Source organism: Scomber japonicus, chromosome 11, assembly GCF_027409825.1.
Source record: "Scomber japonicus isolate fScoJap1 chromosome 11, fScoJap1.pri, whole genome shotgun sequence".
In the NCBI taxonomy this organism is placed as follows: Eukaryota; Metazoa; Chordata; class Actinopteri; order Scombriformes; family Scombridae; genus Scomber; species Scomber japonicus.
In genome coordinates this window covers 26431304-26702276 of record NC_070588.1, presented here as the reverse complement: position 1 = coordinate 26702276, position 270973 = coordinate 26431304, and the positions used below count along the sequence as shown (strand labels likewise).

Sequence of the window (270973 nt, the reverse complement as noted above, 5' to 3'; positions counted from 1 at the left end):
GTGTTGTGGAAAGATCCATCCATCCATTTCTGCCAGTTATCCAGGTTGTGGTGGCATTAGGCTGAGTAAGGAAACCCAGACATCCTTCTCCCTAGCAACATTCTCCAGCTCCTCCTGGGGCATTACAAGGAGTTCCTAGGCCAGGAGAGATATATAATCACTTCATCGTGTTCTGGATCTGTCCTGGCGTCTCCTACCAGTTGGACATGCCTGTAATATCTCTTTAAGGAGGCATCCCCCTCCTTATGATTTGAAGGAGTGGGTCAACTCTTACAACACCCACATTACTGCTGATGCCACACCGATCCTCCTGTTAACCTCACGCTCCTCAGTCATGAATAAGACACCGTCTTACTTGGACTCCTTCACTTGGGGCAGCAACTCACTTCCAACCTAGAGGGAACTGCCCCCCCCCCCCCCATTACCGCCCACAAGGTGCCCCAAGGGACACAGTAGCAAACTCCCATGACACCTCAGCTATCCTTGCAAGGGTGAAGAGCGGGTCCACTGTTTCATGGCCAGGACAGAATCTGCATTGTTCTCCCTGAATCTGAGGCCTCACAATTAGCTGGAGCTTCCTTTTCAGTGCCCTGGCATAAGCTTTTCTTGGAAGAGTAATGTGATCCCCCAATAGTTAGGGCATGTGGAGAATCTCTTTTTTGAAACTGGGGACCGTCATCCTGGTCTGCCAGTCCACAGGCACTGTCCCCAATCTCCATACGACACTGAAAAGGCATGTCAGCCATGACAGCCCAACAATGTCCGGAGCCGAATTTCATCCATACCTGGAGCCTTGCCACTGAAGAGTTTTGGCTACCTAAGAGACCTCAGCAATGGATATGGGTGAGGTTTCCCTGAGTCATCCAACTCAGGATATGGAGATCCTCAAAGTGTTCCTTCCACCATAGTTGAAGTCAACAGTTTTCCACCCCTGCTGATAACAGCCTAAGCCCTGCTTCCCCTTCCTAAGTTGCCTGACAGTTTGCCAGATCTTCTTTGAGGCCAATCAAAAGTCCTTCTCCATGGCTTCCCTGTACTCCTCCCATACCCAGGTTTTTATTTCAGTGACCCCCTGAGCTGCCGCCCTTTTGGTCCTTCAGTACCCATCTGCTGCTTCAGGAGACCCCTGAGCCTTTTTGACCACTGGTGTCCTGAAGGGCATCCTTCTTCAACTTGTGCATACAATTTTTGTGATATAGAAGATTATTATTTTTATTCATGAGTAGTCATATTTGCAACCGCTACAACAAACTCAATTTTTAGTTGAGAGAATACAAAGTCAAATAAGAAGTCAGAGTTATGCATTCTTGAACTTATCCACCAAGGAAAACAGAGATCCTTAACATGCAGCCAATGGCTGATGATTTTTTTTTTTTTTTAAGTGTCCGGGAAAATATTGTAGATGGAAATCTACAATCTACAAATCTACAAGTCCAGACAGTCAGGTGTTGCATGTTGGACAGCTTAAGCCTGTGCTGCAGCCAAATGGCTGTGAATATTAAAAACTCCCAAAATCAGAGTTTGATGGATACTTTCAATCTTATATTCAAAAAAATTCTCCCATGGCTATGAGTTCCAAGTTTTTTAAATGAAGTATTTTAGTAGTGATGTCTCCAGTGAGAAGTAAAACCATTATCACTGTCTACTTTTTCCCCCATATGAGTGATGGATTGATTTCCCTTTTTGAAGAGTAATGAAAGAAGGGGTAGAGGAGGAGAATCAAGTGTCTGTCATGATTCAACTTACCCTTAACTTCACTGGTCAAGTCAGTATGTTACATTTTTCAACCTCATGAATGAAACATCAAAATACTTAATTCTGTTATCCCAGCATGATGTGGGGTTCTCGTAACAAAACCATAAAATAAAGGAAATCTAAGCCTAGCACAGCCACTGATTTTTTCACTGGTTAAAATTGTGTCCAGGTACTTTAAGCAAGCACAAGTACCACAGAATGAAAATACTGCATTACTGTTCATCGAAATATTAAAAGTGTTATTAGTGAAATTTTAAGCATTAAAGGTAAGAATAATCTTTACACAAGAAGATGATCCATGTTTTGTATTATAGGATAATTAGTACAAATGGATTATGTCTGAGCATCACTTTAATGTTGCTTTGGTCAAAGTGGAGCTAATATTACAATACATTCACAATAAATGCCATGGTGTAGACATAGAAAACAGAATATAAATGAAATACCAAAGTTAATAGATGTATTTTGTTGCATTTCACCACTGGATTTTTTACCGCTAATTGCCAGCTTTAGTCTAAAAATCATGATAAACTGTACAAATACAGTTAAGATGACAGTAAGACAATTATGTATTAACAGAGCAACTGTTTACCACTTTGTCTTGTGATTCTGAATACCAAATGCTTAAAACTGTACCTGGACATCATGCTTTACTTTAACAGGCAAGCAGGGTAAGAGGCTGTGCTCTTTGAATGTGAATCTGATAAATGGACTAATAAGCTTGTAGATTCAATGAAAGATAAGGCTGGTGTTATATTGTTCTTACTGATACATCACATAAAAACACCACAGTAATAATACATTGCTCCACAAATGTATAGTTTCACTTTTCTTTAGAGAGCCTCAGTCTTTTCCCTAAACTGCTGGGCACTATAGTTTTTAGCAAACATTACTCACTTACAAATACATAGTGCATCTGTTGAGAACTATTTTCAGCTGTGGATTAATACACATTTGGTCTTCTAGTGAGTATTTCCAGCAGGAGGACATTGTATGTGGATTTAATTCAAGATAAATTACAGTGCATGTGTTCATTGTAATAAAGGAACGTGTCACGAGTGTAACATGGCAAACTGATGTATTTTAACAATATAGTGGCACTGGTAAATATGCTATATCAGGCTCTGGCTACACAGGTGGTACTTGTTAGAAAGATCAAAACAGTGTTGTTTTTAGTCTTTTCATGGGATTTGTGGACAAGTAAAAGAATGTAAATATAAGAATATAAAACCAGAGCCAGTTGGAACAAGCTGCATCGTGCCGTGAGCAAAGTGCAGTTTTTAAAGGAAGCAATCTTTCTAAATGTATGACTGGTGTGCAAACTGTCAGCAATTTACCTGCAAAGTGACATCAAATCCAGAGCTTTTATATGTTTTCTCTTTAAGGACACAGGAAAGGCAGAGACACGTAAGTGGCTGAATAAGAAGGATAAACACCAGGTGTTTCACCGGGAGTGTTTTTTTCTCTCTCTGTTTTCCACCAGTCTCACATTCCCTCCACAGAAAACAGCATCATGTTCTAGGAAGTGAAGAAGTGGTCCTGCCCTGATTAAAAACCTCCTGCCCCCTCCGCTGTCCTCAACATCTCCCGTCTCTTCACCTGGCCACATCCTGCTGACCATGGTGACCCTCTTTCATCATGTCTCATCTTCGCCCTTTTTAATCTCTTTATTCGGTCTAGCTGGATTAAAGTGCTGAGCGGGGGGCGAGGGATGGAAGGATGCTGCTGTCTGCTCTGTAAATGAAGCGCTGCGGTGAGAAGAAGAGAAAATCCATCTTTTATGGACCTCCCTCCGTGACTGGTGGGGATTAACTAGTGGAAACAGAGAGCAGACGCAGCACGACAACACAGGAAATCATCAGTCACCTTTTGTCAGTGTTCAAATACAGTCAGGGAGTGAAATGTGTTATTTGTAACATTGAAACATACCTTTATCTGATATATGACAACAACAAATCATTATCTGTCTTTATCAGACACACACACACACACAGGGACCATTAACGTTAACATCTTGAGATGATCAGAAGAAATACTGCAAGGGCTTTAGACCTGAGATTTGACTTGTGAGACTTGAAGGCAACAATATTCAATTCTCATGTTTAAACCACATAAAATTCCAGGACAATAAAAAAAAAGCAATGGTGAAGCTTTTGGCCTTTGCATGTAGGTTTCACAGCCAGCAGGTTTCTGATGCCAGTGGAGATTTTTGCCATTTAATCCAACATTAAAGGGGATGCAATATGCATATTTTCAGGCCTATATTTTTTTCTAGGATTTATTTTTATTCTTCTGGGAATATTTTTGCATGATTTATATCAAAAAATATTATCATTATTACTCATATTAACCCTTTATGCAGCCCCTCAGTTCAGCCTCTGTAGCTCCACTGTAATAGTAGTAGGCTTTACATTTGTTTTTCTCATAATTCACTGGAAACATAAACTTCTCAAATACATCCGTACATAGGCTAAAACATGGACAGCTGTTTTGTCAGCATGCACAAACAATCTGATGTCAGTTCGACGGGTGAGTAGAATAACACTGGTAACACTGTAAACTGAGCTTCATAGCAGACTGAAGCGCTGGCTTTTGACTTGCAGGGAGCATTTTTGCATATATTCACCATGTTTTGGAGCATTGACCATGTTTAACATAGACATTCAACATTATAATATAACAGTATAGTAAAACTGTACATTACAGTATAATTGTGTAGGGGAGACTGGGGATAGTTATAACATTTTTTACATTTATGTCTGTAGCTTGGAGCTCTTTTAAAATAGTGCTAGTAGTAATAGTACACAAGGATCGAAATGTCATAGTCTCAGTTATTCAACATTTAAATTACTTTTTTAACATAATTGAGATGTGTCTGTCTCTGTGTGTGTTACACTTTCATTTAACCATAATAAAGCTGAGCAAAATATACAAATGTACAACAGTTTCAACAATTAAACATTAGTGTGTTTGTGTGTGCCAGTTACATTCATTATTTTCCCACACATCATAGTTTACATTGCCACCAATATAAATATAAACTTTCCCCTAACCGATCCTTTACCAATTCCTATCTACTTATCTCATGTGGACACAGTCCATAATCAGTGTTGCATTAATGAACGGACTAACCTGGGCTACAGCCCCAGGGCCTTGACCATGGGGAGGCCTCTAAAAATTGAGAATAATTATGTAGGCTAATGAACACTCGACCGCACATGACGCTGCACTACAGTGACATCTGGTGGTAAAAGTGATGGGGATGGTGCGACACCAAGAGGCCCCCCTTCCCTCCTCCCATATCTTTCATTTTGATACAATGAAACAAAATCACACCATATATATGAAGAGCTCTTTTCCAAAACGCGATAAACGCCAAATTTAAAAAAAATGAGTTTGTCATGCCATTTTGCTGTGTACTGAACCTATTCACTGTTCCACCAGCGTTTCATGCCAAATCGCTATATTTCCTTACACGCAGCTTAGTAGACGGCACACAAAGCGACAGGCAAGACAACGACACATAGCGTTCAGAAAAGGAAGAGAATCAAACAAAATAAATTATTTTCCGAGTCCTTGCCTAAGGTCAAAGATGGCAAAATATCCGACACCTGCTGCAGCATAGTGGATAATGGACTTGATCATGCAAATAGAGAGCACAATCTGGTAGGGTTCCCTTTTATTACTTCTATTTAATTGCATCATCATTCATCACCGTCATTTGGCCTATTTATATGTCAGTTGACTTGAACACGCTCATGCCTCCTGCCAAAATAACAGCTATTAAACTTGGTAGTGACACAGCTAATACTAGCTAGCTAGCTAGCTAGTAGTGGTGCTACCTAAGCACCACTGAAATGGTATTTCCAGCTAGCTAGCTAACAGTTTGCTGTTCATCGTTGTGAAGGTGGACATCAGGAGGAGGAGAGAAGGAGCCGGCTGAAGTGGTTGTCAGCTTTGAGGAAGAAGGGGTGGACAGAGTGTGTGCTGATCAGGTAGAAAGAGAGTAGCAGGGGGAACAAACCAGAGAAGAGGCTGTTGAGGAAGAAGAGGACAGAGTGTGTGCAACTGTGAGAGAAAGGGGGGAGCTAGTGGGAGGAGAGGCTGCTGATGAGAGAACCGAGCGACAGGCTAGAGAGAAGCAACTAGGGGTGGACGGGTCAGATCCCCACAGTACAGATCCTGGTGTTTGGGGCAATCACATAACTGAGCATATGCTATTTTACTGGGCTAATATCAGCCCATCAACCTTTCAAAATGCAAGCAATGATTTCTCCACAGCTGAACGCCAGTACAAACATCAGAGGCACATGTCCAAAGTGCATTTTAAACAAAAACTGGGGAATGGGGAGTCAGTCGGCAGATAGTGGCTATGTTATTCTCCAACCCGAGGGACTGTGTTTTGTTTCGCTTGCAAAATCTTCGGAAATAATGATGAATCCCCTTTTGCAAGCACTGGTTTCTGTGACTGGAAGCACACAGTGGAGCGCATTGCTGAACACGAGAATAGTAGTAATGGTCGCAGATATCATCCAGGCATCCGCTAGGTGGCACTATAGACACGGAGCTGAAAAAACAGTTCAACTATGAGTGAGTATTGAAGGCAGGTCCTGCGGAGGGTTGTTGTGACGAGGCATTTAACAGAGTGTGGACTCCCCCTTAGGGGCCGCACAAATGTTTTTGGAGATGTTCGTAATGGAAACTATCTGGGTTGTATGGAGCTTGTAGGTGAATTCTACTCATTCCTCAAAGCCCACATAGAGAAATATGGAAATATTGGACAGGGAAACGCCTCATATTTGTCTAGCCATGTATGCGAGGAATTGATAGAGCTGATGGGTAAAGTCCTCGCTGAAATAGTCAGTTGAGTAAGAATAGCTAAATACTTCTCAATCAGCGTAGACTCCACTCCAGACGTGACCCACATAGACCAACTTACATTCATCCTGCGCTATGTATCTTCAGAGGAAGATATAGAAGAGTGCTTCATGAAATTTCTCCCCATCACTGCCCATACAGGAGAAGCCCTCTTTCACACTGTCATGGGCGTACTTCAAGAATTATACATTGATATCAAAAACTGCCAGGGACAATGATACTGTATGACAATGCAAGCAACATGTCAGGAACCTACAAAGGCCTGCAGTCCCGTATCAGGGATGTAAAACTACTGGCAAAATGGATACCCTGAGCCGCTCACACACTGAAATTGCTGTGAGGACACAGAATTGTTTTTTAGTTTTGTCCAAACACTTTATAATTAACACTTTTTTCCCCCCTCAAAATCCACGTTACGTTTCTCACAGACACATTACAGGCAAATGAAAAAGGCTGCGTTGAAACACTAAAGTCTCTATCCGAGACAAGGCGGTTGGCTCATGCAGACGCCACCAAAGCCCTGTGTCAGAATTATGCTTGTATACAGATATCGTTAAGTGCCATCGCGAATGAACCCTAGCCACAAGGAAGGAGGCCGAAGGGCTATGCAAAAAAATGGACAGGTTGGAGATTGCGTTGCGCTGTGCAATGTGGAATGACGTGCTCCAGTGCTTCAACAGAGTGAGCGCGGATCTCCAAGCTGTCGCACTTGACTTGTCTAACGGGATGGGCTTAGTCCAGTCCTTAAGGGACTATGTAGCGGAGTTACGGGATCAATTCAAAAGCTTTGGAACTGCAGCCTCCATGATGTCACCAATCATTTCTAAGGACTACCGGGCAGACACACAGCGAGTAAAGATTCGCAAAAGACAGGCAGACCACTCCAGTGAGCCGGACTGTCATCTGCCCGGCCGGCGAAATTCAAGAACTGAGCGTTATATGAATGCTGCCACCAGGTGGTGCTGTAGACTCAGTACTAAACAAGTTGTAAAAGCGTAGCGAGAAGACAACTCTGTTCAGTGTTGTACATAGCATGAGAGTAGCAGCAGTTTGTTTCATAGACATGCGTATATGTCTATAGTTTATTTAGCAGCTGAGGAAACATACAGGTGGACTGTCACCGCTCACTTTATCACTTCCACGTCACTTCTGGTATTTGGTACTTTCGCTGTCCCTGGAGATTGTGTCATTTGTAAATTTGTCCTAGGGCTGGTAAAAGTGTTTCACCATTTTCCTTGGTAAAAGTGTTTTGCTCATGTAATTTTGTTGTGTGATATGTAAAAATGGTTTTCAAAAATGTAAATGAGTCTCAAGCTTTGTGAAAGTGATTCACATTTTTTCTCTTTCAGAATATAGAATACTGAAATACTGAATAAAATATTTGCTTGGGAGAGGTTTTAACATTTCCTAACATGTTATTACAACTAATAAATACTCTTGTAGCCATGAACTAGCTTACCTTAAAGCTAACAACTAAAACATTAGCAATAACAACAATGAACAATATCTACAGAGACACATAAGTAAGTTTAAGTTTGATGAGTTTATCTACAATGCAGGCAATGCTATCACAAAAACACATGAAATAAAAAAAATACTTTCTTACCTCAAAATGAGTTTGTTCTGTCTAAAATCAGATATGTCTTCCACAGGTTACTACTTAATCACATGGAACAAGAACCAATGTGCATGTGCAGAGTGAACCAGGTGATCTGTAACTTGTTACTGGCTGGAAAAAATTCAACCATTACAACCATTCTCGGGCTCCACTATCAATGGAAAAAAGGTCGTAGAGAGCCTCACTAATTAATAGGCTCCTTTTTAGTAAAATGCATCTAACAAAGACTGCACGCTACAGTTGCTGCTCTATCACAGTGAATGAAATCATGTGGCAATAAATGCAGTAATTGCACAGAAGAAGCCTACTATAAAGTATGGAGACACAATGTAATACCTGAATTAACCACCGCAACGTAAACGTAAACACAATAACTGTAGGGGATGCACTTACAGCACAATACGGCCTGATCATGTATGATACATCTGTCTATACACCCGGACAGCATATAACCAGCATAATTAACTGCTCTGCTCTGTTGTCTTCTGGACAGCAGCCTGCAGTGGAGGATAGCTTCAGAGTAAAACAGTTTGTGCCCAGCCTGTCAAACAATACAACTTTACCCTTTTAGAGACATTTTTCGGAAACATCCAAGACACTAAAAATGACCCACTAAACAAGGCCATGTCTGTTCAGAGAGGCTGCTCAGCAACAACAGCTGTACACTTAAATCATATGTAAATGCCATTTGAATTAAGTAAATGTCACTTGAAACTGTATTTTTGGTTATAACCTTTCTCTGAAAACATGAGCTCATTGCATGGCATTTCGAGGCATGTTGGTTCAGAAGTCCAGGAAAAATGGTGTATTTCTTACAAAGTACTGTAGGAACATAACACCTACTGTAGATCTGCAAAGAAGGGAACTTTACACCTAACCCGTTTAGTACAGTTTAAGCAACCTGTTACGTCAGAAGACTGTCAGTCAAACTCTGGTGTGGATCAGGCAATTACATCAAACTGCTTCTAAAAATAGTCGATAAAGGAGGGGAACATGAAGAGGATGAACTATAGAACTATAGAAAGATGTATAACTTAAAAACTGAGAGGTCAGTCATGTAATAAAATAAGTTACTGCTCCTGAACAGGAAATGGTCCAATATCCCCCTTAAAAAAATACATTTTTACCATTTTGTTTTTGTGCAGATTAAACGATTTTGTTTTATTTACATACATAAATATGTAAATAAACATAGTCAGGCTGGTTGTTCACCCATTTTGCAGTCTCTTTAGTAAGCTAAATTACCTGGCTCCTGACTATTTCCCAAAGTGTCAAACTATTTCTAAATTGCACAACTAGAGTTCAAATTCAGTACATTTCCCACCTGGTCAAACAAAGAAACAGTCCAGAGGTCAAACCACACTCCATAGGGCGATTAGTAATCTAAATCTCTAGGTCATGTGTAGCATGCAGCTGTGTTACATGATAATGACTCCCATAATCCACCCTGACCACTCACATCAGCATGGATCTGTAGAGAGTTTGAAAGAAAGGGAAAATCTATTAATCAGAGTCACATCTGCAGATGGTTCACATATTTGTACATATTCAAATGAAAGATGATCAAACTAATGAGCCAAACAGCGACATCGAATCCAACAGACTTCAATGGCGCGATGAAGGTAAAAATAATAAACTTTTAAACACACAGTCAGCACCCATGTGCGCATGTAGTCACAGTTTTCATGACCAACATCTGGATGTGGTGATCAGTTCTCAGCATTGCCTTATCATGAATAATTTTAAAAACTGTCCATATTAGTAATTTGTAGCAGTATACAGAACAAGAGGGGAATGTTGTGGAATCTGTGTGATAATGTGACCTGTTTGTCAAGCGTGTTTTGGGTCAAGATCACCATTGTTCCCATAAAACGCGTGCGGGTGCACTAATGAGACCTCCTAGGGAACACTAAGTAGTTGAGTTGTTTCCAATGCCATTACCTCTTCCCCCTGCTGATATGTTTCCCTACTCTGATTTAAACACAGATACTGCTGCAGAGAAGTGAGTCATTTTCTTTGGTTGTGTATTTTATTCACTGTCACCCATCCAGTGTTGTGGTCTGTCCCTTTTAACCGTTGGTAACCACACTCCAAGCATTTGTGAACCAAGAAACAGCCTGGATTGATCTGAGCTGTCCAATCGTTTATATAATAAAAGGGAAAGAGAATACACACAGAACAAATTTGAATGTCTAAAGAGGCAAATAGCCCAAAACCCAGAGGAAAATCTGATGCATGGCTCAGGGAGGCGACACTAGAGCGCAGGAACAGAAAGTAAGATTTCTGTTCCTTCTTTAAACTTGTGACTGTGAACATTTAAAAGGAGCCAGACACACTCTTCCTTCTGTCATGAATTTGAGCTAAAACAGCTTCACAATTCAGCAAAGAATATCACTATAATAATTTTTAGCACTTAACAATTTTGAAAACAAACACCACATATAACATCCCCCATAACAGTGTCAGCAATAAGGAAAATAGAAAAGAGTGCATCCATATAATTTAGAAATAAGTATTCCCAAAATACTCCTAATTAACCATATAAGCACTACTACTAGTGTACACTCATACATACATTTACATACACACATTCAAATATGAATAAATTAAGCATTAAAAAAAAACCAAAGTAGATTTTAAAAAATAAATAATTGGAAGAGAAATAAACAATAATTATAAAATTGTACTGATAATAATAATAATAATGATCAATTCAATTAAAAAAGTAAGTCTTCCTATTCTCTAATCCCAATTTTAAAAAATTACTCTTGCTGTAATAACCGAATAAGGAAGAAGAATACATAATCTAATTTGAAGAGGATGTATTAGTGGCAAGTCTCGTTGTCTTGTTAACTCGTGAATTTACAGTCAAGTTACTTAAAGTCTGTGTAAAGTCAATTCACTGATTTACTTCTAAACATATGATACATGTTGGAAAATGGTTACAGAAAGGCTGATAACTATGCAGTGCTGAATTGTGGAGATAGAGCCTTAGGGCACACTCACACTATGCAATCGTACCGTGCCCAAGCACGTTTGCCCCCTAAAATCTGGATTATTTGGCTAGTATGAGTGCAAGTGTACCATGCTTGAGTACAGTACACTTCCCTGGCACGGTATGCTTGGAACAGGTGTGCTTGAGCATGGTACACTTGGTCACACATTCGCACTAGGGATTAATATTTTTCCAGAAAATAAGACATTTTAAATCCTGGGAAAATAAGACAATTTCCCAGGGAATCCTGGGAAATCAATGATTTTTTAAAGGCAACATTAGCTGAGCCCTGGTCATTTCAAACACTAAATGCAACATGGAGACATTATGCATACATGGGTTCCCAATCGGACCATTTTTTGTGTATTATTTCATCATCATTAAGGCAAAATAAATCAATTTATGTCCATGGACATTATAATGAATAGGTTATAGGCTTAATATTAGTTTGCATCCAGGGTGCTGCGTGGACTTCATTACATCTGTTGCAGGGGAGGGGGGACATTCATGCTTCAGCACGGTACGGAACAACTGGCCCTAGTGTGAGTGCACCCTTCAACTGTTTCTCAGCCTCTCATTTTTCCTGATTTTCTGAGCCTGCAAAAAAGGGCTACTCCGTGACGTAGTGGTATGCCTGCATGACCTTGGTCCCTCCCCTACTATATAAGAGACTGAGAGTCCACTCTCCTCAGTGGTTAACCTCAGTGGCGAGATATTGTTACTACATCTAGCACTACTACTAGTATTACAGTCTACAGTTGGCCAGTTAGCTGAGTTAGCTGCCGAGTTAGCCGCTGAGCTAGCAACTGAACTAGCGACAGAAAGCTCTCAGACGTAGCGTCCATGTTTCGGGTAGAGGTGGTGACCTTGATAGGGGGCGGGGGTTTCAGCGAACTCAGCGGGCACTCCCACAGCGTTTGGGAGCAGAGACAGAGGCTGATTTTGAAGCCTCATTTCATATATTTGGTGATTTCTTAATCTTAATCTTAATTTCTTTAATCATTCAAATTTGGCAGGGTGGTTAACAACACACTTTTCTGTGGTATGTCAAACTCAGAACGCATATTTATTCTTACTTTACATGGACTTTAAAAATTGCAGAAAAGATGTCCACATTTCATAGAAGTCTTTTACTTTGTTAGTTTTTCTTATGCCAGAGTGCAGGACACTTCTTTGATCCATTGTTTAGAGTTTGGAGTTCACTTCACACTTAAGAGCAAATTAAAAGCTTTTGCGATCAGGGCCCCTCAGCTTTGGAACAAGTTGACTGAGGAAATACATAATTTAACATCATTTTTAACTTAATTTAAATAACTCATTTCTACAGACTTGCTTTTATGTCATGTCATTTATTTATTGTTTATTGTCTTTTTTATCATCTTTTAATGTCTATCAACTCCTTATTGTGTGTCATTGTCTTATACTTTGGTCTTCATCTGCCTTGTTATTGCCTTCTGTGTCTTTGCTTTGCCTGTCAAAGCACTTTGTAAATTTGTTATAGAAATAAAGTTATTGTTGTTATAAGAAATTCTAAATTCAGGTATATAATTTAATCTGGGAGTGTAACAGTTAGTTTCATTATCAAAGAATCTGTCAATAATTTTCTCAATTAATCGATCAATGAAAAAGTCAGAAAATTGTGAAGAAGTTAGACATTTAACATTTAAAATGGTTGTTACTTGGAAGATTTATAAAGTATCAAAGTAGTTATTTTTCTGTTGAATGACTAATTGATTGATCAGAATTAGAATCAACTTTATTGTCCGTTCCAAGCATACAGTTGATATGGTGAAATGCTGTTCTCAACCGATCAGTCATTTTCCACGTTTCAAAAGAGACCAAAAAAACCCTTAAAATCATAAAAAGAACAGCTTTTAAAGTGCTGATGTGTTTACTTGTGCAATGTGGTTAAAGGACAGGTAGTGCTGTTGTATTAAAGTGCTGATATATTTGTCTCCAAATGTGTCATCTCATGGTGGTGGTAGTGGTGGCTAATCAAATGGTTTAAATGTAATAATACAATAGATAAGACCAATTCCAGTGATAAGATTAAAAAAAAAGTAAAATCAAAGTATGTTTTAAAAAAAGATTCATAGATGTTAGTTCTGGTTTATCATCCCAGAGCCTCGGGATGACTGCAGAGGTTCTGTCCCCTCTGGTTTTAAGCTGGGACTCTGGTTGGGTCTCTATATGCTCTGGAAAGCAGTGAAACATGATGGCCTCCATCCCCAAGATGGAAGATTAGTTACATAGCAAAAATAGCCCTCAGAATAACCTCTACCCACTGCAGTCCACCTCATCACTCCATTAAACACAGATTACTTATGGAAAATAAATTTAATTAATTGTTTTGAGGCTGCATCTGGAGGCAATATTTCATCATTATAAATAAAAAAAACAGTTTCATGGAACACAAGTTGGGAGTTGAAGCAGAACTCTGTTGGCATATCTGTGTATGAATGTGCCATGGTCAACTGAGTTGTCCAGTCTGTCTTATATCACAGCCCAGAAACGTGGCAGTGTTTCAACTGAGCATATGCTCGTCTGATTAAAACTGTGTGCACGCTCTGGGTCTGTCGCTCTGAATGTGTCTAATGTTGAAGGGGCATGATAGGGTCAGAGTGCAGTGATGAGATGTGGCCACTAGGAGGATAAACAGAGTTGATGGACAGAGTTCACAGATGACTTCTATTTTTCTTGATGTATATGTCTTTTTGTGAAGCCCTTTGTGTGCTGTTATTATTATTATTACATTAAGATTTTAAAAAAAACAACAAGTTAGTCCCATTGAGATCACAGATCTCTTTTACAAGGGAGACCTGGCCAAGATAGCAGCAATACAGTTACAATATAAAAAATAAAATAAAAAATGTATTTAAAAAATCAGACAACAAATAATTAGCCAAATAAAAACATATAAAACACTTGGTTTTGAAGATGAAGTTCAGATTGAAGATTGTTCCAACCCAACAGGTATTGAAAACCTAAATGCTTTTCCCAATTCTGTTCTTACTTTTGGAACAATCAGTGTTGGAGTGGAGATTGTGATCTCCATGTTTTCAAATTAATGGTGAAGATAAGTAAGAAGGAATAAATCTCAGTGCCCTATGATACACAATTCAACATGCGAAGACAGTTAGCAGATGCATTCATATACAGATGATCTCTGTAGTCAATAACAGGTAAAAAGGTTGATTCTACCAGTTTCTCTTTTACATAAAAAGAAAAGCAAGACTTGTTTCTATAATAAAATCCTAGTAAAAGCTTCTGCTCCTTAAAAGACAAGTGGTCGTCAATTAAAAATCCTAGATATTTAAAAGTAGATACCATCTCACCAATCTAACCCTATTTGTTGACAATTTCTAATTAAAATGATCTGATCTTGCTGTTTTTGAAGTGGTGAAGAACATAAGTTTTGTTTTCTCTGCATTTAAAACAAGTTGCAGATGACAACGCTGTTCCTGTACTCTGTCAAAAGCATGTTTAAGATATTCAAAAGCCTTTGCAGAGTAGGTGTGGAGCAGACAACAGTGTCATCAGCATAGAAGTGAAGAGTTGAGTTTAGAATGTCCTGGTCAAGGTTATACATATATATATATATATTAGGGCTGTCAAACGATTAATTTTTTAAATTGTGATTAATCGCAGAATTTCCATAGTTAATTGCGATTAATCGCGTTTTGAATTGCATGTTTAAAATCCTGTTATTTTACATTTCAAGGCAGTTTTAAGCCCATAATGTAAAGCATTTCTTACCAGAGTGTCTTAACTGGGAATCAATCACGGCTCTGCTGCGACTCCCACACTCCAAAATGGTCCTTTGGTGGAGCTGAGGCTCGCTTGGCTGCACCTGGGTGTTTAGCGTGGAGGTGCTAACTCAAACTCGACGTACTCCAGTGGTAGTTAAACTCCATTTGACACAGGTTGCATTTTACTTTTGACTTGTCAACTGAACCGTCTCGAAGTTTTTTAAAGTTAAACAAGCCGTTCAAAAGTCCAGTAGCTCTCTTACTTTCCATCAGCCCGGTAGGTTTACTGCAGGAGGCCACTTCAAAGCATAGCGCTACAGCTAGAGGAGCCGTCTACGGGTGAGTAGAAGGGACAAAAAGGCTTGCAAAATTAAAATGCGATAAAAAAAAAAAGCGTTATGGATTGCATTCATCTAATTGCGATTAACGTGTTAACACTGTCAGCCCTAACATATATATGTATATATATATATATATATATATATAGTAAACAATAATGGGCTGAGAACTGAACCTTGTGGGACTCCCTTTTGTACACGTAATAAATCCAAGCAGAACCCAGACTGTTCAGTTAGAGGGTTCTGGCTGTGAGATCATTTGCAAACCACCCAACTGCTTGTTTAGAAAAACCAATAGCTGTAAGACAATCAAAGTCAAGTGATCAACACTATCAAAGGCTTGACTTTAATAAAAAGAGAGTAGAGAGAGAAAAATTTAAAGATACAGTATTAGTTAATGAATATTGACTGTGTCCACACGCAGGCCTGGATTCTTTCAGGATACTGAGGCATGCGGTATTTGTGCAGCACACAGTATCAATAGTACAGATAAGCAGTTGTTCTGATAATAAGAAGCTCCAGTAACACATCTGTGGTATGGTGATAATAGCTGAGACTCTGAGGAATGTAAACACATTATTCTTGTTAAGTCACTGTAATAATCAGTTATATTTGGAATGTCTTTACAATGTGTATGACTAAACTGTGATACCACCTGCTGCTGTCACACACTGCTGTACACTGCAGTGTGTGTGAGAGATGATTTTCCTAAAGCTGAAATGAAAATTTAAAGTAATAAATTCAATGTATAGATTGATTATAATTTTTTAAACAGTGGCCAGTACAATTAAATTACTGTCTATAATGTGTTAGGTCACTTAAACTCACAGATTATGTTTCTATTTAAGAAAGGAATCTCTGTGTATAGTGTTAAATTGTTTGGATGAACAGTTCTTGAAAAATGTATATACAAATACCTCATAAACAATATTGCTTCTGCTTCTTCTTCTGCCCAATGAGCAGATATACATATAGTGCCACACACACATTGTGGTCGAAGGTGGAATTACATCCATAGTGATGACTTAAAAAAGTTTAAGGAACATAAGTTCTGCTATTGAACTGTGTTCTGTTAATGAAACTTGGCATGTATGTTCAAGATGTATTGCAGGATGTGTCAGGCATGTTTTTTAACAGGCACAGCAGCTCATCTAACTAAAAAGTGAAGAATTTCTATCTGTGTGTATGTGTGTGTATGTCTTTCACACAACTTGAGAATCGTTCATCCCATCGACTTCACACTTAGTGGGCGTATTACTGCAGACTCCAGGGTATGCAGTGTTAAATGTGGTCCAATTTGGACACATAAGATGTGTAATACTAACAAGCTTTGAACAAACAAGTGAACAGTGAGCTCACCTCCATGTCCACATATAGTTTGGACTGTTTGATATAAACACTGTCACGTCACAGTGGTGCAGGGCTTCTGGGCTCTGACTGCCTTGCTGAGTGGGACAAAAGTACATGCCCCACACCCAGAGTGCTCATACAAGAGACAAAAACAGAGGCAGAGGCAGTAAGACTGACCAATAGGAGTTCAGAAACTTTAATTGGCAGCAGAATCAACCAATGGAAGGTGGTCTACAGTTCAACCTCAGTTTGGCCTTACTGGGGAGGTTTCTGTTTGGATTTAAACAATTTATTAAGTCATTATCATTTTAATTGATACAACATACATACGCATTCAGCCCCTTCCAAACAGGCACATTTTGGATGGACACTGCACTAGTTATTTCTAAATTTTAAGCTTCATAAACTTGAGGATTATTTTAGTGCCTTTCAGCTTGTTTTGATTGTGCAGCTGCAGTTTCACTGTTTTTGCTCCCTCTCACCACACTTACCAACAACGTTTCCAGGCAGCTGTTAACAGTAAAAGAAACCCTTTTTTTAAAGTCAGACTGATATAGATAAATACTATGAAAAAACTTGAAAGACCCAAACTGTTGCATCTGTGTGAGACATCAATTCATCACTATAAGCACAACCACTAACTTGTCTTTTAACTGAAAAACATCACATGTGTAAGCATGCAAAATTATTCAGCAGTGCAACTATTTTCCCAGTACAGGTTTTGTTTTCCATTATGTAAATTCCTGAGGTTTTGGGGACTCAGGGGACTCACTGCTATTCTTAAGGTCTTTTACAGGAACAGCTGAAATTACATAACATTGATCTGGCAGACACTTGTGCCCAAAGTGATTTACATGTTGTGGGGGCAGATTAGCATCTTGATCAAGGACACTTCAACACTTGGATGTAGGAGTCATGATTAACAGCCATTTAACCTGAACTGCAGCCACCTCAGACTGAATGCAGGTTAGAAAGGTGATGTGCTGTCACTTCCTGTAAAACAGTGAATGACCAGACAGAAACTTCACCAGCTGTGGGACAGGAAGTCTCACAGTGACCTGCTCAAGAACCCTGCTGTAAATGTTATGTTATGATTCCTTTAACAGACTGACAGAGAAACTCCCTTCACTCTGAATGAAATGTGAGGCAGTTAAATGGAGTATTTTGGGTGGGTTTTTGAGGTTACCTCTAATAAAAATGTACTTCATCAAATTGTCTTGACTATTTCCATCTATTAGAAAACATTTTTCCTAGATTTCGCTAAAGAATCTTTCACATTGCCTGAAATCTTTTTACATATTGATTTCCTACTATTGTAATGAAAGTAATCCATGTGAAAATGCGTTGTCACATTTTTGCTGGATCAAAAACTGGAGAATACCTCACATCACTGATTGTTCACGTATGAATCCTGCAGAACATTTCAACATTATGAGAACATGGCAGCAGCTACCTTAATAGAATTATACTGTATTGCTATTTAACTGAACTAAAGGGTTTTAACTCTAGAATACTTGGATTTTATTGTGGCTATGCAGCACACTCTCAACTCAAAGGTTCAATCTCAATCACAAACTAAAACAAAAAAAGAAAAAAGGAGTCTTTTTTCCTTTTTTGGACTTCCTCTGGCTAAAGGTGACAGATGTCTAAATATCCAGCAGATGAACTGACAGATGGCAGGCAGCTTACACAACACAACAACGACACATTTCCTTGATTTGCTTCTCTGATTTAAAAATGGCCAAAAAAAAAACACAGCTCAGCTCTGTCACTCAGTTTACTGTATTTTCATATGCAGTTAAGGAAACCTGAAAAACAGTAAAGAAAGAAAGAGACTGTGAAACCCAGTTGTTAGCTCATATTTCCTGTCTGATCTTGGTGTTAAACTTGCACCTGAATTCAGAAAATGTTACAGGACGGTACAAATCACTGGGATGTTAAGGTTGCTAAGATGTATCAAATAATGATACAGGCACACAGTTGCATCCGTCTACTTTACTACAATCCCACTTCATAGTGATGCGAGTCAAGTAATGCTTAAACTGTGCAGTTGACTTCTTGAACTGATGGGTTAAAAGGAACATACTCTTGGTCATGATGATAGAATGATAGCTTGAAGACAATTGTGACCTTATCCAACCTCCTCTTCACTCTGTAGTCCATGCAGAGGGATGGGTTGTTGGACACATCGCACAGCAAAAAAAAAAAAAGTACATTTTTTTAATTGCCTGGAAGAGGATCACACACCCTGAAAGAAAAGAGATCTATCTAAAAGGAATATAATGGGAACAGCATGTCAGAGTACATTAAAAGCACAGAGGCAAACTCTCAGCCAGCGACCATTCACAGAGTTTAGAAGAGACAGACACAAGCGCAGTGAAACAGATGCTGAAGTCCTTCGGCATTTACGGCCAAACACATGCTGCTCTGGCCTCACTTTGCTGGAAATATGTTGGACGCTGGGCTTGCATGTGCTGTGTCAAGTGTGTCTGGTAGTAAGATATACATAAATCCTTAGAAGAAGGACAGGCAGGCACGCCCCATCTTATCAGGCTTGGCACATGATCTGTGAGGCTGTGGGTTCATGTTCTACATAGATTGACGAGTAAAGGGTGTAATCATGTGTGTGTGTGTGTGTGTGTGTGTGTGTGTGTGTGTGTGTGTGCGCGTGTGTGTATATATATATATATATATATATATATATATGTGTGTGTGTGTGTGTGTGTGTGTGCTGAGGGGGTTGAGAGTCTTTCTGGGAAACAAACCAACGGTGCGTGGAAGTGTACATGAGAACATTCTGAGTCCTCTCTCTCTCTCTCTCTCTCTCTCTGTTTCTCTCTCTCTCTTCTTTTAATTTCTCTGTTTCAGCCACAGGTCGATCGCCCACCCCCCTCCTTATCACTCACCCTCCACCTGTTTCTCGGGACCTTGGTGTACTCCTCTGCATTGCGGTGGGGAAGTTGGCTTTTGATGTTTGCATGGCTTACATGATTCCTGAGAAGGGTGGACGATTTACACAAGCTGCTCAACTTCTCACATTTGTTTCCTTCATAAAGTCCAAGCAAGACGCCGCACAAGGAGGAAGTTTAAAGGGTCTGTTGCTTGTCCCTTTCAATTAGTGTTGTTTTTAGTTAACACAGATTCAATCCAAGTTGCTATATATTTTATGCTTCCTATTAAACTTTATTTAAACCTCATAGCCAGGTCTGTAAATCTTGTTGAAAGATTTCCTAGAAGAGAGAAAGCTGTTATAGCAGCAGATTAATGTCCATAGTTTAAGAATGAAACGTCCACTGACTTTTGGCAATATGGTGTAGCAGGCAGTATGTTCAGTTGATTGAGATGATATGGCAAACATCATATCACATTTAATCCCTGTTTTCCTCTGCATTTGATAAACACATTGGAGATTTGTAGCTGTATAAAGGGACGTCACATCTTTAGAAGTCAAATGTCTTGTTAAGTTTTTTATGATTCTAGTTAACTTTACTTTAATTTTTGGTAGCTCCCAATAACAGAAATGATGGCCTTTTAGGAAGGGTCTAATCTTATTACTTACTTAGAAAAGCAGCAGTGCAGCTGCTCTGTGAGTCTTCATATCACTGACAGCAAAGGCAGGTGTGTACTTAAAACTTTATTATTCCTGCGGGTAGAGTGTACTTTACATATCTGAACATCATAACTTCATTGGAGCACACACAGTGGAGAATGTGGAGTTTAAGTTTGTGGGGATTGTTTGACTCTTATCACTCTGCAGCTACACTTATATTGGTATTACTGCATATTTAAAGGGATATGACATACGGACTTCCACATTTCAGCATTAATTAGGGATTTATATGAATTATTTGAATACTAGATTTGATTAGATAGCAAATTCAGTAAAGTCCTAGTTAACCTAGAGCAAGGGTCAGCAATTAAGTTAAACCATGGGTCAGTTTTTTCAGGATCTGTCATTGTGGGGCTGTTAAGTGGAACAGTAGAAACACAGGTATATACGTTTTTTTTTTTTTTTTTTTAAATATAATAGATTTATAACACCATTAATATCTATATTTAAGGGGGGACATGGCATCAACCAACCATTTCTGTTCAATTGCCAAAGAGTTAAGAACAAATCCATTAAGTTGTGAGATTCACACATTAAACTTTAATCTCTGGTAGGTTTATTAGACTTCATTTCAGCACTATTCCCTGTTCAAATAGTTTGCTGCATCCATTGTTTTAATGCCTCTCCTCCTGTGATGACATGAACATAGTAACAAGTCTTTTAAAAAAAGGTTATATTACAATATTTGAGATTTACTTGTGTTTATTAATTTATTTATTTTTATCTACAAAGTTTTGATGTATACTATATAAGTCAAAATTCATCAAGGGACCAAATACTTTTTCTGCAGGGCTTATTTGCCTACCACTGGCCTAGAGGTTTACTCACATAAGAACAGAGCACAGCACTATAGTTCATATTGGCTCTGCTTCTACAGCATACATTTAAACATACACAGAAAGAGAGAACTGGGAGTTATGATAAAAACAGATATCCAGTGACTAGAGTCAGTCTGTAAGTAGATGCTGGCGGTGGTGGGGCTGATTTAAGTTAAGCAAGCTGCAGCAGTGACAACTGTGCTTAGACTATATATATGTGTGTATATATGTATGTGTAGCATACATGTAAGCCAATATGGCATACAGTTTAGGCTGTATTAGTGACTAAATATGGTGTCACCCATGTTATGTATTGGATACTCCCTTTGCCTCCCTGCCTGTCTGGGACAATGATTGGCCTGAAGTCTCATGATCATGTGCCCAACTCACGTTGGTGGATTACCCATGGGCTGATAAATATCTAGATGCACATTATTGGTTATTGTTTGTATGTTTAAATGCCCCATATAAATGCTGCTTGTAATGTGTTGTATCACAAGCTGAAATGCATTGGTCTGTTAATAAAGTTCTCCTATACCACAAGTGTTTGTTGGAGCTTTGACTTTCTTCAAACTATGAATAGACTTGCATCTTGAAAGCTTACAAACCTCCTAACTGTAACAGTGTTTTGAACACTGGGTGCATGTCTAAATTTAGCAGTGCAAAGTAGAATGCCTGAACTCCCTGCATCCATCTGAACATATTCATTAGTAAAAGTACCTGATAAGAATCTGTAACATCATTAAACATCATTAATATCATCATGAGATTTTAAATAAAACCAGGGGCTGTCTGGGTGGTCGGAATTTAAACTGGTGAATGGGCAACAACAATGTAAAATAAATGAAATGTGTTGTAAATGGGGCCAAAACTACTAATAACTATCACCCGTTGAAGGATTTCTATTCAGGGGAGTCAAACAACATGATATGATATATACAACATTTGTGAGCTGAACTCAAAGTGATGTTCAGCACCGCTTCAAGCTGACGTCTCGCTCGAAACGTATTTATTTTGTGGCTCCACGGTTCACTCACACAACAATGAGTTCCAATCATGCATATGGGGGGGGGGGGGGGGGGGGGGGTAGTATGAAGACCGTAGAGGAGAAAAAAATGAAGGAACAACCTGAATAAATAAATGGAGAAACATAAGCAGAAACCACAACATTGGAGTATGGAAGTCATACACTTCCATGGCTTTCACCGTCACCAGATGTTGACCTGAACTTAACATCTATGGGAGATTTTGCAGAGTGCTCTCCTCCACTGCCACCACCATCCATCACAATGCCAGATGAGGAAATGCCAGAATGCGTATGCACTGTATATGGCATCTTAAAAATAAAAATAAAACTTCTCATGTGGGTTTTTCCTTTAATTTGGTTCCCATCTGTGTTTTGAGTAAACATGTCAATGACATATAAACTAACTGAGTGATTTAGGACATTTTAGTGATCATGAATGACAATCACATTGAACGAAACTAATGTATCATGAAGTGATCTGGCATTGAGAAGATGAAAGCTGTTAAAGTGTGTTAGTGGAAGTCTGATTCAGAACAGCAGAAACTGTTATAAGAAGATGAGCTCGTGCTGCTCGGCCAAAAGATGCCCTGGTGTTTGAGCAGCTTCTCCTCTGCCAGGATGAGAAGACATGAGTAGGCAGGTCAACATGCTCCCCTATCTGCACCATAACTCACCAACACACACAGACACACACACACACACACACACACACACACACACACACACACACACACACACACACACAGTGAACAAAACACACACACACACACACACACACACAAGCCATAATCAGCAAAATCATCATCCCACAAAACAGATGCTATCGATGCCACAGCTCATTACTCTTGGATGGTTTGCATGGATGCTAATGAGGTTTCTCTGGGATCTACAGTGCATCAGCTTTAATCAAGCCAAGTACTAATTAATATGCCTTGACCCCGTGGACCTCGCGAACAGTCGCGCCGAAAACAGGAAGGAACGGCGAGGATATGAAAGCATTTATTACCACTCAAATGCGTTCCATTAAACTGGTGGCGGCAAAAATCTTCAGCTGCGAGGTCAGTGTGGAGCGTTCAGCAGCTGCAAAACATTTTGTGCCTGTTCAAGTGTTTCAAAACACAACACCCTGCTGAAATAGTCCACTGTTTCTGCCTCTCTGTTGACTTTTAATGTACTTTGGCTTGTCATAGCATCGCAATTTAATATTCCTGGAACACAATCATTTCTGCTAATGACTAATCGTGCTAACTCTATTCTGACCCACGCAGACACACAGCAGTGGGTGATGTGGAGCAGACAACAAATATCCACCTCCCATCCGTAAACATCACCGGTACACAAGTGGATAGCTGAAGTTGAGTCATGAGCTTTGATCCGTGGAAGCCGCAAAGTGGTTTTTGTTGGGTTTTGCGGAAGAATAATCTTAATAAAGTTTCACTAGAGTAAGAAATATGTTAAATAGCTGTCACAATCAGACTGTAGGTCAGCACTCCACTACTGAAGAACGCTTAAGATATGCAGAAAATATATGTGGTATGTATTGTAGATCAACTTAATGCTCAATTACCTAACATTACCTGTTCTAAAAACAAGGCAGCATTAGTACCCCCAGGGGCCCCTGGGTACCGAAGCTCATGCCCCCCAAACAACTTTTACTTTAATTCTTATTGGATAACGCTGCTGTAAGGTGGAAACCGTGTAACTCATGTTTTGTTTTGGACATACTCGGTTTCTGACAGTGACCCTAATTATCAACATCAAGAGAATGGGTCAGACCTTGTGTTGTATTTCTGTAGAGCCTGACAAAAAAGGGCTCTAGGACCCCTGGGCACTTCGCCCATATGGTAGATCCTGCCATGCTAAAAAAAATACTTAAAGGCTTAGTTCACCCAGATTAAAAACAACACAAATTAACCCAATAAAATGGAGATAAAGGGAACTTTGAAAACTCAACAGTAGCATCTCTTTCCAGAAGGTGTCCACCTTTATTCTGATAAACCCACAGACCTACCATCTATAGATTCCATAGAGACTTGAAAGTAGCTTCTATTAAATCGTGTTTTTTATCCATGCTAGCAGCTAGCATGACTCTAGTAATCATACTAAAGGCCTGTTGGTTGCTCTGTTGGTGCATCTGTGTGGTTAAGACTGAAATATCATGATCAACTATTCGATGGATTACCATGAAATTTGGTAGAAACATGTATCACTCATCTTAAAAACAGATATGGCATATATCTGCATGCCAAGGTACAGAGTGAAGATGAGGACATGTTTTAAGATATTTGAGTGAATTGATCTTGAATATTAAAGTACGACAGATGTTCTCTTAAGGACACATCTGTATTACAGTTTTTCTCTATTGCTTAAACACATTTCACGATACTGCCCTCACTTTTCACAAAACTCTAAACACAAAACACTTTTCTAAAGCTACGTACACTAAACCTCACAGTTTCTTTTCAAAACCAACCCATCACACCAAAACAGATGCTCATATGCTCAAAAGCAAACTCTGACACCAAAATATCACTCAAGGCCTGCAAAAATGTAAACACTACTGAGCATCATTAACCACATTACCAAAAAAAATTGAAAACACAATTTTCACAGTGAGACTGTTCTTTTTACAGTTTCACAACTGCCAGGATGCATTTGAGCAACCCTTATTTATTCTCAAATATGTTTTGGGCATTTACTATAGATTTGTGCATTTCATGAGAATAGTTACATAATGCAGAAAATGCAGTAATATCACAACTCAATGCAAAAATGAGTACTGTAAACTCCATGGAGGATCCATTACACACAATAGATACAGTACAGTAACAATTGTTTTATTACAGTACGTTGAAAATTGACACAGTATGTTGTATGTTGACACCGAAATCATGGGACGGCATCACGTCGTCGGGCTGGGTCGGGCCACAGGACCTCATCAACGTCACAGGCAATATTGTCCATAGCCAAACAACGTGGGAAGAATGCCCTGGCATGCTGCACCCAGCCTTGGAACGCCTCCACAGCCACATCATCACAGGCCAGGTCCATAGCCCTGAGAAGGTTCTCTCTGGTGTAAGGTTGGCGGTCATAGACCTTCCACCGCCATGATGAGAAGAACTCCTCTATTGGGTTTAGGAACGGAGAGTAGGGTGGCAGACACACATTAATGAATTGCTGATTGATGTTAAACCACTCTCTGACCTGGATGCTGCGATGGGAGCTAACATTGTCCCAGAGGATGACGTATATGGGAAGATCAGCTGGCCCAGGAATCTGCTGGCCGAGCATTCAGGTGGTCATTGTCATGCAAAACATCTGAGCTCTCCTAGGAAGGTGAGGAGACGCTCAGTGTTGTAGGCACCAAGTTCAGCATGCCGGTGGAGAAGCCCTTTAGAACTCATGGCAGCGCAGAGAGTGATGTTTCCTCCACGTTGGCCGGGCACATCAACGATAGCTCTCCGTCCTATGATGTTACGGCCTCTCCTCCTCCTTTTTGTGAGGTTGAAGCCAGCCTCATCCACAAATATAAATTCATGGGGTCTGGCCATGGACTCCAACTGGAACATCCTCTGTGGAAACAAATAGCGGCCTGCTCCTCTCCCTCCTCGGCCTGCTCCTCTGCCTCCTCTGACACGAACTCCTCTCCCTCCTCTGACACGAACTCCTCTTCTTCTGTCTTGATCATCCATTTTTGTTTTTGAACCTTCAGCAAACTGCACTGACTTATATAGGTGTGGTCACATCATTTGCAATAGGTGTTTTCAATTATGAGTCGTTGTGCTTACTGATTGACACCAGGTATGTTCATTGTGTTCAAGTTTTGCTGATTGTGGGTAGCATTTTGCATCACATGAGCTTCACAATGCATATTGGAGCAGAGTTATATGCAAAATGTGTTTTAGCACGGCAAAATGTGTTTAGAGTTTTGAGAAAAAGGGGATGGGTTTTGTGAACAGTGTCTACAGGTGAATTGTGTTTGTGGTTGTGGCAAAAGGGGGGTAGTTTTACTAAATGTGTTTAGGCAACTGGTCATTTGGTTTAGAGTACTGGGTTTTGTGTTTTGGCAATAGAGAAAAACTGTAATGAATGAAAGGACAAATATCTCTGTAAATGTTTCAATATGAAAACAGCATGTGTCTCAGCATCTTTTCTTTGTCAGAACCTTTTCTCAACGCAAACTCAAATGGGAAGTTAATCTACGCCAGCTAAAACCACTCTGGAATTCTTTTGCTTTCTTGAAAACAGCGCAGTAATTAATCAAAGATCAAAGCAATGGAATATAGTTGGTGAGTTTACAGGTTACTCAGGAATACTTGCTCCCCGCCACCCCTGCCGAAACAGACTTAGATTCAAGATTCAACACTGAAGAAATAAAACAAGTGGTAAAAACATAAAAAGACCACAGTCAAACAATAAAAACCCATAAAAGAAGAGCCATTTCAGCAGCTGCTACAGGCCAGAGGCAGGTAGCGCTCTGCTCTGTGTTAACCGTCCATTGTCTCTCTCTATCCCGGCATACTTCTATCAGTATTTTTCCAGAAATCACGCATTGTTTGACCAAGCCAAACACAGCTGGGGGAGGGGAGAGTGAGGGGGTAGGTAGGGGGGGATCTGTGTATCTGTGTGTATGTGTGTGTACAGAAGAGGAGGTTTTGTGTAGGTTTTGTTGTGGGCTTGAAACTCCCTCATGTAGACCTGTTAACATCTGACTGCGTTTGTGCTTCTGAAACTCAAGAAACAAGTCACTTAAGAGTCACTGAGAGCAGGTGATAACTCAATAAAAAGAAAAGGAAGCGAGTTGTGGACAAATATGTGTCAAGACCTTCTATATATACTGTTCGCAGACTGCTCTGTGTTGCTGGTTTTTGTATTTAAAAGTGATAAAAACAGCTGCTCTTTCATGACACATTGAGATAGAAACTGAGAAATGTTTAAAATACTGAATTATAAACAGGAGTAGTTATAAATTGATCATCTCTAACTGTGTTAGCTTGACTTTAGTGCTGATTGACAAGATGCTTGGTTTCCTATATAGTACACGTCTGTATATCCTTTATTTGCATTTAGGGCCTCAAAGAAGCGACCACTGGCAGTGACACTGTGTGTGAGTGTGTGTGTGTTTGTTAGGGTCTGGGCCAAAGGTCTCCTTCACTTTACAACTGTTACGTCAATGTGTTTCCAGATGTGAGACAACTAGCCGCTCATCACTCACCTTATCGCTCCAACTAACTGTTAGTACTGATGTAACAAGTGTTTGAACTCACTGCTGAGTCACTGTACTGCGTCAACATTTATCTTTGGTTGCCTGACCAGAATACTGCAGAAATGTGTTAGAACATTTAAAATTAGCCTCTAAGATGGTCTGGCGTGATGGTAAATGGACTGTACTTACATAGCGCTTTTCTAGTCTTTTTGACCACTCAAAGTGCTTTTACACAACTTGTTACATTCACTCATTCACACACATTCATACACTGATGTCAGGGGCTACCACGCGGGGTACCAAGTATCTTTCCCAAGGACACATGGACATGCAGACTGGAGGAGCCAGGAATCAAACCACCAATCTTCCAATTGGTGGACGACCGCTCTACCTCCTGAACCACAGCCGCCCCAAGATGATGCACTAAATTGTCTTGTGTAACTGTGTCAGTTTATTACTTTTAAGCAAATGTGAAGGCTCAGTTTCATAAAAACACACTTAAAAGGGGAGGAGAGGCTGTGTGGCTGAGGAGCTGGAGCTCAGCCAGACACTGAGCAGCACTGAGAGAGCCAGGTGCTGCTTTGCAAGTTACAATAATAACTGTTGGTCAGGAAAGCAGTGTTTTCAGGTGAGTTGTGCAGCTGCTGTGCTGTTAAAGAGACCTAACAGCATGCTTGGTGCACTGTATTTAACCTTTACATACTGTTCAGGTCAACGTTGACCTATTTTGACATTTGAAAGCAGTGAAAACAGCCAAAATTACATTATTTAACCCTGAAACTTTATGATTTTTTTTTAAAGTAGCCCAAAATATACAAAAATGGAATGATTTCTTTACTTTTTTGTGCAGCTGGGTCAGGGTTGATTGATGGTTATAATGAAACCTACCATTCAAATTGTGTTGAATCCTTCACTTTCAGTTAATTCATGGAAAAAGTGATGGTTGCCAACATGAGATCATCATGTAGAGTGATTGTGAATGGATGGAAAATACATTAGTAACAAATCTGGTACAGGGTTTAATTATAAAGGGCATAAAAATGACCCGCTCCATACAGTGAAGGGTGACAATATGAGCAGTATGTAAGGGTTAAGGAATGTCACTTCTTAATTTCAATTTTACAGCAATTATTTACAGCATTTCACAATAACCTCAAAGATAAGAATTTGTGTCATTTTTGCAGCTTATTCACACTGAAACCACAATCCACAGAGGAGAGGAAGTGGAGAGAGACAGGGGAGGAGGTGTGTAAAGGTTAATATTGTCTGTGAAGCAGCTCGTGAATACAGGACAGTGGAAAAAGAGGTTGGTGAGGCAAGGTTGCTGCGTCACTTAAGTCCACACAGTGAGTCACTCTCTGCAGATAAGTCAGTGTGTTTTAAGAATGGCAGCTGGGGTGATGCGTGGAGATGCAAATGCATGCTGGGACTGAAATAGACTTAAAACGCTTTTAAATACTCCTAAAGCAACATAATCACAAAAAGTAATGTCCAGGCAGTTATTACCCAATAAAATAAAATAAAAGACTGGCAAGGGGAAGAGTGTTTTCCAGATCTTGAGAGGGACAGGGTTTGAGTTTTGAAATGCTAACCTCTTCCCCAGTGATAGAGATGGAAAACATCTCTGGTTAAAATCACCATCAGGATGCCCATTACACTGAAGGAAGGAAGTGAGGAGGTCAGAGCTGTAAAAGGCTGAAAGCTGAAGCCATCAGAAGTGTGTTGCTACCAGAATCTAACAGTACAACATACAATATAATGAGGTTGATGTATCAGCAAACCTTTACTGAAGATTAAAGTCTAATGCAGACATCGATGAAAGAGAGGATACATGGAAAAGGAGTTAGACAACTACAGTGGGTATGTTTTAGGTGTGCTTCTATAGACAGACTTTCCTTACTGAGTCACATTTGTAGCAAATCAGGAATTCTGTACAAATGTGACTAACTATGGAAGAACCCCACTTGGTTTTTCTGACTCAAACTGTTGGGAACTCCAGTTTTCCAGCTTTGGTTGAACTTCTGAATGCATTTTTACAAGTAACAAGATCTGTGGGCTTTTGCATCAAAATTGCTTCATGGAGGAATCCAGTATGGACAGGTGGAATGATTATATACCGACGTACATGTGAGCAGTATGCCCCTGACCACATGGACCCTGCACAGTCACACCAAAAACCGGAAGGAACAGCAAGGATATAAAAGCATTGTTTCAACATTTATTACCACATAAATGTGTTCAGTTTAAGTGGTGGCAGTAAAGTCTTCAGCTACGAGGTCAATGTGAGCGCTAAGCACATATGTACGTATGTTAGTATTGTTTAAAGACAGACTTGAAAAATAGTCACCTTTAAACAGCTGGTTCCCCAAATGACATGATCCTCATGCCTTCTAACTGAAGAAATAGTCCCTGAGAAAAGTGTTGAAAAGTGTTTTGTGGACTAATATGAACTGTGAGTTGAACTGTTGAATTTATCATTTATCATTTATCAATGCAGTTTAGCACCAAACATGATAGGTGTGTTTTTTTGGTTTTTTTGTGACCCTTTCAGATCAAGTTCAGTTAAAGTTGGGATGAAACATTTTTTCTTCAGGTTCGGGGCACAAAAAAATGATTGAATACAAAAAAAAAAGATGTAAAAGTGGAAGCCTGAGTGATTTCCATTAATATCAAAGCACATGAAACGTTCTCTAAAACTGTTCCTCATCATGAATCATGCACAACTGAGCCAGATAGATCCCTCCCACATAGAGCAGCACTGTACTGCAGTGTTTTTCTATCTTCAAATTCATTCATAATAGGCCCCTGGACACAGAGGCCCCCGCCCCAGTAAAACCCCCCGGCTCACAGCAGGACTGTTGACAGATTCCCTTCATTCTCAAACAAGAGACGTTCATCAGAGTAATGTCTTACAGAAGCTCTGGCTTTGGGGCCCCGCTGTGCCCCTGGGGCCTCATGACCTTTGTAGTGAGTTAAGCATCAAATTTGGATTTTCATTTCAGTTGCTGGTGAGCTTCTGCAAACTGTGGCCCTTCATTGCTGCTGCTCCTGTGCACGACATTTTATCAAGTCTATATTTCATTATCTGTCATATTTTATAGTATATTGCTGCACTACTGTGTACCTGTTTCACACTGATAGCCCTTCATACTACGCTACTATGCTAGGTTTTATTGCTACTGTTGCACTGAGCTTCTGGAGGCATTCATTCATTCTACTGTCTGTATGTTAACTCTTTGACTATTTAAAATCTATTTAACTTTAACTGTTTTTAAACCATCATCACCATAAATGCTCAATAATCCTGCTCCATAAACAGTCCAGACTGTTTCCAATGACAACAATTAACTTTTACTCTTTACCTGTTTCAGCTCTACAAGTGTGGCAATGAAGTGTAAACTGTACAAAACATTCTTATCAAAGTCCTTCAGATGTCAGAAGAAAGTGCGTGAAATCTTAACAATAACAAAGAAGCCAAGTCAGATGTTGCATTTAATGTCTTTATTCATTATTTCCTCTTCAAACACATTTTCCTGATGTACATGTACATTTCCATTCAAAAGGAAAAAAACTCAAGTGAGGTAAAAGTGCTGAAAAATGAAATAGTATAATGGTTGTAACCATCAAAAGTCATCGTCACAATCACGAAGCTGACAAAAAAAGCTCTTTTGTATTAACTATTTCAAAAATAATGTATAGTGCGACAAATGTCGTCTTTTTTTTTTTTTATCCCCCACTTTTTAAACTTGTATCCACAGGCATCCCCTCATACACACATGCAAACGAGCACACACACCTCCACGCATTAACGTAAACACAAAACCTGCTGCAAAATAAAATAAATTCACAATTCTTCATATAGAAACTGCAGGAGAGCTTCCAGACGGCCTCCGTCACATTCCCATGATGTAAGACTTGTACTTAAGACAAGCGTCATCACTAAATCGCTAAATCCTCTGCTTCTTCTGCCCCCCCCTCCAGCAAAGAATACATCTACAGGTGTCGTAAATGAAGAAAAACACCATGTACTAATAAACAAAGGCCAAAACAAATGTGGCACGACCAAAAGGCGAGGCGAGCGAGAGAAGCGAGAGGATCATAACACTGACAGTTTACAGCAGGAAAAAAAAAAAAGAAAAAAAAGTGGGGGCCAGGAAATTAAATGGAAAAAAAAAAAAAAAAAAAAAAAACGAACGGCAAAAAACACTTCATCCTCACTTTTTTTTCCTCCACGTTGTTCTTCACAAAAAAAGTTCATACGTCTCAAACATACATACATCAACCCTGACGAAGGAAGTGAGTTCGCCTGAGAGCCCTGCTGTACCCCACTCTCATCACCATGGGGACGGTAAAGCTTTCGTTTAACAGGCACACGTTTTTTTTTTTTTGTTTAATTTTATCGGTCGTCAGTAAGAAAAAAAAAAAAAGAAAAAAAAAGCCACAATAACCGTAAACACGTGATGGGAGGGGGGGGTCTAAGGTAAAACGGACGCAAAACGCACAGCGGGCTACATTCACCAATCGACTGTATAGAAAACGCTTTTTTTTGCTTGTTTGCTGCGTTTTCTTTGACCTCGCTCGCTAATATATTAAGCAGGCGATATCAAAAAAAAAAAAAAAAAAAGAAACCAGAGAAGAGCGATTAGTCCTCACCTCAGTGCTCAGCAGACTTCAGCCTAGCAAGTGTGAGCAACAGCAGCATCATAGCCGGGCTGCTGGCTTTGAATGTGCCTCCGAGCTGCAGAAACTAACTTATCATCACTCAGAGAACTTCAACAAACTGGGGAATGATAGAGAGATTTGAGGCTGCCATTCCTATACAACTTGGACGTAGTTTTTAAGCAAACGTCATCTCTGGGTACGAGTATGGAAATAAATCCAGCTGTTAGCGCTACACTAGAGGAGGAGGAGGAGGGAAGGCCTTCTGCTGAGTGATGATAAATGTCTCAGAGCGAATGGATGCACAGATAAAATAAAAAAAATTAAATAAAAAACCCGGGGCTGCGGTCAGGCTGTAGCGAGCTGAAGTCTGCTGGCTGCCTCTGAACTTACTGCAGGCTTGATGTAATAATAAAGAGCCTGTAGTAAAGGGGCGAGAAGAGGGGGAGAGTCAGAGTTACAATACAGAGTGAAAAAAAGACTAAATTAAGGCAACTATCAGGAGGAGACTTCTCAGTGTTGAGGGCTGTTTAAACTAATTCACCTTCCCAAAATTACAAAAAAAAAAAGGAAAAAAACAAAAAAACAAAAAAGAAACAAAGCCCTCAAAAACACATTATATCCCTGAGAACCAGCTCAACTCCATTCAGCAAATTGACCACATTAGCTTATTTACATTCCTCTCAGGTGGCTGGGTTTGGAGTAAAACCAGGCCTCTTTTTTTATTTTAGTTTTTTTTGTTTTTTAGTTTTTTAAAGTGCTTCTGTTATTATGGGATCTGTACGGTGCTGGGTGACCTCCAGCTACTGTGCCGCAGTGACGGCTCGTCAGTGCACTTCAGGTAGTATTTGGGTTTGGATGGGGACACAAACTTGTCAGCACAACATATTTAAGCCTGGCTACTCTGGAGCAGGTAGAGCTACTCTGGAGCAGGTAGAGCGAGGCACTCCGTTTATCACGTAGCATGTGTTGAGAAAAATCTGAATCGATTGGTTCAATTTTTTTTTTTTTTTTTAAAAGAAAGAAAAAAGGCATTCAGGAGAAACTGAAGTCAATCATAATGATAGGTTGGAAAAGACAAAAGGAGCATAACTAAATGACAGACTGTTACAGGAATGACTAGACGGATGGGTTTCACGGAAAAGTATTGAAACAAACAAAATAGAAAAGACAAAAAAACGGGGAAAAAAAAAACAAAAAAAAAACTTATGAATTCAAACCAGATGTATTATATTCCCCCACCAAAAAAAAAACAACAAGACACTGTATGAATTCTCCCATAAACTACTTTCCAATACAGTGATGAGTCTTAAATTCAACAGGGTTTAAAGAGGCTGTAAAGTAAAGAACACTTTCCCTCCTGATCACAAGTTTAAAAAAAAAAAAAAAAAAAAACCTTTAAAAACCTAACTCACTCTCCAAAAAGTGAAAGGCACTTGAGTGCTTCAGTTGCTGGTTTTATAGCATACTTTGGTCCAGAGAGAGAGAGACACTGTGTGTGTGTGTGTGTGTGTATGTGTGTGTGTGTGTATGTGTGTGTGTGTGTGTGTGGCACCTCAGTTGTTTAAAAACACTAAAGCAGTTCCAATACCAAAGCTCAACAGCTGAGCCAGCACAACATGACCACGGGGTGTGACCTGCACAAGAGGCTGAGCTGACCTTCCTCTTAACTATTCTCTAACCAGCCAGGAGCTGTGAGCCAGTCTGATAAGAGACGCTGCTGGTTATCTGCTACAAACATGAGCCACAGAGAAATGAATGGCAGCAGCAGCAGCAATGCACTGAGCAGGAAAAAAGGCGAAGCCTTCTGAGAAACAGAGGGGCGAGGGGGGTGGGTGGGGACACAGCAGCTGCCACTTGTGTAAGAAGTTTAAGAACAACTTTTCTCCTCTCAAACATGGATGCTGTGATGTCAGTAGAGGAGAAGAGATGATGAGTCTAAATCACAGCTTAGCCCGTGTGCTAGTAACGCCACACTGCGAGTGTTCAAAATTAACAGCCAATAATAGGCTCGGCTAAAAATAGAAATTCATAGGTTTAGGGCCTAATGCTGTCAATGCATGAGGGGGGGGGCTGAACTCATTTGTAGCTTCAGTGATAAATCAGAATCCAAGTCCGAAAGAGGAGTGGTATCCCTGTAGCAGACATGGTGGCGTTTCTCTTAACATACCATTCTCAGCCCCTGGTGTGCCGTCTACCCTCCTATGACCACAAATGGGGTTCAAACACTGCTTGGTCCGCTGCTGCGCTGGAGAGGACAGTACAGGAAGTGATTCAGCTCCCCACACATGTAAGGTGGCAGTCGCTGCTGTTGCCTGCACACCAGTCCCCAGCTCCCTGCCCTGACACTACCAGGAAAAAAAAAGGATAATTATAGACGGCCTGGAGTGGAGAGGCAGTCGCTGAGCTGCGTCAGAGGAGGATCCCGTTTCAGGACTGCTGTCGAGCCTACAATGGTTGTGAGGGATGACCCCTGTGCGCCAGCCATGTGCTGCTCCTTTTAAGGAATGGACAGCCAGTCCCAGTCAGCCTGTCACTGCAGGACTCCCAGCTAGCTCCTCTCCCTCTCTCCAAAGCAACGAGGCTAGCCACATTCTCTCAGTGGGCTCGTGTCCACTGTGTCTTGCTCGCCGGCCTCCTGCAATAACCAGAAGACCGTGACATCTGGTGGTCACTGCTGAGGCTTTGGAAGGAACTTAAAACAGGGAGAAGTGAACTCCTCAGACATACAGGAAAGCAGTCTATCTGAAGACTAAACTGCCTCACTGCAGATTTCCACTAGAAGCTGATGAACGGTGCAGGGCTGAGCAAGCTGGATACAAATGAGAGTGAGAGGTGGGGAGGGGGCTCATCCTACACTGAAATTCACAGTGGGAAATTAAATAAAAATACACTTTTCTTTTTCTCTTGCATTGTGTACAAATCACAGGCACTGCCGGCATATAATGGAGAGAGAGAGCACGAATGCCTGTGAGAGATATTTACACGTCAAAATGAATTGATACAAACTGACTCTTCTCGTTTTCCCCGTCGTTGCTGATATGACGAAAGTTATTAGTGTACCACCACTCTCCCCTGCCCGGCCAACTAAACTTTTAAACACCAGTGCCCCCCCTCCTTTTTTTTGGGCCATCACCTAATATATGACCTCTTCCCCAATAATACCATTTTTTAAATATTTTTTGTTTTTTTCTGCTTTTTCACATTTTTTAAATCACAGGAGAAAAACCAAATTCAAGGCTATATATCATTTTCTTTTCCCCTTCAAAAACATAGCCCACTAATTACTTATAACTTATGGGGAGGAGGAGGGAGGAGGGGGTAAACCTGGAGATTAAGGCACAAAACACAACTTCATTAAGAGTAAGGCTGATAAACAAGGAAACAAACAAACAAACAAACAAACAAACATGATGAGAGAAAAAAAAAAAATCTAAATAACACTTAAAAATATCACTTTCTATTCAATGACCTAGACACCTCTGTAGATAAGGAATGAGAAAGGATTCCAAAAACAAAAGCAAAACACTTGTCCACTTAAATATAGTCATTTGTGCCTTGTGAGGAACAAAGCATTTATTGCCTCAATATTTAATTTTTTTGGAGTTTCTGTTTTTTAATTTTTATTCCTTCCCTCTGCTGGAAAGCAGCAGCGGCCGTGCTCTCTTGTACATCCTTCCACTTGTTTCTTTTGTCAGTTACATGGCAGCCATGTTGGAATGTTCTGGTTAGCCACATAGTAGTTGCTGAAGTTGTGGTCTCGGACATAAGGCGCGGGCTGATAGTAGCAGGTGACGCAGGATGCATCAGGGATGGCGTTCTGCTCTGCCAGCACCCGGAAGGCCATCAGTGAGATGAGGTGGAGGGTCTGCCGTCGCTCGTGACCCATGAGGCACACGGTGCTCTCGTTGACCACTCGCCGCAGGATCATGAGGTAGTCGTACTTGCTCTTCTCCTCGCCAACAAAGTGGCTCTGGAGATAGGCTTCCACCTTGCGCTGCTGCTCACCGATGTCAGGGAAGTCAATAAAGAAACGTGAACACATGTACCGCTCCAGGGCTTTGAACTCCTCCTCGCTGGCTGGCCGAAAGTCCCGCACCAGCAGATTGCAGTATTTCAGCAGGCCGCCACCTCGGATCTCCTCGGGCCTCTTGGTGGCGATGAGCTTGTTCCGCAGGTGGCTCAGTGCCATACTGAAGTCTCCGTACATGCTCTCCCCACTCACAGTAGGGTGAAAGGCCTGCGACATGGGCGTATTTGCCAGTTCATAAAAGGTGAGCACTGAGTCCAGCACAATCTGAAAGGAGTCCACGCTGAACTCAAACTGCCGACGTATTGAGTCCACAAACTTCAGCTCCACGTTGCGGCCATTATTGTTGGAGAGGGAGATGAGACTCCAGCGGTCCTGCTCTGTGTTAACCTTGACCAGCTTCTGGACATACGCCTCTTTGAGAGTCATGGGTGTGATTTTCTCTTTGTTCACACCCTCAGGCAGAAAGTCCAGCAGGGTGCCCAGCACCACGTCCTTAATGAGCCTGAACTCTGCTTCATGCGGCAGGTCCACCCTGAAGATGACGTCCAGATCCTTGTAGCTCCAGCCGATATCTTGCACCAGCACATGGCTGGCAGTGGAGCCATTGAGCCGAACGTCCTTTACTCTGATGCCACTGAGCTCCAGGCGGGAGCGCACCCGTGCCACAATGTCTTTCAGCCGCACCTCTAAAGTAGGGAAGTTCCCCCTACCGTGAACAGGCACGACCTCCGTCAGGACTTCATTCAGCCGGCTCACCTGCTCCCAGGAGAGGACACTGTTGGCACAACTCTTTGCTTCCTTGTTATCCATCTTCTCACAAAGTTCAGATTAACTGAGATGGGAGGAGAGAAAACAGATGTTAGATGCAGCTTCAACTGTGACACATAATTTAAAAAAAAAATTTAGACCATTTTAAGCCAATTCCTGTCACAACAATAACGTACTAAAACGATTTGGACCTTGTTTAATTCAATTGCAGCTAACTAGTGCACTTCGTGGATATAAGCATACATGGCATGAAAATAGACAGTATAGCGAAAAATAGTATAAAGTAATATTAATAAAACAAAAAAAAGGGACAAATACAATAAGAAAAATGTCACCATATGTTCAAACTCGCATTATATGTTAAAATATTTGTAGTAGAGCTTGTCAAATGGTTTAGTAACATATGCCAGTAGTACAACTGTAATGGAAATAGTCAAACACTACTCTAGGATCAATATGAATCACAAACGCAATCAATTTCAATTGGGTTGCCATCTTTTAAAAAAGACCTGGTGAAACAGTAGCAGCAACATGGCCCCATTCAGCACGAGACAACCTGCTCACTCTCCGTTACACGCGTACGCACACACAGCAAAGGACAGAGCCCGTGAGGCTTCTAGAACAGCTCACCGTGCGAGCTTCGCTTTTCATTCCAGAACCGCTGAGAGACAAACATCAAGCTCGCTTAAAGTGCACTCAACTAAAACCCCGAGTTTTCCTAAACACATAACACCACCCGACATTTACCTTTTCAATAAGGTACATTAACATAACAGGCGTTTTGTCTGAACGTCACCGGTACTGAAAGCGTTCCGGCTGACTTATCAATTTAGCTACCAGTGACGAGGCAATATGACTTTTTCCTCTCATTTACCCGCTAACGTTAACATTTCAAACAAGTACAACACGCTACTATGAATTACTGTTACCGTGACAAATAGTAAAGGTTAGTAATGTTGAGTTTGACTGAATCCCATCGTCATTTTAGCACACACGTTTCAAAAAAAAGGGGAAAAAAACTGAAAAAAAACTTATCTGCGTTTTTACGTTAAAGTCTTCCAAACTGATAAAAGCAATACATACATTTCCAAAAAGCGTATACTCCGAAAGCTTTCAACGTCCAAAAAAGAAGATGTTAACTTGGCATTCGTGCAGACACCACCAACATAATCCACTGGCTGAGACACACGGTACCGCTTTTTAACCGGTCTTTGAACCACTCTCTCTTCACAAGACACGCCTCATTTATACAGCCGAAGAACGACCCACTGAGAATGATGCACAGCCGTGGCACGACACAGTCCCTCTATCCACGTAGCGTGGCTTTTACGTTTATAAAGTACTACATGACTAGTATGTGAAGGTGCATACATTCAAATAAAGACATTAACTTCATATATTTACCCAAAGGTCAAGCATTAATCATCAGTAGATCACACAGATAGTGCAATCGTTGAGTTTGCTTGTACCAATGCGCCGAGCGAAGGGTCTGATTGGTCGACGAGGTTTTTTGCGTTGCCAGGTAACCAAGAGCGTCTCCAGGCAGGCGGTGTCCTCTGTATCTAGGTCCTGAGGCAATTCTCTTTACAGTTCCGACTTAGTCACACTTGAACATTTACTTATGACACATACTGAATATTTATTTATATTGCCTTAAAATAAATAAGAACATAATAATAGCAAGTAAAACATTTTTAAAAACCCACTCACACATGAGACGTACCTTTCAGCTAAACTTTAACAAGTTCAACTGTCTAATTTCAGATTTCAAAGAGCTTATTGAGTTCTTAAAATTAAAAATACTCCTAAAAGAATGAGGCAGGGCTTATCTTGCTCCCCAATGTGTATCATCATGCCACTACCTGAGGGACATTAATGACCTGGACACACACAAAAAATACACCCATAAATCTAGGATATACTGTATATGTACCTATAGTTAGTACATATCAATTTGAATGTTGTGTTACTGTTCATGTTATTGTGTCAACAGTGACCAGCTAGAATGCTTAAAGTAGGTGTGACCTGTGATTACCATCAACACAGGGTGGATAACTTAGATTAATGGTGATGTATGTGTTATCATTGACAGAAATTACATAGACATTTGTCCATCACTTTATTTAGTTATAGAAACCATGACAGTTATGAAGACAGTTACAGAAAACGATGTGTCATAGTAATGAAATAAAGATGACAAAACAGGCATGACTTCACTTTCAACTGACTGATACATTCCACATGTTAACAGGATATGAAGTAAAAGTAACACCAATAAAAATAGAATATAATAACTTAACAGAAAAGGTTGATTGATTAATATTCTTTATCAACAATATAAAAGACATACAGCCTACATAAAAAAAATACATCAATAATATTTGCACAACCTGAACCGGGAGGCGTCATATGTTTGTACAGTAGTTGTCAAAAGGATAAAGGTCCGTTGGGTGTTGGTGTGTGTTTGATTGTGTTTTTTATGTGAGTTTAAGAGCACAATAAGTATTAGACAATGTGTGTGAGTGTGTGCATGAGAAAGCAGGAGGAAGGGGTTGGGGGGTGTTTAGGTAATGGAAAATTCTGAGAACATAATAACTGCATATGCACATCTCTTATTGTTTAGAAGTTGGATAGACTCAAAAATACTTTCAAAATTCAATCATGAGAAGTCCAAACAATGAGGGGGATCCATGAGAGCATTTTTAACATTTAGTCTACCCTCACTGACATACTGCTGGATGGACAAAATATCAGCAACACAAACTACACTCTCCATATTGATCCTAAGTTGAATTAAAACATCTTTAAAACCGTTCCAATGAAAACAGAACATAGCTCTTGTATTACACAGTGCTGGTTTTAGCTGTTGGTACAATGGAGACTGACTGTAGTGGTGTAGAAGTGATTGATGACGCTTTGATTTAAAAATGAATGGTAGAAAAAAGCTCCAATGAAAGAAACTAGACAGTGTGGTTATGGATTACGGCGTGCTCACAGGTCTGCACAGGTCACCAGGCATTATCATGGTAAATGGACTGTACTTATATGTATAGCACTTTCTAGTTTTTCCACCACTCAAAGTGCTTTTACACTACAAGTAACATTCACCCATATTCATACTCTGCTGAAGCAGGCATCGGGAGCTATTTGGGGTTAAGTAAATCAAGGACACATTGACACGAGGACTGGAGGAGCCAGAAATCAAACTGCCGATCTTCCGATTGGTGGATAATCATTAAAGATTGATTTTTCATCAAAGCTATGTGAACATCCTGTTTGGGTTGTCATCAAACATCGTAATTGGATGTTGGCAGTGGAATCCGTTGCATTTGCTTAGACCTGTAGAAATCTGGTGGTGTGTTTTGGGGAATGGAAGACCAGGCTGTTGTTTAATAGCAGGAGAGGCAAGAGACTCAGTCCCTGACCTCATGGTCAACAGAAACTTTCTGGACAGCTGTGCGCTGGGTGAACACATTGGGAAATTTCCATGGAAGGAGTCCTCTCCCTCCTTCTCCCTCCCTCTCCCTCCCTCTCACTCTCTCTCTCTCACATGTAGAATATGTGTCAAAAAACAGAACTGATGCATTGCAGAATCCCCTGTGACATAATCTGGAAGGAAGCTCTCTCATCACTAGTAGTGTATTATTGTAAATGATGTGGGGAAACCAGCATAGGTGGAGATTGTGTTGATTCTTTGGAAATAGAAACACAAACCACAATCCCCTGCTGCAAACAGTTTTTTTAAACCTTGTAATTCTGGTGTTTTTCTGTAACATTTGAGGAGGTTATTGAAAATAACAGCACAATCATTGGAGTAGAGTGAGTGAAACATTAATGTCACTCTCACTTTCTGACCACAGCCAAGACCAATGCTTTTTGGATTGGTCTTGGCCTGGATTATTTTGATATAATCTTTTAAATATACTTTAAGAGTTCATTCGGTTAATTTATACTTATATCTTTTGGTATGTTCTCTGTATTTTCCTCTCAAATATTCACAAAAGATGATATAACTTTAATTGTTCACTTTGCACCAAAAAAGGAGGTTTGTATATGGTGTCGATATCAAGCCAGTGAGATGTTAATATAAAAAACCAAAGCCTACATGGAAAAAAATCATTCTGTAAATATAATGTCATATCATGAAAGCTGATGTAGAACCGTAAAATGGGGAAAAATAATTCCATGAATGAAAACTAAAACATTTAAAAATGATGATTATAGTCTGAAATTCCATCAATCTCATTTTCAGTGGTTCAGCAGTCACTTCCTGCCAAAAACATACACATGGCTGGTTCACACAGATGAATAATTGCTGGTTTCAGCTCATTAATTTTCATAAACTAAACACTCCAATGTGTGATGTGTTGAAATGTTGATCTGTAGGATTTCATATATTAAGATTGCTAAAGTGATTGCTAAAGAGAGTGCACGTTCTCGCAATAGTTCACATCTTAGAGCAAGCTACTAACAAGCAAAGCTCTGGCCTGCTTCTGGTTGGATCACGTACACATACAGTACAGATTAACAAAGAAAGTCATATCAGTTTTAAATTCTAGAAAAATACATTTTGCATTTTAAGTTTGAGTTTAACTTTAAGTCTAACTCCACATTCTAGATCAAACTTTGGCGCTCATTGAGTTGGTCATGCTGTCTTTAAAGGTAGGTCATAGTAGTTTCTTGGAGACATTGGTGAACCACAGAGGACCCTTTTTTTTGCAGGATGTTCACACGACAAATACATTTAATAGAAAACATCACAACTGTTCAGAAAGCACTCCATATATTTAGTTGTTATGCTATCAGTGAGGATGATTTTGGTGCAGGCTTCTTGTCTTCATATATCTGTCACTAACATACAGACCTGTACAACTTTTTAGCTTCCTGAACGCTCTAATGTGACGTTTGTTTACCAGACTGTTCAGAACATGCATCACTATGTGCCACACCAAATTTCCAAAGTGCCACCTCCCACTGCAGATAGCAACAATGAATCATGTACTGTATGCAGGTCCAACCCTGACTATTACTGCTACTGTACTATTACTACTATTCAGGCCTGGTACCAGGATGATGGGTCAGTTTTTTCATAAAGTAAAATTCAGTGGTGTAACCATGCAGTAGCTTCAGAAAGACTAAGTAACAACGACATAATGCATAAGCGTTTTAGGCCCAAGTCCAATCTGACATATGGTCCAGAGTGCCGGAGCAGCAACATAGATGAGTATTTTTAAGATTCAAGTACCTTTATTGTCATTGTGTTACATTGATACTTTTCAGTATGAAATGTGACTTACTGTATGGAGACATGGAGTTGCATTTCCTGGGCTTGGTGAAAATGTAGCATTGAATTAGTGCAGGCATGAAAACACATAGCAATGCTCATGAACACGGATCATGACCACGCCTGGTTCTGTTCATTGTTAAAGCACTCAGGAACAGAACGATGACATTAACCATTACATTTCACTTTCACCATTGTTGTTGTGGTTATCAGTTGTTTTACACTGTCCCGTCACTTGTTAGTTGGTCTATGAAAACAGGCCCAACAGAAAGGAAAGAGAAAAAGAAAGCAAAACTGAGGTCTGACAGCACACACACATGCGAAACAATGACATATTTTCATTCTTGGTATTATGACTTTGAGTTTTCTTGTTTTTAGATGGTTTTTGGTTCCCATTCATAATTTACGTAATACAATTACACTTACATACTGTTTATATTCTACACGCTCACGGTATGTTGTGGGTCAATTTTAACCTGAACTAAGAACCCCCCCCCTCCCCCTATAAACAGCGTCTAAACCACATTTTGAACTACAGATCTATTTAGAAAGCATCAATAGTCAATCTGACTGATCAATAAATGGATGATCGATTAATGTTCCAGAGAGCAGAGAGATGTGTAACATATTTCACTGAGCTCATATAAGTGATCACATAAATGTCAAACCTCTCTTCTTGTTCTCTTCTGGTGTCAAACATTACATCAGCATCACCTCAGGCTAAGTTCTTGTTGCAGTTTTGTTAGAAGTTTTTTTTAGTGTCAACTTCTCTAAAGCAGTGTGAACTACTCATGCATCTTGAAGGGCACTCTCAGCTTCATGGGGAAATGCGAATAGATGGATAACACATAGCGAAACACACATCAATAAGTGAGTCTGTGAAGAGGACAGGACATCTGAGTTGAGTTACAGTTTCCCACAAAAGAACATTTTTCCTTTTAAGTGGTGGAAAGACAATGAGGTGAGACGAAACCACTGATTGACAGCGTGGAGGGCAGCTGTACTGTTGTGGTTGTGTGTGTAGGTGTTGCGGGGGAGCCCCCCATGGGAGTGAGTTACACTTCATGTCCCTGCCAGCGAGTCAGCAGCACTGAAAGGAAACTAGTCAAGCAGAATGGGGATTCCCTATGTGTGTGTGTGTGTGTGTGTGTGTGTGTGCGTGTGCTTTGTCAAGGAAACACATTGATGTAGAAAACCGCCTCCAGAGGATGAGACACAAATTCTGACTGTTCATGTTAAGCTCCCATTCAATTATTGCATTGTCTTATTTGAGAACATATCCGGTGTGCACATCTGCATACTGGATTAGATGAGTTGAAATTTAAATGACGCCTGAGGGTAAATTGGTTCCTTACTGCAGAATAATATTTGAATGACACTGGAACAAATATTGACAGCACATCCTGACAGTTACATTAACATATGAAAAGAAAGTAGCGCTGCAAAGATTAATTTAAGTTGAAGTTGCAAAGTATAAAATTAATTGTCAACTATTCTGATAATCAGTCGAGTCATTTTTTTTAAGAAGAAAGATTCTAGCTTCTCAAATGTGGATATTTTCTGGGGTCTTTAGTTGTTTATGGTAGTAAACATTGGAGATGAGGACTTTTAATCATGACGAAACAGCTTTGGGAAATAGTGAAAGGCATTTTTCACCAATTTGAAGTTTTATGACCAAACAACTAGTGTTTTAATTGAGAAAATAACTAAGAAATTCATCAACAATTAAAATATGTTTGTTTCCACAGAAATACAGTAAAGCCATGAGGCCAGTTTGTAGGGTCAGGTTTTAAAGGTTCTACATTATTTGAATTATGAAAGAATTGACATGTATTCATTGTTTCTTAGTGCCAATAAATGAATGGGTTGTAATGGAACTTGATATATCAGCCTGTGGACTGATTTCTATGTAAAGAACTCAGGCCAGATTCTCCTTGAAAATCAACAAAGGAGCAGAAAACAAGCTCCAGAGTGATATCAGAACATAGCTTACACCTTTTGTTTTTTCTGTTGGTAGTCCAAAGGTGGTAATAAGCACACAGTGTACAACAAAACCACCGCCCACAGCTTAGTGAGCCTACCAATATTTAGTTAGTGCAACTGGTGTGGGAGTGAGAGATGCTTTGCAGGAAACACAACTTCAGAGATCTTTTATATTTTTATGAGAGGTGTAAGTGAGGAAAAAAGACCACATCACCTGCAATAGTCTCACACTGCTGCTCGCTCCGTGTGACTGCAATTCACTTCACAGCCACCGGTGTCACTAATGAGAAGGATTCTTATATATTGAACCTTGAAGTTAGAATGGTAAGAAAAGAAGTCATGTTATGTAGTAAGATGCTTTTTAGTGGTAAAGTATATGATGTAGCCCACATTTAATCTGTCTCATAGCAGAAAGTAAGCACATTTACTCATTGTAAGTATCATACATAACATATGAGTAGTTTCACTTTGCACTTCAGTTTCCTAGGCCGGGAGGGTGGAGGAAAGGACTTTCTGTAGGTTGCTCAGCTGCCACCAATTGGACACGAACAAAGATTGGTTTCAGCTTCCTGAAATGAAAGGGCAGGTACACAGAAAACACTACACAGGACATAACAACCACCCTTATCAGTATGTTAAGTGGTCTAGTAGCTTAGCTTAGCATAAAGACCTATGATATTCATAATCTTTGTAGAATATGGTGTGATAAAGAAAAGACACTGACTTGTTTGAGTTTGTTGAATCCATGTCCTTATCCAGGCCACTTAAAAATGGTCCTCAAAATGTGTTAAACTTTTCACCAGAGTCAGTTCTATCATGACCAATTTTATCCGAGTTTAGTGAGGAAGTGGATTTATCAAGGTACGGTTTGAAAACAGGCTGGGGCTTCCCAGTTCTTCAAGATAAAGCTTTCAGCTCTTGCCAAACATTCTTTCCAATGTTTTTTCTGTACATTCAAAAGGTAGCAACAGAACATCTTGAGGGCAGCCAAAAACAACCAGCTCATAATTTACTTCTATAAACCAGTGAAAATGAAAGGTTGGATGTGGATAAAGAGTTGTGAAGTGTTTTTTCCCTTCAGTGTGGGGTTTCAGGATGAATCATTTTGAACTACGTGCATCAGGCTCAAGCATTTACTGACAATAAAACCTGAAGATGGTGTAGAGGTTATGAAGCAAACGAGAAATGATACCATTTGAGATATTGCATTCCCTGAAAACTGATTGCAGGATATAGAAAATAATCAAATGTACTGCTCAGTGACTAATTTGGAAACATTTTTTTCAGGTGAAAATCTTTTTGTAAGGTAATAAAAACGATTGGGGGTATCATGTCTGATGTACAAATCTCTGATGACCTGAAGTAGATGATAAATTATGATCTTAACAAATTCAGGCAACACTGACAGTGAAGTCTTGCACATGAATGAACCCCCGTCTGTATTCATCTGGGGAGTCTATGGTCATGGCTGTGAATCCAGAGTTTTATGAATGGCATTTGCTGCCCAGTGTTATCATCTAAAAGTCTTGTGAAGAAACCCTCCTACCAAAATGAAAGGAAAGTGAAACTACCATCTTAAAAAACAACACAACTTTGGCTCTGCTGTATTTTTTTCATGTTTTATATACATTAAGATTATCATTTGGAGTCTTGGTTTAACAGAGAAAAAATTCTTGTTAACTCTGCTGATATACATATGGTCAAAGGTTTGTGGACACCCACACATTGGGCCCAGACTCTGTCAACAAAACAGCCTCCATCCCTCAGGAAACACTTTCCACAAGATTAAGGAAGCTAAAATGAATGAATGAATATATACAGATCATTAGTGAGGAGGAACACTCATGTTGGATGATAAGGCCTGGCTCACAGCTGGCGTTCCATTTCATCCCAAATTTCACGTACTTCCACACCAAACTGGGGAAAAAGCATTTATATACTTCAAAAATAGTATTGCCACAAAGTGTTGCCACAAAGTGTAAAGCACACTATCATCTAAAATATAATTGTATGCTGTAGCTTAAAGATTTCCCTTTCCCTGATGGCATCATGCACATTTATTAAATGTGTGTGTGATGCATGATGATTAAATTCTTCATGTCTGATTTGTACCACGCCCTCAGAGATGATTACTGTAAATCTACTGTAACGGTTAATGAGGCTGAAGGTAGAGTTATTATTTTAATGGCTTCCATTGTGTGTGCAGGTGGAAATAAATAAGCTGGTCAGTGTTGAAAATGCCATAACTGCCCTGTATATGAAATGTGCATGAGGTCCTGGAAGTGTTTCCCAATATAAGAAGTTGGTGTAGAGGAGGCACAAGTAGAAACAGGTTGATGTGGTCTGATATAGAATCTGTGTAGGAGAAAGTAAAACATGCTTTGGTTGTCCATTGTTAGTTTAAAAAGTTAGTTTTGATTTGTGATTCACACCAAAGATTTCAGCTTAATAAAAAATGTTTAAGCATGATAAATGTCAAAATTCTTCCAAATTCTTGAAGAAACCAAAAATACACGAATGCAGTGCCAGTCAAAAGTTTGGACACAGCTTACCATTGTCTTCAATTGGAACCATAACTGTCTAACGTTAACATTTTCAATACAAATATGTGAATAAGATGAAAATATTCTGATTCTTGCTGTTGTCACATCCCACTATATGTGTTCATAGTGTGTAATCTGAACCTCTAAGAACCACAACAAATTGAGGTGATTATAATTTGTTGGTGTTACTTAAAAGACAAAAGTTACATTTCTCACCCAACTAGAGAACACTTAATAACACAGACTGTATTATTTTGTTGTATGAATCACCAATACAATAACTACTGGTTTCCATTGGTACACTGGAAGAAAACATGATTATGGGAAATGATGGAGTAACAATTGGGCATTCTCAGGGAAAGTGTAAGATTGGGGGAAAATAACACTTTCAAAATCTATTAATTATGGAGAAAACATTTTATCTTTGATATATTAATATTACATTTACCCTTATTATATTATAGTAGTTATTTGTTTGTAGTTTTTCTTCTGCAGATTATGATAGTGGTTTTCTCAGTAGCTCTGCACTTGTGAAATATTTCTACTCCAACCTACCCATAATGAGCTGCATCAATGCTGGAGGAACGTGCCTGCCAGAAGAATTTTCATTTGAGTGTAGAGCCATTTCTCAACTTGCCCTCAGTCCAAATCATACAGTCAAGTAGAAGACATAATAACTGCCGGGAGTGTGGGAGTAGCTTTCCTGTCGTATGCAAATCTGTAAATAATTGGTGTCTCCTACAAATCTTAATAATATTTGTTAGTTTAAGTACAATGTGTACTTTGTGTTTTTAAATGTACTTAGCGTTATGTCCTGTGTGTCTTTTGTCTCTGCCCTTTGTTTCAGGGAGCTGACACAATAATTTGTCCTGTCCAATCACTGGCAGCTGAGCAACCTACAAAAAGGCCTTTCCTCTACTTCTGTAGTTTGTCTCTTAGTCAGCAGCAGAGCCTCCTTCACACCTCATTATTTGTTCTTTGTTTGAGTTTTTAATAAACTGACTTTTGTGTTATCTAGTTCAGCTTTCCCTTCGTTTCATGTTAATTCCCAGAACACATAACAGTCAGGGTTCTCCTCAATAACAGCTACTGTAGGTGTCTGTAGCAGTTTTATTCATGTGGACACCAGCTTCTGTTGAGACAACCTTTCCTAAAAAATGCCATGAGCAAAGAGCAGAAGCATTTGTTTTGTGTAGAAGTAAGTACACTCACTATACTCCATAAATGATTGACTTCCTCTCCTTATTCCAAGATTTGTACCAAATTTGTACCCTAGGATTGGTGAGTATCCCTGTCATACTTTTGCAAATGTAACACATATAGTCACTATATTTACTATTATATACCCATATGTTCTTCAGTAACCTGTTCACCCGAAGTTCAAAAGATATTCAGTACTGTATCTGATTGAAAGCCAGTGTTTACAGAAATTCATTGGGTACAATTTATGTCTACTTTCCTTTGTTTGGGAATATGTTCCCACAGCAACTGTTGGAACTGGTATTTGGACATGGCACAGCGTGAATTGACACAAAGACGCATCCGTGTCAGTTTGCTTCATAAACATAGAGAGGCGAGAGGGAAAAGGAAAGAAACTGGAGTGAAACAATGAACTGAAGGGTTTGCATCTCACATAGTCATTGGTACATTGACTGTTTGAAGAAGTGGTCAAAATTGTGCGAATTACACAAAAATTTGCTTCATATTCTGTCAGAACACACCGTAATGTGTGTTCAATCCTGTGCTTATGGTCAATCATAAGTGGTGCTTATGATGTGTTGTCTGACCAGATCAGAAATGAAAAGTGTTTACTGTTGTACAGAACTGCTGTTACAGAGGGGGAAGACAAGTGTATAGGAGTAAACGGACCCCTTCAAGAATCTGAAATCTTCAAAAGCTCATTGGATATAACTGAAAGTACATGCATGGCTAGATACTTCTATAGGCTAAATAAGTCAAAAAACATGTTTCTGTGATTTGCTTGTACTGACCTTGGTATAATGAGGGAGAGACTGTGTTATAAGAGGCCATGGAGGAGGATGGGGAGGATGGACAGGGTAAATAACAATAACAAGAGACTGAGGATGAGGCCATGGTGACCTGTGCAGTTACTTACTGGTGACAGGAAAGCACATACACTGAAATTACAGAGCGGGGAGTTACTGACACTTCATTAAGTGTTTCTGAAGAATCACTCCCCTACACCTGGCAGATACTGCTATCTAGGAAATGAGCTACACTCAGAGTTATTACCCAACACATCCTCATTATTGAAAGATCACACTGGTTGATGGTACTCTCCACTCCAGAATGCCCCATAGGAGCATTTTCTAATATGCTTCCTTTATCGGTGCTTTCCGAAACCATTACAAATCAATGCTTAGAAACCAATTATGTTGTATTGGGTGACAACACTATGCTTTAAGTCTGGTTTGGCTTAAGCACATAAATCACTTGGTTAGGTTTAGCAGGAGATCGTGGTTTAGAGTAAAAATTATCACTTGAAATGTGGTGTGGGTTTAAGTTACTACTTCTTTAAAGTTAAGCAACCTTTATTTTCAGCAGCTGAAATGGTAAGTGCGTCTCCAAACTGAGAAAGACGCTGTGTGCATTTATGTAAGAATCATAGCAGCAGTAACTTCATTAACACTGAATCAGTCAGGACCTGATAGTAATCAATGTCTTCACAGATCAACTGTTACACACAGATTCAGGTTTATATGGTGGGATTATTTGTAATAAAACAGCCCTTATGGATAAATCCTGAGCTCCACCAAAGCTGTCAGGACATTTTTTTAAGTAGCTAAAAGTCAGACATAAGTTGTACTCATATGTACTCAAATGATCTAATTTACATACGTGCAAATAGCAAAGGAGCACTAAGACTCTATTTGCTTGGCAGTGCAGTTTGTGGTGCATTTCACTCTTTACGGCGGCTTTGTGAATTACATGGTTTCTTTTTTCTCATTTGTGCGGGTTAAGCAGCACAAAAGCTGTGCAATCCTTTTGTGAATTAACCCCTGAATGTAATGTCCAGGAGGCCATGGCCAACTCAAACTTCTCTCTCCTATTCTCATTCCTCACCCTTGTTCCAGTAGGGAATGAAACAAGCTGGAATTAAACTGACTCACTGGAATTTCATTCGGGAAGTGATGCTTAGTTTGCCAGATTTTTTCCTTTCCCTTTCCCTCTCTCTTCTTTTGGCTTCATTTTATAGACAATAGTGAGACATAAAGCGAAAAAGATGATAAACCATTCATAGCAGTTACATGGTATGAACCTGAACCACTCAGCTATCAGAGGGCCAGTTTCAAGACCTGGTTGACTTTTAAACACAACTGGTTTTGCCATACTTGTTTAGACTTTATATTAACATGCATTGATTTCAAGGAGGCTACAAACTTTATTAAAACCAACGTGTGAAATATGAGTGCTTTTGCCAGCAGTTCCTATGCCAGCAGTCAGCTTCGAGCATACTGGATTAAGTCTTAGGGTTAGAGAAAAGGTGTGAAGACGCACAAATACATAAGTCATTTTGGTGTGTAAAACCAAGTTCAACAGCATGAAGTCTTTGGAGACTCATTATTCCTGTTCATATGATAGACTGTATCTCACCACTCTTATAGTGTTTTCACTCTGCCTTCAGGTGTGGTCACTGAGAAAGGATTTTGCCTTTAGACTGCTCTCACAATTTATTTTAAAGAAACAAATGTATCTAAGCTTTTTGTTTTTTTTCCACATTACTTCATGAACTAAACCACACAAAACCACAATCTTTTTCAGGTGTCTGAGGTTTCTGGGCCAGATATAGTAGTGCAGCCAATTTTCCACACATTGATCCATGTGCTTGCTGGCAGATCTGTGTTGCAAATGCAGAACCTCTGTTGACTAAATATGAAGGTTTTTTTTAAAAATGTATTAGGCATTGTTATTTTCGCTGTTTGTGCTGAGCCATCTGTTACCTGACTGTGAAAATATCCAGTATGTATGGAACTACACCATTTGACACATATAAACACTCTGAATAAAGTATCTCTGAGGTGAAGATGAACATTATCAGGATGCTCTGTGGTTTCTGCGGATGAGTACCTGGCTACCTGAACCGTGTGTGTGTGTGTGTGTGTGTGTGTGTGTTGATCCTGTTGTGCGGCAAGAGCTCTGCCACCTGCTTCTCTTGGGCGCCGTGCCATTTGAGAAGAGGCTCAGTGTGTCGAGGCCACGGATGGGTAAGCAGCCCCGGCCATTAACGCATTAAACACACACTGAGACACACAAACAACATTGATTTGCATGTACCTGGTTGCACTTGTTGTACCAATGTAAGTAAACAGACACACCGACACACACACACACACACACACACACACACAGTGCCATTAAAGGTTCCACTACGCCCGCTGACGAAAGCATGTGCTAATCTTTTCAGAGTGACTCATTCAGATGGTTTAAAAGCCCTGCACTTCCTCTGACATCATTTAGTTGTTGTTGCTTATCAGAGAAAAACATTACTACCTTCCCTGCCCTTATATATTTACCCATTATGACATGATCGAACCTCTTTGAAGGTGGAATTCTGCTCTATGAATGGCTATAGTCTAACCTGAAAAGAAACCTGTGAAAAGAAAGACGTTTCCCTTTCTTTCTCTCTTTATCAGTGATTTAAGTTGCTCTGGCCTGCAGAATCCAACAGCTCACTCCCTAAGTGATTTATTATGTGTAAATAATAAAAAGAAATTTTGGGATGAACTCAAAAGTGGATAAACAGATGTGTACATTGCGTGGTGTTCCTTCTTCCTTTCTTTCGATGAAAAAGATAACAGAATGTTCTACAGATGGAATTTGTGTCTGCAGGGAAGAGTAAAGATCATTTCATAGGAATCAGTTGGATCAGTCTTGTTTAAGGTTTGAGAAGACTTCTGATGTTTTGCTCTGTCTCACAGGGGAGGAAATCTCGTCATGGTAGTTACACATCACCGTCCAAAGATCAAACTTCATGGGGGATGGAGTAAAAGAGATACATGAGAAAGAAGATTAGATCTCAGCACCATGTACCAGTGTTAAGAAGAATTTGCCTGTATGTCAGCAGACTTGTATTTACTTCAGCAACCACTGAACAACCACTTTTTCCAATAACCTCTCTGTCTTTCTGTATGACAAATAAGAAAGATCTGACATTGATTTCCTATTTTTAAAACTTCAAGTCTTTGACTCAGTTGTGTGATTACAATGTGGTAGAAAAATTAAACAGTCTGAAGTTATAACCTGCAACATCCTAATATTTAAAACATGTGTGCTTTGTTACTCACACTGAATTATGACTAGTGCAGACTATTCTGTTTTTTTAACCAGAGACAGAAACACACGGGCCAAGAACCCATTCTATTTGAGCCAAAATGAAGATGTCTTGTAGTTGGAACGGGTTGCAGACAAGACAGATAAGCGGTGTCCAATAAAAGCTCAAGAAGAAACCGGGAGCAGGGAGCAGATGACAACAGTCTGGGATAAAACTATTCTGCAGTGTACAGCAATTCTGAAATCTAGCCTAGAAGTCATGTAACATCAATAATTTAATCTATTTCCAGTTCATAAAAGCCTGCTATCTATGTAAAGTCCAATATGGTGCATCATTTCGTCCGTGGTCATTGACTGGTATGCTGCTAAGCAAAAATGTAGCATTGGTTTTGTTGTAATACAGCTCACAGCCACTGGTGGCAGCACTACAGGCAATGCTTCTGCGGTCTACGTATTTTTCTTTAATTGTGGCCATGAACATGATTTTTAAAAAAACGTATAAATCAAACCTTAACCAGGTAGTTCATCAGAAAACCATCATGGAAGTAGGCGTCACACAATAATTACAGATTACTTAGATGACTTATTGTCAACATCATCATGTCTATATATGGACTTATCGTATGAAACATGGACATGACCTTGATCTTTTTTTTGACCTCAGTATTGCCTCACTTCACATTAGCAGCTAAGAGACTATTCATGTCACATTGGCTAAGTGAGTAGTGTCCTCCATTCCTCACTGTGTACGTCCTGACTGAGACTGTAGAAGAATTAAAGGTAAATAACTCTGTCTCCAACCATAATGTGTTTCTACAGTGATGATAGTTTATCGTGAATATTTCTGAGACAATATATCGTCCAATAAAAGTAGTTATCATGACAGGCCTACTTGGAAGGTGATAAAATTTGCCTTAAAGGTTGGAGGACTTGTTGGCGTCAGAGCATGACAGTGAGGAACACAAACAAACAAAATCAAACATTATCCCAATTTAAGTAACACATTTGAAAGCCACCCCTGACTCATCAGCACATCACTCCCACTTCACTGTCAGGACTGACTGTACTCTTCTAGCTTTTTTCTTCATGTAAACAGCCCAGCTAATCCAGGATTATGATGAAACCTCTCTTTCCCTTTCTCTGGTTTCCTTTTATTCTTTTTCTGTTTGAACATGGAGAGGCTATTTTATTGCAAGCTGCAGCAAGGCCAAATAAAACAAGGGTATGAGTGATTTTATACTCAGAACAGCTCTGTGTTACCTGGTAAAATGTCTAAAAATTAGCGTCACCACGCTAACACAGTGAACATGCGTATGGAGGGGATTACAGAGGCATGATGACATTGATTGATAGTAAACTGAATTAAAACTGCAAGCAGTGATGAACGGGCCCTCGCGCCCCCATGCACCGTGCCGTACGCGCATGTCGGTGCATGCTGCACGCACACGGCAGACACAGCGGGCACGTAGGCGTCTTGGCACCCGTGCTCGTAATGAACGTTGTGTGATGGGGCTAAGTCACATTGCATGTGTCCACTAGGTGGCGCTAGAGATCACCCACCAATTACATGTCATGTTGCAGTGTGTGATGTGGCGAACACATCCTGTAAATTTCAAGTAAATAGGATAATGTTTGTCATGTGAGGCTGACTGCCTGTGTCCAGTAGGTGGCGCTGTGTATTTGACACAGTATTGATGCATAGATGTGTTCAGGGCGGGACCCTCTACATGTGTGATCAATTTTGTGTAGACGGGACAATGTCTGTAGGAGTTATAAGGACTTCCTGCTTCATGGCGAAGCATCGAAATTGTCTGCACAGCCACGGCCAACAGGAAGAAGTCATAAAAAAGCTTTTGATAACTTGTCATCTCCAATGTCTCAAGCTGACTCTGTGTGAATTTGAAGTGGATGGGATAAAATCTCTAGGACTAGTGCGTTCAAATATGAGGCCTGGAAATGACCAAAACACTCACCAAAATTGAGCATTTTTCCCAAGATGGCCGACTTCCTGTTGGACTTAGGGTATGGGTCCAAATGACGTTTTTGTGCGTCTGGAGATGATACATAAACCTACCGAATTGCATTCTTCTATGTCAATCGGGAAGTCTGAGGTTCAATTATGAAATATTCAAGGGGGCGCTATTGAGCCATTTAGTCACGGCCATCCCATTGAAGTATATAGGATGTGAAATGACCCCACTCCAGACGTGTGTGTTGAGTTTCGTTACCGTGGAGGCATCCTTTGCCTCTGAAAACTGTAATCGTATTTCATGGCGTTGAATGCGTTGTCATGGCAACAGTATTTGATGATGGGTCACGAGTTGCAGAATGTAGCATCACCAAGGTCTTATGTCTCAGCTGAGTCAATTTCAGGTGTAAATAGTTAAGATTATGGGAGTAATTAGTGAAAGAATGAAGCAAGTGACTTCCTGTTGCCAGTAGGGGGCGCTATGACTGTCACTAAATATGAGACTGTACATGTGTTCAGACGGGGACACTGTACAAGCATATTAAATTTGGAAAAGCTCAGACCATGTGGAGTCAAGTTATGAGGGTTTGAATTTTCATGGCGAAGGATCGAAATTCGCCACGTCACCACGGCAACCAGGAAAGACGAGGGAAAAAGCTTTTGATAACTTTTCATCTCCAATGTCTCAAGATGATCCTGTGTGAATTTGAAGTGGATGGGATGAAGATTATGGGAGTAATTAGTGAAAGAATGAAGCAAGTGACTTCCTGTTGCCAGTAGGGGGCGCTATGACTGTCACTAAATACGAGACTGTACATGTGTTCAGAGCAGGACCCTGAACAAGCATATGAAATTTGGAAAAGCTCAGACAATGTGGAGTCAAGTTATGAGGGTTTGAAATTTCATGGCGAAGCATCGAAATTCGCCGCATCACCACGGCAACCAGGAATGACGGGGGGAAAAACCTTTTGATAACTTTTCATCTCCAATGTCTCAAGATGATTCTGTGTGAATTTGAAGTGGATGGGAAGAAAACTCTAGGAGTAGTGCATTCAAATATGATGCCACAATTTGCATTAAAATCAATATTTTGATTCAAAATGGCCGACTTCCTGTTGGTGTTAGGGTATGTGTCCAAGAGACTTTTTGGTGCGTCTTGACATGTTGAACATGTGTACCAAGTTTCGTTTCTCTATGTCAATCTGTCACGAGGGGCTCGCTTTTATTGATTTTGTAGGGGGCGCTAGAGAGCCATTTTGTCACGCCCATTTGTGCAAACCATAAAATATCGAAATTTTCGCCAGGTCTGGCTTGCGTGCAAACTTTGGTGATTTTCGGGGCACGTTCAGGGGGGCAAAAAGGCCGTCGTCGTGCAAGAAAAAGAAAAATAATAATAATAATAATCTTGACAGATACAATAGGGCTTCGCGCTGGTCAGCGCTCGGGCCCTAATAATTAATGTTCTGCATCACCATGTCACAGCTCTCATTTGGATAAAAACATAGAAAGAAGCTAATTGTTATTGAGAAAGTAAGTGACTTGATGCTAACATTTGTGGTTAGCTAGGAATTTCATGTGACTGTTGGAAATACCTGTATCAGTTCTGAATACAAAAGTAAACTAGATCTGATACTACTAGTCATCACTCTGCAAGCTATTGTAGTGTAGTACTCTATATTATTCATGATATCAAGCATAGCATGTTATTAGTAAGATATGAGTTATAAAAAGAGATTCTACCTTTACATTAAATTATCATTTTTAGTTTAAAATTATGCATTTTCAATTTACAACAAGAATATAAGTTATAATATTATAATTTTACACAATTAAAATGTTCAAAGTGAAAAACATGCATTATCTTACTCTTCTGATCTAAAGCAGCTCATTTCCATCCAAATACATTATGCAACCTTGATAATGAATCATTTAAAAACCAGTGCCTGGTCTCTCCTAATACAGCTGCTATAAACTTGCCTCAACCTGAAGTCTACTTAGTATAAAGATGGATTTAAAATAAGACAAAGCTTTTTCAGTTCCAGTAATGATCCACGTCACTGCAACAGCAAAGGGAGTTGAATTCAGTGTCTCAAGTCACATGTTTCTGTTAGTACACTTCTTAGTAGTACACTCTGTACTTACTTTTGTAGTGCACACATTTTAACAGGTTAGTGTTGTCTCAAATCAAACACACACACATCATTGCGTACTTAACGAAAATGACGATAAGCTAGTTAACAAGCTAGCATTAGCATTCATGTTATTGTTCATGGGTACCAAATCCTAACAGACTGCAATACTAACCCAAGAAAGCTACTGATATTATAATTGTATGTGACAAAAGTATGCAAAAAACACATAATACATTTGTGTATTGAGTGGTGATGTTCACTATAGTTACAACGTCCTCAGCTGCCATTTCCTGTTTAAACAGTGGTCCCTCCCCTTCTGCTACGTAGCCAGGATGACGACCATTGAGAGACCCCCGCTCAGTCATCACAACTGAAGAAAACCCAACACATGTTGCATATTGGGATGGGGATGAGCAAAGTCAATAGTTGCTTGTAACTACCCAAATATCCAACCTGAACCAGCACAATGAAGTGTGCTGCATTTGGCCAGAGGATCTTCTTCAGGACCGTCTTCCTGTGTTCATATTCTCGCTCCCACTCGAGACACATCTGTGCCAAGAGCATTTTGGTTTGGTCAAATCTTTTTCTGAGTGAAAAGAAACGAAACCAGGGGTAAAACGCAAGTTTACCAACTCATTCACTGATTAGGCCACAGCAAACCAACTAAAGGTCTGAAAACACCATAAATCCAATGGTCCACACAATTAATCATTAAACCAGTACTAAACCAGCCATGTGACAGCACTGAAACTCAGGTACAAACCCTAACCCTTACCACATATCTTAGATGCCTCATGTTTTGGTCAAAGTCTAGTCCACAAATCCCACTATGGCCTTTTCAATATTCAGATCTCCATCAAAGACTGTGAAGTGTTGATTTGAGGAGGAAGCTGAAGCACACTGATGATGACAATCTTTACATAATAATAGCTTTATCTTAAAACGTTTTTTTCTTCACACCCACATTTTTCAAAGGGTTTCAGGCCCTATCACAACCTTGCATTGTGTGGGAAGACTGCAGCTGGCCACAAAACTATATTTACTCACATTTGTGGTAATACTTCTGGATAACTAGTTAAGTTATATGGGCTCTCTGTTAGTGCAGCGTCATGCTGGCAGAGCAACACCTGCTGACATTTAAAACCTGTCAAGACCAACATGGACAACAAGCAATACAGAAATCCTCATATACTGAGTTAAATAATACTCTGCCTGTATATTCATTTGTGAGAACATTTCTCTCTTATTGACAGTGTTTATTAAGAGAAAAGAGGAAGTCCACTATCCTCTGACTTTCTCAGAAAAACCAACACACCAAAAAATGAACTATGTGCCAAGAAAGATTTCTAAACACTAATGTCAAAAGGTGACCATGACTTTTAGACAATGCGTGCTTTCCTGTCAAATAGGTAAAAGTGCATGTTCTCTCTCAAACACACAACATTTACAACTCGGTTTGAGATTAAAGGGTGGAGCTGCACAGCAAAGGTTAACCCTGGCAGGTGTACAAACTCAATATTTGCCACCAGGTATTAAATAAATAAAGAAGATAAGGTTGTAAACCAAATATAACCATCCATCACTCACAGACATGATACCCTTTCAGAATTAAGCCATCTTTACCTGAGCTCCACTGAACACACAGATGTCAAACTAATTAGCCCCGAGAGTCACAATGAAGGTTATATAGTGTGCCATGACAAGTGTTTGCCTTAAAATTACAACAGTTTCCATATTTGGGCTGCAAGGGTTAACGAGTGAGTCAGTTCAAATTTCACTGAAGACAATAAGAAATTTTCCAAAAATGTCAGAATATTTCCTTTAACTTATATCTGACCTACAGAGGGTTTAATTTCAATAGTCGTCGTCGTCGTCATCATCATCATCGTCATCATCGTCATCATCATCATCATCATCATCATCATCACTTCTGAAGACAAATGATAAATTAAAATACAGAAGGAATTTTTGAGCAACACTGAAATAAACGGGTGATCTGAAGGGAACAAAATAAGAAACTTCAGACATGAAATTTGCTGTCAAGATGCATTACTAATCAATATGTTTTTGTGTTGAAGAGCAGTGAGAAAGCAGTCAAACAAAAATCTCAGTTGGATTAAAAAGATGATGTTTGGTGTGTCAATGAACAGGTGTTTGTGGTGGAACTGAAGATCACCAATTGACGTCACTTTAGGTTTCATTTTCAGTGTTGTGAGCATTAAGGGAAAAAAAACAACAAAAAACCCAAAGAGCCACCATGGGGACATCAAGCATATATCTCTCATGAATATAAATGAGACCTTCTGGCAGGAGACGCACACATACAGCTACATGTAGACAAGAACAACCTCCGAAGCCAAATATTTGCCCTCACTAATACAGTACATGATTTGGAGCATCAGGCATATATCTAACAGGGAAGAATTGTTCATTATCATTAGACCTAAAGTCTGTACTCTGTAGTGAAATATAATATAGGTATGGCAATTTTTAAGGTTGCCCTACATAAAGGTGTTCACACTTATTGATATATTCAGCTTGAAACAAAAGTGTGTCATTTCAGACGTCTAACAGCTGCACACAACTGTCTACTTCACTGTACAGTCCATTCTCAGTTATCTGGAAGCTTCAAGTTTCCCTATCACACTGCACCATGATTAAGATCCACACTAATGGTGATGTCACAAATACAGCACAGACAAAACTTTCCACTTTCAGCAGGTGAATGTGAAAACAGTCTTCTAGTGTTAAGCATATATCTACTGAAGCGCAAACATCCATTTGAAGGAATAAGAAGAAAATCATATTTCTGAGTGGAGGGTATACCACAGAGCAGCTCTGCAGACTCAGCATTTACACAATACCCAATAAATTTGGAGTTCTGGTAAAACTTTGAGGTGAAGTGTTCAAGGTGCTCATATATTATGGTTACTAAGGTTAAAATGTCAGCCTGTTGGTGGCATTAAAAGCAGACATGTCCAAACTATTCCATAAAGGGTTCATGTACCTGCAAGTTTTTGTTCTAACCAATCGAGATCACATGATTCAACCAATCAGCTGTCTGAAAACTGAGATCGGTTGATTAAATGAGTCAAGCCTGGTGTGCTCCTGCTTGGTTGAAATGAAAACCTGCCACATGACACTGTATGGAATAGTTTGGACATGCCTGTGGTAAAAAGAAGGTCAGGGGATTGTCACAGTCACCAGTTTATTCTTAGGTGGCAATGGATGACTGGACACAATTTCATGGCAATGCTTCCGATAATCAGTGAGATATTTCAGTCTGGAACAAAGTGGACACCAACTGACGGCCAGACTGCCATTGGCATCCCTGGAGATATGCTGCTAGCATGGCTCAAAACTACGCCACCATGTGGAGGACAGTTTTATTCTAGGTGTATTCTAGAGTGACCCCTGTTCCTGCTAACATATGTGTCGACCCCATCTCTATGTAGCAGGACTGTGTAATGGAAATTTACTTTAGATTCAAATGTGACAAGCATTGTCTATGTCTCCTCTCAAGTATTGATAGAGTTACTGTATTGAATCTATTGTGTAGGACTGGATGTTATTATCCCTTGGTTGCATACTTGAGACCATGCTGCCAGGACTCTGTGGGATAGTCAAGTGAGTGACGGCATCCTCTGGATTGTCAAGTGGACACTATCCTTCCTCAGTGTTTCTCTGACAGGCCCATGACAACTCCAGAGGGCACCCCAGACATCCCCTTATATGTCATCATCTCACCCAGGTTGGTCTACTAAGCAGCAACACAGAGCAATTAGGATGCTTTGCTCTCACACACACCGCATTGATAGTCACACAAACACACACATGCAGTCACTCTCTAGCGCCCTCTCTTGCTCGCTCCAGATTCCAGGAGATTGTATCTCATTTTCGGGCAGCAGGGAGTCGCTATCAATATGAGGGAGACACCTGGAATTTCTGGGAGAGTTGGGATGTCTGATGTGTAATCCCATTGCTGTGTTATTACAACATAAATCCCTTCAATTTAAAGCAGCATAGACTGGTATTTTAAAGACAGTCATGCCATTTAAGCTTTAGCAGGCCACATAAAAGAATGTAGCGGGCTAGATTCAGTCCACGGGCCTTGAGTTTGACACGTGCTCTACAGCCTACTTCAACTGGTCGAACCTAATGGAAAACTCTGGTTTGCTGTTTTCTATTAGAAGGTAAAGCACCACCAAAATACAGGTTTTTTTTTCAATCATGTACTCCTGTTCTCTTGTACTTCTTCCATTTTAAACCACTATGAAGTGAAGGCTCACAGACACCATGATACACTGTATTACTGTGGATATCTTTTATTATCTAAGGCAAGGAAAAAAGCACTATCACTTAATTGCCAAGTGACCTTATGCTATTTCATTATACAGCATATTACATGTGGAAAATTGGAAAAAAAAAACTGATTAAGTCGAGGCTGATGGAGGCTGATATTTAATAGCCTTTAATAAATATCTCAGCCAGGACCATTTGCCTGCAACACAATAAAAAGGTTAGACTGGCAGTAAAAAGTTGCTAAATATTGAATGAATCTCTCAGAATATGATGACTCACTGTGTGTAAAAGAGATGACATTTTCCACCCTGATAAGAAGACAATTCTAAAAGGGAAAAACACATTCCCATTAATTATCTGCCCAATATGTAATGTTAATTCAACACGTCAACACCAACACCTGAGTTGAAGAACAGTGAGTGCAGTAAGCCAATGATACCAGAGGGTGTTTGTTTTCTGTAGGATTACTTCACACGTTAATATATATATTTACATATGTGGTAATACATTATGTGGCAAAAAAGCAACAATTCCTTTTCTGAACGTTGTTGAGTTTTTCCACCGTAAATAAAGGCATCAGTCAAGATATTAAAACAAATTTGACACTATATAAATACAAGTTGATTGATTGAACCAGACATCACATCACAACTAATCACTCTTCACTGTTCTGTTGGCAAAGGACAGGGAGACCATCTGCATTTTTAGTGAAGGGCAATCTGCACAGGCCGCTGTTTAAATCACACAAATTAATCCAGCTGTATTTGTTTTCAACTTATTGATTTATCAGTGCTCTCAGTGTGTTCTACTACAGACAGATGCCCCACATTCACTACGGTGGGTGGGGGAAATAAAATCAATGGAGCCTGTGGAGCCGACATGTTTCAGTACATTTCTACTGTCAGTCCAGCTGCTGTCTACTGTGTGCTTCTGTGGACAGATGCTGAATGCAGGTCAGAGATCGTCATCACTGGATCATGTTGAATCCATCATTTTGTCTAAAGAAAGAGCTGACGTAAATTATTTCACAAATTTGTGCCTATTACTGCCAGTATCAATAGTTTTAGGAACAACAAGGAAGTTACAATTCATCCTGAGTGAGAGGACCATGAATGTCTGTAGAAACTTTCATGGCAATCCATCAAACAGACCAATGATATAGCCATCTGTGCAACAATGCTGCTAGCATGGCGAAAACATTTTGTGCAAAGTAAAAACAAGATAAAATATTTTTAATAGTTGAAACTGAAATATAAAGGACATTTATAGGAAATAAAAAGAAATGTCTGGCTCCTAAAAGTTTATTGATGTACATTTGGCTTTAGACTTGAGCTCAAGCAAAACGAGTTTAAAAGCAAATCTCATCATTGTCTACCGTCAAAGCAACTGCAACAAAAAGCATCAAAAGCAGTAAAAAATGAATCATACTCTTCATTCATTTCTGATCACTTTTCATAACATCTTTATTGAATTTGTGTCTCGTTTTAAACATATTTACAGATAGTTTAATTTCATTTTTTTTTTAGTTCAGTAAAAATACAAATACAGAACACTCAAAAATCCACATCGCTCCCAGCGACTCAATGGCAGCTCAGGTTTTTTTTCGTTGTTTTTTTTTTTCCTGGGCTCCCTCCCTATCAGATACAGGTGGTGATGATGTCAGTGTGATGTCAGAGGAGACGAGGGGGGGCGGGGGCGAGACTGTACTGCATCAATGGACTGTTAATGACACCTGCCACCAGTGTTTTAGAAGAAAGATGGGAGGTGGAGATGATTCTGGGTGGATGATGGGAAGAAGAATGGAGGAAATAAAATGTGTGTTGAACGGAGACTAGTTGTCTGATTTAACATGAGCTCAGCTCAATCTTGACCCGACTGTTAGCCACAAGTTTAGTCAAAGCTGGTTTGTCCTCTTTCACCCAACTAACAAGTTCAAAATGAAGCAGTGATATATTGGAAATAGTTTATAATGGTGACCTTTGCTGCTTTGTCAAATTGGTACCCAAGTATGTCACACTGATGTTTAAATGTGCCACTTCTTAAGCTTCAGGAGGGAGGCATCAGTCAAAACGCTGCTCATGTCATTACACACAAGCTGTAATTTGAGGCAAAGATAGAGTCTACAGCAACAACTACAGTCTAACAATATCTCAGTCACTTCAATTATATGTCTCACCTATTTCCATCCCAGCAGACAGTGATGATGGTCATCTCATGCTAAAAACTGATGTCAGAACAGTATGAGCTGTTGGTTAGCAGTACTGTAACTATGTATATACAGCATGGCATTACTGAAAGAAAAGTGGCTAATCTTGTACACAATGAGGGCAAGTTTACTTTTAATCAATGACGTTTTTGTCCACTAAATTTATGTGAGAGTGAGACACGAGGATATGGCTGTCAGCACATGGACATGTGTAGAGAACTTGCGAGTTGTGTGTCATTTTGAAGCTTGGTTCAGTTAATTTTTGCTAAATTCAACATGTACTTCAGTTTAATGCCATTGCAGACCATGTTTAAGCAAACAAAAACACTGAAAATGAAAATCTTAAAGTAAAATGGCGCAGTACTGGCCGAGGTGTCACATTTGACAATAAAAAAATCAAAGAAAAAATCAAAGTCAAAAACATAGACTTGAAAAAATATATATTTATCTTCCAGGTTAAGTGCTATTCCTACTCTACAGCTTTAATGCCTGCAGAAAAATGATCTCCACCTCCACCTAAACTAGCCAGCTGATACGTAGTTGGGACCCATTGGGGATTCACTTCTAACAGCAGCCAACAGGCTTTTTAATGAGCTCACACACACACACACACACAGTCATTGACCAGTTACTGACCTCATTTTTAAGCCAAATGTCTGTATGTGTTGTTGTTTTTTGTTTTTACTGAGAATGGTTGGAAATCATGATTACATCACAACCAATATGAATGGTGGATTAGACAGATTTGATAGAGTATTTTAGATAAATGTTAAAGTATTTGGATGTAGTTTATGATGCTGCTTTTATCAACCAAGTAGTTTGAATAATTGTAACATGCTGTTTCCAAAGAGCGACTGACTCTTAAAAGTGCCTCATTACAACAGGAAAGATGTTTCTCTTCTAATCATCGACACACTAGTTGCTTTTCTTATTTGTCTTTACTAAAATTGGTGTCCCCCTCCTCTGCTGCCACTGTGCCAACTACACATTTAACATCACTCACAGATTATGTTAGTTGCGCTTGTTATTTCAATTATTATGGACGATTAAAATCATATTTATTGAGTTCACAAAGCAGAAAATGGCTGTTATATGCCTCATTCTGCTGTTATCTTTTCAATCTGAATCACTACTACTTACTGGAAGTGTGTGAAAGATCTGAACATCAGACCAAAACAGGCATAGGTCTGATTCTAATATGCATTGGTGGGAGTTGATAAATTTAGGGCTTCATCTGGAGTTAGTGCCAGTAAAACTAATGGATTTTAATGAGGGTTACGGTTAGAGATGAGTATCATTCTCAGCAGGCTACATTGAAATGAAAGTAGTAAAATCTTTAGCCAGTGGACATCATCAGGAGGAGTCATCAGTTTTGGAGTTGGTTTGTTTTGGCTGTTTGCTAGCACAATATGTTTTTACTGGACTGTATAATCTCTGGTTCTGAGACAGTTGTGTCAGAACTGATAACTGGAAGGTCAAACCATGCTGGAGAGTGAGGCAGGCTGTGTAGTGAGCGGACAGCGACTACTGTTAAGCCCGAGGTCTCGATATGTCACACTGTACGGAGGGAGGAGGCTACTGCTTCTGCCCTCGAATACTATTACAGAGACAGGGGAAATGATTAAGACTCAGCAAAAAGACGTGCATTTGAAGTTTTTTGTAGATTTGCTTCATTTCAGAATTCCAGACTTTTCCCACACCTCGGTTTCTTGATAGATTTGAAGATTTTGATGATTGTTTGATATGATGTCGACATTAAGTAGTTGGAAAAAAAACATCTTTACAATAGTCAGTCAAGATTGTTCCAACAATTCAGACAAAAGGGAACAAGTTAGCAGCGACGTAATGTGAATTTAACAACCAAATGTGTATCTGAAGCTGCTCAGGATATTATGCTGCTGAAGATCTTCACTCTTGGTGAGACTTGTCAGAGCTGTGAGGAGACAAAAAGCCTTCATGTTTTTAGACTCTGTATGATGGACAGGAGAGGTGGAGGTTAAAAATGGGAAGAAAGAGGGAAAGGCATCAAATATTAAAGCCAAGAGCTGAAAATAAAGACGAATAGCACAACGGGTGGCGGTGGGGAAAAAAAAAAAAAAAGATGAAGATTCTGACACCACACTGAGTTCATGAAACTTACATCTAGGAGTCAAGAGTCCGACTGATGATATGAGGTTGTACGGAGAAAAAAAAAAAGTGGCACGGGAGCTCAGCAGGGAGACCGAAGGAAAGATCTTCATTTATTCAGCGCTTTCAGTGCTACGGCTCTTACTCTCCTTCTTCGTTAGTCGTCGTCCCCCCCCTCCTCCCCTCCCTCCCCCTCCCGTTACAAAAGTGCACAAACGAATGATTTACAGCGGGGGTAATATTCACCCGCCGCACACGCACACACACACACATACACACACACACAGAAGCCTGGTTGAGTTCCAGCTTCATCTCACAATGCGAAGCACACAAAAAAAAAAAAAAAAAAAGAAAGATCTGGAGTGAGTTTATGAAAAAGTGTGAAAAAAAGAGGGGGAAATGAAAGCCAAAAGAGAGGAGAAAAAGTGTGCCAAGAGAGAAAAAAGGTGGAAGAGAGAGATAAAAAAAAAAAAAGCAGCAATTGAGTAGCAGCATAATGGTTTAGGGGCTGAGTGTTGTGGCTCGGTGACGTCTAACTGGGAGAGGAACTGGAAAAAAACAAACATGTGGAGGTGGGGAGGTCTGTCGCTGTCTCTGCGTAATTACTGCTCCAGTAACAATGGTCCACTGCTGAAAAAAAAAAAAGGATTAGATGAGGAGGTGGGGACCGTACCCTCCCTCCCTCCTCCTCTCTCTCTCTCTGTCGCTCGCTCTCTCTTTTGATGTGACGAGAGCTGCTAAGAGTTTCAGGTCGAAAGTTCATCTGATGAAGATTAAACAGGAAGAGGACGGGAGGGAGGCGGAGGAGGGGGGTGTTGGGTTAGGGAGAAGTGGAGGGTTTTGATTCAACCCTGTGTCCCCATTTTAACGATTTGTCCAGTAGATAAACGGGAAAAAAAAAAAGCACACCTTTATCAACAGACCCTGTTAAAGTCCTCCAGTATGTCTGCCTGAAAAATAATCCATCACACCGTCTCGACTGCGTGATCCTTCCGCAAAACCCACCCACCCCTCCCCGTGTGTGTACTCTCAGTGCCTCGGCTTGAGTCTGTACGGGAGGAACGTTTGGTCAAATCTCAAATAAACACTAGAAATAATAACAAAAAAAAAAAAAAAAAAAACTATACGGAGTCCTCGGGTTGGAGCTCCAGTCCTTCAGAGCAAATAGTCAAGATTCAAGCCAGTCGTGAGGCCGAGCAGCGAACCCGCCGTCCTTCTGATATAAGCAGAGAAGACAGAGAGAGTTGTAGAAGTTAATGAAGAAGAAGAAGAAGTAGAAGAAGAGAGGGAGATGTGACAGTGTTTCTGAGTCCTCTCAGCTCTGCAGTGTAGTCTCTCTCCCTCTCTTTCTCTCTCTCTCTTTCTCTCTCAGTCTCCTCTGGTTCATGTCTGCAGTCCAAAAGCAGTAGAGAGTTTGTAGAGTTGAATGTAAGTTTGTCCAGTGTTCATGGGTGGGTTTTTTTTTTTTTTTTTTTTTTTTTTAATTTGGGCAGGCGGTGCCCTCCTCGGGTGGAGCTGCGGTGGAGGAAGAGGGGACTCGGTCTGTCTATCGCTGAGCCGGCTCGCTGCCTGGCAGGGTGATGTTGCCCAGGTGGAGGACGGGGAGCGGGTGAGCCTCCGTGTTGAACACCCAGTTTTCCAACGGCATCAGGTCGTCGCTGGAGAACAACAGGTACAGATACCTGGGGAGTGGGGGTGGGGTGGGTGGGTGGAAGGTGGGGGGTGGGGAGGGGTGTCACGGTTTAACGGAGGGAGGGAAAATAGGGGTGAGGATGGAGAGGATCAGGAGAGGAAGAAGAAAAGGTGGTTTTGTGAATAGATAAAACAACAGTGGTCTTCACTGACACGCAAAAACTCAAAAATCATTTCTTGAATGTTTGTTAATGTTTAGAATCACATTTACACACAGCACTCAGTTTCATGAGGAATAATCTCCACTTCTGAACATTTTTGGCCCTAACCCAGGTTTACACAAACCACTAGCAGGGTTGCAGAAGAGTAAATTAATGTACATTAAATAAAGCTTAATGCATTAATAACAACTGATTCTTAGAAAGAAAAACAGAGCATATCTTTTATTATTTTTATTTTTTAAACCTTTTTATTGAACTTCATCTTTCATGTATCCGTTTGTTTTAGCCTGTTTTACAACATGGTCTATCCTTTTTATTCTACTTTCATTTTCTTGATTGTTTCCCTCTTCATAAGCTACTACCTTTTATATCTGTTGTTTTATTATTTTAATCTATGATCATATTAATCTTTATTTCCCTTTTAATACTCCACCTTACACTTCTGCTTTTGCTCACTTTATTTTATAATGACTTTATTGTATTACGTCTGTATTATCTTTTATGTTATTTGGCTAGTGTGAAGTTTTACATTGTTATCCTACCTCTGGTGTTTCCTTACTGCCGATTCATGAGAGTTATGACGGTGTTTCCTCACTTCCTGTTTTTGTTGAATCATTATTTATGGTGGTGGTTGTGGTGTTGGTGGTGGTGGGGGGGTGTTTTCATTATGTAAAGAGCTTTGTGTTACATCACTATTTATGAAAAGTGCAAAACAATACTAAATAAAAGAAGTCAGATTGAGTGATTGATTAATATCTCATGACTGTCACAGCTAACAAACAGCAGACAGGGAGAGCTGTGGCTTGTGTTCATTAAAGCTGCATTTAAACTTCACCATCGATAAAATGGAACATCACATCAACTACAAACATCTGCAAGTGTTCAGCTCCACATAAACATCAGCCTGATCAATACCACCTTCTCTCTCTCCACTTGTTTTGGCTTATGCAAATTTTGTGTCTTTGATTCGTCTTAAGTCACTCCATCTTCTTCATGTTTCCCATTCACATGTTTGAAGGCTCGTACAGAATAATAACTAAACATACAGATAATAACATTATACTTTTATGAGTAATATCTTTAGTAAAGGTAACAGTTTCAGTCTCAAACTGCAGCAACATGTTCTATAATCAAAAAGACAAGCTATTTAGTTTTTATTTAGTTTGAAAGTAATCCTGTCATTAAACTGCACTGATGAGCTCTCCTTCACTTGCAGGATGTATTTTGACTTGTAGGCAAAGTCAAGAAGCTGCTCCTTTAGTAAATAAGGAGCTACACACAACTATACAGTACTAAAGCCACAACTTTGATAAAAACTACAGTGCAAATATGTGTTACACACGCTTTAGCTGAGCAGGTAGAGCGGGTCACTAATAACACTTCCTCCTGTCTGTATGTAGAAGCATCCCAGGGCAACATAATGAACCCTTATCTGCTCTCTATGGGGAAAAACACTGTAGAGAGCTTTCCATATATGTATATATAAAAATATGTATGTAAATGCAACTGTTAGCATTTTCCTAGTGATTATAGTCAGCTGGTCAAAGTTTCAGCTCAGTTAGTATGAGCTAAAACATTACATTTGAAAAGAATCTACTTGTTTTATGTATTTTTTTGCACAGAATGAAGCAGATGAGTCATTTTCACCCATTTCTAACAGGGTGTGTGCTGATGTTACAGAGTTCCACATCTGAACAATGTGCAACTGATGCCGGCCAAGACTAACTTTCAGTCCCCACAGCTGACGTTCAGAAGCTGAAACGCTCCGTCTTTGTGCCGAGCTCTGCGACTTGCAGCCAACGAGCAGCCTCTGTGACAAAAGAGCTGCTGCTTTGCTTTGATGTCATTGGCTGGCAGCCAGTTGGGGACAAAGACTGAGAACAAATAGACACCAAAGGCTGCTAAACACTGAGACATTCAAATGTCATCATCGCAGAAAGTTAGCAGCCAGTCAGTGTGGCGGCTGACCTTTTAGACATACACACCAAAGACTCATTTTACTGACACTTTGTGGGTGCTAATTTTTCAGACACGCTACAGTTAACAATGGAGTGATGCTAAGCTGCTCCCCTGCTGTCACCCTGACATCACTTTGTGTTTTATTATCTTTGGGCTGTCTTGTTTGATTGACAGCAACATCTGTACGCTCTGTATTCATTCTGGTCAATCTACTGTACCTACAACATACAACACTGTATCAGGAGGTAAAATGTTCACAGAGCTGCCAGCAGGGGGCATCAGAGAGCTTCACATTAGCCTTCACATTTCCCTCTGGGTCACAGTGTGCACTCTGAGCCTTTCCTACCTTCATCTTTAAGTGATGATGATGATAATGTGCCACCAGCGGAAACATGAGAGCTGCCCTGTAACACTGTGTGGCTGCTTACAAAGCGTGACGCCTGCCCACTGTGTTCAGAGCAAGAGGTGATGCCAGAGTGTTAATCTGTTATTACCCTTTGAAGATTATAGCAGATAGATAATTGTAAAGATAAGAGAGTGAAGGTTGTGAGGTGACATATGATTTCATTCTTCTGTGGATTATTGAGGCATGAAAACTATTCTGCTTTCATTCTGTGGAAGGTCGTGAAGCTGTTCTATTAAACTATCAATTTAGTAGGAAAGTCAGTGTTTGTCTGCTGCAGCTCAGCAAGGAGAAATAAATGGAATGTGACACTAACAAGACTTTAACTTTGAAGGATTCAGACTCATACTGTTTGAGCTTCAAATGAACTTTAAAAAGGACTAGTTCACGGTTTTTCCTAGTCTGAAAACACAGAAATGAGTTATTATTGGTGTAATCATTCCTCCTGTTCATACTGACCGCTGGAAGATCTCCTCCAAAAGCTCTTTCAATGTACGTGATGGGGCCAAAAATAACAGTCCTCATTTTGAGAAATTAATGTATTAAAAGTTTATATGAAGCTAACAAAGTGAATATCAAAGTAATGGATTCTCTTTGTGTCTCTGGTGGACAGTGTGTTCCTGTTCAGCTGCAGTGGAAGAAGAGCAATAAAAGACTATTAGATGAACTCAGAAGGTTGAAGCCAAATATTATCTTCAAATGAACTCGGAAATATATTTTTGAACTAAACCAGGATAGAGGACTCTGTCAGCCATCAGTTACATTGTGAATTTGGATCTTCATATGGTCAGTATGAACAGGAGGAATGATGAACAGCATGCAAAAATGTGTCTGACTGACATGTTGCTGTCTTTTCTGCTCATTAATCTTCACATAACAACCCTTTAAAAGATGAACGAATCATTGTTTATATCACTTCAGCCAAACCCACCCACCTACACACCCACCAAATCACTGCATTAATTACAAAAGCGATTAATTAAATGGAGAAGCGTAATGATGATTCATAGATCCCAGCCAATTAATCAGCATATTAAGCGTCGGCTTACTTGAGCGTCTCAGCCAGGAAGAAGCTCTGCTGCACGTCGTCGTAGGTCGGGTTGGAAGAGTAGACGTCTTTCACCCCAGAGAAACCTCCGCTCACCCTGCAGTACTTGTCGATGGCCTGGAGGAGATGAGAGGAGAGAGAGAGAGAGAGAGAGAGAAAAGAGAGGTGGGAGAGAAAAAGGTGTAAAGAAAGAGAAGGAGAAAGAGTTCAAGAGGGGGGGAAAGAATAGAAATAGGGGCAACAAGGGGAAGAGAAAAAAAGATGGTGGTGGGGAGGAGAGAGGAGAGAGCACAATTTTAATAAGCTTACAAAAGCATGCTATAATTAATTTCTTTGCTTGTGACAGATTAGAGCGAGTCCTGAGGAGACGCGTACAGGAAAAGGCAACTGTAAGAAAAGCGGAGGAAAAGAAGATTACCACCTGCCTCCCTCCCGCATTCACTTCTGCTTTTGTCCCCTCCACACCGAGCCGCTTCATAATGAAGCTACGAGCATTTGTTTCATGTTACGCTGAATCTGAGAGAAGGAGCTAGTAAACGGCAAAGTGAAAGATTTTTTTTTGTTTGAAAGGTAGAGTTCAGTTTGTCTTTGGGGGGGGGGGGCTGATAGGCCAGTCTGATGGGGTTTTAACTCTAAACATATCTTTCTTTCACCTTTCTGTGTATGTTTAAGGCCTGAATCTAATATTCTGGACACCAGAGGGTGCTGTGACAGTCTCGTGTCCAGTCTTTCCAGGTTTGATCTCTGATTCTAGAACCGTGATGGATGTGATGTAAATGTTAGGATGACCAATCAGGTAGCAGCTGAGCCTGGACCCAAAACATCTAGAAAAAGTAAGAGTGACACTTGAAAGTGACCGGCTTGTTGCACACTGTGATGTTAGTCAGAAAAACAGCCCTATGTGTTACTATGGCAACAAATGCTGAAATGACATCAACTGAAGACTCATATTATTTCTGCTGATTTCAATTGAAGAACACAGAAAAAGATTTGATCAGGTTATCAACAGAAATAAATGATAAAATAAGTTATAAAATAATAATAAACTTTATTTATATAGCTCCTTTCATACAAGAGATATAGCTAAGTGCTAAACAAAAAGTCAGATTAAATAAATATGCTAATATGTTCACAGAGCCCACATCTCCACCACTTTCATCAATTAAATGAGAGAAAAAAAGTGCTTTTACTCTGAAATACATAGTTGCAGCAGATTTCAACTCTAACATAAAAAAGGACAAGGCTTCCATTACATGATTTATACACTAACAAATAATGTAACCTACTGATGATTTTTGCTTTTAGAATTTATCACAACGGTGGACCTGATTATTTGATTTCTACATCAGAAGCAGATCCCACTATTGTAATTATGGTCCAGTATTTTGGTTTTTCTCCAAAATATTGCAAATCAGTGAATCAGCAATTCAAGATAAATTGGAAAATCTTCAAATTTTAGAATAAAAATCATTTTATAATTCAAACCAACTTGTGAGCAGGTGTTTCTCTCTCCTGCACACTCGTATGAGCTGATGAAAAATGCATGGATTGTCCGGCTGGTGATAACGACAGTGCTGCTATCACCTATGTGCTCTATGGATTTGCAATGAAGACGTGTTACAAACCCCCCCTCCCCAAAAAACTGGCTGCATTACACTTCAGGGTATACCTTATCGACTTCCACTATTAACGTTTCTAATTGAATGTGTTATCTACGTCCTTGTCTCTCTCTCACACACACACACATACATTTCCTCCCTTCATCCTGTCCTCAAGTGACCATTACGCTGTCAGCAGAGTTTCCTCGTAAGGAGTTTGGACCATAATTCCTGTTATTCATGGGCTGCTGCGCCCGCCGTACATTTGCCCTTCGGGATTTACACTGCAGTGCCAGCAACAGCCTGTGCAACATACACACATACGCACACTTGCATCAAGCTAATTATAACCTACATCATGCCTGGCTGCTGAAATAGATAGATTCTAAAGCATATTTGCAGCATAGAACAGTCAACAGTGTGAAATATTCTTGTTACCGGGATGTACCCAACTAATTTGCAACTGTAAATGTAACATAAATGTACACACACACACACACACACACACACACACACACACACACACACACACACACAGGACCCAGGGCCATCTGTGATGTATAAATGATGTGATAAAAAGTCTACCTGTAGGAGGAGGAGGAGCAGTGTGTCTGCAGCTGCTAAGTGAGGACACATTTCTCATTACAGCAGATGTGCTTTACCTTCACACACTCCTGGACTGGTGTGTGTGTGTGTGTGTGTGTGTGTGTGTGTGTGTGTGTGTGTGTGTGTGTGTGTGTGTGTGTGTGTGTGAGTGTATTGAGCACATGCGCGCGCACATACACACACAGGCGCACAAAGAGGAAAAGAGGAAGCGTGACAAACAGAGACAGGTTCTGGTGTAGCAGATGGATGCAGCTGGGGAGTATAGGTAGGGATGAGTGTGTTTCAGAGAGGCACAGAAGACAGAAAAGACTGCAGGTGTTTGTGACAAGTGTGTGAATGTGAAAGTGTGAGGACAAAAGAGAGGAAGACAGTAGAACCGTGGAGCTTCGTGTGAACGTGTAACCCCCTCAGGTGTTGTGCGTGAGTGTGAAAGAAATAAAGAACAACAAAATAAAGTGATGCAAGACAGTACACGGGAGGAAAGGCAGAATGGAAGATGCAAAGAAACAAGAGGGAAGAAAAAGAGAGAGAGTGTAAAGTATGTAGAGCCTCCAGTGACTGCACACATCGTCAGACACAAGCCTCGTCCCAAATCCATACTGCACGCTCATTCCATGCAGGCTTTAATAGAACTCAAGTATTGGAGTGTGTTCTTATACAATGCAATGGACACAGAGGAACTGCTTAAATTCAGGATGGGGTTGAAACAGCTCCAGAAACATCTCAGAAAACAAAACAACACTTTGATTGATGGCTGATGTGATGACTGATGCATGTTTGGTATCTTTTACTGTTCATATTAAATGGTCAAGTACAGTATGTTGATCCCCTGCACAGTAACAGCACAAAGCAGTATCATACAGTATAAACATAAGGGAAGCACATACTGTATATGATATGTAGCAGAGAGTATGTGATCACTTCCCTTCCTACTGTAGCATTATAGTGTTATTGTGTTGGGTGGGAGATGTGAGAGCAGCTCTAATGAGATCGACCATAAACATTATCTCAGCACCATCTAATCTGTAGTGTTTCATTAGCTCTCTGTCATTCAGAGTTTAGAAAAGATTTCTCCAACCTCTTTGTCTTTCAACCAGCTTGCCCTCTGCTTTAGAACCTGTAAAACCTCATCCCTGCTTCTTCTTCTCCTTGCTACTACTAGGTTTTTCACCTTATGATCTCTCTTAAGGGTTAAAATGCTTTGTGAGTAACTTTGATCTTTACCAGGAAGTAGGAGATTTGAGACACAGTATTAGTGTTACACTGTAAAACACAAATTAAATAAGAAGAGCATAGAGTAGAGGAAGAGTCATATGCATAATTATGTATGTAAGCCATATTTAAATAATGCAAGAGAGGCAAAGATAAGCTGCTCAGCTCCAGCTCTATTTAGTGTCACTCACACTCACTACAATAACACATCGTAACCACACTTGTCAATGTATTTGCTTTGCATGAGCACATATAGCACTTACTCCCACTCAGAAAAAAACAAAGACAGAGTTGGGAAGTGGAGAAAAAAAGATGACTTGAAGATTGGCAGAAAAAGGAGTGGAGTAAAAAAAAAAAAAAAAAAGCAGAAGAGGAGCAGACTGGTTATGATTTAGATGGAGATGACACACTGACTGCTGTAAGGAACACAAGCTCTTTAATCCTGTCAGAGGAAGTGGAGCAGGGGAGTGAAATGGATACTGAAGGGCCTTTCATTTCTGTTCTCCTTTCATATTACAACATAAAGAAGAATAAATAACTAATAGCACCTAAAAAACTCAACTTCTGACATCCGCCCACGTGTTTCTAATACATGCAAACATGCACACACATACAGTGGATTTAGATGGTGCCTGCAGGTTGACAGACTTTTTTTTTTTTTTTTACAAAGAGAAATCTATATGCACCTTTATAACACTGCCACAGTCTACAGGATACAAAGACCTGAAGAAATGAAGAGATGTGGGAGAAAGCCATAGAGGCTTCTGCTACAGGTTGTCAATGATCACTTAAAAGCATGAAGCACTGGGGGAATAGAAAAAAAGTTCTATTTGCTGCTGACTTTTCACACAGTCTGACATTCTAACTCACACTTATCTGCAGAATAAAAAGTCAATATTAAAACCACAGTTTCAACTGCAGCAAAAAAAAAAGAAAAAAAAAAAAGACTAATTAACAAAACAACCTTGGAGGAAAAATCTGTGAAATGATCTAAAGCTGAGTTTTACAGTACAACGAAATCAAATCTTTAATCTTTATCTACAGCTAGAATACCTAAAAGGGGGAGGTTGGCAGAGTATGAACTTATTGAGCCACCTGCTAATATTATTCTTTCATGTCTGATGATCTATGATTGCACAACTGCGCTTAAAATACACGAGCAAATGCCACGAATCATATTGATGCTCCTGCAATTCAAAGTTCAGTGCCATACACCCCCGAAGCTCTACTTCACCCACTGTCATTTCTTAACCCGTTCATCTAAGTAATCACATAAGTGCTCTCTACTAGGGAGCTCTACGCCTCTTCAAAAACTAGATCTGAAATTTCTAATGAATATCATGCTTAATGAAAAAAAAAAAAAAGAGTAAGAGCGGGGGAAGAGAAATCTGGCTGACAGATAGAAGACCTTCAAAATTCTTTTAACATTGTGATAAAAGATTTAAAAAAAAAAAAAAAAAAACTTTTTATAGCTGCTCATTATCATACAGTACATCCAGAATTTAGACTGGCTCATTTTTCCTGGTGTCAGTTGTCTTCTACCTCCTCTGAAAGCTTCACCTTTATACTTAGATGTTTTATCAAATCCTACCGGTGGTTTGAATCTGGATTTATTTCAAATATGAGAATAAAAAGAGATGAATAAGACAAACAAAACAAGACTAAGAGTGTTTGAAGAGGAGTAGGAAGAAGTATATACTTATAGATTGCTGTCCCCTTTCTCACTACTCCTACATTAACTCGTACATCATTTATATATTCATTTACAAGCCAAGCATTCACCCAGTAAAACTGACCCATTAAACAGCACCTCATCAGCCATACAGTATACATCTCAAAGATAGTTTTTTTATATATAGCTTTTTGAAATGTTTCATATTTGTACTGTGTTTAACTCCACATTCCCTAATTCACCCAACAGATTGAAATACTATCTACTACTAAACATCTTATTCACCGTTAGATTAAACTGTCCTCTAATATTATAGCCCTCCCCTCTCTATCACTTATTGTATTGTAATTGTACATTTCTTGCTTTAAAGGTGCAGTGTGTAGAATTTAGTGGCATCTTGCAGACCAGTCTTGGCTGAAATAAAATATAATATTCATAAGTGTGTATTAATTCAGTAATTAATCACTTTTTTATTAATTGTTAACCTTAACCCTTTTCCTATGCTCTGGAATTCACTTAGTAACAGCTGTTTTGAAAGGTGCTATACAAATAAAGTTATTATGTTGAACAGAGCAGTGCTGGGTTCAGTAGAGGCTACCAGTCCTTTTGAAAGTAACTCACCATCATTAAACTCAGACTAACTTATTTACCAATGTTAAAATAGTGTTATTGATAGAGTTGTAGTGTACCTGTGCTGCTTCCCAGCCCCACTGTCGGTACTTGGGATCATGGGTGAACCTCCACATGTACCAGTAGGTCTCGATGACCTCCGGCCGCAGGATGTAGTACTTCTCATTCTGCCGTACAGCCACCGCCTCCAGGCCACTGTCGAACTTAAACGCCTCCGGGCCCAGCTTCAACACTTGAGGGAGGGAGGGAGGGGAACGTGTAGGTGGAAGAAAAGAGGTGACGGTGAAGATTAAGAGCGAGACAGAGGCGAGGAAAGCGGGAAAGGAAGGGAGGGAGGCGGGGAAGGGATTTGAGGATGATAAAGGGAAGAGAAAGGGACAAAATGGAGAGACAGAGGAGGGAAGGAGGAGAGAAAGATGTAAAAGGAGGAGTGAATGAAAGAGGTGACAGGTGAGAAAAGACAGGGAGGGAGGGATGAAAAGAGGAGAGAAAAGGGGAGAGAGGAGAAGAAGATTATATTTAGTGCCTTGTTTGTCTTAATGGTTCAGTTACTGGTAATTACAAGTCAAAGCTGAAATAAATTAGTGTGTGTGTGTGTGTGTGTGTGTGTGTGTGTGTGTGTGTGTGTGTGTGTGACCAATAAAAAGCATTCAGTCCTATTGAATTTTCTGGTTTCCAACTAGTGTGTTCAGACAATTAAGTGTGATAGACGTTACCAGTCTAAATGTGGAAAATTACTCAGAAGTTGACGTGGTAGTGACAGGACTTAAAAAACAGTGACACACACACACACACACACACACACACACACACACACACACACACACACACACACACACACACACACACACACACACACACACACACACACACACACACACACACACACACACACACAGTGAATGGTTGCTGTGAATGACTGCTCATTAAGTACTAACAGGCCAACCGTAGACAGCCTGACTGCTGCTATCAAACTTCCTGCCACCTAACAAGAATTCTCTCTCTCTACCACCCTTCCTCTCGCTCACTCTCCATCTTCATTTGTTGCTACGGCAACCTCTTCTCTTTCTTTGAGCAACCTCACCATTCCTGGCTGCGGGCACACACACACACACACACACACACACACACACACACACACACACATACACAAGACACATACAATCATGATGCAAGATCACACACTGGCTTTTCTTCGCTGACAACTATTGATCCTCGCCGGAAAACATTTTCAAAGGTCTCCTCGGAATAGATGATCAGCAACTGAAAATGTAATACCTCCAAAAACATGACTGGCTGATCAAATCTAAGAAAAATCTGACAGGTTTTCCCTTATGTAGGTTAATGTTTGTTAAGACAGTTATCTGATATCACTTTCCAGGCGTTTTTTATTCATACTATGAGCACACATTTGCCTGTGTGTTCATCTTGCCTTCGCCCCCCTCCTCACCTGTCCGGTCGTATGACTCGTGGCAGGTGTGCGCGATCTCGGCACCCAGCTGCAGGTAGTGTCCGGCCTTGTCGTCGGGCGAGCCGTCGGCGCCCAGAGCGAACATGCCTCCGGCGAAGCATGCCAGGTGACCCATCTTCCTCTCCAGGTGGCCATTTTTCCACTCACCGATGAACGTCAGGCCGCCGTTGGATTTGCGGATCAGGTGGCGCTCGATGGCCTGGAGGGAGGGAGGGAGGGAGGGAGGGAGGGAGGAGTGTGTGTGTGTGTGTGTGTGTGTGTGTGTGTATAAGGGTAGCAATTGAATCAGTGCATAAGGATTTATTAAATGTATATGTTTGGGAGAACGTGTGGATGTTTATAAGGAGATAAGTGTCCAGAGAAGTGGAATAACAGTGTTTATAATAGTAAAAATGTGGGCAGGGGTTACCAATAGAATAATAAGTGTGTGTGTGTGGGTTAGGGTTAAGTGTGTGTTTGTGATTGTAGGTGGACATTGAAATGGTAAAATGTGTGAAATGTATGTGTTTAAGTCAGAAAAGGGAGTGTATTTACATGAAGTAAGAATGAGGTATGTCATAAGTGGAATATTATGTGAAAATGTGTCATTTTCATATGAATGATGTTGAGTTGAATTGACATTGAGTGAACATGTGTGTGTGTGTTTGTGTGTGTGTGGGTGGGAAGGGTCAAACAGAAGAAAACACAGTGATGAGTGCAGCATTTGAAATCCAGCCACATTCCTCCCTCTTCACTCTGCAGCATCTGTTCTGCTGGCTCTTTGACACACTAATGATTGACGGACATCTTCATCAGCTACAGAACACTAACATCTGTCGTCTGCTAAACTCAATCTCCTGTTGTTAAAAAAAAAGAAGAAAAAAAAGAAAAGTATCCCGTGTCTCAATGATCCTCTGTAAATGGTTTGAAAACAGTCAGCATGCAGCGAGGTGGAAAATGTTTGCATCATTAAGATAACTGCTGACAATTACAGTGAGAGCTGTCAGAGACCGCTTTACATTTCCACCTTTCACTGATGACTGCAGGTGTTTGTTTGCCTAAAGGAACTTATTAATAACATGCTCGCTGATTCATAGCGAAGAAAAAAAGTGCACTCGTAACATTTAATTGCCTGCAGGTGTCAAAACTGTAGTAGTTATGACATTTGTTGCCTGTAGATGGCGCACGCTAGTAGTGCAGGTGCAGTAGGCTAGTAGTTCTGGATCTGAAAAGAGAAGCCAATGTGTTAGTGCCTTTAACCTGCATTCTCTCTAATGGCCATCAGGGGGCGACTCCACTGGCAAACATTGATTGTACAGAAATCAATGGAAAAATCACCCTATTTTTCACTTCATTTATTACCTCAGTAAACACTTCACCATGAATGTATTGACATTTACGTCTTCAATGCAGCATAAAGTTAATTTTCTAAATTATGGTCATGGTGGAAAATGTAAATTTGATGAAAAAGCTTTGTTGGCTACATTGTGATTTAAAAGTCTCTACCATGGCAACAAGGTTGGTTAGGTAACGTAAACATGGCATAACTCCAGATTCAGTATATAGTCATAGCCATATTCCAGCGTGTTTTCAGTTCATGAAAGTTGTAAATGTCGGTCACCTGGACAGTCTTAACAGGTGTTCAGTTTTTCTGTTAAGTACATTTTGTTTTAATAGTCGTATTGTTATCAAAGCTAACTATAGATTGTAAATACAACATGTTAGCCAAACTACCAGTTAATATGTTAGGGTCAGCTCCAACCAGTTGTCTAAATATGGTCACCTATGGCGACTGTCACAATGGCAAATTCCAGGCTTCAAAACGCAAGTCCCCACAGTCTACGAGTGCAGGTTGGACTTGAACTGCAGATCTAAAACAGATACTCTTCTGTCATGTTATTTCTTTTTGTCCTTTAAAAAACCTTAAATAACAGCCACAAATTGTACATTGAAAGTGACGTTATCCGTTATTCTTCATAACTCTGTGAATAAAAAGACATGCATTTATTTGTTTGTGTTTACAGTGATGATTTATCTCACTCTGCAGTGTTTTGAAGCAGGGTTATTCCACAGAGCAAGATTAAACGGCTGCATTGAATGGAGGAAACCAGTGCACTGATTGTGTGAAGAAACCAATAATTAAAAAATAAAAATAAAAATAAAATATATATAGCTAGATCTTTTTCAGATTGTTGGATAGGAGAGTGTGTATTCAGTAAATGGTCAGCAAACTGTTGATAAAAAGCATACCTCAATGGCGTCATCGTAAGTCTTGCGGGCTTCTGTATCAGTCTTGTCTGACATGAGCCATGCCTTCAGCAGGTACTCGTAAAAACTGTCCCCCAGCCCTCCAACCGAGGTATGATCTGGTGAGAGGAAGGGAGAAGAAAAGTTAAAAATGTGGAGTGGAAGACGAGGAAGAGAGACAGTGTGACACAGCGAAAGAAAGAGGAAAAACAACAAGCAATGGACAAAGCAGACAAAGTAAATTATTCATTTTTCAACTTTGCCTCAAAAGTCTTTTGGCAGAGTGCAACATATGGCATCAAAAGCATCTGTCAAAGCCCTGAGTGTATTTTTTCTTTCCCAACACTACTACACAATATATTGGCAGCCTGTTTCCGCTCATTTTCTGTTTTGTTTACCCTTTCCCTGATGTGCTCACATTTCCCAAGTCCCAAATCGTCCTCCCGGAAGTTTACACAGCTTTCATGCCTGTCCTAATTTGCAGGACAGCACATAGTAAAGACGGGAAGCTGCCATCACTTAGTCTGATCACATACTTCAAAAATAACTTCACTTCTCCAAAGAACATTTTGAGCACACTTGATCAAACTTTTAAGTGCACTTTTTCAGGGGAAAGTCCCGTGACATTTTATTTAGCAGTACTAAAAGAAAAAAAAAGATGACTGTGCGGATGAGATTCGTCACGGTGCATTATTTGTGGAAGTCTTCATTGTTCATTGTATGTTATGTGTGATTGATGCTGCTGGCTGTACCACAATTTGCCCCTCGGGATAATAAAGTTGACCTGGGAGACAGTACATATCCAAGATCTTGTAATGTAATTACCTGTTCCATTGGTTTTGTAAATACATTTTTTCAACATCTCTACTTTTTATTGCCTGAGTTTGTGTGGGAATTGCTTTCTGTTTTGCTCACTGAACGCCCTCCTCCTCTTCTTCTTATCAGAAAATAACAATGTTTGATGCATAAATGGTCTTCAGTGGCTGAAGAATACTGATGAAGTCTGTTATGGTTGAAATAATGAGTCTGATACAATTTTCCTTTGCGCACACACACACACACACACACACACACACACACACACACACACACACAAAATGGATAAGGAAGAGCAATGTGCAGTTACTTTTACATTAAACATGAAACAAATGTAGTAGATGAGAAGTAAAATTACTGATCATCTTTCCTAATAAGTTCCTCTTGTGCCATTATTATCTCAGAAGCAAAGTTTTGAAGGCGATCATGGTTTATTTAGCTCTAACTTCACTGGGTGTAACAGGAATATTCCTTGACATCCATGTATAACTGTATTCTCACTTCTATGTAATCATATTCAATACCTGAGCAGATGCTTTGTGTCTCATCTAAGACTCTTCTTCTCTATCTGACTAACATGCCCTGCGGTAAATGGAGGGATACGCAAACAAAACACAAACTAGATGATGAATTATTCATCTTTTGTCACATAGAAAGCAAAAATCTCACAAACAAACCTCGGAGACATTACTGAAGGCAGAATGCGCTCATTGACGTCTGTGAATGCACATATGGGCGACTGAGTTAGTGGAGTTGCTCAGAAAAATGACAGTGAGTGACTAAACAAACATTTGCGTTGAACTACTGTAAATTAAGCTGAGATTGACACTTTGAAAATGAATGTCTGCAGCACTTAGCTTGTTACTGACTGCTACAGATTTAGTCATGTCTAGCAAAGAGACACTGGTAAAATTGTGACGGCAATTGAAATGGTAATGAAGTAAGAGTTTGTTTTTTTGTTTTTCACTGAAAACATGACACTGACATTTTGCTGTAATAGATATTGCACTTCTCATGCGCTTTATGATATCCATAACAAAATCAGTGGGTGTTAAAGCGGCATCAGCAGCATTCAGTGTCACTGACTTTCTCCGAGGTGTTCTGGCTTTTATTTGTCAGTTAATCATACATGTGTTCAAAAATGAAATGAGCTCTTTAGCGTTGCGTAAACAAACATTTCAATGGCTCCTCAGGTTCCTCTTCTCCAAATACAGTAATCAAACTATTCCATCCAGGGTGGGAAATAATCACCAGACCTGGAGTGACTCTGGTATATTTTGTATTCCTCTTGAGTGCCTGTGCTATGCCAGCCTCTGGCAGGTCACCAGCACTCTTGCGGTGGCTCTCTCTGGTGCCAAATGACCATACTTGGTTGGTGAAGTGGAAATGGCATGTGGGGATTTTTGAATGTGGCGGCTGAAGAACAAATAATTTCATATCCTGGTTATAACATTATTGCACTATGGTTGCCTTAGCTTCTGACCCTCTTGAAGGGAAAGTACAGTACTGGTCACATGTTCATTGTGCGGTTAAGTAACATCAAATATGTCTTGAAAACACCAAAGGGCTTTGGCCAGGATGCTGGAAATAACTTGTTCACAATCAGGAGTAACACATGTTCCCACCATCATCTTTAGATAGTGACCAAAAGAGCCATCTGAAGTGGTTTGGATGGTTTAAAAGGATCAGACCCTTCCTCATCAAAGGGTACTTTTGGGCATGATACAGGCCATGATCAAATATAATTTCTACTGCAATTTAAGTTGTAATCCCAAACATTTCAGTCCTGGTTGATTTATTGACATCTATGCTGACAGTGTGGTTTAATATTGCAGCAAACACCAGAAGCGGTTACTTATTCAGAAATACAACAGAGGAACAGCTGGTGTTTCTATTAACAAGGCAGCCAAGCAAACTCACGCTGAATTAACAATGAAGTTGGTCAAAATAACAACAACCACTGTCTGATTTCATGCTTCAGACACTGAGAGTAGTCTTACACACAGCAGCGGGGTACAGTGGTGTGGGAGATGTGCTGCTCCTTCTTTTTCCATTACTGCTTGCAATATTTAAAACTCATCTCCTGCCAAAAAATGGCTGTAGTCTTGTTTCGTTGGTTACTTTCTGTTTAATGATAAACAAATAGCTTTTCCTTGACTGGTACTATAAATGATATAAAATCATACTGGTTCACATGTATGCATCTATTTCCTGTGAATCATATAGAGAGATGATCACTGAATGTAAAAACCTTCAGTGTTATTGCAGATAAAATGCAGCCAAAGAATCTAATAAAAAACAGAGTTTGATTTGATGAAAATCTTAAGGATTAGAACTTTAATGTGAGTTTCTAGCAGGATGGAAAATTACCACAAACTATGATCCGAGGACATCTGAAGTTTGTTTATTCTCAAAATTGATTTGGCTGAGATCATCTTTAACTTTGTGGAGCAAACTTTGGAAATTAAAAGCTACTATGGATGACAGATGTCATCTTATAAATTCAACTTATTTTGCTGTTGTGGGTTTTGGAGAAGACAGCGATTCACTGTGGATTTGGATTGGAAGTCGATGGCTTTTCGGTTCACACACAGAATAATTCATAATGGAGTGACATGGAATCCTTAACATTTTGGAACTAATTATTTCACTCTAACACAGCATTTCTGTTAGATAGCTAGATTTTTTCTTTTAATCACAAAGACCTTGAAATGCAACATTCATTTACAGAATGATTAAGTCATTTTGAGGGGTCAAATTCTGTGGCGGCTGTATGAGCCGACAGCACAGGTGTTTCTCCCTGGAGATGTTGCTGTGTTCAAACTGACTCACAGCAATCACACACATGCACATACGAGTAGTCCTATTTCTTTTTTTTTTATCATATTAACAAGACAGATCTTTAGCCAGTACAATTACAAACCAATCTGAATTAAATGTCATCTCCAAGACAACTGGGCAAACTGCTAATGAAAACCATGAAATGGAGTTAAATTCCCCAGAAAACTTTTCTTTTTCTTTGTTGTTGATTGTTAAAATGTCACAATGATGTAGAGAGAGGTTGAGTTTGCGTCTTTTATTGCAAATTCCTCAACATATTGACTAATGAAGAGCTCTGTGGATCACCTTTCACTATTTCTGGAGTGCTTTGTACAAAATATATACTTCTGCTCTAAATTTAAGCACTTACAACTAAGTTCTGATGAGATGTGTGATTTTCTAAGAAAAGCAATACATTTTCACTTTAAAATGATGTTTTAAAACTAAAATGATCTGCATCCACATTATCATTGTAGCACAGTTCAGAAATAATCTCCATTAATACTAAACATGCCTGAAAACGCTTATCACATGACCATTCATGTACACAGAGCATGCATCTTTCCAGAGTCAACAGGAAGCAGTCTGTCTATCCTGCAGCTGGTTGCTAAGTTGCAGGAAATACTATGGAGGAAGAACAGCAATGGCTAATGGTGGGACAAGAGATTTCTTTACTTGGACTGACGATGAGATTGAAACTGTTACTGAAAGTAACACACGAGGTAAAAAGAGAAAAGGAATGGCTTATTTCCATTGCAGTTCTTCATTATAACTCTTAACACAATATAAGAGAGAAACAACAACAACAAAGCAAGTGAAGACAACACAATCAACATATAAATAGCAGGCAGCGGGATAGCTATGTTGAAGGGAAGGACACATTGTGAATGACTAATCAACAAGTGAACATGGGTGTCCAAGTCCTCAATTGCAAAAGTCTCAGTTTCCTTCCATCGAGACTAAAAAGCAATCCCAGAGTTCCTGGAAGTAAAATGGGGTCAGAGGAGATTTCAAAAGTCTCTTTTTTAAGGCTTCAAAAACACCGGAGTAGTGTGTGGACACTAGGCGATGCATTTTAACACAAAAACATATTAGTGTGGGTGTAGCCTTTGAGGCACTGAAGACTTTTTATGCTGTGCTCATCTTGCTCTCTTGCTATCTCTAATCTCCTTTGACTGACAGAGCCATTGTTCTTTTTTCATACAATAAAAATATGTAAAAAAACACGTCTGAGATTCTTCTCCGTGAAAGCAAAACTACTTGATTCACAGATTACCCTGATGTGTCAGAGGGAGCAAGACACAAATAACAAGTAGAAAAAATACACTGAAATTGGAAAAACAAAGCATCAGAACAGAAGACAGATTATACATCGCCCACAGCTCCTACTGCCCTTTACACGGGACACTTTTTGAATGTAAAGAAGGAAATAACGTGAAAATGCAGATTGAGATAAAAACTGAAACCCGCACAACTGTTCGTCCAACTTCCGTCTGATCCTTTTTTTTTTGTATCTTTCTTTTATCCTTCCACCTTCCTCTGTTTCGCAGCCACCTCCCACACTCTTTCAACTTAGTATCCTCCCACGCATGCGCTCCCCCGACTCCTCTCCTCTTCATCATTTTTCTGCCAATCAAAAGGTTCCGGGTCACGCGGGGAGCGCCTGTCAATCAAAGGCGAGGTCTACTGAGGAGGCGGCTTCAAACGTGCACTAATCTGCACACACAAAGATGCGTGTAAGCGAGAAGAGGGATGTTCACAAAGCTTCAAACGCAGGGTATTTTAAAGCATAGGTCAGGGGCACAGGATGCTGAGATAATACTGTTTCACACCTGTGTGGTTTTATATGTGTGACGGTACAAATTCATATGCAGCATCTATGTTACATTCATGCACCACACAGAACACATCACTATTTATAAATCCTGTACTGCTCTCAATCACAGCTGTCTATGTGGGACTACTTTTTATTAAATCAAAATGTATGGGTTAATATCTCACACTGCACTGGAACTTTTTATTGTTCTGTTTAAGATACATTTTTATTTCCAATTCAACACTTCTAAATGGTATTTAAATATAGTTTTATTTTTCCATGTGTTGCTTTTCCATCCTATCTTGACGCATTTTATGTTTTATGTAAAACACTTTGAATTGCCTTGTTGTTGAAATTTGATGTACAAATAAATTTGCCTTGCCTCAAAATCTAGTTGTTTAGGTCAAAAAGCAAATTGTGACACCGTATATTAATAAAATAGTTACAAAATCAACATAAAAAATACAACAAGAAAAGCCTAAATGTTAACAGTGAATAAGAGATCTATTGTTGCATTCATTGGCAGTTGGAAAAATGTGAAATAATAGCTCTAAAAAACTGACTATATAAAAGAAAGTCCCATGCATGAATGTGACATGAGACTAAATTATTAAGCAAAACTACAATCTGGTTAACTTAACAGGCACCAAAAGAAAACACAAGCTTATATTGAAAAGTCTTTGGCAGAAGGGCATGTACTGTATTTAACATGAACTGTGTTGGGTTGTATGTTAGTAATACTGAACCTCTAAACACACTGTGACAGTTCAGATCTCTATTTGTTTCAGTAATAATCCGGTTTTCTAAATGGAAAACCAATGATGAAGAAAGGAGTGTTTGACAGTCTGCTCTAAAAGGAGTAGGTGTTCAACTAGGTTACAAAGACGGTGCGTGTGTGTGTGTGTGTGTGTGTGTGTGTGTGTGTAGGCAGCACAGTGTTATGGTAAGACAGAGGAGTGTGTGGTAATAAGGCTGTCAGTCACAGCAGGATCTCATTAAGAGAGAGGAGCTCAGACTCATCCCTCATTAGTATGACTTAACTACCGTCTACACACCTACACTCCCCAAGAAATGACACACACATACACACACACACACATTTACACAGTGATACATGTGTATTCTCTCGACACATGCGTCAACCCTTCAAACATGTCATATATCCTCTCAAACACACATTCATACATAGATTTTTCACACAACACACAACTATTCACAATTCAAACTTTTGTGACCCTGAGCCGTAACCAAGAACCGCCCCAATTTGCAGTCTGTCACCCATCATGTCGCCACCAGTCAGAGTGTTTAATGGAAACAGAAATCTGTTAAAGTGATGGCAATGTCAGACTGAAGGTGGAAATGGAGCGTAATGAGTTGACAATTCTGTCTGATATCAAGCAAAAGTCAAACGTCCATGTTTCAAACACACATGCTGCTTTCTCACATACACCCACACATGATAAACCAGAGTGACAAACTGTTTGTTTCACCCTATTGGTCAAACTTCACACTAATGCACAACATGGTTCCATCTGTGATAAGGCCAATTAACTTTTCAAGCCAAATCAACTTGCTCTAACTAATCCTGGCCTTAGGTAGCGCCTTGCATCAATTGCAGAGACAGCCATGCCTCCCTCGCATCAAGCTCCGCAGTAATCCTGCACATAGAAATGACTAGCTGGGTGGTATTTGTTATGTCTGATGTTTCATTGCAGGCCACAGAGTAAAAACTGGAAACTTGTGGTGTCCTTCAGTGTTTCTTCAGTATATTTTGCCACAGCAGTAATCTAATAATTGTCTGTTTCTCTTGGAAAGTGCAACACTCCAAGTCTACTTCTTTTCTCTCTGCCAGTAAGGAGCTGCGGTGGTCAATGTGTGCTATTATGAGAGTCTGAACCAGGAGTTGTGCTGAATGCTTAGACAAGTAGGGTCTTATCTTCCTGATGTCATACAGGGCAAATAGACATGACCAGGCAATCGAGGTTAACCTAAAAGATTAATTGGTCATCAGTCATGACACCGATGTTTCAGGCAGACTTTGTGGGCATGAGTTGAGTTGAGTTGAGCTGGGAGTTCAGTATAGAGGGAATGGCTGGGAGGACAAAGATCTCAGAGAGGTTAAGCTGAAGGTGGTGTTCGTTGATCCATGCTGAGATTGTGAGGTCTTCTGGCGGGCATTGGAGGAGCTATTATCAGCACAGCAATGGTATGAGAAACCATGGAAGCAAATGACTGTACCAAGTGAGGCGGTGTACATTGAGAAGAGAAGGAGACTGAGCACTGCAGCACTGTTGAAAATGTTTGATTTTACAGTTGTTCTGCTGAGGGCTTGATATGATGACTTCAGCGTTGGGGTTCTTATCTCCGTGTATTTTTCACTGTCTACCTCTTTTTTTATTGGATTGGCTAGTCTTGAACAAGCCTGTTTAATTTATTAAGCGGAACTCCTACATTCCACATTAACCTTGCTAAACGGGATGACTAATGGGCCTCTGAATGATGACAGCTGAGGTGATGTGATAAGGATGTGTCACTCTGAAGTGGTCAGGTCAAATTTTGTTCCTGAACTGAACTGAACTGAAATGTTATTCAGCCCGGATCAGAGTCCACCTATTAAATATGTAAGATCTAAAATAAGAAATAAATCCTCAATGAATCAAGGTGCCTGCTTTGTTATGTAGAAATGATGGAAGGAAGCAAACAAACAAAAAGTGTTCTGTCCATTGGCAAACTTTCCGCAAGACAACAGTAAAAGTGATGGTAGCTTTTCCTGAGTGAATACAAGTTAATCAATCAATCAATCAATCAATCTTTATTTATATAGCCTCAAATCACAACAAAAGTCATCTCAAGACTCTTTAAAGTGAAGTCCAGTTTGAGGAGAAAAACTGAACAGCACCATCTTACACTCTGCTTCTGCATTTTCTTCTGCTGGTGGTCTAGCACCAATACTTTATCCTCTTGCTCAAGGCTGCTTCAAACTACAACAGTTCCATTTTTCTTTCACAGAATGCACTGCAAAGAGTCACCTTGCTATAATGTACAGTGGTCATATGATTAGGTCTAATTATCTCATACATATCTCAATAAATAAACTGGAAGTGTTGTATAATGAGGAAAAAATGTTGTTTTCCACTAATCGTCAGCGGTACCTTTTGCCAAGGATTTATCAACATTCAAGGACATTTGTGCTCCGAGCCATATGGGTTTCACATTAATTACATTCATCTCACCTAACTAGGGTATCATGCAGTCTCTTTATGTCTCCTGTTTCTCAGAGGACACTCCAGTAGCTCAGGTTAGTATTAGTATAACTATGTACTTCAAGGCAACTGGTAAAGAAACTGACGACGACATACAAAGTAGACCAATACATATGCAGGTGGTGTACTGTATGTGCACACAAAAACAGGTCCATACACTTAATAACACCCACACACACATTTTATAACTCAAATATATACACAGGGAAGGACAAGCACACTCAGACACAGATTGTTCTCCATTATTCTCCACACACACACACACAAACAAACATAAAACATCCGTCATCACCTGCCCAGTCATGCATCGTGCCAGCTAACTATCCATCTGTTAATGTAGTCATCCGTCCATCCATCAGTACCCCTTCCTTCCATTTTCTATCCATTTATTTTTCCCCCTGAAGTCGGCCCAAAGTCTGTGCACTTACAAGCACATCCGTCTGACTGCCAAGCCACCAAACCCGTCCATTAATGAGCCACCCCCCCCCCCCCCCCCCCTCCATTTATCCATCCATCCGTGAGCGCGATCCATTTGTTTTGTCGACAAGTAAAGCAAATAAAAAAAAGGAGGTTTGGTTTCGCTGGATCAAAGTAACGCTTTAAAAATGTGTTGTTTTGTTTAAGAGTGCTACCACGTTCTTTGTCTGTGTTTGCTCATCGTCTGTTTCGTACTTACTTGGGAGGATTGTGTGAATAGAGTTAATGTGGTGATCTCTTACCGTAGCAACTCTCCCCCCCCCCGGACAAATAAAAACAAAACAATATATTCAATTTGGAAGAGATTCTATCTTTTCATTTCCTTTTTCTGAACTAAAGAGAAAACCCAGAGCTGATAGTCGTATCTGATTGACGGGCAAAAATACAGCGCTCGGATATAAAACTTCTGAAGGTAAGCGCATAGAAAAAGGAATATTTTAATATCCACAATGTTTTAATATTCTGTTGGAATGTTCAGATAACAAACCGAAAGCCGTCTAACATATCTGTCATCCAGCATCTTAAGTTTCTGTTAAACGCCTTCTCAGGATCAGAAGTCTCCCGGCTGAAATAAACAAAAAGGAATGTCTAATATTCCCTGGTGAACACTTTGGATGATAAGTAGAGAAAGTTTCCAAGTAACATTAGGGAGAAGAGAACAAATATTTAGAGTGGATGTATGAAAGAAAATGTTTCATATTCAGAGGAAATGTTTGGAAGATCACTGCAAGGACAGACACCATGACACAAGACAGCAACGTCTCATAACTACATTTTGCTTATAGGTCATATTAGTCTACTCTAAAGCTATGTATACAGTAACGTATCTGTATTTAGTATATGAGTCAGTGACAAGTAAGGTTTGGCAAGATGAACAATTCAAAAATATCTTGAAAAAAATAGTTTTAAAAGGCACCATTTTTTAAAACCAAAAGTAAGACTGGATGCTCCTGAGTGAGATGTAAGCACAAAAGAATGATAAATATTAAATATTTGATCCTCCTATAGTGTATTTAAATGTACTTATACAAATAGTAACTTCATTTTCAAAACATTTTAATGGTTCCTGACTGACATGATTCCCCACATTAAGTTTAATATTTAGATCAACTGTATTCCATTACCTCTATTTAATATAAGAACTTATAATGTAAGATCATCCCATTTGTATGGTTACACCACTTAGACATTTTTGCTATAATCCTCTAATATATTCTCTCAAAATGGATTAAAACCAGAAATTTAGGACTGGTTCCATAAAAAAAAGAATGTGTGCAAATTATTCATGTGTTTATTTTCAAATTTGAACTCCTTTAAATTGGACTACACCACATAGACACAAAAAACGTCACTGACCCGTATATATTATTTATTCTAAAGCTGTATTATGACACTTTGACCATCACAAATATTCTTATGGTTCCTGTAGGTGTGTTTAAATGGTGTTTTTTTTTATTCTGTCTTTCCATTTATGTGACCACAATTACACTGGTTTCTTGTTTGTCACCATGTTTCAAGCAAAGTGAAAGACTGAAGTGATGTAGGTGTAGTGAACCCACATGTGGTTTCTCACCAGCTTTAATTATACGTCTGTCTTTAAGGAGAAAAGACAGGTTTCACAGTGAGAATAGTGTGTCATTGCGTGTCTGCATTAGCTCGGTGAGCTGTTAATTTTCGCTGGGCAGGCTGCCAAAATGTAATCAATATACTGGGAATACTGTGTTCCCTCTCTTCCATCTTCTTCTACTCCCTTCAATTTGTTCTCATTAAAGAGAATCCATTCCACTCCTTCTCTTTCTTTCACTTAATATTAACTTCTCCTCATAGCACCTCAGAGTACATTATCATTTAGAGAACATCACCAGAACATTTTGATATACTTCCCCACTGACTGCTTAAAAATCAGACAATTCTTCTAAATAAATGATGAAAACATTATAACGCTTTCTTCCTGTAACTTCAAATAATTGAATTCAACATTTCAATTCACCAAATGTGTTATCTTATCTTCTACCTCTAATCTATCTTGAGGTATTTAGCTAGGCAGATGTGTATCAACATTGTTATATGCAGTGAGGTAGTGATTTAATTGCTGCTGTTCTTCCCTCATCTCTTGTTATGTTATCTAAACCAAGACATAAGATACTTACGTTGCCCCCAGCGGCCCGTGCGAGGGTTCAGGTAGTTCGGGTAGAGCCCGTTGGGTCGGTCCATTTTGGCAAGCAGCTTCCGGATATGCATCACCTGAGATAAGCAAGACATACAGGGACTTTCAATACAAACTGAAAATACTATTTTGTGATGGTTGTTGGATTTGCTCAACATTTTCATTTTGTTCTGTAATCCTATAAAATGCACCGTACTTTTCTTTGTTTTTATGCCAAAGCACTGTGCACACATGTATTAATTATGATCAATTATTCAAACTTATTAAAAAGTGCAAGATAAGTAAATTTCATCACCATTTTTACCACATTAATGAATCTTACCATGGCATTTGACCTCACTCAATACTTTTTGCATTATGCATATCATTGAAATACAGGTACATGTATAAACAGAGGTATTAAAAAAAAAAGAAAAAATGTTATGTGGTAAATGAGTAAATGCTAACACAAACACTCATACACACAAACACCAACTACAAACCTTCTGGTAGTAGGCAGGGTTCCCTGTCAGGTAGGTGAGGTGAACAAACTCCATGTGGAGAGTTCCAAACTCAGCCAGGATGCTGCTGCCAGCTGAAGCCCAACCCCAGTTACGGCCAACACCGCTGGAGGAGGGATAGAAAAGGAGGGGGAAGGAGAATATAGAAAAAGAGAAAAGAGGGGTGGACAAACAAAACATATATGTTAAAATTCTGTACACCACATTTAAAGAAGTACTCCAGATATTTAATGTCTCAAATCCCTTATTGGGTCCCTCAGTGGGATTACATAGTGATTTTGTTGAATGCAATCACAGAGAGAAATGTGAAATAAAAAAATAGAGTCTTTCCAGTAAATAAGACTGACTCATTTTGGATTGGTTGCAGCAACAGGTTGTGTACATGTGCTGTAGTTTCTCTGGGTCAAAGTGATATTTACACATGAGTGCATGTAACATTAATAGGCTGAGACTTCTGGGTTTGTGCCTGTGTGTGTGCCTGTGTGTGTGTGTACAGAGTGTGGGCGTATGTGTGTCCAATCAACTGCAAAAAACAGATGTATCACTCGTGTACGTTTTCAATTTCTACATTTTCATCCATTAGTTCCTGGGGGCGTCCACATATGTATGAACATGTGTTGATGAGTTTTCCTCTGTGTGAGTGTTTGTCCAGTGGGATATTAAGAACACATTGTAAAACACAAAGCGTCTGCTCTCTAACCAATAAGAATTACCTCGAGAGAAAGAGTCCCTCTCCTCTTCTACCCACATTCGCATCCGCTTGCCAAGATGCCCGACTCGCACACAGAGGTGGGCGCTTAGCAACAAAGTATCCAGTGCATTAATAAAGCTATTTTATTTCCTTCAATATATAAGTCCATTTATAACACAGAGTGCAGTGAGGAGTGGTGGGAGGTAGAGTGAGCATACTTTCACACCTTTCTCTCTTCACAGGTACGATAAAAAAAACAAAACTTAAGGGGCAGTAGAAACCAAAAAGAGGAACAGAGTGTTGGAAATACTACGTCAAACTGAGGTGAAAACAGGAAGCTCAACCTCTGTTATGAACTGTACGTTACCACGGTGACTACAGGTTTCTGAAAAGCTGACCAAAAGCTCCAGCAACAGTTGGAGCATGTGGAAAACTTCTCGGTGCAGCGTGGATTGTAGGTGAAGCTGAATTCAGACATCTTTTCAGGTTGCGGTTGAGTGCAGCTACGTTGTGAATAACACCAGGTCATCAAACTATATAATAATGGGAGTGATGAGGTGTAAGGTGTCCCCCTCTTTACAGGCACAGGTTGTTAACTCCCACGCAGTCCTGAGAAGAGATCTGTTAGAACGCTTGTTCTGCTCCAGCTATGAGAGAGGAGCAACCACTTTCAGGCCATGTAAGGGTGGGAGGTGTGGTACATCTCCCCCAGTATCAAGATTTGGGTCCAAGTCTTTGTCTGAAACTGCTCCAATTACATACTTGGTTTTTGATTGCCTCTTTTTGTGCCCACTGTAAACTCAGAATCAGTGTTTTAGTGTTAGCAGAGAACAGAGGAGCTTGAGAAAAGCATCTTGTCTGCTATATAACAGCTGGAAGCCAGGTAAAACTAACCCCTCTGTCTCTCAGCCCATCACTTTTCTTAAATCTACTTTACTTGAAGAATTACTGAAAATGAAGAACACATTTTGCCAGTCACAATTTCTCAGTGGATGATTGCGCCTGTTTGATTTCCTTTTTTCTATTATACTAGACACAAAATAACAGCTTCTCTCTCTCTCTCTCTTTTCAGTGTATAATCTGTTGATATATTGAATGGAAGACACCATCCAATCCGTGTGAAAGACTTCAATGACATGACCAATGTCACAGTATATGTGTGTGTGTTAAAGCATACCTTATGTATGGCTTTGGGTCTTTTCTTCTTCTGTAGCATTGACTGGGAGAATATACTGCAGCATTGCATTGAATGGGGTTTGTCAGCTATAGAGGAGAATGTCACTGAGGTGAGTGTACAGCATCACTGGCATTGATGATCCACAGTTCATACCACACATTTGTGTTTGGTAGGGTTCTATACTTTGTTCTGCACTGATTTCAGCAAAGTTGTGTTACTTGTTTTTTATATGACCATATTTATGTCAACAGGATTGGTGGGATCTCTCTGGATTCTCTTCCATGAAGTAGCATTGAAGATAAACTGCATCATAGTGAAGATTTTGAGGTAGAGCAACAGACATGCCATTGTTTTTAGACACTATAAGGGTTATCTGTGATGATGATATAATCAGCCTGTAACAACGTTTATCACATAGCTCTGACTATTAACTCCGTAAAATTTTTGTGATGACTTCAGACAAGTATCTTCTTTATTGTACAAGAAAAGGTGAAGGCCAGGTGGACGGTGTTAGAATTAGAGCTCAGTATTTTATGTCTTCTAAATTGGAGGACGACACAAAGCAATTACCAACACTGACTAGAGGGCAACCGAGAAATTCAGTTGTAATGGAGAATGAAGGCTTTGTCAGAACATTTGAGACTCTTCTTAGAGAAGTCATGTTGACTGAAATATGCACTTATGCTGATTCCCACATTTTAGCCCTTTTCAGTAAGTATTAGCAATGGTTGTGATGGGATTGATCCTACAATGATGTTTGTTGAAATATATTTGCCTAGTGGGCAGTAATTACTATGTTTTATGGACTGGGTTTGTATATGTGTTTCACAGTTCAGAGTTTAGCACTTCTTGGATGTGTGGTAGGGTTGAAAAAATCTTTAAAAAATGACTAGTGGTAAGTTTATATTTTCTCTCTTCCAGGCTCCAAGCATTTTTGGGTGTATGCCCCTTATAATCTTGTAAGATGTGGATCTTTGTGGTGTTTAATGTTCCGTTTAGGTTGGCCAGCAGAGGAGGTTCTCCATCCTCTCTGAGTGGAGTGAAGACATGTGCAACCATTTCTGGTATTGCTTCAAAACGGCTGAAAGCTATGACAACTTGTGTATTTTAGGATTTTTGTACTGTATAGTCAGTGGTAGTGTGTCTATAATGTAAATTCCTGCATTTTAAATGTTCTGCAATGTTTGGTAGTGTTCCCAATAATGTTTGCTAGTTAAGCGTACTGAAGTAGCATATTATATGACATTAACTACGTTTAAGTCAAAAGGTTTGTAATGCAGTTGTAAGAACAATAATTTCCACTCATATCTCAGGATGTTTGATTTGAAAGAGAACTTATTTTAATTCTAATTAGAACTATTCTAATTATCAGTTAACTCCCCCTGCTCTCTCCTCTGCTTCACTCTGTGGATGTCTCTCGTTTCTCATTCTGCATTGTTGAGTGTTTTATCAGACTGATGATTATTTTTGTGTGCTTTAACCAAACTCTCCGTCACGTCTCTCTGCGGCTTTTTTTCCTGCCTCTCCCCCCATCCATAATCACATAGGCTGCGGTGGAAGTTTTGACAGCATTATGAGTGCAAATTTGGGAGGCTTATCTCCGCCTAGTTACGGCAGTTACAGTCAAATCAAGCGCACCTGCAGAGCAGCTGCCCCACACTTAACTAATATAACTGCTACATGAGTCATAAGTTTTAACTGCTGTTTTAGTGTTTGTGATGGAAAAACAAAGCGTGTGTCCTGGTATTTAGTTCAGTTATAAAATCTAAAACGCATGGGGAAACATCAGTCAGTTGCAAAGTCGATCACACCGGACGGTAGAAGAGGAGAGCTGGTATACGTCTGTTTAAACAGGGGTTAACCGACTTGGCTGTATTTAACACTGCAGTTGAGAGTGTCAGAGGTCAGAGCAGCAAACAATCACTCTGCGTCATGCTGCTGTCCTCCGCCTACATCATATCCCACCGATTCATTCAGCCAATTAATCTAACACTCAGCTGGCCGACCACAGGTGTAACTTCATCACTCACTCACTCACTCACGGACAACTGCGGTTATAGGTCTGGTCCATGGCCGATCCAGCCAAAAAGGAGGGGGGGAGAGAAAAAACTACTGTGTTTCGAGGCACACTCCTCATTCTGAAGAGAATCTATCAATGAAGTCACGCAGTCACACTCTGCTGTGTCGACTGTTTTTGATTTTGAGTGACACAGCAGAGCAACACTAACCTCTTAAGGTTGACCATGGCCCAGGGGATTCCTGTGGGGGTGTTAAAGGCAGGAAGTAGCTTCTCAGCCAGCTGGACCGCCTTCATCTTAAACACCTAGAATGAGAGAGAGAGAGAGAGGAAAACGATAAAGAGTTACATTTTAGATTGGTTCACTTTCATCATGTTATTATTGAATATTGTGCAGTCTGTCCACACACTCTGCTTAATGTTCTCACAGCGGTTGACAGGTACGAGAGTAAAACAACCGCCAACTACAACAAATTGCGGGACGAAGGCAAATAAGGCAGAGTGAAACGTCAGGAGACAGACGATTGCTAAATGATGGCCGCAGATTGTCGGAGCAGAGCAGATTTATGGAGTTAACTGGCAGCCTGATGTATGTGAAACCTCCCTTCAAACTGTGCCGCAGTAACATAAAATATTTCTGAAACGTCCCCAAAAGAAAAAAAAAAGAAGCTTGGAGGTCAAACTACATTGATCGAGCGCAGCGAGAGACCAAAGTACACAGTCAGCGAAGGATTTCTATTATCGTGACTGGCATCTAATTTATACGGACCGATGTGGAGAAATGAACATATGTCGGTTTTGAGATTACACACATTCTTACACTCTTTTGACAGACGAAGGCCTGGAAAAAAACAAATCTACCGTTGCTCTTGTTCTTCTCTTGGCGCGTCAGTCTAACAGATAAAAGTAAAGTGAAGTTATTCTGCTGCTATATAAATATATGTATGTATATAAATGTTGCTCTTAAATGTGTTCATACAGGTCAGAACTTCAGACTGCATGCTGAACTTTAATCACTATTTTGACATTTTACATACATTTTTCTTTACTTATTACAGCACCATTTTGTTGCTAGGAAACAGAAATGAGAATATTTGCTTAAAAGGTGGGAAGATTCACTTCAATATTTTGAGGTAACCACACAAAACTGTTCAGATACAAAACTGTCATATTTATGTCTAAACAAGACATGAAAGCTAATTAGAAAAATCACACTATTCTTTTTTAATCTTTATTTTTCTTTCTTTCTTTTGTGTTTTTACATTCATTCAGTATCCATTCAGTTGGATTTATATAGAGCCAAATGACAACAAAAGCCATCTCACAGCTCTTTTCACATAGAGCAGGTGTAGACCATACGCTGTCATTCTATTTAAAGACACCCAACATTCCCTCATGAGCAAGCACATGACGACAGCAAGGAACTCTGCAGTTTATGAAAATCATCTTCCACTGCTTTCATCTAAAGGCAGTGACGATAGAGAGAGAGAAATAAAGAGGAGAGAGGGAGACACAGCAACAACATGGCAAATAGTAGAAGTTTGACTAATGATAATAAGAAGAGCAGAATGCATGGATTTGAAGCATCTCTACACATCTCTTAAGACAAAATAATGAAAAAAAACTGACACCTGCCAGACTGCTGTATCATTTAGGCATTTGGACACAAGGACACTAAAAAAGAAAATGACTAAAGACAGTCAGCCCCCGTCTTTTCTTTTTTGTTTTTTTTTTGTTTTGGAAAGTTTATTTTATTTATGAAGGACAGTAGTGGGACAAATGCATGAAGACTTGAACAATTTGTAGACAACAGTAAAGCAGAGCAGAGCAGTGCCGCAAAGAAAAAGCACTTGAGGACGAGGCAGACGGAGGCTGATTCATCAACACCATCTGTCAGTGCCGAGTGCAGCGGTTTTTACAGAGGAACCACATCTACGGGAAACATTCCTGCCGTCTCTCAAAGTAAGCGGGGGCAATTAACAAGCGCCGGTGTTTGCAGAATACTTAAGCAGCCGGTGGGACATCTTATGGAAGACTTGGAGGTCAAACTGTAGAGTTAAAACACGAGACTGACGCAGACGAAGGGAGGGGAGGGGAGCGGGGAAAACAATGGTGGCAGTCAAATGTAGAGATGAGCCGGTGAATGAAAAGTGTGGGAGATGAAAAGGGACGAGGTAATAAAAAAAAAAAGATAGGATGAGAAGGGATGAAAGAGACAGAGAGTGATACAAAACATATCTACAGGAGAATACACACAGACTGGACGTTAGCTCTGTTTGGAAAACTGCTGATTTAATGCGACTAATGTTTAATTAATAATAATGATAATATTGTGTTGTATATGTATAAAACCTGTTCAGGGCTTTTGATTTTAGCTTGTATGTGTTTTGGTTTGTTGTGTTTAAACAATTGAATATGTATTGTTGTGTAGCCTTAATTAAAATGCATTATAAATTAAACTATAATCTACAGTTAGATTTATGAGAACTGGTAATGTTCTTGTGTTGCAATAATCTTTAATTGAAACCATAATATTGATTTATGAACTGTTGTACAATGAAGAAACTTGAATTACAAATATTAATGTTAAGAACCTGACTTATGAATATTAATTCATTGACCTTTTTTATTGGTTCCCTGACACTTGGAGTATAAATTGACAAGAAACAACCTCTTAAAAAGAATGGTAGGACTGAGCAATACTAAAGTGAACTATTCCTCTCATGGAAATATTGAACTCTGGGATTTCGGAAACTGATACAGGAAATCCAAAAAAAAATACTGAAAGGCCAACTTAGTGTTTTATATTTATGATTTTTTGATTGTGGTATTTGTACGCATTAGGCTCCCGATCAAGCCTCTTCTGTACACCTGTGGTCCATCTTTAAATCTTAACTAGCCATCAAGTAATTGCTACAGAAGTCTTTTAGCGTTTCTGAAATACTTCTATTAAACCTGCAATATAGTTTTCTTCATGTTTGCCTCGTTTCTAGATGAAACCTACTAAACACTATGCTGCAACTTCATGGGACAAAATACTAATATCAAACACACCTGAAGTACCATAAAAAAGAAGGACTGTTGTTAAAAGTATGGGACAATTGACAAGTGTGCTTCCTGCTCAGTGTAGATGTTTCTTAGACTGTAAACGACTCAGAATCATAGCTATGGAACTAGAATAGTTAAACTGGGCTCTCAGAAGACACCAGCGTCACCTGACTCTCAGCTCTACTACTGACAAAACCCCAGGTAGAGCTGAAGCTGACCCACAAGCAACGTTATGTGCAAGGTGACAGGTTTATGTGCCGTTGCTTTATGTGCCCAGTATCTCCACATATACCACTGGGGAAGTCTGATGTCAGAGATTATTCCTCTGCCTTATTAGATAACTCAGAATGAAATGTCATTAAAGAGGATGACATAATTCACTCTATGCCACGTAGGTGAGATTTTGCTCTGAAGTAAAGCGAGAGCTATTCCTGACATATTTCAAAGCACAGAGTTCACAGAGTAACATGTCTATATCCAGAGATCCAGAGGTCTTGGAGCTTTCCTCCTGTTAATATTGGCTGTTAAAAGATCATCTTCAAATGTGCTTTCAATGTAAGTGATGGAGGCCAAAATCCACAGTGTGTCCACACAGTCATTTAAAAGATGATGTGAAGTTTATATGAGGCTTCAGCAGTCTGAGTTAGTCATATCAAGTAGATATCTGTCACATTTACAGTCTTTTTAGCATCCAAGGGATCTTCTAATGGTCAGTGTGAACAGGTAGAAGGGTTATTACAAGACAAACTTGTTTCAATGTTAATTTGGGCACCTGCCTGTTATTTATAAGACAGACTTGAATAATTGTGAGCCTGCCCTTTAATATCGAGTATAGGCTCTGTAGCTAGCTGAGAGTGCAATAACATAGAAGCCGTGCACCCACAGCACAGCAGCACCTCTGACCAAACCTGTAAATAACAAGGGGGGGGTGGGGGGGGGGTACATTATTTTCTGTCTACCTCTAAAAGCTGCCCAGCATTGCCCATCAACCTGAAGTGTCCAAAGGCGGTATTAATGATGTGTTCCCTATTACACTGCTATTAGAGTAATATGACGCACATAGTGATCTACTGAACTAAATCCTTTTACTCACTTCTTGCCGTGGTGAGTCACATGAATTACTCTCCACTCTGAAATACAATAATGGAGTTTCTTTTCTAGAAAGAGTACCACTGTTCTTCGGGTTAATCACAAGCATCGTTATATCACGTGAAGTGTATATATGAACTAATTGTAACAGTCTATTCAAGCTGACTGCTGACTTTGTCCTCTGCATTAATGCTGCAGGTCAACTGTGCAGATTTTTCCGTATAAAATCATTCTCTGAACAGCAGTAACCAACGTGTTTCATCACACTTAAGATCAAGCTTTTTTTTAAGTTAGCAAAAACTGAATTCACCACCTGTTTTTCAACTGTTGACCAATCCAGGCCTCGCTTGCGGGTGCATCATAGACTGGTACATCAATCATAAAGAAACTAGCAGAGTTTGTTATGAATACAGAAAAAATAACTGCTGAAATATATTATGTATGATGTACAAAGTTTGAACCTTGATGGCATCATTTTAGAGCAGTGGGGTCCATCGAATTAATCCAAGGTCTACACAGTACACACATTAGCATGAAGGTTGACACCTATTAGGTAAGGGCGATAGGCAATCAGCCTTGTGTAATATGATTGGTTGATACATCAGCTAGATGTCTACAAAAATAGAAAAGATTGCATATTAATTTAGTTATTTTTCAATAATGTACTAGCTTGTTTCAACTGGTTTACTTTGTTATATAAAATGCATTCTCTTTCTCTCTGCCTAAAAACTCTGTGCTTCAGTAGGTTGAGAAGCTAACATCGGCACAGTAAACCATGGCCACAGTGGCTACAACTAGACAGACCATGTGCTGGGTTTGCCCTGACATGGTGATTGTTTGATGGAGTAATACGGGACTCCTTTGTGGCTAAGCTAAATAAAACTTCAGATGAAAGCAGGAGTGCTGTGTTCAAGGTGCCCTCTGAGACGGGAAAAAAAATGTAGTTATGATAATAACTGTGGTAGAAAATGTTGGCGGTGTTACCATCAGTATGATTTACAAAGGTAGACAGAAAAGACTGCATCACAGCACACCTCTGCTTAAAGCTTGGTGGCAGGATGTGTTTATTTGTCATGCCTACCTGCTCTGTGGATGTGCATAGGGGTTCATGATGTGTATGTGCTCATGTCTGCCCAATCATCATAAACCCCTCCACTGATTGGTGGCCTGTCTGCTGGCTCCACTGAGGCCCTTAACAAACTCCATTGCGTTTTATTGGCAATCCAGCTGCTGATACCATCGAGAAAGGACAGGATCTCAACGACCCATCAGAGGAGAAGACCAGCCCGCCTTCACTGATAAAACTCTATAGTTTATGACAATCATCTTTCTCCACTGCTTTCACCCAAAGGCAGTGATGAAAGACAATGCTGCTCTCAGGGGAAAGCAGCCAGGCCTTCTTAGTTGAGGATTGTGTTGAAGATTTTTTTTTTTGGCAGGGCAGAATTTTTGGGCCCATGAACACGTACACTAGTCCTCCTTCAAGCCAGTTGAGACAATGCACGTCCTAGATTTCCGCTTGTCCATTCCAGCTCATTTCCTGTTGGTACTCCAACAGGAAATGAGCTGGAATATGCCAGTGCCACCGCTCTACCGTTCCTGGGGGCTTGGTACGGGTGCCACGTCCAATACGTCCAATAGTCGTCTGGACATTTATGTAAAAAACAAGTGTCAACCTTATAGATTTGTGAGACGAAAAGTCAGGGGATTGCCCTCTGAGGTTCATAAATGTCTGTACAAAAAGTAATAGCAATCCATCCGATGTTTGTTGCAATATTACAGTCTGGTGGAACAACCGACCAACACTGCCAAAAGCAAGGACAGTCCTATGGAAACGTTTGGTTTCGCTGAGTTTTTGTGGCCAAAAGATCTGGCACTGATTATCCTTCCTTATTTTGCATTCTTCAAACTAGATTCAACTTACACATTCACCTGTCTTGTTCTACTCATGTACCTTGTCGACAAAACGAAGTGCAGTTTATGTCCTCCTCCTCCTGGACAACCCTCAAAGTCACTGCGACAAAATGACCTGACATGCATCTATCTTGTTGACATCACATTTACTGTAGCAAGAAGTTGAGAATAGGATACTGAAAGCTTTGAGGGTAAAAAAAAAAAGATTCTTGGAGAGGACTAGCTCAAACTGTTTTTCTGCTTGTACGGTTCTGTTTCCTGACTTGTTTTCTATCACTCGCCCTCCTTGGCTGACAGTTTCTGTGTCCTCCCGCTTAAAATGCATTGCAGCACACCTCTAAATCGATCGCTAAAGGATGTACTCTTTGCCTGAACACAAATGCACACATACATGCATACAAACCCTTTTCATGAATACATCCTTGCCATTGGGCTACAAGACAAGGTCAGACTGTGATCCTGGTCGGATTTATTTGTCCGAACTCTCTCTCCCTTTAACCATTCCTCTTCCTCAATTTTTATTTTCCTTGAATCCGCTCATCTCTTCGTTCATTCATTAGCAGCGTCCTTGTTCTCCTCATTTTCAGCCCCCTCTATCACTCTATTACTACCACTCTTTTTGCCATTCTCTCCTTTCGAGATTAACAGTGGCCTGAGGCCAGTTGGTTGTTTGTGTCGATGGGCTAAATTCCCTGACAGCAGATTTTGAGTATGGCATGGTGGGAGGGGTGCTGGGATACAGGCTGGTTTTGTGTCCCTCTTGATGGAGAATGACATTATCACTGCCAGGGTTAGGGGTTTGATTCCTACAGGGACCAACCATGCTCAAAATGCGTGTAATGGTTCTGTAAGGCGCTTTGGGTGTAAGCGTCCGCCAAATGGTACATCGATGTTACATTCCAGGGACAGGGAGAGCTGTAATCCACCACTCAAACACGTCCTAAACTCAGCCAATGATCCAGTTATTACACATGAGGATATCATTTGTAAGCTGCAAGCATCTGGTAGAGACTGAAATCACAAAGCAGGCCCTGATAGATATGAGAGTCCTGACAGAAACACACAAAGTAAAGCGGGTAGAAACAATACATCATCAAAAATACCATTTGTTCCAAATCCCTCAGAAGAATTGATTTATTGTCTCCATGGAGTAAAACACCTGTGAGGATAAACCCATGACGGGGACTATTGATGGCATGACACCATAATAAAAATCTCAATCAATCAGTCACTATATAGATGTATGAACATTTTGTTCATTAAATAAAATGGCATGTCTACAATCACTAAAGGTAGTATTTAACATTCTTGCAATCAATCTTTGACGGAAATATCTCAAGTGTGGACTTGTTATACATTAAAAAGACTAATACAGACTGGCAGCATAAATAACTTAAGATCTGCATTTCACACGGCAATAAATAATGTACACACACACACACACACACACGTACGCACGCACGCACACAGGAGTGGGCTACTGTTGACATGTAATGGAGCCTGCTAAAGGGATTAAGGGGTAGACTGTGAAATGTGCTGAATGCGCCTGCTTGGTAAGAAGGGCCCCGAGGGCCAGCAGGAGAGACAGGATTAAGTCACCCGCTGTGTCTGTGTAGTTACTGTATGTCATTTTCATACCTTGTCATGCCACTTCACCATCAGCTGATCCAATGCTCATATTGTTTAGTATTTATTGGCCCTGCATCAAAGGCAGGATGCACAGAGATGTGCTGCCATGGAGGAAACTCAGACACTATCATCAAATTAGCTCATTTGTTGCCTTCACACTGTGGCACAGCAACTGCTGTCAGCTTTGACAGATATTTCTTATTGAACATTAGTGGAAATGGTGCACTTGTAAAGCACTGATAACTGATAACTGAGTTGCTTCCTCTAATGTCTGATCTCCTAAACCTGGAACAAATTAGGGTAGTTGTCCCCCGTGAGGCATTGATACTGTCTCTACTGTATGTGGCTTAGCTTCTTACAAGCTACCAAACTATCTTTGTCCCTGAGGACAGCAGAAAATAGAGCAGAGCTGAATTTCTCATGCAAGAAAACATTAATTTAAATTTAAAAGCATGGTATCAGGGATGGAAATTAGCACCGGGCACTGATGGAGGGGGGGGGGGGGCTCAACCTCGGGTTGCTTACTCAGCAGGGCAACATGGTGGTGGTGGTAGCTAGAACCCGCCATCACAGGATGTAATTATTTACAGTTAATGCTGTAACAGCAGGGGTGAAAATTGGATTTATCAAAATGCTGAAACAATTCCTCTGTAAACAAACACACATGGAAACACAATGGGCAATACTGAGGTCAGCAAAAATGACCAAGGTCACAAGTACAAGGTATATTGTACAATAAGTCCATAACAGTTATCTCTATCCCTTCTCTTTTCCTGTATTCAGTGCATGGTCCATTTCTCCACATCTTTCTGCTCATCATATCTGTTACAAACATCTCTCTACTTCTCTCATCCTCTGCCTTCTGTCCATCCATCCCTCTCCCTGCTCCACACATCTCAGACAGTGTTTTGACATCTCTCTCCTCCTAGCTCTCTTCCCCATGTGAGTTATACCTTTCCAGTCCTGATATACTAGATTAAATCATTATGTCCTTGAATCTGTATTTAACTTTAACTGCAACAGTTAGCTGTTTTTGTACAGCTATGGCAAGTCATTTGTTTGTGCAGTGGTATTGGTAAAGCTGGGATGAAATTAAAATGTCTCTCCTGTTTGCAACACTATCTTGGCATTTCTTTCTCTCAGTGTGTGGGGGCTTGCCTGCTGGCACGGCAGCAACCAGTTACTGAGCATGTCATCACAGCAATATCTGCAAAGGGGAAAAGGATTCCCAGGGGGAGTGAGATTGACTGTTGCTAGAAAACATATGGGGTGGTCTCAATATGTGCAGCTCTCTTATTGCAAATTAAGTCAAAGATAATGAAAATTGTACCGATATTGTCAATTCTCTTTTTTTCTTATTGGTTGTCTAATACATTTGTTCAACAACTATAATCTTTCACACTGTATGCAGACTATGTAGCCGAGTGGTCATGAACTCTTCTCCTGGAGAGCTACTGCCCTGCATACTTATACTATTTCCCCAATCTAACACAACTGATTCTAATTATTTACTCGTTAATGAACCCTTGACAAGCTTCAGTTGCTTAATAACGAGTTCATAATTACAATCAAATGTTTAAGATTGGGGAGATACCTAAAACATGTAGGGCAGTAGCTCTCCAGAGTCAAATGTATCAACATGCTTTTTTATGTCCTTCTGGTGCAGGGCTGTTGTTTATGGCTTACTTCAAATTAAGGGATTGTCTTAATGCAAAGGCATAAAATGACATTCAAACAATAGTTTCAAGGCTTCAGGCTTACAGGGGGAACTTGTGCATGGTCATCTGTTTTGAAAAATAACATTATTTTCCCCTTTTTTTAATATAACACATTAGGTGTGCCCAAGATGGAGAGGTGAGCTGATTTAACAGAGATAACAAAAGAATCTTAAAATATCAGACGAACTGAGGACTGCACTGTGAACACACTGTGCTTGATTAATGGAAATCTTTCAAACAGTGTAGAGGCTCTTATTTCTTCTGACACTTTGAAATTAGGGTTGGTGTTTAAGCATTTTATCTAAATTGAACCAAGTCTCGAATCTGCTTACATCTGAATCCATCCAGCTGTTGAGTTTTGGAATTCATCTTTTGAGAAAACTAAGGTTAGAAGTAAACACAACTCTGAAGAGTCAGCAGAAATCTGTAGGCTTAAAGGACAGACACTAAAAAATGTTGACAACCAGTAACTGCAATGTGAAAATGAGATAAAACAGTCAAATAAATGTTCATGGTAGCAGAACATTGACATTGATATTGATGGAGTATTTTCAAATGAGCTCAGTCTTATTTTAGATAGATTTCTTTATCTATTGACAACACACTTGTAAGATACAAAGGCACAAACAGAAACTGACAGACATTTACAGATACAAACTTGTCTAATTTAAGGGAGTCCTGAAGCTTATTCCACCTCTGAGGAGCATGACAGGTAAATGAAGTTATCCCCAGTGGTGTATTCATAGTTTTCTGTTCTGTATTGATATAATTTTCACTTCCATATTTGAGTGAAATGCTTGCACTGCAGAGCCTTGATTGTACAGTTTGGGGGAAGGTCCTCTCTTATGACAGCATGACAATACCTTTGTTCACAAAGCCATGTCCATGATAAAAGGGGTTGTTAGTTTGGTGTGGAGGAACGTCACCACCTACACAGACCTCAACCCCATCAAACACCTTTGAGATGAACTACGCTGCCATGCCAGACCTTATAGCTCAAACATCAGTGATACTCCTGTGATTGAATGGGAGCAAATCTCTACAGCCAAGATCAAACATCTGGTGGAGAGCCTTTCCCTGAAGATTTGAGGCTTTCATCTGATTTTTTTTTTTTCCCCAAAAAAAGGTGAGAGATCACGAGGCGTTGAACACAATTCTTCACACTGCACTCAAACACCCTAAAAGCTTTAGCCAGCGAGTGTTGACAACTAAAGCAGAACGCTCCCATAAGGCCGTTCTAACAAGCTGGAAGCATCAAAACAATGCTGAGGGCCTTATTCCCTTGAGCATCAACACACACTCTCTTTTTATTTCTGCAGCATGCATTATCTACTCCGACTCTCTATATTCAAGACTGATAAATGAGGTCTGAACTCGCAAACTATTAGAGTAGAAAGCCTCAAGTTGTTGCAATGTAATGTTTGGATGCAGAGAAGCTGTTAGGATAGATTTCAGATTTATTCTATTACGTCTCCAGTCTTGAATTTTCTCGCCATATTTTATAACATTTCGGATGACTGAACCAGCTCATTCACGGTGATCACAATGCTGGCTTATCTCTCTCTTTTTTCCCTTTATTCCGCATCACTCCCCGCTTTCCTGCTGGGCGGTGGCGTCGTGGCTGACAGTCAGAGGAAGTACGACGCCACCGCATTTTGTTTGAAGGATTTCGGCGTTCGACAAAAAAAAAAAAAAAAGAAAAGAGTCAAACGCTCCCCGGCGAGATGAAACTGCCAGCTGGTGGATATACTGCGGTCTGCGGTGACCGAGTCCTGGACGACAGACTGCTAAGCTCTATATCTCTGCGCAGACAGAAAGAGAGCGAGAGCATGGGAGAGAAAAAAAAAAAAAAAAGAGGTAAAGTTCGGGGTAATGAAAGAGACGCGGGGAGAGAGAACAGAGAGGACGAAGGAGAGAGACTGACAGGAATATGAAGAAATGGATGACAGAAAAATTGCTGGATGTCTTGTGAAGGGAGAGGCTTTAAATCAGGTGTCACGAAAAATAGAATGGATGTAAAAAGACTTGTTATTTTGTCACCATTTTCACTATTTGTCCTCTGAACATCATCTTGCTGTTTCCTTCCTGCCTTTCTTCCTGATCCTCTCATCTTCCTCCATCTGCTTCCTACTTCTTTCTTTCTTTCCTTGATCGTTGGCCCCTGAAGTCTTTTCCTTCTGTTATACCCACACGCCCTCTAATTTCATCTCTTCATCTCTGTCCTTCTGTCGCTCCACCACTCTTCCCCTTCATTTACTGTTTTCATTTCTGTCATTCTCCATCTCTGTATCTCCTTCTCTCTCTCCTTCTGTCCGTCCACAAGTCGGTCGGGGTTGTAACATTTGTGCCTGAGGAGTTGGCAGCTTTTCTTTTTTTAGACGCTCTCATCATCTCTTCTATCTATGTGACATTACAGGGCTTTGGTTTGCCACCCTGATCTTCTCCCGTCTCTGCACAATCTGCTGTTCCTCGCTCAAATCATCCATGTCGTTCCACTCCTTCTTTCTTAGTATTTAAAAGAAAAGGGAGTGAAGGTCCATTGCAGTTTTTCTTTTTTAACATGCACAGTGTAAAAAAAACCTGTCCACCTTTACTTTTATCTATCTCAAGTTTTACTTTTGGTGAAAATGCAGAGATGGAGAAATGTAACAATAATAGATTTTGTCTGAAATTCTTCCTCTGACTGAGAAATAAGAAATCAATCCATGGTCAATAGTGACTCTCCTTACTACCGCCTCACCTCAGAGTCTGACCCCAACTCAACTGTCAGGTAACCAGAGTGATTGCAGTAGATGTATTTTTTTTACACCGCCGTGTTCGCTTAAATGCTGCTGCGCTGTGACTCCGAAAGGATGGGAAAGAAATTGAGAGAGCGAGTTAAAGATTTCTGAAAGAGGAGAGATGGGCAAATGGGCCGTGAAGTTAATACAGGCAAAAAAAAATAAAAATGGAGGGGGGGTAAAAGAATAATTAAGGAGGAGAGAATGGAGCGGAATGGGTAAAATAAAAACTAAAAGTCATTTTGGTGTTAGAGAGATGACTAACAGCAGTCTGGAGCCACTGCTGCATTGCTGCTTCAAACTGCAGATGACGATTCAGATTTAAAGTTGGGGGAGGAACCGCTTTCGAGTCCCCATCATTCTTTTAAGCATATTAAAATTGTTCATTTGGTCTATTACGATTTACATGTATTTATTCTGTTCTATTTTAATCCTAAAAAAAGCACTTTGGTCAAATCCAGCTGTTTTTAAATGTGCTCTATGAACAAATTTGACTCGCTACACTTCCCAACATGCAACTACATAGTCTGTTGAGTGTCACTTGTTAGTGTGTGCCACTTTTGTACCGGTGGATCATGAATCATCAGCTCACTGCACATAGTAGATTTTGTTGAAATGCTATGCTTGACTCCTCCCTGCTCGCTTGTACAGAGGTTGGTAAAAGGCTTTGAAAGGTGCCTACAGACCCTTTTCTTCTTGGAATTCACTATGAAGTACTGAGAAAGGACTATTAGCAAGCTTCAATGCATCAAAGCGTTGCCTGGGTTTTGTTTAGAGTTTAAAAGACTTGGCAACTTCACCTGGAATCAATAGTATTTCTGAGCTGCTGTTGGTGAAAGAATAGATTTGAAGCACAAGCTAACGAATGCCGAAGCACAGAGGGAAGGTGTGAAAGTGTTGAAGGTGATGACGTCCAGCTAACACATCTCTCACAGCATTCACAATATTTAAAGGATGTTGGCAGACCCAGAAAACTAGAAGAAGCTTCACCAAGGGGTTTGTTTTATTGGGTCAACAAACCTTTTCTGAAGCTGTGTTTTTCCAGCATGAATGTCATTAAATCTACATTCAGAACAAGACTGACCATAAGAGTGAATATAGTACTCCAGCATAAGTCGATGAGTGTGTGGAGTTTGTGAAGGGAGGTGATTTGTAATGCAGTGAAAATTACAACATAATAAGAGAAAGATGTAAGGATTTAAAAGAAAATAAGTAATAACTGAAATAATGTTTTCTAATAAAGTCTCAACCCTACTTGTCTCTAGTATATCTACCAAGCATAGAAACTGCTCATTAGTAGAGAAAATGCAGGAACAAGAAAAATAAAAAGTGCAATGTGCTGAAAAACAGTGAAAAATGTGGGGTGGTGAAGAAGGTGAAGAGCTCATTAAGAGGAGGAGGGAGTACAAAAACACAGAAAAGATGGACTACAAACAGGTGGAGAGAGAGAGAGAGAGAGAGAGAGAGAGAGAGAGAGAGAGAGAGAGAGAGAGAGAGAGAGAGAGAGAGAGAGAGAAGGGAAGAGGACAAACAGTGAGAGCTCTTCAGAAGAAAAATGGCAGAGCAGGAGGCGACATCGCTGAGATTAGAGGATGAGTAGATGGAACAGAAGAGAGGACAAGAGAGAGGTTTGTTAGATTTGTAGATCAAAGCAGGTAAAGGGTTAAAGGGTGTAGGAGGGTGGAGAGGAGGTGAGGAGCAAACAAAAAAGATTCAGATGAAAGCAGGATGCAGACGAAAAAAAGTGACAAAAGAACAAAAACAGAAGGAGGATGAGAATTTAATAGAACGATTCAGACAGACTAAAAAGAAAACAGTAATGTATGGAGACATTGTCTAATAAATCTATGAGTCAATGATGCAGTTGTTGCCAAGGGAACTAATGGGAATACCAAAAAAACAAAGAGGAGGAAAGGATGCATGAGAAAATGGAGACAAATATGTAAGGACACTACAGAAAGGAGGAATAAAGTAGAGAGGAAGGAAAAGATGGACGAAGGTTAAAAAAAGAAAGGAGTTGGATTAGGACAATGAAAAACAAATAGAAAGGGTAGAAGTACAATATGAAAATAAAAGAGAACAAAGGAGGAGATGAACAAGAGGAAAAGGAAAGAGATGCATACTCAAAACTACCAAGCATAAAAACTAAAGGAACAATGGAGAAAATGATTTAAAAAAAAGGAGTAATGAGGTGAAAAACAAGAAAATATGCACAGGTGGGAAAAGGAGGGATGAGAGGAGAAGACAACAAGAACAAATCAAGGAGCAGGAACATAGAAAAAGGAAAAAGAAATAGGAGAGGAAAGGAGAGGAGAGGAGAGGAGAGCACAACAGAATGCAAAGTGTGAAAAAGAGAAGGGGGAGAGAGAGAGAGAGAGAGAGAGAGAGAGAGAGAGAGAGAGAGAGAGAGAGAGAGAGAGAGAGAGAGAGAGAGAGAGAGAGAGAGAGAGAGAGAGAGAGAGAGAGAGAGAGAGAGAGAGAGAGAGAGAGAGAGAGAGAGAGAGAGAGAGAGAGAGAGACGCAGAAAAGGAAAAGGAGAGAAAATAAAGCGAGGGAAGGACGGAGCAGTAAACACAATCCATCACTGCTGCTCCGCCTCGATTGTCCTGGACCAACACCTCTTCCTCCCTCCTCCCCCTCCTCCTCCCCCTCCTCCTCCACCTCCTGAATGCTGATCTCCAACTCTGTCTGTTGTTTCCCCCCTACCCTAAATCTGTTCTTCCGCTGCTCTCCTCCTGTTTTTGTCCTTTTATTAAATCTCCTTGACTTTTCTCTCATTGATCTCTCCTTATTTTTCCTCTTCTCTTTTCTTCTTCCTTCTGTGTTTTCGGTTGGTTAAACTGCGTGGATGGTGAGTGGCAGATGAAAAATGTACTAAATGACTAGAGAAGCTTGTGTGATGAGCTGGTCTTTGGCTTCATCAGTGCTCCTCGCCTACACTTGTTGCTCTTAGAAGAAGACTGTTCCCTTTGAGGCCGCCGTTGTGGATCACCTCCGTGGTTTGTCGTTCGCTGCTCTAACCCTAACCCCTAACCCCCAACCCCTAACTCCTAACCCCTAACCCTTTACTGAGTCTGAAAATATGAGCTCGACCTGGCAATAAACTGTCACTTTCTCACTTGACATTCTTGACACTGATTTGCTCTAGACAGCAGCAGCAGAAGCAGAAGCATTTGTGAGTCTGAACAGGTTCGGTGTGGAGTGTGGTGAGCACTCAGAGCACGATCACTGTAGTTGTGCATGTAAAACAACAGAAGGAGAGAGAAAAAAAAAAAAGTAGAGATGGACGACTGAGAAATGGCAGCCGGAATGATTTCTGTGGAAGCTTGACTTGTAAGGTCTGAGAAATCTAACGTCTTCAACTCTGGAAAGTACAAGAAGTAACAATATATACACGGGGGGGGCGGGGGGGGGCATTAGTCTTTCTATCTATGTGTTCTTGTCGTTCTCAATCTCTCTTTTCTTTTTTGCCGTCCTGTTTATTTTCCATCTCTCACCCTCTCGTCGTTTCTCCCGTCTCATCTCTTGCTCTCTTTTGGTTCCCCCTTGGGTATTAATGCCTCTTTTCTTTCCTGTTGCTTCTCTTGTTTCCTCTACCTACCTACCTACCTAACCCCCCCCCCCCCCCCCCCCCCCACCCTCTCCCCCCTTTTCCCTCACTCTTTCTTTGTGACTCAGTTTACCTTCATCCCTCCCCTCCCACAAACACAGCTTCATCCCCTAGTGACATGCTAACATCCAGCTGGTGGAGATGCTGATAAACTCTGGGAAAGAAAAAAAAAAGAAAAAAAAACCCACCCTCCAGCTCCAGTTCACCCAACCTGCTTTAATCTCTTTGCTTTTCTCCCACATGATCTCTCCTTTTCTTTGCCTTTTCTTAACCTCTCTCTTTCTCTGCATGGAGGGACCACTGCTTTATATGCACACTGTTAAACACAATCCCCCCCTCAGGGAGCTACACAGTAATAACCCTTTATTCAGATGTTGGTTGGAGGAGTTGAGTGCCTTGCTCAAGGACAAGTCTGATGAAAGTGAAGAATGATCCTCGCTCGTTTTCTCTCCCCGCTCCGCCATTCATCATCCTCATTCCCCCACTCCCTTCTATTTATCTGTAATCACCCCCCCCCCCCCTCTGAAACCCCCCTTGCTCTCCGGTTCTGTCGTCATTTCTGCACCCACTCCTCCTCCTCCTCTCTCTCCATCACTGTCTCTCCTCTCAGCACCTCCCACCGCTTCCATTATCACTGGAGTGGGCTCTGATGACTGGCTGCAGTTAGATTTGGGTAGAGGAGGTTGAATGGAGTAAGGGGGCTTGGTGAATAGGAGTGACATTAAGTCTAGCTTGTGAGGTTCTAACTTGTGTTATTATCTGTAATGATTCACCAAAAATCGCTTTTCATCTTTTTCAAAAACGTCAGAGCTTAATTTTGTTGTGCCACTCACGGAGGACTGGCGAAGTTTAATAGGAAATTTAGGTGGCATTCGACCAGCTTTTAATCAACTGACATGGAAAGTTCTCTTTTCTGTTATTTTTGGAGGCAAACATGTCATTTGCTGTGTGTTACTACTCTTTGCTCAAACCAGAAGAACATTTCATTTCTCCTCAACTTTCCAACAAAATCAGAAACAGTCTTTTAAGCTCCTGCAAATTAATATGATCCTCTTTTTTAAGTTTCATTTTATGTTGATTTTATGTTATTTTGTAAGCAGGAAACATTTCTTGAATGGTCAAACAACCACAAGTTGTGCCAAGTAGAGCTGGACGATATGACCGAAATCTCATATCACAATATAAGTCATAATAATACAAATATCCCCATATAGCACATTCTAATACAATTAATAAGTAGTCTCTTCTCTGCTGCAGCGCACCAGAGGAGAGACAGTGAGTTGGAGAGTTCACTAATTTTACTGTAACTTAGTTCAGCCATGTATGTTTATGCAGCTACGCTAACTGCTAACTAGCAGCGTGGATGAATGGCTGTGAATGCATGGAAGCTCAGGGTTTTTTAATTGTTTTTTGCACAGCGAGGGACACATTCTTCTCGCACATCATTAAAACAACTATTAAGATATAGTAGACGGAATATATATTGCACACCCCTAATGTCTAATAATTAATTAGGAGGCTTTTTCACTTTGAGTGTGTTTGAGTATATCAAGGAAAAAGCGTGAATAAATGCTGCCATTTTAATCAGCTTTTTATTATGGAAATAAAAGCAGGACACAAATCTCACCTAATAATGAAGCTTTATGAGATGCTCATAAGAGTTTAGTGTGAGTTTTGTACTCGATCCTGTTGTGATCATGTTAAGAACTTCCAGGTATATCTCATTTATTTCCTCCCACATAATACGCCTACACAGTGCACATGTAGTCTATGGGCTTCTCTTAAAATGAAGTTGTTCAAGTTTAAATTTGCCAAACAACAATAATAAAATGGCTCACAGCTGTTTTATTTAGTTTAGTGTTTGAGGAGAATCAGCGAGGATCTGTTGTGAAAATGACTTTAAACTAGATTTTATCAACTTCAAATGCAGCTTTGAAGCACTCCATCATTAATGTAGAGATGTGCTACTCTATTTTGCATGCTACAACAGTAGCTGTAGGGCCTTTTGACAGTTGTGAAACCATGTGCTAAAAAACAAATGATTAGAAATGGGTCGAGTTTCATGAAGCCGACACCAAAAATCAGAAAAGCAGTATTTTTAAATAAAAGGTCCACAGTGACTTCAAAAGAATGGGTCTCCTCAGAAATCTGTTGGCCGGTACTTTCAAAAGAGCACATAAAATGATAATAGAGAGCACAGTGGATGTGGGCGTCATACTGAGCACATATTTGATGCATTTGCTCCCATTACAGAGGGAGCCCTGCTTGGCTGGGCATGAAAGCGGGAGAGGATGGGATAGACAGGGCGAGGAGGGATAGAACAGGAAAAGAAGAGATGCGTGGCCAGATTCAAGTTCCAGCAGCTCCTTAACTGAGAACTGAAATCTGCCCAAAAGAGAAATAGAGGGATGATGGGGTAAAATGAGCAAGAAAAAAGAGCAAGTTGTCTTTTCAAACTCTGCTTTTCTTATTCTGACCCTGATTTCTCATTCTCAGCATTGCAGTGCTGTTCAGAACAACACACACACACATACACACATATACAGGTGAGTGCTTACCTCCTGTCCAGAGAGGTAGTAGGCGGCCAGCAGTCCTCCTATGAAACGAATGTTGACCTCAAACACAGACACCTCGGCATTCTGGGGAAAAAGAAAGCACAGAAGAAGACATAAGACAAACTTTTACTTTAATCATCTATGCTTTAACCTTGGTAATGCGTTGGATGCTAGCGTTCTCTTTCATCGTTAAAAGGATAAGGATGAGTTTTGATTTCACTCAATCATTTTCTCTTTTTTCCTCCTCCCCTCTCTTTCTTTTGGGGTTTTTTTTTTCTTATGAACTCCAGGGGGGGGGTTCTTTGTCACCAGTGCAGCTTGTGTTTTTGTTTCATCCCTCTTCACACAAAAGGCAGAAAGGAGGGAGTATTCTTCAAAAACTGACTATCCAGAAGAACAAAGCCAAATCAAAACGTGGATCGCTAACTTTTAAAGTGTATTATTTAGTGACAGCTCATGTATTGACTTTAATTCATCAAACTGAATTTTAACGCTTGGTAAAAAGAAAGCGTTACGTGTTCTTTACTCAGTTTTACTCTCTCCTGGCCAAAACTCAGGGGAGACTCAGCAGCCAAAGCCTCAAAAGGGATAGTATACTACACTATAGTAAGTTGGTTAAAATCAGGGGTCTTCCAGTCACCCAAGCCTACCTCTAACATCCTCATAATCCATCCAAGTGGACATAAAGTACCATATCTGTGCTGCTAGGAAGCCTTTGTAAGAGAACGATATGGAGAACAGCCAGTCTTCTTGGCAGCAGTCCTCACACAGCACTATCATTTCCCCCAGAATCCTTTAGACCAGAGCACCATATCTAGGCACAGAGTTGTGTGGATCAAGTCTGAGAACTGGAGCTTCCTTCCAACACTGAACCTTATACCTCGTTACCTGTGAGCTGTTTGTACACAGTTGGATTCTGGTTTGGATTTTTTTTTGCTGTACCTCTCCTGATCTAGCTCTACAGTAAAACAGACAGCGAGAGTGTAGTGGCACCTACAATCCACCTTGAGTTTAAATGGTCTGTCAGTGTGCGTGACAATGTGCCAGTGTGACTAGCAGCTGGGTCCACCCCTCAGATCCCATGTGTGCAGAGATGTCAATGATGAGTGTGTGTCGTTTGCCGAATGTCTCTCATCTCCGCAGCTCCGCCTACGTTAGCTTCCTCTTGAGTGTATCTCACTTTGTCCAAGTCCCCTAAGTGTGTATCTTCCTTTTCTTTTTTTCCTTCCTCTTGATGGTCCCTCGCCTACACGCATTTATCTTATATATGTCTTACAATTGTACTACAGAAAGAGTTCTTGCTTAAAAGTTAAACAGTGGAGCAAAATGAGGGCGTGATAAAACAGTTGTCAAACTGTGTCAATAAAGAACTCAGTACTAAATACTCACATTGTATTACAACAGGCAAAATAATTATATTAAGACTGTTATATTTAATTGATAATAGAAATTTACTTAGGCCAGGGGTGTCAAACTCATTTTCATTCAAGGGCCACATGCAGCCCAATTTGATCTCATGTGGGCCGGACCACTAAAAAGGAAGGAATGAAGGAAGGAAGGAAGGAAGACAGGTAGGAAGGACAGACTGAGGGAAGGAAAAAAGGAAGAAGGAAACTGGGCTGGGTTGGACCTCTTGGCAGGCCAGTTCTGGCCCACGGGCCGCATGTTTGACACCCCTGACTTAGGCCAAGAATAGTATTAATGACACATTTTCAGCCACCATTCATCATGTGAACATTGGTGTACGCCACATTATAAACCTCTATTTAACTTACAAGCGTTTGCTTGGAGCAACTTGTCAGCAGATAAATCCTTTTAATATTCAAACATGTCACACAGAAAATGACTTGATTTTTCTTTTCTTTCTTCTTTCTTTGAAGCGTAATTCATCAGAAGACTGAAGAAAGAGCAACGGCACATCAGAAAGCATGCAGAGGACCAGCGGGGAGTGATAGTCATGGGATGGATACAGCGACGAGTTGATGTTGTGTTGAACTGCCTGATGAAGTGATGGGAGGCTCTCGTAAAGCTGAAGGCCAGCTTTGTTCGGCAGCATCCATTTATCTAAACCGCCGCCACCCCGCCTCCCCCCCCCCCCCCAGCTCTCGTCTATCTGCCAGTCAGCCTCGCTTGTTAGCCGTTTACAGCTGTAGTTTTGGAGCTCAGACCCCATGAGCAGGAGAGCAATGAAACAGCCCTGATTTTTAAAATGCCTGCGGTAAACAGATATGATGGCTAGGAATCTTGTTGGTTGTGCAGTGACGCATGAGAGCAGTGCAGGAAGAGAAGATTGATTTTAATGAATTGCTTTGTTTTGAAGCTATAAAATAGGACAGCGGAGTCACTTTCTTCTCTGGTCTTCTATTATAAGATGGCTCTTAAAGTCATACTGTACACTCTGTGAGTTACTCCTCACTTTCCAACCTTTCCTCTATTAATATCCACACCATGCATCAGTATTCACAGAAATCTGTCAACTCATCTTATAAGCTGTTTCTTTATTTGTATTTCTTCATTTTAATTGGATCTTGTCACTGTTGTAGAAGTGATTCTTCCTCAGGTCCCACATTGCACTTCTGCTCTCATTATTACTTATTCTATGACAGTTCAACTTTATCCATATACAGCTTGGGTATATATGCACGTTGTACACACTGTGGAGCTGCAACTATTTGTCAATTGATTAGGCGATTGATAGAAAATTAATGTTCTGTTTCAGTTCATCAATTGTGAAAATGTGTTTGTTTTCTTCGTTTTCTACAATTGTAAACTCTATCTTTAAGTGTTGGATTGGTCTGACTGAACGAATCATTTGAAGATGTAGTCCATAATGCCAGACTTCTATAGTCCAAGAGTCTTTTTTGGAGAGTACCTGACCTGTGTGTGAAATTTCATGTCGATCAGACTAACGGTGGGCCAAATTACATGGTTTTCACTTCCAAACGAAAAGCATGCAACTGGCACAAACACAGAATAAACATATAACAAGAAACACTTGCTCCTCTGTAATTAAAACCACTTCATCAAAGTGAGCCGGAACACCCTTTTTGACAGCTAGCATTAATTTATCTCGCCATCGCTGCGGCACCGTCTCTGATCAAATACTCAATTTAAACGGGGTTATTAACGCGCCGGTGAGTGGAGTCCATTAATTTGGTGGATCTTTGAGCCCCGGCGATGGATGCGGACCTCACGCCGACACATCCATCATCTGAGGGCAAGCTGCAGTGCGGGGGCCCCACCAGGACACCGGAGAGTCCAACAATGACTCACTGCTTGGCTCGATCTGACATGGCAGCTATTTAATCATTCATTAGTGTTGGAGCTGGTGGATGTGGTGCTGGCAGGTGGGCAGCTGAACTGAGAGGTGGTGGATGGAGGAGTGCACACACAATAAAAAAGGTGCATATATTTGTTAAAAGCATATGAGAGACATAAAACTATGCTGTTAATAAAGGAATAAAGGACACACACACACACTAGACTATAGACAATACATACTTAACTTAATCTTATATAAATACAGTAAAGTGAAATAATGTCAAAACCCTGCATTCACACATAGAAACCTCATACTCTCCCAGCTTAAGAAGGAGGATTTTACATTTACTGAAGCTGAACTGTGTTTAGTTTCTTGCTCACGCACACACAAGTGAGAGTTCACTTCAAAACGTGCCTAAAGTGTGAATCTAGTTAATTACAACTAGTTAATTACAGCGATCATACAGGTTGTAAATCAAACACCTCAGGCATGATCTGTACCAAAACCTATTAGACAGAAATAGAGAGATAAAAAAGATGGAGAGAGGGAGAGAGGGAGAGAGGGAGAGAGAGAGAGAGAGAGAGAGAGAGAGAGCGAGAGAGAGAGAGAGAGCGAGCAAGAGAGAGAGAGCGAGAGAGAAAGAGAGAGGGGGGGGGTACTGACAGCACCAAGTTCAAGGTCTTTACAGAAAAAATAGCCGCTAGTATACCTAGAAGTTTTTTTCATTATTTTTCAGCTTTTTTGACCAATCATTTGGTTTCATTGCAGCCAAGCAGCAAATGTTGAAAAGGCCCAGTGGTCTGTGGGTTGGGAACTTCTGGTGTGAATAATCAGCCTACACTGTTAATTATTGAGCTTCTTGACCTTTCAGACATCGTGGGAGTAATGTCGCCTTGTTCTGAAATCTCAGCGATTACTTTGGTGAATATATAATCATAACTGATAGAAATAATGGCCAAAAATACAAGAATAAGTAAATAACTGAGCCTCTCACTATAAAAGGTGAAACTGGTCCTAAAAATGACAACACACATAGCCACACACACACACACACACACACACACACACAGCCACACACACACTCACACACACACGTATGCACTGGCGAGTGATTAAACTTGACTAAGAGTGATGTCTTTAATCTCCATAATGGAAATCTCTGAATTTCCATCCTATGCCCTTATTCCAGCCTCCTAGCTCTGACTTGAGAGGCCGGGTATGGCTGCACCTTTGGGTTGAATAAATCTTTTAATTTTCAGAATGGTGCCAGGCAACTGCAGGCTTGAAAAATATAGCTCCTCGTGAGCTGGGGAATTACCTGTTTTTGTAAAAGGCCTGAGTGAAAGCCAGAGTAATGCCACGGCCATGTTGCTAAGATTCAGACTAAGCTAGCTTAACATTTCATGAACGTTACAGTAGCTGGGAGCTAATGCCTGAATCCGTTGCCTAATGAATGCAGGTATAAGAGCATCAAACCAAATCGTTAATGAAAGCCCGGCGACACACCTTTCTCTTTCTCTGGCTCGTTAACAGGAGCTTCAAGTTTCATCCCCTCTCTTCTCCCTCCTCCTTTCTCTCCTCCCTAATCTCTTCTCTCCAGCCCCCCCCCCGTGTAACCGCAGGGCTTCTCCACTCTTCTCCTACCACTGATTCTTATTACTCACCTCACAAATGTATTTGTAATATTTCCTCATTGTCTCAAATTCCTGTCATTGTTATTGCATTTGTTAGACATTTTATAATGCTCCACAATCTCATATGGTTTGTTGCCATAGCAGGTTTTATTCCAACAGCTGCTCTTGCAGTTTTTTCTATGGGTATCACTCTCCCACAAATAGACACTTTTTTGGCCAAATTTACCTTGAATTCTGTGAGATTTAATGTTACCAGGTAAAAAATGTTATCTGGATTAAATAATTGTTAACCCTTTTTTATCTTCCCACTCTCACAGCTTGACATATAAATGTTCATTCAAGATTTCCTTTCTTGTCCCTGTATTTCCACCTTATTCTATCATCCCGTACCATGAGAGACAGCTGGATTTGTGAGATCACAAGATCACACGAGAATCCATCCTGTCAGGCTAATCCAAGTTATGCTTTTGTGTCCGAACCACCAGTGGTTCAGATCGATTGTCGTCCTATGAGGATTCTTGTGTGATCTCATGATCTTGCAAATCCAGGTGCCTGGCAAGATAAGACAGTGATGGACACATTGTCCATCCAAACACCTGCCAGGTATTTTTTGCTTTTTTTGACAATGCCTAGCCTTTTTCAAACAGTTTCCAATGACAACTTCTCAGATGGCTCATTGTAACAAACCATCTGACGTGTCTGGTTACCCCATCCTCTAATACACTGAGTATTGCATGAGAAATGTAAGTGACTTTGAAAGAGGGTTGATTGTTGGGGCACAGATGGCAGGAGCCTTAGTCACAAAGACTGCTGAACTGGCTGGTGTTTTAATAGGAACAGTGTCTAATGTGACATATGCATTTAGATATGTCAGAAAGACATCAGAGGTCACAATGTTCATTTGATGACCGTGATGCTCATGCATTAGAGGGATATGTAAGGAAAAACAGAAGAGCAACTCTCCTCAGGTATTTGAGAATGTCAATGTAGGACGTGATTAGCTTGAGTCAGCAAGAACAGTCCACTGACAATTACATAGAGAGGGATATTATAGTCGGGCTGCAGTGCATAAACCCCTCATTACAAAGACGAACGCGCAATTGAGAGTTCAGTAGTGAAAAAAACACAGGCACTGGCCTATAGAGATGTGGAGAAAAGTGATACGTTCAGATGAGTCATCCTTCACCTTATTCTCCACAAGTGGGTGAATGAAAGTATAGTGTACACCAAGAGAATGGTACACGTTTGAATGCTTGACCCCTACAGTGAGGGGATCCGATAGGGGGGGTGGTTTGCTGACATGATTTGGATCCACTTGTCCGCTTAGAGGAAAGAGTCACTGCAAATCAATACACAGTTGTTCTGAGTAATCACCGTTATCCTGGATGAAAGGTTCCTGAGGTGTTAGACAGCGCTTTCCTCCAGGGTTATCAAGACACTAAATGAGTGAATATCTTCTGGGAGATTGGTGTTCATCCCTCCAGTAGAATTCAGACACTTCAAGAATCAATGCCGAGGCATATTGAACTTGTTCTGGCGGCACGTCGTGACCCAACACCTTACTAAGACACTCGCCATTGTTTGTTCACTCTCTCCAAAATCTAAAAAGAAACTGAATAGCCAGAAGGAGTGACAAAAATCCACAAGTGTCACCTTTTCTGTTGTCCTGTCCTTACCATTCCAGGCACTCTCCTCTATCCATTCTTATACCAGACCTGCAAACTCAAGTGGGACCAATAGGTGTTGACCCCTGTACTTCCTCCAAAAATTGTCTTTCCCCTGTCCTTTCTTCCTCTCCGTTTCTTAACTTCTTTCCCATGTCGATCTCCGCTGCTTATTTGAGTTGTACCCACCTCTCTTTGTCTTCACTGTCAATCTTTCTTCCTCCATCTTTTCCTTTGTCTATCCATCCAACTCCTTCCTCCATAGTTTTGATTGATTTTCACCAGTCTGCATCTTTTCTTCCTCCCTTTTTCTTCCTTCATGTTTCTCTTGCAGCCTCTTTTCTTCTCTGCAGATCTAATTTGTCCCTTGTACTCTGTTCAATCTAAGCGTTTCTCATCTTCCTCTCTCCTACTCATTCTCCATCGTCGATTCCTCGCTCTATCCGTCTTCCCACTTCCACAACCGCAGTGATCCTTGGGTTAATTAGCCCTCTGAGTGTCACACTGTTAGATCCCTTCTGCCTACCTGCTAGCCCTGCGATTGCCTCGGTAGGAGACTAACAAGTTTGACATTGCAGCAGGCAGAAAAGTAAAGAAAGGAAACACAGGGAAGGCACACATGAGTAGAATGAAGATTTAAAGGCAAAGCTGGGGGGAGGAAGATAAGAACAAAGGGGAAGAAATGGGGGGATGACAGCTTGACCCTAATGGGGAAGCAGACATAAAAAGGAAGAAGAAACAAGAGGTAATGTAGGATATGTAGAGATAGTAAAACAATAGAAGAGGGATGACATGTGGAGTGATAAATGAAAAGAAGGTGAGAATAAATATGGGAAGAACAATCAAAGGATAGACAGAAAAACACAAATCATAGAAATGAAAGACAATACAATTTATGGCAAGACACAGAAGATGATGAATAGAGAGACGGATCAAATTTGATTGTTAAATGTAATGAAAGAAGGGAGATTGAACGCTATAAACAGGTTGAATCCAGAGACTGCTAAGAGGTTATAAAAGAAACTAAAAGGGACAGTGAGGCCAAGATAGGAAGGAGAAAATGGACAATAAAGAGCGGCAGTGACGCAAAACCAGGGGGGAGAAAATGGACAATAAAAAGGTACGGTGGGATGAAGACAGGAGGTCATAAGAGCATGCAGAAAGCGTGGTTCAACAATAACAGAAGCGAGGAAAGAGAAGGTGGATGGATATGATTGACAGGGGAAACAAGAGAGGAAGGAAGTTGGTAATGGGAGATGAGGAATGAAAAAGAAATAAATGAGAAGAGCCGTAGATGTGATGGACAAGAGAGACGGAAAACAGAGGAGTCTGTTAATGGAGGAAGGTGAGAGGAGAGAAAAATGGATGGAAAGGGACAGAAAGAGAGAGAGAGAGGAGGGATGGTCGTTATGAACGTTAACAGGCACTGAGCAGGAAATGAAGAAATAACAGTGAATAAATGTTTCTCCTGTAATTGTACAGGCATGGCAGACCACCAGGCCAACAAGAACTGTGATAGAGATTTAAATAACTGTTATTTTATTATTATTTGATGAATTTCTTGCATATATTATATATTTTAATCATGGCTTGGATGAATGGTGTTATTAAACTAAGTGGTCCTGTTCCAAGTACGTTCATACTGTGTCTCCTTGCTGTGTGAAATGAGACGGTTGACTGTATGCAAGTTACTTTGTTTAACAGTTAATTGATGTTGTAATTTTTTCTGAGCCAGGCAGTGGTAAGACAAATCATAATGATGTAGATTTCTATGTCTTTAACGTGCTGGTCTGACAATTGTATAGAACACAGTGTTGTTTGTTCTGCAGTTCAATGTGACGGCAATGTCACTGTGTTATCCGATGCTGCTTTGCTCCACACCTGTGCTGCCACTGTATATATGGTTGAGAGGTAATCTTACTCCTAGACCCTTGTTTCTATCTCAGGGGTTGTTCACTGACCTTAAGGTTAGCTATATTTATTTTTGATCCTGTACACGTACAGTTATAGGTGATATGCTTTCTCTCTATCTCTGAAATATGATGCATTGTATTATGTGATATTGTTTCAAAAGCTGACAATGCTCTTTTAATGTGGAAAAGGTAATCTGTAAGTTGTAAATATAAAATAAATGCTACAGTGTCAGTTAATACTACAGTTTTCTAGACAAAGAAAATTCATGTCTGATGTCTGATGTTTCCCCAACTGCTGGAAAAGTGAAGGGTTAGACCTGAAGTTAGCAACTACAGATTAGCCCAACATAACAACACTAAACAGAGAAACAGAGAACAGAGACATATGTGGCTGCTTGTCTCTCCCAAGTTTGTATTTTGAATTAAATTAGTCATCTTCACTGTTGGTCACATATTCTAAATGCAAAGAACATTTGGAAACATTTTGAGATACTTAATGGTGCAAACATGGCACCATCATTATTTCTTTCTCACTATCAAGAATATCTGGCTGAACATTCACTTTAAAGTCAGTGATGGGAGGACACCATACACAGTCCTCCTGCTGTGCAAAAATGTATTTAACATTTTATCTGGAGCTAATATGAAGCTTCAGTCGCCCAATGAGTCACATCAAGTATCTTTCAGTGTTACAGTGTTTTTAGTGCTTAAGTCTCTCTTTTTGTTACTATACTTCCACCACAGCTCAACAGGGAAACACAAAGAGGGAATCTGATGCTAAAAAGATTGTAAATGTGTCAGACATCACTTGATATGACTAACTGTGATGATCAACTTTTAAATGACTGTGTGGACACATTGTGGATTTTGGCCCCTATCACTTACATTGAAAGTACATTTGAAGGGCATCTTTTAAAAGCCAGTATGAGTGCAGTTTTAATACAAATTTGAAAAACTGTGAACCTGTCCTTTAAAGTCCTAATTCATTTCCAACACATTTTCATATCAAAAACCTTTAGATATGTAGAGTTAATCAAACTATTTTCTTTATTTCATATTTATTAATGTGAGGCTCCTTCCAAATTCTGAGTGTCCTGAGTGTCTTACTATCAAGTATGAAATCAAAGTAGGTACTGACCACACCGAAGTCCAGATTCTGTTCGATCCACTCCTGGCCGTCCTTGAACTCGTCATGCAGACCCATGATGTACAGGGTGTCTAAGGCATCCACAATGGTCGCGCCCAGTTGGGAATTACCTGGAGAAGACACGTAGTAAAACAGATTCATTCATTTGTCCAGTCACACATTAACCAATTTATTTAATCTAAAAGCCCTACACCTCTAGGACTAACTCATGCAAAACTAATCAGAAAACACAATAGGCCTAATTTGTGAAGGAGAAACTAACACACTTAATTACAGTGAAAAATCAGAAATGACTCAGATTAATTTTAAAATATGCAATTAAAACTTGTAATTGAAAGCACATTCATCAGAGACAGATCCCTGGAGATGGAAGGAAAAGTACAAACTCTAAATAGATAGAGCTGTAACTTGTGTCCAGTTTTTGCTTGTTATGAATATGACGATAATAAAGAAATAAACCAATCACAAAGTGAACATCCACATCTACCATTTTAATCATCTTAACTCCGGTGAAACAATTTTTTCCCCCCAAATAATTTGTGTAACGTTATCCCCCGACCAGTGTGAGGCACTGTGACATGAGGTGACTGGAGGAACCCTGGGGACAGACTGTAAATGAATCTGTTTTCCATTACTCTTCAGCTCTCTCACATCCACTTTTTAAGTATTCTTTCTTCCCTTTTCTCTCTGGCTGGACAAAGGGTAACAGCTGACATAATGTCATACTTCTGCCCCTCTCCATCCATTGTTTTCAGGGGAAGACCGGTGGACAAGAATAGCAGTGAGAGTTTGTAGTGAGGGATAGAGAAGCCCTGGTAGAAGAAAGTTGAGAGGTAAAGTTGAGAGACAAAAGGAAAAGGAAATGGGATTTGAAAAGAGCAAGAGATATTAGACGGCCTCAAAACTGTTCTGCTACTTTAGTCATTCATCAAGCAACACCAAAGATAGCCATCAGCCCTCTATTCTCTTTTTTTACAGCTCACAAATGAGTCTGATCAATATCTTTGTCTTTTCAGACACACTGGAAAAGCCAATGGGCCAGGGAATATTAAATTCTCCATGAAAGCATGAAAAAAAATCCATAAATTTGACTATTTTAAATCCTTAATATAACCCCTGGAATGCGCTCGACTGTAAATAGGGAGGTTGAAAAGGCAGCTTTAGGACTGCAAAGACCGGGTCAAAATGGGAACGCAGCTGTACAGTGTCCTCCAGGTTTGTGTCTTTAGGAAATTACAGGCATGCAATGCAGCACACTGAATGAGGGTTAAAATTCATTTTTCTTACAGCCAATAAATGATGTATGACCTATATTAACAGTCACCTGTAATGAGGTAAGTAGGAATCCCTCCGATCCATGCCAGCTGAAACACAGTACGCTGCAAGTGCAAGATGCAATTAAGCTAATATCTCACAACAGAGACGATGCATAACGCTAATTAGTGCAGAGGTCTAATATCAAAGGTGTCATATCAGCATAAAATGATAATGACTATCATTTTCCTTATTCACTTGAGAGTCATGGTTTGGACATTGAGATACGTTGTGATTCGGGTCACTGACGTTTAATTACAGTCGCTGTAATTAATCAACCTCTTAAATATACTAGTCATTTAGTACACCACAGATAATAATGTTACTTATTGTTGCTTTCAGTATCAACTCATAAAGTACTGTTGGTGTTGCTCATTGTTGTGATACTGTACAGCTCAGCAATGTTTAACTCCAGTTTGGAGGCTGCTATCTCAGAATAAAGCTATTACTCTCACTCTGCTGCTTTTTTTATACTGCAGGCGCTGAAATCACTGTCACCATCACATCCTCCGAGGACAGGATTTCATCATAATATTACACATCCAAACCCCGAGTCAGTCGAGTCTTTGTCCTCTCCAGCCAGCAGGAGAGCTACTCCGTGCTGCGCTTTGGATTTTCTAACTGAACTAACACCGGAAAGCTCACTTTTCATTTCTTCTCTGACCAAGTCAGTGCAGCGGTTTGAAGCGCTGACTGTGAATACCCTGAGTCGGGAAAATCCTAGTGGTGATGTCTAAAAGCGTGAAACATAAAAAGTGAGTAATAATCATTTCAGCACATTTTGCACTACTGGTCTCACGCTAGTTGATATTTGGTCTCCATATTAGAGTTAACACTACAGCAGCAGACTGTGTCGTGTCATCTTAGTGACAGCTGAAATTACAGTTACTGAAATAAATGATTAAAGAGAGATACTCTGTTTTTCCCTATTTTGCCATATTTAGTATTATATATTCATCAAGTTAAACAAAAAACCTTCAGTAATAATCATTTCATCCAAAGGTTCAAAGTTACTATTATAGGGCAATTTCATATGAATTGATTATAACTAACCAAACCTGTTCCTAATGAGCGGATTGCTTGACCAACTTGATTCAACACATACAAAAATGAAATTGAAACTACCATTCTATTAAACACAACTGTTATAATTAATAAAGTGATCTAATAGAGGGAATGTATGCTCCAAAAATGTATGCTTTGTCTGTAGTGAAGCTTATGAGATTCATTTGTTTTACATAAGTAACTGCAGTCACTGTGTATTGGAGTCTATGCACTTCCAGAACACAGGTGACCAACATTCAACAAAGCAACTGAATACCTCCTTTGTATTAGCTGCTGCTGATGATGATCAGATAAACAGTGTCAACATTCCTAATTAAAATCTCTTTGCTATCCTTAGAGCACTTCTCTCTGGCTCATATCTGACATGCAGGAGCTCCGCCTTGCCCCTTCACAGAGAGGAGCTGCTTGCTCATCGCTGCTTTATTAAAAGTTTATTAATATTAAACATATGGCATGTGCACCATATTCGACACCTTGGATTCTCAGCGATACACCCGCCAAGTTTGGAGTCGATCAGATGGACGTTTGTGGTAGATAGGCTAAGTGAAGTACAGACAGATACTTCCTTTTGTAGAAAGAACAACACTGGAACACTGATTCCTTCAGATGAAAAGAAACAACTGCATTCCTGTAAGGATTCAGGAGTAACGGCAGAGTCGAGGAAATCTCATTAATATGTAAAACAATGCAGCAAGGTGTTCTAAGATCTCATCAGATCATCTTGATCTCTCTCTACTACTGCTGGCTGTATTCACTTCATCTCAACGCACGTATATTATCAACATATTCCAGTGATTAAAGTCAGTGGCACTGCCCTTTAAATCCTCATTTCATGTCAGCTACAGCGTGTGCTCCTGCAATTCCTGAAGCCTCCCCACCGCCCCCTTCTTATCTGTGACTCCATTCAAAAAGAAGACTCTTCATGCAGGAGCTGCAGTGTTATTATCATTATAGACAGGAACCTCTAAATCACTCTAAAAATACACTGCAGTCAGGCGGGCAGGGCTGATAGCGAGATGCCCTGGCCGCCTGCCGGATCTTGACAGATTGGCCCGACTGTTGGTGAAGCGGAGCCCCTCTGCTGCACCCAACAACCCCCATCTTCCTCCCTTCTGTCACTTTCATCACCTACAGGTACGCTTTAGGCAGTCATAGCAACGTGACACCATTGAGGCAATGATAGAGGCCCGTCAACATTTCTTGAGTGAGAGAAATATTCTTTTGATGTCAAGGTTTGGTATAACAGCTCTTGAATATAATTCTTCCTCTGTGTTCACAACAGATAGACACCACAGTGACAAATCTATATCGCTGTGATTTTACACACAGATGGTAGCTTCACACATTGGTATATTTTATGTTTTCCTTCTAAAATACCAAGAGCTGCAGTCCTAATTATTTTAGAATTATTCACTGCAACATAGCACTGCTACATGTGCCTGAAGGTCCATTTAGTAGTTGTTCAACTTGAACGTGGCTTTAACACAAACTTAAAAATCTTATAGAAAACATCATTTAAAAGGTTCATTGGACACAATGATTAATAAAGAGAGATTGCCTGTATCTTAGTTTCATAATTCAATATACCAGACTGTGACTTTAAACTAGTTTTCTTCTGCTGCACTGAAATATTACAGAAACTATTTTAGCTTTTCCTCTGCAGCACGTATTTTTCAGTTGAAAGCTGCCTTGTAATGTCTTCCATTTTATTGCTTCACACAGCATTGCTTGGGTTAACATTAACTATGAACATTTAAAGCAATAGTTGAAATATGCTTACTCTGAATTGGTGATGAGTTATGGGTCTTAACCAGTAGGTTACCAGGTTGCCCCACATACTGTCATTCTGGCAGAGAGTTAGATACAAAGATCAATACCACTCTCAAATCTGTCCAGTCAATATAACACTACAACCAACAGATGGTTAGCATAGCTTAGCTGAGTTTTTACACCGGGTTTTTGTATCAAGATATTAGTTAGTTAGTGCAACATCCATCCCTGCATTCATCATTATTTGCATTACTTTTTTGATGTGTTATTACATAACTTTACTCAATAATGATTGATTACTGGCTCATTATAATTAACATCAATATAATATGCTTCCCCAATATGATTAATCAAGCAATACTTCCACATCTAATAATGTGTAATGGGTCATACAATTTACAAGGACCCTGATGAACTACAGTCAGATTATATATATATATATATATATAAAATAAAAATGACAATTCATCTCGAAACTCAACTGAAATCTAATTTAATCTTCCCTGAAAATGAAGAAAAAGGGTCTTTGGTTACTAATTCTACATTGAATAAAACAGAGACAAAGTAAACAAACGGTCATGGACAGTGTGTTGCTAACAGAGATTTTGAAGAGCAACAACAAGCATTTAACCGGACCAAGGTGACATTTTCAGGTATGTTTGCATGCTGTTTAATGTGTTGCAGCTAAGCAGCTAATTAGCTATTTATTTTAACTGACATTAGCAGTGCACTTTTCCCTGGTGAATGTTTGTTTGGTTGGCTCATTTAACAAGCTACAGTGCAGGACAACACGTGTTCATGTTTGTAAGTTAAATAAGAAGACTTTAGCGGGAAAGCTAATGTGGCTTGTTGTTCAGAGTCTGGGGCTCTTGTGTTGTGAAGCAGGATGCTGTCAGGCTCAGTGTGACTGTCAACTCTACCTATGAAAGAACACCACGTTATCACTTTAAGACTTGACTTGGTGTAGTGAATGATCGAGACCAATATGCTTCCAATCAATATGTTCCATGGAGAAGGATAGAGAGAGCTGGTTTGGTACCCGAGTACGTTATGCCTACAGGTACTGTGAGTAAACGCATTGAAAACACTTAAACACTAAAAGTTAAACTAGCCAAGGCAGACAAGCTAGCTCTGACCACCAACTGCTGGTCAACTCTCACAAATGAAAGCTAAGTCACAACTTTTCAAAAATGTAACCGCCAAGCTCCCATATAATGGGTGCTAGTCTATCGAAATGTTCAGGTCTTGCCTACTGAGAATATTCCTCGTATCTATAAATTCAGTAGAAACATCAAAGCAAAAAAAACAACAACGTATATTTTATTTATCTTTGTGTATGTTATCCCCTTGAGAGTGTCAGCTCACTTTCCTTTCATGTTTTTGATATAACCTTGCCATCACACCCCGACAGTTTCCCCTCTCAATCTCCTTTCTGCTCCAACACACCCTCCATCTCTTCATCTACCCCTCCTTCTTCTACCTAACCATCTGTTTGTTCTCATTCATCACTGTCTCACTGTGTTTTTCCTAATCTTTCCTTAATCTTTCTATTTAAACCCTGATGCACATGTACACCTTTCACCCTTCTTTAGGTGTGTTTTGCCACAATTATGTCAACCCATTTTCCCAGAGCGTTCTCACCTTGCTAAATCTACTTTAACCCTTTTTAACGGTGGTCTTCATATCTGCTTGTATTGTTTCTCAGTCAGTCTTGTCGACACAACGCTGTCTTGTAGGTGTCGATTTCGGCCGTCCTCCCTTCATTTCGGTGCTCCTTTTAAAATTATGCCAAGTGCATCGAATGAAACTGAATTGGCACTTCCAAGAAGTAGGTTTAGAGATGCCAAGCGCTGTTTATCTGAGACAAATTGGCCAGGAAGAGTTTTATTTATTTGGGGAATTATCGCCACAGCCTCATGCACACACAGACTCTATCAGCTAAGTACACACACACACACACACACACACACACACACACACACACACACAGTCTCCCAGCACAGATACATGTACATTCCCCTTTCTACCTACCTCAGCTGAACTCTGACTGAACACTGTCCAACTTCCTCCCTCTATCAATCATCACAATCTCACACACATCTCTCTCTCTCTCTCTCTTCCTCTCTCCCTTTCCTCTCCCATTATCTCTGTCTTTCAAACACTCGTGCTCCCTCCCTCGCTCTCTCACTGTGCTGGTTTCATTAGGCGACAAGTTTCAGAGTTCTCCAGTATGAATTCACAAGAGGCTAGAAAATGTGATGTCATTATTCAGTCTCCTCTCTCTCTCTCCCTGTCTTGTAAACTGTCAGCTCTGGGAGACTGGAAGATGATGGAGCGCTCAGGTGTGTGTATGGATAGGTACCACTAGAGATATGTAGGAAACTTGGTAAACTGGTCCTTTAAATGATTAAATGATATAGCAATTTTTAAGCAGGGGAGCTTCATTTGGTTATCAGACAAGCCATTATAAAATTGGATTTAGCAGTGATGTCGTCGCAGCTGTTGTGCTTCTCTGCCAACTCAGCTGGTACAGATTATTGTAAACAATGAAGTCTGCTGGACAGACTATGCAGTGCTGACATTGTTTCTACATTACCTCACTTGTTTAGTTATCTATAAGGAGCCAAAATCAGATGGAAAGAGCAGTATTTGATATGAGTCCACTTAGATAAGATAAAGTGTTTTTTCACTCAAAAACACAATAATGGACACAACTATAAGGTAAGAAAGAGTATCATGTTTTGTACTCGAACCCAATACTTGAGGATTTGTTCCATCATGTTCCACTAAGTAGTTTATCCTCACTGTCGCAACCCCCCCCGACAGGATTGAAACTACACATTTTTTCCAAAATTGGTCAGCTTCAACTCCATATCATCCTCCTGTGTTGCTCCAGGTCTATCATGACATTTCAGCCCATTTTGTAATGAGCCCAGCGAAAAAATAAACAAAGCCAAGACTACTCCCCGAGCCAATTCAGACCAGTCAGGCTGGCATTGGACAAGTGGTTACCGACTTATTTGGCACCGGACCGAAACATCTGCTGTGTTCTGTTTTCTGCCTCAGAGGGTTACTGGTTTAGACTGGGCCTTCCGCTCAACATGAGCTCCCTGACTAAAAAGCCCAGCCCGAATGACTGTCTTCAGGCCCGGTGCCAAAGGACCTCAGGAGGCACTGGTGTTGCTGCAGAGTCATTTGATGGTGCTCCCTTGTCTGTACAAAGGAAAGGAAATGAATAACAGCGCAGCAAACTGTGACACATCTATCCCATATTAAACCTGTGTTTTATTGAACTTAGTTCCACAGCACAAAATCCACAGGCTGTAAATCCCTATAATACTCAGACAGTATTGCTACAGGGGTGTATGCAGTGTGGCGGCGGTCCTGCAATCATTCTACCTTAAATACATTGTGGGAATAAACCTGGTGGCAGTATTTTCTTTTGTGATTCGTCCTGGTTTATTTTGGACAGAGCCGCCGTGCAAAACTGCAGCTGTTAACATCATTAGAGTCAATAGCAAAGTTTCCATCTAAATGTAGCACAAATGAACCAAATTTCCAGAAAATAAAAAATTACAGGCCATTAATAAATCTCATATGTCCGTTTTTTACACGCGTGTGCCCATGTGCCGCACATAGCCACACGATGGTTGGCGGCATGCACACAGCAGCACAGACAGTAACGTCACTACCACAAACACACAAAAGCTAAATGATTTGAACTGTAGCAGAGAATATTACAGCACATCCACTGCAGTTTTTAAACATTTAATTAAACCCATTTTTTTCACTAGCGACATGTTGCACACCATCATCACCACCACTAACAGACCACACAAACACTGTAAACACACCTGTCACCTTCCTGGCACGGTGCGGTTAAACCAGGAACAACATAGCTACACCTATATTCATACAGTCTGTGGGACTAGCTATGCTAGTCAATGTTAGCTGCTATGCAGGTAGATAAAATGTCTTTACATCTGTGTAAGTCAGGATCGGAGCCCTTTGAGACGCTTCAGTCAGTAAATGTGTGTGTTTTAAAACATAATTCGAGTCTGTGCTCATTTTCAGTCCAGCAAGGTACTGCAATTTGGCACCAATTGATCTAAAGTGAAATAACAAAGCCTCGTATGCAAATGAACCTATAGATCCATGTAAAACCGGACACAAATATTTTCGGTGGTTGATCGATTGACAGTTATCCATTGACATCCCTAACGGAAACACTAATAAGTGCATTATTTCAGTTTGCACACCATTTCCTTGGTGAGAACAACTGCACTCCTGAGAGTTTACACTTTAAAGTTCGAATGGCCCAAATTGTCAAAATAAAGGATTTTAATAATGAAAATATACAACAAAAACAGATTTGACCAGACAATAAGACAAGCTAAGCAAAGTCTGAAAAGGGAAAATGAAGAGAAATGTTTTCTTGTACATTACAGAATACAGCTGTGGTAAGGCTCAGCAATCTATATGAAGGCTGCAACTATAGTGGACTTACAGACTTTTTCCATTAACCTTTCTTTGACAGTGTTTATTGATACTGTGATATGATACGATACATAAAGTGAAATAAGATATCATTCATATCCCTCACCTCTAGCTGAGTAAAATGTTGTTGTCTTGGTCTTTGCACTCTTCTATGTGGCATTTCAAGGTTAACTTAAGGGTTAACCACAACATAGGGCTATAAAACAATTATGTGTAGTATTGATAGAAGGTTCAGTACTACTGTTATCACCAAAAAATCACATATTTCTTCAAGGCAGCAATCTACTACAAGGACACAAAGAAAGTCGAATTCTACGTAAGATCATTTTCATCGTGTACGCTCTTCTGTAACTCTGTGAAAAGAAAAAGCCATCTAAATTATCCACCTGCCCAACTGTGACAGAGACACGGGCTTTGAGCTGGTAACTAGGAGGGTAATTGCCTTCTTGTTTCCCTTTGTGCGCTGGGTTACAGCGATCTAGTCTTTTGAAGTGTCCAATTTGTACCCCCCCTCCCTCCCCCTCCCCGCTTAGATTAAAATATCTAGTGCAAAACGTTAAAAGTACGATGTTGTAGCTGACATATTAATAGAAAGGCAGCGGAACTTGAGCAAAGTCATTTGGAAGAACAACGAAAGTTGGTGAAGATATAAAAGTGTGGATGATGGAACAGAGAGTCATATACTCACAAGCATAAGCAAGGTAACCTTAACCCTAACCCACCAAACCCTTCAAAGCCAGCAGTATGTACAGTGGCACTACATCAACTAATCAGATCCCAATGTACAGACAAAGACAAATGTATCTGACAAGTGTATCTACAACTGTAACACATATGGAAACCTTAACTTTGCATTAAAAACATCACCCAGTCCTAATCTTCAATTTCCACTGTGGTAACAAACATGAGACGGCTAAAAAGAGCCAACAGGTGAACAAAGGAAGTCTTTTTACCAACGTCCCTGCACTTAGTCTATAACAGGCTTGTTACAGCAATAGAAAACCTAACAGCAAAAGTTATGTAGAGCTGCTTTACTGTATGTGCAATGCCTCCATCCAATTATTCAATGCCACTAGTTTGTAGATTTCAACCTTTATCATCATCTGGTTATATAGATAGTAGACAATAAAACTAATCTAAAGCCTGTGGGTACTAACTTAAGTTATTGTTTTCTCATTTTTCTACAGTGAAGGGCTTATGCACATTCCTGCTGGACTCAGCAGCAGGCAAATCCTCCTGTTTCCTGCTGTCCAATTTGGCATCGGCAGCCCTGCTGAAAGTTTAATCTGAAAGGAAAGAGGAGTAAGGGAGGGCCAAGTTGAGGAGTTCTGAAGGAAATCTGACATCTTTTTTTTTGGGAGCAGGCTTCAGTTCTCTCTTCAGTTTTCTTTTTGCACTGCAAATGTGCCAACCAAAGTCTATAGAGCTAGAAATAATGGAAGAGGTTCAGTAGAAGAGGTTGTTTTCAGTGGGAGATACACCAACTTACTGCTAACAGCAGCAGATTTCACCTGAAATGGGCTTAAAGGGTTCTGTTGACAAAAAATACCATAAGAAGGGCATGTTGTTTTAGATGGTGGACTGAATAGAAAACACAGCACATTTTAATATTTTCTATGTGTGTGCATTATGAAAAAACACCTGATGAATCATGTCTAATAAATGAAGATTAATGTGTGTACTGGATACTGACGAGGGGCTTTTCTCTGCACTGACCTACCTCTGTTCTTCTTGACCACACTAATGATACTAGGGCTAACAAGCTATTCCCTGCTATACACCAACAATGCTGTTGTTTCCATGTCTTTTACACAGACCATCAACTTGTGAGGATAGTGAGTATTTATGTATGTAACCATTAAATGCAAATTTAAGACACTCTAACGTCGCCAAACAAATTGTCTGCAGATGTTAAAGAGTCAACAGGAGATGGAGTTTCCAACCAACTCATCCAGTTAATTTTAATTATAAGGCTGCAACTGACAATTGTTTTCAGTCAGGACTCAAAATTAACACCAGCCTCCAGCCAAATGCTGGTGAAATATGCAAGTGGTTGATAGATTTGTTTCACTCATTAGCCAAAAAAACCAATGACTATTGAGTGAAAAAAGTTGAAATGTATTTAGTTTACTATCCTGTATGACACTGAAAAGCTTCCTATCCTTCATCTGAAAACCTGTAACCAGTAAATAGTTGGAATTTTCCTTAAAAAACCCCTAAAAGGACTAAAAACGATAATTTGATGACCAAAATGGACTAATCATTGCAGCTGTCGTTAATTAGCCAATGAGATACAGCAGAGAAGCTGATCTTTTAAGGCAAGTCTAACACATAGAGCTCAAAAGTGCTAATCATTTGCTTTAGATGGCTTGACAATCTGTACAACATACATCATAGTGTATCCTTAGATCTGACTTCCAATAAGGAAGACACAAATGATGTAGTAATGATTGCTAAAAGTGAGACATCTGTTTTTGTGTGCTGTCCAACATCAATGACCCATTGTTGCAAAAATATTCAGTACAAGTACAAGTACATACATGCAGTGCTAGAATAGCAACAGTGAAGGGCATAGTGAAGGGTTTCTTTCTTTTTATCTTCCATTATATCTTCTCCTCTTTCTCTCATAAAAAGGAAGCAGCTTTGGGCCCTCAGGCAGTCATTATAAAATGATCAGCAGTGAATCCCCTCACCCCTACTGCCACATTTATCAAGACATCCCAGTCTACGCATCAGGATAAGCAAAAGGGGGTTCAAAAAAAAAAAAACACTAAATGTGTGGTCCTTCCAAATGCTTTATTGTTTTCAGTTGGAGCATGTCACATTGCATCTAATCCAACAAGGGAAAATGGTTGCATTTGTTAAGCAGATATTAACCAGCGGAACGGCGTTTGGCCATTACTTGTGAAAATGTAGATTTGCGTAATGGGAGATTTTAATCAGGGGGCTGACGGAGGGCTGTTTTTATGAGCTTATGAATATAAAGGAGATGAGGAAATGGTCCTGGAGTAGAGTTACTCTTTATCAAGCTAATATCCCCAATTGGTATTGAAAAAGAAATCACTTGAACATTCATACATCAGATGATCTGGATTAGATTGGTAGATGGTCAACCAAAAGCTACTGTTTCAGTTTGTATACATCACAGAAAATACACTAAATAACAGTACACAAAGCTACTCTGGGCACAACTCCACTCATAGGAGATACAAGCTGTCAACTTCCTGTCATTCTGTCAGGTGGATCTGGTGGATCAGTTAAGTGATGCCCCAACAGGAGATCTGATCAATGATTTTAAACACTCCTTTCAAGTCAGATTTGGCAGTTTTTCAACTTCCATTTGTTTAAAAGATGTTCAAGCTTTAGTCCTCACTGAAATTAACTTTAACATATGTATATTCAGCAAATGTACATTAATACTGCAAGGTGCTTTGTTATAAAAGCATAAAAGCATGCTGAATTCATAAAGTTCCAGATAGTCACTGAGGAAATACTTTACTGTAATCAATCCATCCTGACATCTGACACGCTCAGCACTTTATTTTAATATGGACCAATATACAGTACTCAAGCTGGAGGTAATTGGTATATTTGAGCAAGGGTGTAACCATGTAGACAATGGGATAGTCTAAATTAGGGCCTTCTCTCTGAATTTTTCAATGAACATTTGCACAATCAGAACATAGTTTTGAGGACGATTTTGATCATCATTTTAATTTGATGCAGTGAATATTCTGCTAGAGTTTCTTTCCTTTTTGTTTTTGCTTTAATGTTACCTAGCTGTCAACTTAGCTATATAGTATTGAGATACACTTACGTTTTCCTTAAACAGAAAAAAATTGAGAAATAACAAGAGACAGATGTGTAGACAGGGTTCTTAAAAGTACAATTTATTTCGTACATTTTCTGCTGTACAATTGGGGGAACAGAGGGGTATTTTCTCCCCCAAAAACTGTATGCTAATGCCCACACATTTATAAATTTAACTACATTGCTGATTTGCAAATAAGCAGACGCCTATGTGTCTCTGCAGACTCCATCCTTTTCACTCACTTTTCTCTCCATCTATTTTTTTTATTTCCATACCCTCCTTTTCTCCAACATAATAACTGCATTGGGCAAAGGGAGAGAAAATAATTCTTTCCATTCTACTCCATCTCACCCAGCTTTTCACATTCTGTTTATTCACTTTCCTTTAGAGTCGGTGTCTGAGTGCTTAAGTCTGATTAATATACTGCGACCACCTTCAGAGCTTTAGAAAGGGGGGTTACAAACACACCATTTGTGCCAGGAAAAAATGCCATTATGCAACCAAGGCTACAGAAACACAGAGACATTACTGAATGGGGCAGTACTGATGGGATTTCATGTTGTGTAAATTATAAGAACATGTAGCAGATAATGAAGATGCCTACAGTATACAACCTACATGCTTAATATCCAGTCTCTTCTATTGGTCAGTTCAGACAGCATGGTGATGCACGACTATACACAAGGTATGAAGTTTATAGCTCTACATTTGAATGCTGATTTCCGGATTGCGTGACTCCATAACTTCACATAAACATCATTTGTGTTGTTTCGCTCTGCTGTGCCTGACTCATTGGTCTTCACCCATGGGTGCATTGTCATGGTGCCGCTACGCAACCCTTTTCCAGGGTGAAATGTGCTGTTTCGCTCTGGGAGCCAATCATGTGAAGACATGACCTAGTTGCTGTGGAGGAAAAAAAAGCATAACGGCATGGCTGTGAGCGGGACTGGACTTCTGACTTCATGGTTATCACTGTATCCACACGAGCCCCTGCAGAACTATTGTGGGAAGGATGATATCCAGTAGCTCCATAGAAGATTACTCTCCTCACTGTCTATCGATTAGAAAAGCTGGAAATCAAAGCAGCGTTTGATCTCGTATTGTGGTTTGATGGGATTCTGGATGAGGCATTATCCCAAACATAATCTACACTGAGCTGCCTCCTTTGACCAAAAGAGCAACACGTTTTCTAGATGGTCAGATGGAGGTAAATTCTTGCTAAAAAATAAAATATGAGCTCATGGAAAAAATGAACAGCTTACAGAGAATTAATGCTCTGGTCCAACATGATGATGGCTTTATTGAAATTTTAAACATGTTTTTATAAGTGAGATATCTTACTCACCTTACAACAGCATGTGTATGTTATTTGAAACTGAGTACATGCTGATAATTCATCTCTATGGGCAACAAACAACAAAGTAATGGCATAATGCACGAAGCGCGTGCCGTGAATAATGAGTCGACTCTGGCTAGAGAGAGGCCAGGTGTCCAGAGTTCATCCCAGTTTTGCATCATCTTCATGGCCTCCTACCTAACAGGCGTTTGGCACCTGCATGCCCCGAGGCAGACTGTAATATCACTTTGCTGAGAGCGTGCCGAGCCGCCTGTCGGAGGAAGACATGTGGCTGAGGAGGGAGAGATTCTCCACTTGCAAGGTTAGATTAAAATCATCAGACAGCCAGCTTTCAGGGAAACCAATAAAGCAATAACAGTCACTAGGCAGAGTACGCAGGGCAGGCCTCCGACCCATCAGAGGATTCCCTCGTGTGCTGGCAGGCCAGATTAAATCTACTGAAATGACTCCAATAAGGTCACTCCCAAGCTACATGGATGAACTCCACTGAGATTGTACAGAATCGACTCCGGTAACTGACAGAACAACTGATCTTCTGTTTTTTGGCTGAAACATTTTTTTTAAAGTAGAACCTCAAGTCATCCTCCAAGCACTGGATGACGAAACTGCTGGAAGGATTCCCAAACACTTCTGTAACTTTCCGAGACCTAGCATTCTTTTTTTCATTCGTTACGTAACGACTTCTGTCACTTTTCCTGTGTACAACCGGTGCAACACTATGAATGTCTGAAAATGTATGTCATTGTGACTATATTTAACCATTACCATGCCTCTTTTCTTTCTGTGACGCACACTTCACTTCACCTTCGAATGTGGCTTTTTGGAACAACTATAAACACTTTTGATTTCCGATGGGGTCGGACAACTCTCTCTTTTTCTAGCATGTGTTTAAGTGTGTGTGTATTACAGTTTTGGCAGCGCTGGGTCAAACCCTGCCGCGTTGATCTGCTTTTCCATTACCAGTTTAAACATGTCAATTCATGCCAAATTGCACCTGAGATAGGCCATCTACAGAGTCCTGCCCAACACGCCAACCACTGCCAACGCGTGATGATTAAATATACACAAAATGTGGCCTATACATCTTTTAAAAAGTATCAGCACATATTGGACAGCACAAACACTGTTACCGAAATATATTTGATAGGTCAATATCGGTTGACAATATCGATGGCCGATATATCGTTCTGGCTTCTAGTTTAGTTTCTCTTTGTGTTTCTTTACTTTCAAATATCTGCTTTTCCTGACAGCTTTGAGCCACGTCAGAGCTGTGATTCCTGCTACTGCTGTGTCATATCAAAAGTTTTTAAATAGCTGAATAACACGGGACTTTTATTGGGAAGAATTTAAAGTAAATGAAAAGTGTTAATTTGCCATTTTACAGTCGCGACTTTGAATACGTGGCTCGCTGCTTCTCAACTTAAGATAAGCATATCATCAGTTAAAGACAAACCTTTAAGCAGGTAGCCCTGGTGTGATGGAGATCCAAGAGTCTTCCATGCTGGGCTGACACTCCCAGTCAAACCAAGTCAGGCCAAGCCTCTGTACACGTGTATGGAAAAGGCCTGTGTGAATGTAAGGTAGCATGCTGGCTGTGTGTGACACTGCTGCTTGAACTGTGCCTTTTTCCTAACCGGGCTTGAACTGCGTTTCCTTTACAAGGCCTCGCATTGTCCTTGCATGAACCGCTTTCCCTCGAGACAAAGGCTGTGTTTGTATCTGTGCTCAAAATCAGCTCTACTTACTTTCCACGGGAGATAAGAATAAAAGGGGGGAGGGCAAAACAGGGCCAGGCAGTGAACTCAAGGTTTACCAGAGCCTGGTGCCACAATAAGAGTCCCACTCCTCGTGTTACCATTCTGGCCTTGCCCTTCTTCTCTTTGGACAGATTAACGGTTGAGCTGTGAGGCATGGAGCGAGCGAGCACACACGCACAGTTTTATCCTTTGTTTCTTTAACAAGTCCACTGGATGACACGTTTAACAGAGGCCAATGATATGCAGACAGCAGTGTGTATGTAACGCTGGTGTCAGACTGATGCAGGACAATGGGAATCCTTACCGTATTTCCCTTCGGATCCTGAAGTCAGTTTCATAACTCAAGTTAAAATGAGTATAATGTTTGTCTTGGGTTGGCTTTTCATCCAATCTCCCAGCCTTTTTGTATCTGTGTGTCCCTTTGGTACAAACCTGTCAGAGCTCCTCATATTTACAGCAAACCGTCTACTATGTCTCCAATATGCTGCTTTCTCCTGTGTGCTGCTCTCTCCTCCGAGCACACACACACACACACACACACACTCTCTTATACACACATGTAATCAATACAGCCAAGTTCTGTAGGAGGACGGGATGCGCCTCATCAATAACAGTAGTGTGTTTCGTGAAGAGTTTGAGACTTGATTCTTTGCCTCCTGTCTCACTTGTGCTCTTCCTGGGCAACCTGTGACTAATAACCTGCAGATATCCAGACTTAGCCATTACAAGGAGGCAGGGGAAAACACACAAACACACACACACACACAGTTCACAAACACAGACACACCAGAATACCAACAAATGGAAGCACAGAGAGAAGGAGAGAGAGAGAGAGAGAGAGCGAATCTATCTACTATTTAGCAGCAGCTCATAAAATAACACAGCCGCCTCCAGCCAATTTGTCAGACGGAACATTCCAATTTGACACAAAAGCCTCATAAGCATGCATCCTCACACTGCGCACACACACATACACACACACACACACAGCATCCTAAGGCACAGACAGACTTATAGAAAGCGAGAAAAACACACGCCTAACTGGCTACTCATGATGATTCACACACAGCAATATCTTTACTAGCATAAATCCACAGTAAGCAAAGAGCAATATGGTGTTTTTGACATCAAGATCAAACCTGATTATTCAGAATATGAATTTTCCACAGGCAATACATCAATTTATATATATACTTCTATATGTGTACTGTGTGCTGCTATTCAATTTAGAAGATTATAGCTAGAAATCTGAGCACACACACGCAACAGAATCAAGCTTGTGTGTCGTCTTCCATTTGCAGACTGTAGCAAACACACGGAGACAATCACTCTGCAGATGCTGCTTGCCAGGAAAGGTGATGCTTAATACTGTCTTTATGAAGATACGACTGTGGGCTGTGGATTTCTTATCCAACTGTGACAGCTACAAGACCAAAGAGGAAGCCTGTCAGAAAAGGAAAGTACAATAGCAGAGTAGAGGAGGTGGAGGCCAAGGAAAGGTTCAGGTGTGAGAAGTTGTACCTCACTGCTGCCAGTTGTTGGGTTTACACGTGAAATAAAAGGGAGGAGGGGGAGACGCTGGGGTTTGGTTTTTTGATTCCTCTAGGATTTTTTTCCAGCAGTGGTGGGCTAACAGGTTTTTTTTGTACCAGGTTGGTGCAGCCAGCAGTCAGAGTAAACAACAATACGAGATTAGAAAATAAGAAATCAAGCGCACTTTATTACAAATTAAACTTTAAATATATTTATTTACATTTATTTAGAAATACTCATAATTTATTGGGGCCAAATGTTATATTTTAGTTGTGAATGTAACACATTGTAATAAAACATGGAAGTAATAACACATACCTAATGATTTTATAACTATTAAATTCGTCAAAGCTAACGTTAGGTAGCTAAATCTACTCTTTTCTCTCCTCTTTCCTTTTCTTTTTTTTTCTTTCTCTGTCTGTGTCAGCTGAGCACTGAAGGTCAAACTATAGAGGTAACAACTTGAGTATAAGATGGGTGATTAAATAGTACAAAAATGTAACACGTAAACAGATAACACATTTTATATTGTGATATTTAGTAGTTGTTTTTAACTGGAAATGATAATATCAACAGCTACTTAACCATGAAACTTCCAGCTCACCTTATTTACGTGTTTGGAGTGAAATGTGAAGGTATCATAGAGATAACTTCTCATTTTAACTAAATTAATCAGCTGTTTCTAGTCCATGAAGTGCTTTCAACATGAGCAACAGGAAGTTAATAGAAACAGGGCTGAAAACAGAGATATATCAAGATATACAATAGAAAACAAAGCAATCAAACGGATTTTGTCACAGACACTCGCTCATGTTGCACCCAGAGCTCTGGCGCATCTCACTTCCACTTATCTCCACTTCCTGTGTCCGTTGTTTTAAAATAAAAGTTATTAATAATTGTTCTCCAGACATTTCATAAAATTCGGAAGCAGCGGCGGCTATAGAATGAATGTAGCAGTAACGCTGCGGTTTGATGCAGTGTTCAATTATAGTGTTACGTTTTGGCTCAACATCTAAACTTTTATACATGTTTATCAGACATATGGAGTCTATTCATTCAGCCATTCAAATGTGCCTGACTGTTCTTGTAATCGCTTTATTTTCGTAAGGACTATGTCACTGCTTGTCACATACGTGAAGTCATGTGATCTTTTTTTTCTTCAGCTTTATCAGTCAGCAACACTGTTGTTGTTGTTAGACTGTAGTCTACAACTTGCAAAAGTGAGAAAATTCTCCCGCTGCGACAGGTGCAATCCAACTGTGTGAACTGTGTTATCGTGGAAGGCAGCTGCAGACCAAAAAAACAAAAAAAAAACAGCCTCCTAAATACAAATCACAGATGATGAGAGGCTGTGCCTCTCTGTGGGGAAAAAAAGATCACTGCCAAAGGCAAAGCTTTTCTATAAAAAGCTAATTTCCCTTTTGACTGGAAGCTGACAGACTGTTTTTTCTCCCACTATTTAATGCAAAACATCACATTTTACTGAGTGATGCATTTATTCAGTGTTCACACGAGCATGTGATCATTTTAATTATAGGTATTAATGTTGTTGACTATGTATGAGGGACTACCCAGCATCACTGCTTGCTTACAGCGCTGCTCTACAGTTTGACAAAATAGCTGCTCCACATATTCAGATAAGGTTCGCTGAAATATTACTGATACTTCAAATACACTTTCAGATTTTCTTTTATCAGTCGTTGCAGTGATGTGTGTTCTCTGCTTACAGTTTCAGGGAATTGCGTCAACACACTTACCAAAGTGATATGCATGCTGCCGGAGGCTTCATCACACAACTTTGTCCAAAAGAGAAAAGACGGGATGTGTGTGTGTGTGTGTGTGTGTGTGCTTTCATGCGTGCATCTGTTCGATTTATAACCGTGTGAGCAAACTTCCGTCAGGAACAGACAGCCGTGGGAGAAAAAGGGGTTTGTCTGGCTTACCAAAGATATTTGTGGAATGTCCTTTCTTGGCGAGGGGCTTCAGCTCATTGTGACCCCAGCCGTACTGTCTGTAGCTGTCCCACGCGTGCTTCATCATCTGGGGGGACACAAAACGACAAGAAAACAGGAAATTAGAAGATGTGAAGTCTGACTTTGACTTTGCAACCCAAGATTGTGATGTCACACCAACGATCCTCCATTCATTCATCTTCGTCATTTTACCTCCAAGTAACAGATCAGTATGGATGGCTGGATGAAATGTTTCATTTAACATTGTAATCTCAGTAATGTGATGGTTGATGATACGGAAATTAACATGATACAAAATTCCTGAAAAAAAACTCAGACTATGCGCTGATCACCGCAGCCCACCACTCACACACACACACACACACACAATCATGTTTATATCACTTCAGAGGACATTACATTAACTTACATTCATTTCATGGAGACTTATCTTAACCTTAACCATAACCAACACATGCTTGATCAACTCTAAACTAACCTTAACTTTAAACCATTTCTCCACCCTACAATGAATGAATTACATTTTTTCATCCATATAAAAAGGAGGTGAGTCCCCACAACATGACTGTGTAAATAAACGTACGTCCCTAAAACGTAAGGAATACCTGAACCACACAACCACACACAGACTGTAGCTTAGCTTTAGCTTTAGTGCATGACTTTTTCCCCCCATCGGTGTATGTGCAGACATAATAATAACACTCTATTCTTCATATGACCTTTAAAAGGAGGCTGTGAGGAGATAGACTGGGGGGGAAAGGGACGAGGATTAAAAAAATAAATAAATAAAGAAAATAAAAAGAGAGAGCAAGAGATTGTGAGATGAGCCCTGACACGGCCTGATGCTGAGAAAAGACGCTCCGGGGCAAACGAAGAAGAAGACACAGCCCATGGAAGGAAGAAGTGGCAATTTTTTTTAATTTTTTTTTACTGAAGCACTGCTGCTCTCATTCAATTTCAAACCTTGCCCCCCCCCTCCTCTTCTCGAGTGGCATCAACAACCTCAGAAGAAAAGTACATTTCCTGTCTATGTGGTCGTGTCAGTCACTGTCTGCTTCTGTGGACATCTGTTGATTTCTTTCACTATATTGCTCTGTCTGTCTACCTGCCAGCTCTCCCATCTGTCTGAGCCTCTCACTCTCTACATGTCTGTCAGGGTGTCATATCGTTTCCATGATGTCCTGTGTGATGACAGGGACGGTGGCAGCTACCGTGGAATTGAAGCCTTGTACCTGGTGTCACACTATCAAATATTGTGTGTAGTATACACGTATATTAATACTCAATTTAGTTGCCAAATTTGTATTGGGAGGGGGGGTTGTCTTTTGGTTTAATGTTGTTACAAATATATAATATAATGATGAATGAAATACATTGTGTTTAGTGCAAAAATTACTCATGAGGGGTAACAAAAAAAAGAAAAAAAAAGAAAAGATGTTTATGGCTAATTTTTATAAATACTGAGTCTATTTTAAACATGATATTTTATTCACTAGATTTCTATAAAATTCTCCTCTGTCCTCCGGCAGGCTGCTTCCAAAGCTATCAACATTAAATCAGTGTTCTTAATGACCACCTACTCTCATTAGCTAGAGGTGTGGCCCCAACCTTCACCCCCAGCCAATGGGAATACTACCAGATGAATAATACAAGCTCCCTTACTTGCCTCTAACCAGAGAATGAGGGGGGGGGGGGACTTGCTGTTGCACAGTTGAGAATATTTCAGAGCAGTAATATTGTGTCTCTGTTTCTTAAAGTGAAAGTCAGTTTTTTTCAGGTTTCTAGCTTACTTTTTGTACAGATATATTCCATTCTTTTGGCTAAGTAACAGAAAGAAACTGTGTTTACAAGTGTGCTTGTTTTCAAACTCCATCCAAAAACCGAAGATGAAAAAATTGAAAATCCTGCAGCGTGCAGAGTCTCATTAAGCAGACAGCGGACTGTAAAATGTGCTGAACATACACAAACCACTTGCTGATAACGGAGGGAAAATGAATTTCAGCCATTCCTGATGGAAATTTCCATCTTCTGGAAGGCTGTAAAGACGTTTTTAGCTGTTGAACAACCAGCAACATTTCCAGTGTCATCCAGCTGAGATGCAAACTCTAATGGCAGAAGTTATGTTGGACAGCGGTGGAATCATGCTATATTCAGCTTGACTTTCTGGTGTCACGTATTAAAGCTTCCCTCTGAACACGCTTGCTCTTGAGCTGCGAATCTCAACATTTTAAGTAACTTAAAAAGACAGAGGAGACAGAATTAAGTATATAATATATAATATAACAGCACAGGAGGGGGCTCCATCATCACTCCAATCCATCCCAAAGCTCATTTTACTCGTTTTCCACAATACCAGCCCTTTGAGGAGCCTCTTTAAAAATCTGACACCCTTCTCATTAGGCTGACTAGTTACATAATACACTGCAATTAACTACAATGTCTCCCCAATAGAACACTGACTTGTTCCCCAAATACAGATAAATTCATACAAAGGGGGATAAAAATTCCATTATGTCTTTCCCCAACAATGGAATGAAAATAGAACAAAAGTCCACTTTGATTGTACACTAGCTACAATCATGTTTAAAAGCTCTGGATTCTATTAGGTTTGGGGGAACCTGTGAACACACAAGTGAACTGCATCACGTACCAGTAAAGTAGCTTGGTGCAGCAACCTTGAGCTTCTTGGCTACCGAGAGATCTGTTTTCCTGCCTGCCAACATGTCTGCCTGCCTCTCTGTGCTACTGTGTGAGGATGAGTCCAGACCCTCCTCCATCCCTCTCTCTCTCTTTTTTCTCTCTCTCCTTGGAGCAGCAGGCAGCCAAGCTAATAAAGACATGAGATTCACTGTGTTCTTGGCCTAGTGTCTTTCCATGACGCACTCCACGCACACACAGAGGATTATAAATCAAATTAATACACACCGTGACGTGGACGTTTAACTGTTGGCCGACTCCTTCTGATCTGTGTTGGTTGGACGCTTCATCGAATTTTGATTGGCCCACATGCCAAGGACGAATGCACCGGCGCAGGATGCTTGACGATGTTGACAAACTGCTTATTTGAAAAAGACCTCGGAATACTAATTGGACATTAAGCTACAAAATTTTGGTGATTGATTCTGACAGCTACCTCTTGCCATCACAGCGTCTTGGGGCGCCACAGGGAGAGAAGGGGAACAAATGTGTTTGCATTAGCCAAAGTGGCTAGTTCATTCTACAATTAGAGCCCAACCTCATCAACAATGACTGCAAAGTGGCTGCAGAGGCTGTTCAGAAAACATCTGTAAAGAGCAGCAAACCTGCAGCAATCCATATTTTTTATATCAACACTGAATCCAATGGATCCTAGTCTTTGTAATATGGAATGGGTCACTGACAGTGCCAAAATCATGGACAATTATCACCCACCTGTTGCAGCTATCACTATTTTATTTTACAGCTAGAACTTTAGCTGGAAGGCTGACTCTGAGCAGGTATTAAATTATACATCTTCTCGTTAAACACTCTTGAGATACGGAGCCATAAATTACAGTGCTAACGAGCAGTTACCCTGAGACAAGTTTCTGACAGGAACAGTGACAATGAGGGAACGGTCCATGTATCGTTATAAGTGGAGAAACATCTGAAAATGTTACAGAGAGAGTAATGGGACAGAGCACTGTGGCTGGATTTCCTTTCAAGTGGCTTACAAAAATAAAGAATCCCAAAAGCAACATGTGGTGAAGACCACACACATGGACATAAAAGATCTGGAAAGAACTACCAGTATTCCTGGAAACAAATCCTAATATATAGACTCAAAGCAGAAGCAGATAGGGAGTTCTGCATGCTTCATTATCTTGAAATTGACTAACTGGCAACGATATTTTGAGTGTCTGAAGGAAGACATAATATTAGATCTAATAAGTTGATGATGTAGCTTGTATTAACAGTATGAAAATAGCTTAACACGCATTGCTTTTGATTGTGTAGTTTTAGTTGATCCTGTATTCTCTGGAAAATACTGAAACCCCCTTGTTTCCAATTTCATACAAGAAAATGTCTCAAGTAGTGTGTTGAACTAAACCAAGTCAAAGCTAGTGCAGGCAGAGTTCTCTCTCTCTCTCTCTCTCTCTCTCTCTCTCTCTCTCTCTCTCTCTCTCTCTCTCTCTCTCTCTCTCTCTCTCTCTCTCTCTCTCTCTCTCTCTCTCTCTCTCTCTCTCTCTCTCTCTCTCTCTCTCTCTCTCTCTCTCTCTCTCTAGTTAGTGCCCACTGTCAATTACTACATGTGAGACTGCGGAGCAGGAAGCAACCAGCAGCTTGTGGTGTAGGCTGAAGAAGCCCGTTCAAGCCCTGACAACTCTCCAAAGGAACGCAGGCAGACTCACACAGTCTGTTCATTTGCATGATTCATCAGTTTTTTCTGTGGCAGCCGTTCAGTAGGGTTGAAGCCATTTGAAATCTTTTGATCATGCATTCCTCTGATATTTCCTTTAATACCTTCACAGTAATTAGGCAGCACAGTAAAATACCTCTTTTACTTCCTAAACAGAACTCAATTATTTGCCATGGCATGAGTGTCTACATACTGTCAATACAAAGAAAGCATTGTGTGTGTTTCATTAAGCTTACAATGGGATGCACAGAAAAGGAATTTTTCCAATACCAATACTTAAAGAGGTTGTTCATTTTATCCAAGTGCTACCATGTGTGCCGTTCCTCCACTCATTTTACCATTTTTGTACTGCAACAGTCTGTAACTTGGCACAGTGATAAAAATATTTGCTTCATTAGTCCTGATTCACTAAACCTGCCACTGCTTCCAAGTATCTGCAATCCCTGAAGAAGAAACTACTTCTACTTTGGTGAAACATTTTCTGATGTTTATGTTGTTGCATTTCTCTGTAGGAGGTATTCTGAAACCTGCAAAAATGATGATAGCACTGTTGCTTAGGAGCAAAAAAAGTATGACTATCAACAGAAATGTTTTAGAAAAGCACAAAACAGCTTAAAAAGAATAAAAGCTATGACATTAAAATGAATTTCATACCAGGAATAGGCAGCTTGACCTACATGTTTTACATAACAGTACATTTAGAAGATTGGTTGGTAATGTACTGTATATTTCTTTGTCTGATTTTTTCTCTCTCTCATAATTTCAGTGAAATATAATTTAGATGTGGTGCAAGTCTCTGAAATAGCCATTATTTATTGCCTGGAGTTAAAGTTATTATCAATTTAACTAACTGGGGTTTTCTAGGCTTGTACAAGCAGAGTTTCATTAATGTTTGAGAACCTTTCACACACTGCTCTGCTACTGATGTGTATAAATATCTGTGTGAGCTCTATTTATCTCTACTTTCTCAAGACCAATGCAGTGCAACTTTAATGTAATCGTGTAGCTAACATACTTGGGGCTTGGTATTAGACTTTTTCCTCTAAACAGTGTAGATAGTAGTTTGTGGCTGTGTAAAGTCACTGCAGACTTTTCTTATAAGGACAGCTACCTGTTCATCCTTTTTTTAGGTCACCACAAGACCCACTTGTGTTAAAGCTGAAGAATCCGGTCTCATTCTGTTGTTTTGAGGTGGTCATAGTGGTTGTGAGGGTTGACACCACATCACATTTTCTCCATGTGTATTAGTTTTAGTGATAAAAGGAAAGCATACCAATACAAATGGTATAGCCAAATGATTGATATTGTTATACTAATAGAGCTCAAAGTGTGCTGTATGGTAACTATATGACAACCAATCCATTGTCTCTTAGTATGCCTGATTAAGAAAAAAGCTTAAACCATTAAGTGCAGTCAGTCAACTGCTGTGATTTAATGATGCAGGGCTACATTGGCTCATGCTAGCTCCATTACTTTACAATTAACAGCATTAGGAAAACAGACATTGACAAAATAAAATGTCAGATTTACTCAAAAAGAGACACAATCTCATGATGTGTCCTTTTAAGTCCAGACCTTTCTTGGCCAGGGTTTGGTGGAAGTGACCCCAGGGTCAAACAGAACATTGTATCAGTCAGAACACGTCTCTCAATCAGTCCTGTCTCCAGTTCACACATATGTGTGTTCACACAGGCTAAGGATGTCAGGACAACATAACACTGGAACACAAGGCAAAATACTTCAAATGGTCTGTTGTGCTTATAGACTGTACATTTTTAATTAAACAGGCCATTACAGTTCTAATATTACACTTTTCCTAAATTTGAAGGTCCAAATTTTAAATAAAAAGTGAAAGTCCTGCCAGAGAGAACCAGGATAGACTATCACTGTAGATGTCCATTATCACCTCCTACAATGATCAGCCTTTTTCTTTGTGGCTCACTCTGTATATTGCTGCAGTAAATTTATTAATCATCCAACATTATTCGTTCAAGCTCGCTTTAGAAGGCACTGGCAGCCCAGGAGTGGTCGTATGTTATTAAGGTCAGAGTCTGAGAGAGATTAAAAACCTCTCTTCCCCTCTCTTTCCCTATCGACTGACGAACTTGAGAGTGAAAAGCGAAGCCTCTCCTTTTCTCATTTGATGAATTTATTTTGCCGGCCCACCAAAAAAAACATGTTTATGTTTCCATTTCATTAGTCTGAAAATGTCAAAATGCTATCCAAAGTGCAGACTGATTTGAGAGTCTGCCAGAATGGTGCAATAATATGTGAGACAGGTCATGAATTTACTGCTGCTTTGCAGAAATCTCTTAATACTTAATGCTGCTCCAACAATAACAGTACACACTCAACCTGTGGGGCTTCATTAAGACTCAACTGTTGTTTTGACAGAGTTTAACAACATGTTCTGACATATATAAAGCCCCTTAATTGAAATTCTGCATTAATGCCAAGGACATTGTGTCCTCTTTGATATTGTAGATGCACATCACTCAAATCTTATAATACAACATAAAAAATAAGCTGATTTTTTTCCTGAAGGGGGCAGGTTGGCTTCCATCATGATTGCACAGTTTATCAAGAGTTGTAACCTTCACAAATGCAGTCAATTGCCTGCCAACTAGTTGCCTGTACTAGAAAAGAAGCACAGTCTGCCCCGAGCCATCACTTTCCCAAAGGACAAACAGCTGACATTTGTGCACACTTATCCCTGATGTGCTGTGGTCTACATGCACACAATTACAATGTACATGAACAACCACAGGGCATTGAAATATTCATAAATCCCCTTAGAGCCAGCAGCTGAGAGGAAGGTCATTACTTTTGCCATTGTTAGAAAAAAAAAAAATTCAAATCAGCATAACTCCCTCAGAAGAGGCACACAGGACAAGCTTTTGGCTTTCAGAGGTTTGGGGAGCTGGAGAGCTGAGCTGGAGTTATGAGCTGCTCTGAGTGACCTCCAGAGTCAGTTTGAGTGATTTAAAACACCCGTCCGCCCCCCCTCAGTCTTTCTCATCTCCCTCCAATTCACCCCATGGAGGCTTCCTATCTGGCTCGATGGAAGGCCTTTCAGAAGATGCACGAGGGCGGTGAGGATGTGACATCTGGAATGTTTCTTGCAGTAAATACATTCAGGATACTGTGGCAGTAAATTTCCCTTAGAATCAGGACAGCAAAAGACTCTAAAACGGCTCCCAAGCATGAAGATCCAACAAAAAATGTTGAAACACATATATATATATATATATATATATATATAAAATTAATCATCACATTTACCAATTTAATGTGCTATGTGTTGCCTTGAGTGGTTTTGTAAATATTTTTAACAATTTTTTATTTAGGGCCTACAAATAGTCTTATTAGTCCAGCTAGCTATTAGACCAGCTACCGTTTCTATCCACGTTTGGTCCATATGGCCAAAATCTCTATAGGTCATTTCATATCTCAATATTATCTAACCTGGTATAGTCCTCCTTAATACAATGAATAAATAATTGGTGACGCACTACGGCCTGAATATAAGACAACCCCAATTATATGTCCTGGTCCCCAAATACAAGACATGCCAATTTCTTTAGAAAATAATTTTTTAGTTAAGTTTCAAAATCAAGGCAAATACCTATCTAACCTGGTAGCTACATTTGGGGGAGGGGGGTGTTTTCATGCATCTAAATGTAATTTATGTAAAATGTAATTTATTTTATTTACTAAATTTCTAAATTTTAGTACTGCAAACAAATAGTACTCTGGAAACACGATGTTAAAGATAACTCAGAGAGTTGATTTGTTGAATAGTTTTATCAAAATTGCAAAGTATGTCTCTCAATTTACCACCTTTGGAATGTATCACCTCTACTCATGAAAGAAAGAGGATGTTCAAGGTTTAAATGTGCTGAACCCACTAGGAGCTACATGTTTTGTTCACATTCTACATTGCTTTCTTTAATTTCTCCTGAATCTAAAATACTCTTTCAGTATTGACTAAGGTGTTTCTCTGTCAGCCACAAGGCTACCAGGGAGATGCTGTCTCCTGTCTCTTACTAAATATATGGAAATAACATGCTAACAACATACTTTTTGTCAGGGACATCTTTGCCAATGAAGTCTGTATTCAAACCTCACAGAAAAGCTGATGACAACAACTACGAGCATTTTGAAGTGTTCACATTTAATGATGACATTGGCTGAGTGCTGCATCTCTAGAGCACTGTAATTAACAATGACATGGCAAAATGTTTTCAAAAAAGCCAGCTCAAGAGCAGAAACTGACTAGGAACATCCTGTGAATAGGTAATATTGCACAATTCAAAACATAACCTTGTCTGATGCGTTCTGGTTTAAATAACAAGTAATCTTGCACGCCATCATTCAATTCTCATCTCAATCTCAGCCTTTTTAAATGACTCTCAGCAGCTGAAAATAAGGGGGGCGGAATGGTTGGAAGTGTTTTAAAGTAGGCTTTATTGTGCAGTAAGCAAGTTTTGTTTATTTAAAAATAGGGCGGAAAGTAATTTAGGACAAGAAAGCACAGTAGTTGGAAAAAAGCAACTGTTGTAGCAGTGCCAAGATACTAGATATAGAAAAAATAACTGCTCAATAAATATTAAAATTCATGCAATTACTTATCTACTATAGTTAGTCCAAGCAAGCAGATGTCTGCAGGGCATGGCTAGAATCCTGCACACACACACACACACTACCTAATGCACACTGTATTATATGACAATCACTTAGCTGATGGCTTGTGTACATATTCCCCATTCTATCTGGCCATAGATTGATTCAAATTTGGCCTGCTGACCACTCCTGGCACCGATGTTGATGAATGTGAACAGTCATTGTAAAATATAATAGATTAAAGAATTATATTACCAAACAAAATGCATAATCTGCAGAAGGGCTGGCAGAGTATTAATGTTCTTTTTTAAAACTTTTCCTCACTGGAGCGATCAGGGTCGAGGGTGATTGCTTAAAGTCCCAAGATGACCGTCCAATTTCAGCCTAAATTACTTCTGAATTGGAAGTGAAAATTTGTAGGAACCGGGGAGTTGTTAAGAAGTGTGGATTCAGTACTGAAGACCCAAAAGTGCAGCAAAAATGTCGACACAACAGAAATGGTAAAAAAAAAAAAATACATAACTTATCACGAGGATGTGTTTGAGGTTGGTTGTTGCTATTTTTAAGCAGGCAAGAGAAAGCTGCATTTGCATCACAATAAGAGTCTTACAATAGTTACCATGTCAAAACTTAAATTAGCAACAGGAAAGGTAGCAACAGGAAGTGCTACATTTCTATTAATAGAAGCTTAAAAAGCAAAGGCTTGATTAAAGCTGTGACCAGAGCAGGAGAGAAAACTGCAACTTTGCTTCTTGTTGTGATGTTTGCCTGATTGCTGAAGGAAAATCTGTTGTGTTGCCGAGTTACAGTAGGAAACACTCAACATTCAACAGCATCATTCATACTGACATTAAAACACATTTTGGCTTCAATTAATTTCACTCGTTTAACCCCCCTGAGACTGTTTAATGTTTCAGCTACTAGTAGGTTCATTCAAAAAGGTTACACCATTAACAAATGACATCTTGGTTTCATGTGTTAAATTTAGTTTCTAGTCTTATGTGAAAGCTTCCCACTCATAAAACATGTTTATTAGGTCTCTTGGGTCCTGCAAGAACTGACTCCCAATTGCAGCCCTCCACCTTGCTCTTCAGCACCCAATTCTGAATTGCCAGATGACAGATGTTATTGAAAGCCTAGAATGTTTTCTGCCCTGCCGGCTCACTCTTGAGAAAAAAAAAAGGTAGCTTGATCTATGATGTCCTTGCATAGGGGTTGCTTCATCTTTATCTCATGTAGTGCAGGCAGGCCAACCTATTAATCCATGATATGCAGACAAATATTCAGATACACAACCACAAAAGATACGGGGAGGGAAAATGTGTGGAAGCGTATTTGTCACTGTCAGTCCTGTGATCTGACTTGCTGATCAGACAGAGGAAGGATGATCTTGGTTTGATTTTGTCTTGTATATTGTATTAATGCTTGAAAAAAAAGAGAAAGCAAGCTGGAGATTGAGCTATGCTTGCATGGCAGCAGCCCAGAGGCTGATCTTGTCCTCTGCCAGCTCCACTGTCACTCCCTCTCCATCACCTGAGCTCTGATTGGTGAAGCTCATTATGAGTGTCCTATACTTAGAACAATGTGCTCAGTATGCCCTCTGCTTTACCTCCAATAAGGAAATCTGCCACCAGTTCACCAGCCAAACACAGTTAGTGTCTTAGCTTTGGCAGGAATGTCCTACTCGTTCAGGCATCTGAAGAACCATTCCAGTGATGTTGTACAGTCAGTCGAGCAAGAGCTTCTAAGTTCATTTACTGATGGCCATTTCCCAATTAATGCAAGCGGTGCTGTCATTTTTGAGTTACTGTTTCCTACCTTCCATTGGTTTTTAGATCATTTTAGTATACTATCAATACTCAAGACTAAAACTTGTTTGACATGTCTGATGTATCATAATCAAACACATGTTTTATGTTTTGTCATTTTGGAGGCTTTACTGTAGTTTGTGGTGCTGCTGAATAATATGGACAAAAAGTTATACCTCTCATCATGTGACACCTATAAAAAGTATACGTATCCTGAGCAAGGTGTACTAGAGAATATAGGACATTTAAAATAAACTGTCCTGAGCTGAAGGTTGGGGACTACTGGATAAAACAACAAACTGTATATAAAGTATTTGAAAGTAGCTCCAACATAATATCATTTCACTTATAATGGAATATTTTACATTGCTTGTGTTGATATCTTCCACCACTGGTTACAACCACATATACGTGTGATTTATCTCATTCCAAAACTCAGCTTTCTTTTAAAGGAATAAAGATGCAAATCAGCTAAGAAAGACAACTCAAGCCTCTATGATGATGTGGCGCTTAACTTTCTTACAAAAGACGATTTTTACATAACAAGTAATTCATGAAGTTAGATAGTCCATTTAATTTAGGTGTTATAGTAAGACATATTACTAAGGTAACAAAAACTCCTAGAATGATCATGTAAATGAGACATACAAGGGAAGGAAATTTTATGAGAAGATCTGGGCATGGAGGCAGGAGGGGTTTTACAAAGACAAGGTTGTATTTAAGCAGGAACCTGGGAAAAATGCAGAAAGAGAATTTGACTGGTAAAGCAAAGAAAAAGAACAGCTGCTATAGTGGGTTTACTTTTATGTTTTTAAAGGAGGAATAATACATGAAGATCATAGTTAATCATTTACATGTTCTACAAAAAAACAATCTGTGTACATCATTTTTTAATGCTTCATGCTAACGTTATTTCCCAAAGACTACATGTACCCCTAAATGACTAAATCTAGGAGTTGAGTGAAAAATGTTGCAGTAATAGAGAGTTTATGAAGTCAGTAATGGGTGGATTTCTCAGCAGTTTATCTTTCACACTAAGTCATTACTGTGTCTCACTGTCTTACCACCTGCTGCTGTTTCTGCTGTGTGTGGGTGAGCTCAGGTTTTTGTCAAACAGACTCAGATTGAAATAGACTGAGGGCAGTATGATGCAAGACCAGTACTCTAATAGAACACCATTCCTCTAAGACCATTATCAATGGGAGAACAAGAACTCAACTATCATTCACCTTCTTGTGTTGGACCACAGTCAACAAGTTCATTCATTAATCAGGAAGTGTCCTCATTGTGTGTTTTAAACTAGAGCTGGAATTAAATTGATTCAGCTTCTTAGGCTTACCACTACCTTAACGCCACTACTTTCCACCTCCTCGCAGGGGAGCTGGAGCCAATCTCAGCTGACATTGGGCTAAAGGAGGGGTACACCTTGTACAAATTGCCAGTCAATCACAGGGCTAACATAGAAACAGATAAGCAATCACACTACCATGTACATTATCTGAACTGGAGGGGAGGTTACAGTAGGTTTTAATCTTTACTTGCACACTGTGCTTGTAAATTATTGTTCACACATCTGTTTTCCATGGTCAATGTGAGTCCTTGGAATCAGTTTCACAAGACGTTGAAGAAGTCCTGCCAAAGTGTTTGAGAGATCTGCAGCTTATCTTCTTACAATCTACACTGTACTTCTCATTTCAGCTTCTTTTGCTTCTTTATTCTTTGGTGTCTTTTGTTGAGTTTCAGTCTGGCATGTTAGTCACTGAATGATCATCATTACACTGCCATTAAGCTGCATTTACACAGCGGTGGTAGAAAGGAAAGAATGGGAAAAAACTCTTTATACCAAGTTAAAAGTGTTCATGCATCATTCCAAGATGTTAACCGTGTCTGCTATCCTTTCAGTCACACCATTTAAACAGCCTTTTTTTAGCTACCTTTGTTGGGTTACGTATATGTCATGATTTGGACCTATATACAAACTGTTATTTGCTTCTTTGTAAAATTATAATCAATTTTATTAGCATTTTATTGAGGTGTTTTTGCCAGTAAATATGGCTTTGCAGACATTTTGCTACAGCTTTGTTGGCACTACTGTAGCTCACTTTCAATTTCTCAAACTTCGAATTGATTTTCTTACCAGGAGGTTGACATGTGCAGTTTTTCCCCACTCAGCTACTCTCACAATTATGGTATGAACAATATGACGTGGGAGAAGCATTAGTGTAATCATGCTAATCAATCACACTATGTGGAAATGTGCAGTACTTAAAGAGCACTACATTATTTACCCATTTTGGAACATAACGGCAATGATGCATGAGCCCCCTTTGGATAGATCACATATAGAAATCCACTTTCTTTAAAAGGTTAATACCCATAATCAAGAGTACATTCATGAGCTGGGAGCCTTGCCGACATATGGAACCATATATTATGTATAGTTACACATAATGTGTTATGTAGAGAGAATGGCTTGTCAAATGTCGCGTCCCCACCACATGCTACAAAATGCTGGCTTACAAGAGGGCATCGAGCGTTACACAATCGCCTGGCTGAAAATCATTTGTAGCTAAGCCGCAATCCATGTTGAAATGGAATTAAAACATAATCAACCAGGACATGCTGCAAAGGAATGGATGGAACATCTTCAACCTGCCCCCATCTTCACTCTCCCTGTAACGGCATTCTGTTCAAATGATACACTGTGTTGTCTGAGAAGGAGAAGTGCTCATTGTTCAACCCGAATCAATACAGCAATCCTTACGATAACAGATGAGTTTATGAACCATGTGAGGGGTGGCTGGATGTGGGAGATCTCTACAAAGAGTTTGCCAGATGATGCTAGCAGAGGGAGGAGTTTAAAAGGGAGGTGATGCTCAGAAAGATACTGAGGTAAAAAAAAAACAAGAGAGGCAATAAGCAAAAAATCGAGCGAGTGAGAAGAAGCAACGGTTCAATACAAAGATAGCAGAAACAGCAAGAGCAAAAGAGAAGAATTAGAAAGAGAGAGAGTGTGAGGGAATAATGATGGAAGCTGAGTCGTGTCCTACCCCAGAGGCGAATGTGCCACAAACACAAACTCTCCCAACACACACACACACACACACACACACACACACACACACACACACACACACACACACACACACACACAGTATAGGCCTGGTGTGCAATCAACATACAAGGCCATCTGCCAAGCACTGTCAAGCCTCTGAAAAGACTAGACGAGACAGAGAATAAGAAAGGATGCTTGACAGAAAAAAGGTGAGTTAAGCGGCAGACATGGAGGAGGGGACACACGTTGAGATCTCTGCAGATATTCCTCACCTCTGCCAGAAAGCTTCACTGTCTCTTTATGGGCTGATACATCTGGACTGCAGCAGCATTGAGATTCACATTTAAAAGGGGAGTGTTTCAGCCATCGATTTATCTGGGCTTTACAGCCACGGCCCATAGATCCTAAGGGAAACACGCACGCACTCTCTCCGATGCCAGCCGCAAATCTATAATCGTTTGCTTTTTCGCTCAACGGTCACGGCCGAGCGGCCGGCGAGCCAAGTCGGCAATCGGTTCTGCGGCTCGCGACACTCTTCTGCCTCCCCGACAAGCTCAAGTGGGCCACGGGACTTTGATGTGGCAGATTCTCCTTTTCTTTTCAAGTCTGCAGTGTTTCTGCGCTGCAATCACCAGTAACCATCTGTCAATCCAAGGCTGTCTGTGTCATTCCCCTCTGATAAGTCATTCATGATGATGGAGGTTCTGAGGGTGGTTTGAGTTGGGGCTGTAGCAGCACATTGTAACCACACATGCTGTATTCTAACATGAGGTAAGGTATCAAAACTAACTTATTTAAGATGAACACATTATTACATCTCTTGGTTTATTATTAGATTAGTTTAACCCTCACATACTGGTCATATTCTCAACCTCATAATTAGCGTCTGAACTACGAATCCTTCATAAATACATCAGTCACAGATTCATGTGTGCTTAATCCTAAATGAAGCTTTCAGAAAGCAAACACTATCACTTCACTATCACTATATAATGACCCTAGTATTTGTATGTTCTGAATAAATACAGGCCAAACTACTGCACAACAATGTTTTAAAAGGTTTAAATTGTTCTATGTTTATATATTCAGTATCACATTTCAGACTAAAACAATATTTAGGGAGTTTTTACTGCTCTCTAATGTAAGATTAGACCCTGAACAGTATGTGAGGGTTAATAAAGAACCTACATTAAAGCAAGACTATTCAGAGTAAATCCTACTTAAACTGTGTTTTTAGATGAATCAGTTATAACCAGATATCTTGTTTATGGTTTTGTTCACCAAATAATCATAATTGAACATAATTTCACTGTCAGTAATTACATAAATGTTACATATTGAAGATATATTCAGTCTTTTGTTACCTGTCAAAATGATTGATATTTAGCTGTGTGTGAAGTTGGTGTTTTAAGCATGTTTTGTTATTGGAAAAACTCCCTAAAAAATCCTTTAATTATGGTTGACGAGGTCAGTAAATGATCGTCTCTTGCACAAAGGCGTCTGTCTATCAACCGACAAGTTTGATACGTAATGCTTTTTGTGTTCTCTGTGCACAAAGAGGATTCAGCTGAGCTTTTGTTGTATTACACATGGCTTCCAATTCTTAACATGTATCCCTGCTGACTTGTTTGGGAAACCTACTTCCTCAGTGTGTTTACTTGCTTCCAAGACAAAAATAACTTCTCTATATTAAGAATTCTCCATGGAAAACTAATGAAAAGTTGAAGGGAAAAACATCACCTCCTACCATTAGATTAAAGATGTTTTTGATTTCATTATGGACAAATGCTGCCAAATAGAGTTTTCCAATATCATTGATGACCAAACCTTAATGAAGGTGAACTGTGCCTTTGTACCATGGCACACTGACTGCCACTGCTGGCTTATTTCAACAGCTCTGGGCCAACAATACCTCATGATGTAACAGGTGAATTGTACTGGAACAGTTAATAGTCAAATTCAACCCATTCCTTTTCTTTTATTGGCCTAAAGCTCTCTTCATCTCTCGACAAAGGTTTAATGGCCACTAATGTCCAGGTTGCATAATTAGCGGAATAGCTAAAAGAGAGCACAGAGCTCTGAGCTAATGGAAGTCGTGGCACAGGGTTGGGTTTTTTTTTGTGTTCTGTGCCGTCAGTGAATTATGTATTTGAGAGACATAAAACTGAGGTTCATTTCTTTTTCGGGAGGAACAAAAGGGCCTGTTTAGCATGACTGGTTCACACAGCTCAACATAAGCACCCTGCTGGATCCGACCGATTCCCAACAATTTCACACCCTTGACTGGACTGAAGACACTCAAAATTTCAGCCTCCACAGTCAATAGCCAGCAAGCAGGCATTGCTTCATTTATAAACCCCAGAGCATATGAACACGACCAAGATTCTGATCTAGAGACACAAAGGTGTAGTAAAATAATGTGGTTCATTATCAAGACTCTACAATACTTACCATGATCACCAGATCAAGTAAACTAGATTATTCTAGAAGAACTGTTTGGGATACTTACGAATTACAGATGTGGACCTTAAATTGGTCTTTTCATTGAGATAAACATGGATATACCTTTTGGACGCACCTGGTTGTGTCTTTTGGACCTACCTTTTAGACTGAGCATTTAGATAGTTCCAATCACCAAAAACTCTAAACATTCATCAACTACATATATTTTAAACATATATTATAGAGTGGAGTGATTATCTTGTATGATAGGATTCTTGTTCACTATAAAATGTATTTTAAAGTTATTTCTTTCGTGTTTTTGTGAAATAATGTCGTCAGCGTGTGTATTTCGTGACTGTACCACCACCATACATAACCGTCCTCGAGGCTAGATGGATGGAAAGTAATCGAAAATGATCATCTAATCCCCTTCGGTCATAATAACCAGAAGTATACACATGAGTGCAATCATTGATCCATCACAGTCCATCACAGAACTGGGCACTGGACCAGATTTTGGACCAAACCAAAATAAGCCTAAAAAACAGGCTCAGACTTCCTGCGTAGTTGTGCAGTAGGTCAGACAGATGGTATAATCCCAAAGAAATGAAACAGCAGACTGGTTCAACAAACACCACTGCCCAGACCGCTACTTACCGTCCACAGGAAACACAATGGATGACACAAAGATGGATGCTGATACTCCTTCTTGGACTTGACTTTACAACATCAAATGGGAAAATGGCTGTCTGGTGGCTGGGATTTTAAAAAAGGAGGACAGAAAGAAAAAAAGCCTGTCTTGTGGATACAATTGTATGGCAGTGTGCTATTATGATTTCTCCTTGGAATCATGGGGCAATCAGGAAAAAAGGGGCGCGTACTGAGCCGTAGCCCATACTGCTGCTACTTTCTTGCTCATTTGGGAGCGTATGGCATTCTCTCTGAATGGTAATTATGAAGGGAACAAAAGGGGCATTTAGCGACAAAGGCGGGTTTTGGAGTGAATGGGCCGGCTCCCCGTGAGCGGCGAGTGTTCTGACTCCAAGTGCCGTTTCAAGAGAGATGATATGAGGTAATTATGCAGGAGAACTTGCGGAGGGGGAGAGAAAAAAAAAGGGGGGGGGGGGGGCGGAGCAGCACAGAGAGGGAGATGGGTTGGGGTTTGGCTTAGTGTCTATAGAGAGCGGGACCAGATAGCACCATCTGCATTCTGCACAGGCACTGTCCGTCTGGCTCGCTGTTGCCTTAAATAAGAGCTGGCGCCGAAACAGACAGCGTGCAACAGAAATTTATTCAGACAGTACAGTTTAGTCAAGCTCAGGCCAGGGCAATTCATTGAAAAGTTACCCAAGCAGACATGACTTTTTTAGACGACCCAATTTCAGTCATTTCGGTAGGTTAGATTCATTCATTGAGACAGAATACCACCTAACCTTTGAAACCCTTTAAAAATAAGGGCAATTGTTTCACCAGCAGTTGTAGTCAATATAATTATGGGTTGTAATCTGGAATGAAAGAAAGGGTCTGGTTCTTGCTGCAGTGCTGCTATACAAGCTGAGTGTGTTGCAATGACACAAGAAGAGAAACTCTCATCTTACCTCTCGAATCTTGTCGCGTTTCTCTTTGACGTCAGGCTCTAGCGGCTCGCCGTCGTTGACGCCCACCACCTTGGGCATGGGGACTGGCGGCAAAGGTTTGGGACCCGCATCCTTCTTTTTCAGGTCCTCAATCACTTTGTTCTTTTCTGTCTGAATCTCCGCCTTCAGATCCTCGCGTGACTTTCGCAGCTTCTCCTTGGCCTCCTGCAGAGCTCGCTCATGGTCTGCCCGGATCTTGTCCCGCAGGCTCTCCTCCTCCTCCCTGCAGGAAGCAATAAGAAGGAAGAAGGTGAAACAAAAAGGTTTTTCCATTCTATATTCTTTGTTTGGATCAAAATTAGCTTCTGTGAAGTGGCTGCTGCTGGTCTACCTGCGGTGCACACACACAAAGAGTTATTGAAACCAAGGCTGACACACAAAGAGCAGAACATTACAGGAGGACAGGTGTACAGCAGGGGTCTCTTTTGGAAATGAATTAAAGCTAAACTAAGAGTACATACTGACTGATGGGAAAGTAATACTCCACTGTTTTAGAGACTTTTGCAGTGTGAAACAGCACCTGCGCTCATTTTTCCCCCTGAAGTCCTATAATGTTTTATATCATAATAAGAAAATAGATTTTTATGATATTAGTAGACATGGTCACCAAAGCTAGCAGGATAACAGCACAAAACCAGACTACAACTCCCCCTCCTCTAATTCAGATCATGATATCGGAGAAAAAACCATCAGTCTCTACTGGTAGACCAACAACCCACCCCCACCCCCTCTGACCCTACTACAGTGCAGTTACATCAGCTGCAGGAAATAGGGCAGGTGTAGAGGAACATCATGAGGAGGCATACAGCGCTAGAAGGAAACATTTTCTTGGGTTTCACATGGTGGTACGAGCCCCAGGGGTGTTGACACAACTGTACCCCCGTGAGGATGTGGGTCAGCCATGAAAAACAAACAGCGGGATGCTGAAGCAAAAAGGTGACAGGAGGACAATGACATTGTGCTGTTCTCGCGCGGTCGCTGAAAGGAAGAAAATATTGAAAACTAATCTCGCCTCGCCATTATGTGGGCTTAGATGTGTTCGACCGCAGCCGGATGACACGCGGTGACAGCTGTGATCCAGGTTGAAGAACAGCAGCCTGCTGTAGAGCTGGAGGTGGCGTTTTACAAAACAACACCCTGTCTGTTACATGAAAACACAAACATCAGGTGTCAAATCCTTTGTGTTTCGGCTGGGTGATAGTGTATATACACACCACATGTACAGTTCACAGCCTGTGTATTAATCACATTCAGTGTGGGAGGATGATATGACATCTAAACATATTTACTGTGCTAAAAAGACTGTTGAACATAAGAAATAATATTTGAGGTCTTTGCAGCAAACTGAGGAAAACTGAGCTTTGTTTAAACTTTAAATATGTTTAAAATCAACGTGAATAACTGTTGAACATGTGTGTTGACTTGATTGGCGTCTTATACTGGGCTAAATACTAAATCCTCAAGCATTTTTGGTCATCATTTTCCTCATTTAAATGTGTTAAAGTTTAAAAAAATAAAGAGAAGCTAGAGATTTTCTTGGCTGACTCCTATTCCTGATTATCTCAGTCTGATTTTCATTGATTTCTAATTCTACTTTCCTTCAAAAAACTTCTAACTTTCATGGAAAATTCAGTTGTATGAACAAGGGCCAGGCACTATGACTTAAATTTCACAGTATACTATGAAGGATGGAGAGTAATGGTATCTATCACAGTATATTATTTATTCTTAAAATATCAATATAAATATAGGCAGCAAGAGATTGTTCTGTTCTCTGTTGAAGAGTGGCTGAGACTGTCACTAAAATGAGAACAGCTGGTCCACCTTGAACATCAGTCCACCTTAAGTGCTCGGACAGGTTAGGCCAACCATTGTCGCTAACTTTGAGGCTAATCTTGTTCACTTTAATCAGCAGGTGGCAAGCAAGGCATTGGAAATTGGGCTTGTGTGGTTGATGTTTTACATGAGTTCATAGTTGTTCCTCCACACATGTACGCAAACTCAACGTAGAAGAACAAGGCTGGCAGTGGCAGCGCTGCAACGTCAACTGCTGTGCGGGTACAAATTTAACTGGCTGATTCTGATCACAGGCCGATCAATCGGTGCATCTCATTGAGAAACCTTGAAAAAAAAGCTCTCACCAGAGTGCACGTGGGTCTGTTTATTAATGACCTTCTGAACTCAGGAAATGTGGAAGGAACTGACGGCCTGCTGTGATCCATGTGGATTCAGCTGCAGACCTCCACAGAGCAACAGAGCTCACATCTCTGACAAAATGAGAAAACATCACTGAACATGGTGTGTGTGTGTGTGTGTGTGTGTGATTATGTGTCAGTCTGCAAAAAAACAGATTCATGGATAAACGACTTTAAGTTCTCATTTTAAAAGCAGCCCTACAACAGTTACTGCAACACTAAGTGACTGAGCTTGAATACTGAGATTGAATATTGAAAAACTGAATATTGAAAAACTGAGATTGAATATTGTTAACACTTCCAATAATGAACTGAAACATTAGAAAGATGTCATGTGTACCAGTTACTGGCTTTGAGAAGTGACTCTGGCTTCATTTAAACCTGGAATTAACATGTGATGTGTATTGGGAAACATCTTTGCATTAAAATGTATTCTTATTTTCTCAGTTTTGCCAACACTCTAATCAGATCTCAGCAGGCAAATTAGCTGAGGTGGATTTATCAACAAACATGGCGTGTGTGTCCCAGATCTAAAGCAGACCTGCTACCATTGAACGTCATTCATTTCTACATTATTTTTAGTGAAAGAAGACTTCTAGCTTCTAGCTATCTGTAGCTTTTGCAGGACATGCTTTTGCATTTTCTGCCTTATGGATTACATTTACACCTGGCTGACATCCAATCACACTGCGAGCCTGACTCACTCCAGATGTGGTCTAACTGATCTGATCAAACTGAGACCACAATGTGTTCTGAGTGCACTGACACCTTGCATTCACATGAGGATACAGATCACATTTTAATACCAGGTGTGTCCGCTTCCAAAAAAACTTGAATTTCTGGTTTGCTTATAAGTGGGACATGAGAACCTAAATTAAGTAAATATATAATTATAACATTGTACAAAAACAGTAAAGTTTTACTAAAGAACCAAAGAAATCAAACTGTAGGTGCCGTCAAATGTGCTCATTTATTATTAACGCCAACACACAATGTGTTCATTATCCTGCTTTTCATCTGTCATTTTTTTTCCTGTACAGGACTAATGTAAGGTCATATAAGGTAACATACACGTGTTTATTGTACATCTAAATCACAAAATAATTCAAATGAGTTTTCAATATCAACCTTCAAAATTAACAGCAGGATAAGTGATACTCCCAGTATTTTTTTTACTCTCCATCTTTGCCAATTCAGCTAATTAACAGTTTTCACAAGAGTTTTGTTTGCTGGAAACTACACAGCAGGATGATATTTGGATGATGCTCAAAGTCAGCACCAGCTAGTCAGATTTAGCATGAATACTCTAGGATGTAAAAAGAGTCTGCCTTCAAAACAAAAGCATTATCAAACCATCATCGTTATCATTATTAAATAACTGCAAGGACATAGATCATCATATAGATTTTTCTTTCGAAAGCAATTAATGGAAGAACTTTCTTCTAACAATGGCAATGCTGAAATGTTTTTTGTTTTTTTTAACCCAAATCAAATTTGAGGATCAATGTTGTTTTTTCAAAGCGGGAATGAACACTAATATTTTTTCCCCAAGAGTATATGTGCTCCTAGATGAAAAAATAAGGAACACACAGAAAGAAATCTAGGAGTTGAGTGAAAAATGTTGCAGTAAGAGAGAGTTTATGAAGTCAGTAATGGGTGGATTTCTCAGCAGTTTATCTTTCACACTAAGTCATTACTGTGTCTCACTGTCTTACCACCTGCTGCTGTTTCTGCTGTGTGTGGGTGAGCTCAGGTTTTTGTCAAACAGACTCAGATTGAAATAGACTGAGGGCAGTATGATGCAAGACCAGTATTCTAATAGAACACCATTCCTCTAAGACCAGTATCAATGAGAGAACAAGAACTCAACTATCATTCACCTTTTTGTGTTGGACCACAGTCAACAAGTTCATTCATTAATCAGGAAGTGTCCTTATTGTGTGTTTTAAACTAGAGCTGGAATTAAATGAATTCAGTTAGGTTGACTCACCACCACTACCCTCCACCTTCTCATGGAGGCGCTGAACAGACTGGTGACAGTCAGTTCAGCAATTATTGGTGACAGTGAAGAAGAAAAGCCACGAGCAACTGCTGTCAGACTCTGTGTCCATGCTGGAAACACAAAGAGTCCACTGGAGCTTTGATAGTCACTAGAAGCACATTCATGGGGGCTTTTTAAACTTTGTGTGTGTGTGTTTGTGTGTGTGTGTGTGTGTGTGTGTTAGGGGGTGTGTCCGTATGTAGCCACAGCCCTACTGTTTATTATGTCATCAGCTCTGAATATAACACAGCACAGTTAGTTATCCCATGTGCTTTGTTTAATGCTAAACAAAATAAAAGAATGTTTAGTTTATTAGTACATCACAGCCTCTCTGGTGTCTTGTTCTAACACTACCAGCAGCTCTCTGAGAGGCTACAAGCAGTGTGCTGATTTATACTTTATATCTACTAATAAATACTACTTTTTGAACAATTACCAGCCAGGGAAACGAGATTATGGTAGTTTGCAATCTTTACTCACACACTGTGCTCCTCATAAATTATTTAGGGGCAAAATGTGAGTGAAATATTTGCGCTGTGGAGCTCTGCAAACATTTAAATCATCCTCTAGACTCTCACAACTGGAATATCACTACGTTATATTCCAGGTTTTAATTTTCTCCTCAAGCTACATCATGATAGGAAACACCGTTTTAGTGAATGAGTAAGTGAATGTGGCTTCTGATCGCTCTGCAATAAAAACCTAATTAAAATCAGTTACCAAAATGAACGTAACACCGGTGATTGGTCCGTGATGAGTCACAAAACTACACAACAGGTGCACATGAGAAAGAATTAGAATGTAACAGAGTAAAAGGACCAAAAGTGAAGGAGAGATGACCCCGCCAAAATAAAAGACATGCGGAAGAATACTGAGGAAACAGAATACGACAGAAAGAAATAAGATAAAGAAGTGAGACTTGGACACAAAGTCAATGAGACGGAGAAAATGAATGGGCAAGAGCGAGAGAGAGAGAGAGAGAGAGAGAGAGAGAGAGAGAGAGAGAGCGAGAAACAGACATTTCATACTAATTATCCTTCACACAACACAATGCAACCATTTTATAATTCTATCATGATGCTGAATGTGGGGCCAACAGAGACCAAAATAAACAGCTTCCCAGTTACGCAACATCGCCCTGGAAACAACTCATAAATATTCATGCTAAGACTCCACGTCTGACTTTAATTGATAGAAACATATTTTGCTACATCGGGTCGGCCGTTACGGCGTGTACATGCATGTGTAAGATTGTATTATATGTTTCTGTTTAGTGTGTGTGTGTGTGTGTGTGTGTGTGTGTGTGTGTGTGTGTGTGTGTGTGTGTGTGTGTTACAGCCTGGGTGTGAATGTAAGTGAGTGTGTATGTTCTATTTCTCTGTAATGAGGTTTTTCTGTGTGCCGGTGACTTCGATCTTACAAATTTTTTGTCTGTGCGGTGTGTGCCTCAGTGTTTGTGTGTGTCTACACCCGTGAGGGGCGGGGAGGGGGACGGGGGGGTCACACCTCCTCTGTATGCCATCCTCTGTGCCTCTGCTAGTGAGAGCGCCCTCAGCAACGTGCATTTAAATGTGATATTTAGACGGGCGCCGATGGTAGATGACTGGCTAATGTCTGCACGGGCGTTCTGTGTGTGTGTGTGTGTGTGTGTGTGTGTGTGTGTGTGTGTTCCCAGAGAGCGTGACCAAAGAAAATGAGGAGTTTAAAAGCACCGATGGGTTGCTGATTCTGCTGCATATTATACTAAGTCAGAACATTGTCACGCAAGAACAAACGCCATCATACAAATTACATAAATGTGCAGGTTGCAAAACAGGAAACGGTGCACGCCAGCAGTTCTGGTGAATATTAATTCCTGCACGAACATGTATGAGCCTTCTGCAGCTTCTCTCCTATCTCTCTCTCTCTCTCTGTCCTTCTCCAAGCCCCCCCCCCTGCCCCCCTGTCTTCTATCACTCTTTTCTTTTCCACTGTCGGTGATTCCCTTCCCTCCAGTTTCGTATAATGTCAAACGTACAATTAAGAGTGCGTCAACAGCTGCCCGGCACCATTACCTTGACGACAGCGAGCGTGGGCCCAAAACGCCTCGCTGCCCAGGTGACCACCCAATGTTTCGCCCCCTTTTGGCGTTTCCTAACATCCTCCTGACATCGCCCCGAAAAGTTAATAAAAGCTCCTCCCTGATTAGTTGTTCCAGTCGTGTCCGGCTTTTGCTAATCGCTTCCTCATTCTATTATCCTACCCTGGAATTTCTTCTTCTTCTTCTTTTTCCTGGAGCGTCATGAAATCTACTGCTCGGAGAAAGCCTGGCCCTTTCCATGGCAACCAGAGAGGAGCAGCGGTCCTGAGGAAGGGGGGATCTTAGTATATTAAAGAGGTGTTTTTTCAAGCCGTGGAAACACAATAAAACTCTGTGGGGGGGGGTGTTGGCAGGCTGGATGCCACGTAACCATGGCAACAAACAGACATACGCAGACAGAGGTCACGGACGGCGAGTCAAGTCTTAATTAGTTAATTTACTCATTACACCGGGCTGACTGCACAGTATCTGATTGTAGTGGTGCTCCCGACTTGCAGGAGGGAAATACAAACATAAAGGCTGCCTTTCACACCAGGTCGTGGTGTCGGACTCATGCGGGGCATTTTAAAACTAATCGCTTATTACCGTGGCAACAGACAGTATGTGGGCAGTCGATATTCATTATTTTTTGTAATTGTGTGTGGTTAAAGTGAAACATATAGGGACACACACTAGAGATGTCCTTCCTTTGAATCAGCATCACAACAGTTGTTGAACAGATGAAGTGAAATGTGCCAAATCAGCTAAAATAAACCCAATCCAATGTGATACCACGTTCACTGTAATCAGTCTTTCTCAGCCTGTAAGTGTTGTGTAGCTGCTCTCCTTTTTAACAGCCTGCAGTGTGAGTATTTCGCTGCATATAGGAGTGAAAATGAAGGGAACAGCAGTGACTGACTGACTGAGTGAGTGAGTTCTGACACCTCCCGATTGTGAAAATACAATTTCAACACCGTCGGAATCTGTTATCAAATCTTTTATCACTCCTCCTTCCTTCTTATGTGGAACATCCGTGCTAATTCATGCTAACTATGAGTAACTCACAAACCACGAACCCACTATGCTCAGCCAAAGAGAATTTGTGAGTACAGTAACAACACTGTACAAATGTGAGTCTTTTTGTAGCTCTCAGAACACCAACAGAGTGATACGTCTTGTCTCTAAGCTTAAGCTTCCGAGATGGACAAGTGCAAGTCCTACATTTCTTACTAAAAATGCACTTTTCTGTCTTAAAAAACAAAACAAAAACTAATTTACAACCACCACGGCTCTCAGTTTAGTAGCAGCTAAATGACCCTACAATGAGAATAGATGGTCCACTTTAAAAGGACGGTCCACCCTAACTGAGCCTGACCAGGCTAGGCTAACCTGCTGTGGCTAACTTGAAGGCTAACCCCTTCACTTTAATCAGCAGGTGGCAAACAGAATAGAGGAAGTATTTTACGATAAGGTCCATAATGTAGTTATCGTGACAGGCGTATGGATGTGTCACGCTATGTCAATTATAGGAGTCTCATTATCTCCTTTATATTTTCATTCAGTTCATAGTTGAGAACACGGGACCCTCAGCACTGCAAGAAGCTTGTGAAAAATTATGTGTGCCAAATTTAGAAGGGTCAACCTGTTATGTCTAGATAAATATCTAAACAACATTTAAGTACATTAAAGTATTGGATTGGACTCAGTATCAGCATATACCCAGGACTCAGATCAGTATCTAGACCAAAAAAATCTAAAATATAGATCTGGACTTTGCTATAACACACCCTCACTCACATATTGGGGCTATTACTGGCTGTTCTTCACCACCCTGATAAGCCCCCCCCCCCCCGTGCTGCAGATGACAGAAACTCTCTCAACTAAAAACGCCATCATCTCCCGTCTCATGGATACCTCAAGTGACAGCGAGTCATTTTGAACTGAGAGTAAAGCAGGTTCAACCCACATTGAATCTTCATGAATGTGCTATCCTGTGTGTGTGTGGGGGGGGGGGGGGGGGGGGGGGGTCATCTATCTGTGGTCGTCACCCTTCACAGGGTATGGTCTCTGCTAAATAACATGATAATGATATAAAAATAAGAAGCAGTTGAAGAAGAGTGTGATGTGATTGAGGAGTTATAAAAGGCCGACCTTTCAAGAGCTGGGCTTTGGAATGCGAGAGCAGCAGAGCACGAAAATACGGCAAAGTGGTTCGTGTTGGTGCGACAGGTGTACTTTTCAAAACCGTGGTCCTATTTCCATTTCAGCTGACAGGTGTATCATTATGAGACGAGATAGGTTTGTGAAATGTTGCAGCCTGTTTATGCTTTTTTTCCCCTCTGGTTTATTCTCTGTAGGTTAAGGTGCAACTTAAAAAGCATGTTTGGACCGGCAACATAAGATTCATTTTGGATCTCAGACCTTCTACAACATCGCTCAGCTGACTCACAGGCAGGACCTGGTGACAGCAGCAACATAAAAACACCTACAAAGATCACAAATTGAAAACCTTTCCATTAAAAAAAAAGGAAGAGCTAGAAGATGTGATGAAGTAATTCTTGTAGCATTTTAACAAAGATCTACCTTTTCATAATAACGAGTAAATTCTAATTTTAATAAAAAATGGTTCTGTCTATTAAGTGGAAATTATGCCTCTTAGTGTGTCCCATTAATTAGCTAAACTGTGGCGGCCTGACACAGTCTAATTTGTTCTGTCACACTTTCATAATGAACCAAACATATTTTTACACTTCTCATATTAACATAAGAGATATTTAATGTGGTGTGTGGTGCCTTTGCTTCAGCAACAGTTACTGGGAATACACATAGAAGGTCATGGACTCCATTTTTTTTAATAATGGTGGAAAAATCTGAAGGCCGTCCTTCTTTTTTTTTTCTCCAAAGATTTATTTTTGGGCTTTTTTTTGACAGTAGCTGTCATAGAGGCCGACAGGAAACATGGAGAGGGAGGGGGATGACCTGCAGCATAAATCTTTTGCTGGAATCGAACCAGGGACAGTGCCATTATGTGGCCTGCACTGTAAGCACTCAGCTACCAAGGAGCTTCCACCATCCTTCATTCTGACAGATTAAACTGAGGATGATCAACTGTAACTATAACTTCTACACACTCCTGTCCAGTTAGTGGCAAGTGTGCATATTAATTAGCTATTATCTTGTCTTTGACGTGCATCACTATATTCTATAATAGTGCTGGGCGGTTTACTGGTTCACACTGAATACCGGTGTACATTTTTGTATTGATATGATTTTTTAATGTACCGCCATACCGGTGTGTTTCATCACACAACGTTAGGAACGCTGCGCCGCGCCACACTTTTTTTTTTTTTTTTTTAAAGATTTTGTTGGCATAGACACCTTTATTTATCAGTAGACTGAAAGGAAACATGGGAGTGAGAGGGGGGGTGTGACATGCAGCAAAGGACCTCCGATCGGGATTCGAACCGAGGTCAGCTGCGTATATGGCATGCACTCTAACCACTGACCACCTGCGCGCCCCACATCCTGGTTTTTAATAATTAGTCAGTAAACTCAGCATCGTCTGACGCAGGCTGGAAAATGTGCACTTTTATTTACAGTTAAAACATTTCGCTGTTTCAGCTTCTGTCAAACTAACAGAGCTGTGGCGGCTTCCTGTCTAAGCTTTCAAAGTAAAACCTTTGTTATTGTGCTCTTCTTATTATCATTAACAAACAAAGTTGGGGCTGTAAATTACTGGAGATTCCGGAGAGAGAAGACAAAACAGGAGAGCCGAAGGAGATGAGTCTAAAATACTGGAGAAAACTGGGAAAAACGTGGAATGTTGTCGGCTCTGATATTACTACTAGTGTGGAATTCTACAATATTGACTCATCATGACAGTAAAAAGTCCAAAGTCCATCCTAAATCAATCTACTGCAGTACAGTAGTAGTTCCTCTCTCAACCAGTAGAAGATGTTGTGAACACCTGATTATGCATGAAAAAAAAAATACCGTCATATACCGTGAAACCGCTTTTATTTTGAAAAATACCATCATATACCGTTTTTGAAAAATACCTTGATATACATTTTTGGTCATACCGCCCAGCACTATTCTATAACAAAATGTCAGGGCAGCTGAGTGTCTGAAGCTCCTTTAAAGAGCCTGATAATTGTGATGCTTTGATAAACGAGGTGAAAGAAGAGGGAGTGATGTGGTGGAGGATGCAAACCATAACTGATAATGTGTGTGCAGAGGAGACTTGATGAATGTTCCAGGTGAGGCATCATTACTGACCTCCACAATGGGCTTAACACATCTCGCTATTCAGGTGATGACACGTGGCATTCAGGTTGAAGTGCTTAAGACTTGCTGCACCAATTATATAAAAATAAAAATGAATGAAAAAAGCTATTAAATATGTCTTGGAAAAAATGAAAATGAACATGATGGGTAATGACAGATTATGACAGTTTTACGACCCTGTCCATCAAAAATGACGTACAATGAGAAAGTCTGACGCAACCACTGGATCCACACTGACTATGTCTTCTTTCTTCTGTAAACTGCTGTGTTTCAGTGTAGATGAAAAGGGCAGCATCCACTTAAACTGTCTTCTCCAGGCTGACTGACAGCACAAATGTTCTGATCAAACTGTTTACAAGAGCATAAACTTCTTCTAGATGTAGCATCTTAACTTTGCTCTCAAAGTGCGGCGGATTGATCATTAAACTTTAAAATGAGTCAAAATTGTGGGTAAGTGTGCCCCCCGGCAAGGACGATATCCTGAGGGAAATATTGCCTGTGAATATATCCAACTATAGCCGGCTGTGTCATTACAGGCCTATCACCCTATCACGAGTCACTCTAGCACTCCAGCAGCACCCTCTCCTCCTGTTATTGTGAGATTTTCTCTCTCCTCGACTCTTCTCTCAGGGCGATCGTGACAGCACAAAATGTAGTTTTCCATTTTAGGGAAATATTTCTTTTTTTTCTCCAGCTCATCTTCATTCTGCTGTGGCTGATGGAGGCAAATACTTCCAAAACAGATCATTAGCTGATGAAGTCAATTAGCGGATGACATTAACCTGCCCTTTGAAAACAATATCAACTAGTTTACCACACATTATTTCCTCCTGTCATAACACGAGCAGTGCTGAAAATCATAGAATACCAAAACAATCGTGGAGGATCGCTCTGATAAATAACTGAAGCAATAAATCAACTGCTGATTTCCTGTAAGTCATCAGAGGCTTCATCGGTCATGTGTGAGCACAGGTGGATGAGATGCCAGCTGCTCACAAGAGTCATGTTTTACTGTTGAATGGAGAAGACATGATTGTAATTTAGTGGTGCAGAAATGTTCAAATGAAAGCAGAGAGGCTAATCAGAGTGCTCTTCTCAGCAGGTGGAAATTAGAATGGAGGAAACATGTTAAATGAAGGTTAAAACAGCACTGATTTTACTAATATGCAGCTTATAACCATATGGAGAGAATTTGCTTGAGACACACAAACTGCAAAAGGTCTCTTAACACTGACTGTGTCAATGTAAAACTCTCAACCCACAAGAAAATCAACTCATCTGAAACTTAAACTAACATTGCATTCTTTGGCACTAGTCTTTGTATTTTTGCTTTATATGTTGCATGTATTTTTATGATTGTTCAGCACTTTGGTCAGCTGCTGTTTTTTTTAAAATGTGCTTTAAAAATTTAGAGACTTGACTTTGACACAGAAAAGCTCCAAATCCTCACATTTGAGAAGACGCAAAAAGCAAATATTGTGAATTTCTGCTTTAAAGATGACTAAAAATCCATTTTCAACTGTGAATATAGTTTCATTTCTAGTCAACTGGCTAATCGTTTCAGCTTTAACTGTTCATTTAATGAACCAATCTTTTTCAAAATGTTCATTAAAAAAGATCCTTTTGTGAGGTTCCTATGTCCAGTTAATTCATAACCAACTAACATGCTGTATCCCTTTAATGCTAGTCCTCCCTTTATCTGCTGTGCAGGTGTAACATTAGTCCTAGATTTTTAAAAATGGGCTGTTAACACAAACACAAAGACAACATAAGGTCAGGTTAGGTTTTTACTGAAGTGAGACAGTAAGAGACATTAGGCCTGTCACAATGACTTCTTTTGTTGAACTATATATCGTCTCAGAAATAATGGCGATAAATGATATTATGTCATTTGAAGATCATTTTATACCACTGATATAATAACATAATAAAGCAAGGGGGGGGGGGGGGGGCCGTGAGGGGTGGGATTGGAGAGTGGCTTTCATTTTGACTATATGATACATTTAATAAGTTGGCACCAGAAACAACAAGCAGCTAAACAAAGTGATTGGCTAAACATGAGGGGGAGGTGTAGGAGGGTGGGCTGTGATAAAAGTTCCCCCAGTGTGTGGGTATTTAAAATCAAGAACCTCTTGAATCTCTTCTTTCTTCTGTCAAGTGTTTACATGGTTCAACTCTGACACGTGAGACTGGAGTGTTTGCTTCTTCTCGAGCATCTTTAAGCCAGAGAGCTCTCATGAGAACAGTGATGTCTCAAGTGATGTCTGTCTCATGCTCGTCCAAAAAAACATTGTAAACGGAGAGAGGAGGCCCGCGTTCCAGGTCTTTGAGGAAGCAGGGTTTTTGTTTCTTAAGGGCCGAGTTCCCTTCAACGTGGACAATCAGGCTGCTTCCATGTCCTCTTTTTTTCCCTGTGACCCACTTGGCTCAAACGGAAGCTGCATAGCTGTGTGTCTAACATCACTCCTGAGTAATAGTATCCTCAGCCCCGACAACTTCCTGCCACCGGCTAGGAGTTTTCAACGACAAACACCCAAAGACGTGGCGCTCTCTGCTTCTCAGTTCTTTCCTCTTAGCTGCAAACACTTCAACTCATTCTTGACGCCCTGATCAACAGAGTCTTTTATGCTGGAGATCAAGAATAATGGCAATTATCTTTAAGAATGTAAGACGAGTCGATTACCTTCCTTTGATCTGACAGAGAAACGCAGGAGAGATTATTTCTAGTGCTGTAATGACATAAATAAAGTAACCAATTAAAATACAGTTTGACTATTGTGACTATTTGCTTTATACAAGGCAGAAAACCTATTAAATGTTTCAAATGCTCAGATATATATACAAGTTAGTTCAAGTTGGTTTTTGTAGAGATGCACTAATTACAATTATCTTGTCCAAGTTTGACTCTTTTACTTTCTAAGAACCATCATTTGGAAAATTAAATGGAAAATTTCGATTCCCCCCCCCCCCCCCCCCCCCCCCCCCAAGCAATGCAGCTGTGTCAATTAGCTGGCGGCTAACAGCTGCGTGTAGTGTGAAGGCCATGCGTAGGAAATAAACGCTCCGTTTCTCTTGTAAAATTTTCCAAATATCGTGCACGTCATTCTTCTGCAGACCCCATTTAACAGCAGTTGCCCATTTTTAGAGTCAAATCTCACTGATGATGTTATTTCTCCACTTTTCTACTCATTAAAAACAGCAGAGATGGATGTTTTAATATCTATGGTTGAGATTCCTTATCAGCCTGAAAGCTGTCAAGGCAATTTAGAAAAAGAGGAGAGATGACCTTGTTTCTTGTTTTCCCCTCTCTCTCACACACATGGGTACAAACCATACGTGATCCATTCATCTATGTTGCTGTATGTTTCTCAGTTGGCCACCTGAGCCTCCCCCGATAGCACTCGAGCTGCACCCGTGTTCACATCCAGCCCTTCTGACCTACATCATGGCTGGCTGACTAATGCCTTCATGGCACACACACAGAGACACACACACACAGAGGAGTCCATCTCCTGGAGCTAGCACTGTGTAGGCCGGCTAGAAAAACAAACACTGAGCCCGGCTGGTTGCTGCCCAGCTAGATAAGAACTTTGAGGAGATAAGAGGGGAAGACGGACTGATGATTGAGAGCTTCACTGGAGAGAAATAAACCCTAAGGATGCTCCCTTTTCTGATTTTTCTAGACTGTCAAAAACTACACACTGACTTTGAATTACTGTAGCTGTGCTGTTTATAGTGGATTAAAAAGTAGCCTGGACAACCTGACAGTGGCATCAGAGGGGAAAATGGGAAATCAACTGAAAACCCACCCGCTATCTTCATGGTGAATTATGGAGCATTTACAGCAGGGGGGCCCAATATGTCGATTTCGGCCCCACAGTTGATTGTAAAGCCCATGCTGAAAGACTGCATGCCATTCAAAAAAAATAGTAAATGTTGTCATCTCTCCTCCCTATAATAGCGCTTGCCACTTGATTGACATGTATGAGTGGCCAGTCTGTCAAGTCCAGAATGCAAAATGACTATATAGAAATAAACGAGAGGGAGAGAGAGAGAGAGAGAGAGAACGAGAGAGAGAGAACGAGAGAGAGAGAACGAGAACGAGAGAGAGAGAGAGAGAGAGAGAGAGAGAGAGAGAGAGAGGCGCCGAAAGACAGACAGACGGAAATAGGGAGAGAGAAAGAGAGAGACATATAGAGACGGAGACAGAAAGACAGAGAGAATAGATAGAGAGAGCAAAGCAGAGAAAGAGAGAGCTACTAGCAAATATTACTGCTTATATGACTCATTGGTGACTGCTCTGGTAACTAAGCTGAATATTAATTTGTGTTTTGTTTTGGCGAGGAGAATTTTTTCCTTGCAAAAAAAAAAAAAAAAAAAAAAGAATCCTGTATTATCACCAAATTGCTAATTATTGCCGTTTTATTTCTTGGTGCAGACAGTTTATATAATCAGATGTGCTGGCAACTTAAAAACATGCTAAGTGTCTTCATTTGATATTATTCTGGGGCTGAATTCCTGTGTCAACTCAAGCAGGTTTATTTGAAACTGAAGCTCTGGAAATGTAAGGGCCAATTTCTTAAATTGGCGCTGAGCGGTCTCTCTTTGATCCTGTTCCTTTAACTGACAGGGAGCCATTGTGGAGTCAGACTGCAGCACCGGTGTGTTTGGCAGGGCTGGGATTTAGTGAGGAGCTTTGTAGTTAACCGTGGTCACATCGTCCCTGAAGACCAGCAACCCTCCCCCCTCTCTCTCTCTCTCTCTTTCTGTCTCTCTAATTCCATTTTCCACTCTCTCGTTCTTTTTCTCTCTTTGCTACTAACTTTTTGTGTGTGTCTCTTAGTCTTTCTCTGGTTTTAATCTTGTTGCTGTTGGAGCACTCCAGAGATGACAAATGAGAGTGAGGCACACATCTAACGTGCACTACTGACTTGTGTCACACACACACTCTAACATCAGACCCGCACATTAACACCAAAGATGACCCTCACTTGTACATTCTTTCAACAGCGTCAATTTATAATGTCAAAAATGATTGAAATCACTAGTTTTAACACTACTCCTAACTTCTCTGTTATCCTTTCCATCCATCATCCCCACTTCCTTCCTTCATCCCCTGCTTTCCAGGCATTATCAGATACTCTGTGGCAAGAACTGCTGCACCGATCCCATCTTAAGAACTGCAGAGTTATTACGGATGCTCCCAACTAGTTTTTAGGGCTGATACAGATCACCAATCGAGAACCAGCTGAGCCGGTTCGGATCCTTCACGCGTGTGTCAAAGCCATCCGTGCAGTTTCCCTCCCTTCGTACTGGTGGTAACTGATTCCAAAAGTCATTTTTACAAGTAGAAGTGATTAATTACATCTTGCTCTATCCCGTTACGCCTTGCAGAAACCGCAATTACCTTCAGAGTTCTGGATGGGTTTCTCTCTGCTGCCTCTTTGACTGATCACGGAGCGCTTTCAGAATCAAATGATATGGCAAACAGACGTTTCTTCATCTGTTTCACATGCAGTAAAAGTGGAAGCTCTGCAATAATAATAATACAGGCATTTGTCGCACGTTCATGTCTGATCTCATTCAAAAGACAACCTCTCTATTTTCTGTTAGCTTCCATTCATTCATTGTCAACTTTTCCCTATGCAGACAAAGATCCTACCTGTGTGTAAGTGTCTTACTTCTAGGTTGTATTTTTGATCACTGATTAGATAGAGAGTATTTATTGCTCATAATTATTGATCACATGACATCATGTCTTTAATTGTATCTATTATATTTTACCATGTTGATCATTTTCTTTTCTTTCTAATTCTCATGGTCTATAGCAGAGGTCACTAATAGGTGGACCATAGACCAGACCCCGCCCTATCCGGACCAGGACCTGTGATTATATTTTAACAGGTGCAGCTTCTCCAGCTATTACGGTAAAAGTGGAGCAGCCCTCAGAATCTCTCAGACCACTGCACATAGCCAATCTTTCTCACATAATGCTAAGCAGCCAATAAAACCCTAACCCTTTATTTATCTTATTCTTTTTTATTCTTATTGTATAATTTATTTGAATCCCACAAGTTCAGTTTAAATACTAATACATGAAGTCTACTGTATTTACTTGACAGTTTACAATCAACCCACTAGGCACAGATACTGATGGAACTACAATGTTACTGCAAGGTACTGAAAATTAACAGACATTATGTTGTTCCGGAGCTTCACTCTTAATTGAATACCCCTGTTCTATAGTCTGACAAGTGAGGCAGGCTACTTGTATTAACACAGGTGCTCATCAATTAGTTAGTGAACTTTCAAGTCCTCTCATTAGGTGATTGATATATTGTAGTGTGGAAATGCTGCCCATGATATACCTGATGAAGGTCTGAGAGACAGTGTGTGATTGCACCTTCCTCCTACACACCTGCCACTACTCAGGTGTGCAGAGATTCCTTTCTTTAATTTTTGGAAAGACTTATCCAAACTCATTATAACATTTAAATATCAGAGTTAGAGGGTTAGAGGCTCCCTTTTCACTCATCATAAATGGTGTTGGGGCTGCATGCTGAGGCTTTAATGAGAAACTGGGTTTGATAGCTAAAATGACAGTAGGGACAAAGTGGGGTTAATTGCACTTGCACAATCACTAAATGGCTCCAATGTGAAGCCTGGACATGCTGATGACTGTACAAGCTCGTCATATTATTAGAATGAGGAAATCCTGTTAAATCCTGTGTTGTCTTTGTGTTAATAAGGCTCATGTGGGTCATACTAAAGACTTTTTTCCTTGTTCTTCCATTTATTTTCATCAACTTTAAAAAAGGACATGAACCCTTAAAGTCTACATGAATAATAGAATGCAATTTAAAAAAAAAAAAAAAACACATTATCCATTTTAATATTTTTTTGGGAAGGGACGAAAGTCTTCATAGTTGCCGTTTTCATCATCATTTTCATCATATTGCTTTAATTAATAAAACAAAGTCACAACAAAGAGAGGGGGAAAAAAATCTATTGAGGGCAGATGTGCTTTCAGATATGCTGAATAATCTGTTTGATCTGCTGCTGCACTAATAACAACTGCTGCTGGCCTACTGATGAAAATACCACCTACAACTATAGCTAGTTTATTTCCATGTTGTTACTACCCACAAATCCCCGTCAACAGTCCATCCCAAGTTTTGCTTGACCTTCTCAAAGTCATAAGCTCCCACTGTTTTCTAAAGTACATCTTGTGATTGATTATAATTATTGTAGAAAGGCACAACGTTCAATATAATTGCATCTGCAGACCAACCGCAGAGGTTTAAAAGAAGGTTTTGGTTTCGTCTTCCCACAGCGCTTCAACACATCATCACTCACTGCTGTCCATTCAAAAAGAAAAGTGCCAGCGTATGTACAAGGAGTTTCCTGTCAAGACATAATTCATAAACAACAACAGCTGACAGTCGTGGAATTAAAGGAAACTAAACTGTGTCCAAAATCACTCCCTAGTTACTATACTTCACTGTCATAATAATTATCAACTTATCGTATGATAATGTAATTATCAACATCATCATGTCTATATATGGACTTATCATATGATACATGGACATGACCCTGATCATTTTGTTGACCTCAGTATTGCCACACTTCACATTAGCAGCTAAGAGGTTATTCATGTCACATTGGAAACTGGAAGCTGAGTCCTCTGGAAACTTCCTGGGAAAGGTTTGTAGGGCTGGAAGTCAACAAGATGATGTCAAACTGTCATAACAATTTGCCATTGTGGTGTTAAGTTGAAGAAAAAGATACACTAGTGCAACCAAATATCCTATTATCCCTCTTAAGACTAGAATTGACTTGTTTATATGGGGATGAACTGACGGAGCCAAAGACTGCAATTCACTTTGATTCTTTTTATATTCTCTCTAGACTGGAACACACAGCAATTTTCCACCAAACAAAATCCATTATGTTTATGTATTATTATCTTTTTTTTATACAATCCATTTTTCATTTGTTGTAACATGACTTTGAATTTTTTGACATTTAGTATCTCTGGTGAGTGGAGGACGTGGGCCGACCTTTTGACTAACCACAGATAATGAACGGAGACATGTTCAAATAACACAGGCAGTTATCAGTGAAGATGACCTCATGGAGATATATAATGATGCAATACTGACTGATGCTTATTCTACTCTGTTATAGGTCATTGTCTGCTTCATTGCCTCTATGATAGGAACGTGAGAATATAAAGCAGAATGTACAGGCCGTGCATGTTTGAACTTCAGTGTGAATATACATATTTATAAGCAAAGCTAGTAACTTTATTAAAGTATATTTAACATTATTATACATGGTCAATGTCAACCAATTTTAAAAATAACTGAGAAAATAAAGAATAAATAAAACTAAAATAGCTAAGTTAGTATTGTTCTGTATCGGTCAATTGCAGACTGATGTCTAAATTAACAGCAGTACTGTGCAGTGCCAGTCATTAGTTATTTATTTATTTAATATTAATATTTTACTGTCACATGTATAATGTTAGCAGTCAGTTGGGCAGAATGAGTACACTACATGAGTGCAATGTTAAGGGCTCATTACATATTTTCACTCTATAACAAGCCATGACATTAGCCAGCTAAGTAAACTAAACTAACTTAAACATATACATTACAAGCATGTGTTTTATGGCATCTGTCACTGTACACTCCCAAAACTGAAAACGATAACATAACTCTCAAAAGCATGATTCCACATTATTTTCCAGAGATGTCCCACATTCAGTCCCAAAAATCAGCCCCATCTAGAGCAGAAACCCACAAAAAGCCAACCAATAAGCTCCCTGCTAGCTATCAAATAGCCATCATCATGTTGGTCCTGGAGCAGCTCCCTCATAGTCAACAAGTAATCTGGGATCCAGCAGAGAAAAAGACTGATGTGTCTGTGCTGCCTGTGTGGTGATGTTGTGAAAAAGATGGTAAAATTGCAACACAAGCAGGTGAAATACAGAGAGATCACCAGTATTCATTTGAAGGTAGTCTTATTATTAGAAAGTTAGTCATCTAGTTTACTGGATTATATTATGGTTTACTATTTTATAGCACGTCCACCTGATAAGAAAGCTTAATTTTTTTGCTTGGTGTGTGTTTGTTAAAGAGGAATAAATCAAAATCAATGCTCTTGTATAGAATAACAGTATGAACATGAGAGCAAGAAACACAGAACACATTATTATTTCCACTGGCCTCTAGAGACACTTCCTATTAAATGTTAAAATGTGTTTTTGGTGCGGTCATTAATTGAGGCATCAGTGATTGTATCTTTTCAAACCAAACAGGATCCGGTTTCTTGTCAGCGTGACTGGTGAGCTCATTTGAACCCTGGCGGAGGCTGCTGCAGCCCAAACATATTGCTTTTTGTACTACACTAGATTGCAAACGGGACCGGATCCAAAAGTATGTTATCATTCTGGCTGAAGGTTAGATTTCAAAAAAGGATGTTTCACTCTTTAGATAAATACCGTTTTTAAATCCTTACCTTTGCCGACACAGATGCATTTTTATTTTTAAGTCATTTTTCACTGCATAAAATAAAACAAGTGAGATTTGAATCAAGGGCCTGAACTACAAAAGGATTCATGGTTAGTGAGGTAACTTCAGATTCAACTGACTTTTCAGTCCTACAATGGTGAGTCACTTCTTACCAGGACACATCACCATGGTAACTGATGCTGAACAGCTAACCTGCTCCGTAGCAACTGCTGACCACTGACCAATCAAACTACTGGATACAAAGAGTCATCATTCTTACAGGATCCTGACAGGGACAAAAAGTCCTTTTCCTGACTTAACAATAAAGTGACAAGTGAAAAGGAGAAATATATATGTTTGTAGGCCAGTAGAAACATTTGACTGTTCCAGGCTTTCTATTTCCACTCTGGATTTAAAACTTAAGCTTCTAACAAACAGAGATTATTTATGACACTAAACACAACATGATGATTTTAGCTGCACTTTAATTGGGCAAAGTTGAATTTATCCCCGGATGATTTTACACTCCGATATCATCACTGGAATCAGAATAACATGAGACAACTGTGTGATGATAATTGATGATAACTGGAAATGAAAACAAAAGATTGACTTTTATTAGAATAATAATGCACAGGCTGTTGATTGGCTGATTATAAATGCAACACTGTGTCAGATTCACTAATTTACCACTTTGCTTCTGTAGCAAAAACAGTCTGACATCATGGGTAACATATTCAGATGGTTTCTTCATCATCCTACTAACAATACTCACTCATACTTAAGTCATATATAATAATACCTACATGTGTTTTAAGCCTTTTAAGTCTATTTCTAATATTGTTTCTAGCATTTCTACATCTTATTTTGTTGAATAGAACTTTTTGCCATCCCTAAAACAGACATTTCCCACATATAACTGGCTATTTCATCTCATATTATATGTTGGTCTATATCATTCATAATTCTGATGATGTCTCTTTTGATTAACAGCCTCGCCCCTTTTACATGAATGTACTTGAAGCTGGTTAGGAAAACCCAGAGTTGACTGTGTGGCTTTGAAGTATAGCTTATCTGGACAGCCAATGTTATGTTGAGTGAAGCCAGATAACAAAAAGATATCCCAGGTATGTTGAACTTGCTTTATAGTTCAGAGCCTTGCTAATGTCTGGAAAGAGGAGCAAGACTTTGAGTCTCACTAAGCATTCCATGCACAGCTTTGACGTGCAGTACTACGGACACAAATAGGTCAGTATTATACTTCCATACATACTGAGTGAACACGAACACTCCAACAGGTGACATTACTCATTTGTTCCTCCTGTCTGCTTGATGGAAGCCAGTCAGTGGAACCACAAGCTGTAATCTTTGATTAAACACAGAGAATGACAACTGTAGTAGAGCCTGAAACATAAGCACCAGTAAAAACCCCCTCTCTCTCTCTCTCTCTCTCTCTCTCTCTCTCGCTCTCTCACACACACACCCACACACATGCCCAAACTGCTCTTCGGCCAATCTAAGAGGCCGCAGCTGTGTTCTATGGGAAGAAAAACATTACGATGTCATGAAAAAAAGAGGAGAAACAAAACATGAAAGAGACAGACGGGCGATGAGACGCACAGAGCGCAGATCTGATAAAAAAGCAGCAGTGTTAATGAGGAGATTATCCTTGATGGAAGTCCACTCTGCATTCTTCAGGCTACTCGCTCTAATACCATCTGCACTAGATCAAATCTCATCACAACATACAAATTAATTAGGAGGAGTCTTGGTGAAATTACTATGAACGAGGATTTGAAAGATAAAATTATAGTCGATATTATATTCCACAAGTAGTGATGTCGATTCTAAAAGCAACACCATACAGAGATATAATGGACTGCTAAAGTAGAAAAAGTCCTTGCAGTTAAAGTAAGGTTTTTTTGACAATGTTGAAGCTTTTAAACTGAGCAATTATGCTCTAGAAAATTCACTTCCAACCCACTAAGAGAAATTTAAACCACTGGCTGTGCACAACAAGTTAAATTACTTTCAGCTAACTGTGAAAAATCTGTGCTGTCAATTTACTCTGCAATTTACTTGTATTAGGTTTTTTAAAGTGCATAAAGGAAAGTCCCTACATTTTAACATTGCTTGGTGACTAAGTTTGAACCTCTCTAAAGAAAACTGTACAGAGAAATCCACTGAGACACACATGCAGTGAACGCAACCACTACAAAATACAGTAAAAACAACATTCGGATGAGGGAAAACGACTCCCGTGCCAAATCCGTGTTGCAGCATGAAATTTATAGCATCCTGCCAGCCACTTGGGCAAGCAACCAGAAATAATTTGGAAGGTCTGTACTGCCAAGTTATACAGACAGGGAAAAAAAGGGACAATGCTTTTTATAATTGACTAGCCCAGGGAGAAATATATATTTATTTTATGGTCTGCACAATGAACTACAATCCTCACAGCTGTAGCAGCTTTTACAAGAGGTCAAGATGTGTGAAGGTGGCAGAATTTAGTTTTTTAATCTATTTTTTTTAGGAAATAAGAGCATCAGGTGCCTTTTGATTTTCAGAATGAAAGCAGCTGGATAGTCACTGCTTCTGCTATGGTTCCACTTTTCTAAACAATAGTGGTAAACTTGACAAAAGACTGCAGTGATGTTAAATGTTGTCTTTAAGGCTCCATTTTACTGTTCACAAAAACACAACCCCAAGATACAATCACACCCATGTACTGTATCAGCTAAAGAGATAGAATTGAAAACAGCTCGACAGCAGTGATGAATGTATGAAAAGAGCCTTTTATGTAGGTGATGTGCATATATCCCTTTATGTGCACTGAACAACAGACGCTGATATAAAATAGCTTTAGGCCTACAGATGTTGAATCTACAAACAGGTATGCATTTGTTTCATGAGCCCCTGTGTACCGACTGCAGCATCTTAGTATTCTTTTCAGGTTGAACTAGTTTGTTAGTGTGTGTGTGTGTGTGTGTGTGTGTGTGTGTGTGTGTATATTGTTTTGGGGCGAGGTGCACGTAATATGGAGTCTCTTGCACACCAAACAAAAACACACACACAACCAGAGATTTACTTTGTGGCTGACAGGCGACTGAAGCGTGAAGACGCACAAATGATATCCAAGATCACACTAAATATGATAAATAAGTGCACTTTGATGTTGGGCCCGGGCCTTAAATATGATCCCGGGGGATCTGATGCTGATTTATGGCCGTATCAGAGCGCAAAAGCAAAGTTATGGCCCTGCGATGCTAACAATAACTGGCAGGGCAATAAGTGGTGAAAGCAGGTTGCTTGCGGTCACAGCGCTAAACTCCATTATAAAGAGGGGAAAGTGTGAAAAGGTTGTGCTTGTACACTTTTCTCTACTTTTAGCTGTGTTTAAACCAGACATTTTTAACCTGCGGGCTTCACACTGCCATCTAGTGGGCAGTGAAGGAAATGGTACTGTCAGATGGTTGGATTTTTTTGGTAATTTACAAAGCTACCGGTAGTTATAATCATATATTAATGTGCTCAAGAATTTAAATGAAAATCATTAAACTATAATGTATAATTTAATTGACTGGTTACCTCTATAATGTCATTATTGACGTAGTGATATTCAAATGTATTTTGTTGCTGTTAGCTAGGTTATGTTTCCTTATGTGCAATAATATAAGCTCCAAAGCTCATGGTGAGGATGTAGGACCCTGAATACATTCAATTTGGATTCATAGATATGTAGATGGACATTATTTATGGCGATAGAAGACAATAAATCAAAGTGATAACATGTAAAAGTGAGAACAAAGGACAAACAGTAATCTATTACAGCCGTAGAATCTTCAACAATAAGCCACAAAAATACAACCTTTATATAGAAACAACAGACAGGAAACTTAAATCCCTGTCCTTTTAGTTACAATCAATACGTTCTAAAAGCATTTCATACATAAAAACATAATGAAAAAACATAATATACGCACAGGAGCTGCTTGTCATTATCTGACTGGTCATCTTATCACAGATATAAGCCCACACCTGACCTCTAAAACCCACTCTGGATTCTGACTATTTGATGTTAAGCGGAAGTCTGAGCTCTGAGCTGCACTGTTTACTGGTGGCTTAGTATGGACCATGACTATCTGTGAGCCCAGGTAGACTAGGAGCAGCACTGCTGATAATGATATATATGTGGTTGAGTTTTAGCCTGTCTACTCTGAACTGAGCTGCACTGACAACAAGCTCATCATCTTGAATTTGTTACCTCCTGCATGAGATCTGGGAGAAAATAACAAATGATATTTTGCATAACCTGCGTCTTGTTCCTTAGTTTTGTTGTCAAACCCGTTATTATGCAGACCAGGCGTAATAGAAATGGCGCTATATCTGTGATGTGCAAGGAGGTTTTTAACTATAATGTCAAACTGCCTCATTCTGCCACACAGGAATATAAGCTCACAAGCACTTTTGCATAGTACTTTCTGAGCAATGAATTCACCTGAGTGACTCATCCAGAGTAAGCTCAAGATAAGTGACACAAGCCTGCCATACAATTTCATAGCCATTGTATGAAACTTTTATACTGCATTGAGTGCCAAACAGAACTGACTCAGTTTAGCCCAGGTGCAATAATAGCTTAATAGCAATAATAATTAGCCTTACATTTTCTAACTCTCAATTTATATCCTTCCTCGCCACCAGTAAAGAGTCAGCATACAATAAAAGCTTGCATTTTACTGCAGCTGGTATGCCATAATGGTGGGCAGTGACGCTGAGCTGATTGTGGTTAAATCATGGCGCTGAAACTCTGTGACGATGTGCAGCGCTACAAGCATAGACTGTATAAAAGAAATGGACTAGCGATTGAGACATAATCACATTTTGAAAACGTTTACTGAGGTTAGAAATCAAGTGAGAAGTTGGTGAATTCTCCATTGACTTGTATTGAGACAGAAGTCTTTTGACACCAAAACAGTCGCCCCCTGGTGGCCTTTTGCTGGAATGCAGTTCTAAGTTACTTCCACGTTGGCCTCATTTCAGAGCACCGGAACTCCCCGCCTGGCTATAAACCAGCGTTTGACTGTGCTGTCACGAAAGTTAGCAGACTACTTCCCAGAGGTGCAAAGACATGGAAACCTTAGGATTTTTGGTCTCTTTCTCTTTAGATCCTGCTTTAGAAGACACAACTCTGTCCACTGTGTTGGAAAATGGACTGATGGAACCATAAGCATACAGCAGCCTAAAGCTTCAGCTCACACAGGTTGACCTTGCTTCATTCTGGATATTGGCTGCCTTTCACCGCCACCTATGTATATGACTCAGCATTTTCCATCGTGACGGTCCCAAAATTAAAGGCAAGGAACAAATAGAAAGCAACTTTGAATGCGACACTGCGAGTCAGCCTCTCACCCATCCCACCATGGGCTTGATCTCATTATTTCCCAGAAGCAAACCCAAGTGTTTGACTGAGGGTAAGCACAATATTTACTCTTGGTCATTGCAGCTTATAGTCGCATAACACATATTTACAAGCCAGTTTGTTTTTTCCCTCATTTGTTTGGGAAGTTGGTTCTCGGAAAATTAGAAGTGGGCCTGAAGTTTAAAAAAAACAAAACAACCCTGGTTTAAATTATACATGATTCAAGTAAAGACCACTGTAGTCCACATACTTACAACATGGCATTTAGCCCTGAATCCTGCAAGTATGGGTATGTTGTACCTCACTGCTGTTTGCACAAGCAGCATGGATGCATAGAAACTACAGCAGCACATTAATATCAAGTGTCATCATCGATGGTTCCGCTTTTCTCTTCTGGTAGCACTGCTTACTCTCCAAAATGTTCACTGACTCTAGTGTCTACTTCAGTAAAAATGCCACTAGCTTCAATTTTAAAAAAAAAATGTTTAAACTTTTTTTCCAATATCAAATGTCAAACAGCTCAAAGCCAGTTTTCTCAAGTTGGTCATCAAACAGCAGGTAGTGAGGGCTTCCACATCGTCTTTCTGCCAGCAGGTAAGGTTTTGGGTGTCATGTCAGCAGAAGCCATATGATATGATAGGTTAGACCTTTGTGGTAAGGTTTTGAGTTGAATAATTGAAAGGTTAAGGGGAGAGTGAGATGGGAATAGTCTTCACGGATGGTACTCTTAAAGCCTCCAGACACAGGAGTCTCCTTCAGTATCTCATTAGTTTAGAGATATCATTTTATGACAAAAGACAGGCAGGCGTAGAGAGGAATATTACATCTTGCATAGAGAAAAAAGAGAAAATCATACTGATGCCCAAGCAAATCCACTCAGCCACTGGAAGAGCCATTTAGTAGATGATGTGATATTTACTGGACCGTAGGGCCAAATAATCATCCAGAAAACAGGATTCTGCCTTGAGTAGTGGTCGTGCTCACTGTAGCTTTTCCTCAACTAAGATTTTTTTCCCCTCATAGTTCTTCCCATTCAAACTGCAAATTTGTCTTCTTATCGATTTTTTCCGTCTGTCTCTTTTTTTTTTAACCTAGTTTTTAGTCTAGCTTGTATTAAATTCCATCTCTTTTATGTCACTTTACTTTTGTTTTTTTCTTTTTAAATCTATTCTAATCTGTTTTTACTCTAACTTTTAAGAAACCCTTTTCTTTTTTTAATTATCTCTCATTTATTTCATTTTATTTTTATTATAGATCCTGAAACTTTTTTATTACTTTTTTACCACTTATTTTCTCTCGCATGGGTCCAGAAATTGTTCTTCATGCTTTTCGTTTTTATTCCTTTCCTTTATGCTGTCCTTGGTCTACACTCTTCTGCCTTATTATCAGCTTGTCAATCAACTATGAAGCACGGTGAACTACATTAACCTATATGATAGGTGCTATACAAATTCAAGTTTGTTTGACTAATATTTTCCTGTGCTGGTAGAAAAGGCGTCCTTACAAGACTCAAGATTACACAACACTAAGTGATAACTGCATCTCCAGTCTCCACTAAAAAGCACAACTTCACAGCCAAATACTGTTTAATTTTGGTGGCAGATGGCAAGCCTGTCAAACCTACAGGGCACTTTGGCCAGTACCCAGCATGACTGCTCATTGCTTATGTGTTAATTTCCAAACCTGGACAGAATAACACAGTACAGATCTGAACCTGACTGCTGTTAGTCAAAATGGACGAGCTGCTGTATTTGGTTTTTCAGGCCAACTGCAATGTAAGGATGTGGCTGAAACTGATATTGTATTAACATTAACATATTTTCTAACAGACCATAATCACTTTAGGAAATAATCTTTGGAAGGACAGACTTCATATTAATGTTTCACTGTTGAGCATCACACAACTTTAACACCTGTGAAACTTTCCACCATTAAATACCTGATAGTGTGGATGCAGCTTGTTTTGCAAGGTAGACTGCCTCTCTTAAAATACTATTTTCAGTCCACAATTATAACTAAACATCATGTAAGATGTCCACATGTCTGATCATATACTAAGGAAGGGGTTTTTTTGCTACCGCCTCTGGCTGTTCTCCTTCTGAAATGTCAATGCTTCTGTCAACACGTCCGCTCGCCCTCTTCTCAAATGAAGACTGCTAATCCTGGCTTGGTCTGTATTGTTCGAGCCACACCAAAACCAAACCAGGGCTGGACCATTAATGGCTTCACAGTATGTGTGACAGACTCCAGATAGCTACGCAAAGGTGTTCCACTTCGATTCACCTTATAAGTGGTTAACTATAGGAGCCTGGCTGTCCACCCTTAAACACAGTATAAGTCCTTCTGTACAGTTGTTATAGAGACAGTTGAAACAAAGGCCACATCCCAGATTACTGCACAAATCCACTAACACAAATGGTCACAAATCTCAAGTCACTGTTAGGCAACAGATTGTTCCTTATAGCATTACATGAAACTAAGGCTGGGCATTAGGGCCAAAAATAAATTAGCATATAATGTTGAAAAAAAATGCAGAAAAATAAAACACAATTGGAACATTTCATTTTGTAGCACTTCACGTGCTTGACAGTAGAGAAAGAATAGCACCATCTCTCATTGTCTCATGATACATCTGTGGATTGTTAGTGGTAGATGTGTCAGCGGAGTAGATTAAGGACATCAGGTTGAAAAAAAAAAAAAAAAAAACGTTTTCATCTGCTCCTGCTCTTTGTGCCTTGACACAAGCCTGATAACTGCAGACAGCTGCTAGTTCACGTTAGCTACCCGGCTACGTGGCGGGACAGAATGAACAACATGGAATCTGCGTGCTGTTCAGCTGATTGCTGTAACGTCACCTCTCATGACCAGATAATGACTTGCCAACAAACACAAATCAAGAGTGCAGATACAGACTTTTTCAGTCTCTTAGGGAAACAGTCTGTTAACTGTGACAGGTGCACATACAGTGCAACTTAACTACTGTCCTGATTCAAAACAATGAATGTAGCAGCTACTATCTTTATTACTTTTTGACTTAACACATTTTTTTTCCACATTATAATAAGTAAGTATTCATAATGTGTATACTTTAGACATTGTGCAAAGACAAAAAAAATGGAATTGATTACATATATCACCCAGCTCAGGTTTTTCCCCAAATCACTTCCTTCTGACAGACCCTACTGATAGATAAAACAAATATTGGGCTTAAGCTATGTCTGCCAAATTGGCATATGACGATGTCCAAAGTGAAACACCTTTATGGACAATGACATCTTTCTATACTTTCTTTTATACTTTTTAGAAGTATGTTGGATATCAATTACTATTTTTTGCACATTTGAGCCAATTCAATCAATCAGTGTCCTACGCGTTCAAACCACACCAACACCAACCTGCGGTCAGTGTCTACACAGCAGCCGTCTGTCAGCTGTCTGTCTGATCCACGGGAATAAGTCAACAGCGTTTGTATGTATTGATTCTATGATTTTATTTCCTTGCTCACTATAGCAAGTGATGAGAATGTGCCTGCAGTCAAACAAGCCACTCACAGGTTGACTGAGAGCCTTGATCAATCAATGTAGGTATCGTTAATGAGTTCAAAGCACATACATTGAGGATATTTGTGTAGATTACGCTTCACTAAACACAAGAGAAACAGAGTTGGAGCGTAGGAAAATTCCATGAGACGAGTCACTCATGCGTTTCAGTGTGGATTGATACAATTAATCAACTAGAAGCGTATCTGTTCCGTGAGACACGAGTCGAGTAACGAACAATAAAAATGCTTCTGAAAACACTTCCTGTGTGAATTGGCTGATAGTGTGTGTGTGTGTGTGTGTGTGTGTGTGTGTGTGTGTGTGTGTGTGTGCCGATGTTGGTATAGACCAAGGGGACTTTTAAATCACAATGTTACGATGGTGGAGGGCTCAGTGATTGTCTGAAAAGACATACAAGACTTGTGCCACCACCCCAAAAGGAGGAGACCAGACAATATGACACTTTCAACACGCTCCTGCACAGAAAGTTAGTTGGTGGTCAGACTTCAGTAGGAAATAGTTATCAATGAAGGTGGTTGGCATAGAAGTTTTAGGATTATCCCAAGTACTGTAAAATGGGTTGTTTGTCCACTCTTCAAATGCTTAAATCAAATCAGATCGACCTTCACATCGATGACGTGGTAGCATTAAGTCTCATTAAGTCTGTTTGCCCCAGAAGTGTTCAGTAAAACCAGTTTAACCCAAAAACCTGTGTTACGTGACATGGCCACAAAGAGAAAGAGACATTCCAGAAAGCATCTACAGAGATGTTTATCACAGATATGACTGGGTCACGTCATATTTTAAGCAGTCACGAAATACAACAACTAAAAATAACTAACTAGTCAGAGAGAATATTTCATGGGTTGTAAACCTGAAAGATCCAAGGAGCTTGGCAGGAAAGTTGCTGAATAAGTGACTAAAAAAAACTACTGAATGCCTAATTGAGACATAAGGAGATAGGTCTTATATAATAGTCATCTTCTATTTTACATATGAGAAGACTGGATATATTCTATAAATATGCATGCTGTATATATTATGATAAGTAGTTCTTATATAGATATAAGACCATTATACAAAAACAATGGTCACCTACTAAAGAAGAGTATAGCTCAGTGAATATACAGATGGATTACTGTAAGGAAAACTGACTATTATTAGGGAGAGCTTGTGACCACAGAACTGGTTCTCACTGGAGTTTTTCAATGACCAAATAAAGTAAAAGGTGAAATTATTAGGAGCATGCCTGAGTTCCTGAGGGTCTCTTTAAACACTGCACAGCCTCATTTTGTGGAGGTTGTTTTAGACCTGGTCCACACAATGATGAACTGAATAGCTGAGGCAGGCATACTGAACTGTGCAGATCTTCATCAAGTTTCCAGTGGAATAACAAATGGAATATCATTAAGGGTGGGCGATATAGCAGAAAACCCTATCAAGATTTCATTTCAGTCAATATTGATCATTATTGATATTTTTAATGAGAAATCTGTAAGAGTATAAAAAAGGTTGAATTTAACTGAACACACCTGTTAAATTTTTTTTTTTCTGTCACACGCAGCATGCTCCATTATCAAGGGATATGACTGGGCTGTTCCCACTGGCCCACTTGTATATTCTAACTGGCCCAACAGCCACAAAATGAAAATTAACTCTTCTTTTTCCATAATTGTGGTGATTTATTCATCATTTGTACAACAGTAAAGTTCCCCTGAATTAACACGCTGTCATTTTATTAACCCAAAACTGTACAAAGCATTTGAAACATTGTGTCTGAAATAACAATGCCAGGAAAAAAAAAACGCAGAGCTTGACATGAGCTAAAAATATGGTAATATGAAAGGGTTAAATCCAGCTGAGTGAATACTAGCTGGGATGAAAAGTACCGTCACTTTCCATAGTTTGACATACTTATTCAAAGCAGGAACGGTAACACCGAGCTCCACAGAACCATTAAATTACTATTACGTGCATGATGCAGTCGCTCTACAACAGCTGGTTACACAACACGCTACGTTAGACGAGTGCACGGCGCAAATAAAATCTAACCGCAGCTGAATTTGGTGTAATAATGCGCTGATGTTCCTCAGCAGCAGCATCGTAGCCGCACACAGCAGCTCTTACATCAACAGAAAACAACACAAGCTGAGGTGATCTAGTGTCCGATACATTTGTTTAAACTAAGTCGATGAGAATTTTACAGAAATAATAAAACAATTTGGATGAAAAACAGTTTGAGAAAGTTCTCTCCTTTCATCAGGGCGATACTATACCACTGAAAAATATTTCCACTGTTATTTACTTGAACTCAACTTGCTGTAGTTCAGAATAAGTAGTAGCTATATAGTAGCTACATTACTTCCTAACTTGAAATGACTTACTTTAATCATTACATTCAAAAGTGCCATTACATTTTAATGAAGATTGCTGTGTGGTTCTCCACTTATGGAAATAATGACAAACTGCCAGTAAGTCATGTGTGACAATTAAAGCTCAGATATCAGATATCATCCAAACTGATTCTGTCTCTACTTAAGTTGCTGAGCTTCTGTTACGTTAGTGAGTGCTAGCTAACGTTGTCATTCCAGAGACTGACGGAGCACACTGCTGCTCAACTCTGAGCAATTCCGAGAATCTCAATTATGGTGATTAAAAATATGAATTACTGCAGAATTCTGGCTGTTGTTAGTTTGCCATCTGTTGGCGTCAGCTGTCAGTCAGCACTAACACTACTTTACTGACTGACTCATCACTCTGTTGGTCATTGTGAACGGCACTTTTTATATATATTAAAACCATAGAGTACCATTTCACCCCCTATAAAACATCTTTGCCAGACCATACAGACATTTAGTAGTTTGGCTATCTCACAAGATACATTTTAGCACAGCGTATTAATTATAAAAATGATGAGATTTCAAACAGCCTTGATGCTGCTCTTGAACATCTCAGTGGTCCGTCTTTATACATATTTCAATACACGCATATTCATTTATTTATTACTGTGTAGGTTCATGATACCTTTGTCATTTATCCCATTGAGGTGAATTAAAAAAACATGGATGCAAAGCTAACCAGGGCTTTAACATGAGTCAGATGCTGCCAATTTAACAGCTAAGAAGTAAGACCTGCACCCTGAGCAAAGTCTATATGTGCCAAAACCCACTGGTTCATCATTTAAACAAATCATGTGCATTAGCCAAGAAGTATAAAAGCTTGCTTAAAATGTGCATTAGACTTAGACGGTACCTGATACAAAAAAGTGCCCAAAAAATACAACCTAGTCACATTTTCACCCCCAGCTGCTCCTGTACTCAATCCCAGCTGCTTAAATTAAAACCTCCACTATAAACTGCCAAGCATCTCCAAGCTTCCTGTTTTTAGGTTTCAAAAAGGTCTGACTGTAAAACACAGCACCACTCAAGTCCAATACTTTCTTCTACTTCTGGACAACAATAGTGACATTATTTCAGGCCGGCAGTATCCCAGCCCCCCTTTCTTTCTTTTTTTTTTTTTTTTTTTTTTTTTTTTAGAATGGAAAACTGAGAAAGGGCTCCCCACAGGGGGGCGGGGGAGGCAACGCGCAACGGTTCCCCACTGTGGAGCTGTTTGAGAAATTGCTTTTAACACCTTTAACCAGCGCTCAGTAAAACTAATGACCTCCTACACCAGCATGAAGGAGAACCTTTTCCTAGAAAATTACCCTTTCCACCTACTGTTTGGCATTTTGTGTGTGTGTTTTCTTTATTTTAGCCGCCAATCTTTTGTCATCAGGACATGATGCATGTTTAAGTGCAGTGTGATTCATACGTGAATGTGTTGAGCCATTTAACTGGTAATTTGTATTTTTTTTTTAGAAATAAGTGTTCAGGTGGTTAGACTGATAAATGGAAGGAAATGCTTTTTTTGTACTGTTATGTTTTATTTATGTATGTATGTATGTATGTATGTATGTATGTATGTATGTATGTATGTATGTATGTATGAATGTATCAATGTATGGTGCTGACATAAGCAAAATTAATTTCCCTTTGTAGGCAATGACTAATTAATCTAAACTAATCTAAATAAATATAAACACTAACATGGCAACTCACCGAGCCAACAAAATACAAGTTAAAAATATTCTTACTTTTGCTCCAAATGTAAATATTAGAGCCAATTTAACAGTTGAGAAAAAAAAGAACCCAAATTAAATTAAGAATTACATTATAAAATAACCTTGAGTACTGGTTTTCTGGCTTTAAATTGTGTTTTCAAATGTTAGTATGGTAGAATTCAGTCCACTGAGAATAATATTTGGTGGCAGGTCATGAAACACATCCATCACAGTGGCCACTTAAGAGTAGCCAAATATGACTTTTGATTTAAGGGGGGAAAAAAACGTCAAAGTGAGACAGAGAGGGAGGGCAAACTGAATCAGCCTGTTTACGCAGTTACTAAACTTTCTCAAACCTGTGTGTGTGTGTGTCTGTGTGTTCTAGCTCATCAAGTTCACCCACGTCTACCTGTGGGACAGTGTGCTGAGATCTCTGTTGCGCCAGAGTTTCAACAATTATACCCGCCAGAGTCACAAAGGGTGAGTGGTTTTTCATTGCAACCCCAGCTGCACAAAAGGATGAGGACAAAAGAAGAAGGAGCATTTAAGCTGACGTGTACCTAAACGTTCTGGAGAATATCACTTTATAGTCTCTGCCACACCACTGGGTGTCACGACAGACTGAAGTGAGGAGAGTCACTACACCTGCTCTCATGGCCAAGGGGAAACAGGTGTGACGTAAACTGAGAAAAGCAACAAAAGTAAACATAGAAATGCTAAAAATGAGAAAACCTTACTGTAAAATGTGTTTTCTTCATCCTTCATGAGAAAAAAAAGAAGACAAACACACTCAATAAAACACTGTTAGTTCTTACCTGTGTCTGTGCTCGTCGTGTGCTCCCTGTCCATGTATGACTACTTGTCCAGAGGCGTGCTTGCCCTCTTTGGGAGAGTCAATGTGTGGGATGAGCACATCCTCCAAGCCCAGGTCAAAGCGCTTGTGCTTGGAATTGTCCGGCAGGAAGAAGAAGGCCCCGAAGCATAAGGTGATGAAGGCACTGAGAATGAGGAGGAGGATGAACTTCTCGGAGAGCCTCAGCGTGGCCCTGTGGTGCGGGAAGGACGAGGCGCCCGGCGACAGGGTAGGTATCCTGCGGCCCGACAGCGGCAGGAGAGCCGGCGTCGTCATGTTTTGGCTGTTGAGCTGAACTTCGCCCAAGGGGAGGCGTTACGGGGGGGAAGGTGGAGTAGGGTGGGGGGGGTGTGGGAGGGGTTTACAAGTGCCACAGGTGTTGTTGTAGCAGCATGCGCCGGCTGGTCGACTTTATTATCTCATCCCCGCGTCGGTTAGTCCAGAAACCAAAAAAAGCCAAGGTACCTCAGTGGAGGAGTGACTGGTCAGCAGAAAAATAGTCATGACGATTCTGGGGGGGGAAAAGGAGATTACAAGCATTGAGTTAACATCAAATAAAGAGTTGAGATGTAGAAACCCATTTACAGGTTGCTTACTAGAGACTTGACACCACCTTCAGAAAAATCTGATCTTTTCCTCCTTTCATTTCACCTCCACACACAATGCCAGTAATCTCTCTGTTCTGTCAGCTGATACTCTTTATAGTGTTCCCCTTAAATTGCCATTTCTCCACTATGGCATCATGCCCTTTATAACCACTGGCATCATCTCACCTTACACTCTCTGACAGGCTTACCTTGAGCCTAAAAGCACTGAATTACAGTTGAAACGTGGTGACACTTCTAGAAACAGGGTATATCAAGTGATAGCTGAAATATTAGAGGAATAAACAATCCTCTCACATGCTGTGGGGAATGTAGATGTCATCTCTCTCTGTCTGTCCCTCTCTCTCTCAGTCACTCACACACACACACACACATAATCCTGTGACCATGAGAAAAACAACAACATATTTTCTAAAGGCTTAAGGCGTCAAGATGCCGTGCAATATCAGTGAGACCATGACCAAACAGCTTCCGTTTGCACATACTGGCAATCCCTGTCAGGACTTACATTGCAGAGTGAACCCGGCTCCCTATTCAACTGTTTTACTGCATAGCACATAGCTTGCCATCAGACATCCCTTTGCTTCCAACGGAGTCGACTGGAATGACAAATCCCAGTTGTGTGGCAGGCAGGCAGCCCCCTTTGCAAGAGGGGGGCAGGACATGCAAGCTTAAATACACTGCATGCACGTATCACATCTGAGCTTGAATCAATCAGGCAAATACCTCCTTGGCATGTAACGACCTTAAAGAGGCACACGCTTAATTCATTCCCCAATCATGTGAGAGTTATATACGTAAGAAAGAGGACGTGGAGCAAATGTTTGGTTCCGCTCAGCAACTGCTTCAAGTGATAATGTTGGAAGGATGGATGGAGAGTAGCCCCCCTCATCCCCCCCTTTTTTTAAAAACACAAACATAAACGGTCATAATAATCCCCCGGTGGGTCAAGCCAGCTAATGTTAGCAGGAATATTTTAACTGAGGCTGTTTATTTAATCCCGTAGTTTTCCATCGGGTGTGTATGGAGGTCTGGTGTCCCCACGCAGAATACCAAGTTCATCCTCCCGACAGTGACAGTCTGGGTGAGGTGGTTAGCCGATACTAAATGCTAGCTAACAAACGAACATACGGCTATCTTACCCAGCTAGCTAACGCTGGCTGAAAAAAAACGAACAGCGGAGAATAAAAATGCCAGGCAATGCTGAAGCACAAACATGGGGTTAGAGAATGAAAAATAAAGATTCCGACATACGCGTTTAGGCTCCCGTGGGTGGTAAAAGACTGCGCTTTGCAGCCGGGCAGACGCTAGCTATGTGGCTACGTTGCTAACGCGAGCTAGCTGCTTATGAACTGACAGAGGCGGTCGTCTCTTGTGTGAGGAGCCGCTCTGCTGCATCACCTCCTTTCTCATTTGCTCGGTGAAAATCGACGCCAGTCAGGATTTCTCCGGTCCGCCTTTCTCGAAGCAGTCGCTGAAGCAGGTGTCCTCATGTCCATGAACGATACACTGTCGTAGCGTCACCCGCCCCGGGTTGAAACGTTCACGGTGAGTTCAGAGCCGCATACTGGCTGGAGAGGAGGACGATGAGAAGCCGCTCTGTCAGACTGCAGTGACGGACTGAAGCGACTGGAGCTGCCGCCGCTGCTGCTCGTCGATCCAGCATCAACTACTCAGCCTGCCCGAGTTAGGGACCGTGTGACAATTTCATGTAGTAGGGATAGTGTAAAAAGATATTTAACGAAGAAACTTTGGCCTGCTTTGGGACCAATTTCCTCTTGAATCTGCTATATTAATTTATAATGGTGGAATGCAGCTGTGTAATGTATAATTGCTGGGAAATGATGAGACGCACAATTCACCCAAATGTGTAAAATCCCTATTGTACTTTGTAGAACTTTTCAGGATAAAACATATTTAACTTAAAAATGACAACAACAAAAAAGTCACTACTAAAATTCCTATACTTTGAATTATACTTGAGTAAAAGGTACAGAACTGTCCTCCTCCTCATGCAATAGTATTATTGCATTAAATATTAAGCTATATGAATTGATTATTACTGATGCATTATGGTATAAGCAGCATTTTAATTGTTGACCAGAGTTGTTTTTATAGCCTTTAATCTTGAATTTCCATCCTTATATTCTAAGTCATATTTTGATACAGCGTTAGGAGCATATGCTATGTTGCATTTCACTACATATTCCAAATATATGTAATAATGAATAAATCTTAATGTAAGTAAAATCTTAAATTGCCTAACTTGTGATCACATAACCTACCATATGTCAAATAAAAGCAGTGAATTAATAAGTACAGTATTAACATCTAAAGAGTGGTGGAGTAGAATTATAAAGTACTGTAAAATGGAAATACTCATGGTAGCCATAATAATCTTGAAATTGTGCTTAGCAAAGTTCCTAAGTAATGTACTTAGTAACTTTAAACCATTGGAATTACTGACATCTGAAATACTGTTCATAACTACAGTCGAACTATTGTTGTAGTGCAGAACTGCAGCCATTACTGAATCAACAGAAAATGCACTGGCAACAGTTTTGCTAGTTGCTTTATCATTCAAATACCTTTTCAAGCAAAAGTGCCAAATATTCACGGGTTCCAGCTTCTCAGTCATGAGGATTTGCTTTGCTTTTGTCAGCTGTATATCATTGTAAATTCAATATGGGTTTTTAATATGGGTTTTGACTGTTGGCCAGAGAAAACAAGCAATTTAAAGATATCACTTTGGGCTCTGGGAATTTGTGATCATTTGTTTGCAATATACTGACATTTTATTGGCCAAATGAATTGTGAAAATAATTTGCTGATTAATAGATTGTGAGAAAAAAATAAACTGTCAGTTGCAGGTCTAGTAGTGCCCCCCATAGACCAACTAGTGTAAATTTGAAGATAGTGGAACTGATCAATGACACACAGTTTCCTTACGTTCTGCCAAAATCCAGCTAATGCCACCCAAGATATTATGCATAACAGAAGGATGGATCAGGATTGATACAAAACCTAAAGGGAGCTGTGATTCCAATATGCAGGTATTCCTTGCATTGCAATGTAATTGATTTTTTGTACCTGTCTCACTGAGGTTTTGTGGAGTTTCAAACAGCTACTCTAACTTGATTCAGTTAATACATGATACTTCCCTCAATTCAATAAGAGGGAAAAAAAAGACTTAAAACAAGGTCACTATTATAAATAATTTGGAGATGATGTGTGAAAATGATGTACATCCCCTCCAAGACACGATGTCTCCTTGGATGATAAATGGCTAAATAACTCATTCCTGCCAAGATTTGTCCAAATCTAATAACCGCTGTGTTTCATATTGTGTTGCAATGAACATTGGACCAAAATACCAGAAGACAAAAGATCCATAGTCTTACCCATTTCAGCCAGGGAGGCTACTAGATGGACTAAGAGGGGTTGGATGGTAGTGTCAGATTTTGCTTACAGGCCTCACATTTGGCAGTATATGTTCATTATGTTCATATGTCTAAGGAGCTAATCCTTGTGACATTTTCTTTGCTTGGATTTTCTGTAAATTATGACTCACTAAACTATACAGAGCAAAACAAGACAGCATAAAATAGAGAGGTCTTTGTTGCCATCATTAGGCTAATAGGCATATCTCAGCACTTCCCTCTGACACACTTAAAGAGATTTTATGGAACAACAGAGTAGGAAATGTCTTATTGTTCTTTCCACAACCTTCTGAGCTCTTATTTGACTAAACTCTGAAGCTGAACACTGAGTTCACTGAGTTTCATTGCACAGACAGTAATAAAAATGTCTTCTAAGAGCTGTGGACTTTTGTGACTTAATAATCCAAATAGTATTCTAGTATTCCTTTAACAGTTAAGTAAAGGGTTGTAGATTATGTTCATGTGTCTAAGGAGCAATTTGCACTTAGTAAATCAGTTACTCATCCTGGTATTTAAATAGATGGTCTTAGAGAGATCAGGATTCCTAATTAGATAAGGATTTTCTCTCAAACACACAATTAACATACACAATGTGTATGTCCAAAACCAAGACGTTAACATAAAGTTATAAAATCTTCAAGCGGAATATCGATTTCGCACATACTGTCATGGTCAGTTTACTTGTCACATGCAATGCCACTCAGCCTTTGAAAACAATTGTATAATGTCCTCTGTGGCTCTGAAGGAGCTTTGTCAAGTGTGAGAAAAGGACCCTGATGATTTCACTGTGATGCTACCAGGGCTAAATCAGCATACTTCGATTTCACATTATAAGAGAAAAACTGTGTAATAAACCGGGGATGAGGAGTTTGAATGATGGGGCCTTTGCATGGCAATGAGGGTCTAATGAAAATATGCCATTTGGGAAATGTAGGATCCAGTGTTTTTGGAGCTTAACCCACACTAAGTACTAAAAGCTCAGATATCTCAGCCTCCACTGAATTGATTTGCAGCATGCCTGTCCCCTGTGAGCCCCCAAACTTTGAGGAAGATCAATACAAAATCACTGGAGTGTTTTATAAAAAGTGTTTAAAACTAATTTAACCAAGGTCATAGTAAGCATGTAATGTAAAATCTGGGTCCTCTGAGCTTTTTACTGTGTTTTGATGTAGAGTAGGAGAGTAGAAGTAAGCATTTCCCCTTCCTCCATTAAAAAGAACCATCCAATCTTTACATTTAAGATACACAGGGGACGTGTATGCAGTAGAAAATATTATCTCTCATCAATATGGTCTTAAGACCTGCAGAATGTAACCCAGGAATAATGATTAAAAGGGCTACAATACAAATAATGATTTAACAGGAAAATTAGATATCAAAGAGATAAATTAAGTTTATGTCTTAATCATGTCCTGGCAGCTACATGCAGAAGCACAGTGCTCTGTTCATTACACTGCATAGATCACAAAACTGAATCATTTTATCAAATGCACTCTCCTTTATCAAGAGCAACATGGGCTGCATTGCCAGGAAGGACACAGTTTTATCATATTAGCGTATGCTGAGAACTTTCTTTCATTTTCTGGCCTTGACAACAAGTGCTTTGTCTTCTGTCTCAGCAGCGAGACACCGCTGAATATGAGACAGGTGTCACTTTGCTTTCAGTAGCGTTTCTTCCACACTCAGAGCAGTTTTCCCTACATCCTAGCCAAGAACACACTCCCAGCCAAGAGCTTGCTCGGCTTTCTCAGCAAGTGAAGGGTGTAATTTGTTAGAAACCTCAGTGATGACACTTCTCCTACTGCTGAATAGCTGGCTTTCCTGCGGTGTGACTTGGGTGAGGGCCACAAACCTGGTTGAACCTCAAACTCTCAAAGAAATGCCATGGACAAAGGTGGTCATGATTTGTTCCACTTGGTTGAGACTTGGAGAAGTGAACTCCAGCAGAGTAGTCTACCTATACAGGAGGAGAGAACAAGGCGGTCATATAAACATACAACCCACCATGTCAACATAAGTACATATTACACAGAAATGGATGATTGAAAGCATGAAGCCTGTGGGCCTTGAACAGTATAAAGTAGAAGTAGTAGCTAAAGGGTCAGTTCACATACATTATTAAAATGTGTTTTCTTTCATAGCTCTAGTGTTATCTAGCCTTGCAATGGTTTTGGTTTAATTTGTCCATATTTTGACATGTGCGTCTTCATAGAGATGTATTCATAATTCTGGATAATCCACAAAACACACATTCAACAATTTCCAAGGTCTTTTTCTAATGTAAATGTGAAGTAGACCCAGGAAAAAATCCACAATGAGTTCTGTTGATTATCCACAGTGTATAAAAATATATTTTTTTCTGCTGCTAACTTAAAACTTTCAAAACTAAGTGAACCACAAACAAAACTCCATTCACCTCTATTATACTAGAGACAGAAATCTCAAGGATATGTAAAGGCCTGAGCGAATAAAAGAACTGACAAAACAGAAAGAAAGACAAAGAATGTACAACCTTGCTAGCAGCTTTTGGTGCAAGTAGTGCTCACAGAGATAGATAGATAGATAGATAGATAGATAGATAGATAGATAGATAGATAGATAGATAGATAGATAGATAGATAGATAGATAGATAGATAGATAGATAGATAGATAGATAGATAGATAGATAGATAGATAGATAGAATTTCACCGCTCCAGCTCCATATTGATGTAGAGTTTAGCAGGCAGTTAGTCTGCACTGTGACTCTGTCAGGTCACATACCCAAGTGAGCTTTTCCTTGACAGGTAATCTATTCATGTATAAAGTCCAACCATAAAGACAGTCCCAGCGTTTTGCTGAGTGTGGAGACAGCCAGCCACTGTGTCCATCAGCTGGTCCTTGAGCTGCCACCAGCCACGGCCTTACTCTCCACAGTAACAACAGGCCCACTGGGGCGGCTGATTTGCAGGACACCCCTCAGTGAGTGAATTAGTGGCAGTGCTGCGATGTGCAGTGTCGTAATCACTGTGAAGTCCTCCCCTTTTCATAGGCATCACTATGAGTACCCTCTACGCTCCGTGAGAAGGGCTGGTTGGGTTTGACACCAAAGTTGGTGTGGGTGTGAGGAGAAACACACTAAAAAAAACTCCAAAAGAGCTGAGCCGACACAAAAAGGCTGACAGTTTCCAAATCACAGCCAAGTCACAGGGAAGGAGGGTTGTGGTAAGCTAAGGTGTCCTTTGCTTCAACGCATCTCTGATTAGCACTGTCAGAGGGATGGATTGCTGGACTGAGGAGGATTTATCACACATTTCACACCCACAAAGAACAATCCTCCTAAGACAAAATACTCATTCCATCGCTTTGTGGAAATGTGGAAGAATAAGCCGAAAACAAAACTAGTTGTTTACCGGAGGCTCTGGCATGACATGAGATGCTATATTCCAGCTGGTAAACCAAGCTCTACCCATCCATCAGCCTCTAGCTGGATAGGATCCATGGTGAATTATAACAGTTTCAACCCTGTGAATGACGTGCCGCACCACCACACCTGAGGGAAACTGGCTGTCAGCGATCAAACAAGGTCAACCCCAACCCCTGGCTTTGGTCGACAGTGTCAAGTGTATGTGTGTGAGTGTGTGTCTATAGAGGAAATGTGTGTGTGGGGGTGTCAGAAGTGTCAATCCCACGCTCTAATGGCGATAACTGCAGCATTCAGTGTGTTGGTGGGGGTAGGGGTGGGGGTCTTTGACACACTCTTGATTTTTGACATTCCAGTTAATGGTGCGGTGCAGAGTTTCTTACACCACCAAGAACAGTGATCATGAACCCATGCAGAGAACATTATGGGTAGATAAACAGAGGTCTGTCCATGTGTCCATACACACTGCAGTATGGACACTTAACTATCTAATAACTGATGCTTACTGTAAGAGAGGTGGTTCCATCTTGCTCATAGTTGGACAGACTGCACTAGGGCTCGATATCAGTACTCAATACCTTTAAGGTAGTGACTGAAGTTAATCGATACCAGCGTTCTTTGATTTAATGTGACATGTGATTGGCCTACTATCACAGCAGCTACAATGTGGAGAAGTGGTGGCATTTAATGTAATTTAATGCTACTGTTCAGATGATGGTGAAGTACTCAACTGGTTTCAGTATCACTCGGATTGGTAATGGTATTGTCATTTTTTGAACGATACCCAGCCCTAGACTGCACCAAACCCCCATGTGAAGTATAATGCTGTTAACTACCCAAACACAATATTTCCAGTGTTGTTAAACAATCTAATTGAGGTATATATCATTATATTTGATTATATTTATATTTCATTGAGAAAATAATTGGATGAATTGGTAGTATCCAGTCTTAAACAAAGAGACAAGACAGTGGACTGTATCTCTGATAAAGAGTCTTGTTTTTGTGTGCAGTTAATACACATTATAATTAAGCTGCATTCATGCCTCAAACACATGTTTACATAATGATTATTTCTGGTGACAGCCACTGCACATTTCAGTGTTTTGTTATGTCAGTATGCAAAGTGGTGCAACACACTGCAGTCTATGATTTAGACACAAGCATCCTCCTTTGACAGTGTATTTCTAACCTCTCATAAATGCTGTAATGTATTTATTTGTCATTGATCTACACTGATCAATAGACGTCCCACACAGCTCATCAAACTCAACTACAGCATCACTTTATATTGTGTTTTTCAGTCCCATTAAAGTATTTCAGGTCTGTTGTTGTTGTGTGACTCTGCATCTTGTTCTGCCTCAGCACAGCCAACGCAATCAATCATTTCTTGGGTGTTATTGGAAAATGGTATATATCCATTTGAAAACACATCGTTAACCAACAATACCATCAGTAAACATATTTAAAATATAGAAGACCCTGTTACACGTTGTCAGTGACTTATGGCTTTACAGGCTGGCAAAGGTGGAATGACAAATTGCACTTAATCTCATCCTTGAGTAGCTTTTTGTTTACTGGCACTTTTTTTTGGAGTTGGCTTTTAAAACTAGTGAGTTTGCATTTCATTGAATGTTTTATCTTGCATCATTTTCTCTCAAACCTGCACTATGTAAAGTAGGAGTTTCATACAATAAACAGCTGTAACAGTAAGTGCTCAAACTGATCCAAGATGGCAATTTAAACCAAAAAGTAATCCTCACAGTTTCTATGTGTGCTGTTGTTTCAGTGGAGTGTTAATCCTTTAAGAAACCTTCATTTTGCAAGAATTTCTTCATCACAGACTGAATACATGTGAAGATTTTTTAGAATTTTATTACAACATCCATCCCTCTGACAGAACAGCAACAGCACAGTGCAAACATCTGGTTATATTGCTCATTTGTATTAGAATACAGTTAAAGATCATTTCAGTTAGTTTGAATCTCTCTGTGGTTTTACTGACACATATTTCTCATCTTTTAACCCCATTTTCCACACTGGGGCTGTTCAGGTCTGGAAACTAAATACTGTTAAAAATTCCACGGTTAAAGCTCAGGACAGAGGGGGAGGAGGGGGGGGGAGAATTAAGGAATTAAGAATTGGGTCAGCTGAGTCAGAGCCACATTTTGAAAAACGTAGTTATTTCTGCAATACGTTTTTACGTGTTTTATTTATTTTCTTCGCTTTCTGTCAATGTTTCTGTCGGTACAAAACAAGAACATACTGAACAAATTAAATTGGCTGGAATGATAACTGGGGAACCAATTAGCATCAGTATCACTTACATGACAGATAATGAGTACCATGAATTTAGCTTGTGAGATCATTACGGACCAACAGCACCCACTATGGCATGTATGCACTTTTACCCTCCGGGCGAAGCCATAGCAAGCCCAGGATGTGGACTAAAAGAGGCATCACATCCTTTGTCCCACGCACTACTGAATTTGTTTTTCATCCATTACCCAAATTATGTTTTTACTCATGATTTTTGACACTTTAATATTTTTTTTGTGTGCTCTCGTTGTGCAAAGCAAATTCAATAAAGGTTTCATTCATTCCTATAAAGTATCAAGTCCATATGAGAAAAATACAATTTTAAATCATTTTCAGATGGACAGTCAGGCAACAGCATCAGCACAAAAATAAAATGAATATAACAATAATAATAATAATAACTTTTTGTATAGCACCTTTCACACAATAAATGCAGCTCAAAATGGATTACAACAAAAGAAACTACATCTACCAAGTGCTTCACATAAAAGGGACATAAACGGAGCATAGGCTAAAAAAGAACAAAAAAGAAAGAGGAAAGAAATAAAAATTGAAATAAATTTGATTTAAAATAACAAAAATAGTACATAAGAAAAAGTATCTAAAAAAAAGAATGAATAAAGCAATATATAAATCAAGTAAAATATAACATTTTACAAGAAGTTCAGTAGTGCTTCAGTGATTAGATTAGATTAGATTTAGATTAGATTATTTTTATTTCGAATGCGTGACAGAAGAAGAAAAAAAACAAAAACAAAACAAAAACAGCCCATAAAAAATGAAAACACAGTGTTCTCACAGAAAACAGCGAACCTACACCTGACAGAAAATATACTGCACTGTCAACCACATTCGAAAGGGAGTGGGAAGAAGTCAAAACTTATTTAATCCCACCCCCACTGTGTGAAGATAACTGATAGAAAAGCTAGTTAAAAGCTGAAGTGAAGAGTGGTGGTTTGTTCCATAGTTTTAGGATGTAATTGAACAAAGGCTACATCTCCTATTCTCTTAAGACTGTTGCTGTAAACCTCCAATAAACCAATATACCTGAACCATATATGAGCAGTCTACCTATAATCACTTGTATGTTAAATGGACATGCTTAGAACAGTCAGAACTCATAGTCTTGTTCCAGTCTATGGTCAGCCTCTATGTATTGGATTACATTACAATGTCCAGCATGTATAGCCATTTGAAACACAGTCTTCACATGACTACACTGACTTTATTGCTTCCATGCACTTAGAAAGCAGCAGCTCCACACAAACAAGCTTTAATGGCTTTTACCAACTCCACTACCTTCCAGTTGGAGCAGGTTAGGCTCCATTTAGAGTCCAGTAAGTATATTACTGTCATGACTGTGGCCTAACCTCTTTGTATATAATCAGGTTACACAGTGTTCAACCTGAATGACCTGCTGTCTCTTAGCTTCTCTTGTTCAAATGGCCACACACACACACACACACACACACACACACACACACACACACACACACACACACACACACACACACACACACACACACACACATTATACAGAAAAAAGGACATTTCTGATTTTATGAATGTTTCTATGTCAGCATGTGACTAGCACTACAGTACATGAATGGCTTCAGCTTCAGTGCTTTGGGGAGCAAGTCGGAGTGATGAGGCTGCTTCATTTGTTACATAACTTGCCCTGGAAACTAGATTTTTATGACGCCTATAAATTATTGACACCACACTAATTTTAACAAATCAAGATGAATTATTCACAACTCAACACACACACAGGGATTCTCCAGCAGGGAATTCTGTAACAGCGTGTTCATAATGTTAGAGAGGCTTCTCTCTCACTGCATTTCAAGTGACCTTCAATGTACAGAGTGTATGTGTGTGTGTGTGTGTGTGTGTGTGTGTGCCGTCCTGACAATGATAGAAGCAGTGGAGCTCTCTTGCAGCCCAGAGATAAAGTGTCTCTAAGAGAACCGTGTCAGGCGCTGTCACAACATTGGATTTAAGGTGACATGATGCTGTGGTAGGTTACCTGCACCTCTGTCATCAACCAGAGTTTATTTTCTCCTTCTCTTCTCCTCTTTATGAGCCATGTGTCTTTGTCTAGGTTTGAAACTTGAAGGTCAGTTTTTTAGATTTAACAAAGAGAGGATGACTACATGCTACACTCCGTGGATTTACTTTATTATCATTGTCATGCATCATCATCATCATCACGTTAATAAGGGACATCTCATCTGTGTTTTTTAGATTTTGTCTTTTTGTTTTGTCAAAGCAGAGAAAAACACAGTCTCATCCTGTGTCACCTTCTGACACAGGATGAATGAGCAGTTAAGAGGCGTGACACCTCAGCTACTTAAATCTAATTAGCCCATTTACTCATAAATGTTAAACTCACATATCTTACACTTAAATCTCTTAAATACCCCATCTTAAATTGTGAGCACCATGTCTAATCACTGATTAAATGCAACGTTTTCTAAATAAAGAGCACTGCAAAACTCAGTACATATTATATATATATATAAATAAGTCATGGACATATAAGTGAAATCAATATATTTCATTGTTTATTGGTAAAGGAAGTTATTGTATAAACTTTTGGGGTTGAATGTAATTTATTGAGTTTACATTTTTACATGTATTAATATTAATGGTGTGATTTGTAGACAGTGTAGCTGCCTCTCAGCTGGAACTGATTAAAAGCCTGTCCTCTGGAGGAAAACACAGTTTGGAGTTTAAAGTCAGGCAAAAATGATGGAATGCATTAGTTATTGCTATAGGTTGTGCTCTAATTATGATAATAGTGTAGAGTCTTAGTGTAAATCACTTACCTCTGCTGTCACATTACCTCTCCAGTGTGTTTGACTTCAAAGAGTCCACAGAGTGTCTGAACACACATTTAACATTCAGCCCATCCTACATGGGATTACAAGACACCACTGTTTTATAGAACATGCATCTTCTGGTAAAACAGATACCAAACATACACAGAAGCATGTGGACAAAGAAAACACAAATCCTGAATCAACTGTTCACAGAATAGAATTGTTACTACATTTTCTAACAGATGATGTCATATTGATATTTTTCTCTCAGGCTTTCTCCAAGTAACTAACTGGCTAATTTATACATTTCATATGTGACCAGCCAACCCAGCCTTTGTACTCTCTTTGTATCTAACCAAACAAAGGACAAAAGGAAACAAAATGGAACTCATTTTCTATCATTCAGACAGCACATTGGACAAATCTGCCTTTCTTCTCCTCCATTAATATGCTGTCCAGTTTCAACAGTGAGATATGAGCTGGGCACATTGAGATCAAATTATATACAACATAATTCTCTGCATATTCAGTTTTTATCATTAGAATATACACAGTTTTGGTTGAGTCCATATGTCATCTGCTCACTGTCCTTTGCTCTGAGCAAACACACACTCTATGAACAAATGTTGAGCTTTTCATTATTAAAAAAAGCCTCATCAAAACCAGAGCTGCAGAATAACATGCACCCATCACATGACCAAAAACTAATCATTTGTTTATCTCTGATAAATATTTGTCTCATCAACCTACTTTCTTCCATGTGAAGTAACCAATTCCATAACTGAGCTGTGCTTATGTAACACTTGGGGTGTTGTGTGAATATAGATTTTTATGTATTTGTTGTGTTTTGTAGGTTTTTTATGTGAGTAAAGGGTCAAGCTTCCCTATATTGAGATGGAGGTCAATGTCAAAGCCGGTGGTGAGATATATAAAGCTCCCAGTTCCCAACAGGCTCTGCTGCTATCAGAGCCACATGCTGCCTGTGGTCAACAGTATGCAAGAACACTGGGCCTCATGCAAGAAGCCATATATGAACAACATCCCTCTTATTTATAATAATTCTATTCACCAATGTTTTCTTACTTTTGCTCATCTCTTAGGTAAGACAAGATTTTACATACCAAGATAAGATTAAAAAAATAATGCACAAAAATATGCATAGATATCATATAATCAATGGGCTAAAGAAATACTATTGATCAACTGGTCCCAATGAAGACTATAATAAGTTTAAGTTTATTTAACAGTACGTCAATTTCATTATCATCACATCCCCACATTTCATTCTTTTCACTAAAGTTCATCTTCTTGCTGCCTCTTTCTGGTAGCCTCTCTGATTCCTGGACATGTGCCACAACATCTGCCCTTATATAACATTTAGGGGGCGTTACCTATGCTAATAAACAATCACATACCTCCAATTTAAGATCTGGTGGTTGATTCTTCATTCAGCACACCTGGGTAAGAGTGTGATTAAGGTAAGTGATTAAGAACATTTGGTGCATCTGGAGTTGACTTCCTTCTTTTTATTTAACAGAACGTTACAGAAAGAGACCCATTGTCTGTTTTCCATTTACATGTATGTGTTGATTGATAGTGAAATAACTGGATGTCCTGCAACTTTACTCTGACTCAAGCTTCCTGTACAGCCATCTTAACACCTTTATATGTTGTCTTTTATTTCTCCTTTTTTCTCCTATAAGGAATTTCTGTTTAGTGCTTCATAAATAAAATGAGCTTTCTTTCTTTCTTAGTTTTTCCTCAAGAGACAAAAGACAACATAATAACCCATTGATGCTATTTCCAGTGTTAAATGCATATTCCTTTGTGGTCTATGTGCTTTATTGTTATGATACTGATTATTATATGTTGTCACTAGGCATGTTTTTCCTGTTAGAAAGGGAGAAATTGAGGCTCATTTTTATGCTACACATGCTTTAACTCCCTCCAGATACGCGCCACACGTAAAACCATGAACACATAAAATGCACCAAATGTAAAAGATTAAACATAAGAAAAAGATGTCTGGCGCCTGGGAGACAATATTGTATCATGATCGTTGGTTCTCCCAATTACAAGGTACATTACTCGTGAGCTCAATGGCGGGTGAAGGTTTATGAAGTCTGGCATAAGTCCTTCTCTCTGGGGTTCACAGCCGCGGTGAGCGTCCTGCCATTTGCAGTACAATGTCTTTGTTCAATTCTGTGTGTGTGTGTGTGTGTGTGTGTGTGTGTGTGTGTGTGTGTGTCAGATGGCTCAGTTACTACTGGACTGAGTCCAAAGTAAGTAAGGGAGGGATTGAAGGTAGTGAGAAATCAATAATAAAGACAGTTTCTGAGCTACTCCATCATCTTTAACCCACACCTGCTCTCACCTAATGGAAGTGTGTGTGTGTGTGTGTGTGTGTGTGTGTGTGTGTGTGTGTGTGTGTGTGTCTTTGCCCTCAGTGACCTCCACTTCCTGGCTGAAACCCTACGCCTCCAAATATCGACTTCCATTTGACTGGTCGTTTGATTGGAAGTCATCGCTCATTTTCTAATTTGATGTAACTGAACAATTACTGTGTGTGATTAAGCAAAGTCACCACTGACATTGCTGACTTAACTTCCTCTGTGATGGGGTTTAGTAGAACAGGTCCCCATTCATCAAACATTCATACTAAGAGAGTCAATCTGAAACCGCTTAAGACATTTCTGATGATAATGCAGTATTCATCAGCAGCACTTAGATTGGGACGGCTCCGGTAAAGACGGCTTTTGAGAACGCTGATTATGAATGATTTGTAGGAACAAGCACAGAAAACTTAATGGCACAGGCAAAACGGGGGATGTGATCATTAATTGTGGATGAGCAGGCAGAGAAAATTAACTCTCTCCTGTCACCTGCTGGTTTGGAGAGGAACTACCAAGTTAGATGAAGAGTAAAAAACATTTCCGTGATGTTTTCAATGAGAAATAATGGATTAAAAAATAGTCTCTACAGCTTTTACACTGTTTTCTTAATGTTGAGCTGTCATTATCTAGATGAGAGGAGCTCAGTTATGATGAACATGCTGAATAGATTGCACTGGTTACCACACACTGACAGCAATGAGCTTTACATGCTTGGTGGTTATTTGCCCTAACACACCACTCAGGGTGGAAAAAACTAGTGCTATCTTTTCTGCATGTTTCTGGGGGGGAAATATATCATTACATTTTTTAAATCAAATTGTAACATTATCCTATAAACAAACGAGAAGATAAATCAAACATCAAGAAGTACCTTAATTGCCAGGTGTCCACATTTTTTGGTAGCTTTTCTCATTCTATTATCAATGATTATGGAAAGAGTTCAAACTGAACTTATCATGTGATACAAGTGGGTTTAAATGTGTGTAAAGGTTTGAAATGTGACAGTCTAATCAACCTTTAAACTGTATGTAGAAATGTATCATGATAATAGTGAAACAGAAAAAGTCATCTTAATAGGATTATTTAATGCTTCTTCCAGCACTGTTTGGTCAAGTGTTGGCTTTTGTTGCCTATTTTTTACTCTATCTGGAAACTTCTCTTGTTAATGTTCTCATCTAAATGCTTTATTTATGTTCCATGCAAATGAAAGCACACTTGAATAGTGAGCTTGATACATTACTTATTTGAACTCCGGTGTAAAGAGGGGTTTGTGCACAATACTGGTTGAGATTTAGACAAATAAAAGGTCAGATTCAGGCTCTCTAGAAGTTTCCTGTTAGTTCAGTAAACATGTCACACCATTAAGATTCAGGCAGCGTATGAAAACAGACAAATAAGTGTGTTTATTTCATCGTACAGGCGCTCACGTTTCAGTAAGAAGTAGTGAAGCACAGCAGCATAGTGGGTAAAACTTTAACATACATGAACGTAAAGCCAGTGTATAATAGAAACATTTCAAAATGTACTCACAGTGTTAGTAGTTCCCTGTCATTCTGAAGATTTTGGACCATAAATCATGAAAGATTAGTCATTATGTCAGTCATTTGCATAGGTCTATATTAGTATTCATCTTTAAAACCAGCAGCTGTAACATATTTTTAACATTAAAGAACATTTCTACCTGCAGTCACACTCACAATAAGGCATATTCAGGAATAGAGGGGGGGGGACACAAAGGCAGTAAGTGGCTCATTATGAGTTCCAGGTTTTGTGGTTTTAAGTCAGAAGTGTGACACCGCCTCAGGAGAGGAACGACTTTGTATTCTAAGAGGAGGGTGACTGCACCCTTGAGGTCACAGCGTTTCACAGATAAAGCCCCTGCTCGCCACAAGGCACGCTGTAGCTGCTTGCTAATGAAACTGAAGGGGAAAAAAAAAAATAACGATGAGCTCCTTTGATTGATGTGTGAAATCTTTACATTAACACAGCAGACAGCAAACGTTGCAGTTTGGAAATAAAATATTCTTCACAGCCTCCAAACAACCCTGACTGAATTTACAGGCATTTGTGTACCATCGTCATGAAATATTCATCATGAAGTGTTTGCATGCACCTTTCAGTCCTGACCCCAATGATGCCTACATGAATGAACATGGATGTAGTGTTGCTATAGTAACAGTAGTACTCACAAACAAGAGTATGGAAATAGTGTTTTCCTAACACATAGCACAACAGAACATGGATCAACTCATCAATGTAACATAATCAATAACAATCATTATTATTAAACCTGTTGGTACCATTAAGTAATAAAAAAGTATTCATGTATTAATCATATTTGGTAATTTGGCAGGTAGTTGTTTCATATTTTGACATTTTCTCTGTAATTATTGGTGATTATTACATACCCATCAAAAAGTAAGCACCTGTTGTTACTGCTTCTTCTTCTTCAGTATACAACACAGTAGTAGGCAGTTTTTTAAAATAGTGAATATACTCTTATTCCTGTTATAAAAATGACCTGAAGTGAGCACAAAGAAATAAAATAATATATTAATAGCAGAGTAATCACTTGGTATTTATTTGGAAAACATGCCAAGCAGCCGATAGCTTACCAATAACTAGCAGGTCCACAGTGGTACAGACTGACTGTAGTAAATAACATCAATTAACATAGTGAATATATTCTTGGTTCTCAGAAAAGATAAGAACAAACAAAAAATACTTTTTAGTATTACTATGATATTTTTGTACTATGGCTCATTTGATACGGGATTGTTGCTTTTTTAATAATATATACACTCAACGGCCACTTCATTAGATACACCTGTGCAATCTGCTGAAGTGCATTATATTGAATGATGTTCCTAATATTTTGCCACCCTCATGTATGTTAATGGAATGAACAAAATATTAGGAACATCATTCAATATAATGCACCCTAATCCACCACTATCACCCACTATGATGTCAATAATTAACATAAAGTAGAATGATCACCTTCCTGACAATGTCAATGTTATAGCAGAGCTGTTGTATTGGATTGGATTAGATTGCACCGGTGTACCTAATGAAGAGGCCAATGATTGTATTTGGCAATATTCTGTTCTTCTTTTTTTTAAGATAAATGCATAAAATAAACATTTTCATAAGGTTCCTTTAAGTTTGTGTTTTAAACATTTGTGAGCCAGTGATATACTGAGCAGGACATTTGACACTTTTCGTCAGGTCTCTATAGACAAATGGAATAGTGACACTTTCTAAATGACTTAAAAACATATATTTGGCATTTCCATACTGCAATTTCCTGTTACCTATCAGCTGACATTGAGTCAATACTGGTTGATAGTATCTACCTGCCTATTTATCTGTTGGGCTCGATTTTGTACTGCTAATTACTTCCTCATGATATAGTTGATTGTAAGTAATGACTGTACGTTACCATCCAAAATAACATAATTATTCATGTATGTAAATGCTTGTGAGGATCACAGTTCTTCTCTCTGTGTATTCTCCTGTGTACTTTCAAAGGAAGTGTTGAGGACAACAGTCTGGCGATTTTCAATATTTCCAGTCTAATGAGTCTGGAACAGATTTCAGCACCTTTGGAATAGATGGGATCTGTGAGGTTAAACATATCAGCTTGAGATTGAATAATTGCTGGTGAAAGAGAAGTGCAACAGTGAGGGAGCACAAATGTCTCCTCTCCTAGCAACAGCTGTTAACATGCCCTTCACACGTCTGCTTTAGTGGGAGACTGTGATAGTACTGAGCATTCCACATGGACAAACTCTGCCTTTATGTATGAATGCTATAATGGCATTATTGATTAGTTCACGTATCTTGACTTCCAGTGAGTTGAGCCCCCACAATTCCCAATCTGTGCATTAAAAAAAAGTGGTTAAGATCCAGCCAGAGTGTGCAGGCAGTGCTTGGAGGGGCACTTGAAGGCACTTTAAAACATGGCCCAAAAGCTTTTACCTCAGACTTTGGTGTTGCTCTTGTATCATAATTAGGCCGCCAATACCAGATTGTCTGTTATGTGAGGACACAGCGACCGTGATGTCCTGCCGCTGCCTGTCACTGTGTCTTCAGAGCTTTAATTTCCTCGCCTGACCTTTCAAGTCTGCCCAAATGTTCGCATCGACAACCTTAAGCTGCCCCCCCCCGCCCCCCCCGCTGCTCTAACCTTTCGGTGGCTGTCATCTTTTATTAACTTGCATCATCCTGACAGGTCTCGTCTCCATGTCACCTCAGAGCTCCACAGTGCGCAGGTGGCCTCGTGGGGATACTGCAGCCTTCACGCTCGCGGGCAGACACTCAGACTGCTCCACGGTGCTGCCACAGCAGGACCAGTGGGGCTTCCCAGGGTGACCCTTGTGGCTGTGACCACAGCCTTTGAAACCTCCTGCGGGAAAGTAAGGACAGGAAATGAGATCAGGAACAACAGTAGAGGTTGTGTGGCATTGCACAGGGACCCATACACTATTTTTTTTCTTCATGAATGTTGCAGCAGTGCTTTGTTTTACTTTACTTAGAAGGAACTACAATTATTACTGAAGGTAATTCACATTGCATCCCTACTTTCATCTGATTCTGCCTGTTTTAAATACACATAACTGTTCCTACATGAACACCAATGCAGTTCAACAACTTTTTCTGGACATGCTCAGTGTAGATACAGAGAAATGATCTTGCAATGTAATCATTATTATTAAGTTATTAAGTTAATTATTAAGGATTGATGTTTGCATTCAACATGGAGTCATGAGAACTCAATATCTTCTTCATAAATTGAGACTAAAATGCTACATGAATGAACTTGAACATAAATGAACATACATGAACAATGAAGTCATTCTAAAAGCACAGATGACAGTCTTGTCCAGTAGTAAAAGAAAGATCCTGATTTCAAACTGTTTTGTCAGTGCAGTGCTTGACAGTCATTTGTTGTGAAAAAAAAAGTATGAATGCACATTTTGAAGATTTCCTCTGAGTACCTGGCATAGTTCCTGGACAGCCACAGCGAGCCTCTTTGGCTCCTCCACTGGAACAGAAGGAGCAGCAGTGAAATGTTCCAGTGTGACGCCTAAACTTCCTCTTCACATTCAGGATAAATGGAGAACCCTGCGGGATGAGATCGGTCAGTGTGTCTGTCCAAAACACCACATGAAAAACAGAAAAGTGACCTCATTCTCATCATTCATTCTTTTATTTTTCTAATACTTTTGTTGATTAATGTAACATCAGAGCTGTTGTAGGCAGTCTGTTTTAACATTTTGCCTGGAAAGAATTTTATCAGTATGATGTTAACAGCCTGGAGGCGATGCACTGAGAGCTGTTGGCGAGGCCATGTCTTGCTGTTGCTTCATACTCAACTATTTTAACATGCAAATATCAGCTGCAAAAAGTTATAACTCTTTTGAGAAAGAAATCTTGAATGTTAGTACACTTTCCTTTCTCCTATTTTCACATGATAAACCTATTGAGTTGACTTTGTACCTTGATGTGTTGGGCTTTGACACAAACCCACACTGAGTAAGCTCCTGGCTCTTCAGGTGTGTATGAAACAGTGTAGGATCCATCATTGTTGTCAATCACTGTTGTCTCCACTGTGCTGAAAGAATAACATAGAATAATAAAATGCTTTTCAATTGCCCTCATGTTTCTTTCTCATAATTCTCATAATTCCTGGTATTACTCTAACAACACAGTGGTGCTTTGCTTCTCTACATCCACCTTAATCCACACAGTGATCATAGCTGTTAATAACCACAGTTAAAGCCACAATGTGTTTGCTTGTAGAAAAACAAGTTAATCCTTATAGGAACAGTCTATTTGTTGCTTTGAGCTCATTTATCTGACTGTTTCCATAATCATCTTGTTTACAATCCGCAAATGATTTTTTAAATTTTTTATACAATAAATACTACCATGAAAATTCTACTCCACATCATGTTGGACGCTGCAGTCACAGGTTGACCTCTAGAGGTCCTCACTTGTCAACGTATTAAGTGGCAAGCTGTGAGATACAGTTAACCACTTTGACATGTGAAAGAGGTTTGTGTTGTTAGTTTGCAGCAGCTTGGTGTTGGTTAGGGTAAGGGCTAAATGCAGCTGAGTGGGACTTCTGGCTCAGCTGGCCTCCACTGCTGCTGACTAGAGGGAGTGAGTGAGTTACTGACTGAAATGTAATAAAAAATGAAATTTATTACTATGTGCATTCTTTCTGGAAAATTGTTAACAAGGACCGAAATACATCATTACTACTAAGGTTTGTAGTTGTCATACAATGCAGTAAAATTAGATTCTGTGCATGTGAACCATCAAAAAAAAATTTGCCCTGGCTCTGGGTGCTCTGGACTTAGTCCCAACATCATTTGTTAAAATCAACAATTTTTTCTGGTTGAAGAATATTAAATCAGTTTGCAGAGGTCTCTGTGAGGACCTGCCTCCTCTAACTAAAGTGACAAAAATAGCTATACACACAGGTGTTCAGGATTCTGTTGACTTGTTATGAGCAGATTGGCAGAAGATGAAGTAAAACACAATCAATCTTGATACCAAAACTGCAGTATGGCACTGGATCACCAATAAAAGCTCCCCTATTGTCCTGTAGTAGGCCTCCTGCCACTTTCCTCTCACTAGGTGAATCAGAAATACGGCTGACACTATCATTCACTCACCAGTTTTTTTTCTCCTTGTTTACGATGCTGACCAGGACATGCTCCCCACCTCGTGCCATCTGCTCTCCAGCTGAGTCTCGGCACACCAGGGTGAAGTGACCCTGCTGGCCCTCCCTGCCCCGCTGTAGACCTGAGAAAAAAATGGGAGGATGTGGGGGATGAGAGGTGAGAGGCCAGACAAATGTGCAGACAGCCTGCTATAACAGGCTGTCTTCATCTGAGAAGACAGCAGAAAGTGTGGACACACACTAAACAGAGAGGTCAGAGAAGACACACTCGCAGCTTGAGAGAGAAAGACAAGTTAGTCATGCAAATGTATAGGCATATACGAAACAGAAAGAATGTCACCCACACATGCACACACACTCAAAAAGAGTTGCATGTCCAAGTTTAGCAGCTGATCCTGCACGGGCCCATCACATTAAAAAAGCCACTTCAGACACAAGACAAACCACAGATGCTCAAACGTTTGTCTTGTGTCACAATCTCTCCCACTAAACAAGCCTGCACTGACTGCTTACTTCACCACTTTCTTGCCACTTGCCACTTTCTCCCTAAACATATGGTGCTTGCTGCCAGTCTGAATGGGACTTCAGGCTCAGCTGGCCTCCACTGCTGCTGACCAGAGTTTTCCCAAAAACCTCACAGAGTTTTTTAAGTGTTTCATTATCTGGTGGTCCTGGTACACACCGGCACAAGATATACACCAGCTGCTGTGGTGTCGTTGTTGCGTTAAAGCTCACGTAATTTGTGTTTGCATCGATAATTAATGCTGCTTCTTGTTTTCTTTCTATCAGACGCTCGATAAGTAACAATCCTACCCTGTGTTTTCATCTGTTCCTGTTCAACCTTCTCCAGGAGCTTCTGGGTGATGTGTCTTGATGCTGCTACTGTTGCTAATGAAAATACGTAATTCTGTGTCAACTCCTTCTATTACTACCTGACACCACTGCTGCCAACCACACCAATACTGCAACTGCAACAATCAATACTACAGCCACCTGTACTAGGGCCTGACCTGTACTGCATTGTTTGGTCACTCTAATCTGTAGTAAAACAGTGCTCATTTGTGTTACTTATTACTGTTACTATTACAACTACTACAGGTGGACATAACAGTACAGTAAACAGTACATTTATTAGAGTACAACTGGCACCACTTATTGTGAAATGTTGCAGAAAAAGCTTTACATCATGTGGATGTTAACTTTAAAGTCACACATTATTAAGCAGACTATAATAGGAGCTGAAATGCCTAGTTGTTTTAATAATTACTTTACAAGCAATAATGAGTCCATTCTTGAAATAAGAGACAAAACATGTCCTACACTGAAAAGTCATGAGTTTGCATTAAAAATAACAAAAAATAATGAATAAAAAGTCTTAAGTCTTAATAAAAAGTTCAATTAGTAATACCTGTGTTCATGTAGATACTGCACTGTACTCTTAAAGTATATGCAAATTAGCCTGTCCTCAGGAAGAGGTCATAATGTCAAACTGTAAAAAGAAGTGTTCAATAATGCTAAAAATGCATAAATCTTATTTTCCATTAAAAAACGGGCTATTTTTCAGTATTTTAGGGGAAGAAATGACAACTGCTGCTACAATTACTATCATTTGGACCACTCTTCCTATGATCATTGCTTCTGTGCTGCTACTAATGGCTGTGCATTATCTGTGAGTTTGTGAGTTTGTGCTTGCTAAGCCGAGCAGCCCAGCAGCTGTCTCTATTACACCCGCAACTGTTCTGGCCTCCGTCTCATCTGTGCTGTTTGGCCTCGAGGTCCAAATCCACGTCACTTCAAACCCCGCTCTTATCACACTGAGAGGATAATCGTCAGTAAGCTTCAAAGATTTCTACCTTCTTACAGTAAATAAAGACATCTGGGCTTTATCTGTTCACTGAAAGAGTCACAGAGTGGAAAGCTGATGTGGCCTTGGAGTGAAAGTTAAGTTGGTTGGGGGACAAACAACTTGGGAAGGAAATGAAAGTTAAGCTGATGTAGTGATAAGGTGGATTTATTCAGCCTGTCCCTTCACATAAAAGTAGAAAACACATTTAAGAGTCAATACAACGTATAAAAGTGGCGCCGTCTGGATAAATGGAAAGGTCAATGCAGGGCGAAGTGTTCTTTAGAATCCCAAATCAAACAAAATACACCCAGTCTAATACACAGGCACCCCTGGGACTTTAAGACACAGACCCAGACAAACGCCTGTCACAATACAGAACACATACAACCTTCTGGCAAACCTCCCAACGATACATTTGTTCTTTGACACTTCAGAGACGCTGCATACAAGATGTTATTTGCTGAGCTTTTTCATCTTGAACACAGGTAAACACTAACTGAAGCTAAACCACTAACAGAGACAAGCTTCTACAAATCTCTGCTGGCTGTGAGCGTGTGAGTCTGTGTGTTGAAAGGGCGTGATAAGACAATGCTTTAATGAGTATTACATTAGGGCAGAAACTAACGATTAAATTAATGAAATTAATTGATGAACTTATCTATTCATTTTTTTGCTTAAACTTTATTCATTGTGGAGGTCTTTAACTGCTTTGAAAAATGTTGTTCTAAATGTGTTTTTTCTATAATAAAGCTTATTGCTATTATTCATTTTCCCCATTACTGTGTGATGATTTATATGCATGTGTGAAGTCAGACAATAAAATAAATAAGGAACCTTGAGGCATACTTAACTCATATGGCATCCTCTTAAATTAATGTTTTCACTGTGAATTAAATGTACATGTCATGTTGCCTCTGTGTGTGTGTGTGTGTGTGTGTGTCTTCCATTACAAAACACTGGAGGCCTAACTAACTGTGTGCCTTTGGTCTTACATAAGTCATTCCTGACACATGAAAATGCCCCATAGCCACTTGTAATGTCACCTGTGTGTGTGTGTGTGTGAGTGTGTGTGTGTGTGTGTGTGTGTGTGTGCCTGTGTGTGTGTGTGTGTGACACCCCCTTAGTGCTCTGCCTTCAGGCCTGTTGAGTCACCTCAACATTCCTTTGGTCCCAAAGGAATTTCTGTCTTTGAGACAAAGCATCCAGGAAGGTAATAATCTTCAACTGACTGCTCCAACTGTACACCACCCTCCAAGTACTTACCCTACCTCTTTACACCCATCTGCCTGCAACCACTGCCAGTGATCTCTAGTAAATGTTTTTTTTTTAAATCTTTTTTCCAGGGCTAATAGCATTTAAAAAGTATTTAGTTAAACAAGTGGTTGGAATAAGAATGTGCATCCAGCTTTTAAATGAAAGATAATAAATGAACATATGATGCACCTATTAAAAATGTAAGTTCAGTGTAATGACTAGATAAATAGCACACGGCAGAAGTATATACACAAAGGGAGAAAAGCTGCAAAACTCTTAATTAACACCTGATCCTAGGAATACTTATTATTCATGATATTTACCTGCATACACAATTAACATGTTAACAAACCACTTTTAACTCCAGTAGTGTGCAAAGATGAAACTCCTGGCTTACCTTCTCCTTCAATGGTGCACTTGCTAAGATCCACTGTCTTAGAGTGGATGACCCCGACCACCGGGTAGCCTTCCACCTCCCCTGCTGGCTCCCTGGGCATGAAGCTGATGCTGCTGCCGTTGTCGGGGGTGACTGTTGCCAGGTGGGGGTCGTAGCTGGCCAGCGTGGTCAGTCTTCTCAGGGTCACTCCTTTGGCGCTGAGAATCTCAGCTTCTGAGCCGCAGCTCAGCAGTCTCTCTGCAAACTCCACGCCGCCTCGGACGTCCAGCAGAGCCTGCTGCAGCTGCGCCCTCTGCAGGTGGAGCTGGTTCCTGTGGGATTGATGAGAGATGTGAATACAGTTCGCAGTGTTTTTCTGTGGAAATACATTGTGCCTAATGTTCCTTAGAATAAACTCAGAATAAGTGGTGCGGTTATAATCTTCCTACTATAGTTTTATACCAATGACAACAAATTGCAAATGTCTGAGTTAGCACTACTGTAAGTCAATGACAATACAATTGCCCCACTTTACAAAGAACTTTATCTTGTTTGTGATACACAGTCATCTGAAGCCCAGTTTTCAGGCTTTATATGAATTACAGCACATATTTGTGTGTAGCAGTTCAAACAGCATATTGGATTCTTTACTGCTTATCAGCTTATTACCAATATGCTGTTTAAAGTAGATGGAAATATGTGGAAAATGTATGGAAAAATGTGTAGTTTCAAGGCTGCAATTATTTTCATTATCAATTAATTTATAAATGCCTGCCATAATTTGATGATGTATCTGTGTTGCTTGTTTGTTAAACTATTTTAATCCCAACTTATTAAATTTACAGAAATATAACAAAAGAAAAAGAGGATGTTTCTCACATTTCACACCCAAGCTGGAACTGAAGAATGTTTGGCATTTTGCTTGACACTTTATTTAAAGGATTTGTAGTTTATCCAAAGTTTTAATCAAATAAATGATTGACAGACAAATCATTTAAGCTCTCATGCAGTTACATGTGTTTTGTTTTAATAAAAACTACAAAAGTCACATAAGCCAACCTCAAATGAGACCTTATACTCTGAGCTGGGAGTGTAAGTGAGATGCTTCAAAACTAAAAATTCTAGCTGAATTTATGCTGACTGGATTTTTTTTACACTTTCTACTCCTACTCAGTAATCATGTTTATTGTGTCATACCTGCGTTGAACACGGAGTTCCTCCAGACGACGCAGCAGAGACACGCAGTGGGCTTCCACAGCGCTGGCGTAGCTTCGTGCAAACGCCCTCACCTCGCTCGCAGCTTCTTCCACTCGCGTCTGCAAAGCATCTTGGGATACTTCCACCTGTCACAGAGAGTAGGAAGGAAAAGTTCAGTTTCAAACATCATTCCTGATATTTTCAACATTTATATCATTTTCAAAACATTCTCTGCTCCACCTTCTGCAGTGAGCGCTCCAGCTGCTCCAGGCGAGGTCGAAGGCGCGCCGTCACCAGCTCTCTGATGTGGTCTCCGTGGTGATCGATAACATCCAGCATGGGACAGCAGCGGTGGTCACGGTGCAGCGTGGCGGCACACTCCAGGCAGACTGGCAGGTCGCAGGGCTGGCAGAAGAGCCGGAGCTGCTGGCCGGAGTGCAGGGAGCACAGGACAGGACGGCAGAGACGACCTCGAGACCTCAGCTCCTCGAGACGCTGAACAGAATGAGATGTTGTTCTCTTCTGCCGCCTGCAGACACAAAACAGAACACATACAGATACATACATGTCTGTGTGTCGGAATAAAGGTCGAGTTCAATGAGATGAGTTCAAAGTTATTTTCAAGAGAATATAAGGCAACACAATTAAGGATAATACAACTCAGTATAATCTATTGTGGCCATCCAACATACAATTGCAGTGTGGCTAAGCTTACATATCCCAAGTTCTCTTCATAGTACATCAGCCTACAGATGACTGAGAAACATCCTTTTAAAGGCTACTTTGAATATACTCCCTAATGTCATCAGTTTTAAGGTTTGAATTTAGGGGAAAAAACTTAAAACAGAATCAAATGTGTTGCAACCTTATGTTGAAAATCTGTGTCTTTACTATTTAGAAGAAACTCCATACATTGACACAGTTTTTTCCTTATAATTTCACAAAAATACAACCTAACCCATTGGATAGAACAGAATAGACTCTACCTGTGTGCCTGGCAGAGGAATAGAACAGAACAGAACAGAACAGAATAGAAAAGAATGGACTCTACCTGTGTGCCTGGCAGAGGAATAGAACAGAACAGAACAGAACAGAATAGAATAGAATGGACTCTACCTGTGTGCCTGGCAGAGGAATAGAACAGAACAGAACAGAATAGAATAGACTCTACCCATGAGTCTGGCAGGAGCAGAGAGTAGAATAGAATGGAATCTACCTGTGTGCCTGATAGAGGAATATAATAGATCAGAATAGAATAGAAAAGAATAGAATAGAATAGACTCTACCTGTGTGCCTGGCAGCAGAACTCGCACAGGTTAACGCAGCAGACCTCGCAGCGGCTCTCGGCGCCTCCTTCCCCGCACAAGTCGCATCCCAGTGGGCCGTTGCTCACCAGAGTCTCCAGGAACACTTCGTCTAGCGCCAGGTGGTCGGTGCTCAGCCCGGCCGGGCCCGAAGGCGGGATGTCCACCTCGGAGTCACAGTCGGGGCAGAGCACCGTAACGGTGACGGAGGTTCGATCCGCAGCGAACGCCTCCCCGCCCCTGCCCTCCTCCGGACCGTCCCGGTGACTACGAGAGGATACAGAGAACGGCTCCAGCTGGCCGATACAGTCGGAGCAGAAGGTGTGCAGACAGGGCAGGATTTTAGGGTCCCGGTACAAGCGTTTACACACATTACACACCGACCTCGGGTTTACCATGACGTTGTGTAACTTGTGTTCCGAGTTTAAAGTCGGCTGCTCTCCGTTTTTCTTATGTTCACGCTGCGACATTGTAGGTTTTCGATGACTTCTGGTTCCAAAAACAAGCAAGGGAACACCAGTCGAGTACAACAAACCCTTCTGTACTGAAAATTAACTTCTGTAGTACTTTTCTCCTGCTTATAACCACTCAAATGAAACTTAACCATCACATATTCTTGCTTAGACTTGAACTCATTGATTAAAATCCAACCGGAATGTCCTACTTTTCTTGGAGAGAAGAGAGCTGCGTTCAGGGCTCCACGGGACATATGACACCTCGCCCCACACCAGACCAATGGGAAGCCTCTAACTGCTTGTCAGGGGTGGTCCAAAGACTTTCCAAGACTCTTTACTACCAAGCTGGGACCCTGACTGTCCCCATCTGCTGGCAAGACAGATCAATGTTCTTTTATAGCTTGTATGGATTGATAGATGCTGTGATTAAACACACACGTGTGTTGCTAGTGTAGGCTAATGGGCAATGCTGCATTCAAGTACTGTATGTTCCTTTGAAAAAATTAACATCCATATCAACACATTAGTGGTAATTATTCGTTCGTATGAATTACTGAAATCACATATTTATGTCATTTTTCCAAACAAATAAAAATGCACTGATTTCAGAACTAAATGCATTTAATAGGATATAATACTTAACTGAGTAATGGCTACACATTTTATTATAGTTTTAATGACTATGCTGAAATGTTCATAATGTGACACATTATTGTGTGCGCAAAGATGGCAATTCATCTTATTTTAGGGTAAGCAGATAGAAAAATAAAACTCAAGTTGCATGTAGATTGTTGTTGAAGTTATACTGATAATCTGCAAAGCCTTCAGTTATGACATGACAGCTAGCACTGGTAACACACCCAGATTCTCTTGTTCATTCTTACATCGATCTCTATCATACACACAGTCTTACAGAGCCATTTAGTGGTGAAGGGTGTTGCGTGTATAACATGAAAATACTACTATTTCATTATAAACTGCACCTATAGTAGCCTTACATTGAAACATAACACTTCTGTAATGTAATATTATGAGGTAACTTAGTGCTGTACTCACAAACCTTTTCTACCCAATACTTTGTATAATTACAACTGTGAACAGTGTTACTGGAAATTGGGACAATATCTTTTGAAGAACCACACTCAGAAAAGTGACTGCACTGCATTACTGTACTTTTAAAAAAAGTATACATACACACGCCAAATCATAACTTTACCAAAGTAACCAATGTATGTAAGCAACTAAAATACTTCAATGTATTTTTTAAAAAACCTTACCAGATAATGTAACTGAAAGTGTATTATGTCTAATACTCAAAATGTATAGTGTAGCAACTGAAAGTCACATTATTGTCACCTTATCTCAAATTCACATTGAGATATCGTACTTCATTTCTTTTCCACTTTCTTACTTTTTTTTTTTTTTTTAATTTTTCTTTTAGTTTTACAGAAATTTTCTGGAAGTTCATTCCAGGAAGGTTTACTGCTTTATGCTGTCATTACTTTATCAAAATCTAAATAAATGTGTTAAATGCACACACACACACACACACACACAGATAAACATTCAGGGTTATTATTATTTATAAAGGTATATGTAATTTAACTCCTCCAAGAATCACCACCCTACCACGGTGAAGGGGTTTGCACCTTGTGGTGGAGGGGTTTGCTTGTGATCCTAGGATCACAGATACATGCTGGGGGCAAAATGGTTGCATGTGAGGGTCCAGAGTAAGAATGATTCATTGACCCATATGAAGCAGCCCTTCAGGAATGGGGGAATTTGGACCAGACGAGGGAGACTGAGAGCCAGGCCTGGCCAGTATATGGTGGCTGGTCCCAGAACTGACATGAAGTCACCACCCTGTGGGCTCACCACCTGCAGGGATAAAGTCTGAGGTCAGGTGCATTGCCAAAAGGGCAGCAGGCAGGGCTGTGGGCCAGAACATACTGATCCTGGGCATTGTAAACTAGTTCTAGGGATGTGGAATGTTATCTTGCTGGTGGGGAAGGAGCTGGAACTCATGCAAGAGGGGGAGCAATACCAACTAGATGTAGATGGGCTGACCTCTATGCACAGAACTGGCCCTGCAACCAAACTCCTGGAGAGGGGTTGGACTCTTTCTTCTCCAGAGTTACCTTGGGTGAGAGTTGTTGGGCAGGTGTGAGGGTGAACTGGGAATGTCTGGCAGAAGCCTCTGTCAGCGAGGTCTTCATCTCCCACTTGCAGAGGAATTATTCCTCAGAGGAGGTTGGGGACCAAACTGCATTTAGTTTATTACTAAACTCAGGACTAGCTACTAATTTGATGATACTTAGTATGGCTCTATAGTTGCTAAAAAAATCCATAATGTGACATTACTTTTAATTTGCTTCAATTTCTCTGCAAAAATGGCAATTCATTTTATTTAATGATGAACAAAACAGATGAAAATAAAACTCAAAAACTGAATGTAGTATTTAGAAAGTTTTACTGACAAATAGTCTACAGACTTCAGTGAGGACATGACACATACAGTACATCACAGGAAGTATAAAGTAAAGCTTGCCAGAGTAAATGCACCACGTTACACAGTAACAACATCCACTGAAATAAATTAATAACAAAGGTTTTACTGCTTTGTGTTGCCATTGCTTTATCAAAATCTAAACAAATATGTTGCATACACACATCGAGATAAAAACTAAGATTTATCATTATTTATGAAGTATATTTAATGTGTATGTGTGTGTGTCAGGCTAGGTCAAATAACATGCAGAGCACACAGGTCATAATACTCAGATATGATCTTGGCAGGGAGGGTGCAGAATTGAAGGTGAAGATTGTGTTCTTCTTAACATCAGAGCCTGTAAAATATGAAAGATTCAAAAAGTCAAATCTTGTTTGAAATACAATTTCATTTGTGGCATTGGCATTTATAAAACTCTTTTTAAACAGACTGAGAAGTAAACCAAACTTCATGGATTAGAGTGGAGTAAAGATTATGTAGCATACCCTGCCAGTTCATAACACATCATTAATAAGTGCTTCTAAAACATGCATATAAAAACATAAAAGTGTACCCATTACTGTTGCTTCAGAGACTGCAGTCACCAAGTCATTTTGAATCCTGAGGGTGTAAGTGTCGCTGATATTGAATGGTTGCAGCCTGCTCACTATGCTGCATATCCCTGCAGAGTTTTGCATGAAACTCGTGCTCCCCTGTAGGACCTTCCCAAAATAGTCCAACCATGTCACGTTTGGTTTAGGGAACCACCTGTTTGCCTCAGCAGTCAGGGTGCCATTTGAGACTGTAAATGTTGGCGCTGTAAAAGCTGAGAAAAAGTGAAGTAAAAGTCATTAATTCATGCTGCAGTGTGAAATGTCCAAAGCAGATTTGAGACATTTACTGTGCTGCCAATAAACTGTCATGTCACATTGGATACAACTACTTCTTAAGCCTGAAGAGCCAAGAAAATAAAATAGTGAAAAAGCAACAAGTAGCAATGTAGTTACAGGGAATTGTATAAAAGGGACACCCGTCTATCTAGCCTGACTCACCAGATGAGTGTTTCAACTCAGACAGCTACAAATGTTCTCAGAGAGTCAAAGCAAACACAGTGGAACTGGAAAGACGACAACTCTTACCTGCTGTTCTCAGATGAATGCTGACCTGCCCTTCACCTTCGGCGGCGCTAACATGGCAGGTGTACTCTCCCTCATCACTCTGTCTTACACTCCTCAGCAACAGCGAAGCGTTCCCTTGGACCAAAGCTTCAGGGAAGAGTTGAGTTCTTCCTTTGAACTGTAAGTTCTGGTCTGTAAAATCTGCAGCTCCACTGTAATAATCGTAAACGACCCCACTCAGTGACGTCTTCTCCCAAATTACTGACACTTCACTGAATGTATTTTTTTCGCCGGTTGTGTGAATATAGCAGCTGAGAAGCTCATCCTCACCAAGGTTGGCAATGGGTGATCTGTTGCTGCTCTGTCCCTCAGACAAAGGGCCTGTGGGTTGAGGCGACAGAAGAAGAAGAGGAAGAATTTAATAATGTAATCCACACAAAAGATAGACAGACTCCACATGATGAAAAATACTGCTACAAAGAGTATGATTCACATCACAACAATATAAAATATGATATTTTTCTCTTGTCTTACAATATAATTTATATACATTGTCCCATTACAGCCCTACCCTCACCATATGCTGGTTTACAGGTGGGCCCACCTAACCAAGACCATATGTAGTCAAAGCCTGTCTATGTTGGATGAGACAAAACAAGCAAGATGTCTCTACAAACATTATTCATACTGAAAAAATGAAGTATGAGTGAATGAGTGAAATGAGTGAAAATGTGCATCCCTCTGGAGGTGGAGCAAGTTTGAACTAATTCATGTACATCTAACTAGTCTAATGGTTCCCAGCCTATGGGTCAGAACCCTCCAAAGGGGCACTAGATACATAAGGCTCATGAAAATAATTAGTGTCATTATGTCAAATCTTCAGGTGAAAAGTAACTAAAGCTATCAAATAAATGTAGTGGAGTAGAAAATACAATATTACCCTCTGAAATGTATCGGAGTGGAAGTAAATGGAAATACTCAAGTGCCTCAAAATTGTACTAAAGTACAATACCTGAGTAAATATACTTAGTTACTTTCCACCATTGCACCACACAGACAAACACTCATTAACTGTCTTTTTGTTTAGACTAACATCACATGTGCTGAACACACCCACGTATGCCTTGAGGCCTGAAAGAGACACCGCTAATGAAAACAAGATCTCACGACAATCCACCACTCTTACCTGTGAACGCCAAGGCTAAGATGAGGATGATGAGCGTAGAGAATAGTATGATGAGGATAATCATGCTACACACAAAGAGAAACACACACATAAAATCAGCTTGTTTTAAGTCCCGATAATCAGTATTAGAAGTAAATGTTCTACACTGAAAATTCAAGGTAGAGCTAAATGTACTTAAACTATTAAAAGTACAGACTTTGCAGAAAAATGGCCTCTGTAATGGTTACATTATGACATATCTGTCCAATATTGTGAAACTGTTACTGATGCATCAATGTGTAAGCACTATTTTACTTTTCTACTCAAGGTGGAGCTGGTTTTCACTCTGTTGAGTAATTTATTCCTGTGGTCCCAAGCAAGGGGTCACAATATGAATCTACAGGACTGTGAGATGATAAACGGGGAAAGAAAGAAGAGAAAACTTCTATATATCTTCTATACTGTTCTCTAACCTCTCAATTAAGATTTTTGCATCATTTCACCACTTTTGCCCTCGGACTGTTATCTTAATGCAGTAGTCACCAACCCTGGTCTGGAGAGCTACTGCCCTGCATGTTTTAGGTATCTCCTCACTCTAACACACCTGATTCTAATAGCTAACTCATTATCAAGCAGCTGAAGCTTGTCAAGGGCTTGATAATGAGTTGATTATTAGAATCAGGTGTGTTAGAGTGAGGAGATACCTAAAACATGCAGGGCAGTAGCCCTCCAGGAGCAGGGTTGGTGACCACTGTCTTAGTGAAGCCATTTGAGAAATTTGAGAGGAACAGTGACCACGATCCCATTTAGATCTTGCTTTTCAAAGACAATAAAAAATTACTGCTTTTATCTTCAACAATGCAACAATTTTTATTTCATAAGCATATGTTGCGTTTTCTTAATGCAACATCGGAAAAAGTACGAAGTACTAATGAAAATACTCAAGAAAAGTACTAAGAAAGAACTTGACAAATGTACTTGGCGTACTTTCAATCATTGTAGACACCTACATCTTTTTACATTTGAATCCCTACCTGTAGGGAACACATCCAAACTTTCTAGCCATACCTGGTAAAGATGATCTGTCCCAGGGAAGCCATGGCTGCAGGCAGAGGGTCTATAGAAGAACGAACAAATCGATCCTTTTGATGAAGTCAGAGGTCCAGCTGGGCCATTGCTTCTATATATCCACCATTGTTTTAAAAATAGTTTCCACACTTCCGACAAACAGACTTCTTTGACTTCCACGGAATGACAGTTCACTGTTTGGTCTCCTTCACAGCACTTTAAACACAACACCATAAGTAAATATTACCTTTAAGGCGGGTGCTGCATACTTGTTGACATGCTGTCACAGGCTTAATTTACTTATCTTATCAACACAAAAGTTGATACTTTTAATACTACTAAAAAAATATAGGAGCTCTAAGTCAGAGGGTTGTTCCCCAGAAATTACATTTGGTGTGTTTTATATATATGAGGTTAGGTTAGGGTTAAAAGTTATCTAAATGAATATATCTTGCAGTATATCGGTTGCTGCTGGATAACATTTTGTGAAACATTTGTAAAAGATAAGGCCAAAGAATGATAAGTACCTGGTGTTTCCTACAACAGTTTACACAAGGTGGAGTAAACTGCAATTTGTGAAGGTGGAAAAGCCTCAGAAATAGTATACTTCTTAAACACGTCACTTAAACCCAGAATAAAGCAATTCTTGTTTGTTTAGCAGATTCTTTGGCACAAGACATTAAAAATGCATTTCATAAACAGATATAGAAAATGCACAGCTAAATAAAATATGTAAAAAATAAAATACAAATATGTCTGTTTTCTAAATCTGTGGTCTGCAGGAACAATCTCATTGATAAAGGTAGAGCTGTAAATCAGTTTAACCTTGACAGGTTAGGTCTCTTGCAATTTCATTCTCTCCACAAACTGTAATCTATTTTGCCTGGAAATGTCATTGTTAATAGAAAAGGTAAAGTGTGATGTGTGTTATGATCTAACAGGCATTCATTAAGTTGTATCAGCTAGAGAATGTTTGTCAATAAATACATTGAATTATTACAACCTGTTTTTCATGGCAGGGTTTGAATACATTCTGATTTGATTACATAAAGTCACAGTGACATGACAGAAACTCTAACGGCCACTAAAAAATTCTCATGTGGTAATACAACCACATATAAAGGAAGTGAAATTACTTTCATTTCAGTTAGTATTTTGCTTCCTCTTCTAAATATAGACAAGAGCCATACATAAAATTGACATGTCAAGTTGTTGTTGTGCTGTCATACAGGTGGACAGAATCATTCAGAAGTGCTTATGGCTTTACACGTTCATATATCACTGATAACTTTGACATTTAAAACACATAAAATATGCAGTTTTCTGCTATTTATATTGTAGCACACCCCTGCAAGACAGCACAAACACACACAATAGATAAAGCTGTCAGTTGTACATATTTATTAGGCTACTGTTTGCATCACACATTAACACTGATGACAGTTAACTCCCAATTTTGTAAAAACAATGTAACATAGTGTGTTATAGAAAAGTAAAAGCAAAGTGACCACGCAGATAATAAACATGATGATCCATTTGAAAAAAAAAAAAGATAGTAAAGATGCACCACAACAGCACCATTACAACATGCTTATTCTTTTTAGAAGTCAGTGCAAAAGACACTAGCTAACAGACTGATCTTGTGTGGTTGCTATGATGTCAAGTGATATAAACATCATATCACATATTTTGTGACATCAAGGGTGATGGTCAAATAGCATAATGACCATACAAATAACCCTACTGAAACATGCATTTACTGACATGACATGTTGTGTAATTTTACATTATGTTTGAACATGGTAGAGTAACATTTAGGTTTAAAGGAATAGTTCATTATTTTGGGAAATACTCTTATATGCTTTCTCTTTGAGGATTTAATGAGCAGGTAACACCACTCTTATAATTGTTCATTAAGTTCAGACTAAAAGCAGAGGACCAACAGTTAGCTTGTAGTAACAACACATTCAGTCAATACTTCTTTTACACTTTTTACACAGATCCAACAAGTTAATTAGTAAGCTTTAGATGTGCTGGTACATACAGTATGCAGATTGTATAACTTTAAACAGAACTGATAATGCACAGACATGACATGAGGGTGGGATCAGTCTCGACACATAAAACTGTTTCAACAGTTTCTTTAATCAATTCAAAATGAGGATCTGATAGTGTTACTACTGGTGTGGGAAAATTCCCTTCACATGGGAAGTGAAATACTGTACCATCACTGTGAAAGTGCTCAAGACTGGCACATATCTGATCACTGTAAAAGGTGCCATATAAATAAATGTGACACCTTTTCTCTTAGGTGGCAGGGAGGGCATCACATGCATGAAACTCCTGGATTCTTAAGTGGATGAAGATCATTTTCTGAGAGAAAGATAAACTAGATAGTTGGAACAGTCTCTCTACAGCATATCTGGAAACCATTTTTTTGTTGTTCATTTTAGCCAGCATGCCTCACGTAGGTAATGAGCTTATTCAAAAACTTTTTAACATTGTAAGAAATGCTGTGAGTACATTCCTCCTTATAGTCATCTTCTACCTTCTGCAGTACTTATTTGACATGAGTTTTGAATGCTCATGCATAGCAGGTCCAAAATTGAACCTAAATAGTGGACTGTACTTGTTTGCGCCTCCTTTCATCCTCACCTGGGTCGTCAACGCCATTGAGGTTTTCTCTGACCGGGTGATTTTTTACAACTGCCACTATCGTGTTTGCTCTTGTTTTCTTCAATGGATCATCAACTATGTATGTCTGGGTGTCGTATGGGGAACCACTGTTCTGTTTGATGGAGATTGGTATGTTTGTCTGATGACACACTACGATGTCTCCCAGGCTGGAATTCCTTGCAAACAAAACTTGACCTACAAGGAGCAACTCCTCAAAATCCACTATAAGACTGAGTCACTAGTAAGTATCAATGAATGGTTATCTCATAAGCAAAACTTTAATCATTTCTGAAATGAAGTTAATATGATTAGGGGTAGGTACAAGACACTGAGAATCTATTTTGTAGATCAGATTCTTACTATAGGCGATTTAGTCCTACATGAGCAGATTACCTTCTTTCAGAGTCTGAATAGTTTGTTTTATTTTTTCTGTAATTTTTGTTCATGTTCTGCTTCTCAAAGGAAACAGGTGATGCTTCTGACCACCATATAAATAAAGCAATATAAATAATCTGATGAGTGATAAGTATGTTGTTTGGTAATGTTGTCAAATAAGTGTCAATCGAATCTGATCAAACCACCCAGACAGTCCTAATGAGGCTTTTTAAACTACAGTGATGGCATTGTTGGTCAGATGGTTGGTCCACCACTTTAATCCAGATTGAAATATCTCAAAAACTTCCATTTATTTTTGTAATTTGTACTAATATTAACAACAGCACTGCTTTACGGTGTTATGTGTCTTTAAACTATACAATGGCTCTTTTAATGTTTACCTTTCTTTTCTTTTACAGGACATTGGCTTTGGTCTTATCTGTGGCTTTATTTTAGTTTGGAGCATTGGTGAGCAGACAATACGCTGTTGTGTAAAACGCTGTCTGCGCAAACGCTATCGCTACCACATATGCCCCCCTCCCTACTACAAGGTGCTTTATGAAGATCTTCTGGCAGACAGTGTGAGCTGCCATTTGAGAAATGAGCTATCAAAAACAGCAAAAGCAAAAGCAAAAGCAATCTGTAAGAACTTCCTTCAAGATATTACTGAGCATGAGAAGCGATTTAATAATCCAAGCTACGGCCCTGATGATGTCAACAACAAAGCTTTAGTAGCCTGGCAGAATATTTCAGACACAGATTTCTACCTGATGGATGAGTATATGACACAAGAGGATTTAGTCATTGCTTTCCAGAACATGCTTTCAGAAGATGCCTCCACCTCACTCTGACCCTTCCAGCTGAAGCTGTCTCAGTCTTGGATTGATTTTTCAAAATAAAAGTCAGTGTTCCTGAGACTCTGTGTTTCATGAAACTCAAATGTCTAATTACGCTTTCTTTCAAGGTTTTGGATTATTCTTTGCCTTTAATTTTTGTTTTTGAAAATCTGTGGTAAACAATGATGATGATGTCTACTTGAAACATTTACTTCTGTTAAAGTAGCTGTATGTAACAAATATATTCCAAATAATCATAAAATGGCCCTAAAATGTAACCAGACATTAAGGAATCATGTTCATTTCAAACACTGATATCACTGACGGTAGTAGTCCAGCCAGAATATTTACATTTGAAAAGCTCAGTTGCAGCCCTCAAGTAATGTTTATGTTGTCATTCTGTTTTTTGGCCTGATACGCCACCCACAACCTATCTACCAATCACCGAGTCAGTAGCAGTTCAGCATCCAGGTTGCCAAGTGCCACTGAGCTGCAGCTAGGAACACTGCAGATAATGTCTGATGTTACATAACCAAAAAAGCCTCGTTATGACTCAAATACGTCGTGACAATTTGAGACACAAAACAAGGGTATGTATAGGAGATGCTTTTGCAGGATCACGTCCAACAACTGGCAACCCGCGTGAACGTCAACTCTGGCAGGGAGGGGGCGAGGAGATACAGCTCTCTCCAGTGTTTTGAATATGAGCCGCAGTACCATTTCTAAACACTTGGTGTCAGAGTTACATACTTTAACATAAACACACATACACACACAACAGCAAGTTCAACAGCTCATGATGCATCAACAGCTTATCTTAGATAATATCTGATATGTTTGCGTTAGTGTACTTTTAAATATTCTGAAACTAATGTTGTCTAAGTATTTAAGTTACTCTCAGTAAAGAGGAAGACAGTTGTGTAGTTGTTCAATTTGATGGACTATTGCTGATGGAAATATTGTTCTTTGGTTTGTGTGTTGACATTATCGGGAGTGTGAATGGAGACGGGTCAAAACTGACTCAGTAATACTGAACATTGTTTTGAATAAAACAATTATTTGAGCTTCTTTTTAAAGAGACACACTATGTCCTACAGCTGATGCGCTATTATGGAGCTATTCAGTGTAGAATATCCTACATGTTCATGCTGCAGTCATGACTGGCAGCACCATTTGATTCATTATTCAACAAACATAAAGAAAATAATGGTCATCACTGACAACTTAAAGGCATCAGCACACCCTTTGCTATACATTGTAGAGATCATTTACATCCATAATCAGGTTCAAAGTGTACACCATGATAACTTTTAAAGTTCCTAATACCAACTCTAAACTGGCAAAGACTGGTTCCCAGTATTACGACACCTCACTACTGGAATAAAATGCAAAAAACAGACACATTTTAAACATTGTGTATTTTTTTGAGTATTTTATGTTGCTGTGATGTTGTATATACACAGTTTGTCATTTATTTTAAGGCCTCTCATAAAATAACCAAATGTGAATGAGACTTTATGTATATTTAGACTCTAAATAAAGCTTAACTAACTTTTATTAATCTGTCTCTGTGTGAAATGTGTAATGATGAAAAAGATGGTGAAGCTGTATTGCAGTAGGTAGATTAACTTAATTTAAAAGAGAAGAGATATACATGTGAAAGAAAAAGAAAAAGCCCAGGAGCATGTACAGAAGTCTTAAATGTGTGTGTGTGTGTCTACGATGTTGACTTACCAGTCAGATTCTCTCTGCTGACGTTACACACTCTTCAGCCTGAGGGTCAGCTGAGTTTCAGTATTCTTGTGTGTTGTTGAACTATTGTTATGGTCCCTCTAAACACAGGCTCCACTAGAGACAGTAATACATGGAAAGGACTCAAAACCATGAGAAATAAAATGTATTTCTATATCAACAATGAAATACTCAAATACAAAGTGACAAAAGGGGAGCCAGCCAAAATAAACAAAAGATGGGGAAATCACTAAACTATAAAAAGGGAAAAATAATCTAATCTAATTCAACCAAGCAAGAACTGATAATAGTATCTTAATCCCAAACTAAAATAACAAACTGACAAAAGAAAACCGCAGCACTCAAAAACATGCTGGGGAAATAACAAGAAAAAGGTTCCACAGCCTACTCCTCCTCAAATCCTCCCTCAAGATCATTACAATTACTCTCAAGTGGTGCTTCTGTTTAAAAAAGACAGAAGACAGGTAGAGGTGGAGGGAGGGCGCCAGAGAGCAAGAGAGATACTGAGAGACCAAGCAGGGAACAACATCGCCCCTACAGGTCCACACAATATATGCGTTTCATGTATTGTTAGTCAACAAATCAAGAATTACAGTATTTGTCTTTCTAATCATTATTTACTGTTGTCTACTCTCATCTTTAAAAAGTACTATAATTAATATAATGTTTCATATTAAAGCCATTTTCTTTGTTGTGGCATACCTGGCATAAAAAAATAAATACAATGAAATAACTCTCTGCGTAACATTGTGTAGGGTTTCCAAAAAGATGATCATTTTAAGGTGCATATAATTACAGTATCTAATAATAATAATAATAATAATAATAATAATAATAATAATAATAATAATAATAATAACTGTTGACGAGGAGTTCACCACCAGTTGTGCATTTTCAGGCATGGCTCTCCCTACATTACCTTAGACCTGAAGCATCCTCAAAACTTTATTAAAGAAAAAAAGAAAAAGAAAATCCACAGAGCCATGGGAGCAGATCTAGAGGAGGTACTTGTAAGAATACAAGGACCTTTTAAATACTGAGCTCGTCAAAACTAATGTGAAAACTCTGTCCCATTGGTCATTAAACGAGTCTCATGAACGTTTTACAGATGTATACATTATAAAGACTTCAATTATTTCAGGACTGTTTTCAGGGGGCACCAAGGGATTGGTCAGAGTCTCACGCCATCTATGGTCACACGAGCATAATGCAATGACATTTTACTAATATTCTAATGCACCTTGCCAGACTAGTCACTGTCTTCAACACTCCCTTGTTTACAATAAACTGTGTGTGGAAGAAGTGTTTCAGATCTGTTTCTCAAGTAAAAATAATATTACAAGGCCTACTGCAATTTAAACAATGTATTAATTAAAAATGTTCTTAAAGTAAAACTACACAAGTATTCTCATCAAAATGTACTCCCGGCCAGTATAATAAAAGTACTTATTATGCAGTGCAGTGAACCTACAGTATTAGTGATATATTATTACATATTACTAATTCATTCAGCTTTTTAATGCAACTGGTTAAAATAGAGCTTAATTCAAATAGCCTACTTTAAACTTGTGTAGTTTAATCTGCAGCAATACATTCTTTTTTTTTAAAAAGTCTCTAAAACTTTAGTGCAGTACTTGTATAGTTACATTCCACCACTGTGTAATTACCATATTGAAAATTATTAAAATACTAACATGTCAAGTGGGCTACAAACTGTGAGAGTGGTGACTGGACAGAACAGCAACCAACAGCAGTCACACACTTAGCTCGCTTTATCTCCTTTACTCAAGCTCAGAAAGATAGCAGAATATATTAAAATAATATCTGAATATTGAAATCTGAAAATTTCAATTCACAAACTAAACGCAAGGACTTGACACCACATAGAAGAACTGGCCCTGGTTTTTCCCACCTGTAATTTCTGACGTCATGGCGTCAGCTCCTAAAAGTTCCATCGTCTCCATGGTGAGCAAAAAACTACTTTGAAGCATTTTTCAAAAAATGGCCCAGTCGCCATCTTTTTTACCAAAACGTCGATGACAAATTTCGATAATTTGATGTCTTTAAACCAAAATAAGAGTGTTTTGAAATCAATACACCTTTATTAACACATTCCACACCTGTCCCGGGAAAATTCACACATTACATTCACACATTATATTTATTTTCCAATGAGAAAACGTCGAGTGTGTGTCCATTTCCATCAAAGCAGTGTTTTTCAAATAGGTGGAAGAAATATCCATGTTAAATTCAAGAATTTATATGAATAAAGTTCTCTTTTATTTTCATTTTTAAAAACTTTTTTTTACTGAAACACTTTTTAAGGGTGTCAGTGAGGAAAAACACACTAGGCGCATTAGAAGATGTCTTACCAGCTCGTCTTCAACATAGCTTTTTCACTTGAACAGTTTTCCAGGTGTTCAGCTTCCAGCAGACAGGTTTCACATCATGGAGTCCGCTCGTCTCAAGTCCAAGTGCAAATGAAAAATAGTAAACGTCTGCAGCTCTTATATACACCTGCCTCACGTCACCGTTCTGTTTCCATGACTAACAGACGCACGTGCATGATTTACATTAAATGGCTAAATTATTGTGACTTCTGTGTGATCTTACATTGCCTATATAGGCTACTAGGCTATAGACTGAAACCCATGCAGTAGTCAGGATTATAGTTTTGGATTTTTCATTAACATTTAAAATTATTTTAATTTAGTTTTTTTTTAATTTCAGTTTAGTTTTAGTTAGCCTAGTTGAACGAGTGATTAGGCTAGTAGTTTTAGTTTCATTTTTATTTAGCCTAGTTATCTTCGTTTTAGTTTTAGGAGGAAAGTCTTGATTTGTAGAAGCTGAAAAGAATGAAAGAATGCAAACACCAAATAGGCTATACTTTACCGACTCATTGTTCATTAAAGGGACTGTTACGGACCCGCTAACATTAAGGCTTATATTTATAATTAATATTGTGCAAAGCCAGCTTATTATTTTATTCTTTAACCATTAACACTGCTCAACCCACAGCAGAGCTCAATAATTATCACCCATAGCTTCCAGGTAGCCTAAATCAAAAGCAACATTTTTAATGGGCTGCCTGCAACAACGAAATCTTAGGCCTATTTGTTTAGTTTTAGTTTGTTAATTGAATTTCTTGTTTAGTTAAAAAAAAAAAAAAAAAGTCCGTTCAATTTTGAAACCGCTAGTTTCAATAGGCCTAAGTTTTAATTGTATTATGTTCAGATTTACTTTTCCATTCATTCTTTCAGAAGACCAAGTTTCATATATTTTTGGCAGTGGCGCACACATTTATAAAAACGATTCTTATCAAGTGTCTAACGTTAATTACAACTGTTCTGTAGAAGATTAATTCCACTCAGTAAATCTACCTGCTGCCATCAGCTGCAAGAATAGGCCTATGTGTTGCATCTGCTGTCGCGCAGTGTGTAACTTTACGCAAGGTTTGCACAGCCGGTGTACTAGGGCCTACATTTATAAGAAATCCGACAGACCTAAAAATAAAAAAGGGTTCCTCTGATCTTTTCCAGCTTTTCATCTGAATCAAGTTTCTTATATACAGTCTATGGTCAAAACAGCACATTTCAGACGAGAAAAGACGTATTGATTTGCAGCCTTTAATAGCGCAAAGATTGTTGACATTTTAAAGATAGCCTACATTTCTGATAAAGATGACTGAAGGCTGAACAAAAATCAGCGTGCTCCATTATTTTCATCTCCCCCTGACACCCAAAAGTAAATGGACCTCCTGTATTTATTTTTATGACCTCTGCAAATATTCAAACCCCGTTTCATCTGGATAATAAAATGTGGCTGTCAGCGTGGTCTTAACAGAGACTTTTCATTTCATTCGTTCTCACCGAATATTAGAAGAGGCGTCACTGCACACTTGTACCCTGATATGGCTTGAATGCACCCTTTTAAATCAACCATGAAAAAAAGCAATTTAGTTAACATTAATATGGAACCATTTTTTAGTTGTACAGTGTATCCCTTTTCTAAAATAGTCTAACTGTGCACATCTTGTACGCACCAATAAGGGTTTAACTGTCTTCTGAAAGGTAAATTACTCATCTTTCCCTGAATTCATGTTTGGGATGCTGTGCAATTTAGATACCTGTACATGTGTATTAATATCTAAAGGTGAATAATATTCCATATAGGCCTAGTATTATGCTGGTAATATACTTCTAACTCTAATTAGAGTTTTCTCTCCCCTACCAACTCATCAAACTGCTCAGCGTGCTCCTTTTAAAGGGTTAAAAGTGGGTGAGAGGAGCTGATGTTACAGGCGTGCCCATTTTTGCTGGTCCCTCCAGCTCCTTCCCAAAACTCACCCAAACCAACTATTTAATATGTTCCAATGTTACTTAATGTTTTTAGTTCTAACCAAAGGCTGTGTGTAGATGGTTTTTGTTCTATAAAGAAATATTTTGAATGAAAAAGAAACCTGTCATTGGTAGCATTACAGAAGTAATTCATTTACATTTTTTCAATATGTTAATGTTATTTTTGTGCAGGAAAAATGGGCTTGGGCAGGTGGACAGAATATGGGCTGGTTTTCCATGAGTTTTCAAATTATGATATATTGTCAAATATACAGAAAAAAATGTATGTAATCAAATTATTTCTCCAAACACATTTGATCAGCACACTAAATTATTTTTTTCTCTAAAAAAAAAAAAAAAAAAAAAAAAAAAAGTCATATCACAATCTAGTCCAGCAGGTGGCGGTAATGTACCTAAAACTGTGCTGAGTTGGCTGGCTGCAGCTGTAGTTTAATGCTATAGGAATTATTCATGTTTGCTTCAGCTGTCAGTGTACATTGTTTTAAAGTATGTATGCTACAGTAAATAATGCTATTATTATTATAATATAATAACCCTAACCCTGATCAAATATTTTTGCTATTTCTGCTCAGGTTTCTCCTCCACAGCATCCCATCAAATCTGCTGATAAACCTCCTGACTTCACTGTCATCCAGAAGTGTTTCACCATCAGCCTCTGCTTCATCTGAACCACCTCCTCTGACCCTACCTCATGAGCATCCCATCTACCATGAGGCCAAAATGAAGAAGGATGGAATCAGATGTTTCGTTATTGCCTTCTGCCTGAAGACACAGGCTGAAAATATACCTCAGTTTTATTACTCCTGGGTTCATATCATGAACCGCGGAACGCATTTGGACAAGGGGGGGGGGGGGGGGGTTAGGGTTATATACTGAACGGATCGTGTTCGCTGTGATGACCCAGTCCCCTGTACCTTTTGTTTTTATCAGCACAGCAGGGTCGTGTGGTTGGTGTGGCTTAGTCAGATCCCTGCAGCACTCACTTGTGCAGTGGCTCTCGGGAGCTTGTGTTGAAGCAGACGGAGGAGAACAACTAGCTGCGGGTTGGCAGGTCGGCGGGGTCCGTGTTGGGGGAGAGGATGGAGCTGATGAGCCGACATCGATCAATTTATAGAACTTTCTCTGAATAAATAGGAAAGGTAACAAATGAGTCATGTGAGGCACAAAGAAATGGTTCATGTGAAATGAAGCTTTTAATGTATTCACATTTCCAATGCAGTAAGATTCAAGAATAAGATTTCCACACACAATTCAAAAATGGCCAAAGTGAGAAAGGTCAAGATTTTTTAACAGTCACACATCATGAGTCACTGACTGACTGACGTATGTGCTTTACTAACGGCAGATCTTATCACTCCTGACAGCTACAGTATGTTGCTTTGTGACCAAACTGCAAGTACTGCACAAAGGGAAGGAAACATCAAGCGATGACAAGTGTTGATACTGATGATGACAACAACACAGTTTTAGAAGCCTGGCACAAGATTTCATTTTCAAGTTTCTACTTGATGGACGGGTATGAAAGACAAGAGGATTAACACGCTGGAGCACAGAAATTTACACTGCAACATTCATGAGGGAGAATGGACTCTGATGAGCAATAAGCACAATTGTTATTGTAATACTGAACATTTAATCAAACCTGATGAGTTTAAATGAAGAGGAAACAAGCCACATGTGATATAATTATTATATATTTCCTTAATATTCATTTGTAGGTGACAGACTTTCATATGATGGCTTTCCCACCACAATCCAAAAATGTATTGATAGATTTTTAATCTCATATAATCATCCACCATTACTAAACCATTTTCTCACATATCCATTGCTTCTTTTCAGCACAAGGCAAATCATTCCAGTTCTTTTCATAGTTCTTTGGAGTGATGATGTGGGCACAGTCCTCTTCAACAGTCTCTGAACCACCATTATCAGGCTGTGTGCTCACCCAGAACCTAGCAGAACATTGTTGGACATTGGACAAACATAATTAGTGGCTACTGGTGAACATAAAGGACAAAGAGTGAGATATTTTTCTCAGGACTTGGTGGGGGCCAAACCAGAATTAAGAGGAGAATGAATGTTGTACTTAAATGACTAATGTGTCTTCTTATCTTCTGTTCCAAACCATTGTGCACTACTGTACTGATATTTTAATAATAGTATAGTATTGTCACTCTCTGGCTCTGTGTCCCTAGTGTCCCCTCCATTTGAGTTAACCTGCTTGGCTCTTTATGTCAGACTCTGTATTTTATGTTGTGTTGTACACTTCCTGTTTTATTTTGAAAGTCTAGTCTTCCCCTGTGCTGTCAGTTTTACTTCCCTTCTTTGTTCTTTTTCCCGCCTTAGTTGATTCCTGCTAGCCCTTTTTGTGTATGACCACCTTCCTCCTCTTGGATTAAAGAACTTGCCTTACTGGATTTTGTACCTCTGCCTCTCTTCCCCTTCTTGCAACTGGGTCCACACTCACCAGCCGTTACACTTTATGACACATACAGTATATTAGTTAGGAGAATTCATTTACTGATACACCTACTTTGTTGGCAAACACTTCAAGTTCAGATATATTGAACCTGTTGTACATTTGTGTTTTAAAAATTTGTTCCAATATAGTCTGGAAGAAAACACTATACAACTGTTCATAATGCCATGGGTTATGATTTGTCCAATGACATTTCTAAAGCTAAAATATAAATATACTTTATGTACCATAAATATGTTTTAGGGAGCAAGATCACCGCTTGCTGACTGTAGCTGGTAGATTGAGGACTGGTTAAAGGAACCACAGCAACCTCTGGTAGAATGATATATTTAACAAATATATTCATCATCAAATGGTATATTTATACTGTATATCGTCAGAAATATTTGGTTGAAGTGACAGTAGTATTTATATATTTGATTGAATTTGTGCCTTACTTTAGAGACAGTGGACTTCCATCAATCCATTTCCAGGTCCCCTCTTTGTCTCTGTCAGTCAAACCAATCCAAGCCATAGTTTCTTCCTTGGTGAAGTTAGAGAGGAACTTCTGTTAAATGGAAACAAAGAAAAGTCACAGTTTTTATATTTTATTTAAGTATTTTGGTCAAGTACACATACTGTACCAGGTCTGCTCCGTGTGTCTCAAGCTGCAACACGCCTGAACCACAGTTATCAATCTCGGCTTGTGTTCTCTCACTCTGCTTGTTTTAAAAACACTTGATGAAGACTACCACTGCAGGCTAGCCTTTCAGACAGGGACCTTATTCTCACCAATACCACCCAAACTAAGCTAGGTCAAAGAGAAAAATATGAAAGCTCCTCACTCTAGCTATCAAGGGAAGAAGTTACTCAAAGTCAAGTGGACCACAAGGCAAGCTCCTGGAGGAAGTCACAGTCTTCTGGAAAGAAAATCCATATTTCAGCAAGAGCCCTATTCAAGGAGCACCTTCCCTGGACTTTGAAGGGGTGGATAAACACACCATAATCTTACTGCTGCCCATGGAGCAACTGGTGGCAGTCCACCTCCACCCACAATTGTAGGCTATGTCGTCCAGGCCGCCCACCCTCCCATCCAAAACCGATTATTGAATGCGCTTGTTCAGAACAACAACATAAACACATTTGATTTCTGACATGATCAGACATCAGGTTTTAAGAACCATTTATGATTGACATTAAAATCAATCCTTATTTTTTCAACCAGAGCTCCTATATCTGACAACAACTTTGATAACTGTGGCTGAAAGATGACAGTTGAGTGATTAATTGACAGTGATGTGTCACGTAAAAGCAGCCCAGGTCAGTGAAAATGTGTTCCTGGTCTGGATTGAATTTTTATCTTGTCCAGATCTGGATCAGAGTCTGCCTATTGAGTAACCCTGATATGTTTATTTAATCTACCAGGATTATTCTATGTAATGTGCATACTGTATTTACGTATTCTAACTTTAGTATTATTTGCTTTACTTTTAAAAAAAAAAAAACTTTACTTCTGTACATACACTCGCACACACACACACACACACACACACACACACACACATCCATGTACCTGTTCTTCAGTGCTGTTGATGACCACCAGGCTTGCTCCTCTGTCTGTACAGTCCTGCCTGCCTTTTTCCCAAGACCCACACTCACAAGAAAGGTAATAACAAGCGTCACTGAATATCATCCATCCTGGAGGACAAGCTCTATCTACAAGAGAGAAATTAAAAGTCAGAAAGTTCATCTATTGCCAAAGAAAATAACAATAATGATGATAATAATAATAATACATTATATTTATTATAATAATGATAATAATAATAATACATTTTATTTATAAAGCACTTTACATTTCCAAAGCAAAACTCAAAGTGCTACAAGACAAACATAATGAAAACATTAAACATCAGGAAATAATTGAAATACAAAAGATTTATTAAAAATAAATGTTTTAAGTTCCTTTTTAAAAGTCTCAATAGACTGTGGCGCTCTCAGCTGTTTGGGAAGGGCTTGCCACAGACGATGGGCAGCTGAACAAAAGGCTGAGTCTAGTCTTCATGAGGAGTAGGGGATTCAATATACTACCCTTTGAGGCACTGGTTGGTATTTATAGTCTTCACAAGGGCAATGTGTAAATATGTGTTTGCAGTTTTGACACCAACATGTGACAGTGACATTTTAACACTTGTAAGCAGGGGTGAGATAAAGGTGTGAAAAAATAGGACAGTGCTAAGGGTTCATCATTATAATTCTTTTAATAATAATAATTAATAATATTTTTTTTAAATTTACATTGTTAAAAAAAGTTTATTTTTTTTAGGTTTTTTTAAATTTTTTGGCAATTAACCTGTTAGGTAAAGCAATGTTTTTTTTTCATTTGGTTGCAAATTGGTGGAGTTAGAGCTATTACAGGTGCCAATGGAACCGACACTGTATCTGGTAAATGACCCCACTAATAATGCCTGGATTATCAAACTTCTACAGTAGTACAAATAGGGTCTTTACTCATAAATACATGCATTGAAAAGTTTGTAAGTACACCAGGAGTTTATTAAAAGAAACACTTACCTGATGGCTTTTACTCTGCTGCTACTGCTAAAGCTGTAAACATCGTGCTATCACGTAAATACCATGTGGTCACGTGAGATCCCGCACAGAGCGTTCAATGTGCTCTGTGCGGGATCTCACGGTATTGCAGCTGATTTTATGTTGTTTGTTATGTCATTTTAAAAATGGTCATATCAATTTATTCTAATTGAAGAGGTTAATTTATATTTGAGTTTATTCAACCATCTTAAGATAATTTTCCATTTAATAATTGTACTATTAAGATTAGACTACAAAAGAGTTGCACGTTTCTCAAATTACATGTTTTTCTGTTTTACTGTATGTAAAGCACATTGAGTTGCCATTGTGTATGAAATGAGCTATATAAATACAACTGCCTTGCCTTGCCTTGCAAGCATGCACATATAGAGTTACCCATAGCTTCGAATGGTTCAATTTAGTTTGTGGTTACAACAACTGCGCAGGGTTAGAGCAGCCTGTGCCTTGTAGTTGTGTGTCATTTTGACACCTACAAGTGTTAACTAGGACGAACTTAATTTAGTTAGAAACATAGTATAAAAACATCATACTGAAATCCGTTCAAGCTGTGAGTCATATGCCAGTCTGAGGAAGTGGTGATGGTAGATAATGATGTGTGCATGTGTGTTCACTCTTGTCTTAACAGAAGTTTGCTTTGATAAGGGTCTAGCTTTTAGAAGTTAGACCCTTACACACAGTGGTGGTTTTTGCTATGGGCAATGTGGGCAACCGCCCAGGGCGCAATCTATTTGGGGGCGCACGAGCACCCTCAAAAAAAAAAGAAAATGAAAAAAAAAGTCCGTCCTCAAAAAAAGAAAAGCGCACCCTCAAAAAAAATAAATAAATCAACTTGCGACTGCAGAGGCTGTGAGCAGGTTGTGGTTGTGAGTCTCACCCTCAGAGGAAAAGCAAGGGGGGGGATAGACTGATCTGTGATGATTATGAACCCAGGCCACACAACACAAACTGCTGCTTCCAAATAAATAATAATACATTTATAAAATTAATACAGACCCGTTATAGCTGCATGTAAGTTATTGGGTTATGTGAAAATGCAATAAATAAATAAATAACTTTACACCTGCACTTTCCTGTGGTCAAGCACTCCCTGATAGCAATCTAATCACCCAGAAAACATTTTAATGCCAGTTGTAAAAAGGGTGAAAGTTAATTATTAGTATATTTCATTTATTCATCTTATTTTTTGTGTGATGAAGGATTTGTGTGGAGGGGCGCCAATAGTCGGTCCGCCCAGGGCGCAAAACTAGCCAGGAACGCCTCTGCTTACACATACGTAGCCATGTACGGTATATAGTAGGTTACACACCTGTTGATTTTACAGATGTATCTGCAGTACAATACAGATGATACCTAACCTAACCACATCATCTATTTCTTAAAAAAAAAAAAAGTTTTAACAGAGTACTGGTAAATGTATTTGTGCAGTGCTCCCACTTAACTCAGCATGTCTTGCTTTTTAGTCATTTCAATGATGCTGGCATTCAGCAGGTCTCTCTCTTCAGTCAGTCTGGCTTTTATAGCGATGAGTTCCTCAGCTGAATGCTGTGATGAGTAGTAATCTGAAATCAATCAAGAGAAAGTCTTACATACCGTAAAGGATCTCATATAGCAATAAAAGAAAAGAGTATCCTATGGTCAGTAAACTAGGTGGTTTGGAATAAAGTTGTTTCTATGGTTACTTTTTGGATTCATATTAAAATTACTTAAATACCAGTCACTGCTATTTTCATATTTTCCTGTAAGTGGATCTTACTATTTTGTATGTTTTGTCTCAATGATATGTCATGCCTTTTATGTAATGCCCTTGCTAAGATGATATGTTTGTATTAGTGGATTAACGGCATTTGATTTAAAAAAATAAAAATAAAAATAAACTTACATACCAAAAGAGACACATTTTAACAACATTTAATACAAAAAAAGTTACTATATTTGCTCAATTCAATATATTTTCTCATTTCGGCCTGTCATTATGGCCTGTGTGAAACATTAAGTTTCCCACTTAATCCATGTACATAATATGTCTATCATACACATAAAGACAAAAATCTAGTCACTGCTGTAGTATTTTGGAGTAAAAATTAATAAGATTTGTACTACACAGCACCAGTCAAAAGTAGACAAACTTTCTCATTCAAGGGAATGAAGAAGTCGCTTTGAAAAAAAAAAAAAAAAAACATACCGAAAATTTAAAAAATATCACCAGATAAATTATGAATGAATTAAAAACTCAAATAAACATATTGGTAAAATGTGAGCATTTTTGATAATGGTTCTAAATCATAAAGGATTTCTGAATGTTAAACAGACTCACAGTAGACACTGAGGCCGATGAGTCCAGCTAACAGGAACCCACTAAGCAGCCCCAGCCCCAGAACAACACCTCCATGAAATCTCCTCTCTGAACTCCTTGACCCTGAACAAAGACCAGTGAATCCAATCAATCATACAACAGAACTAATGACAGATTAAAAACCACTGAACATTCTTACCTGTCTCATTTGTTGAAGGTTTTGAGGCAACAGGTGGAACATTCATATAGACTTCATCCATTGCGTATGAAGATATAAGCCTAATGATGAAACTGATAGTTTACTGCTAATAGCCATGTGAGTTTCGATCTCTCTGCATTTTAACCACTGGGAAAGGAAGTAGATCAAGGTGTTATATGTAGTCTCTACTGCTGCCAGCTGACTTTTGTCTGCCTTGCATGGTTGTTATAGTAAAATGCATCAAAATACAAGGATAAAGAGGAAAAATACAGAGGATTAAAAATCCTAAAGTTAAGGATTATATTTTTACCATGAGGTAATTTGCTACTACACTTACTTGTATTTGTTTCCTACTGCTCTTGTAACAGAATATCTAGTCATAGAAACTTAAGCATTAAGCTTTTTGTTGTCTGAGGTTGTAAACAATAGACATAGTTGCTGAATTCACTCAGAGTGACACAGAAATGAAAATCAGTGTAATCTTTAGCTGTTGCCCAACATTACTGGGGCACTGGCCCACATTTTTTATGTACAGGCCACACAGTCTTACTGAGGAGACACTGTTGTTCATCTTTTGTCCTAATGACTTACTGGTAGAGTTCCATGTTGGTCCAAGCTGTAGAAGTGCTCAGACCTCAAAGGTTAAGTCAATCTCTGTGTAGGGTGACCAGATCCCAATTCACCAGATGTGGGACAAAGACTACGTTTGTGGGACAATGTGGGACAATGTGGGATACCAATGCATCGAGGTAGTCTAACAGAACTTTTTTTTTAAATAAACATTTCTATTTCACAATGCCTCTCAAATTAACACACCTGACTCTGTACAATCAAACAGAACAGACACATCTATGGATGCTGCCTTTGTACGACCACATGACATTTTCTTTGCAATCTCAGAGTCTGGAAACATGGTTGATGTTAGCTTATTACCACAGTCTTCTGACCTGTCACCTGTATGATAGGGAGTGTTTCACATAGGGCTGTCAAACGATAAATTTTTTAAATCACGATTAATCACAGAATTTCCATAGTTAATCGCGATTAATTGCGTTTTGAATTGGATGTTTAAAATCCTGTTATTTTACATTTCAAGGCAGTTTTAAGCCCATAATGTAAAGCATTTCTTACCAGAGTGTCTTAACTGGGAATCAATCACGGCTCTGCTGCGACTCCCACACTCCAAAATGGTACTTTGGTGGAGCTGAGGCTCGCTTGGCTGCACCTGGGTGTTTAGCGTGGAGGTGGTAACTCAAACTCAACGTACTCTGGTGGTAGTTAAACTCCGTTTGACACAGGTTGCATTTTACTTTTGACTTGTCAACTGAACCGTCTGGAAGTGTTTTAAAGTTAAACAAGCCGTTCAAAAGCCCAGTAGCTGTCTTACTTTCCATCACCGTGGTAGGTGTACTGCAGGTGGCCACTTCAAAGCATAGCGCTATAGCTAGAGGAGCCGTCAACGGGTGAGTAGAAGGGACAAAAAGGCTTGGAAAATTAAAATGCGATTAAAAAAAACGTGCTATGGATTGCATTAATCTAATCGCGATTAATGTGTTAACGCTGATAGTCCTAGTTTCACAGTGTGGTAAATGCTAGTTAGTTCAGCTGCTGTTACCTTATCTGTGTTTGAGTCTTGTTTGGGTTTTAGCAGGAACATATGCATAGACTGGGAAGCCTCCATTTGAGCAACACGTTTTTTGTGAGTCTTGCATTGTGTGTGTTGTTTCACGTCGTATTCACCTCCGTGTGAAATGGAAAAATGAGTCAAGGAAACTTCACACAAAACTTTACCAGACTTGCCTTCTACTGGTTTCCTCCATGTCTCGTGCTGCATGCCGTTCTGACCTGATTTGCATTGTTTCTTGTTGGTGCGCGCACCCTTAACCTGTGTCCGTGTCCCAGTTTGATTGACATGATCAAACAGTCTCCCTGATGACAGCCCTCACTGCTTTCTCCGCAAAGGTATCTGATAAATGCCAGATTATAAAACAGGCATTTCAAAACTGGAGTCTGACTGTCAATAACAATGCGGGACAACGTCTCAATTTGCGGCACGTGTGAAAAGTAAATGCGTGACATCTGGTCACCCTAGTGCCCATATGCGGTAGGTGGAACTATAGTGAAATTTTTTGTTTGGCCATCTGTTTGTATTTGTCAATGACCTTGTTCTGGTCAATTGGGATGTCTCTTTCAATGGAGAGCAGCATTAGGTCAGAGAGCCTTTTTTCCTCACACTGTTTTCTTAGCACGGTTTTGATGAGATTCAGTTTTGAGAAGGACCGCTCTACTGAAGCCGTTGTCTCTGGTATAGTTGCATACATTTTGAGGAGCATGGTCAGACTCGGAAAAACTGATTCCACATCATTTTCTCCAAGGCACTTGAGTGCAGCTGTGACATTGTTGGAGGGGAGTGCATATGATGAGTGGAATACCTTGAGCTCAGTGATAAGGTTTTCTTCTTTTACATCATAGAACTGGCACATATGTTTGACAGATGCAGCAGCTTTGTCATCGAGTTTACCCTTCCAGTGACGTGAGACAGTAAGGCAGTGAAGACCTGATAGGATTGACCCAGTAGGCATGTCATTAGTAGCTCATGGCAACACAGCCTGTCAAGGAAGGTAAAGACACCTTTCCCGGGTAATGCTCGTCTTGGGCTTGGTATTCCTCTGTAGCTGATTTAGAGCTATACTTGTACTTTTGAGGTACCTTCCCTGTCCAGGTATTTCTTCTGGCACTGCAATGCCTGCTGCCTTGGCTTGCCCTTTTGCTTTTGTAAAAAAAGACCTTGAACTCCTCATGTGTTCTCATTGCCTCCACTCTTTGTATGACGATGGTGTATGATACTGATAAGTCAAGGTTCTTTCTCTGAAGCGTAGCAGATGCGATGGCAGTCTCATTGAAGATGGGTGTGGTAATCTCCATGCATAGGATACATTCAAAATCTATACTGCACAGGTGCATCCAGGCATCACCTGCTGCAGAGTCTGGTCACTGTCAGCCATGTTCAGAAGAAGCTTCACCACCGCAGAAAGGACCTTCTTCAGGGATCTCACAGCGTCTTCTCTGCATGTCCACTTTGTCCTCTCCCTGTGGAATGAACGCCCCTCAGTTTTTGGGAAACCTTCAACTGACTGACAAGGTTCAATGGAGCAACAAAACTCAACAAATCTGTCAGAGTGGTCGATGCTGTGCTTTTTAACGTGCTGGATCAGTGGGACAGTTTAAGATAGGAGAGTGACTTGTTGTTTTATCATTTGTTTTCTCTTGTATTTCTTCAACTTCATCATCACTCCTCTATATCATTGTCATCAGTCTTCTCTCAGTCTTCTTCATCGCCATTTCCCTCCATATCGTCCTCATTTCCCTTCTCTCTTTCTTCATCACCACCATTTCCCTCCATATCATCATCTGTCTTCTCTATGTCTTTAACTTCTTCCTCCCTGATTTCATCATTTTCCTCCTGAATATCCTCATCTTCTTTATCGTCTATCTGCCTTGTATCCCCCGGCTTATCTATGATAAGTGGCCCAAATCAAATAGTAGGCCAATGTCATACAGCACTACTTAGCATACTTTGCTTGATTGGAAGAGAAAGGTCTAAGGTTGGTCAATTTAAACCTTGATAATCATTTTTCTGTATAAAATAAGCATTCTTGATCATGTTAGCATCAGATTCATCCAGTAGATTTTCTAGATTGAGTTACAAGTTGTTCTGCTTTAGAGTTTTCTTCACTTAGTGCCTGTTGAATACAACATGAGATAAATAATCTTTTAACCAGGTTCACTTTTGAATGAATGTAATCTCCATTTGTAGCTGACCTCTCACATCCCAGTAGAACAGGGTTTTTCTGTATTAATGATGATAGAAGAAACATAATGAAACTTTGATTTTTTTCAGTGCTTATATGATGATATTTCCTTACTTATCTGTTGAATAGTTTTGGTTTCAATTTGATCTTGTCACAGTTCAGTCATCCAGCCCTCGGTAGTTTTCCATTGATCCTGCCTCTGCCCCACTCAGCCTGTCAGCCACACCCACCTCGTCAGTTCACTCTACTCACCTGTGCACACAGCTGCCTCTCATCACATGCAATCAGCCCAGCATATATTCACCAGATCCACACTCACTCCTTTGCCATGCAAGACTTTTCAGCATTCTCCTGCCTGTCTTCCCAATACCGACCCCTGCTTCCCCTGCTTCCCCTGCTTCCCCTGCTTCGTCTGCCTCGTCTGCCTCGTCTGCCTCCTGGTAAATCGACCCAGCCTTCTGTCCCTGACCAAGAGTTTAGCCTCTCCTCTTCTGATTCCTGTTTGCCGGTTTCTGAACGGTTTGCCTGTCTGCTGGAGTCTGAGTAAACCGTTGTACTTTTACCGCTGTTTCTGAGTCCTTTGTACTGCAATTGGGTCCATACACCACCCGTTACAGATCTAAAATCATTTGATAACTTTCTCTCAACAGCAAATGTTTCCTGAGTGAAACCACTAATTATCAAGTAAAAATCACAAACACTGATGGACTCTGCTAAAGAGATCTGCAAGCTGCTGAACACATTTCATTTAAAATAATTTTCAGGAATAATCACTTGATGATATAGTAAGACAAAATTAAGCAAAATCTTTATTTGTTTAACTATGATGACAGATGCCACCAGAAGAGATATCAACTGGGATTTTTACAACTTTCAACTATCATGAAATCTTTAGCTAAGATATTTAAAGTAAAGGTTTTTTATTAATCTGTTGCATTTTGTACTGTTATGAATTTTGGTGGTGTCTGTGTGCTTCTTTTGTTGTTTGGAACATTGAAATTAATTTGACATTTTTCTAGGAAGAGTTGTAAATATGTAATTTAAATATAGAAATTGCTTTAAAAAGGCAGGACAGAAGCAAACAGTCATTAGCACAGCAGGGTAAAGTTTTAGACTTACACATACAAACATGAACAGATATTAAATACTAAAGACCATTTGCAAAATCATAGCTTACTTTGTAAAAGTATTTTTACATATTACACATCAACATTTTTCTCACAGATCCACTTCAGAGAAGCATCACACGACCGATCATTCCAGTTTTCTACAGTTTTCTTGCCAGTCCTGATATGTGCACAGTCCTCTTCACCCCACTGCCGATCTCCACCTCCATTATCAGGCTGACCTGTCTCCCAGTAGCTACAGGTCAGTGAACAAGAGAACCGTGTCACTGTTAATCTGACATGAACACAGTCCATCACTGAAACATAAGAAAACTGAATGTGCCTCATTCTAGTCATTATACCTCTTCTTCTTCTCTACATTTAAAACAATATTTCTTCACAAACATCAGTCAGATTTCAAATAAAGTTAAAAGATTCAGTCAACTTTGGGGTTGTACTCATAGAATAAAACCATTTCAACTTTTGTCAATAAACAACCAATCTGAAGCCAAACCTTAAAGTCAGTGGTCTTCCATCAATCCATTTCCAGGTTCCCTCTGTGTCTCTGTCAGTCAAACCAATCCAACTCCAAGTTTCTTCCTCGGTGAAGGTAAAGAACTCCTGTTTTCAAAAAAGAAGGAAAAGAAAGGCATACTATTTATATTGTGAGGTTTAAAACAGATTCCACCTGCACAATAATTCTTTACTGCTTTAATGCATTATGGGGTTTCTTTGTCTTATTATTTTACAATTTAAACTGAAAACAAAAACCACACCTTCATCATTAAGAAAATAAATGTAGGAGTGCATGGATAGCTGTGTGGTTAAAGCGTGTGTCACATAATTGCTGGTTCAAATCCAGCAAGGAACCTTTGCTGCAGGTCGTTCCCCTCGCTCTCTTCCAGTTTCCTGTCTGCCTCTAAGCTACCTACAGGCAAAATGTGCCCCAAAATAAATCTTTAAAAAAGAAATTAATTTCATTCAATTGTGCATAAATTAGTGTTACAGAATCTCTGTTGCCAGATATCATGTTTCATGTGTTTGACTCCACAGACGGTCTTTAACTGATACACAGATCTGTACTGATTTAAATACTTGCAGCATATGAGTGACTGCTTCTGGAGTTCATTTAAAACACAGTGAAAGGTTAAAAGAATGTTAGCTAGCTTGTTGAGGATGGAATGAAATACCAGATAAACATGCTACAAAGCAGTTAATTCAAAGCACTTGAATTATTATTGTTAAGGTGACAATTATCCATGAACATAAATACATGAAATAATAAATGAATTCACAAATTAGTATTCAAAAAAAGTGCAAATATACTAACAAACACTGTGTACCTGTTCTTTAGGACTGTCTATAACCACCAGATGTGCTCCTCTCTCTCTGCAGTCCTGTCTGCCTGTTGACCAGGAAGCACTCCTACTGGAGAGGAGATAACAGGAACAGCTGAACATCTTCCATCCTGCAGGACAAGTTCTCTCTGTAACACACAACATTAGAAATGAGGTAATTCATTAAAAACATGATTATTAAGCACAGAATTGGTTCACCATATTTTAGTAAATGACTCCTACTGTGAATTACACAACATGTGACCAGAATTAACTTGTTGATATTCTACCAACTAAGGAGCATTTCTGAAGCTTTAATATTATTTTAGGCATGTTTTTATTTTTTGCTGCAGTTCTGCATAAAATGTTCCACATCTTCCACATCACAGTAATGGCATCAGTTTTTGTTTGTTTTGATAGGATAAGATATTCCTTTATTAGTCCCACAATGGGGAAATTTGCAAAGTGATAACAAACCTTCTGTTTATTTAATCACTGGTTGGGCTGGCTGGTGATTGGTGGCTGGGACAAAAAACGGACAGACCAGGAAGACTAAGGCTCTAGCTCAGGAGCTAGAGTGACTTATCCAAAAATTAGATCAGCAGTTACACCTGTCAACATGTCCATGGGGAAGATACTGAACCCAAATTTGCTCCCATACTGGATGTGTTTGGTTCAATGTAAGAAAGCAAAGTCTTTTTTAATACTCTGATGATGATCTAAGTATTAAAGAGCCGTATGGTTAATCTCTGATGGAGCTGAGTCCTCAGTGCACAGAGAGTTTTTATTTTTTCTTGTAAAATAGGGATGAGCAAAACATTAAAAATTGTTAGATTTTTTTTTTCATATTTAGAGTTTTAAAAGAAAAAATCACTGGCAAATAAAAAAGACATGTTCTCTCATATTCTGAGACCGGATGTCGTCATCAAGGCAAGAGCAATAAAGATCAATAAAAACAAAAGTCTGAAGGACCGTTTGAGTTTTTATCATGTTAATAACTATTTTCTGAAGCCCATGAGATGCTACAATAAAACACAAACTATTTCTGAACGTTTATACTTCTGACCCCGACAATATGCTGTTTTCTCAGCAGTTTCCATTGTTTTACCTTAAATCCTTGGAAGCAACCATAAAATAATTTTTGTTTTGCTTTAATCCCTTGGTTGTGTTACTGCATTGATGTCATTTTACACAAATGACACATCTGACCTAACACTTTAAATTTCACCTAAACAAACAATACACAAATACATTTCAACTCAAATGACTAAATTTAATACCAATAATTAAAAACAAATGACCAATGACCTGTAAACTGCATGAATACTACTCATTCTAAATAAGACACATTTCTCAGGTATAAAATAAAGTCAGACCTACATTGACAAAGGATTGGCAGTTAAAGTCTGTGTAAAGTAAGAATAAATATGTGTTCTGAGTTTGACATACCACAGAAAAGTGTGTTGTTAACCACCCTGCCAAATTTGAATGATTAAAAAAATCTCCAAATATATGAAATTAGGCTTCAAAGTTGTGTAAGAATCAGCCTCTTTCTCTGCTCCCAAACGCTGTGTGTGCGCCTGCCGAGTTTGCTGAAACCCTGCCCCCTACCAAGTGTCACCTGTAAGTCAAAGTCATCACCTCTACCCGAAACATGGACGCTAAGTCTGAGTGCTCTCTGCCGCTAGCTCAGTGGCTAGCTCAGCTAACTGTCTACGAGTAGACTGTAGTACCAATAACTCGCCACTAGGCAGGTTAACCACTGAGGAGAGCGGCCTCTTGGGCTTATATAATAGGGGAGGGGCCAAGGTTACGCAGGCATACCACTACGTCACGGGGTAGCCCTTTTATCAGGAAAAATGAGAGGCTGAGAAACAGTTTGAGGCTCTATCTCCACAATTCAGTACTGCATAGTAACAGCCTTTTCACATGTTTCACATGTTTGCTTTTGGCCCCTAAAGCAGTTCATGATGCTACAGTCACCTTCTGTTTATAGGACTTAGGAAGGACTCTTTAACTATGAAGTAGTTAATAACATTTCTGAGGAGATAAAGTTTCTTATTGATACAAAAAATCAAGTCTAAATAAACAAAGCTTTTAATAAAGTTGGACTGGGCAACTGATGGTAAATTTAGTTTAGATTAGGGATGGGCATTTGAATACATTTTCTTGATCGATCATCGGGAAAATGAACAATCAATTATCGATTAATCATTATCTTTGATCTTAAAAATGTGGGACAGCTGAGCCCCAAGCTTCACATATCAATCAATACAGCGCTCTTAAAAACAATTGAGCCTCTTTTAGAAACACTTCCAAAAAACAATCAAATCTAATAACAACTTAATCAAAAAACAGAATATTACTCCGTACTGACAGTTTTTGCCAAAATATAACGTTAAAGGACTCCAAAATGCACCCAGCCCAGCCGAGAGAGAAAGAGGGAGAATGAGTGACAGAGATAGTGTTACTTCCCAGTTATGCTTATTTAACTACAGCCTCATAAAACACATAGAGTGACTCACCTAAAGGCTGCAGTGGTGACTGTCCACTGCTAACAAAGTAACTCCAGCCTACTGATTCTTGTTGATTAGCATGTTAGCATGTTAGCATGCTCAGGGATTGACAGGGATGACAGTCAGTCCAGCAGCTGAAACGCTGTGACGGGACTGAAGTAGCCGGGATGCAGAGGCATTGTGGTGCTATCATGGGTAGCCTGGCCAAGGAGCAGGTTTACAATGAACTCCATCATTTTTAGTTTGAAAAGGTCCCACGCCAAACTTAGCCTTGACCTCTTCATGTTTATGTTTGATATCTACAGCAGCTGGTAGGTAGCGGAGACATTTTCTCTGTCAAATATCGCCCTCTGTTGGTAAGATTTCTCATTGCTGCCACATAGTGAAATTCATTGCATTGCTTAAAGACTCACACTATGCAACACACCTTCTATTTGAAATCGATAAAAATGTAATGTGTTCGACAACATTTTAACGATCAATTATCAATCGTTGATTAATCATGCCCATCCCTTGTTTAGATTGTAGGATAAAAGTGTTATTTGACCATAACTTCTGATTCATAGGTTCAATACACAACAGAGTGGTGAATCCTGACCTGCATGTAAAGAAACAGCTGTTCAGTAAGCACACAGACAAAGACTTACTCTGCTTAGACAAACTTTGAAGCCGCTGTAGCTCCTTAGTAGTTTCAGTGAGGTTGGCATTCAGCAGGTTTCTCTCTTCAGTTAAACCATGGATCACATTACTGTCTGAAATATATCAAGATACATGTTTCTTAAACACAAAATACCTGAAGCATCAATAATGATATTTACTAAAGTTTCTTCCTGGTTCAGTCAACACACATTTTCAGTTCATTTTAATTTTGTGACCTATTTAGTGTCTATACCTGCATCATACAGCTGCATATATACAGGTGATTAGTACCCACACAAACAAGGACTCACTCTGCTTCTGAAGCTGGTGTAGCTCTTTAGTAGTTTCATTGAGGCTGGCACTCAGCAGGTCTCTCTCTTCAGTTAGGTTTGCTTTGGTAATGGAGAGTTCTTCAGTTAACCCACGTACCACATCATAATCTGAAATATATCAACATACATGTTTATTAAACACAAAATACCTAAAGCATCAATAATGATATTCAATTCATTCAAATCAAAACATTTCCTCACAAGATACAATACAATGCAAGATGTTCACCAGTCAAGTCAAACTGTATGTTTATGCAATCTATGAAATCGATCAAATAAATCAAATTTCTGCAGCTTATATCAGTAAAAAGACAAGGTATACACTGTTACTGTTGTACTGTCTTTATTATAATACCTTACCTTAGCAAAAATGTTAATATTAAACACAACTTTAATTTTTTGTGTGGTACTTTTCAAATCTGGTTTTAAATGTGATTTAAGGAAAACAACAACACAGGGAAAACGTTGAAAAAAAGTCAAGAGGGAGTACCAACACAAGCCAGGGTGTCAAATAAGTCTTTTGGTAAAACATGTTTATGTTTCAAAGTAGAATAATGCTCCTGAAAATAACAGGTTGACTCTGATGTTAACTTATGAAAATCAGACTCACAGTGGACACCGAGGCCGATGAGTCCAGCCAGCAGGAAAACACTCAGCAGCCCCAGACAGAGAACAACAGCTCCATGAAATCTCCTCTCTGAACTCCTCGGACCTGAACAAAGACCAGTGAACAGGACTAATAACAGATTCAAACATACTACTCACAACTCAATCTGTCAGCATCTCTGTCTGACTCAACATTCTTACCTGTCTGATTGGTTGAAGGTCTTGAGGCAACAGATTTCACATGTTCAACATTGGCATAGATTTCCTCCATTGTTCAAATGCAACTATTTCTGAGAGGATGAACTGTGCAGCACAGGCTACTATGCATGAACTAGAGAAGATAAACTGTCTACTGGTTCCAACTTCTCAGTCTTTTCAAATTGAGGAAGTCACAACATCTAAGTGCTCATGTGCCAGCTGCTTTAGTCTAATAACTTAATAGAAACAGATATAGACTATTGTAGAGGTTATGAGTATAGATGTTTCTGGGATGGACTATGTAATGTGATAATTAGTGAAAATGAAGAGTATTCTAGTTAGTTGCATTGATGACTGATCACCAGTCATTAGGATTCATTATCTGGATGTGTGATTTAGGGTCACAGCATTTTCTTGCATACTTAGATGAAAAGTCAAACCTTTATTTTACCCCTCTCTAGCAGAGTTGTCTCTTTATATTCTAATAATCTGACAGATGGACTCTGTCCTCTGAGAAGTAAAAAGTGATTCATATATGAGGATAGAAATCTTGCCAATAGATAAATGAGTAAAAATAACTTTTTGAGTCCAAACCAAAATAGACAGAAAGCAGTGTTTCAATACCTGAAACACATCAAGACATGAGGAGAGGAGGCTATATGAGGAACATACAGTAGTGTTTCATATGAGGAAGTCTTTTTAAAATAAACTAAGATGGGAAATAGAAAGTACATCTAGTACATCACAGTCAATTATGATTAAAAAGCTTTATACATTAAGAATAACAATTATCATTATTAAAACTATACATTAACATTACAAAGCTATATGCAGTACACTACCCTTCTGTAAAATACCCAACCAAATCAATCAAGTGTGTGAGTGTTTAGCCACAAAACCAACAGGAACTTTTTGTTTTTAATGTGGTTGCTGTTTTCTACACTTGATGCTCCACCTGTTGAACGTTCTCTGTATTTGAATTTGGGGTTTAGATCAAAGTACAGGTTGCATCTTTCATTTATAGATGTACTAACCCTAACACAGCACTATATTATGTTGATATGCTTTTATTATACCTGAAAATAAACTACAGGAGCTTAGTCATTACTAAGCATATTGTTATAACTTTAATACAGTTTGGAGAAGGCAGCTTTGTTTCTGTTTATGAACAGTTGTTCTCACTCTGTGTGAACCCACATCCACATTCAGACACACATGCTAAAAATGTGTTACTTTTGTCAGTAAAGAGGAAGTTAATATTTACTTTTAACTGCAAGCAGCGTTGGGTGGGACCTCACACCCTTGTGCATGTGAAGGGAAACGGTTTCTGTTTGAGAGAGAGAGAGAGAGAGAGAGAGAGAGAGAGAGAGAGAGAGAGAGAGAGAGAAAATACAATTATGAAATTGAAACAATCCTTTGTATTTGTTCCACATCACATTGCTGTAGATTCTAGTGAAACAATCATCAATACTGTCGTATATAGAGGATTTTACAGAGCTTATAGAATTTGAATTTGATTTAGTGTTTGCGAGAGACTTGAAAGTTGACTTGGACTCTTAACCAGAGACTTGAGACTTGACTTGGACTTGCAAAAAATGACTTGTGAACACCTCTGCTTCAGACCCCGCCATTTATTGGACACTGCAATATGTAGATATACATTACACACACACACACATGTACACACATACACACTCACACATGTAAACACACACTCAGACATATACACACACTCACACATATACACACAAACACACTCACACATACACACACACACTTACTTTCTCTCTCTCCCTCTGTCTCTCTCTGTCTGTCTGTGTAGACATTTAGACTGAGCAACTGAAATGACCTGCCATCACTTTGAGTCAAACAGAAGAGGAACTTATTTCCAGTGATACCTGTAGATATGTTTGTAGGTCATGCTCTTGTAATTCGTGTTTGATCTAGATCAGGGGACTTCAACGTTTTCCAGGCCAAGGACCCCCAAACTGATGGAGAGATGGACCCCTACTTATTTTTTATTGTATAAAATGGTGTTTCATATTAAACTGGTCCTATAGTGCCATGTATAAATGTACCTTGTTATTGTGCATTCAATACTAAGATATTAAAATAATACCAGACATCCCAACCTGCAAAAAGTCATTTCAGGGAGGTCAGTTCCAGGGGTGGGGTTCCTGTTACACTTGGTGTTGGTCCGGGGTGGGGGGAGGTTGCGATCGGTGCTGGTCCGGGTGGGGTGGTTCAGGCTCTTGCTCGCTCCAGAGCTGTGGGAGAGTTTGGATATCTGTAATACACAGGTTCATATATTCATGTAGTTATTTTTAAACATATATTCATGTAGTTATTTTTAAACATGTGCAAGGTATGGCCTCGTTATTGGCACAGCAACGATCGTTGGCGGGACAGGTGACTGAACCGGTGCCCAGCTTGAAAGACCTCCTGTGTGTCGCTGTATGTGTGCATTCCTGACTGAAAGACGTCTTCTGCCTCCATTTATCTGTTCACTACAGTGTGTTGGATTCATGTTAATGACATATTTGTATTTACAGACATTTCAATTTGTGGAAAAAATTGCAAGGGGGAATATAAAAAAAATGTCTAATCAACCAAAACTTTCGCGACCCCCGTGCAGTACCTCCGCGGACCCCCTGATCTTGACTTTGACAGCAATGTCAGTGAAACAGTTGACAGACTGCACAGATATCAGATGAGTGGCAAAAGAATTCAGTGCTTCAACTAGTGTCAGCTGCACACACACACACAGTCGTTGCCATGGTAGTTAACGAGTGGAGAGCATGACAACAGAGAGAAGCAGAAGCAGCAGGGAGATTCAGGATTGAATGGGATTTTTGTTGCAGGTACAGTCAGTGGCCACACTAACACAAACATTTTTGGGTTCCTGTTGTCAAATTCAAATTAGCTGTGACATCTGCCTGCGGTGGTACCACAAGAGCTGTGCCAAGAAACCATGCACAAGCAGAGGGACATGTATACATTTATTTATGCAACATGCCAGTAGTGTTGCTACTCTGTTTATAGTTTTATCTTGTTAGCGTGTACTTAGGACAGTTTATGATTGTTGTGTTTATGTATATTTGTATATATGTATGTGTATATGTATAAATTAATTTTATGTTGTGCCAAAACAAATAAAGTGGCTTAATTCTTATAAAGTGGTATCTCGATGGTCATAAGATAGGAACATTGTTTTAATCAATGAGGACATTCAACAAGGTCTTGTCTTTAAAATGTAGATCATTTCATTCCATTAAGCCATCATCTTAAAAATATAACTGATGAGTGATATGAAGTCATTTTCACACACCCTTTCTGTCTCGATTTTGTAGCTGTCCTCTCACATCCCTGTAGAACCGGGTTTTTCTGTATTAAAGCAACTCTTACCTTTCTTGCATTTCACACACCACTTTGAGAAAACAGCAACAACCCCTCCTCCCTCCTATGTCCCACCCCTGCACTCCCTTCCCCTCCACTTCTGCGAACTATATATATATATATATATATATATATATATATATATATACACACACAATAGCTTTAATAATGATAGTAATGATGATAGACATAATAAAAGTTTTATTTTTTTAGAAAGATTTTAATTGTTATCATGATAACATAAAAAGCCACAACCAGTATCAACTACCATAATTACAAAGGACAAACATCTGACTCCAGTGCAGTACTGTAATTTCCTGACTTTATATTAACTCATCTGTTGAATAGTTTTGGTTAGCATTTTTATTTTAAAACCGTACCGTCCTCTTCCGCTTATCCGGGGTCGAGTTGCGGGGGTAGCAGCCTAAGCAGGGAAGCCCAGACTTCCCTCTCCCCAGCAACTTCATCCAGCTCTTCCCGGGGGATCCCGAGGCGTTCCCACGCCAGCCGATAGACGTCGTCTCTCCAGCGTGTCCTGGGCCTTCCTCGGGGTCTCCTACCGGTGGGACGTGCCCTGAACACCTCACCAGGGACGCTTCCGGGAGGCATCCTAATTAGATGTCCGAGCCACCTCATCTGGCTCCTCTCAACACAGAGGAAGAGCGGGTCTACTCCGAGCTCCCTCCGGATAACTGAGCTTCTCACCCTATCTCTAAGGGAGAGCCCAGCCACCCTACGGAGGAAGCTCATTTCGGCTGCTTGTACCTGCGATCTTGTCCTTTCAGTCACTACCCAAAGCTCATGACCATAGGTGAGGGTAGGAACCAAGATCGACTGGTAAATCGAGAGCTTCGCCTTTCAGCTCAGCTCTCTCTTCACCACGACGGATCTGTGCAGAGTCTGCATTACTGCAGACGCCGCACCATTCCACCTGTCCATCTCACGTTCCATCCTTCCCTCATTCGTGAACAATACCCCAAGGTACTTGAACTCCTCCACTTGGGGCAGGATCTCATCCCCGACCCGGCGAGTGCACTTCACCCTTTTCCGGTTGAGGACCATGGACTCGGATTTGGAGGTGCTGATTCTCATCCCGGCCGCACACTAAGTTGCGAACCGATCCAGTGAGAGTTGGAGGTCACGGTCTGATGAAACAGGACCACATCATCCGCAAAAAGCAGTGACCCAATCCTGAGGTCACCAAATCGGACCCCCTCCATACCCTGGCTGCGTCTAGAAATCCTGTCCATAAAAATAAAAGGGCAGCCCTGGCGAAGTCCAACCCTCACCGGAAACAAGTCCAACTTATTACCGGCAATGCGGACCAAGCTCTGACACCGGTCATACAGGGAACGGACAGCCCTTATCAGGGGGTCCGGTACTCTGTATTCCCGGAGAACCCCCCGCAGGACTCCCCAAGGGACATGGTTGAATGCCTTCTCCATGTCCACAAAACATATGTGGACTGGTTGGGCAAACTCCCATGCACCGTCAAGGATCCTGCAGAGGGTGTAGAGCTGGTCCACATTTCCACGACCTGGACGAAAACCACACTGCTCCTCCTGAATCAGAGGTTCGACTATCCAACGGACCCTCCTCTCCAGCACCCCCGAATAGACCTTGCCAGGGAGGCTGAGGAGTGTGATTCCCCTGTAGTTGGAACACACCCTCCGGTCTGCCAATCCAGAGGCACTGCCCCCGATGTCCATGTGATGCTGCAGGGTCGTGTCATTTATCAACCATGACAGCCCCACAACATCCAGGCCAGGCTTGAGGAACTCGGGGTGGAGGATCGGACCGCCAAGGTCCCCGCCTTCGGCTGCCGCCCAGCTCACTACGCACCCGACCCCTTTGGCCCCTCTCACTGGTGGTGGGTCTGTGGGAGAGGGGTCCCATGTCCCTTCTTCGGGCTGTGCCTGGCCGGGCCCCATGGGTGAAGGCCCGGCCACCAAGCGCTCGCCTCCGAGCCCCACCCCCAGGCCTGGCTCCAGGGGGGGGGCCCAGTGACCCGCGTCCGGGCAGGGGACACGAAAAACCAACTATGTTGCTCGTCATTGGGGTCTTCTGAGTTACCTTTTGTCTGGCCCCTCCCCCGGGACCTGTTTGCCATGGGAGACCCTACCAGGGGCATAAAGCCCCCGACAACTGAGCTCCTGGGGTCATTGGGACACGCAAACCCCTCCACCACGGTAAGGTAGTAGCTCAGGGAGGGGCCTTCCCAAATCTCATCAGTTATTTCCATATTCAACTCCTCTGCCCATGCTTTTCTATAAGTTTCTGAATTCACTGGAGCTCCATCATGAAGCATTCGATAGGAAACAGAGATTGCCCCACGAGTGCCCGGGTCCAGACTATTAATAGTCTCAAGAACATTGTGTTTATTCACAACATTCAAAGTTTGGTACATTTTTTTTAACAAAATCTCTAATCTGTAAAAACCTGAAAAAGCCTGAGGCAGGTATTCCATATTTGGCTTATAGCTGTGTAAATGAGGCAAAATTTCCCCCCATATACAAATCGTTTATGTTATTAATGCCTTTCTGTTCCCAAGCAGAGAAAGCAATATCATTTAGGCCAGGTATAAAAGCGTGATTATCACAGATTGGAGTATCAGTATATACACTTGGGGCCTTGATATGAAGTTTTATCTGCTCCCATGTGCGTATAGTACCAGTGATTACAAAGCTGTTATTATACTGTGACTTTCTGATTTTGGTGGGGCTGTTGAGCAATGCTAGCTAGGAGGTCTTGTTAGTGTGAAGAGGAGGGAGGGCCTTTCCTCCACCAAGCAAGTATAGATAGATGAGCCGCCCAGCTATTAGGGTGACCATTTCCATAACACCAAAAAGGAGGACATTATGCGGCATATCAATAAATTACTACGGTGTACATAGGACTCTGGTATACTCTCATTTATAGTACAATTTTGAATGGTTTAAATATGATGTTTGTGTAGCTGAATAGGAAAAAATATTAATGAAAAGTCAAAAAGTGTTTGTTCACAGTATTTGTATTTATTCAATACATTGTGGTGTTCAAAAAGTGACCACTGAGATGAATCTTTTAAAGTGCAGAGTGCCACAAAGCATAACATGTGCGGACTTAAATGTGAAAAATAATTAACAGGTAACATACATAATCAAGAAATGATTAAAAAAAAAAGCCTAAATAACCTTTTATGTAAACAACAAAGGAGATTGTAAAAAAAAATACATTCAACTGCTCAAAAAGTATAGCATTTCTAAAGTGCTTCAGTTTTTTGGGCACACACACAGCCACAGTGTCTGTGTGTGTGCAGCAGACTTGTATTTAAGCAAACTCCACATTCACCCTCTGTAGCAGCTCAGGAGACAACAGCCCCTCTGTCATCATGGCTTCGAAGCCCCCACTGCCCCTGGGCCTGTTTATATCCTGCAGAGACTGGTACAAATAACAACATAGCAACAATATAGTTATCAACCTTCCAAAATCTGTATTGTTTTCAACCCAATAAATATAAATACTTCATGTAGCCTATCAGTGAAATCATAAGATTAGTGTACTCACCAAAATAGTTAATTGTCTATCTGCAATACTTGGCATTATGCTAACTTTCTGTCAATGTCATATGACGTAGCACATGGACCCTTGTTTATGTTTTTAACCTATGATATAAGCTCTTAGCCAATCATTTGTTAGACCAGATATGTTACTGCGTTGGATGCATTTTTTACAGTCTATGATTGGATGTTGTGCTGCATCCCAGCAAAGATGAAAAAACTCTGCTCTTCAAGCTTAGTGCCTCAAAAAGGAGGACAAATACGCGTCCGGCTTGGATGCCGGACAGGGCATTGAAAATCCAGACTGTCCGGCCTAAAGCCAAATGCCTGGTCACCCTACCAGCAATACATTTTAAAGTTTGGTAAAGCAAAGCCACCGGCATTTTTAGGTTTACACAGGTGTTTTTTGGAGATCCTGAAGCCTTTGTAATTCCAAAGAAAAGGTACAATAATTGATTCTAATTGTTTAAAGTAATACTGGGTGATGTAACATGGAAGAGACTGAAAAAGATGTAGGAAACGTGGCAGTGCAATAATCTTAATTGCATTAATCTTACCTACAAGAGAAATAGGAAGAGTCTTCCAGAAATTGATACTTCGTTTAAGTTGCTCAACTTTATTATGCCAATTCTTTTGTAGAGGGTCCTCTGGGTTTTTTGTGACAGTTATACCAAAATATGAGAAGTCTTTACATGCCTTTTTAAAAGGAGTAGACTGTATATAAGTCATATCAACTTCGTTAGAGATTGGCATTAACCTCTTAACGCACGCTGTTCCGTCTACGGGATGGGATGGATGTTAGGAGGTAGCCACACGTTCTTCTGAATGTTTTAAACACCAACCCTTAAACATATATATTCATGCCATACATTGTTGGAAAGCTTAGATTCTCCTGATTCATTCAAGACCACTCACGACTTATACGGTTGCTCACAGCTGTAATAGTATTAGCGATTAGCTCGGCTAGCCCCTCAGCTAAGTGAGAAAAGCTATAATGCCTACATACCTTCAAAGTCTTCCCTTTATCCACAACGATCATCTTATGACTCAGGACTTTCTGTACAGCTCGCCAAGTATCCATTCTGCTGAAATATGAAATCCGTTTCCATAAAACCGAAATACTTTCCTCATTATATCCATGTATTTAGTCCAACACGTGAAGTAATAACACAAATAACAAACCATATACGGTCCGTTTACGTCATTTCCTGACCTGCACGTCCATCTCAGAGTACACGTGACTAGATGTTTATGACCGTGAGCCTCTCCTGCTTCTGACGACACCAAACACAAGCCAATCGGTGCTTAGGATTAGGTAGTACATGTCTCCAAAGCCAATGAGGACATGTGACTGACAACAATGACGACATGGCTTTGATTGACTGCTGTTCCAGCCTATGGAAATATTCGGTGAAATGAAGTTGATAAGCTTTTAGCCAATAGTCTGAGGTTTCCAACGGTGTATGACACTAAGCTATTAAGTTTGGCTGTCCATAAACAAACTCCAAGCGTAACCGGCGTGTGCCCGGTGCGTAAAAGAGTTGAACCATATATCATTACGCACTCTGCATTTTGGTACACGGTTGGTTCTTCTTCGACTTGACATATGACTTATAGCAAAATAAACAGATAGATAGATAGATAGATGGACAGTTAGTTAGTTAGTCAGATAGTTAGTCAAATAGTTAGTCAGTCAGTCAGTCAGATAGATAGATAGATAGATAGATAGATAGATATGGCCAAACAAAACAAATGGTTATATATAATAATATAATATATAATAATAATAATAATAATAATTAAAGCTGCAAGCAGCGATGATCGGGCCCAAGCTCCCCCGCCCCGCCACTACTGAGCGAGACTTGCTGTGACGCATCTTCAAGGTCTTGAGAAGACATAGTCAAAATGAAGTCGGTCGGATTAGGAGTAATTCATTAAAGTACGTGGTGTGAAAATTGTATAAAACTGTGCCAAAATCGGAAATTCGCTTCAAAATGGCCGACTTCCTGTTTGAGTGAGGATATGGGTCCAAGATACTTTTTTGTGTGTCTTTAGATCATACATAGGTGTACCAAATTTTGTTCATCTACGTCAATCTTGAGGGAGGGGCTCAATTTTCTTAATCTTCTACGGGGTGCAGTACCCCCATTTGGCCAGCTCTTCCTGTTTAATGGCAAAACATCAAAATTCCTCACATCGCCATGAAGCAACCAAATCCCTAATCAGAAAGTTTCTGAAAACTTTTCATCTCCAATGTCTCAAGATGTTTCTGAGTGAATTTGAAGTCGGTCGGATTAAATCCCTAGGACAAATTCGTTAAAGTACGAGGTGTGGAAAACGCCAAAATCGCACATATTTTTCAAAATGGCCGACTTCCTGTTGGAGTGACGTCATGGGTCCCACAGACTTTTTTGTGCGTCTGGACATGATACATATATATACCAAATTTCGTTCATGTACGTCAATCTCTCACATCTTTATATTCAATAGGGGGCGCTATTGAGCCATTTTGCAACGGCCATTTTCGCGGACCTTAAAATATCAAATTTTTCGCCGGGTGTGATGTACGTGCAAATTTTGGTGACTTTTGGGGCACGTTTAGGCTGTCAAAAACGCGTTCGTTTAGGCAGAACGATAATAATCGCAGCAAAAACAATAGGGCCTTCGCACTGTGTAGTGCTTGGGCCCTAATAATATGGTGGCAGCTTTCATTAGAGACCAAGATTTTGATTGTAGGCAAAGGGGTTGTGAAGTCATAGGTGTTTGATTGTGGTTATACAGCTTTGGTAACCAAGTGTCCATTTGGAGTCTCCAAAAAGGACCTAAGGAAAATGCATGGACATACCTGTTGAAAAATAAAAAAAAAAAAATTCATCTTTTGGTCTTTTGACTCCAAATTTTGACTGCATGAAGCCAAGACCTGTGACTGTGGCCTCACTGTGTCTATATCCCGCTGAGAGGTCCCTGAATGTCTGTACACATGTCAATGTATAGGCAAACCTATGGGCGAGTAAACAACCCCATCATTGTAACCTCTGTCACTCTTTGTCAGTAAGTCACAGAATCACACAGACACTTTTACAAGAATCCTGAGAGTGTTTCCTTTCCAATGATACCAGACACATATCTGAGTCTCAAACTATGTGGGATCTGTGCTGCTCACAACTTGAGCATGTCGTTTAGGCTAACAACATAAAAAATAGGGGCGTGTATTAAGTGGTTAACTCACTCTTATCCCAGTTAACGGAAATCCAGAAAGTCTGCCAAAGTTGCTAATTAAAGTCAAAAGAGGTATGGACGCTTGGGGATGAGAGATGAATAAAAGAATGTGGTCCGCATACATGAAATATGATGTTCTTGTCCGTGAATGACGATAGGAGATATTACACGACTTTGTCTAGTACTAACTGCTAACGGTTCTAGAACAATCGAAAACAGGGAAGGGGAGAGGGGGCATCCATGATGGGTCCCCCAACTTATCGCAAAAGGGGGTGAGACATTTTGGTTTGTTATGACAGAGGCAGTTGGATGTGAATAGATAAGCTCAATCCACTTCATAAAGGAGGGCCCGAAACCACATTTTTCAAGTGTAAACATCTATAGGGCCATTCAACTTGATCAAAGGCACACTGTGCATCTAAAGAAATTATCACTGATTCTTCAATATGTTCGTATACAAAATGTGGAACAAGCGGCGCAAATTAAAGTACATATGTCTGCCTCGCATGAAACCTGTTTGGTCAGGATGAATAATAGAACAAATGTGCTCTTTTAATCTATTGGCTAAGACATTCCCAAGAATTTTGGTTTCAATAGGTAGCAAGAAGATAGGACGATATGAGGAGACCGTCAGGCCCTGCTGCCTTATTGTTGGGGAGAGAAGAAATCACTTCTTTTATCTCGTTCAAATTGATGTCTGCACAGTGTTGCCAACTTGGCGACTTTCTCCCTAAATCTGCCGACTTTCCAAACCCTCCTAGCGACTTTTTTCCTCAAAAGCGACTAGCGACTAATCTAGCGACTTTTTCTGGTGTTATTGGAGACTCAGAAGTGAAAGCATGTATCGTTACTGTCCTCAACGAGTAGCGGGTGCTGCCGTGAGCCCCTCCCCCATCCCAAAGCACTCACAGGCGGTCAGGTTCACAGAAGCCTCACACAGCTGCAGTCAGAGCAGAGAGGAGACCCATACAACTCCGCATCCACCCTGCATACCAGTCTTTTGATTAAATTTGATATTCTAACATTTAACAATAAAGATCAAAATTGATTTACATTTTAAAAAACAAACAAACCAAGAATCAACATAAGAAAGCTCATTTGTAGTTTTTAATATATTTAGGGTTTTTTAACTCACTTTTTGTCTCCCCCACAGCGTCCAATACAATAACATGCAAATGGTAATTATGCAAATTAGGCGATGACGTCATTTAGCGACTTCTAGCGACTTTTAGGACAGCCAATAGCTCCTTTCCTTACTGAGGAGTTGGCAACACTGTGTCTGCATCTAATGAGGAGGAAGATTCTCTTAATAGGTTGGGCAGTCCCAGATTTTCGAAAAATGTTTCCATACTCTCTGGATCAGATCCTCTCTGTGACTGATAGACATGTTCATAAAAATTAGCAAAACATTCATTAATTTTTTCAGGATCCGTCAGTGGAGACCCATCACCCTTCTTGATTGTATGTATGGACCTAGATGCTTGAGATTGTCTTTACTGGCGTGCAAGTAATCTTTGGGGCTTATCCCCAAACTCAAAATACTTTTGCCTTACTTTAGCCAGTAATTGCGAAACATTTTTGGACAATATAGAGTTCTGCTCATATTTTAATGCTGAGATCTTTTTCAGTACTTCAGGCTGGTTATCCACTCTATACAATGCCTCTAGATTTGAAAATTGACTGTCTATTTCAGTTAACCTAGCCTTAGATTTTCTTTTTTCCGCTGCCTCATAAGATATGACATGGCCCCTGAGAACAGACTTCATGGCCTCCCAAAGTGTGGAGTCGCTAACTTCACCATTATCATAAGTGTTCATATACATAAAGATCTATTTTGCTTGAGAGGTAAGAGCAAAATTCCTTCTCTTTCAGTAAAGTATTATTTATCTGCCAACTGAATTCTCCATGTTTATGATTCAGATCAAGCTTTAGAGAAACTGGGGCATGATCTGAATTATAAAGAGTGATACTGCTCTTTGATGCATTAATTTGGGAGTGTTGCCGATCGAGGACCGAATCCAAAACACAATTAAAGTCTCCACCTAAGATTATATTTGTGTTAGACATATTTGATACAATATTGAAAAGATTCAAAATTGGGGCCATATAAATTTATCAAGGTTACTGGTACTGAATTTAGCTCCCCTTTATCTACCTCTGTCATCAGAAATAGTTTGTGTATGTACAAAAGGAATGTTTTTCTTAATAAGAATTGCAACTCCTCTTGCTTTTGTGCTAAAGTTTGATTGGAAAACATGAGATGCCCATGAAGGACATAATATCTTAGCTGAAGTTTTTTTAATGTGTTTCCTGGAGGAAACATATATCAGCTTTGAGTGTACATAAATGAGGATACACTTTTCCTCTTTTTAATGGGCTATTCATCCCCCTTACATTCCAGCTGACTAAAGTAATTTCTTCATCACTGTGCTTTCTTGGACCTCTTAACATAAATATTGTCTACAATGTAAAATTACATGACCATGACAAAAAGAAATGTGCAATAAACTGAGAAAATAGATGTGCTGAAACATAGAGAACCCCGAACAGTCTCATCAGAACATCAGAACACGTCTCAGGAGGAAAACGAATCCACAAGCGGTGTTTCCATACCCCAAACTCAAAGTCAAAGGTCAAAATTCAGTCCACATCACGATCTTGTCAGATGTCTGTGTCCCAGTCTTGAGCCTCCCAACTCAGGAATTTTTCAGCTTCGGCTGGGGTACTGAAGGTGGCCGTGTTATCGTTAACCGTGACTACAAACCTTGCCGGATGCCTGAAGCCGCACCGTATTTTCCTGGCTCTGCACTTCTCCTTGACATGTTGAAAAGCCATCCGCTTCTTCATGATTGCTGACGTTAGGTCAGGAAAGATGTATACAGGTCGCCCGTCGTACCGCAGCAGCGCCTTCTCCCTCGTGAGCCTCAGTATCAGCTCCTTTACCTGGAAGCGGTGCAGCCTGGCGATAATCGCTCTTGGTTTCCCGTCTTTAGCTGGCGCTGCGGTTCGATGGGCCCGGTCCACATCCACAGGGTGATCGAAGTGCTCTTCTACCAGTAGCTCCGGTAGTAACTTGGCAACGAACTCTGTTGGCCTGCCCTTCTCAGCTTTCTCTTTTATTCCGATTATGCGGATGTTTTGCCTGCGAGAACGGGCCTCCAGGTCGTCTAATTTAGCTTTCTGTAGCATACACTGGAAAGCTAGGCTCTCGTGTCGCTACTCTAGCTCGTCTAGACGTTTTTCATGCGTTTCAATGGTGTGTGTCAACGGCGCTTTTCATTTGGTGTATTGCTGCTAGTATATTTTCGTTGGTAGCCGGGATCTCAAAGTCAACAGCAGTAGTACTAGCCGAAATAGCATCTGCCTGATCAGCCGTCTCAGGGTCGGCATCTTTTTCAACAAAACCTTCTTCACATGGGCTTTTTTCGGATTTTTGCCCCTTGCCTTTTCTTGTCATTTTCCTATGGCTCAGCTTCCGACCGTTGATGGCTTATTTAAGACTTATGGGTGAGGTTTATGAGCTAGATACAGGTGGAGCTCCCAACAAACACGTCTACTACTCAGCGTGGTCCAGAGATGGGAGTAAGTCACACATATGCAAGTCTCAAGCAATTCTCAAGTCTTAACCTTCAAGTCTCAAGCAAGTCCCAAGTCATTTTTGTGAGAGTCGAGTCGAGTCAAGTCAAGTCAAGTCAAGTCATAGCTTAGGTCAAGCAAGTCACAAGTCAAGTCATAGAAATATAATAAGCTGGAAGACAACCGTCTTAAAACTTTAAGAGACTGCAGCTTAAGTTTTATGTAGCCCTCCTTTGCACAAAAGGGCTAACAAATAGAGGGAGGGGATATAAGGCTAAAGGATAATTATAAATACTCACTAGGACCAGCAGGATCAGATAACGTTATATTAAAAAATAATGTGAAATTAGCTAACGTTAGAGACATTACTTACTTTTCTTTGTGTAGTCGGAAATGGCGGATGAAATTTGACGTGGTGCTGGATGTGTCGGATATTTTTGCGCTGCACACGGCGAATCGTTTCTTTTGTTGAGTTGAATAGTCTTTAAATCCAAATTTTATGATTTTGGGAACACTGGCTGCAGTAGCAGCAGAACTGGTTCCAGACCCCGACTGCTCTACTGTAGATGGCGGGCGCATCACCTAGTAGAGAGATTACTGGTTGCCAGGTTCGCCCACATGCAACAGGAAACATCCAATCGAAAATATATATATATTTTTATAATTATTCACCAATTAACCAAGACAGCAATGACTTGTCGAGTCAAGTCTAAGTCAAGTCTCAAGTCATGAGTAGCAAGTCCAAGTCAAGTCAAGTCTTTTCTCACTGTTGATCAATCAAGTCACAAGTCCTCAATCTGGCGACTTAAGTCTGACTCGAGTCAAGTCACTAGACTCGAGTCCCCCATCTCTGGCGTGGTCCGCCATCTTCTCACACATTTTGTTTTTAACAGCAGGCAACAGAGTGTAAACTCATTACTGATGTACAGAAACTTTCAGGTTCATGTAAAGTTGATCAGTAACTGCCACAATTACCTGAAAATTGAGAATAATTCTCTCAGGTGTATTTAACCACAGCTGTAGAGGCTACACATAACAAGAGGTTCAAAACTACTCTGTTTGCTGCTGCTTCACAGAACTGCAGCAGTGCATTAAAGGAATAGTTCACCCTAGAAACAAAATGCAGTC

General features: G+C 39.8%; 5 protein-coding genes and 1 long non-coding RNA gene across 7 annotated transcripts; all 6 read right to left on the bottom strand.

The window, feature by feature from the left end:
* Nucleotides 1–35395: 35395 nt before the first annotated feature.
* On the bottom strand, nucleotides 35396–38001 carry tent5c (terminal nucleotidyltransferase 5C). The gene is made up of 2 exons (XM_053328487.1): nucleotides 37888–38001; nucleotides 35396–36868 (listed from the first exon to the last, which is right to left on the bottom strand). Exon 2 carries the CDS (start codon nucleotides 36844–36846, stop codon nucleotides 35698–35700), a length of 1149 nt encoding a protein of 382 aa, XP_053184462.1. The 5' UTR covers nucleotides 36847–36868; nucleotides 37888–38001; the 3' UTR covers nucleotides 35396–35697.
* Nucleotides 38002–65996: 27995 nt separating this feature from the next.
* man1a2 (mannosidase, alpha, class 1A, member 2) lies at nucleotides 65997–196272 on the bottom strand. 2 transcript variants are annotated; one of them, XM_053328435.1, is made up of 14 exons: nucleotides 195920–196272; nucleotides 194023–194571; nucleotides 160009–160270; nucleotides 142075–142171; nucleotides 123019–123137; nucleotides 113411–113491; nucleotides 95276–95370; nucleotides 91162–91285; nucleotides 90663–90756; nucleotides 79324–79439; nucleotides 77074–77293; nucleotides 75683–75855; nucleotides 69907–70022; nucleotides 65997–66324 (listed from the first exon to the last, which is right to left on the bottom strand). In XM_053328435.1, exons 2-14 carry the CDS (start codon nucleotides 194334–194336, stop codon nucleotides 66189–66191), a joined length of 1947 nt encoding a protein of 648 aa, XP_053184410.1. In that variant the 5' UTR covers nucleotides 194337–194571; nucleotides 195920–196272; the 3' UTR covers nucleotides 65997–66188. The 2 variants fall into 2 exon arrangements, with proteins under 2 accessions (XP_053184410.1, XP_053184411.1); XM_053328436.1 differs by having other exon boundaries at nucleotides 196067–196272.
* Nucleotides 196273–213280: 17008 nt separating this feature from the next.
* On the bottom strand, nucleotides 213281–222266 carry trim45 (tripartite motif containing 45). Its single transcript, XM_053328437.1, has 8 exons — nucleotides 221695–222266; nucleotides 220649–220937; nucleotides 220409–220554; nucleotides 219233–219543; nucleotides 215728–215857; nucleotides 214544–214658; nucleotides 214042–214168; nucleotides 213281–213449 (listed from the first exon to the last, which is right to left on the bottom strand). The coding sequence occupies exons 1-8, from the start codon at nucleotides 222180–222182 to the stop codon at nucleotides 213295–213297; spliced, it is 1761 nt and encodes a 586-aa protein (XP_053184412.1). The 5' UTR covers nucleotides 222183–222266; the 3' UTR covers nucleotides 213281–213294.
* Nucleotides 222267–223850: 1584 nt separating this feature from the next.
* Nucleotides 223851–228038, bottom strand: vtcn1 (V-set domain containing T cell activation inhibitor 1). The gene is made up of 6 exons (XM_053328295.1): nucleotides 228007–228038; nucleotides 226954–227024; nucleotides 225795–226154; nucleotides 225237–225481; nucleotides 224306–224389; nucleotides 223851–224045 (listed from the first exon to the last, which is right to left on the bottom strand). Exons 1-6 carry the CDS (start codon nucleotides 228036–228038, stop codon nucleotides 223851–223853), a joined length of 987 nt encoding a protein of 328 aa, XP_053184270.1.
* Nucleotides 228039–244569: 16531 nt separating this feature from the next.
* On the bottom strand, nucleotides 244570–245627 carry LOC128367790 (uncharacterized). The gene is made up of 3 exons (XR_008321937.1): nucleotides 245570–245627; nucleotides 245392–245493; nucleotides 244570–244636 (listed from the first exon to the last, which is right to left on the bottom strand). It is a non-coding gene; the product is annotated as an uncharacterized LOC128367790 (long non-coding RNA).
* Nucleotides 245628–249696: 4069 nt separating this feature from the next.
* LOC128367680 (C-type lectin domain family 4 member A-like) lies at nucleotides 249697–256190 on the bottom strand. Its single transcript, XM_053328294.1, has 5 exons — nucleotides 256119–256190; nucleotides 255922–256023; nucleotides 254988–255092; nucleotides 251831–251973; nucleotides 249697–249966 (listed from the first exon to the last, which is right to left on the bottom strand). Exons 1-5 carry the CDS (start codon nucleotides 256186–256188, stop codon nucleotides 249697–249699), a joined length of 690 nt encoding a protein of 229 aa, XP_053184269.1. The 5' UTR covers nucleotides 256189–256190.
* Between the last annotated feature and the right edge of the window lie 14783 nt (nucleotides 256191–270973).

Bases quoted from the DNA above. Each gene is read 5' to 3' on its own strand.
- LOC128367680 (XM_053328294.1), bottom strand. From the start codon at position 256,188: ATGGAGGAAATCTATGCCAATGTTGAACATGTGAAATCTGTTGCCTCA. The intron at 255,093-255,921 runs GTGAGTCTGATT...GATATATTTCAG, and splicing joins CATCGGCCTCGGTGTCCACT to ACAGTAATGTGATCCATGGT. The intron at 249,967-251,830 runs GTACACAGTGTT...ACCCAATTGCAG, and splicing joins TAGACAGTCCTAAAGAACAG to TACAAAGGACTCAGAAACAG.
- tent5c (XM_053328487.1), bottom strand. From the start codon at position 36,846: ATGGATAACAAGGAAGCAAAGAGTTGTGCCAACAGTGTCCTCTCCTGG.
- trim45 (XM_053328437.1), bottom strand. From the start codon at position 222,182: ATGTCGCAGCGTGAACATAAGAAAAACGGAGAGCAGCCGACTTTAAAC. The intron at 220,555-220,648 runs GTGGAGCAGAGA...TCTCTGTGACAG, and splicing joins TGGAGCGCTCACTGCAGAAG to GTGGAAGTATCCCAAGATGC. The intron at 214,169-214,543 runs GTACAAAGTCAA...CTCATCCCGCAG, and splicing joins TCAAAGCCCAACACATCAAG to GGTTCTCCATTTATCCTGAA.
- man1a2 (XM_053328435.1), bottom strand. From the start codon at position 194,336: ATGACGACGCCGGCTCTCCTGCCGCTGTCGGGCCGCAGGATACCTACC. The intron at 160,271-194,022 runs GTAAGAACTAAC...TGCTTCCTGCAG, and splicing joins CACGACGAGCACAGACACAG to GGAGGAGGAGGAGAGCCTGC. The intron at 66,325-69,906 runs GTAAGCCGACGC...CCCACTCCCCAG, and splicing joins TTCCTGGCTGAGACGCTCAA to GTATCTGTACCTGTTGTTCT.
- vtcn1 (XM_053328295.1), bottom strand. From the start codon at position 228,038: ATGGCTTCCCTGGGACAGATCATCTTTACCAG. The intron at 225,482-225,794 runs GTAAGAGTTGTC...ACTTTTTCTCAG, and splicing joins CATTCATCTGAGAACAGCAG to CTTTTACAGCGCCAACATTT. The intron at 224,046-224,305 runs GTAACTCTGGAG...TTATCCCTGCAG, and splicing joins CCCAACAACTCTCACCCAAG to GTGGTGAGCCCACAGGGTGG.